This window comes from Balearica regulorum, chromosome 7, assembly GCF_011004875.1.
Source record: "Balearica regulorum gibbericeps isolate bBalReg1 chromosome 7, bBalReg1.pri, whole genome shotgun sequence".
In the NCBI taxonomy this organism is placed as follows: Eukaryota; Metazoa; Chordata; class Aves; order Gruiformes; family Gruidae; genus Balearica; species Balearica regulorum.
The window spans coordinates 34,082,345-34,340,455 of NC_046190.1; the positions used below are offsets into that span (position 1 = coordinate 34,082,345).

The 258,111-nt window shown below is 41.0% G+C and overlaps 2 protein-coding genes and 3 long non-coding RNA genes across 17 annotated transcripts in view; 2 read left to right on the forward strand and 3 right to left on the reverse strand.

Moving 5' to 3' along the window:
• The window catches only part of LOC142602644 (uncharacterized), a 19,844-nt gene extending 18,115 nt beyond the window's left edge, over positions 1–1,729 (reverse strand). For both annotated transcript variants that reach the window (XR_012836402.1, XR_012836401.1), the window contains exons 1-2: positions 1,398–1,729; positions 636–864 (exon numbers count right to left, since the gene is read on the reverse strand). This is a non-coding gene — a long non-coding RNA (uncharacterized LOC142602644). The remainder of the gene's footprint in view (positions 1–635; positions 865–1,397) is intronic.
• A 1,161-nt stretch (positions 1,730–2,890) lies between these two features.
• On the reverse strand, positions 2,891–47,706 carry LOC142602646 (uncharacterized). Its single transcript, XR_012836404.1, has 4 exons — positions 47,614–47,706; positions 45,576–46,941; positions 35,909–35,968; positions 2,891–2,988 (listed from the first exon to the last, which is right to left on the reverse strand). It is a non-coding gene; the product is annotated as an uncharacterized LOC142602646 (long non-coding RNA).
• NRBF2 (nuclear receptor binding factor 2) lies at positions 47,183–63,334 on the forward strand. Its single transcript, XM_075758841.1, has 4 exons — positions 47,183–47,394; positions 58,951–59,035; positions 60,624–60,664; positions 61,792–63,334. The coding sequence occupies exons 1-4, from the start codon at positions 47,341–47,343 to the stop codon at positions 62,506–62,508; spliced, it is 897 nt and encodes a 298-aa protein (XP_075614956.1). The 5' UTR covers positions 47,183–47,340; the 3' UTR covers positions 62,509–63,334.
• Positions 63,335–63,870: 536 nt separating this feature from the next.
• Positions 63,871–71,418, forward strand: LOC142602645 (uncharacterized). The gene is made up of 2 exons (XR_012836403.1): positions 63,871–64,029; positions 69,558–71,418. It is a non-coding gene; the product is annotated as an uncharacterized LOC142602645 (long non-coding RNA).
• Positions 71,131–239,749, reverse strand: JMJD1C (jumonji domain containing 1C). 12 transcript variants are annotated; one of them, XM_075758835.1, is made up of 27 exons: positions 239,271–239,647; positions 184,060–184,224; positions 128,996–129,109; positions 111,179–111,284; positions 106,212–106,336; positions 104,808–104,951; positions 104,497–104,689; positions 103,471–104,408; positions 102,754–102,852; positions 99,518–99,690; positions 96,978–99,187; positions 93,854–94,055; positions 91,901–92,115; positions 90,729–90,881; positions 87,790–87,879; positions 86,309–86,436; positions 85,914–86,127; positions 85,216–85,430; positions 84,492–84,770; positions 83,341–83,509; positions 82,854–82,944; positions 82,602–82,732; positions 81,305–81,427; positions 80,142–80,281; positions 77,722–77,898; positions 72,391–72,522; positions 71,131–72,040 (listed from the first exon to the last, which is right to left on the reverse strand). In XM_075758835.1, the coding sequence occupies exons 1-27, from the start codon at positions 239,415–239,417 to the stop codon at positions 71,951–71,953; spliced, it is 6,963 nt and encodes a 2,320-aa protein (XP_075614950.1). In that variant the 5' UTR covers positions 239,418–239,647; the 3' UTR covers positions 71,131–71,950. The 12 variants fall into 12 exon arrangements, with proteins under 12 accessions (XP_075614950.1, XP_075614948.1, XP_075614943.1 ...); XM_075758833.1 differs by lacking the exon at positions 239,271–239,647 and adding an exon at positions 239,671–239,749 and having other exon boundaries at positions 102,754–104,408; XM_075758828.1 differs by having other exon boundaries at positions 102,754–104,408; positions 239,271–239,648.
• Positions 239,750–258,111: the final 18,362 nt, after the last annotated feature.

Below are 258,111 nucleotides of genomic sequence, written 5' to 3' on the forward strand. Positions count from 1 at the left end.
ACCATAGATTTGGCTCCAGATCTGATTTTCATTCCCACCAGACTCTGGGAAAGGCCACATCCTATGTTTTGACCAGGTCATTTCAGGACAAAGTGAAAACTAGTTATAGAATCCACTTTCTAAAACCCTCAGTACCCAGAAGTCAGAGGAACTCTGAAGTTACAAGACTACCTCTATTCCACAGCTTGCCAGACAAGCTTGAATTCAACACTTGCTATCAGACCAGGACAAGTTGGTCCTTCTGTTTTTTTATGTAACAGTGCTTGATGTCACAGGTACACTTACACCTTAGACTGGCCACACTTCCCAAAAACATGTTTGCATTTCCCCTCCATCCCTAGACAGCATAAGCAAACGTACACAGAAGTACCAGGGCAAATTCAGCTTAGCAACATGAAAAGTAAAGTTATTTGCAAGCCACTAACAAGAAAAATATCACCCCCCTGGCCTTCCTAATGCCATGCTGCTGTATACCCACGCACATACATCCTAGAGAGTTTAAAATAAATTTAAGGCAAATTTTGCCTCTACTTTCTATTTGTTAGCATGTTTCTGACCTACACTACAGTGCCATTTATTCTAACAATCCAAGATGTTCTCTCTTTCGGGAGGAAACAGCAAGACATGCTAAATACAATGTACACTTACTAGCTGTGTAGTGGTTTCTCAAACAGCAATAACCATAATAGAGTTCTCAGATCTTCCTTCTCACTTCTCGTTTGACACTGTAACTGTCTCTACCATCTCAAGGCATTGTGGTGGATAAGAATCACAGCAAATAGCTCCTGTAATTATCAGCAGGTTTATGCATTCCCAGATACAGTTATCCCCCAGGTTTCCAAGAATATTCCTGAAAAGTTGAGTCTGAAAAACAAATAAAATATTTAATACCACAACACAGAATGCCAGTTGCCTCCTTGGAGCCTGGGCAGGCTCTAAACAGTAGAAGAATTTGTATTCCTGCTCAATAGTTCCCCTCAAGGGCAAAAGGCTCGAACATGCATCCGATGGTAGGAGCAGAAGATTTCTATATCCCCCCAGCTCTGAAGAGCCTCCTGCAAGAAGAGGGTCAATCTCATTTGGTAGCTTCCTTCCCCTGGTGCCATGCACTTTACCCGACACCGTGCAGACACCTTCCTGGAGACCTTTAGGAAGAACACTGATGCATCTATTATCCTGTTTGGGGAAGGGGAGGGGGGTTAAAGATGCATCATGGTCTACAGTTGCCATTCCCCTGGCGCACACGCTGCAATGTTTTGAGAGTCTGCCGAGTGAGCCAAGCCCACGAGGTTCCTAAGTTCCCACTAACATGGCCAGCCACACAAAGAAGCAGAAGAGATTTTTCTGGAGAGCTGCATGCAAGGCAGCATCTCAGCAGGCAGATTTATCACACTCACTCTCCCCTTGCAATGAGCATCCAGACAACAGTGGTGCGAGACAGGCAATCTGGCTGTGGGGATGAGGCTTGAGTAGTCTGCAGGACATAGATTAGTTGAGCCTGGGCCTGCTGATGAAAGGTATTTCCCAGTCTGGTTCGTGGCCCCTAGCAGCCTGAGGAACAACTTGACGACACCGTGTCTCTGTCCAAAATGACATCAGAGTTGGTGCAGATATGTGGTGTGGCAAAATAACATTGTATTCTTCCCTCCTTACAAACTGTGAGTAGCTGAACTGCTCAAGTTACCCCTTCCAGCCTTCAGAGCAATCCATCAAATGAGGAACTTGTAGATGGAAAGAGAACTGGAAAAGACCACTGAAGTCAGAAAGACATTTCTCCCCCAGGCCAAACTGCTTTTTCCCCCTTTTTATTGCTATCTGCTGCCACTGCAGTGACCTAGGACATTCCTGTGGCACTTTCTAATTTTGTAGCTTTTGATCTTTTACACTAATGGTCTCAATTTTACTAGACAGTGCTAGATAGTTTCATCACTTGGGAAAAGAGGAAGGAAACTGGACAGATGTTTTATGGACCAGTCAGAACTGCAAGTACTTGGTGAGTCTGTTGGCCTAAAATGACACAAAATTATGTATTTTTTTAATTGATTTTCAAATGTTACATTGAAGGAGAAAACATACTTTCAAAGAATGCTCTCAGATACTACAGGGAGAGAAAGGCAAGCCAAGTATACAAGCAAGGAGAAGGCACTGATCCTGAAAAGCCATTTGAGTAAATTTACTCACAGGATTAGTCACAAAAAAAAAAAAGATAAAAAACCCCCCAGTTCCCAAACTGCGTATTTTTGGATCATAAGCATACGACTTGGGAAAGATAGATAGCATTTAAAATATTCTTCCCCAAAAGGCTCCTACACCAAAGCAGTCAACAGTCTTCGTCTGCTGGATAAGGCTTAAGCCTGTGCTGAGCTCTTAAAAATGATAGTGATTATTTTCAACAAAAGAATTACATGAAGAACAGAAATTAAAGCCAGAAGCAGGCTCTTAGCTACCTATAATTCCAGGTGTAAAATCCTTTTCTCTTAGAAAGAATTCAGGTTACAAAATGAGTTTTATCTGGTATGCTATTACACAGCTTTATGCTTCTTAATTTCTCTGTTCACTCACCTTCTGGAGAAAGAAAAAGGAAATTAAAACCAAAAGCTGATAGTAAACATGCATTATGAAATATGAAGAATCATGGGACCAACTGACCACTCCAGTGATTATGAAAACTGTAAACTATTTAAAGAGAGCACTTTTCACTGTTCTTCATTAGGGTCTGATTACCTCAGCCATTAACATTTGGCTCTTATTATTATGATTGTGAAATACTGTTCACACTAATGGACAGAAGAAAGTTGACGTGGCTATCTTGATTAACTCATCAATAATCATTTGGAATAATTTTTCTTTGTTCACTGGATGAATCACTCACATGTCCTTTAATAACGCACATTGTTGTACAGTAAATTAACATTAAGATTATCCACCTCTGGGAGCTGCACTCTACTTCAAAGCGTTACTCAAAAGAGATTTCAAATGTGAATTTTACTAAAAAAAAAAGAAAGAAAGAAAGAAAGAATATTAGAATACAATGACTTCTTTGTAATTGTTTAGTACACCAAGACATGTAGCCCTTGGGTTATGCAACTGAGCTCAACCTTTAAGCCACCAGATACTCAATATGTAAAAAACATACTCCCCATCTATTTGCATTCTTCTCTGGAGAGTAAAGCAAAACTCTCATTCCTCCTAAGGCAAATATAAATTTGAATAATAAAACTTAATAAAATCAAGTCACCTTTACCTAAACAGATAAGAATACAACCAAAGCCCACCAGGCTGTTTGTGGATCTAACCTTGCAAACCTCCACTCGCGCAAGGATTCATAGCTAGTGTGACTGCACGCTCCAACTGTACATGTGGAAGTAGGTCCTGAGAGCTCTGCCCTATCTCCATGCCAAAAGCCCTGACAAGACCGCTTTTTGCTGAGGTTTGTCTGTGCAGGACAGGAGGAGGTGAGCCTCTCCTGGCTCTAAGCGTCACTGTGGTCACCATGGCAGGTGATGACCTACCTCAGCTCTTTGCAGCAGCAGTTTTCACATGCCTCAAACAGATAACTCCCTGTGAAAAAACGCAGTGACACTCACCTCCTCCTTGCAAAAGCCAACACAAATAGCCAAGATGATTCTCAAGAGGCTTGGCTTTTCCTATCTCGGTCTATTTTGCTCCATCTCTTCTCCCAAAAATCACTACCTACTTCTCTGAAAATGCATCAAGCAGCTGTCTTACCATTTAGCCCTTTACGACCCATTGTAATTAGACCTCCACAACTCTGAGGAAAGGCAAGCTACTGCTTCCACCTTCCTGACTGTATCCATCACCTGACAGTAACAACCACCGCAAGCCAGGTGGTTAACCATCCTGTGTCCCAACCACAGCCAGTGGCCGATTGTCAGACAGAAGATAAAACAGGGTAGATGTATAGCACTACGTCCTATGGCACACTTTCTCACTCTGCAGCAATTTGCAGCTTAGGAGCTTTCCGAGCCAGGCAAGGCATCTTTGCATATTGCAGATGGATTTTTCTTCCATTGATTTTTCTAATTGCTTTTTGAACCATGTAAACCTGTTACAATCTGCAGCATCCTGCGGTGGTCACTTCCAGAGTTTAACTGTGTGGAGAAGTAACTTCTTTTGCTTGTTTTCAGTTTGCAATCTGATAATTTTTTTTGATGGCTCCTGGTAGTTGTATAGGAGGACGCAGTCTTTTTTCAAGACTGTCAGCATTTTACAGGTTTGTATAATCTCTTCCCCCATTATCTCTCTTCCCCCATTATCTCTCTTCCAGGCAGAGAAGTGCTAGCCCTTCAACTGCACTCATGGTTTACTGCAATGACCAAACTGTTTTTCCTATCTTCTGTTTCCTTCTCTTTTCCCAATTTGGTTTGGTTTTTGCCCACTAGTGAGCACTAAGTGTTTTCAAGACCTGTGATAACACCATCATGACAGTAATCAGTTCAGAGCCCATTACTGTGCACGGAGTATCGGGTGTGTTTTCCCCGTGTACATTAATTTACTTTAATCTGTACTGAATTTCCATGGTCTGTTTTATTTCCTAGACACTCTAGAGGATGAAACTGTTTGGCACATCTTTTAAAGCCCTTATTTTTTCAAATTTTTTCTTTAACTGTCCTAAATATCTTCCCCTGGGTGAACACACTCACTACGCCATCACTCACTTTACAAGTGATTACCTATGAAGATGTAGGACAGCCCAGGTCCAGCACTAGTACCCAGAGGACTCTCCTGTGACATCTCTCCACTGGGCAACCCAATCATTTATTCTTGCTCCTTGTTTTCTACCTTTAAATAATTCATTTATCCATGTGAAGAACGTCTATCTTTCACAGTTCAGGTTTTTTAGGAAGCTTTGGGGAGGGGCCATGCTAAAAGACATCTAAAACTGGGGAAGAGGAGAAATAACGAATCACTTTCATTTCTTAATCTCCCACTTTCCCTCATTCAGACACAGACATCTCTTACAATCTGCCATGAAAATAATCTTTCTGAAGACTACTGCATTTTCTCCTTTTGTAAACACTCTTTCTTAAACAGCATGGTTCCCAGTTGCTGTTATACAATTATTCTTGTAAGAGCAACAAAATCAGTGAGCATCATTTCATTAATTCAGCCACTGAAAAACTGTTTCACAAGAAGGAAGTTACCATTGGGGATGGAGGAGAATAACATTTGTTTGATAGTAAGGATTAATTGCAAAATAAACTGTGTAATGGATGCTTGTGGAGGAATAAATAATATAATGGAATATTTGGGGTATTTTCCTATCTTTATGTATGTACAACAACTAATCTATATAAATCCCACACTCATAGATGCTACATAAATATTAAAATACTTTTTATAGCTACAATGGGAAACACATCTTCCTGTGCTTTACAGCTGAAATAGTGCTTATCTGCTCTTTTCTCTCCATGCTTTATGTAGCAGCTATTTCAGCACGCCGAATCTGCCTGCTGAGCGAGAAGGGCAGCTGTTCATCTGGTGCACATTTCCACTGCAACAGCTCCGGCAGGAACATTTGCACCTCCAGCCAACGCTATTGGCATCAATGTTGCCAGCGGGATCTGCAAGATTTCCGCTCTTTCATACACCTATCGTATGACAACACTTGAATTGTGTAGGTTTGTCATTTCAGGAGACACAATTCAAGATCTCTTGAGCGTACTCTCAAAGCTCAGAAAGAATATAAACAAAGGAAATGACATGTGGTTTTATGATCATTGCTATAAAACATTTTATCAGCTGAGGGACATTACCCCAAACTGCAATATATATTCATATGAATGATTCTTAGTTAACCAGGTAATTCTCTTAATTTTGTTAGATTTTCATTTATTCTAACTTCTTAGCCATTGCAGACCAATCTCTGTGTCTGGTTTGGGGAGGGATTTGGCCTAGCAGCTGGATATTTGAGCCTACGGAAGAAAAATACTTTTTTGCTACTATCAACTACTAAGATTTGCAGAATGAGAAATAATTTAATTTTCTCCCTTCTGCTGCCTTGTCATTTTTCTGAAGTCTGAGAAGATAGGTGCCTTGAAAAGTCACCACAAAGGGGAAGGGGGAGTGAAATTAAGACTTAGACATGTAATTAGTGGTTCCGAATAAAAGATCCAAGGTGCTGAAATTCTTACATTTAATGATAAGAAAATTTTCCATCAAAAACTGCACCCTTTTCCCAAGGAAAAAAATTTTTTGAACAAAATTCTATTTTCCAGTTGGATATGGTTTTGGCTGAGAAGCTTTCATCAGTTTTACTGGGCCAGAAAGGAGATGCCACTCACTGTTTCCCTTTTCATCACTACAGGAAGAAGTATTTATATAGAAATAGTACTCATGCAGTTCAAAGTCTTCCATGTTATCAGCTAAATACACTTTTTTTTTTCCCCACAATGAGCACGTTTGCAAATCTTTTCTGGTGCATATTTTTGTACACACATTTATGTTTCATTGTTCTCTCGTTCCCAGAAAAGTACTCCTTTTACTGCTCTTAATTAAGAAGCCTTTGTACTTTTGATCCATATCATCTTTTCCTTAATAATTAATGTATCATAAAGGTAACAGTGCTCAGTGAACCAATTGTTTTTCCTTTGTTATTTGAGAAACCAACAGTTGCCCTTTCACTCATCACCTGAGTCAAAACTGTATCAATAGGGAACAACATGTTAGTAGAAACTTTTAGAGCAGTAAGAAGTGAGTGTGAGAATGAATAAAGACAACTGACATTACTTGCCTGCCCCAGCACACAAACGTGGTCTGTCTACTACACACAGTGGAAGCTATTTATGTACTGATGAACCAGATATGCATTAATGAGTTCACTTGAGGGTTTATACAGAACCATTATATGATCATAAAATACATTGTTGGAAACAATGAAAATAACTGGGGGAAAAAGAAATAAAAACAACTCCTTGAAGCAAAATATTAATAGATGAAAATTTTCAGTGTATTGATTAAGATGTTCCCATTTGTGAAAAATTCAGTGCCGTTAACAATATTCAGTTTGGTTTAGAGTAGGTGGTGAGAGGACTGAATCGTTAGCTACAGAGAGGAAGACCGTCAACTCTTCAATAAGGTAGCTGCACTGCTGACCCACTGCCAGATAAAATCAACTTAACGCCTCATGAGGTCTAAGTGGACAAAACCACTTAAATCCTGTTTCCAAAAAGATCTTATTCCTAAAAAGCACACCAGTACAGGAAGGGTACGATATAATTTGGATGTTATTCTTTAGCTCTCAAGATCAAAAAAACCCAAACAAACCCAACACTGACAAGAAGAACACAAAAAGTTATCCTTCTATGTTATATGTATATATGTGTGTGTGCACACGTATATAGAAATATATAAGTATTTCTGGTTTAATCATGTTTAAAAATAAGGGAGGCTAGGATCAGCAGCTTTTGTGCCATTTTGAAGCATGACACTCCTTTACTATTCCAGCATCCTTCAGACACAGATCACATGTGACCAGATCAGTTCAGATTTCATCTGAGTGAAGTCTTGGGCTCTGCTCTATAGGAAATATGCAAATGCTAAAAATAGCTGCTTGAACTAGAATTAATCACAGCATCATGCCCCATTCCCAAAATGGCTCCAGTGACAGGAGATCTGAGGAAAAGCATCTAAGAGTTTTGAAGGACCCAGATCAGAGTGCACATTTAATTTATGTAAAAATAGGATGCCATGTCACCTGCAGCTATATGTTAGTTTAGTATAGTCTTTACATTGATGGGGCTGTGCTATTAACAACAGGGTAGAGCTGACTGTACAGTACCAGGCATATTATCAGCATTAATTAACAAAAACAATCACCTTCTGAAATCCCTCAGTATGTATAGATTCTGGCATAAGCCAGAGTATAAGTATTTTATTTTGTGTATTTAAAGTAATGATAACTTGCTATTTCTTAAATTAGTATCTACCCCCTGTAGTCAGCTTGCTTCATTGATTTTCCCTTCTCTGTTGCCTCGTTTCTTTGGTTTTAAGTATTTTTCTTTTAAATCAAACCTTTAGAAAATTTTCCACAATTATATCCTAAATTAAAAAAATAATGTTACTTTTCAAATAAATTCTTGGCAAATTAGGTGCCTTTTATGGACAACACACCAACTGAATTTCCATGCTTTCAAAATTAACCTACCTTTCACTGAAAAATGTAAAACTTATGCTTGCATACAAAGTCCACCTGATTTTGTAGCTAAGTTAAAACACAATAACCATAACAATTTGGTGAAGACATATTAACCTAGTTTTATGATGCACTAGGTAGAGCTTGAGTAAGCAAAAATAATCACAAAGGGAAAATTTTAATGTTAAAAAGTATCCACTGCAAAAGCATTAATGACCTATTGTGGTCTTCCCTGCTTCTGAGGCTGCAGGGACTGCCTGGCCCCAGGGTGGAAGGACCGCTCGTGGCCCTGGGGAGCCACCACCACACCACCAAACACATGACTGGGTGTAGTAAAAGTAAATGCACCCCATGCTGACCTCGACAGCTAAGATGGCTTTTGGCTACACCTCCTGGAGGATTTTGCTTTGGGGGGGGGAGAAAGAAAAGATGCCTGCTGCTCCAAAGGGGAAAGGTCCCTTGTACCCCCAGGAGTCCCTGGCCCCTGCCCTTTGCTGACTGCTGCTCCTCCATGCTGGCCGTGGGATGACAAGGGAGGGGAAGCACCAGGAGGGCAAGGGGTCTTGTGATAGCTACACCGCGCCACCATCTTTGCCATTTTCTTATGTTTTATGAAAAACAAACTGCAGCCAACCTTGTGAACTTTATCTGGAGAACCCACCCACATGAGCCATAAAAATGCAATTCAATTCTTTCCAATAGCACTTTGTTCTGAATAAGTCTTTATAAAGCTCCATTACTGTCTAGGCCTTTTCATAGATTTTTTTTCTTTTTTTTTAATTTTGTGTACACCAAGAAATGAGTAGTTTTAAAAGACTGAAAAAGCTGGGATACAACATGAGTCAGATATTAATTGGCAAAACATGAAAACTATGAGTGACAAGTATTTTACAGCCAGGTTTTCCTCATAATGCAGAGTAAGTGCAAAGAAAGGCCAAGACTGGCCAAGCCAGAGAAGGTTCCTTCTTTGCGAGTCCCAGGCAACTCCTGGAAGAAAAGTCTTGGTGATCAGCAAGGCTTCCTCCTGCCAGACTTAGTCCGAGCCTCCCATTTTGGACCATACAATTAATCAGGTCTGCAAAAGCCAAAGGACTCCTGCTTGCATATGCACACCCCCATCTGTGGGGGTACACTGGGAGACAAGAGTAAGAGGTGCTTCACAGACACAAACTGTAAGAGGGCTCCTCATATGCAACCAGGTGGGCCAGCCCTCTCATTGTGACAGCTAGTGGTATTACCAGGTCTTGTGATGTTATTAAAAGCCATATGGGTTTTAGTGCTTTTCCTCAAGGTGCTGCTCCCTCTTAGAGGTGTGCGGTTTTGGAAAAATCCCTGTGTTCATTTTTATAAATGCTGCTAGGTAACAAATTTGGCCTTGGTGAGATATGTTAGACAGAGACTTTCCAGAAGATCTGAGGAATATGAGCAAATAAACCCTCAAACAACTTGTTTTCAAAATCTTGATTATTTTTAAGCTTGCCTTTTTTTTTTTCTTCTTTTTTTTTTCCCCTTCATTTGACTCATGATTTCAGCAAAATAGAAGAGGTGCTAGGGCAGCTTAGAACAGCAGTTGTTGGCACATTACCTACCACCCATGCCTGCATACTTGGTGTGGACACGGGTCCGTGTACCAACTTATGCATGCAACTGCTGGCCTGTCTTATCTCTCCTCCCTCCCCCGAAATGTCCTAGCTTAGGCCTTGGGACAATAAAGGGCAAGCAGGCTGCTTTTTTACTCTTTGAAACACCCCCGGAGAATCATTCCCAGGCAGAGGAATGCTCACTATGGCTGTACCCAGTCGAGCTAGAATAGCAGGTCTGCATGACAAAACTCTTCTTAAAGCTATCCCATTCACCACCGCTATTTGCTTGCTTTGGATTTCTTGCCTCTCACTTCCTGCATGTGGAGAAGATGTGGAGCAGAGCCCTTGCGAATCAGGGTAACACACACCAAAACGAGGGCTTTTTGCACAAAAAAATTGAGAAGGCTTTCAGTTAAACATACAAGCACCTAAGCCCCAGACTGCATCTTCTTCAGGTTTCAGCAAATCTAGCTGCGCTGCTCTTCAAGCCATTTCCACCCAGTTACCCACCCATCCACCCTTTCTTACGCATATAATAAAACAAACAGTAAGCGTGCAAAAAAAGTATCCTTTCACCATGTCACTCAGAGTTACCCCATCACATTTGCGAGTCTGCCTGTCAGAATACAGCTGCTGCAAGTTTACCTGAATGCTCAGAGTTTGTCATTTCATGACTGGAGGCTGTGAATTGCAAATAATGCAAGTACTAAAATCATAGCCCAGTGCCAGCTGCCCTGTGGGAGGGACTATAAACTCTCCAGCCAGAGTAAACAGCAGGATACTTTGAGTGACCACTGCTTCATCCTCCCACACATATCTTATTCATCTTGTCTCCTTTTGATGACATTAAAAGCTGCTGCAGCATAAAAAGAAATATTAATCTGCAAGAGAAATATGAAGAGCAATTTAATACACAGGCAAGCTAACAGATCTGGAACTATGGCATAGCTGTTACTGTCATCACCTAGCTTTCTTACTGAACGTAAGTTTTGGTAAGTCATGATTGTCAAGGAATACAGAAGTAGAGAGAATACATCAAATATCTATGTAACTTTCATGTGACCTAAAGAGGTGCAAAACTAACCATGCTTTATTACATGGTGAAATAGTTGCATTTAAGCCACTGTTCAGAAGACACAAGCAAAGCTTAGAACAACTCCCTTGTTTTCCAGTTTTGAATATTATCATTCCTCCTTCTCGGAGGTTATTGAAAATTATTATTACTTAACTTCATCAAATAGCTGGTGTAAATACAAAGGAGAAATGAGATGCTGAACTGCCCTTATCATCTGGGCAACATTTTACCTTTTACACACAAAGCAGCCAGACAGGTGTTTCTGAACAAATAGCGTAAAGCTCTGCTGCTAAACCTGTGACAGGGTTAGCGTGGACACGTAACAAGGCGCTCCTTACAAAAACCCTCCACCAATCTTTGCAATTCCTCTGTTAGACCAGCACAAATCCGCTGAGCTTAACAGGTCTAATTTTCAGCATACACCAGTAGGATACCCAAGACAGGCCCACAGTTACCAGCCCAGTTAAATTCTGGTAAGGAAAAAGCCCGTGCAATCTTCAGAAGAAGCCGAAACAAAGGCTCAGCAGCCAGCCATTGTGGCTTTAACTAATCAGAGAGAAACCACCTGCAGGAATACCCCCTTTTCTGTTTACTCCCGGCAGAACCTTCCAAATGATGATTAATCACTGAATAAACTGAACAACTGACAATGACATAAAGACAAAGGGAAGGCAGAGAGGGGCACCAGCACTGGTGGATGTGGCTTGAGCATGGGTGGGTGGAATGGCCAAAGAAGATGGATGGCCTGAAAACGCTTGACACTTAAGTATCTCCTATGTAGCAGGAGGACGGCTATGCTAAAGCGAGCTGCCAACTTCAAGCAAATAATGCTCTACACAACAAGCTGACACACTTCCTTCAGCTGTCAGCAGCAATGCAGAGGGGCAGCTTCCTCAGGAACAAACTAATGAGGCTTTTAATTGGGATGTGAAGCCCCGATAATAACAGAAATAAGAGATACTGTAAATGACAGGATAATCCATTACAGTGGAAAGCATTGTGAATGTTTTACTGATTATATCTACAGATTATCCTATCTATGTCCCTACTAATTTGAAAAATGATGAATCATAGGGTTCAAACAGGACTCAGATGAGTCAATTAGACTAAGTAGTGATATCAAAAGCTCATATTTTCTGCACTTAGGAATCAAGCATGTTTTGCCTAACAACAAACAAAAATGAGCTGTGTTTCACACTCTCAGTTGACCAAGTCATTAGCAACATGGAAGAATACTTCTTTAAATTTTCCGTATTTTCAGATGTTCTTGCCTCCATGGAGTCCTTTCTGGCAGATGTTTATTAGCAGGAAAAACATTTGCAGGAAATAAAATACTGTCTTGCAGCATTCTGCTGATTCCACTTCTAATTTTCTCAGTTCAGGGTTAGTTTAGGTGTTCCAGTGAATATCAACATAACGAGAAAACTTTGACTGCTATTAGCCAAACTGCACATTCAGTACTCAGAACAAAGTTGAGCTCCAGCGTACAACTGGGGCATCACTTCTCTCCTTATGCACATAATGGTCTCCCTGAAGTTGAAATGCAAGTGATATAAGATTAAGCCTTAGGGACAAATTCACTGATCATCGTGGTTGGGGCAGTTATTTACACTAATGATGAATGATTAGGTAAATCTTCACACCCACCAGGAGATACAGGGGCATTAAGCACCTTACTGCCTTTGAAAACATGGCTGATAGATCACCTGATTTGAAAGGTGCTTTTTACTGAACAAAGAAAGACTGCCTGGCTCAGTCTTGTGCCAGTTTTGCACTGGATGAAACAAGTAGCAAAATTTAAATAATACTTTTAAAATTTTATTTACTATTTTAAAAAATACTTTTCCACTTATTTTGTGATTGGTTTTGTTCGATCTTAGGAATGTAGCACAGGTACAAGAGAGAATTTGAAAAAAATCACTCACAAAAAGTTTTGATGGTTTGGTTTTCTGCTTTTGGGATTTTTTTTCCCCTCTTCCCATAAGGAAAAAAGAGGAGAAAAGGAAGTACGGGGATAAATCAAATCCCAGATGCTTTTAGTTTAGCTTCAGGTTCAGTGAGAGCATTTTCCATTTTGAATTTCTGCACTGAAAGCAGGAATATGTCCATGTATCTGAAAACTGCTCTGAATATTTTCTACATCTCAAAAGGCTTTTTTTTTTTTTGTAGGGGAAAACACGCACAAACCATTTCAGCTATGTAGCATATAAATTAAGTCCGATCTCATTCCAATTATGGCAATTTGCATTTTCTCACTGATTTAACAGAAAACAGACAATTAAGATGAGAGTTACTGCAATGATGCATCTGTACTTCCAGACTTTAGCCTATGTCAGTATTTTTATAGTGTACTTCCTTGGCCCGTGGTTTAGTAAAATTTAGCTTTCCCTTCCATTTTCTACAAAAGGTCTCTGTCATCAAATGCAGCTTTAGAAATACCTTAGCTTTGAAAAAAAAAAAAAAATAGACATTAAATGACCAAGACATTTATACAAACCCAAAGTAATTTCTTGGTGGCAGAAAAAATCATCCAGAAGCTTTTATCATTACAAAGCCAGGATCTTGTCAAAGTGCCCAGAGAAGGACTTGCTCAGAGTGCCTCTCTGTAACAAGCAGTGCAGAGACTATTCCTTCTGTATGATACTCCTTCTCAGCACAGGAGGTGGATTAACTACATGTAATAATGTGCGCTTCTATGCAATAAGCTTGCAGTTGCCAAATGCATTAAACTGTTCAGCTCTGAGAAGCCTCCATCACCCCACCCCATCAGCAGTATGGGCACTTCACAGCTTTCCTGTTTAAGCTGCTTTACAAGATGGAGCCAGAGAAAAGTGAGAGTATGAACTGCAACGTAGCACTTAAAGTAAGGCTTGCAGCCCAGTCATTGCTCAAGGACTAGTTATCTGTGCTGCGCATGATATCCTGATTTCAGCTCAGACATTGCAGATCCTTCTGTGGCTTAAATCCTTTTTGAAGACAGGATTTGGTTCCCAGTCTCACTCATGAACTTTCAGAAATTTTATTTGCCTTTAATTACGATGTTACAGGACTGCCAGTATTTCCTAGGAACACCGCCACATACCCTGGAAGGGGTTCTGAATGTAAGTGTGTACATTTTCAATTTTTATACTTCCATCCTACCGTATTTGTTCCATTCCTCCATGATATCAAACAGTTCCTCATGACAGCTATGCTGCACATTATCACCAGCTATCTGGACAAGCACCTTCATGTTTCATGTTAACTATCATCTTAAAATTCGCATCACTCACAATAGATAGTTAAAACCCTCCACTCAAACCCATTCCTACTCTTTCTCCGATACAAACTGTCAGTGCTAATTCTTGTCAAAGTTCTCCAATGTCAGTTGGACACTCACTTCAAACCTTCCAAACTCTCCAGTTATTCTGAGGAGTCTTAACTCTTAAGAAGAATTTAGCTTCGTATCAAAATCATTTAGGAGTCTTGGGCCCAAATATTGTATATTCCAACTGCTTTGCACAGTCCTTTGTCGCTGGACAACACATAAATTTCAGGAGATCATTTAACATTAAAGATACAACCTTTCCTACAAGAAAGAAAAATTAATTTTCAGCTCTGCCCAGACACTAGCAACTATTGCCAAATTTGCTAAATATTTTTTCTTTACACTGACATCTTTCTATTACAGCACAGACTTTTTCACAGATTTTTGGAATACCAGTCTGTGATCTCTGCTGTCCTCTCTCAGATCGCTATTCACAACGGCGCTAGCTTCAGCTTCTTGGTGTTATTTTTTCCCCCCTCACATTGATGCTTCTACATCTGCATTTTTGGTCAAACTCTCCAGTCCTTTTTCGATGTCTATTTCCAACAAATATTTTGCTTATTTCCTTTAGATTTTTGCATTTTAGATTTTCTTTTGATCCAGACAGGATCAGGAGATGAAGATAAAGTGCTTTGAGGAAAAGCTTTTCCTCTATATTTATTTCTGCTTTTTATTTTGCATAGCTCTCTTCACTTGCTCTTCAGAAAGACATTTTGATGACCTTTGAAATGTACAGATAAGACAATTTCAAATGGCTCAGCCACAGACAGGGTTAAAAAAATTGTGAAGAGGCAGGGAAGAGTAGATAAGTTGCTTTGTTACTGTTCCTTCATTTTCTTTAGATACTTTTTTCCAAATTCTTATTAAAAAACATACATCCCAGTGACCGAGGAAATAGTAGAAGAGAAATAGGAAAGTACAGACAGTGCATTTTCCCTTCAAAATGTTTAAAACATCTTGTACTATTTCTTTGCAACAGTGAAGATTGATGTCTCTTTTAGGATAATGCTTCAAGGAACTACATTACAAAAAATACCAGCTTCCTTTCAGCTTGTTCTCTGCATGTGGCAGGATATTGGTGAAAATCAGCAAATTTGGGATGTTAATGTTCAACCAGGTACAGTGAAGGGTGCAAAGCACCTAAAGACAGATCAGCTTGACAGACTCTGCACTCCAGCCTATTTAGCCAGGCATGTACTTTAGTTGTAAGTTGCCTTGTTTAATTAGCTACTGCGGTGTTCCATCTTCATCCCTAGTGCCTCATTCCTCATAGGATGCAGAAGCAATCACTGCTTGGGACTATGACAGAGCAGGGCTTGATTGTTCTACAAGATGTCCCATGGATGGGGACCAGACACTGTTGATTAACCATTAACTTTGCAATTCTTAACATCAGGGTTTTTTTTCTTTCAGTGATGCTAAGATAGACACTTTGGAAAGATCTGAAATGCTGTGTAGAAGATGACAGATTGCTTTGTGTATTTTAAAAAGGGCTGATTACAGCAGGCTCTACCACCAGAGCAATTTAAGAATAAGAAAAACATAGGAAGAGATGGGGGATTTCTATGAGACTTTTTAAAAAAATACATATACACACACACAAGCACATTTGAAACGTGTATAGCGATGTCTCTGTTGAATGTATTTCTAGTAAAATACGTATACAGGATTAAAGCATACCTTGCTGAAAACTCCTGCAAAACCAGTTTCTAGCAATCGGTGAAATTTATCAGTCCATAGCTTTATGTTGCTTTTGCAGAGGGAAGAAGAGAGACTTGTGGAAGAAAAAGTAGAGATGGACTGGTCTGAATAGCACAGATCTGGCTGCAGAGACCACATTGAAGCAAGTGTGCTTCTTAAAATATGTATTTCCAGCGTGCTGTGCTCACTGCAAAACCACTTGAAATCTTTCATGCCATTGACTCTTTCCATCCTGAAATACCACCACAATTTAATTTTCAGATGCTTCAAAAGGATTTCTAGGACCTCTGCTGTATAGTATTTAAGTTTCTTTACGAGGTTAGGTTATGCATTTAGGTTATTAGCTAGTTAACAGTCTAGACTTCTATACCTACCCCCTGCTCCTCACTCCAGATAACTATGTAAGTAAGAAATTTTCATTAGTGCCCATGAAAACAACTTTAGTCCAGTGCTGACTATTACAATATTCACAACATGCATCAGTTTTAACTGTTCACATTAGGAAGCCCATTCTCCTGACCTCTGAGCCTTCTTTTTCCATCCCTGCAAGAAAGCATTGCAGAGAAAGGTGCAGCAATCGAGCCTTAATATTGCCTCAAAGCCTTCAAATTTCTTCAGCCATTTCAACTTGTGTTGGGCTCACTAAGACCACAGAAGAGCACAGACCTCTGGCACAGATCTGCACTGAGTGCTGGGTAGAGATCAAAGTTTCATGATCCCATTTACATGGGCTTGCAGCATGGTGGAGCTGACATCTTGATTTACAACAGCACAAGTGAGATTAAGTCATGTCAGAGCTGACCACGAAAATGGCCAACATGACGTTTTGACCAGGCCAGGCCATTGGTAGTGTCTCCATACATCGCACTCCTATTGACCAGAGAAATCAAATGACAGCACTGAAAAAGCACTCATCTACCTAGACAGATTCAGCTTAACTTTCTCAATTTAGTATCTCACTTCATTTGTTTAGGAAGACAGGGATATTGCTCTGCTTCATCGCAGACAGGTCAGTAATTCGCCAGACAACAGGGATGAAAAAGCTGCCATTTCCAGCTGCCCATCACACACTCAGGAGCAGCATCAGCCCTTCAGCTGCCACAACTCACGCCCAGCGTGCCCACTGAAAGCAAACCTACTGAAGAACACTTCGCCTGTTCAATTTGCCCCAAAGGCCATCAGTCTCACAAGCTTAGCAACAGCTGCAGGACACTCAAGAAACTACTGGCTTCCGGCTAAGGCATGTGGCACCTGCCACGCAAGCGCTTCCCACCCATTACACGGCACACACAGCCCTGAAACTACACAAGGATCTAAGGTCACAGATAGACTATCTGTACAAGCGCGGAGACCCCATTGCCCAAACTCTTGCCCCATGCCTCCCCAGTCAACAATAGCTTGAATGTATTCAGAATATGCTGAAGAATCCTGCCATTTACCAGGTCCTCACATAGGCAATTTTTAAGGAGGTTCTTGAAAGTTTTTGCAAGGCACAGTTATTTTTTGCCTTTTCCCCCCAGTTCTTTAATTGACACGGAGTAAAAGTTGTGTGATTTACATGTGCCTGGAAAGGATGGAAGCAGCTATTTTTAACTGTATCACTTGCTTTTAATTCCATCATTCAATTAGACATATATTTTAGCTTCAGGAAACTTTCTTTTCAAGAGGTGAAATGCCAGCACAGTACACTAGCAGAACCATTAGCTGTCAAAATAAAACAGGCTTCATATTCACAGAGCAACAAGATCAACTACACGCGACAGAAATAAGATAGCAGTGCACTTTTACTTTTCAGCAGCTAGCGCAGTGTTTTCTGTATTAAATTCAATAGGCATTTTACATGGGATGTCAGATATTTTTGTCTCTGCAAATAGGGTTCTTTCCTTAAAAAAAAAATAATCTAGGTTTCCTGCTGCTTATATAGGGAAATCATTGAGGAACAGCACAGAATTGCAGTCTTACACTACCAATGACTAGGTAGTCATCATTTTTAAAAACAATGTCACAAAAGCTATTTCGACGCTGTCACTCTTAAGAATAATTAGTTTCCATCAAAGCAACAGATTATCCGTTCATGTTGTCCACTGGGTCATTACAATGGGCAACCAATACAGATAAATGGTATCTAATCTTTTCTGCTCTTCTATTGGACTGATTGATGGTTATAACATCTCCGATATTATAAGGCAGAAAAATTATGCTGACATTTAGAAGCAAAAGCACAGAAAGATAAAACTAAGTACAAAGCACATCCAACACCATAAAAAAAAAAAAAGAAAAAAGAAAAAGAAATAGCTAAAGACAAATAGAACAGAAAAACACATGACAATTAAGCCAAAAGAGAATTATAGAGGGGAACAGCTATACGTTGTGGGTGGCAAGGAGCTCAATTAATTATAGAACATGAAGGGAAATCCAGCCATTTCCATGAGATGCTATTAAAAGACATATTGACTGAACTTTCTTTACATGTTATGCTTTAGAAGAAGACAAAAGGATTTCCCTAGTATTGATTTGTCCCTGGAATTGGTCGACTTTAAGACATGAAGAATAACATAATGAGAGGTGGCTGGGTAGCAAACAAGAAAGAACGAATTGCTGCCACTGACACTCACATTTGTGAGCTTCCATATATTATTGCCTTTTTCAATTTAGCATTTGTTCACATTGCTTGTCAGAAACCATTAAGCCACAAACTATGCTCTAAACACAAAAACGGCAAGGCTATCAGTTATTCATCCACTGTACAAATAATCACCATTTTCAGCTGACCCGCTCAAAAGTATCAGCAATGTTAACTAGCTGGCTGGATTTGCAATGTTCCTGTGAGGCACTAAATGCCCTGAACTGCTCCCAGGTAGGAGGGACATACTCAGCTTTTTGCAGAAGCAATCTTTTTCCCCCTAGCACTAAAGGTATCAGTCCCATGTTCATCACCTGCATCCTCTGCTGCACTACCTTTGCAACCGTAGCAGGATGACCACAAGACCAACCCTCTAGTTGGAGCAGCAAGATGAGGATGAGGTTGACTGTCTGACAGCCTGTGGGCCGAGGGGCCTTTAAACATCTTCTTGCTGGTGGAGATAAACAAAAGTGTCTGCTTTGCTGTGATGGCCTAATCCTGTCCATGACAGGCTGTTATATAAAATTATTGTGTGGGGACCATCCGTTTGAGCGTTGGAAGAAAGAGGGTTGGCCTTCCTACCCACTGTATAGGCAATCACCAAAATAAATTCAAAGACAGTGTATTTCTCACCAATATTATTTACACTGATATGAGAAAAATAAGCAGCTCCATACTAATAATTAGTACTACACTATGGCTAGCTTCTTTCCATGAGAGCAAAGGCTTGCTAACATAAATATCTTCCCTTATGCAGGTGCTTAACAATTGCCCTTACAGTTATGATTCTTCGAGCAGTTTTGTATAGCTTTAACAGTTTGACTACAAAATAATTTTCTGTTATGATGAATATATCCACAGCAGGCAAAAACTCATCTATAGAGCCACAGTCAGATAGCTACCTTCAGAATTATACTATGAGTTATATTTCATCTCATTCTGTGGCATTTACTTTTTTGATTTATCAGAAACTGTCCCTGGTTTTCACCTCTGAAATTTTGTGTATCAGCTGATTGTGCCATTTCTCTGATATGATAGCGAGTCTCAGGCAACAGAATACTTCAGTATATAAACATTATTTAGAAAAATAGCTTACAAAATATTAAGGGCAACAGTGGATGTGGTAAACCTTAAGCAGACATGAGCCAAATACTTTTTCCACTACACCAATGTTCAGAGCTGAATGTCTGGATAAAGAACTGTCTTTACATTTGCTGTCACTGATATCTTTTAAGTTTTCACTCAGACTCATCCACCAGGTCAATGGTTCTGGGAAGGATAAATCACAGACCTACCCTCACTACATTTATAATTTCTACCCAGAATGAAAGGTTTTCTCCATCTCGTGAGAATATAAGATCTCAAAACTGTTCCTATCTCAAATGCAAGCAAAATGCCAGAATTTTGACACATTTTCTGAAAGAAAAAAAAAACCATCCACAAAAATTCCATCATGCCATTTGTAATATTCCATTAATTTCTAAAAAGGACAGCATCTTATTGTTACATTTTTACTTCACATTTTGTTTGGAATTGAAATTTTTTGTTTTGAACAGCACAGATTATTTTTCAGTCTGAAAGACAGACTATTTTCATTTCAGAACACTAAAACATATTAATTAAGAATAAGAAATTTGTTCAAATCAACCTATCATACAGCTTCCATTTCACCTGGTTTGGTGTTGAAACGGAAATATTTTATTTAAAACTTCGTAACTGTTTCTTCCAATTATTTATTCAGATATTTTTAAATTATTGCAAGTGTTGCTCATATAGGCTATATGCTGAGGTACAATTACAGATATATCTAACACCTGAAGTCATATTTCAAATATTAACCTATGAATATCAGGTTAACACAGACACTTGCAACTAAATAGCATGATACAACATAAATCTTCTGAATAAACTGCAAAAGTATATGCATAAGTTCCAAAACCTATGTTTCAAAACTGTCTAATTATATCATGTGATAACTTGAAAACACAATACTCCATTGCAGAGTTCTGCTTAAGTCAATGTGGTGCTATAGACATTGAGTCTTTTTTTTTTTTTTTCTTCCATTTCTTCTGCTGTATCCCAAGGCATTAGTATACACTAGAATCTGGTTTGGTTTATTTAAATGGAAGTTTTCCTACCCAAGTCTCTGACACAGAAAAAAGTATGATGTTATTTCTCCAGTTGCGCATTAATTTGGTAATAATTTTTTAACTGTAAAAAAATTGCTACTAGTAACAATTTATAAAAGGCAAGAACTGAAATCTGAAGTTCTAGTGCTTTTGACAAAGTTTAATAAATGTTATGCTACAAAATTTTCATTCTCCTTTGTTACCTTTTTTTCCTAGACTATCAAATGACTTTGGCGTTGGACTAACTCTGATTGAGATGGATAAAATAGATCAGTCTTTTGCTTAACCAGTAGGAAACAATAAAGCTTAACCCACTTCTTCAAAGCAAAAGCAAATCCAAAGCTGCTCTGAAATTTGGAGCTAATCTGGGAAGCTAATGGAAGCACCATTCAAAAAAAAAGAAAAAATATTGAGGTGACACTGGCTGAAAGGGGTTTGTGCTTCTGAGCAAGGTCACTACCTTCTGATTCTTTGAGCTCTTCTTGTCTCAGTGAAACTCCCTATATACATAACCTGTGATTTTTTTACTCTTGTAACCAAGACTTCCTATGAACTAGAACTTGTGCAAAATCCTAATTTTTTTTGCTACCTGTTCAAGTAAATGGGGTAATATAATTTCAAGTCTGAGTATTAGCTCTTCCTCTCAATGGCTCAAATTATAATACTTAAGTTTCTTCAATATGCCCTCTATTTTTAGAAAATAATGGAATCAGAATAAAAAGATGAAACTTTCCACAAATGGAGACCCAGATACAACACAGATTAAGTCAATCAAAATCCTTCAAGATTTTTTAAACACTTCACTTTGATTTTTTAAAATCAATTTAAATTCCTAAGTGAAAAGTCATTTGGACTAAAAATGTAACTTTTAATTTAAAAAATAGCCAAAGAAACATTTCCATAGTTTCAAAGATTTTTGTCTGCATTTTTTAAACAAATACTGTAAAAAAAAAATAAATCATCCTTTCAAAAGAGAGAGAGAGAAAGAGATACTCACAACAAACAAACAAAAGAAACCAGCTTTGATTTCATACTCTTATTTTCTGGGGAAAGAATGTTGAAATAATATTGACAGCCTCTACTAACAAACAATGGGACTTTTAAACCTATAATAGTTACTGGGCAGGAAGATAATCTTCCCTCCTCAGGCTCTGTGACTGAGCAATTGTGCAAATTAAGGGGGATGTACTTATCACTCTCCTTGTGATAAGCAAGTTTCAAGAGATGATAATGCTCTGATGTTACATGTGATATGGCTGAGTGAATGAATGTAAAGTAGGAGGATAAGAAACTGTTTTATCTAGTTTTTTCTTCCCTTCTGTTGTGTGTTTATGCTGTGACATTTTCTTGGTTTAGCTCTCTTCTGCTTCCTTGGAAATTAAATGAGATCCAGTATCTCAGAGACTACTGGCACTTATGGATTAGTGAGAATAACGTACTCAGCTAGGGAAAAAAAAAATAAACTAATTGCCTGAATTTTATTTAAAAAAATATTCCTACAACAAAATTTGCAGCAAAGGTGAGGTTTGATGAAGAAAGCCAGGCCTGGGAAACTCAAGAAAAGAGAAGATGAACGCAAAGCATCTCTCTTGAATTACAAGGACGAGAAGAATGGATGAAGGAACGATGGAACTGCAACGACACTGAAAGAACGGCAGCCTCACATATTCAGCCTCACCAGCAATCTGCCAGCTGGCACCAATTTTTTCTAAACATATCCAGGATACTCAGAACAAGATGTTAAAAAAGATGTATTGTACTCGGTTTATACCAGGGAACCACAGACATATTCCACCTGGATGCCAGAACAGTTAAGTCTCGTGTGTGGTACATGGGAGGGCTATATTTGGAAATATATATATTCTGACAACTACATTTCTTTTGAATTGTTGACTGCCTGAACTCAACTTTTATCAGTTGTAACAAGAATGAATCTATCTAAACTTCATAAAAATGAAAAGGGTGCTGTGATGTCCCTTTGCCAACATCTATTCATGTTTATCACATAGGTACATAAACTGTGAAATTTGAGATCCTATGAGAGAAAATAACTACAAGTATAGGTATGTAATTTCCTATGCAAGTCATTAAACTAATCTAAAACTCTAGCTTGTGACCTACTTTCTAAAGAGCTCTATTTAAATCTGTGATATACTATTGATTTTGATTAAATAATTTGTGTTTTCATCTAACTTGTACTCAGAATGCACTACTCCACACTATACTCGCCTTTGTTCAAGTTTAAAACATCATTTTGCAGTTTTATCTACGGGGGTACAAATAAGCAACCTTTAAAAGTACACCAGGACAAAAGCACAAAAAGCTTCTCTTTTCTATAGATTTAGAGATCCAAAATCACCACTAAGTCATATAAAACTCTCTAAGCTGATCACAAACTCCCAGCTGCTAAGGAAAACATTGTGTAACAAATTATAGGCAAAACTTTGCTTCTCTGCATCCTGTAAGACGGTAAGCAAACCAGCACTATCTGAGCAGTACTTCTGATGACTGCATGCCTGGGAAAGAGAGAGATGCAGGGGCAGCAGACTTCACAAGTCTCAGTCCTGTTGTTTTCTGGCAGAGCTGATGAAAGACAATATAGTGCATTTGTGTGTGAGCATCCATGCAGTGAATCATCTAGCCAGTCTTGCCCACAGGCTCAGGAAGCATTAGATTCCTATCATCCAGGTTTTCAGGTTAGTATACAAAATACAGACAGAGAAAGGCTACCAAGATGCATACAGACTGTCTAATTTTAAGCATCTGACTTAAATGCCATAAATTGTACTCTAAGGGCATCTTTCTTCAACTGAATATGCAGAGAATTTGCCTGTCTGGGCTCAAACCTAGGATCTAAGTGGAGCATGCATGTTCCTCAGAGTACCCCTAAAGAAATAAAAGGTCCCACTTACAACTGTTAGCCACTTGCATAGGCAAAGGTACAACATCTCTTCTTCCTTGAGACTCAGCCAGAACGATGGGTTGCAGGCAGCACTGCCATGCCCAAGCAGGAAGGGTACAAGGGCCATAGAGCATGGGGAGAAAAGGATTTGCAGTCCTTCCTCCTCCTTAAAAGTACTAGCTCTAGGTCCTTCCTATAAAGACCTTCAATGGCCCAGGTTTCTCTCTAACTCAAATACTTCACAAGCACAATAACACCCAGACTGCTCAGGTGAAACTCAGGCTGGCCTAATGTGGCTCCAGCTGTAAGTGTTCTGAAATACATACAAAGTGAATGCCTGCAGCAGATGGCACAGATATCATAACCTGTAATGTTTTTTTCACCTGTCAGAATAGTGCAAAACCTGCAATGAGTATAACTTCACCAACTCCGGCACATCAGTTTACAGAGGAGGTGGTTCAGGCACAGAATCCCCAGTACCTCATTGTTTCAGCTTTCTGCTGGCCATGGCTGAGCAGAGGGCATAAAGAGCCGGTTCTGTGATTTCCTTCTAACTTCATGAACAAACAGCTCTCAGGATCACCATTCCTGCCCTCAGCTAGCACTGAATGTCCTGCCATTTGCAAAAGGTCAAACTAGATTCACCTGTGATTAATTCAATGAGTAGTTTGATTTTTACATTTACTGCTACACTTCAAAGCAAGAACTAAGAACACACTGTAAACATAACTCTTACATCAAACTAATTCCGTAACTTATGGTTACAGAAAAAAATTAAAGTTCCTTGTTTAAAACCAGATGCATTTTCAAGAGCTCTTCTACCTGATTTTGTGCCCACGCACTTCAGAGGTATCTGCGTGTTACATGCTGAGAATAGCTTACATGTTCCAGTCATAGGGGAAAGAGTTCCTCAGCTCTGAACTAACACACGCTGAGCAAAACTCAACTTTTCAGCTATGAAGGATATAAATATTTCTGAGATAGGAAACTAAGTGCTTGACTATGAGAACAACATGAGGCAAAAGACTGATTCGTTAGTAATCTAAATTTACATGACATGCCTAACCGTATCTACTCCTAGAAATCTTTGAGAAATACATACATTTTGATTTAAAGTGGCCTATTTGAAAGATTGTTTTGATCAATGTTTTTAAGCTTAAGATAAAAGCCTCCGAAAGGACTGCTAAACCAGAGAGAGTAGATGCTTGTATAGCTAAGGAACTTTCCCTGATCAACTAAAAGAAATTCAGGGAAGGAAGCACTCAAATCAGGATTGACATGAGGGAAAACAAACAAAACCCCAAAACATTTAGTACTTGTATCTTCTACTGCACTGTGACAACTTCCTTCACTGAGCAAAACTGCTGTCCTTGCAAGCAGAAGTATCAGCCATGCAGTCTTCTACAGTAGCAATATCTGTGTGGGTAAGAGATCTTTGTTCTTTACCTGGCAACCCTTCCTGGTTCTATAACACTTCTAATAGAAGCCCTTAGACTCTGGGATTTGCAATGGAAGAATGAGAAGAATGCCAATACAAGACTGCAATGAGTTTTTTAATTTTTTAATTTTTTTTTTTTTTTTTTTAGGAAAGTAAGATCCAGGTCTAATATTTTAATACTGAGATAGTAGTTCTTAGACCTCTTGAAGAAGTTTTGTTGTTCTACAGTTGACAAACACAGAGAGCAACTGGATTAACTTTGTGTGCAGATGCAAATGTTTCATAAATTGCCAGTTAGCCACAGACATGGCATTGAGCAGTATTCCAAAATGAGACCTGTATTCTTGTATTTCAATAACTAAAATCCCACCTACTTAGTAAATCTTAACATGGCAGACGTCATTAAGTTCCTCAGGAGTCATTAGTGTCCCTCAAGTAGATGCTGTAAGGGGTTTTTTTAGTAATTGTTTTTGCAGTGCTATCACTGGAACTTCACAGACAAAAGACACAGCCAACCTATGTAACATATTAGTTAAAACAAGCTGTAACATGTTCAAGTGCAATCTACACAGAAAAGACAAAAGGTTACGTGAAAACATTTCATCATTGTTCCCCCAAGTAACAATATAATTTGGTATGTCCCAGAGCATGTTTGCAACAATACATCTACACAGAGAGCTCAGCCCACGCTTGATCTCAAACGTTTCTTCACACACCCTGCATAAAAGCCCTAAGTCTTAATTCACAGACCTTGCTCTCTTGCCTGCTGGGAATACTGGAGCAAAATTCAGGACTGGGGCTCCTTGGTGTTCCACATCATGGAAGGTGAATGCAAAAAGTAGCTAGACTTGAATCCTGAGCAGGAATTTCTGCTCATATTTGCTCATTTGAAAATCACTCCTTAAAGAAAAACCTACGTAAATGAACAATTCTACCTCCCATCCTCTTCCCCTAACTGACCCAAACTCTAGCCTTTCATTTGGGAGGTTCTGCAGAGTCTAGTGGATTGTCTCCCTCTTTACATCTACTGACAGTTACTGTTTCTTCATCCACTTATTTCAAGTAGTGCAGAATGTCTAGTGAGACATTCATTTATTGCAAGACAGGTAAAAGATACCAGAATTACAGACTGACATATAGCAGGTTATAATTGAAAGAGTCAATAGAGAATCTCACAATTAAATAAGAGAAATACTCAGGAAGAAGCAGAGTTTGACAATAATCATTTTTGTCAAAGCATCATATTTGAAGCAGTGGAAAAGACAGTGTCCTTGGCACTGGGAAATTCTGCTCTTTCTGCCAAGAACGAATTGTAACTTTCCTATCCTACAACTGAAATTATGCAGTTACCTGCACAGACCCATGCTGCTCTCAAAGCCTGGACAATGTTCAGAATCATCCATTGGCACAGGATCCATTCCAGCACAATGCTTTCATTACCAGAATAGCAACACAGGCAGCTCCCTGCAAAAATTGGGGTAGGATCTATGGCCAAAAGCACATTGCTGGAATTTACCTCAAATCTACCTAGCAGTGCCTGGGCCAAGTAACTAACCTTCAGGATGGAGAATAGGAGGTACTCCATACTGGAAAGCCACAAGACATCTCTCCTGTGACTGCTCTAGCCACTGTGCTGCCTTGGTACATCCTGTTATCTGGAGATAGGGACTGCAGGAGAAGCCCTGAGGAAGAGGGGGCTGCTGTAGCTACATGCAGCCCATCCTTTTATAACAAGCTATCCTGAAGCCCCTGGAAAGACATTCCACAGTTCTGCAGTTCTGCACTGACTTTCTCCCGACCCATGGAGGAAGAAAAAGCAGTATGCCTCAGATCCTTTGAAGGGGCCTCCATCTTGCAGAGAGGAAAGAGAAAAGGCAGGTCTATGGTATCTGCTATAGTGGACTTCCTCCAGTTGTCTCATATATAAGAAACAAACATTCGGAATTGAAAATTTCCTACTGTATTTTGATTTTGATTACATAGCCAAGAGATAGTTGATGGGACTTTCTTAACACATAATATGAACAAGAAGCAGCTCCAGCTACACGCGCACACATAGACCATAATGATGTCTTTGCCCTCACCATTTCCTGTAAAGTGACAGAAGCATTTGATCACACAGGCCAAATGAAAGTGTGTGACTATAAGCAAAGCCAACACCCAGCTTGAGTTTGGAACAAGGTGTTGAGCCTCATTTAGAAGTCCCTGGTCTCTTGGGTCTTACATTAAATGCATATTTTAAAGCAATATTTGCTCTTAGCAGCCAGGCATGTACACATACCGCAACATCAGAACAGATCTGATGCTCACAAATTAATAACAGGTTTAAAACCCTGCAGTTTTTCCTGGTGGAAGCCTACCATTCTGTAATGGCCTGAACTGCTGTTAGGGGAAAATATCTACTGTTTTATAGTAATTGGAGTTTCAGTGAAGGGTATTTTTCACTCTGTTCTCTTTAACAGTCTCTATACAAAGTGCCACAGCTTGTCTTAAACCTGCTATTTACTGAAGTGAAAAGATTTCCAGGTATAAGGAAAATGCAATATTATCTGTTATAGATCAAAAAATAATAATGCTTGTGATAGGATATGATTTTTTATTTTTCACATATTTAAGTCTATATATTGTCTAGTATTGTTTCACCATTGTCTCATCATCAAGATTAACATTAAATCAAACAATGAATTATTCATGAGGTGTGAATAAATGGAATTAGCCTTTCTAGCGTTCACTCTGTAAATCGCATCTTCTGGATAAATGCTTTTTTTTCTTTTTCTTTTCTTTTTTTTTTTTTTTTTTATGTCTGAACACTAGAAATAATGACCTGGCTTGCAGCCTTGCTAGATTAGCTCTTGTTAGGGTGATATTTTTAGATGAACATAGGTCTCATCAACCAAGAGATGTCAGGTCTGCTATCATTCCTGTCAGCTTCCTAACTTCCAACAGTTTCCCCTCTCCATCCCTAAACTCTACCTTCATCCCTAGTAGCCATGGTACCTGGAGCTCAGAAGATTTGTTGAGCTTGACTCATTATCTACTGTGTTGTAACAGCAGTTAGAAACTGAATGACATTCAATTAAAATGATATTAGCAGCTCAGGAGTGATTTTGTTTAATTTACTCCTACTCAGATGTAAAAACATTAGTGACTTTTTTAATTGGACCTCATAATGTCTAACTCCTACTCAAATGCAATGAAATTAAAGACTTTGGTGGCTAAATACCGCTTAATTTACTCCTACCCATCTATAATGACATTAAAGATGCTTTAGGGTAGATATTGTTTCCAATCATTTACATTCAAAAGAAATCTGAGCTTATAGGTACTATTATTGAGCATATAATAAAATCATACAAGAAATGTATCTATACGGTAGGGGATAGTTGGTTACAAGTAATATTAAAAAGTAATCATTCATTTTTAATGCAAGGATATTAAAAAGTAATGTTAAATACAAGAATTTGTGAAGTTTTCTGTTCTTCACAGCATCTTCAAGGACGCAAGCTTTTCCTTTTTTAATTCAGTGTGTGGTTTTACATGAAATATTTTTATTAAATTGCATATGGTTTTAAAATCTTTCTTATGTGGTACTTATACAATAAATCCAAGGGTGACTTGTGTCATTACAAGGATAGACAGCAAAGCATACTTTTCAGTAATGGGGTTCTCTTTGCTCTGTAACTGTTTGTAATACAGCTTAATACATTCTTCTAAAGTTCAAACATTTAAGAGGAGTATGTGGTTCTCCATCACATTTACAATACATCATCTCCCTTTTAAATATGACTTGTCCTATACTGAGTTGATGCTGTTTGATCCTAATACAAGTACCTGCTCCATTTTGTGACATTGATAAGACTGGACCATCAAATCCTTCATGCCTCTTTTACTCACACAAAAACTCCATTGATTTGGCCTTTGGCATATTCCTCTCTTCCCCTTCTCAGCTTTAAAAAGCAGAATCATTATTAAAAATTCCTTCCTTCACTTAGATAAACTTCTAATTATTAAAATGAAAAGCATTTACAAAATTTCACTTATGCTTGTGTTCTGAAGACAAGATGTGCAGATGACAGATTTGCTTTTGAGATGGCAGAACAAGATTTCTCCTTTAATCTTGTGCTCTCATGTAGCGTGTGGCTATGGAGATGTGCAAATGGAAAGGCCTGTTCCAGGTAACTAGCACAAACCATTGCCAAGGGAGAGAGGAGGTATTTCTCTTCTTCCTTCTTGGCAACATACAACCAGCATCCTCGTCCGGCTTACTGGTAGGTGGTTCAATGATTGTCTCTCACCCACTTTTCAAGTGGGTTCTTCCCATTCCAAATGGAACGTGGCCCTTGAGCTCTTGAATAGCAAAGCCTGTCAGAAACCATGATCTTTGACTCATTTTCTGATTCTGAAGCACTAGCCAATACGTTACTTCTAGATTTCTCATGTTGCAAACTAGTTTAAAATAATTTGTTAGTTTATAATAGTTACTTTATAGTATTTGTAATGTTTCATTGTAAAAAAAACTGGTTTAATCCTGGAAAACATTTGCACGCAATTTTGCAGTTCATTCCACTTAAATCTGGAATTTGGGCATGGGAGGATTTAGAATAATTTTTCCCTGGGCATGGGCTTGTAAGGGGTGAAGCAGTGTGGGCTTGAAACACCGAAGAGCTTCAACGCTCTTTTGGAATATTTATAGCAACATCAGTAACTATATAAGCACTTAAAGTTAAGCACCAGCTAATGAAGACCCTTCATGTGCCTTCTGCTTTGGCCTGCAGCAGGTCATTTGTCAGGTCACACAATAAAAGGGACCACTCTGCTTGGCTGGAGCTGGGAAGTATATTTCCCCACATGGTTCCTTTGGATGCTGTGCCCAGCTGAACAGTACTCTGGCCTCACTCACAGCATCATACCATGCTGTCTCGCCTGCTCTATAGCCTGAGCTGCAAGATGGGACGGCTCTACGAATTTATGGACTGTGAACTACAGACCTTCAGGTGGCGAGTTTGAGATGCGAGTTCATTGTGAGGTCTTGGGCTCAGAGCATGAGACACAGTGAGATTGGCATAGGTATTTTGCCAGAGGCTTCAATACTTTGTACCCTACATGTTCATGGCACACACATGCAAGTGTGGTGTCACGACTAACATTTCAGCAAGAGCTAGGAGAAACTCTCCAGGAGCCCTCTGGTGCCCCTCCTCACCTCCCAGACCAGAATCTGTCAGGCCCCAACAATGAAACACTGAATTTGTCCCTTGATCTGGCACAGGTGTGAGTATCTGGGGCTGGATAGGGTCTGCAATGGCTAGTAGGTTGCCTGCGCTACCATGACCCATGTTACAGCTGTGTATTTGTATCCGTCTACACATTTCAGGGCCATAGCTACTCCTGTTTTACCTTTGCTGACAGGATTATCCAAAACCTGACTGGGTTGACATGTTGAATGCATATTGTTAGTGCTGTGGAGGAAAAAGGTGCACCCTAGATACGATAGAAGATCTCAGAGTAACAAGGTTATTACTATACATTTGGATGTGGCTCAGCTATCAACAGATAATCAATTCAATTTTATAAAATGAACCTACTTCTGATATTTAACATATTTATTGTAGATATGATTAATGTAATTGTTTCCACTTAAAGTGGTCAACAAGGACCACTGAGCATTTGAATTTCTGTTGTCACTACATCTTTCTCTCACTACTTTTTTCTGGCATCTCTTTCCCTAAAGCTGTCTCTGAATAACCTATTGCCAATGGGTACAACACAAGGGAGAGGAAGCAGTTACAATATGGTGAGTAGATTGAACATTGATAGATAATTTCTGCAACAGGGAACACCACTATAGAAAAGAAGATGGATATTAAAAACAGTGATTAACTGACCAAATTGTAACATTGCAGGAGCATCGAAGTCTGAAACATATGCAAAAAATATACAAGGACTTCTAATTGGCTTCCATGTCTCAGACATGAAAGCCATCATTAACAAAATACAGTTCTAAATACTTTTCACATATAGTGAAAATGACTCAAAATCATTGATTCAGGTCATCAAGCCAAGTGCATATGTGTCTGCACAGGAAGCCTCACAGGGTGCAGCACAGTAAAGCACAAAGACTCAGATTTAATTGTAGGCTTTTGTGTGCTCCCCCTGAAGCATTTTTGAAGTCAAGGATACTGTGGCCAGGATGAAACCCTTTAATGGATTGAGGCTTAAATGTCTACACTGTGCAAAGATGCTTTATGTTAACAGGACATTTTATATTAACAAAGAGCAAGAGAGAACATACACCTTCAGCAGGAAAAAAAAAGAAATCTGTATAATTGCCCATTTCTACGATGGGCATCTGATGGTAAAATTTAAAATGCCAATTAACCTTCACCTGGTTCCCCTGCTCCAGTAACATGGGCTACAAGCAGATCACTTCCCATGGACTGCAGCCCTCACCAACCACAGGAAAAGGCAGTCCAGAATGGGCTAAAGAACATCAACTCCTTGTCACCACACTGCTGATTGGGCAATCCGATTTAATCTTGGTCATGGGACTGCAATACATTTACAAGGCACCCTAATTCTCGTTATGGGTTCTTGACCCACTATATAGAGCACTCAAAGAGCCTGTATGCTCTCCTGTCTAACCTCATTTTCTACAGTCACTATTTAATACAAGCACTAACAAACCTCATGCTTATATATTTTCTAGTTTTCTGGAAAAAAAGAAAGTTTTCTTTGTTTTCTATTTCTAACATCTCAACCAAATGAAATATTTTTGTTGCAACTAGTTCAGAATTCTTTCGGGAAAGAGGAAGATACTCTGTAATTTCCATGGTGGAAATTTTAATAAACAGCACCCTCAAGAGGATTAGAACTCACTTCCTTCACTGTTTGGTTTTAAAAAAAAAAAAAAAAAAAAATCAGTTGCTAGGCTACCAGTTTTGAATACAGCCAGAATAATTTCCGAGGGTTATTTGAGGTGTTTAACTACAGAACAGATACTGTGCGGGAATCCATGTATGCTTTAATATCCCCAGTCACAAGTGCCACTGTGGTGGTCCTGAGGCATCTGCATGGTTTAGTGTGAAATTGAGGCTTGCCAAGATCAAACAGACAATCAGTCCCCATTATGAGATGATCCTTTAAGGAGGTGAGTTTGGAAAGGGATGAGGAGACAGGCTGCTTAGGGGCTACCTGTTGCTCTGTACATTTGGGAAAGTCCTTGTGGGAAAAGCTAATGCAGAGAGAGGCCTCATGTTTTGTTCTGAGCGTGATGAGTCCCACGGCCATCTTGGCCTGTGGGCTGAAGGCATGAGAACACACCTGGACTGTTTCCTTACACTGCACCAGGATGAGACCCAGGCACATACTGTGGACATTTGGGAAGGAAGCATAGAAGCTATATCCCACGCTGTGTAACAGGAGGACTGACTGGAACCAACGGCACACTGCCGGTGCCCTTCTTACCCAGGATGAACAGGAGGTCATTAGCTGGGGGCACCTGCCAGGAAGATTACAGCCTCTACTCCTGTAAATCTCAGCCTGAGCCAAGTCATCTTCAGAGTCTTGAAGGAGAGCGAATCGTGTGATATGTTTGGATTTAGTAGTGAAGAGATCTTAAAAATCACGTCTCAGAACAGAAATTGGCTGTGCTGAGGAACAACCACAATTTGTGCAGCAACCGAAAACTCACTCTGGTGCTTAATTCTACCATATGATGGATATTTTGTTTGCAGAAGTAACACCGTACAGATGTCTCTTCCCTCTTCCACTCATTCTTTCCAACTAAACACATACCATCTCAACACCACTAGAAGTGATTTTCTGGCTTCTTAGTGATAACTTCACTGAAAAGGAAGATTTCTAAGAATATCAGAACACTCAATGTTAAATACAGCAGTAATTTACACAGTGAATAAATTTGGTTACCGTTTGGATGTTTCTCTCTAATGTGTTGACAATGCTCAGATACAGGAAATCAGATCTTTGATATTAGGTTTAAAAAGAATCTTGCAAAAATAAAATAAAACCTTGAGAATGAAAAGTCAATTAAATAATTCAGAATAATTATTTTACGCTTAATTTAGTAAACTGATTTTCAAAGGATATATGTTGGGTTCTCACTGTGCTGTAAAATTGTGCTCAGAGTTTGTTTTATTGGCAAACATTATTATTTAGCCTTTTTCTTTGAATTATGAGGACTTTCCCTGTGCTTATCAATTTTTAGGATAATGTTTATGGATTAAAAAGATGTCCTTACCATTTAAAACCTCACTGTAAGCTAATGAGGCCTAAGCAAGGATAGCCTTCTGAAGAGTAGCCAGATTCATGCCTAATGCTGTTTCAGAAGAATGTGAATTCCTTGAGATGGAGTACCCAGCCAGATACAGATGTGACTGGGACTGTCAGAGAGCACATTTAATCCATCTGCCAAAAGGAAGCTGCTTTGTCAAATCAGACCTGAAAATTCAGAACTGTTTTCACAGTTGCACTTTGGTATGAAGAACTATTTTAAAATTACTTTTAAAAAGCATGTTTATTACTTTTTAAAAAAAACTAGATGCTTTTACTAAAGCTAGAAATGAGATGATATGTATATGCTGAAGAAAACTTAGGCAGAAATAATTCATATCTGATCATTATTCCCTGGAACAATAATAAACAGCTGCTTTTCTGTGATCGTGCTACTTGGCTGTAGCATTAACTTAGATATCAAAACTTTCAAGACTCACACTAACGTAAGCTCCACAAATTATGTACTATACACCCATGAATGGCTCTGGTCCCATTATTCTGAGATAATTAATTTCCTCCCCTTCTCTCAGGTTTTACCGCCCTTTCTTAGCATGTCTGGCCAATTTTCTGACATGAAAGCCTTACTGAAACATACTGATTGCTTACTTTACTTGCCATGTACAGCAATTTTGGTTAATTATTTTAAAATCCATATATATACATCTCTATATATAGACTCCATATGAATAAGAGAGGCTAATATGTAGCAATTACCTCTGTCTTCTAATTGCTTTACTAATTTTATTTGAGATAAAAATAGGCAGGAAATTTTTGCATAACTGTTAATTAAGATTATTTTTTTCACCCTTCCAGAGTAATATAATATACTGGCGTAGAAGTACGGTTTAACCTACATTTCACACTCAGCCATATTCCTTTTTATGCTGTAGTTAACAAAGGTGTTCATGAATCAGCTGAAAATCTCAATTCATAGTTGGATGACACTTTTCTTCAACTAACAACAATCCTCAGTTACAAATGCCAAACAGGAAGAGCACATCTGTGAAAAACAAGCCTCTTAAACTGAACGAATGAATAACAATGATGTGTGGGTTGTGGTTTCTATGCAGCAAACTCTGGGAAGACCTTTCTGTGAACAGCTATCTGATAACAATTGAAGATGCTTTGGTGTTCCTACCCGACTCCCACAGCCCTTTGTATCAGCAGCTCAGCAGAGAGAGTCTGACAGCAAGATTCCTTTGTCATTTGAGATTTCAGGTACTGTAACTCAGCTCAGTGCTGCACAAAGGGACCTCTACTGAGTGGCTGTGGGTTTGTACAGAAGAGACAGAAATTTCATGGCCAGTTCTCAGTGTGCGTCACGAATTGTTATCTGCAAGTTATCCCAACTAAATCGCCCTCTGCTAACTAACCTTTCACCACCTTGGTCTGCCTGATTTACTCACAGCAGCACCCTCATTTCCAAGTAAACAAACTAAAACCCTACAGCACCTAGCTAAAGCCCTACCTATGCTGTACACAAGAACCTCTGCTGCATGCAGTTCCTCTCTCAGTTAGTTGCAAGGCCAATGAGAACAAACCACCTGTGCTTAAAGCACCATTAGGTTCTCACATACCATGCTGAAAACCGTAAAGCACAAGTCTATAAAAATGGAAGGGAATAGAACAGAACAAAGTTCATCTTCACATCCAAAGCTTAGTGTAACTGGTATTTCCCATCATACCCCTAGGCCCACCAGAGAAACATTGGATCTGAATATAAAAATGCAGAAGTATGAACATGAGCAAATCATTCTCAACCTGCAAGCTGCAGTCTGCTGTAAACAATCCCACCTCCTCCCTTTTATGCATCCATAATATTAAGGAAGAACTAAAAGTATTTGCAACACTTTATTCATCATATCAGAGACTGCTGCAGAGAGAAAGGACAAGAACATTAGCACTGGCAAATTCACATTGCTCTTTTTCCTCAAGCCCCGCACCACTATTTACATAATCCAGCAACAACAAGGAACTGCCAGAGTTCATTCCAGAAAGCAATCCCCTTTGACTGCTACAAGGCAGACCTCCCTAGCCCAGAAAAGCAGATTGAAGCCGTGCAAAGCTTCTTACATCAAGAAAAGGGCCACACTTTTTAGATGGATATAGCAAACACTTTAATTTTGCAGAAAGTTCCCTTCCATCTCAGCAGAAGGCAAGTTCTCAAACACTTCAATGGCATGAGAAACAGGCTCTGATCTGCTCACTTTCCTTCTTACCAAAACAGGATACAGTTTTCCAAATACATTAGACCATTTTTTCCCAACCGCTTAAAATCCTGGTGACTGGAATCAGAGTCTGACAACAGTTAATTTATTTGGACTCCTTCTACCTCATCGACATACTGCAGCAATTGCTCTGCAGCAATTGCTACATTCCCAAAGACAACCTCTTCACATCCCTTTCATCCAAAAAAGTGACGAAAATAGAATCTTTCTATAGACTCTTAGGAGTTGCTATCCATGGCTTTTCCCATGTCTACACTCGACACCATTTGTCCAGCTATAATTAAAGATGAAAAGATAAAACACTGTTTAAGTCACCAAATCTCTGACAGGTTTTCTCCTATCCTAAATCTGTGAATGTGAAGGAAAAGAGCATGCTTTGCAGAAAAGATTGGAAATGCACGTTACACGTGATGCACTATTACAGTGATGAATTGCATTGTCTAAAAGTCAGAGCACAGGTCTCTGGGGTACAACCCACTGTTCTGTTCCTGTTAGCTGTACAAGGGACACTTGTAGCCAGTGCTTCCAATTTCCCCACCTGTAAAAATGTGAATAAATAACTGCTTAATATAGATGTTTCAACATCCATTGCCTTAGCATTTGCAAACCTTTACAGGTCCTAGGCTAGAGAGCACTCACAAAAGCTGAAAGTAATACTAGTTAGATCATATTTTCTGCATTTTTTGTCCTCTCGTTCTTAATTTTGAAGGACAACTGCAATTGCAGTTCATCCATTTAGGCTTATCCTAAAGTCATTATTTGTTATGATGCTGTTCCTGCCTTCAGCTACAGAGAAAATGACTATCCCTACCCCCTCACAGGCAGGATTAACAGCCACAGAAAATGAGTTATGGCTAGTCTAACTGACAGGAGCTCAGAAGCAAATTCATTTTCAGAAGTCCACCTAAGCTCAGGAAAGAATTCTGCACCCTGTGTCTTCTTAATTCTTCCTCATAGCTATATAAAGAAAGTTGTCTTCATCACTGGTCTGCACATTCAAGACACATGCTGAGACCTATTGGTGCTCAAGGTAGCATGTCAACTAAGTGGTGTGAAATAAGTGGTGCAACACTATACAGAGCTTGTGCACTCACACCGAATTTTTCTCTTAGGTAAAGAATGTATTAAAAATATTGTCAGCGTGGGTGGATCATTTTATTTATAGGTGGAATAATAATTATTTATGTCTCTGTCAATCTCCAAGTAGAATAGAGGGAAAAAGAGGCTAGTATTCAGTGAGATTGTTTACAAATACATTTGTACCGCATCAGTAGTAACCAGCCTCGTCATTTTTCCTTCATAGTTTCACCTTTCTTAACAGAATATGTGCCCGATGGAGTTGCATGGGCTTATTTTGGCTGAATTTAGTTTAGAGGATTCGTAGATCTTAGCCTGACTGTTTTTAATGCCCTTTATCAGTAGATTGATGGGTACGCTTATCCACCACGTTATCCAAGTAGCCCATGACTGCTATGAGCTTTTGCCCACTAGACACGGCTGAAGAAATCATCCTGAAGAAATCAGCTGAAGACAAGACATAGTGGGATAAAAATACAGAATAGATGCTGATATACTGCACAGTGATTATACAGATGAACACCGCACAACCATGATCTCCAAGCAGCCTTCCAAAGTGGTAATATTTCAGTTTAGAGATCAGTGTACAGCTTCCAACCAAATACACTTCAAAATTACAAGCCATGTTAAAAAACACATGGCACCTCTGTTCTGAAAATATTTTGAAGTGATCTGTTTTTTGAAGTTGTTGTAGTGTAAAAATGTATTTATCTACCTGCATCTGCAATGAAAAAATGCTAGTGTCCTCCATGGTTCACAGTAATCAATAAAAGAAAACTAAATTAATTAAATTCTCACAAAAAGTGAGAGAAGATATGAGGCAAATAACAGACATAGAACAGCTGCAGCTTTTCAGCATGGGACTCCAGATCACACTGTAAATACACTTCATGTTATATACAACGAGAGACACGTACCACCAGTCATTGGGAACATTCAGCGTGTTACAAGTGAGACACATGCGTTCTGATCTGGTTTGTGTCCAGCTCTGACTGAACACACATGGCTGAAGATCCATATGTGCACGCCTGCCAACACAAACAGCTTCACTGAGATGCACTGCACGATAAAGAATTTCCTACACAGATCCAGACTGTAGGATCAGTGCCTTAGCTGCTGCTTGCCACAAATATCAGGAAAAAAAATGACACATCTTTCAAAGTTTACCCAGACAACATGTCCTTATCTTGCTTCACGAGCTGAAGCCTAAGGATTTAAAGGTGTTTTTTTTAAATCTGGAAAATCTTTATATGTTTAACAAAATACTTACAAGTATGAACTCAAGTCTTACTGTCTTCAATACCTCCTTTACCAAACTGGAGCAGATGCTTTGCTAGATTAGGTCATATGTTACCTTTGCATATGAAAAAAGTAGATGGAAATACTGACTTACATTTATTATAATACAATTGTGTAATTTGAGGTTTATAGAGCCATGCATAAAGCATTTGTTATTCCACCTATAACAAAACTGATCCATTAACTCTGACAATATTTTTAGTACATATTTTGTTACAAAAGCATTAAGACATGTTATGAATCATTCTGGCATTATGAGAGTTAATAGAATACTATATATTTTTCAGGATTATTAATTTTTAGTGTCATTCAGTAAATTAAAAAATCAAGTTTAACTAAGGTTAAAAATATCTGATGATACAATACATAGATGATTGTAAATGTATATTAATGAAGCTTTACACAATTGACTGGATATCTTTTCGTTAATCACTCACAAAACCATGCCAAACATATATCAAAGACTTCAGCTCCTTTTTCATCCAATCTTCCGACATTTCATTATTATGGTTACCTGATTAATGGATGCAATAATATATGTGGCATGATATGATATGTTCACATTAAATTTTAATCAAATATTACTAAATTCAGAAAACATTAAGTAAATCATGACTGATGAGGCAATATTGCCGTACTGTCATATTGATGGTTAGAGAAACTCACTATGGAGAGTTACAGATTAAGGAAGAGAAGTAAATCTTATGAGGAAATAGAAGTATCTCAAGTTTAACTAGTTGGTTCTTTTAAAATTGCCTTCCAGCCAAAGGCTGAATATTAGATCCATCAAAAGTATTCCAGTGTCTGTAACTGATATGAATGTTTTGTTTTCTTCTACTGCAAGTTGTCTCATTCTTTCAAAAGCATGGATTAACATACACTCTGCACAAGGACCTTTACCAAAAGGTGATGGCCTGTGTAGTGAAAAAAACCCACATTATTCCTCACTGCAGCTGGGAAAAACTAGCCCAATTTATTTAAAATCTTGCCATGATCTGAGAAGCAGGGTGTCAAGCACATGGAATACACTCAGTCTGTTCATTTTTACCCATATTACGCTATTGTTGCTTTGCAGAAGGTAGACAGGGAGATAGATGGGGTTAGTGTTCATAGCCTAGATCTGCAAATCTAAGATGGTTTCATCCTTGAAAATCAGATAATGTGCCTCTACTGCTGCAGACAGCAGCTTTCTTTTCAGCTTTAAGTCTGTAATGAACCTGTTTATTTGAAAATTTGGAACCCATATTTGGTAATAATTATTGTATTTTTAACTGCCAGCAAGGAAATAAAACACTGAACCGGCTTTTTGCTGCTGTGTTTGAAACTGAGACTTAATTGTAATTATCCACTTACACTTGTTGTAGTGAAATCAGATGGGATTTGCTTATGTTGTCCTGTGCCTGCCTTGGACATCCATCTTTCCCCCACCCCAGAACAGAAAGATTCAACTTATAATTTTGAGGCATTATTCTTTTTTATAATGAGCAAGTTATTTACACAGAGAATAAACTCCATCTTCTGAATTAGATGACTGTTTAGAAGCTAAATGATGAACCCTAAATACCAGTACTGGAGGGAGTACTAGCTAAATGACTGCAACAAAACAAGTCAAGCAATAATCTATACTGAAAAAACTTATTCCAAAGAATCTAGAGATCCTAGAAATAGATATTCTCAGGGGTTAATTCTAAACTTTCAGTGTTATAATTACTATGCTTGCATAGAATTTCAATCCCATGGTACAGACTAAACAGCTCTCTTCTTTCATTTGTTTGTTCCTTAAAAACAGAAATGAAAACAGTCTTGTCATATGACCATCTTTTTGGTAGACTCTGATGCCAAGATATCAGACATCACTGAATCTTATTTTGAGTAGTGGAGTAGCGTGCAAGTCCTGCTTAACTGCCTAATTAATTGTATTCAAAAATGTAGTGCCTTGCATAGTACTTGCCATGAGACCTTTCCAAAGTCTGTTTGTCTCTTCGTGTCCTGGTCTCACTTTCAATCTCTTTTCTTGTCTTGAAAGATTATAAGTGGTGTGAGACTGTCTTGTATTATGTGGACATGCTTACCAGCAAGGGAAATCTCAGTACTAGTGCACTCCAAATAAATACTATTCAATTCTGCAGCTATACTCTGAATATTAAGAGCAATAAATACTTAATGTGTTTAGCTGGATTTTTTTTTTTTTTTGGACAGCTTGCTTTTTGCTAGAAGTCATTCTGTATAAAGTATTTTAAGGGAAAGCATACAGATAACAAAGAGAGAGAGAAAAGGAAATTAAAATGCTAAAATGGATAAAAAGAAATTAGTGGTCAACTGGGAAGGAGCTCTGAGTATTGATGCATCTTGGTAGCTCAATAGAGCTACTGGTTTCATATTGGTTAGAACTACGGCACAAGGATTTCAGTTAAAAAACTTCCTGCTGTAAAAGTGGGTTTGGAATTTTTTAAGTGTGACTAGCTCATATAACATAATGTGAACAGTTATGAGAATAATTAAAGCAAATCACTAAGTTATCTTCCTCCATACCCAGATAAGTTTTGTACAGTTACAAGATTAAAAAGCACAAAATTCCTGTGAGTGTAAGACCTAATAAAAATGGAAGAATACATCCAAACCCACAGCTCTTACCTCAGGCAAACTCCCACTGGTGTTGGCACCTCATAAGATGCAGAGAAGAGTGCAGACACTTCAAACAAAATTGCCTGGAAAGGTTTGATAAACTCTCACTTGATTAGTTGAATGAGTATATTATAAATCAGTCTTGCAGCTCTCGCTTTTCTCAGGAATAGAAACATACAAAAAAAAAAAAAAAAAAAAAAAAGAGGTAACTCGAGGTCCTCAATAAACTTTAGATCACAGAGCATGATGTTATGGCTCAGGTCTCCAAAAAACTCCTGGCTTCCACTAGCATCCTCTGTTAAACTCAAGGTTCAGCTTTTAAAGACCAAACACAGTCTAACAGTCTACAGGGCTGTGTCAAACACCACACCTCTTGTCACAAAGTCGACTTGAAATGGGCCTATTTGTTTGCCTTTCAGTTTGAGAGAAGAAAAACAAAACCAACCAGAAAATTTCTGACTGGGAACTCAGGATAGGTGATGTTCATTGGATTTTGAAAAAGAATCAATTTATATGGGTGAGGAAGGAAATAATTTTCTGTCCAGATAGACAAACACAGCTGTGGAATTAGGATAAGAAAGCCAGCTGAGAAAAAGAGAAAGGAATCAGTGCTAGTGATGCAAGAAAAGATCCTTCATATCCTTTAGCAAAGTAAAGCTGCTAAACAAACCTACTTTTGTCCAAGCTTTTTAAATCCCCAGAAACCACAGCTGAAGGGTTTTTTATTTTTGTGGATAGGGCCAGCTGAGAGAAGCATTATTCAGCTGCCTGTGGCAGCATTTAGGAAGGCAGTAACAGAAGTAATGATGCAGCACTGGCCATTTCAAAGGAGCATGAGTGGAACAGCAGGTCTGAGTTGGAGAAACAGGGGCAGGCCTGTGGGTTGTAGGTGAGAGGGATTTGTGGCAAGAGTGGGAAAATGATGAAAGGGAGAGTGGTGGCTTTACAATAGAGCTGTAGGAGAGAACTTGTATTCAGAAATGTGAGAAAGAAACTTGGGGCAACGGAGCATGAGCAAAAACCATGGATGTCCTCACATATGCAAGTTTGATTCCCCATTGCCACTTTCAAATGGCCAGCTCTTTCTGACCCTCATTTTTGGTGTCAGAAATAAGTCAGCCCTAGCCAATAGAAAGGAAAAAGTCAGTATATCAACTGTTCATCATTATGCTCTCATAATAGGAAAGTTTCTGCTCAGCTTAATACTGAGAGCTTATGAATACAAAGACAAACAGAGTTTTCCTGGTATCTCGCACCTGGACAAAGTAATGCAAAGGACTACTACTTAGCCTTTCACCATTCCCACCGAGTCCTTTACCTAAATTAGTTGTACTGAGCAAAGAAATCACACTATAAATATAATTAGTTACTTGGAACCTGATCTAAAGCCTAATGAAATCAGCAGAAAGCTTACAGACAGAATGAGCTATAAAGAAAATATTAGTTTGATTGCTGTGGGCAAAACTACTTTCAGATCTAAGCAGAGGATTTAGCTATTTTATTCTTCAAGCAATGAGAAAATATATTCTTGATTCTAAAACTAAAATAAGAGACCTAATTAATTCTAGAGCACCACAGTCATACACATTACTTCTTAGTATGCAGGAATCCAATAGCTTCTTTTTTAAACAGTAATATTTAAAAATGCCTTTAATTTAAATGGTTGTGGTTCCTCTTTTCAGTAAACACATGTGAAGGCATACATTGTGTTTAAATATAATAAATACAGCTAAAATCATGCATCTGGGTCAATCCTCTGCATGTAATCAGGATTATGAAAATTTAGTTTTTCTTTTCTTATCTTTCTCAATAAATGGTCTATGTACAGATGATTGGAAATTTATTCAGACATGGTCTTGGTTGTGCTCTTTCTTCCCTGCAAATTTGACTGGTTTCTAATTCTGTCAGTTGCTCTGCTAGGTAAGGAAAGTGCCAAACTGTGGTTGATGATTTCTAAGCTGCGCTGAACTTCTTTCAGAAAGAAAATTCGCATGCCAAGGCATTCCAATTGCAAGTTTTCTGCCCATTTTAATGACTCACTGGTTTTTGGTTCTGATTGCTGAACACATGTGTAATTATAAAGGAAAAGGTCACAGAGGACCTTGAGAAGCCAAAATCCAAATAGACACAAAAGAAGGGGGAAAGGTAACAGGAAAAGATTTTAATTTAGTTTCCACCTTCTCCAAGAATTCACTGTCCTGAACCTCCCAGCTCTCTGAAAGAGGTTCCTTCAGCCCTAGTTGTCAAAGCCCTCCTTCATCCACCACCTTGCCCCACACCTCTGCTCAGGCATTCCCCAGAGGCAACCCGAAGAGACACAGCACATCTAGGGGGAGATCCTGCAATCTGGTTATTCTGAAAAATCTGACAAATGGAAGGAGGCCCATCAGTCCGATGGCTCTGTACATGTGTGGTGGGAAATAAATTGTCAGAGACATAGGGGAATCCCTTTTGTTTCAAAAGTGCTTCTTCAAAGAAACAGACATCCCCATCTCTCTTTGAGGAAGGCACTGTGTGGGAGGCTCTGTGGGCCCTCCTACAATGCCATGACTGAGAAGCCTGTCTTAACTGGAGCTTAACTGAAAATGCACAGTCCAGATAAAATGCAAAGGCACAAAGAGTAAATAAAGAAGTAGTCAATGCTAAGCAAAGTGTGGGCTGAGGAATTCTGCCTCCTAAGGAGGTGACAGTCAAATGAAGCTGGCTCATCATGTGTGTCAAAAGCAGCATCAGACAGGTAAATAGCAATTCTACACTTCCCTCCTACTCTAAAATTCCACTCTTAAAACACGGGGTATTTTAGGAAGCTTCCTGCTGACAGGCACATCCTGCCCAGAGTTGCATTTTAATAGTTCTCCTTTTAGACAAACATTTAATTTATACTTACACAGTCAACATACTATTCCCATGTAGTCCCTAGGGAGGAGCAAAGCATGCAAAACACGTGAAAAGAAATAATCATCCTGTTTTCATTGATGAATTTACAGATAATGTAGTAGGCTGTTTACTACGGTTCTGTTTTCTCTGGAGGACAACTTTAAATCTCTTAGAACAACTCTGTAGGCACTGGTAGAAAATGGTAGCCATTTTCAGACCAGTGCAATGGAGGTTAGCACACCATCTGGAATGAGTATGTGACATCCAGCAATCCAGGATCTTGGCATTTTGGACAAAAATGTACAAAGTGTCCCAAGACTATTCTCTGAGTAAAGGAAAACCTCCATGCAAATTTAGATTTTGAACTAGCAATAACATCACTATTTCACATTGCAACTAATGTTACACAGATAATGTTACAGGTTTTACTTGCTTTCCACAGCCACTTCAGGAATAGGCAACATGATGCTTCTTGAAGGACCAGGGCACAATGATATTTTCATTTTGCCAAAGACAAAAAGTACTACCTATCCATCAGGGAGAAAAAAAATAAATAAATAGATCACACTGGAAACAAAATAAATGGAATACAGCATTGCAAATGGCAACATTGATGGTTCTGAAGCAAATCCTGCATATTACTAGCAGTTTTTAAAACGAGATTTTAAAAAGTAATCTTGTCAGGTTTCTTCTTATTTGCCTTCAGTTTTTGATCAGATTTAGATATAGGAAACAAAACATTGACAACACAAGCCAAGGAAAATGCCCCATTTAAGCATCTGCTAACAGTCCCTGGATGAGAAGAGGCATGGCCGGGTACCCAGAGGGGCTTACAGTCGCTGCCAGCCTTGCTGGAGGAACAGTGGTGTTTCATGGACAACGGGCATGCTGTAACACATTGGCTTGACTCAGCAACACGGCTCCTAAAATCTTTATTCTGTTGATACAATTTTCCCCAATCCTTTAGCTCCCATTCCGTAAGTGGTAAATTGACCCAGCATCTTACTCCTTTTTCTGCTAACGATAATGTGTCTTGAAATGAACACTGACTGTCTCTTAAAACTCAATAAATTAAATGTCTTTCCTGAGCCAGCAGCAGGAACAATGGAAAACATTTCTCAGATCTAGTTTGTTTTATTTCTAAGAAAGTGTTTGACCTAATGATCTATTTTAGCAAATTAGTATTATTTATGGAGAACTGATAAGCACATGTTAAAAACCACCTATGCAGCTACCCGCCACAAGTCAAACATTTTATACAAAACTAAAAATTATACACAAACAGATCAGCAATATAGTTTAAATAAATAATAATAAAAAAACTGCAGTTCAGTCACCAAAGATGAAAAAGAAGAGTTAGTAAAGTGGCTAGAAATAACAGCTTGACAGTATGCAATTTAACTGCCAGTATATTTAAAATCTCATCCTACATAATATTTAGCAAGATCATAAAAATTTGCCTCTGGATTAATGCAGTATGGCAAGGAATAATCAACAGCTAAATGTAAGATCTCATGCACAGATCCAAGAGAATCAGTAAATTGTGACACATTAACTCAGTCTAACTTCATTAACAATTCAACAACCAAGTTTTGTGCTCAGATGTAAAGACCTTTAGCAGACTTTTTCCTGTTGTAGCACTACTGACAAGAGAGAGAAGGCAGCCATGGGATGGTCAAGATGGGAGCTGTACTGCTACAGATGACCAAAAAACCTTACCTCTTCATGAGCATGTGTGCATGAGTTAAGAAGAAGAAGGGAAGCACAACAGTTTAGTAAACAAAACAATTAAATTGTATCATCTCATATGTCTGAGTATAAGTACTGCCAGTGATGTGCCAAGTAGCCTTTCTTCTTCACCCTGGCTGACCTATCCCTTCAATGACTGATATTGGACAACTTCACTTATCTACTATTCAATCAATGGGCTCTAGATCAAAACCACTCTGGACTACACAGGATCTGACTTGGTGATATCTAATTAAACCAAGTGATAGATACATTCTTGCAAATGAAAACAAGAACTAGCAAAGTATCTTTCGGAAGCTCCTTGCCTGAAGAGACTATCTTGTCTAACCACTTACTTTGACAGAAAACTCCCCCCCAGCACTCCTGTGTTGCAACACTAATCCCCACAGCAGAGGGATAGCTGAGAGCTATGGCATATCAGGCCATGTAGGCTCCCTCAGAGACCGCAGGTGCCACTCATGTCTGAAGGATCACATCTACAAAGGCTACAAAGGGAAACCTGGACTTACTTTACTTACAGCTAATTAGCTTTTTTTACTTCTTGTTTTCTAGGTGTCTCATCTTCTGCCTTGCTTCTGTGCCCTACCTTCTGTCCTCTTCTGTCTCTCCTTTTTTTTCTTGCCTTCATTCCCCTTTCAGTCTATTACTGCCACGCTCCTATGAACTCATGCCATTCTTAGTTCCACCTAAGTAAGTTATACACAATGACTTTATGGCAGTTTTCTTCTTTATAGTCTTCATAAAACACAACGTTGTATAGTGTATTGGGTCTGGCTGAGCTAGAGTTAATTTTCCCCATAGCAGCTCTCCTAGTGCTGTGCTGCGTATTGGTAGCGAGCAAGGTGTTGGTAACACACCGGTGTTTGGGCTACTGCTGAGCAGTGCTCACATCATCAGACTGTCTCTCCAACATTCCCCCTCACCAGTAGCCTGGTGGTGGGCGAGATCTTGGGAGGGGACACAGCCAGGACAGCTGACCCCAACTGACCAAAGGGATATTCCATACCATATGACATCTGCTCAGCAACAAAAGCTAAGAGAAAGGAGGAGGGAGAGAGGGAGGGCATCCACTTTTTACAATGTTTGTCTTCCAGAGCAACTTCTACATGTACTGAAGCCCTGCTTCCTGAGAAGTGGCTGCACATCACCTGCTGATGAGAAGTAGAGAATAAATATTTTGTTTTTCCTTTCCTTCCATGTGTGGCCTTTTGCTTTATTAAACTGCTGTTATCTTGACACACGAGGTTTTTTCCATCTTATTTTCTCCCCCCTCATCTTGCTGAGGAGGGGGCTGATAGAGCGGCTTTGGTGGGCACCTGGTGTCCAGCCAAGATCAGCCCATCCCATACAGATAAGGATGATCATGACACTCAGTAAGTTAGCTCGTTAGGTTATTTGCTGTTCAGTGTCCTGCTTAGCTGATCTTTCTCAAGAAAGTTTATTTTGAATAATTAATACTGCTACCTTGTTAGCACATACATGGTGATAGGGCAATTTTGGTATCACTGTCACCTGTTTTCATATACTGCAATGAAAAGCCACAAAGAGCAAGAGCTGTCTCTTCTCCCCCTCACGGAGAGAGCTGAGTCGGCCGCTGTCCTGACTAGATTTGTGCCCACGGGAGGCTGTCACCTTTGCTTGTGTTGCATAACGCACCTCAGGGCAGAACTCAACTGCAGGGCAGGAGCTGGCCCTGCACCTTGGCAATGGAAGAGACGCTTCCCGCTGTCACTCGTGGCTGTGGCTCGCCTGCGTCACCTCTCCGGTACCGGCACCGACCTTGCTGCCCAGCGGTGACGGGTGCTTTGACCACCACGCTTGGTGCCCTGTGCCTCGCGGCAGCCCCACGCACCCACAGACCGATGACCTGTGCCACACGCAGCGCTGAATAAAAGGCGGGAAAAGGAAAGAAACGATGGCTGCACGGCCCCTGCGACGGGTGTGCGGCCGTGCCCCGCCGCCTTCCGGAGGCCGCTCACCCGGACCGAGCCCCCTCTCCCCTCAGCGGGGCACCCGCGGGCGGGAAGACGCCCGGCTGGGCGGCGCGAGGACGGCCGTTGGAGGGGCGGGGCCACGAGCTGCGCCCGTTGCCCCGGCGATGCTGCCCGAGTCTCGCGCGAGCCGGCGGCTCTCGCGAGGCGCCGCCCGGGCCGGGCCGGGCGGAAGCAGCCGCCGTGTTTACAACCCGCCGGGGCGGGGACGCGGGAGGAGCGGAGCCGGTAGCCGGACCGGGCGGTGGGGGCCGGCGGCACCGGGAGCGGCGAGCAGGCCGCCTCCGCGCCCATGTGCCCGCAGCCCCCGCCGTCCATGGAAGTGATGGAGGGGCCCCTCAACCTGGTGAGCGCGCGGCCGGGGGGGGGGGAAATGGTGGTGACGGGGGACGCGTCCTGTCCGCCGATCCTGCCGCCGCTCTCGGCCCTCAGGCGGCGGGGAGAGGGTGGCACGCCTCCCCTCTTACCGGTGGGTAACCGGACGGAGAAGTGCGACTTGAACGGTACTTCGGGCCCTCACCGCTCCTCTCACACGCGCGCACTGCCCCCCCCCCCCCCCCAGCACCTGTTCGGGGCTTGTGCCAGGCCCTGCCGCGGCGGCACCGGGCCCTGGCCTGTCTGGGGGGGAGCGGGGCCGAGCGGCTGCCCCGGACTTGAGGCGGCTCCTGAGGAAGCGGGGTGGGGCGCTGCGTTTGCCACAGCCCGGTCCGGTGGCCGAGAGGCGGGGGGAAGCGATGGCCGGGGGAAGCGATGGCCCGCTGCTGTGCGGGAGGTGGTGCGGGCCCGCGGCTGGCGCGGCACACGGCGGGAGCTGGGCTGGTCCCTGCCCGGGGGCACCTGGCAGCACCGCCGGAGGAAGCAGCGCAGGGGTGCGTGTAACGGCGTGTTTAAATCTGGGGGAGCTGGGGGGTTAAGTCTGGCCCAATTTGTAAACGCAAGGGCTGAGGGAAGTTACAGGAAAAAAGCTTTAGATGACACAGGCCACGTCTACGTGACTTCAGAAAGTTTTGGAAACTTATCAGGGCCCACTACAGGCTAGATGCTTCTTTTAATTTCAGAAAGTTAAATGCTTTAGAAATTTTAAATCAGTAATTACTCTACTTAAATTAAACCTCTAAGGAACTTGAACCAAAACATAGATGTCTGAAAAATGCATCTTTGCAAAAGCTAATCGGATTTTAAACAGCCTAAATTGGTAGGTTTCTGTCACATCAATAAGATCTAGGGTCAAGAACAGTTAATTCTCTGCTGCCTTGTGGGTTTTGTTAGAGCTGTATCTTGACTATGCCTCAGAGGTGGTGATACAGAGAGCATTCTCTTAGAAAAATAGCTTTGGTCCAGCAGTCCAATTAGCCAGGAGCAGCACACCAGGAATACAGCTGTGGTGCTTCCAGAGTGAGTTTGATCCAGAAACTATTTAGACATTGCCATGCAAACCTTGGAGACTTGTGTCAGTTTTCAATAAAAGCTTATTTGCTCCAGCTTGGTGTCAGCCCTGACAAACCCTTGCCTGCTCCATACAGGGGTAGTCAGGTGTTTCTGGATTGTGCTCTCTAGTTTCAGAAAGGCTTGTAAAATTGGCATTGCAGACCACCCATGGAATTAGGGCTGACAGTGTAGCAGGAAGATAGTCTATTTAGATCTGACCCAATGGTGCTGAACCACTCTAGGTATGTCTGTGTCACGCTGCCTCAGACTGGAGGCTTGATTGAAAAAAGGAACAACAAGAAGTAGAAAGCTCTTGTTGATATGATGGGTTTAAAGTCAGACAAACTTGTAGCACAGTAACACAGGAGGGATAAGCTATAGCTATTTCACAAACACTATAAAAGCCTTTTTAAAAATAGATCTAGTGCGTAAGCTTCTAAGGAGAAAATTAGAATTGAGTATTTACTAGTAAATGGCTGAAAGTAGCAACTTTGTGGCAGTGCAGATATCGCCAGTCAGTAGTGTTTCTTACTGAGACCACCTATTAAGGATTGTAGAGGCGACAAGAATATGACTAAAGCCTGGTTGATTGTCCTCTGACCATGATAGGAGTGTGCAGTTACCACACCTGTCTAGGACCAAGCTAACAATAAGATCAAGACAATTCTGCGTAATGGATGATACAGGAAAAAAGTTGCTTTATGTAGTTTTGTACAGAAAATTATGAAGTCACCTGTGCATGTGCCTTTTAAACAGTATCCTGAAATAAAACAAACCCCCCAAGTTTTCTTGAAACTGCCTCACAATATAGTCATGGATCATCTTATATAGGGAAGTGACCTGTCTTTTCAGGTTGTGTCAAGCACCATGAAAACTTCCATGACAAGAGCTTGAATGGGTACAGAACCATAGTTAGAACATGCCTGCATTTTTTTACAAGGATGTGAACAGGAGTAACTAGTTTTGCAGAGCTCTCCTATTCACAGTCCCTCTCTGTACTGAGTTTCAGATTTGCAACAACATTCAGGGAAGGTGCCAACCTCCAATATAAGAATGCTGATTTAAGTTTTTGATACTATCCAGCGTCATGTATTTTACTTGCTTGTCTTATAAATATCTTCTCTTACCTAAGTCTAGCTCCTGTGGATTGGAAAAGCACAACCTTTTCCAAAGATGTCAAACCATCAGAGAGGAGGTGAAAACAAACCCCTAAACTACAAAGTGGTTTTGGATACACTAATCATTAGGCTTATTTATCTGCTATCAGTGACTTAAGCACAAGAAACTTTTCTTCTTGCATTATATCATGGCTTGCTAATTTTTGTGAAATTGATTTTTCTTTAGTTATGGCTTTTCATTAGAATTTGCTATAGTTCTTGGATGGTGCTTTGTCCCGTAAAACTTGTTCATTAGGTGTGTATTTGAGCATCTAGTCTTACTTACTGGAAACCATGGATGCTGTTCTTATTTTCCTGGGGAAGCTGATCTCACAAAAAAAAAAAAAAGTCCTTACTAGTTTTTGCATATCCTAATGTCCCCATTTCTCTGACAACATGTAGCACACCAGCTGCACTTAATCACTTGTATTGGTGGCTTTCAGTTTCAGTTATTGTTTATGTATTTGACTATTTGCTTAGCCTTCCTAATTACAGGTGGCATGTCATACCTTGTTGTATTCTGCTGACTTTGATTATATTCTTTTTCTGCCTTCTGAAAGGTACATTTCCCTCAAAATAATATTTTATCTTTATGCATCTGCATCTTAATGCCTTAAGTTATCAATGCTATTTCTTTTCTTAAGTTTAATTACATTTTGGTTTCTCTAATTCACTGATTTACTTCTCTAGATGGCACTAGAAATACTGATTTGCTTTCCAGATCTATTGGGGTTTTGTGTGGTGTGGTTTTTTAATAATCTATAATACAGTGGTTTTTGTTTAATGGAAGTTTTAATTGTTGACCTTCAAGTCTAATGACTTCAATGAGAAACATGCCATCTTTTTAGAATTTGGGCTTTAGTTTTTCAGACACCCCCCTTTTTTTTTCCTTTTAAAGTTTTTTTTATATATATAGATACACCTTCTGTATCATTGTTGCATGCTTAACAAATAATCATGCCGAGTCTAACCCCATCTTTCCTTCTTTTAACCTTTCTAGGACTTGTGCTACAATACTAACCGCTGATTTGATTTTTACCATTGAGCTGTCCTCAAGGTATTCATTGTATCCAGTGATAGATACCTCATTGAGGAATAAATTGAAACAACTTTTCTGAAATCTGTTGCCATCGGCTGGGTTGTTAGAGCCATGGGAAAGTGTTTTGGGGCAGCTCTGATACTTGAGTATTCATTTTGTCTCTTCCTCTTGCCCTTTTCCCTCCTTCCCTCTCCCCCCTTAGTGTACTGTATGCTTTGCAGATGAGAAACATCATCTAATATTGAAAGAATGGGTTAAAGCCCTGTTCCTTATCCTTTTACTTATAAAGAAGCCAGTTCTTCAACCCTACAAATAAAACATTTTGGTTGTGCTGTTGAACTTAAGACTGGTATGGACCAAGCACAATCCCTGCACCTGCAGGCAACCATATAGCAGATACCTAGTCCAGCTGAACGCTTGTTTTGCACATAATCCAGTGCCATAAACTAAGACATCTCTCAACACTCTTTAACAGATTAAAACTTTTACTGCAAAAGCATGAAAACAAGTCTCATAAGAAAAGATGCTCTGTGAAAAAAAAAAAATGCAGTAGGTGGCCCAGAGAAGCTCTTAACTATAGGGGCAATTCCTACCACCATCTGGTTTATGCAAAGAATCCTGATCTCACATCCAGCAATAATTTTAACCTTAGGTATAAGAGCAAAAGCTATCAGCTGGACACCTGTGAAGATTTTCCATACTCAAGAAGCACAACAGCACACTGCTGACCAACAGAAGCTTGGAAGTAATGCAGTAAAAATGAGGCAAACCGTATCAACCTCCAGAAGGGACTAAAAAGGAAACTTGGTCATTGAACAGAGTCCGACACCCAGACACATTGCAGCTTCTACTTTAATACCTCAGTATCTTCCTGTAAGATATGTGCTAAGGAGCCATACCACCTTTACCTTGTGTTCTTCCTACAAGGCAATAGCACTTTGTATGGTTTATAATAAGATACAATCAAAAAAATCTGGTGAATATCTATTGCCTGTAAGTTTCTTGAAGTGTAAAGGATCCAGCTTGAACAGTTGTTTTATGAAAAACAGAAAGCATGGAGCAGTGGCTGGAGTGAGAATAACACAACAAAGTGTATATTGCAAGAATCTCATATAATGGAAGCTTTTAACATTAATGTTGTAAGACATTGGTAGCAACCATTCCAGTGCAAGCCAATCAATGGTCTAGTTGAAGAAATGGTTTAGAAGTGAGGTGAATACTACATCCACACAAGGGCAAAACAAGAAGCAAAATAAATATGCAATATGGAAGAGTAGGAGGAGAAAATAGAAAGCATCTATGAAGGTTAACTAGAGTCCAGAGGATTTAAACCACACAGGCCAAGGTGTTTGAGACTTAATGCCAGCCTGCACCTCTTATTTTCATTGGAAAAACAGGAACATTATGTTAATTACAGAAACATTTACTGAATCCAGTTTGGTTTCTTTGATTTTTATTTTTTTTTAATCTTAACCTGAAAGCTGCTATACTTGCTCTTACAATCTAAAATAAAATTAAAAAGGCAGATGTACTCTCTTCTGAACTCAAAGAATACCAAAATTACCTAAAGCTTTTAGGTAATAAAAGTGGAAGTATCATTATATAGACATATCTGACACAAAGTCTGGTTTTACCACAGTGGTGGAAGCCTTGTCTTGGCTTTTCCAGTAACAATGTGATCTATATGGGGCCACTTACTTCAGCCAAGGGAAACATAAGGTGTAAACCCACAGAGGCAGCAGCATATCTGTACGAGTAAAGCAGTTGCAGGTATGGAGATGATGCATCACTCAGCTGAACACCCAGTAATAGCCTCCTTGTAAAAGCTCAACAATGCTGTATTCAGTCATGTAACTACCATTAAACCACAACACAAAACTGTTCCATGTTCCACATAGAACAACTTTCAGTAGCTTCTAGTCAAGAACATAATTAGCTAAGCTGTGGGTGATTGACAGAAGCACTATTTCCTCACTGCTGTTTGGGTACCTACCAGCAGTGCCTTTCTGCTGCATCACGTGCATATCATTGAGCTATGCAGTTCAGCTCTGAGTAAGCATGCCTAACAGTTTAAAGACTCAAATGAAGCCACCTCATAGAGCCCTGGGGAGGCAGCAGTTTGAAGTTGTGGCTGAAGCCTTTCTGCCCCACTTGTTTGAAATTGTTCCTCCTGGAATAGTCTGTTTACTGGACCATTTGTTGTGGTGATTGAGTTATCCCTATTGAGGAGTAGCTCAGTTGCTGTAACAGCTTGAGCCATGCGGTTTAGGGTTACGTATAGGAGCCCAGATTGGTTTTGTGTATTATCAAGGCAGTGGGACTGTTCTCATTTAGCTTATAACCTCCAGGTAGGAAGACTTGTGTAGTACCAGCTGCAGCACTATACACGGGGACAGGAAAAGCATTACCAAAGCTTTTAGAGAACTATAGGTATATGGAATGGCTCTGACAAGCAAGTTGAAGCATTTAGTGCTTTTATCATACTAAATAGATAAAACAGAAAAGAATGAGGTTGATTTGACTATGCATTAGGTAAAAGGGTACCACACCTTAATGAAGTTGCAGGTGATCCAGAAAAGAGCTGCAGCTATGCCTGTATGGGGTTTTGAAGACTCCACCTAACCTGAGCAGTGTGAATGTGAGTTGGTTTCATTCCAGATCTCTTAATTGCATTTGCATGGTAAGGAACTCAGACTAACCATTTTATCATAAATTTGGAATAGGTTGGGAACACACATGTAGTCAGTTAGAGCTATTCAGTGAATTAATGTTGGTTGGCTAAACAACTGGATGCTTGTCTGCCCATCTATTTAAATTCTCATACTATTGCTTACAAGCAAGTTGAACTTCAGCATCTTTAGAGTTCAATACAAAGTGAGGAGTCTGTTAATATTGAGACTACATTCTCATGAGTTTCACATACTTGTTTTGCTCTATAGTCATACTAACCTGTAATTTACAGTTGAGTCATTGTTCTGTCAACCTTGCTAAGTACAGGCTTTCAAAGACAGAAAATTGAGCTAACGTGGCTAGTGGTATTGGTTGAGCAGCCATAATGGGTTCTGTCATTTTTTTGCTTCTCCTTCAGTCAACTCTATCTTTCTCTACAGAATACAAGGAATACTTTTAAGAGGGCTTGCTTCTGTCAATAAAGCTACACATTACCATTTGTTTAGGCTTAATGGTAAATATATTCCTATTATTCAACATAAGTTACAGTACAACTCTCTATTATTTTCACTTTTAGTGTAACTGCCTGTAAATAGAAGCGTTTTCCGTAGTTATCCTGAGTTTTATTCATCATGATTGCACTTTTAAATTTTTTTTTAAAAATGGATGGCTGTAGTTTATTCTTGGACCTCTCAGGTCAAGTTTTCTACTCGTATTCTCTCTTCATTCCATTTTTCAATGCACATGCACATATACGCATTCAAACCTTTCTAACTTCACTATTTCCTGGTAAGCATAGGTTTGAAAGAGACCTCTATGTGTGAGTAGCACTGACAGCTTGTTGGTGGGGTCGGAGGAACAGCGGTGCACTGCCTCATCCCACCCTTTGTAGCCTGATGCTGTAAACATCCATGTGGAAGAGATACTTAGCACTCTTTTGTACAACATGGAGGCAACGCAATGTGCACTTTCTGACTCTTCCTTTCTCCCAAATATGTTCTTAGAAAAACAGCCCTGTAAAACCTTAAGGAAACAAATTCCCAAATAGATCCCTCATTTTTCAAAAAAATACCTTCATCTTTGCTTTCAGGAGTAAGAGAACATAGGTATTGATCCTTTCTGGCAAAGATAACTGGTATCCATAGTCCATAGCATAAAATAGATGATGTTACCAGCAAACAGTGGTTTCACTTAAGATATTCACAAACTGTTATATTAGACAGAACTTCTTTGCAGTTAGCTTTCCTCAGGCCCCATCATTTTAGTAGCTGGATTTTCCTGCCTTCATTTGTAACTTCATGAGTAAGACAGACACTGTAATAATTCTATTAAAATATATCACTTTCTAGGGAGTCCCTTACACCGGCCAGAGAAGGTTGTAAGCTTAACATGTTGTGCAAGGCTTTGTCCAGTGAAGAGCTGTCCCCATTAGGGGAACAAAGGAAAACAAAACATACACAAGGCTAGCTATCTCAGCTACAGGAGGACTGTTGCAAATTACTGCTCTTAGGAGAGGGTAGCAGATTTACCCTATTTGAAAATGGGTAGTACTACATCTACCTTTTAAAAATATTGTAGGATTGAGCATTTTTTTTCCTGTTATTCCTTGTTCTCTAACAGCTAGCCATCAACTGGAATCATAGGGGAAAAGCAGCAGCTTTTTTTTGTTTTTCACCCCCAGCCTAAGCTAGGATCATATGGTGGTAATCCTTTAAGTTGTAATGGTGCACAATCTCTAGAAAGAAAAGTAGCTTTTTATTTGAGGGAGCAGCAAAAACTCTGGCAAGTGGGCCTTATGGCTTCATTTCTTGTGGCCTGCAGTCACATTGTTGTCTAGTTTTTATTGGAAAAAAAAAAGTTGGGTGTTAATTTTTGGGCTGCTATAGAAAGCTCTAGGCAAAGAGGAGACCTGCATTGCTGCTTTACAGCATTGTTTGATTATTTTTTGATTCTGTTGCTCAGAGATTACATAGGCAATGATTTGGGTTAGTTGGGTGGAGAAGCAAATAGGAACATTTCTTTGGAATAGCAGTACAAACTTATAAATACAGGTATCATCATCCCTTAACATCTCACTACAGCTGGAAAGTTTGAGGAAAGCTGTCTTGCTTACCTGCTTCTGCAGTTGATCCAGAGTGGTTGAGATGACACAATAAAACACACACAAATTCCTTAAGAAACAAATATGTTGGAGCAACGTGAGGAAGCTTTTTAGCTTGGTCATCCATTGCTCACACCTGCTTCCTGTTGGGAGAGTCAAGTTGTTACACCTGTCCATTTGCCTACTGGGAATTCCTGCTCGTCTGGATTGGGAGGGACATCTGGAAGTAGTTGTCGAACTGCTTCCCTCCTTCAATTCCATAGCTTGTTAAAAAATTGTAATTATTATTACACCACATCCTGCATTTATTTCCAGCACTGCAACTGGAAGAGGAAGGAGAAGTCAAATATATAAACCCATTGCAGTTATGCAGCAGCTGTTTCTGTAATCATCACAGCAGCAGGACCAAAGTCAAAGCAATCCTCCTTGAATCTGTTGAGAACCAGTGTAGCAGCTCCAGAATTGTTGGTGTAAAAACCTTCCTCTAGCATGACATCAGACCAGGGATAAACTTGAGAGCCATTTTTTCACTTTATGGTATAGGACCAATTCTCCTATTCCCAGGTTTATAGTGGGATACAGGCTACTCTGAGTTCAAAATACATTTGCTAACAACAGTTGGGTGCTGTGTTGCTAAGCATAACTGAGCACTAAGAATAAATCAGCAGACTAGATAAGATGTAGAAGCTTATCCATGATATGTGGCTATTAAGCATGCAAGTACTTCTGTTGCAGCTTCATCACTTGCTGCTAGGAAACAGCTCCACTAATTTCTTCAAATTGCTGGTGATGAATAATCTACCAAGAAAATGGGAGAAATTCCTTGGTCCTTGCACAATCAACTAATTGGAACAAACACTCACAGGGTAGAATAAATGAGTAAATATTTCCTTGTCAAACTGGCAGGAAAAGGTACAAAATGAGGAATTCCTCCCCCATGACGGACTGTAAAACACCTAGCTTTTTCACGTGTGCTGAAACATTGATTTTTAAATTATTTTTTTTCTCCCCTGGGGTTCCTCTTGTTTCCATTGGGGAATTCTGCTGCTCTGCATCAGAGTAAAATGGCCTGGCATCTATATATTTTGATGTAACAGGAAGAAAGGCATTTTTACCTTGTAATCGGAAAAAACTAGCTTTTCTTTTTGCTAGCATCTCTGGACTGTTGTTTTCCTAATTTTATTCATGGTCTAGCCCAACTTCTTCAGACTCCCTTCAGCTTCACTGGGAGTTAATTGAGAATGGAAATAATTTAATTGCTTAATCAAATAACAACTGACTGTCCTCAAATGTTCTGCATGTGCTTAAGTGATTTGAGTAAGATCATGCTCCAGTAGTTTAAAACCTATGAAAATAAACTTTGAAAACAGACTCAAATTCTTACGTGTAAAAACTAATAAATGGAACCAGGCCCTTGGCTTCTTGAATTGCTTTCTTAGCTCTTCTGTCTCTAGCTACCCTGTTTCCTCTTTCCTTGTTTTTTTTTAGACCTGCCCATGCAGTTTGCAAAAGTAGTTGTATCAATACTAATTTATTGAAAAATTGTTTTGCAAGGAGCTAGCTCAGGTGGTTTTATGTCCATGACACAGCTAATCTGTTACTGGATGAGCTGCAATGAATAACCGAGGAGATGGCACTATATGAGCTGATACTGTTTGTTCATTCCTGCGGGAAATAAGTTTATCTTTCTAGCATATGTCATTTGTAGGAGTCTATAGAAAAAGGCCATAAAATAGATGATTTTCCAATAGAAACCCACTTCCTCTTCTGAGATTATTTAACCTCAGGGCAGGAGAAACAGGGAATGCTGACAATGCTATGAGGATTGAATGAAGACAAGGAAAAGGAATATAACTGAAATATTCATTGTGGAGAATCAAGGAGGGGGTTTTGTGTGGTTTGGTAGTGGTTTTTTTAGAACACTCCAATCGGTTTTAGAAAAGCCAAGTGTCTAAATGCAGTGATATAACTGCTAGGGATTGCCTAAGAACAGCTGTTGCCCAAAGGATTGTTTTCTGTAGAAGTCATTCTCTTCTGTGGCATCAGAGCTGCTAAAATTCTGGTAGAAAATTGAATTTACTGTAACACTGTAGGTGATATGTCAATTTGGAGGACAAAGATGACAAAGAGATTGATTTGCATTTTGGAACTTATTTTTTAAATGGATGTTAGTATAAGTATCATGTTAGTCCTGATAGAATCATGTTACCGTCCTGTTTGGATTATCTGACCTTCAGTGGTTATTCCAAGACTGCAGGAGACAGAGAAAAGTGTAATTCCATAAGGCCTCCAGGGAACCAGCTGTTCTAGCATCTTAGGATATGGACAAATGCTCTCATTTTTATGTTGATCCTGGAACATGCTTGAAGTGCATCAGTGACTTAAATTCATCAAACATCTGAAGGCTGTTATGTTTTATGCATTTATTTGGGTGAAGGGAGGGAATAAGTAATTTGTATGGGTCAGAGACAGAATTAGAGAGGCAGATTTCAGGCTTTCAGCTCTGTTTCCCCTACAGGTTCAGTCAGTATAGATTTGGTAAAGGCTCTCTTGAGAAACAGTAATCTCAAAAAACAAAGAAAGAGGCAAACACTTTTTTTCAGATTCCTAAGTGTCTTGTATTGTTTCACAGAGTCCAGGCCCGGTTCTTGATGTCTGTTTACTTCAAACTCAACATGTAGTAAAGCAGTCAGGAGTAGTCTGTGAAACTGGCAAGTTACCTTGCCATTTAGTGGTTGTAGCCTTTCATATTACATAGCTTGTCTTGGAGAAAGGACCATAAAATTCATGTCTTGTACTAATAACAAAAAGACTTGCTTTCATGAATATTGCAGTGCTGGTTATACAATACTGTTTCTCACTGAGCATATGCAAATACTTGCATCAGTTGCTTGGTTTGAGCAACATCCTTAGTCTACCCTAGTGGTTTACAAGTGCTAGTACAGACTTAACTGTTGTACAGCAAACAAGTGACTTTGGTATCTTTAACTATGGCTGTGCTGCTTCCATTAATTGGTGTAAGCTGCAAACAAACAAAAAAAAAGATCTTTTGCAGTTTCTTCACCTAAGAGGTAAAGTCTCTTGGGTATGGGGCAGCAGAAAATGTCAAACCAGCTGTAAGCTGTAACGTAATTCAAATATCTTGCACTCTGCCAGGTAAATTGATCCTGAATACTTATAACTTCTTATGACTTTACTGGTCTTTTTACACAATTGCAATGAGTGCCTGCCTATAAAGGACAACATGTGCTTTCTGAGGAACAGTTTGAAAAGGATTTTGTTGTGCACACACCATCTTCGCTGCATTAACAAACTTCAGTTCGTACCTGTACAGTGCAGATTATTGTAAGGTAGTATTAAAAATGAAATTAAATTATAAAGCTTGGAAGGGAATAGGAGCCTAAAAGCCTGAGAATTGGAATCAGTACAGTTTTAGATGTACTGGTTACTTTTAAAACAGGTATAACTATTTGTTGGTTAACCCTGTAATGCTCTTTTTATTTTAAGGCACACCAGCAGAGCAGAAAAGCAGACCGTTTGTTGGCAGCAGGAAAATATGAAGAAGCAATTTCTTGTCACAAAAAAGCTGCTGGTGAGTAGGTATTTCTCACGTTCCAGCTCTTAAAATCAGTTTTTAGATTTGCATGCTTCGTGTAAGTAGAATATCTAGTTACTTGCAAAATATTCCTTTTATTCTTAAAACGTGAATCTGTTTTTCAGTCCAGATCAAGCACCATTTTGGAAACTTTTTCTCTAATATGAGTAGCTAAAGACAGACGTTTCCAAAGTTGTTTTGATTGAGGGTAGTTATCACTGTGAAGGCAGTTCTTGACTCAAGATGAAGCCAACCCCTTGTGCCATGCACAAACTGCAGTTGGGGACACGCTGTAAGCCAATTTTGCTTTACACTTTGTATTTTCCTCACTGCTTTCATAGCTGAAGTCACCTGCTTTCTCTCTTGATAAGGGGAATACTTAGACAAATGTTTGCTTACAAAACTTTACTTACTTCCCTTTCCTAATGTCTGGATCAAGACAGCTAAGAACAGGTGATGAGCTCAGCTTTCCCAGAACTGAAGCAAAGCAGCAGATTGTATGGCAGGCTTTGACACTGTAATTGACAGCCTCTCCTAAGTGAGACTTTGGGCATTTACCTGTCCATTCAACTAGTCACGCTTAATTATTTGTGCTGGAGTCTGTCAGCTGGCTGACAGTGCGGCAACTGCTTGGCAGAAGAAGAAAGAGGAGGTCTTAATTGATGGAACAAGTAGGACATTTCCAGTGACAGAGCTTGTGTGGCGACAAAATAAGTGGCTACTCCGAACATCATAACCTAGATACCAAGCATTGTCACTTTCTATTCATAAATACTAGAAAACCCCATAAAATGAGAAACTGATAGTTTCTTGGTATTTATGAATACTCAGAGCAACGAGGGATAGCAGTTAAATTCTAATGTGCAGAGTTTTCTCTTTAGTTACCCTCATTTCATATACCAAGACAAAACCCAGAAATGCATTGAATGTTTATTGCTTTTCCTCATCTGATGAGTCTATGCCATTATCTCACATCCTTCCAAATTTGGTTAAGAATTTCTTGTATCTTGTCATTTTCAGCACTAGCAAGATATGCTCAAAGTCTAAAGTGCTGGTCTTACTGTAAGCCAGCACCTTTTCTGGTTTGGAGGGGAAGTTCATTAAAAAAAGTGGGGAACTACGGACTCTACCTCTTCATCAAGAATATAGTTAAAAAGCATGACTTCATAATGCTGGTGTGCCATGGGTGAGAGGATTTTACTTACCACATTTTGTCTGACAATGCTTGTATGTTAAGCCTGGTCCTTAGCTGTGTTTCTTCCCTTCACGGGAAAGCTGTTCTTCTGGAACTTTCTGGAAATGGCTGCTGTCCTCCTCTGAAAAAAAAATTGGAACAACCTGAGCCAACAGGATGCCAGGGCAAGGGTGTAGCATGTATTACATGATCTTACAGCATTTTTTTCAGACTTTTGAAAAACAGCAGGTGTTTCCAGCCACTGTAACTTGGTAAATACTTGGCCTCTGGACTACTGCTTTTAAGTGGGGATTCAGAACATGGAAGGTCTGAAGCCTTTTCTTAGCTTTCATGGAAACATTCAGGTTTTGTAACCCTGTCCTAAGTGTTTATCAATTTTCTCTCCTGCAGCTTACCTTACAGACGCTATGAAGCTGACCCAGTCAGAGCAGGTGAGTGCAGCAGATGCCAGAATCGGCCATAGCTCTGTTGTGTACCTGTGTGTCATATTGTGCCCTGACTGATCGTACCCCTCTTGGGCATTAGCCTCTGCATAGTTTTCTGAACCCATGGCAACTGCAGCAGGAGTTTTAGAAATGCAATGATGCTAGTCTTCCTTGAGAGTTTTTCCAAGTTTACCTGGAGTAGGGACAAGAACTACTAACCCAGCCAAGGGTTCTCCAACAATGGTTTCTAGTCTGCAAGGCATCTTCAAGTAGGTGATAAAACTAGTTTCATATTTAACTTCTGCTGTGAGGCACTTAGGCTGTTTTGCTGAGACACAAAGCTGAGTATCTCATCTACAGTCTGTAATTTTGGTTTTATTCATCCTGACTGGGGGATCTCCAGCACAACCTTTCCTTACTCATTGCAGAAATCTATCTGTGAATGTAGTTGTGTAGTCTGCTCAGCACTCTTCCAGCAGCAGGCTTTGAGTTTAGCCAATATTATCAAAGCAAATAACCCTTGGAGATCAGACATCTGTCTGTCCTCCAAAGGGTCATTCTTGTTGAAAAAATGGTAGCCTCTTACCCAGGTGGTTCCTGTGAGTTGTTAACTCCAACCCCAACATGCCAACCCCTTCATTGAATATGGGAACATATCTGGCCTTGGAGCACTTCTGTGCTTAGTGTTGAGTGTTATCAATATGTCTACATAGATACCATCACAGAAGCATACAAATAGTTTGTATTATGTAGCTGTGCATGCAAGTGAATCCCTTCCTTCTTGGTGTTCATCATAGGTCAGTTAAACTCCTGACGCCTCTGCTCAGAGGTACTGCAGCCTGGTCAGTGACTTAAAAAAACCAACCAAACACAAAGATGAAAAGTTAACTCACTCCTTCACGACACCAGTAGTTACACTAAATTTGGGTGACATATCTGAATCTGTTGCATTGTACAAGCAGAGAGCACTTCTTGTTGGATTAGTATCTGAATAACAAAAGCTCCTCCCCTTCCCTCGGGCATGCTGTGATGCTGTTTATGTAAATATTTACATACATGTAACTTTACTTGTGTGAATATTCAGGTGGGATTGGGGATCACCCATTAAATCATTTAATCTTGTTCTTACTCAGGCTCAGCTATCACTGGAACTACAAAGGGATAGTCACATGAAACAGTTACTGCTCATCCAGGAGAGATGGAAAAGGGCAAAGAGGGAGGAAAAGCTGAAAGCCCAGCAGAATGCTGACAAGGAAATAGCCGCACATCTTCAGACTTCTTATAAGCCATCTGCTGAAGACTCTGATGATCAAAACCTATTGGTTCCTGTCACTCAGAAATACAGCCCTTCCACGGAGAAGCATGCACAAGATATTCCGGGTGTCTTTGACAGGGACCCGGATACACTGTTATTTCTGCTTCAGAAAAAGAAGGAGCCGGTGGAAGCCTGTATTGGGAGTAAAGCTCCAAAAGATGACAAAACAATAATAGAAGAGCAGGCAACCAAAATTGCAGATTTGAAACGGCACATAGAATTTCTTGTGGCTGAAAATGAGAGATTAAGGAGAGAGAATAAGCAGTTAAAAGCCGAAAGAGCTAGACTCCAAAAATCTCCAGTAGACAAGGAGCTGGATGTAGATGCTGACTTTGTTGAGAAGTCAGAGTTGTGGGGTCTGCAGCAACACTCAGAAACTGCTTCTTCAGCTGCAACTTGGCAGAAGTTTGCAACAAGTGCTGGGAAGGCAAAGGACATTCCAATACCCAGCCTTCCCCCTCTGGACATCCCGTCCCCTGAACTCCCTCTGCTGGAACTCTCCGAAGATATACTGAAAGGACTGATGAATAGTTAAAAACCAGGAAAAGTGTTCAGTGTAGTTACCCCAAGTCAAGAAAAGGGAAAACCACCAAGACAATGGTGATCTGAGGGCAGAAACATCTAACACAATCCTACTGTTGGAGAAAAGGCATTAAAGCAACTTTGTTACTGTGAAATACACATCATATCTGATCTACTTCATAAAAGTTAAAGGTACCATAATTGGTGTAAGATGGCAAGCTCTTTAGTCTTTCTCCCAATGTTTCAAACCAAATGACTGCCTGGAGAATGTTTCAAGTAACACAATCCTTCAGGGTTTTAAAGTATGCTATATGTAATAGTTATCTATAATGCCATAAATGATGGTGCAGAACCTAACTGTTATGGTTGCCAATTGGCTACCACTTCATATTGAAAAATGCTTTCTAGCATGAATTTAAATTGTGCATTTCATTATGCATAACTTTGTTAATTCAGATACAGTGCAATTTATACACCTCCTAGATGGATTTATGTGCCACGTTCTATACTCCTGACCATGTTAACCTCAAGTCAGGAGAGATTTTAATTTCCATTCTATGAAGGAACCAACTTATTAGTTCTGTTGACAAGTTTTTTTGGGTTATCTGTTTACATAACTAATCAGGGTGCATCGAATCTAGCTATTGGTTTCTGTATAAAGTGACATTGTTTAAAAAAGAAAAATCTATACTTAAGAAAAAAAATACCCTTTTTGTTTTCAGTGATGCATGAATGGAAGTAATTCTAGCTGGCAGTATTTGATTGAAAAATAAATTGTTTACAGCTTAACCTGATTCAAAAAGGATATGAAAATAAAAACCAAGGTGTTTTGACACTAACTGTGTGTTAAATCTCTACAAATGTTGCAGAGTATAAAAAAACAAATTAAGATTTATACTAACTGCGTTAGTACACACATACAGCTGAACTTCTGTGTTCATCATTCAGCAAATATGGGAAAGTGGGGATGAATTCCAAGGGCCTGGCCTATACATGAAGTGACTTGGCTACTAGCTGCCTTCTAACGCCTACGGAGCGCTGCAGTGGCAGAGGAAGCAGCACTATGGTTTTGCTCGGGGACAGGCTGCCCAGAACTGAACGAACTGTGCCATGAGAGCTGTGCACACTCATTCAGGGTTTTGGTTTGTGAGGAGGGCAGTGCAGCCCTCCTCACACTCAGCCCTGCCCCAGAGAGTTAGCCAGCGCTACGCCTGCACTAGAGTGTTACCTGAACCCAGGCTTTCCCAGGGGGTGTTGCAGTGTGTAGTGGAGGCATTAGTTAACTGTAGCTGTTACTGATTAATGAAAAAGTATGAAGTGTTGCAAGCTACCTCATTTTAAGTTATTCTTGTTCTGTTACAAGGTGAGCTTGCTTTCTAAGGGTACCTTTTTCTTCCAGAATAGACTTGGAAGTGCAACAAGAACACCTTACTGCTGTGCAAATTCTCCCCTTTCCTCTGTATACCTGCTGTCTCCTGTGCTTCCTTGAAGGAGAGTAGGGACTGGAGGCTAGGAAAAGCCTATGGAAACAAAGGTAAGACGAGTTCATTAGAGGAGGTCCCCTGTGCTGAATTGTAGCAGGAAACTAATCTTGCTGGGGAAAAAAATAAGTTCTTTTTCAGTTGGAGCAGTTTAGCACATGGCTCCACAGAACAGCTGTGATGAGGTAACCTGTTCCAGGTCAGCCCCAGCTCACTGTTCCCACAAAAGGGCAAGTTACATTCTCCACCATCACCTGCCTGGCTGGTACAGGTAACAAGGTAGTGGAGCATAGTGTTTCTATTCATCTAAGGAAGGCAAAAAAAATGGTATGTGCTCACAAGAAGGAAATAAAATTATTTAAGCACCTATCTCATGTCACTGCCAGGGATGATAGCCCAGGGCTGTTATCTACAGACAGACATGTTACCTGTCCCTGCGAACAGCAGCTATAGGAGAAGGAAACAATTTTTAGCCTGGGTACCTCTACTGAAGAGTCTGGATTTTTCAAAGGGGGCGAGGGGTAGGGGAATTGCAAGCTCTACCTTCTGTTTTTAAAACTAAACTGTCCCTTCATGTATAGCTGTGTAAACAAATCATATCCAAAGGAAGCTGCTTCTCTGTAGGAAGATAGCCAAGTAGGGGCAAAACTCCACACTGCTACTTGTGAAAGTGTTGTTAAAACTTTTCTCTCCAAATGTTTGTTTGTTCTTGCAGTCTGCCTACTCAACACATGACTGCTGCTGAAATCAAACTCCAAGCAGCACGGCTTAGCACAAGAGTTTTCCACTCCCGTGAGTGATGCAGAAAGTAGAATGGGTGCCACGTTCCCTTTAATAGGCGAGGAGCAATGAGGTGCAGTATAAGCACTGCTAGTGTTACTGCTCATGTCACACAAGCCCTATGAAGGTGATGTGGAAAGCTGAGTATTTCTGTGTAATACAGAGCCCGTCCTAGAGCTGGAGCAGGCGATACCAGGTAAAGAGTCCGATCACCGCCTAGTGAACAACATGTGTGCTCCTGCTGAAAGGAGATCCTAGCACTGCCAGCCTCTTTCCCTCCCTCCCTCCCTCCCACACCGCAGCACAGCCAGCCAGGCACGAAGCCTGCACAAAGACAGGCATGTGGGAGCAGGGAGGGTCACACCTTTCACCAGCAGCACGGGGTGTTTCTAAAACATCCTACAGCTAAGAAGCCATTGAATAATGACTTTGCCTTATACAATCCTTTACATTTCAAGGAAAAGCTACGTTATTATGAAATCACATGAAATGTTTTAATTTTTCCAAGTAAGGAATTCTTCAGTCTGAATTCAGAGCTAAGCAATTAACACAGTCCATTTAAAGAAAGGCTGCATAGAGAATACTCACCACTAGAGGACAAGTTTTATAGATATATAGTGATAAATCTAAGGAAATTCTTCTCCAATGTCTGTCAACAATTAGTTTACACCCCACCAATTTAAAACTGGTTTCAATGATTATTGCTTTTCAGCTTGAGTTCTGCCATCATGACATGACAAACACCTGGGTTAGTTGCCATTATTTATGCACCTCTTCCACGCTGCCTTCCTCCCACCGACAGCGATGCTCTTCCTTCTCTCCCCTCCACCAGACGGAGGGACCAGCGCTGTGGGTAGCGGAGCAGCCGCCGCAGGAGGCCCGGGCCCGGGCCCCTGCCCTGCCGCCGCTCCGCCCCGCTCCGCTCCGCCCCGGCGGGCCCGCAGCCGGTTGCCGCTTGCTGGATGCTGGAGCCTTTGGTTGCCACCGACCGCCACCTGGTGGAACCCCCGCGCCCTGCTCGGCTCCTGCTGCAAAGCGGAGCCTCCCTTTCCGCTGTCTTGTTCTTGCCATCGTCATGTTAACCGGCTTGTTCCCCAGGCCTTTCAAGAATAAGGAAAAGGCGCAGTGTCTGAATACAGAAAGTAAGCAATTTTGCATGAACTAGAGCAGTAAGTTATCAGCAGTCACACAGCGTGTAACCAAAGCCTGGCACAGCATGTGCAAAGATTCCCATGGGCGGTGAGTCTGATCTATATTGTTTTATGCTAGGCAGAACTAAAAATGTCTGTGGTCTGTTATTTCAAAGTGTCTCACCAAGAACCAATTTTAAACATGTGTCCAGACACTGACTTCTATTCATAGACTTCGCTTTACCACAGCAACCGCTCTTGTCTTGGAACACAGAAATATTATCCCTGTTGAATACAGCCAACATATGCTTTGCAAAAAGAAATTGTAATTGCCAGACCTCTGGCTGCATCTCCACAGGAGGAGAAACCAAAGAAAGGTAGCTGGGAAGCAACATGGGGTCTCCTGAGAAGAAAATCTGCAGACTGCACCACCAGTTGCTGCTCACAATGACAGCTAAACCCAAAATATAGAAGTGTTGGGGTTTGCATTTTGGTTTCATATAAAGGGAAAAGACAATCTTGTGACCTCTTCCTCTAAGAGCATTTCTATTTTCAGGAGCTCTGGCCTCGAACTCCTTCCTACTCTCCTGTCAGCAGCAGCTCTTTAGCCACCTGCAATTCCTGTCGCCCTGCTTTCAGTGGTGGGGACTGCATCTCAGCTCCCTTCCCCGTGAAAGGCTGGACCCGATGGTCTTTTGAGTTCTCTTCCAACCTGGGCTGTTGTGTGGTTCTGTGAAAGCAGGCTAGCGAAACAGGTGGAGAAAAGCTAGTACAGTCACAACAGCTGATAAAATCCCTAAAAACACAGTAAAAACCAAAATCAATCAGTCAAACCGTTCAAAAGTCATCTGAGTGGTAGTGTGGCTACCACAAATCAGGTGTAGGCTGGACAGTATTTGCCAGACCTTTCTGCCTGAGTACGTGGCCTGTGGAGTTCAACTGTATAAAAAAGTAGTTCCTTGCTCCTTAAAGACTCAGAGCTATGGCAATCTTCCCTCCCCCACCACCTCCTTTCTCTCCCATGTTTGTTGTATCAGAAGTAGCCTAAACTTACCCAGGCTTTTTGTCTTGTAATCATTTGAAGGGTTCCCTCAGGCCCATTTGCTGCCGGAGTTAAGGTATTATTGAGATCAAACAATATGAAATCTTTAGAGCTGTGAAAATACAGGATTTCCTGCCTCAGAGCTACTAAACCCAACTCTTTAATTCCACTAAGGAAGCACAGAGGTACGATAAAACCACATGCCCAGGGCCTGGAAAAAGAAAGAGGCATCTGTGTCAAGAATATATTGTATTGGTATGGTTGGAAGGTACCAGAAATGTTCACTTTGAAACATAACAATAAAAATCCTACGGTCTACCACTTAGCTTTAGAAGGACCCATGTTTAAAACACAACTGTTTGCTCGCAACCCATCAGGTAAAACATCTTCAATTTGCTGTGAGGCAACATTTTCCTACTAGCTATATATAGAGCGTAACTTCCTTTTCAAAACCTACGAGGACAGATGAAAAAAGTACAGAGGTTAGTCTGTGTGTGCTGCTAATGCACAACGCTACAGATCATTTGCTCCTTGGTCAGAGTTTCCTAGGTCGCCCTGCTGAGATGGAAAGAAAGGGACTGCACCGGAGGAGCCCCCACACCACGGAGTGCTCCCCTGCCCTCCTAGGGCACACGTATCATGGGAACACAAAGGCAGAGAAGGAAAAGCGGGACTCCTGCGAACAAAGCCCAAGTCAAAAGGTGGAAAGCAGGAGCACAGCGGAGAGCTGACACCGAGGCAGACCTGGGGCTTAGGAGGGGAAAGCACAGCAAAGCCTTAGTCAGGGAGCCTCAACAGGGAGAGGCAGCTCGGCCAGTGCGGATGTGGGGGAGAGCACAAACATCCTGCACGGGAAAGCAGCAGAACAGGGCGATGGTGGCTGTGGAAGGAGGAAGGAAGGGAAATTCCCAGTTACGGGCGTGGGGTGGGGAAGGCTGTCAGCTGCAAGAGCAGGAGAGGGCTTGACAGGATGTCACGGGAGAGGGTACGAACAAAATTACCACCTACCGAAAAGGTCAGAGAGCATGAGAATGTAGTGCTGATCAGATGGGGGTTCAGTTTACACACACAGATCTGAGCAACTTCCATGAAGCTGGAAGAGTCAAATAAATAGATTTTAAAATCAGACTGTTACAACCCCCTACATCTGACCCGCATAACAGGGACCACGGTTTTACTGCTGGCAATTTCAGCAATCCAGTAACTTCTTTTTCTGCAAAACCATATACACAGCCATCCATCCATGCTGAAATGCTTCAGGTCATAGCAGCCCTGCTTTATTCTTTGCTAATTACTTACCCTTTGTTAGTTACCTCTGCAGTTACAATAGGAAGAAAATTGCCGTGGTCATTCACTGTATGGCAGCACAGTGGATGGGGATAAGGAGCTGGAAAGGGGAGAGGGAAGGAGGAAGGGTGTGGAGAGCGGAGCTTGCAGTTTTGATGACTTTGAGATGTGAGCTTTCAAAGGACAGAAAGAAAGAGAGGCAGAGTTTGATGGAGAGCATAGCAGGTCAAGGCAGAGCTTGGTCTCAACAGGAAGGTGGCAAAGGACGACACGGTACTTCATATTCTTGTTCTAGGAGTTGAGTGTTCCTGCACTCACACAGCTTCAGCTGATCTCATCGAATACTTTTGGCTATATTAAAATAATTGAGATTGTAGACCAGAAAAACTCCTAAAGATCTTCAGAGAAGGAAGATGAGAAAAACGTGCCCAGTAACACCTCGCAGAACATGGAAAGGGTCGAGAGGGAAAAACTAACCTGAACACGAAATACCTCCCCACACCCCCTTCCCTAGTCTCAGGCATGGGCAATGGAAAGCTCAGGTCGTACCAGCAGCGAGCACAATGCCAGCCTGGCTTCCTGCTCTGATTTCCTGTAGGGGAGCGGGGAGCTCCGCTTCAACGTGACGGAGCCAGAAATCATAAGATAGTGAATGAGCTGAATTTGGTACACTAAGTACTTAAAAACCCCAGAATTTTTGGCCTCTTTTAGTGGTATTTGAAGTAACTGTTACCTTTAACAACCTCTTGTGGTCTGCTAATGCGTGCAGCATGCGACTTGCAGTCTTTTTGAGTTGATGACAATAAAGGCTTTACAGCACTCCCTGTTGCACTAAGCTTGTGCCACGTTTTCCTTGTTCACTCACTTTTGGCTTCTTCACCTCCCATTAGTTACTGGGAAACACTGTCATTGTTGTGGGCAGGTTACGAGGCCGTCCCTTCCCATTCCCAAATTCCCATCAGATCAGGTTTTTACGCATTGCAAATCCATCAGATATACCCATTAACCACAAAATTTTAAAACTATGCATCTGGTGTAACTACCGTATCCATTTACTATAGATAAACTCTACTAAACAAATTGAGTGGATAGTTAAACTCTATGGTGACTAGAGTGAAATCCTATTTATCCAGTTCAAACTAAAATCGATACATTTATCTTTCGACAAAAGCAGCGAGGATGTACTTACCCCAGCACCTGTGCAGCATGCCATGCAACACTGCAGCTTGAGCCCGTCAGTGTTCCTTCTCCAAAATGAGACCTTTGGTCTTAAAATCCTGTCAATCTCTCAGGCGTTTCTTTGGGAGGATTCTGGCTGCTTCACCATCCATTTCACCCACAGGTTTTTGCAGATGAACAACTTTGTCAGACACTTAAAGATTCATCAGCAAAGGTGGCAGGAAAAAGGTCACAAAGGAAGAACGTTAATAGGAAGAACTTGGAAATACAGACCAGCGTCTGTTCAGGGACCCCTTTGGTTACCGCCCGAGGAGGAGGCAAGAACTTCAACCTGACAGGCACAGGTGGGGATCCCTCCCCAGGTCTGTGAATGCCACGGGGTGACGGGGCAGCCGGCAGTGCCCCGCAGGGACCCACCGGTCGCTACCAGAGCTCAGACGTAGAAGCACTGGGTGCTGCCAGCTGCGCAGCCACCCGCAGCGAAGCACCACAACGCCTTTGAGAAAAGGCAGAGCAGGAAGCCCCAGGCTTTGGCCTGGACAGACAGAGCAACGGGACACTTTCTGATGGTAACCCAGGGGAAACCAACCCATCCTCTTCCATTTGACTACCAACACGCACCAGCACAAGGAGCGAGCTGTGGCAACAGCCCACTGGCCAGGCCCGAACAACCGCTCTTTGCGCAGAAAAAGCCCGAGGGGGAATACTGCCATCTGCAGCAGGAATGCAGATTTCAGCAGCCCGACAAGTATCACAAATGTTAACAGTTCCTCATCAAAACTCAACTTGTGGGGAGTATTTAGACTTAAAATTCACTCACATACGCTGAACTTTAGGGGGAAAAAAAACGTACACAACTAAAGCCCACTTGCCATTAAGCAAATGTACATCAGCAGGTTTTGCACCTTGAGGCAACACTCTAGTTGTGCGCCACAGGCATCGTAAAGGAAGACGCAGCTTGTAACGGTACGAAGTTGAGAATCCACTGCCAAGCACAGGAACATTAACCCCTACAGATTTCTTTGTGACTTCAAACAAATTCCAAGTTTTCAAACCAAGTAAATAAAGAACTTGACTGCTGGAACTAGAAGCGCTTTCATGTCTTAAGATAATTTATACACTTTTTTGTGTGTGTGACCCAAACCCAGGTCAGACTTGGTCAGACTGGGAGCGGTTAGCAGGAGTTACTATTCCCTTTTGGAGGTGTCACAAGCTAGCCAACAGCTGCACCTAACATTCAATATAAAAAACTTCATGTTTTAATAGTTTTAGTAGTTTAAATCCATGTACACTTTTTCAAATTAACTCCTAGAGCTGGAATTCTGCTCCACTAATACTTATCATTATTAAATAAAAAGAGATACAAGTCTTTTTTATTTTTTAAACATCCATTATTCTGCTGTATTAATTGTAAAAAGCCACGATGCTACAACAAAATGTTCTACAGAAATTGCTTCCCCCCTTCACCCAGAGTAACTGTTGGGATTATCAAAGACAGAACACAAGTGACATTGAAACTGATTCTTCAGGAGAGGCTCTTTCTGGCTCAGCCATCCCAGCCGTGCTCCTGCGCTTCCCCTCGCAGTTTTGTCTCAAACCCGGAGAGGGCAGAGTGGTGCGCAGGAATCACAGCAGAACACGCCAGGCATTCCCGTCGGAGATGTGTTTCCCTTACTGCCAACGGCTTCGGCCGTCGCACACGGCCACAAACGTAAAGAAACCGAAGACGACAAGACGACGTTTGATAAAGTCATTTTAATGGAAAATGTAAAACCCCTTTCAACTTCAATGTACAAAGCATGTGTAACACTTGCACTTTTAACAAATTAAAGCAAGCCAATGTTTTAAAAAAATACATCATTGAATGTATATATGTATATATTTACATAGCATATTAAGTTTAATATTTAGCTTTAAAAGTTCACATAAATTTTACCAAAATGAGACAATTTTTAAATAAATTACACCTTTTGAAAACGTTTAATTGTACACTGAATAGCTTCAATAAAATACTGAAGTGTCTGTATTTAATATCTACTTTATATACTTTATATTTTACAAAGTTTACAATTATTTGGCAGTAATTTTCAGATTATGACATGACTGCTGTGCGGACTCAGCAAGATCCCAAATGCAGGCAATAGCTGGTGTTTTGTGTCCTACTCTCACAGTAACTGTCTCAATGTAGTGAAAAATATCTGAATTATTTTAGCAAACTGTACAAGTCACATTTACATTTGATCAACAATATAGCATAGAATTTTGTGGTTTTCTTCCAAAAATAAATACATCATCTTAAATCTTTGACATTTCACAAACTTCATGTACATTATAATACAGGACAGCAGAATGCTGCTTAATTGTTTGCAAGTCTAACGTGTAATCACAGTGGCTGTGATATGAAGCTCTACCGTTGCAGTGTCATTAACAAGTAAATGCGATGACTATGTTTTCTTGGCACTGATGGTTTGTGAAGCTTAAATTAGTGTGCATACTGTTCATAGATTAGAAAAAATAACCTCCATTTGATGTTAACACAAAAAAAGCAGAGCGCGCTTAGTTTTCATCCATATCTTCCATTTCACCTTCATGAATCTTCAAAGCTCTCACCATTTCTTTAACCGCATGATACAAGATATTTTTAACCTGCAAGAACATCGGACACATTTTAGTAAGGTCTACGACTTAGGAACTCTTGAAAGCAACTGTCTTTAGGACCGAGCCCTTAGACTAATGGATGGGGGAAAAAACGAAGGCTACCTCAAGCCAGTACAAAAGGCAACACCTTTTTTTACACATTTTAAAACATCATGCAAAATTAATAAAACCAGCAACTCAAGGGAGAGTCATTTGCAGCCCTGGCATTCATGCTGCTGCTCATTGTTATTCTGTGTGAACAGCAGCGAGGAAGTAGCTCCACACACTGCTCCGCATGTCAATGAGCCTGAGCATGCCCTGCCTTCCCAACAGCTTCCAGAGCTGCATTCATTTCCTACCTGCAGTTTATCATCATAATTGATTTCTTCCTTTGACAGCCTCAGCTCCTGCGTTAAGTGAAATGACTGTACAAGATGTTCTGGAGACACAAAGTCTTCAGTTACTTGAACGCAGCTGTGAAAATTTTGCACCTATCCAAAATAACAAGAAGAAGAGACTGATAATTAGTATTTTGGGGTTATTCTTTGGCAGAGATACCTGAGAAAAGAGTGGGCCTTGAGATGTCTTTACCACAGGCTTATCAGACTAAAGGGCGTCTTTATACGTTTTATGTAGGGAGCAATTAAGTGTATTCGCCTTATCTGAGTTAGCTTCTGGCCAGAGGCACACTTTCAACAACGCACATCTGCCTGTGCTCCGGCGCTTCTCCCTGTACTTGGCTCTGACATTAATCCAGCACACTCTGATGTGTTATTCCACCCTTTTACCAGCTGCACCGGCGCTGCTGCTGCGTACTGCTGCCGCTGCGCAGCCGTTTGCACAACACCGCGCAGGCGCCGACTCCGCAGCAGCCCTGCCCTGCAGGACCTGGCTCCTCAGGCCACACAGACAGGCCGGGAGCTTGCACCCACACTGCCAGGCACAACTTGCCACGCTCGCTGAAAAGTAATTGCCGGTGGAAATATTTAAAAGGAAAAAAATAAAAAGAACAAAGGGGCAGGTTCAGAAGGGGGGAGGGAAAAAGCACTTCTTTTTTCTCTAAATACTTCTTACTGATAAGAGGTAACTACTGAGAGAAATGGACACCATCTCCTGCCCCCCAGATCGTGTCCTGAGGACAGGGTAAAGGAAAAAACGCTTCTTGGTTGTGACCTGACTACCAAACCCTGCCTGTCCTCTTCAGAAACACCCAGCATCAGGTTTTCAGCCCTAAACCCTTAGAAATTACACTGTTTTCTTAGCATGTCAAAAACCTCATTTCCCCAAATTCCAACTGCTCATGAAGTTGTGCAATGTCAATTCTGCAAACTCACCCAAGCTGGGGGGGGGGGGTAGGGGGGTGGAGAGGGGAGGGAATGCCTTTGCCGTCCTAACAAGCAAACGAACAGTCCCACCCTGCTCAGCACTGATGAAGATCTGTGTATTTTAAGCTCGAGCCTAGCAAAATCTAGAGATTTTTAATGCATACTCTAAAATTTCCACTGAGATACTTGACATTCAAAAAACCTTTGGGGCCTACAGTGGAGGACAGCACTTCATTTAAAAATTATTCTCAAGACCGCTGCTCAAGTCTGGTTTTATAAGGTAGCCTGTCCCTTTGCAGGTGAAATCCCAGAGGGTAACCCCTAGCTCAACCCTAGTGCTGTACGTGGGGTTTCTGCAGCCTGGCAATGGTCAAGAAGGGCAAAGCAGTGCCGTTCCTCCTGCAGATTAATTGGAAGAGAAACCGTTCCAGAGATGCAGTGGGTTTGTTGATGCCACACAATTTGCAAACGTCAGAAAGCCAGCAGCAAGGAGACAGCTGCACATGTGCCACCACAAGGCTCCCACCAGCACTTGGGGAACTTCCTAGAGCTTCAGCTGAAACGCCTCTGCGCTGCCGGCTCCAGCCCCCTCTTCCCTCGCAGGCTTCTCACCTGTTTCAAGTCTCTACCTGCCCTTCTTTCCCTTCCCACCCCATGCAAATCCCACATCACTCTCTCACTTTCTCCTCACCGAGACAAGATTTTACTGATTCCCTCTCTCTGCACTGCAGAGCGGGCATTATTTTTTTGCTGCCCTCAGACCCTTCACTCTACTGTGCCTTTAACCTCCTTCCCTTCCAGGGCCTGTCTTATCAGTGTGCAAGTCTTGGGGGGCAGACAGATTTTACCCAGCCAGTCTGGTACTTCACATGGGAATGCCCTGCTGGCAGCTCTGTTCCCAAGATTTATAATACCAGCTGATACGACGACACACACAAATAAGTATGTTTAGTGATGATTCCCCTGCGGTTCGTGGGGCGAGGACTGCAGCACTCCCACGGCCGTGCCGGTTCCAGCTGAACTGAGAGAGCAGCTTCGCCCCCTGCCCATGCAGGGCAGAGTTTTTCCAGCAGGGTCCGGGAGACGGACGGGTGGAGTCTCGGGTGGAGTCTCGGGAAAGCCGGGTGCGAAAGGCGAGCGGGCAGGGAGGAAAGGGCCGTCCGCCCTCATGGCCGCAGCTCCTCCCCGCACAGCCGTCTCCCTCCTGTCCTCACACCAAGGATCAGCCACTTCCTGCAGGGCTCGGCTCCGGGGCCAGCGCTCGGCCCAGCAGCTCTACGTACGCAGCTCCCAGACCTTTACCCTACATCCTTATCGTAACATCGCCAGGATGTCGCATTACCTCCAGCATGTTATTTTACAACATACAATCCTGCTGTTAAATCAAGATAATACCAGTATAAAAGACAACATTATAATAACCTGTTCTACTATGAACAAGTTTTGCATGCAGCCTGAACAACACATTTCAATCACCAACTCAAGTATTTCTTTTTTTTTTATCACTAAAATAGTTTACAAATTTGGAGTCACCAAATTAAAACCAGGGAGGGCATACTTGGAGGAGGACTGTGATACAGGATGACCCAGAGTGAACTGGACAAAAGAGCGAATCAGTCAAAAGAACAGTAATAACCCCCTTTTTTTAGCTGGGGGAGTTTCCAAGGAGAGCCAAGGACTAGCTAGTACAAGAGAGCGCAATTCCTCCCCAAGAGGTGCTGACAAGGCTGCTCCGACCGTCACAGCTCACAGGACGGGCTCTCCCTCCCACCCCACCACGGAACAGCTTGACGTTGCCTACTAAGATGATCACAAGGGGAATGTGACTGCTGTCTACAAGCGCACAGGGAGGAGAGGGAAACCTGGGAAGCAAGAGGAATGCTCTATGCTCTTGTAAAATACTAAGAACAAGTTACTTTAAAAGCTAGGCATGAATCCATGGAAGCTGGGGGAAAAAAGAATAAATTGAAGAAATACAGACAACCTCCTCCTTGTTAGAACCATAAAATTCTAGACCAGCACAGCAGGAGCGGCAGTGACACAACAATCCTCACTGGCTCCAGGATGGATGTGTCTGAGCTACACTACACGCTGACCACAGGCAGCCGGGGTGCCTAATGCTGTACCTCAGCCCGATTTCCTCTACTCCACCTTACTGCTGAGCAAATAAAAATAAAAATGTTAATTTACCACCAAATTTAGTATCAACTGTCACCCAGTTTAAATTATTAAAGATTCATGATGTGCACGTAAATCTGAAGCACTTAACATGCAAACTTAACCTGGTATGTGTTCTTGTTCAGACTTATTTTTAAGTGTTTGAATGTGCTTTGTATATATGAAGTGTTGGTGCTGATCCCTAAGGTCAGTATTTATGCATCTCTATATAGAGAGTACTATACACGTACATGAAAGAACATGATGCTTTCATTTCCTCCTACGTGGCAGATTCACAGGAACTTCTTGCTGAAGATGAAAAGGTTCTCAGCTTCACCCACTAAGGTTTAAAAACATCATGTTATTAACTCCTTGGTGCCAGGAGCTAGAACATTACCACTTCAAAAGCAGTGTGGAGTTTAAAGCCAAGGAGATAAAGTTAAGAGTGGTCTTATTTTTGGTCCTTAAACCTATGAACTGCAGGGAAGCCTGGAACAGCCCCACTACTTCATGTTTATAGTCTGCAGGGCTTTATATAATGCCGCATGCTATATAAAACAAATTCGCCAGTGTGTTTGTAATTTTCCGTGGGTTCCCTTTTCACTTTTGTATCTGGGATGTCTCCCTTGTTTTGAGAGATCAGAGTAAGGTTGCTGGAGGATGCAATACAAATCTTATCAACTCCGGGAGTCCTAACTGCTTTAGCCTAACAGGAGCCAAGAATATCATCAATGCCAGACATCCCTTCACCTTTGTGAAGGAACATCAAGCCCTGGAGACATGGTACAGGGAAAGGCAACCTACAACAACCCAGTATTTGGTCACCCAGGTTTGAGGGGTTTTTTTTCTCTTTTGCCAGAAAACAAATCCACACAGATCATCCAGGGTTAGCACACCACCACATGAAATCCATCTAAAGAATGCGGCTGGAATGACAAAGGAGTCTAGTCTGGGTAAGGTACCTGTTGCTTTCAACACCCCAGCAACTGAAATAGCCAGCAGGCAGATGAGGGACATAACACTTGTCATCACTACAACCCAGTCATTTTTCTCACAGAGAAAACCCCGCTGCCCTGGTCATGGTGACAGGGTATGTCATCGTTTCCATCGCCCAGAAGAGGCGGTGGTTGGAAGCTGATCTACAGAACAGAAACCAAATAGCAACTTCTTCAGAAAGGCCTGGCCTCGCTTGAACCCGAGTGGAGATCAATGATAAGTCTTTAACAGCACGATGGTTTACAACCCCTACTGCAGGGTGGGGATGCTCCTCATTCCTTGGTAGTCAGCTACCTCATTAGTGGTGCTTGACAGCTGGCATGACAGCAAGACGGCAGGCTCCATTTCCTGTTTCAACAGGAAAATGTTCATGGGGTGAAGAAATAAATCTATCTACAGCTGCCCAAAAATCATATCTGAACAAGTGTGCTTTCCTTCTCTTCTCACCAAGGAGAAGCAGCGTGCAGACTGTGAGAAAACAAACAAGCAAAACGAAGTAACAAACCCCACATGCTAGGAGAGGACTGAAGCTTGCGACACAAATTCACGCCATTTCTCCAGAACTGCCCCACTGGCAGTACTTTTTCTTACATCATTAAGAATGAATCAGCCCAGCTGCTACAAAGGTGGTACGGAAAGTTGCTGAAGGGACAATGAGGACTCACAGTGATTGATGTACCTTCTTTGTAAAAAGGAACTTAATGTGGAGCAGCAAACAACCTCCAAAGCCCGTTACAGAAACATCTTGTTACACCCAAACTGTATCTACAATTCTCCTACGGCTGAAGGCAACAACAAGTGGCATCCAGGTACTTAGCTGCTTGGGTTCCTCCTCCTGCCTCTCCAGGGGCAAGTTAACTTTGGGTTTAAAAGAAAAAAATAATAACCTGACTTTGCCATAACTAACACCGGTTTATTTAGAAATTTGCTAATGAAATGCAAAGTGGAAATGGTGGTTAACAGTAGTCTGCTCATTTTTCATTTTCAAGGAAAAAAGGAACAGTATTATTTCAAGCGTTCAAACCACTGTATGTTAGTACTGGCTAGTCAGCTGTACGAGCAGATGTACCTTATTGTATATTCCTGTACACTAATGCATACCAGTAAGAAAACTAAATCTGGGTACAGATGTAGTTATGTTTTTGGAAAAAAAGTTATTTTATGGTATTTATGTTATTTAATCCTGTGTGTCTTTAAACAGATGTACATTACCTGATGAAGTGCTCCTGCTGGTAGGATAATAGCATCACCAAGAAACTGAATAACCGTACAGGTTTTTACTCCGTATTCTTCAAGAAGTCTTTGGCGAAGCTTTTTGTTCACATACCAACTCTGATCACGTATTGGATCATGCTCCGGTAAAACTTCTAAGCCTTGTTCTTTTGCTATCTGTAAGTACAGAAAAGACTCCGGGTCACTTTCAAAAGGAGCTGAACCTTTTGCTGAGGAGTTTTAAGTACACCTAACAAAGCAACAGTACTGTGTTCCCAATACCCAAATGAGAATTTTAGTTAGGGATTCAAAAGGACCTCAAAGGAACTGAAGACATCTGCAGAATTCCCACTCCAAAACACGGAGCTTTAAAGAACTCGGCACTATAATCTATTAATAAGCAACATGCTCTCTGCGTGACTTTGTTCATAAAGAAAATAAAATCTGACCTCAAGAGTTTCTATGCTGCCAATTCCTCAAACTTAGAACCGTCAGTTCTGACACAGGCACACAACACTGCGACCTCAGTTCAGGAAAAAAGCAGCAAAGCTAAGGGTCATATGGTCCTGGGCAACCTGCTCGAGCACAGGGCTGGACAGAAGGACCTCCCCTTCCAATCTCAACCACTCCATGACAAGAAGTTGTTTTCCTACCATCCCATCAAGGAATTTGGAAAAAATGACGGGATGTTTAAAAAAAAAACCTTCCTGATAGTGGTAGGCTTAAGTGCAACAACCATTTCTCATCAAGTTAACCACAAGGGAACAAACGTTACCCTTAATCAATTGCTAATTAAGGAATCATAGTGACTAAAGATAAAAAACACATATCCAATCCATCTGTCATGAATTAGGAGACAATTCTCCCATTAAAACCAGATTTTTATTCATATTGGTATTAAATATACTTAATTATGTGATGCAGAGCTTGAAACTGTTCTTGCGTATTATCACCTTTCTTCTGTACTACCAAGGTACTGAGATTCTATCTCTTATCAGCAAAGTGGTCCCGAGGTCTAGTCACCAATTCACCTCCAATTCAGTATTTAAAACATACCACCGCACTACAAATACAAGGCGGTACACCATTTTGGATACCATGGCAAGCTGTGGCAGCAAACAACAAACTTTATTACATAGTGCCTTAAGCGCTTCTGTTTTAAACCTGCTGCTCAGAGAGTTTCACAACTTGCTTTAATTGCTCTGCAAGCAGGAAGGCTGAATACTATTCAATGTCCACCCATTCCCTTGCATTCGTGATTTTGTTCACAACTCTCTCTTCCAAACTGAAGCCAGCATCTACTTTGTGAGCATCCACTTTTTGAATGAAGAGAAAAGCCTAGCTGTATAATTCACAGCCTCCTGGAATTAGCTGTATTTTGTCTACTAGTGCTCATTTTTCCCCACAGTTCAGCTTGCCAAAGAGCAAATGTTCAAACCACCAGAGGACAGCTGTCCTGGGACTGAAACACTGCTTTATTGTCCCAGAGAATCTTTAAAGCTCTATTTCTTAGGCTCTTCCTGCTTGCAGTAGACCTTGGCCTCCAGCCTGTTTATGGACCCCTTTGGCTTAGCCCGTTAAAACTCATCTGACTTTTTTCCCCACAGTAGAAGACAGTGAAGACTTCTTTTCCTCGAGCGACCACTTCAGTGATATTTTGGTAATTCTATGTCATCCTTCAAGACCGCCTTCTAGAACATGAAAGCACACTGCAGACAGGGCACCGAAAACCGCTTCCAAGATGGTATCTCTAAATTTAATGCCATTGATGACTATCACTGGCCCAGTGGTGGATATTCATCCTACATAGTATGTTAACGACCTGAAAGGTTCTGATGTGGCTCTAACTTGTTCATCACATGCTACTGAAGGAAGACCTGCACCGTAGCTAACGCTGAAGGAGTTTGCTGCCCTTGGGTACGTTGTCCCTCACTGCTTTCGTCTTCAGTAAGAGGCGGGGCGTGTCCTTTAGAACTACATGACGTGACGCAGAGTCCCTAAGAAGATTGGTGGCTGCTGGGTTGCAAGGTTGGGTGTTTTTGCATGGGACAATTCACAAAAATGTCAGCATCTGATAAGGCAAGAATGGATCAGCAACAGAAAAACATTATCCTACAAATGCCAATACCAAAAAATAATTACCCTTTGTATTAGAGAAGGACAACGATACACCTCCATGCCCTCCTGAGCCTTCAGTTTGCAGGCTACCTGTAACTCTTAAGAGGTGACTACGAATCATGTTACGTATTTGTTGACTGATGTAGCAGGTCAATTATAATCTGTTTTACGTGCTATAAATGAAAGAATTTTGCTCCCGCCCCTTCGCTAAGCATAGGAGTGGGGTTCGTGGTTTTTGCCAGCCCCCTTTGATTTACCAGTTGCTTCAATTATATTTATAAAATATCTATTATAAATCTAACCTTCTGCAGAAACTCCCTTATCTTGTCAGCATCTTTGCCAGCATAAATGTGCCATAAAGCACCAGGCAATTCACTTGAATCTTTCAACCGCTTCCTTAAAAGGTCATCCAAATCTTCCTCTTCAAACTTCTTCAAAACTCCTAAGATTCAATAAAAAATATTTTTTAAAAGCGAGACAGAGGAAAAACTGAAACTAAACACCTTCTTTTTGAATTTCTTGAGTGAGCCTGAGCAGACAAAAGTTTGCTGAATACAACAGAAGCCCCCAAGTGATCCTCTTTGTCGATATTTGTATTAAGTTACTAGAACATGAAACAACGGTTAATTTTTAAAACTTTTTTACACCTCTTGAATTTGATAGAACACATTCTCCTACCTGAAATAAACGAGCAGGGCTAGCACCAAAAAATTACAAGACGAAAAAGGTGTTTTCTCGCAGTCAGCAAAAGCAGTGTTTTGTGTGCCGTTCCGCAGCAGCTAGTCAGGGAGTTAGAGCTCTCCCAGTATGCTGAAGTTCTGCTGCTGCTAACTCGGTGCGTACGCAAGTGAAAAACAAAGCAAATAAAAGACAGCAAACCTTACTGCAGCTCTATCAGTCACACCCAAAATCTACATTTGCTGATTATGGAATGAGAAGACAAAAGAAGGGGAAAGAAACAAAGTGATTTAAAGACTGTTTCACATAAGCAATAAACCTCATAGAGAGGACTAACATACACCAATTTAAGCTCTCCAGTGCAGAAAAATTATGTTACAGTCCAAATTCAATAGAGCAAACACAGTGCATCCAGAGGGAGCAGAATAAACAGAGGGCTTGCCAAATACATCATCCTGACATAATTGTTAGAACTACCACAGCTTCCAGAGAAAATCCTTCATCCTGCCCTTTCATTAGCTCTGCCAGCCCCAGCACAGGAATGGTACATCAATTATCGGTAATGGCAAAAAAAGTGAAAAGAGTTTGAAATACCATTTCATAATTCATGAACTGCAGCGTGGTTTATGCAGAATTAATGTGCGTGCAAATCCTTAAGACAAAGAATCTCCCAGGTTTAAGCAAATTCTGATGGACATCTTTCACCCACTTCAGAAGTACAGTGTCAATTTTAGAAGTGGCAGATCCTTCAGCCCATCTACACCTCTTACCGTGAGCTTCCCTTTACCTGATTTGGAAAGCACTCCATTTCCTTTCGCTATGCCAACATAAACAAGGATGTTCACGACATCAGAAACTTCAATATGGAGATTTGTGGTTCCTATATCATGGTCTTTAGTAGCAGCCACACCTGTTACAAGATAAAATTAACATTTGTTGTATTGCATATTCACCGTCAAAGAGAAACGTGCAACAGCTGAGAAGAAATTTCTGAATGTACACCAAGCACCACAAAAAAACATTTTATGTACAGATAGGTTTTAATGTAAAAACACTGGGACACACAAACTACAAAGGTGCTTTTGTTACACTTGCAAAACAAGAAAATGTTACTTTTTAACAAAGATCTTGAGATAACTGTTAGCCCAGGTAACTGTCCCTAGGTAGCAGTTGTGTCAGAACAAAACACATTTCAGCAGAATAATCAAAGACATTTCCTGACCACTACATTCCTTCCCAACTTTTCAACCTTCTGGGTTGTTCAAGGCAGAATCTAAGTACAATGAATACACAAGGTTATCAAATCATATGTGTCACTTTTATGCCTGGCTGTAAGCCAAGTTCTTAACCAAAAGAAATCCCCAAGCACAGAGGAAAATTAATTTTAGTTTTAAGAGGTGAAAATGTACGTGCTTAAGTCAAAAGGACATTTCTGAACACTAAGCCTTGCAGCAGTATTACATAAAAGTGTCATTAGTGATTCAGTTCCTCAGACCCATGCCTGGATCACTAGCTTTAGTAGATTTACTTCAAAGGACATCTGGAGAACTTTTTTAATCAAAGCCATCATGACACAAATTACAAGTAATTTCTCATCCTATTACAACAATTTGTAAAACAGAATTGAATAAATTTGTTTGCAAGAGAAGGAAAAAGTTGGAAAAAGTCTGAGGGAAACAACCTTTTCTAAACAAGTTTTTGAGCATACAGTTTACAATAAAAATACAAATTAAGAGAAAAATGCTGAGATTTATTTATGACCAGAATTATGAACACAATACTACTTCCTGAAGTATTTTGTCATATGGCATTAAAGATGGGATCTCTCTTTGTGTAAAAGTAGCTAACCACGTATATGTTTCCAAAGACCGTAACAGCGAAAGAAATGATAGAAACGCAGAAGCAAATAAACTCTCATGCCTGAGGCGCACGCACTGTTAATATGCAAGTCAGTAAAATATTTCTCCTACATTCAGTGAACAATTAACCTCTAACAAGCTCAGCTTTCTATCAAGCATTATACCCTGTGATATTCCATACTTGTAAGGGAAGAGGGAATTGCTACATTTCTAGGGCACACTCACCATATGCACTGCACAGTCTGGGTCCCAAATCTGGACGGACAAAAAATCCTGGCAGATGAGAAGCCAAGTTTAGTTTTCCTTCTGGACTACAATATTCAGGCAAGGGTAAACTTTTTAATAAGTCCTCATATCTGGAGGAGAAAAGAAAGAAGAATGTAACTGAATTTGTGTCATTACCCAGAGGGGAAAAAAACCAACCTCAAACCCAACATAGAGATTGGCTTAAGAATATCTAATATTAAACTCAAATACCTTGCTGGCATCATAGCCTTGAAATCTTCACCAGAAGGCCAATCTTTCAGCTTTAGTAGAGCTGTTTCCCCATTTTTTATTTTCTGCCGTTCTGCAAGTAACACAGAAATTACTAAAAACTAACGCACTGTAGGTATTTTAGTTTATTCAACTAAAACATGTAACTGAACTCTTAACCTGTTCATCCATAGAACAGGAGATAATTAATTTCAAGACTCAAGAAGGAAACAAAACAAACTCAACCAGTTGAGGAACAATGGCATTTGTTTGGTTTCTTAGTCAGACCGAACTAGTATATTAGTGTATCTTTAATTCTGCAAAGGTACAAAATGCAAGTTTCCATCATATTCTCTGGAAACAGATTACTTAGAGCTTTCTTTTTAAAGTTTCTTCAAAGCCTCAAGATCCATAAAGAGTATTTTTAACTGCATTTGCCAACACTGACCACGTTCAGAATCAATGGAATAATATATATGAAGTTACGTACTTGAAACATCTTCAAAACCATCCCAGAATTCCTTGACATTGGTGTTTGAAATAATACTGTCTTTGCAATTCAAGATATCAGCTTGCTGGTTTCCAAAATCTAGACTAATTGACTCAGCTTTCCACAGACTGAAGTTCATTTTCTTATGCATACCGGACACTAAAACAGGCTGTAAAAAAATAAAATTAAAAAAATATTTATCCTTTTCATAGAATCATGCAATTGTTTAGGTTGGAAAAGACCTTTAAGATGACTGAGTCCAACCATTAATAGCACTGCCAAGTCCACCACTAAACCACGTCCCTAAGCGCTACATCTACATGTCTTTTAAACACCTCCAGGGATGGTGACTCCACCACGTCCCTGGGCAGCCTGTTCCAGTGCTTGACAACACTTTCAGTGAACAAATTTTTCCTAATATCCAATGTAAACCTCCCCTGGTACAACTCGAGGCCACCTCCTCTTGTCCTATTGCTTGTTACTTGGGAGAAGAGACCAACACCCACCTGGCTACAACCTCCTTGCAGGTAGTTGTAGGGAGTGATCAGGTCTCCCCTCGGCCTCCTTTCCTCCAGGGTAAACAACCCCAGCTCCCTCAGCCGTTCCTCATCAGACCTGCGCTCCAGACCCTTCACCAGCTTTGCTGCCCTTCTTTCCCACCCAACCTGGTGTCATCTGCAAATTTCCTGAGGGTGCACTCGATCCCATCATCCAGATCATTACTAAAGATATTAACAGAACTGGCTGCAGTACCGAGCCCTGGGAAGCGGATTTAACTCCACTCACCACAACTCTTTGGGCCTGGCTGAAGAATAAACACCTCCTTCAACTGAACCGGAGTACAAATGGATCCAAAACACACACTGAAGATGTTGGCCCTACTGAGCTGTTAACACTTCCTCCAACAGCGACCATACCCAAGATGTCATACACACATCTTTTTGAAATGTCAATCCCCGTAATTTTTTAGTAGCAGTTAACTGAAGTTTAAACTACACAAGGCTCGTACGTGGGCTATACCTGACAAGCTTTTGCCCACTGCTAACGATACATTTTCAAACATGCAGTTAGGCAAATTTGTCCTTTAACACAACTCCCCCAGTGTTCACACTGAGGTGGTCACTTCATGGACAGAACAGCTCACTACCTACCCTTCCTTGTTTCCAGCACTCTTTGAAGAGCTTCCAGTTGTTGTTGTTTTTATGGTCTCTGAGCCACAAAACATGCTTATCACAGATCCACGAATACTGAATATCACTGTACAGTTTACTGCAGTCATCCTGAATACATTTTCTATCATCCTTTGGCTCATCTTTTATTTCAGATTTTACATTTATCTTTGGTGCTCTATTTGGTGGAATCTTGTTTTCTACTACTGAAGCAATTATGTCATCAAGAATGTTTGGCATAGTCCTTCCACTCTTGCCGCTCTATTAGAAAACAAACAAATGTATGCTTAAACAATGTAAAAGCAAATAAAGTCCATCCAATTCCTTTTGCACTAGAATGACAACATTTCATTAACAATTCGAAGCGTGCAGTTATCTGGTTCCTTTGTAGGAAACTACATGCATTCTTACATGGAAGAAATTAGAAATATATAGTTATTACCAAACTCAACATATTGGAGTCTTCCTTTACTTTGTCAAGTTAAGGCTTTATCTAACTCCATGGACATTTTCCTCACAGTATGTATCAATTATCACTATAATAAAATGTTAATGCAAATGCGTATGTGTGTGTAATAAAATTTTAATTATAAATGAATATTTAAAACAATACAGCTATCAGACTGCTCTAACTACAATGTACCAAAACAAATGACAGAGATTTTCAAATCCTGATATAAAAACCATGCATCTTGTAAACACTTACTGCTGTTCCTGTGGAGTAAACTGGAGCAAAAGCAATACCAGCATCTGTAGAACCTAGACGCAGTTTGCCTGCTGTTGTAGTTAATAAATCTCGTAAGGTTGAGCCCTGCTCGTTGTTCTGGGATGCAGGGGGGGAGCTTTTACAGTTTGGCGATTCCAAACTATCCTGGTCTTTCTCTTCCTTTGCATGTTTTCCAGGAGGACATTCTTTGTTCTCTAAAACAAAAATAATCGTTGGAAGTTTACAGTGTTGTATCGCAATACAGACATAGGAACAGCACCAGTATCCTGCATTTTATAGTGGCAGTAGTAATACACTGTAGCACTAGCACTTTATTCACCTGAAAACACACCAGAGGATGAACTAGATCCTTCAAAATGCAGTCAAACAGTGTGACCATGAAAAGGCCTTCCTCAGCACCTCAGACATGCAGCTGAGTGAGTACCTGTCACAAATGAGAGATGCTATAGCTGGAAACACTGCCACATTATACATGCGTTCCACTAGTGGCTCTTCTGGTAACAGACTGATGCCACCAGGAGAAGGCATTGCTGTTTCAAGATTAAAATTAAGGGGGAAAAGAACATCTTTTCTTTTTGTCGCACAGAAAACTGTGCGAATTTTTCCTAATTAATTCAATTGTGTATCACTGGTGCTCTCAATGGCATGGACATGGTATGACAATTTCAAACACATACCTTTCTTTTCTTCTCTGGCCTTCTGCTCTGCAAGGTCAGCTAACCAATGCAGCGGTGACTGGGATTCAGGTGGCGTTAACTTGCTGTCTGTGCTTACATCACTCCTTGGACTTGTATTACCATTTGTCTCGGACTTTTGAGGAGTATTCTGCTGTTGAGACTCAGGCATGCACAGAGAAATCTTATTACTGTGGTTAAGGACATTCTGCAAAACCTGCAAAGAACAAATTTATTTTTAACTATATAACTTTGCTTTAATGTATTTCAAAGACAAGGCTAGCACTGAACCATCGTACATGCAAATTAAAATGCAACTACTACTATTCAAATAGAAAAATCCACAACAATCAGAACACCTGAACAAACTGCCAGGTACATACATGTTTTAGACTCACCTGGGACACACCATTCATTGCAGGGAGCTTGCCAGTTTGCGTGCTCTGCTTGCTGGAGCACTGACAATGGGATTTCATTTCAAATTTTTCTCTAATATTGTGCATAGCATCTAAAAGATCTGTCAAAACTAGAAGACAAGTAAGAAGAAAACCATCAGGAGCTCTCAAATCATTTTATGGCCCTCTTTACAATACACACACTATGATGCTAAAATGCTATCTCCAAACCTTTTTAAAATTGAAACTATTAAGAATGCTAAATATAACACTCAAAAATACTACAAAAACTATCCAGTTTACCTGAAAGCTCGTGCAGAAAGACACAATGTCTTTAATTAAATAATTGCACACTACTCTTCTGAATAACCTTCAATCTGCATTCCAATTGTATGGCACACACCAAGCAAGCCAGTCATTTGTTATTTGCTCCTCATTGTTCAACGGGTGCATCAGTGCTTCGTTTAATGAAACTGTCAAACTACAGGCTGAAGTGAGCCACGTCTTGACAAAAAAAATGAGTATGTGATCATGTAATTTAAGGCTGTTTGGTAATGGGTAAGCACAGAAGAACAAAACTAAGGTTACGCAGGCAGCCTTCACTGTGCTATTTCCAGATGAGTGGTTCACTTCACAATTTAAAATTAAAACCAGTTTCAGATTAGAACCTGTTCTGGGGAACGTCACAATTTGAATTTATTATGGAATCTAACCAACCTTCATTTCTACCTGAACTAACATGCAACAATCCATAAAATAATAACCGAGTCTGTATTTCCAGCTCAAAATAACTTAGGAATTTACTCAATGCATTTAAGGGCACATTTGAGTTTTCTATTCTCTGCTTTGCATCAATGCTGCCAGAGATCACAAGCAAAGCTGCGCTACCAACAACCACCACACCTAACCGCAGTTCTTCATAAAACTTACTTGACTGTAAGAATTACGAATTTAGCTGGGTTCAGGATTACTGCTTAGTTTTTCATTTATCACAAGCTCTTTCACTACGTTTTGCTTTAAGATGCTCCATCAGATGTCCAACCAAACCCACACATGAATCTTTTTTCAGTGGGTGGGGTTGGGACAGAAAATAGTGAAAAACAAACCCCCCAAAAATCTATTGTCACATAATGCTCCTCGGCAGTACTATTCTAAGATTTTACTGGCTAAGGTCAGATTTTTAAAGTACATTCTGGCTGGTTTATTCTGCTCTGGAAAGTTACAAAACAGTCACAACACCCTGAATTTCTTCACTACCTGTCCCCAAAACCCCTTCAAACATCTGTCAGCATACTCCTCTTTCTCTCTTCATCAGCTGTGCCCCTTGCTGTTAACTGCCCAGAAACCCTTGCCTTCCTGCGACGGTTTGACACAATTCGCAGGTTTTTAAATGAAAATGAGAAGTTGAAAGAACGAACTCTGTCCTCTCTTCACAGAAAGACTGGGATAAAAAACACATCCTGCTTGTTCGTAGGTGGTCTTACCAGAGCCTGGAATAATCTGTGTTGGCATCAGGTGTTTGTGATCATGAGGCTGTCCCTTCACACACTTCATCCAAGCATATAACTCCTTATCTGCAAAATGACATTCCCAAGTGGTTTACTTTTCTTACACTGGTACACAGACAGAGCTAACTAACATTTTTCAGATTTGTTTTAGTTAGAAATGGTTTTCTACACATACTGTAAGTCTTCTGTTCTTGGTATCCTGCATTACAAAGATTTGCATACAACAGCTGCTTTTCACAATAAGGAAAAAACCAAAGAGTTTTTACAATATTGAAATCTGAAATAGCTGCATCAGTAACGTAGACCCTTGTCAACAACCTCAAAGTTTCAAAGTATATTCCTTTTATTACACTTAGAGAGCTGCCAGTTTAGCACAAGTGGAAATCCTGTACAGTTGCTACTGAGGCAGTGAGACCCCCTCGATGAATTCTAACACAGAAGAGACATACGATTAGGCTGCGATTGTACCGCTAATTTAATTTGACACAATCCACGCCCCAAATGAAAGTGGCTGTCTTCAGAGAGGGCCAAACAAGCCCAAAAGATGAACTTTTAACCAAATCAGTTCTCTGGTTTGGCCTGCCATGCAGCTGCACCGATGTTACTGGCGGCACAAGAGGAGATGGAAGTTGCCTCATGGATTTATGTCAGATTAAAACAATCATGAAACCACAAGTCTGTATGTACTGGTTGAAAATTGTTTGTGGCAGCATAGAGGGCCTAACTGGTAGGAGAGAGAGGCTTTCCATAAAGTTTCAGGAGGATTGTCCCTGCCAGAAAAATATGCTGTGTAAAGACAAGACAGAGGAAGAATGAGAGCAAAAAATGTCTGGCCAAGCAACTGGTCACCAATCTGCTATGTGATTTTGGGACAGAAATAAGAATGCAGTTTCTCTCTCAACCCCCAGTCTTGGATCCTCATCCACTGAACTGCTAGTTTTAAGGGACTCTTCAAACCTTTTTACTAGTTCGCTCAGCTCTAGCAATATAAACTAAAGAATACACTGAAGGAAGCATTTAGCACATTTAAAGCATTATTTTCTTGCACTGTAATCGATACACAACATACCAAATGTTCCTTTCAGATAAGTACTAGATTTGTTAGTGCTTTTGTAGTTTTTCTAACTCCTAAGACACTGACATATCTAACTGGACACAAACGTAAATCAAAACAAAAAACAACATAGCATATATCTACTTCACGTATTTTATCACTGAAATGCCGTAACATGGCAATCCACTTGATGGTGCCATGAACTCTCTGAAGGTAACAATGGAGGCACGTTCATTCATTCATGTAGTAATGAGAGAAGTCATTGATATGGAATATTTAAACCTCTAACATTCCTGCTGAACCGGGGGAAAACAAGGGATTCTCCATTACATATAGCAACTGTAGAAACAACTACTGGTTCCAAGAAAAAAGGTGTAATATTAAGTGCTATTACACAGAGATGGGTGGGTGGTTCTGAACTTTGTAAGACAGTGCCAAAGGAGAGAGGTAATTCACACAAACCCTACAGCATCATTAGAAATAAAGCCGCAGAGAGGGAAGCTATCATACTTCTGCTGTTCCATGTGATGTTGTGATGAACAGTAAGGAGAAAGTCTTCCCTGTTAGAAGAGTGAAAAGAAGCCTGCTTCTGTATACTGTTTTTTTAAGCTTTGAAGACATTTTACTAAAATTTTCCTGGCTAGTTAACATGCACACTATAAAAAGCCTCTGACTGCATGTTCCCACTAGGGTAAATAAGGTTCGGCGTACATCCCAAGCCACGTCAGATGGATGCACACACATGCGCAGACACAGACTTAAGCCAGTTAAGAGCTGCTGAAGCAGCTTCCAGCATTAAAGCATTAATGACTGTTCTCAGTGTTGGAAAACACCGATGTTAAGATCCCTAGAAACTTCAGGCTTTGCTGGAAGTCTCTGGGAACATCCTATAACCACAATGTAGGAGGCCTCTCACTGCAAGCCAAGGACAAAGTGGATGAGTCTCTCCGTTTATCAAAGATTTGCCATCTAACAGTTAAACTTTATTTTACTAACATTTCACATCTGTGACATTATGCTACTATGACAAACATGGAAACGCTTTTCAAAACAGCATTATACTTGAATCAGTTCCTGGCACAGCGTTTGACCGCAGGACTGTGCCATGGCACAATGCCTGCCACCCAGGGGAAGGCAGTCCTTTCCAACCAGCAGCCTGAGCACCAATGTCGCAGCTGAGGGCTGAACGACCAGATCAATCTTCCAAGCCGTTCCTCCTTTCACTTGCAACCAGGCTGGGTCACTCAGAAATCAAAGGTTTGCAAGTCAGTCCTGTTATATAGAGAGACTAAACTAGACGTTTCCACCAAACACAGGAATTGGATTAAACTGAGTATGCGTGTAGGCTACTGGATTGTGAAACCTCCATTAACGCTCATTTCAAATACTACGTCAAGTATTTTTCTCCATCTCACTTTATAATAAAAAAGTAGGCTGTTAAGTCAGTATGACAAACCACGTACTTCCAAAGGAGGACTGCAGAAGGCACTCAAATCAAGGCAAGGCTTAATGGCACCGAGTTACACCAAAAAGCAGGGAAGTGTAATGCAGTGCCAGCCTCACAGCTGAAGAACGAGATAAAACCTTGAGGGGCAAGGCACAAGCAATCCAAGACAACCCACACAAAAAGTCTGAAAAGCAGACAAAGACCTAAAATAGCCCCCCTAGCAGTTGCTTTCTGAATGACTGATTCTACCCATCTACTGACAAAAAAGGAGGCAAAAAAGATCTAAGAGAAACCAAAACACACAAGCAGTAATTTAGCACTTTACAGGAAGGCAGTTACGCTAGTGGATCAGCAGCTCTACAACAAATGAGAATAAACAGCCTATACAGTAACTCTAGTTCATAAAGAACTAACCTCTAGAACTTTTTCTTTCCTTTGCCTTGTAACAATCTAGGCAGACCACAAATCCACATTTTTGGCAGACCCAATGAATGTTAAATAATGTGGCTTCGCATGCATCACACATCTCACGGACTCCTCTCACTGCTCTCTTCCATGCAATTTTGGCTGAAATACAAAATAAGCAGAATAAAAGGACTGAAATTTAAATGCAAAGCACAGAATGAACAGTCTTTATAGATGAAGCATTCGTCATTTTCCTCTCAGACGGAACTGGGTGTGGGGGGGAGGAAAGTGATCCTGTATAAACAGACCATCAACGTCTACCCCCTTAGCTGCATTACACAGCATCCCCATCGATGCTACTATCAATACACTATGAAGAAATTAAACCATCCAAAAACCACAGATTAAAGTAATACAGAAAGAATATTCCTGCTCAACATCAGTGGGTTGCGAGTACAAAGAAGAACTTCTTTAACATATGCTTTTAAGCCCGTGCAATGAAGAGAGCTGGGTTTTTCACCCGACTGCCTATGGGACATGTTTCATCTCAAGGGCAGCCAAACTGGTGAGTCGGATGGTTCAAGCTGGCAGGTGGGGAGGGAGGTGCCTGTCCTGGAGACCTGAGTGGTACTTCTGCTTTCTGCCCCACCTCCTCCTCATACTGCCTGGAGTTAGTGGAGCCACCAGCCTGTTTCCAGCCTGTGTCCATCTGCCATGAGACAGAAGGACAAACCGGCTTTGGTGGGGAGGAGGCAACTGTGTTAGCACATGCTTCGCGTGGCCCACGCTGTCACATTATTCTCCTTTGTTTTGGGAAGGAGACACGTCAGAAACACAACGTCTGTTGGCAGGAGTCGGTACCTGGCTCGCTGCGGGCCTTGGCTTGGAGCTGGCCGCTCTGGCTGGAGAGCTGGAGGCCAAGCTGGGAACTGAGGCTGCTCCAATCCCAACAGCAGCCTGGCCCTGGCCCAGCACAGCCACCAGCGCAGGGAAGGGGAATGGGCTGGCTTACCGAGGAAGGTCACTGCCCCTTCCCGACATGCCCTCTTACAAAATAGCCTAGTAAATCCAATGCCACAGTCCAGTGAAATGAGCTGCTTGCAAGGAAGCAAGGGATCATGATGAACGCAAGCATTTGACTAAAACTGCAGAACGTTTGAGAACATTTGAGATTCCCTTACCGTCTTTCTTCACCCAGGACATGGCTGTTTTCTCAGATGTCACTAGCTGACAAAATTTATCACCTATGATATCTAGAATGTATTTAGAAGTTTCTAGGTCCAGTTCGTCATCTTCATAGTTTTCATGCGTCCATAAACTCAGTGCTTCATCATCATATTGATCAGGAGAGGAGAAACCATCTATCCTAACCACTCCATTCTTACTAAAAGATAATCTAAAAATGAAAACAGATAGATTAACTCCATATATCATTTTATGCTGTGACTTACAGTTTACTTGCTAATTTACCTTACTGCTTATGTCTTACAAGAAGTTAGTTTTCTTTACCTTCTTTAGTATCCTGCCATATTTTTTTAATTTTAAAATAAATCCTGCTGCCAAAAATGGTTTTAAAACAGTGAGGAAGCATGAAAACTAAACTAACTTCTCAGGTACTTTTTGCATTCAGTTTACTCATCATTCTCTCTCTGTAACATTTAGTACTGCTTTAAAATTGCAGACAAGAAAATTCTCTTATTTTTCTTTTTTTTTTTTTTTTTTTACCCAAAGTTTGGTTCCACCTATACTTCAGCTTTAATTTTTGGAGTGACTGCAATCACTCTAATATTTTATAGATATTTCTATCCCATTGCTCTCATGCTCAAAAAACGGAGTTTGAACACTGTATTTAAATCTTTCTAGGCAGAACAAATCACTAAATACAAGATAACATTTTTGTATCCACTAATTTCTGACCTTCAAAATAACTAAAGGCTTTCCTGTTACCCTACCTGCCTATATTCCACTAACCCTGCCTATATTTAGCTTATTTTTAAGTAGTAACATTAATTATTCCATCTTGCATAATACAGGATAATTCATTATACAAATGCAATTATTACAATAGCTAAGGAATTTTACAGCAACACCACCAGTAAAACAGTCCTGAATTCAGAACTAGGTACCAAAAATGATGTTTAGATACGTATTTCATGAACAAGACGACACGATAAATTTTCAGTTACAGTCATGACTTCTAGCAATAGCGCAAACTTCATTTACTATCTAAAAACAATGAAAATAGTTAAAGTGCTGTAAAATTTACCCCAATATTTTCAAAGCATTCAAATTTTTAAGCCCCGTAACTGGGTTTTAAAATGTTGGCAGAAAATTATCACTGATGTTCTCTCCTTTATACAGTAGAAAAACCCCCAAAACTCTGACACTGCCACATTAGGAAGCTAATTTTCTTATGCAGAAGGTATTCCGAGTCCAACCTTGAAACTATTCCTGTAGGACTACCAAGTCTGGTAACTAAAGCTTCATTATAAAAAAATTAAACCCAAGCTAGGGAACAATTTCCTGTCCAAAACGAGTTGGATATATACTGACAACACAGCCCACACACAAATTAAAGCCGTTCTGTTCCGACCCGATAGCTGTGCTGCCTGCACCACGTATGCTATGCTGCATCCTGGGAAATTTTCTTCCCGACTTGTGAGTTTTCCTTGATTGACAATGAATTGTGAAAAAGGAGGTCACAACTCCTTTGTCCTTAGAAAACTCTGAGAAAACTTTGAGCAGCATTCCCACCGTATACTGGCATAAGAACAATTACGAGTAAGTGCAACTCCGTGGTTGTACAACTTGTCTAGAATAACTGAAGCTTGTCTTTTGAAAATCCCACTTCAAATGTCAGACACCTGTGTAATGGTGATGTGCTGTATTTTCTGCTTGCCTAATGTACACTGGGCAGCTGTTCTGATGTCTTTGCTATAAAGCTTTAAACAGCAATGAAGTCAATCCACAAAAGAAGAAATACAAATGTAAATACTGTTGAATTAGACGGTGTCTTTTATCAGGCAGACTGAGCCAGAAAAATCAGACAAGATTTCAAGCATCAAAGTCCTTTGTCAGTATTATTTTTAAAAGTTAAAACACCACATTTTTATCAGGAAGACAGCTGTACTTACCTCCGAAAGTAGTAAAATCTACAAAATACTGGTGAGTGAGTTGGTTCTTCTCCTTTCTTACTTCTTATTAATCTACATTCTCTGCATTTTTGCAAATTTGGTCCTATTTCAGAGCAAGAATCATCCTGCAAAAAGGACTCTCCTGTTTGCTTCAGCTTCTTTACTTTGCGCCAATCTTTTAACACTGAGCGAGGGATACCAGCTGCAAAAGTAAGGAGAGTTTCAGATGAGGTACTGGCAGCCCCTATTCACAGAACTCAGTCAGATCAGACAGCGCTCAATGTTTTTGAAAGTACATTTGTTACCTGCATAACATATTTCATTATTAATGCCGTTTGTCTGCCTGTCAGCACCAAAATTTAAAAAGCATAGCTACCAATTAGACTTATACAGGCAGGAGAGCTACCAGGAACACCCAGAACACTATATTTTCTCTTATATTAGGTGTATCATTCACCAAACATTCCACTAAATCTTCAGAATCTCATTCTTGCAAAACAAGCAAAGAAATACAATACCTCAATAAAGAAAGGTATGAATTCTGTTTCAAGTGAAGATGTACGCAAAAAAGGCAATTTAATGAATGAGAGCAGAGGTTAAAAACGAAAAATCCTACTTCTTCAAAATTTATTTTTGCTGAGGGTTACAGATATGATTACAGACAAGCAGCTCTATTCACATGTAACTCATTTGAACTTAATGTAAAATATCTGGCATAAGGAAGAACAGAATCCATTTATTCTGTCCCGTTTGTTGGCTTTGCAAGGCTAAGCAGTACAATTCTATTTTCAATATGAAAGTCAGCAGATCTGACACCGAGTAACACGAGGAGCAAATCTACTGAGTAATATGTGCAATTTTCACATACACATTTTGAAACTGAACCCTGTTGTTATTTAACCAGGCTTTCATTTTAATGACTTTTAAAAGTGGCACCAGTTTTATCTGCAGATAGATAGATCTATCTGTCATTTCATCTACCATTACTCCTGAAAGTTCATGTCCTGTAAACAGGGATCTGATAGAGGACGATAGAGGTCAGGGTGCAAACTTTGGACTTGGTACCTGGGTTCAGATCTGTATTTTGCCAGAGATGACTTTTGATGCCTGTGCCTCAGTTCATGGCCTACAAAACACACTCCCAACTCATCTAAGGAGCATGATGGTAATTGGATTAAAACCTGAGAGTAGAAAAGGCCAAAGTACAGGTTTGCTAGTCCAAAACAATGTTTTCTGCCTTAGAACCAGAGATCCTGGGAGTCATCTGGGAGCTGCTAGATTTCAAGCTCTGTGGGCAGGAACTTGGAAGACCCCCAACACTCGCAGGACTGTAAAATGCCTTGCTTTGCAGGAGGGAGCCTTGCAGCCTGGAGCTCTGAGTGCTCTGGCTAGCACGCAGGCTCCTGGGGCTTTCCGAAACGGCATCGGGACAACGCAGTTTTCAACCCTGGCAGTATCCAGATACCACCCACGTTGTGAAACTGCCACTGAGCCCCAGATCCTGAAGCACAGTTATCTTCAGCCACCTACAGGGAGCCCAGGCAGCTGTCCCATGGGGACCTCTTCTTTCCTGAAAGCTCCTCAAGGTTGCCTACGTTTTTGTACAAATCTTTGTGGAAAAGTCCTTTTTGTAAAGAAGACCTCTGACCAGTGCGCGCTCAGAAATTATAACAAAGCTCCCCCAAGATAAATTGACAGGAGTATCAGAAACACTCATCTGTTTAATGGTCAAGTAGAAGAAATGGACAGAAAGATCCCAGGTCTATTAAGATTTCGAGAGAGGATGGCAAGCACAAGAAGCTGCTACCACGGAACAGGCCCAACCTGTTCCCATGCGGGACACGGGCTGTGCGACTCACAACAGAACGTAACACCAACTCATACCCATTTCCCAACCCAAGTTCCACAAAACAGTTCCCAAATGTATTATCATGTATCACTTTTATACTTCGGTACCGCTAGCCAAAACAAGAAGTGACTGCATCCCCTTAACTTAGGTAAGCAATCCTACAACAAACGCACCAAAAAAAAATCTTTGGCATCAATACAAAGGTCATAAAGACCTAACAAGTTCCATGCATAGATTTACTGTTCACTTTAAGAAGTGAAACCGAAGACTTTATAGGCATGTTCTCCTTCATCTTCCCTTGGGGGGGTGGGAGTACTATAGAAAAAGTAATACCACTTTCACTGGACTCAAGCCAGAACACCTCAAACAGACTGCAGCACCTCCAGTACCCAGTACAACTTAGGGATCAAGTACTCTCAGATACCAGAAGAGTAACTTTATACACTAGGCAGTGAAAAGTCAGAGAAGGTAATTACAGGGAGCAGTACTCATTTTCTTAGTACCTGTACTTAAAAAAATCTTGCAAAAAGTAATTTAATGGTAGACTTTCTCATATTCAACCAGAACAAAGACAAAAGAATAGTCTTTGGAGAAGAATAAATTGGGATAAAAAAATAAGTTAAGTTCTTAAATAAAATGTTGGCAGACCAGTTTCTCTTCAGATAAACCTAGTTAGAATCTGCTACATGCTGCAGCATTACATTTAAATTGAAATTTGCATTTCCTTATATTTCTTTATTCCTTAAACAAGAGAGATGTTAACACCATGTAATACACATGCTAGTTAGGAGTGTGAAATGGCTCTCCCTCAAACCTTTCATTAAATTAACCAAATCTCAATAGAATGGCATCAGGCTCTCAAGGAACTGCCTCTGGCTTCCTGATCAAAGGATGAATTAAAGTTCAACAATAGAGAATCTCTCCCTCCAGTATTGCTCTAAAAATAAATGCATCAGATCTTTAAAAAAACCCCCAACATATCAATACAAGTGGCACAACTATATGCACCAGTCTGCTGAATTCTGATGGACAGCATAAACCAGTCTGTTTACTGCTTATTTTTAGGCCAAGAACCAGTTTGTTAACACACAGACAAGAAATGCTGAATTTCTTAAACCACAATATTTCAAATGGCCTCAGGACAGATAAACCTGGACCTACTCATGCATGCTTTTTAACTCTTTTCCCAGCTATCGCGCATGACGAACCCTCTGGGATTAACACTGTTAGACTTCATGTTAGTCTGTCTCTTCCAAATCAGATTAATATACTCACTGCTGTTACTGCCACTCTGTAACTTCAGCTTGCTTTTTTCTTTGGCACTCCTGCTAAGAACACCATTCGGTTTTACTTCTTCCTCTGGATCACCCTTTTTTTTCTGCAAATCATTTTGTTTCTTTTTGTAAGTTGGCTTGGGTTGCCGTTTAGTCCTTTGCTCTGACTTGCTCTCGCTTTCATCAGAGTCTCCACTTTCAGAGCCAGACTCGTAAGTTCGTTTTGCTTTTCTCCTAGGGTGCTTATCTTCCTTTGCTAACTTATCCACCAAGATTTTACTATCTATGTTATTTTGCAAATCATTTGATGTAGAAGCTATTAAATTGACAGTACATGGCTTAATAATTTCTGAAACACTGTTCCCTGAATTCTCTTTTTTATTAGTGTTTTTATCTTCCTCCGAATGCCTTGTTAGCCAAGCCTTTTTCAGTTTAGTGTGGTAGTTTGGCTGACTCGTCTGGGAAGTTTGCCCACTGCCTACAGAGTTCGCTTTGTTTATTGTATTACAGACGATAGCACTGTCTAGGGAGAGAGAGGTTGAAAATGTCTGATTTTTCACAGAGTTGGACTCTGTCTCACTGGTGTTACTACTTTTAAACTGAGCCGCAGCCAAGGCTGCCTTGTGCTTTTTCAAATGGACAAAGTCGGTGGAGGTGGAGAATCCCGAGCTGGGCTGAGCAGCGCTGCCTGTCTTGCCAGCGGCGGGTGTAACCAGAGCGGGAGTGCTGATCTTGCATTCCTGGGTCTGCGCCACCGCCTGACTTGCCGCTCTCGAGGTAGTACATTCCAGCGGCGCGCAGGCCAAGACTGTGTTCGATAAGGAGTAAGTCACTTCTGAACTACCCCAGCTTGACACGCTGGTGGTAGTTGCCGCTGATGCGGTGACATCCGTTTTGGTACTGCAGATCATAGTTGTGGTAGGGGTGACAGCACGAGGAATGCTGCCTTGCGAGACAGCTGGAAATTTCTTTTCATACTGTGTGCGAGCACTGTCTGAGTTCATATTTGGCAGAATGATTCTTCCAGTCTCCCTGGCTTCCGCTGTTTTCAGGCAATCTGCTTGATTTGTCACAGCTGAAGATCTCTCACTAACTCGATCTTTGGAAGCAGACTGCATTACTGGTACGCTATCGTATTTCGTGCTGGAAGGAGGACGCACAATAACAGATGCTGTAGCGGACTGTGACTTTCCACTCATTCTTTCAGCATGCCAATCCACTTTTTCATTATTTGGAGCATTATTGGACTTCCACATTTCTGACAAATTCTGTTCAGAAGCACCCTTGTAAACAGTCTGAGCTTCCTTAGGCTCAGGTACTAAAGTCGGTGGTTTCTGCAACTCCTGTATTTTGCCAGCACCGGCATTAACGGGTTGAACAGGGGTTAGAGTCGGAGGTGAAAGGCTGCTATAGCTGCTTTCCTTCTTCTCCAGGTTCTGGTGCACAGGGGGGTGAAAGACAGGGGCTCTATGCAACGCAGGCATACTCCGGAGTGTATTTGAAGATGAGACTGACAACTGAGTAGGGCTCCTGCTGTCACTTCTGAAAGAATTTACTGAGTGAGACTGCACCGACTGTGAAAGCTGCTCGGGTATCTTGCTCGCAGAGCCTTCGCTCTCTGGTTGGTGCTTAATTAAAGGTGGAGGTTTTGAAAGAGAAGAAATGTAAGAGGGGAGAGACTGGGGACTAGCTGCTGTTGAAGGACAATTAGTTTGCTTATCAACATATACACTTGAAGCTTCCTTTGACGGGTACGATCTTGGTGGTTCATTTACTACACTGTTAGACAAGGTGGTGAAATAGTTACTCTGCGGCAAGCTCTGTGGAACAGAGTGCTTCATTTTATACAGTTCTGACACAGAGCGTTCGGCATCTCTGTCATACTTTACTGAATGGCTTTTGGGACTTGAAGATAAGGACGTTACCCTGGAGTAGTTCTCTCTCTCTCCCTCCAGTGCTTTTATTTTAGCTGTAAAAGGAGCAACTTCAATACTTTCTTGGAGTATCCGTCTGTGTTCTTCTTTGTATTTGCTCAGTCGCTCCCCAGTCTCCTGTGGTGGCCTTGGCAGCTGGTTCAACATTGGATCTGCAAAATGTCTGTGCATATGGCTCTCCTTTGCTGTCTGCATTCTGCTTTGCTCTAGCTCCGTCTTTACTGGTGCAGTGGTAACGGAACGTAAAGGTTCAATAAACGCCTTCCTCTCCAGTTCTCTGTTTGAGAAAGGTTAAGCAGACACAGGTTAGTCTGAATATAGCACAACATACTAAACAGAAGACCTTTCTTCCCATGCTTTGAACAAAGTTATCTATTAACACAAAATAAACTTTTCTTTATATTCGGTACGATTTTCAGAAGTCTTCAGATGACTCAGGAACTCAAGCACCGTTCCAAGTCAACAGGGCAGAGTCTGTTTTGCAGCCCACTGACAAGCTTTTCTCTATCAAAGGCACCCGCATTTACAAATAAACTAAAAGGAAGCTAAAAGACAACATCAGCTGCTGAAATGTACCCTCTCACACAGAGGCAAACAGCAAACTTACTCTTTGTGATGCTCTACGATACTTTTGGACAACGGTGGGCTGGAATGTGTTGTCAGTTTGAGAGGCCGAAGGGGATCTGCACTGGAGGGTCGCACAGGAATGTGACTCAGTAAACCAAGGCTGTCAGCTGAGGTCACCGGGGTGGGCTGGTGTAACCACGGGCTGGGAGTATTCTGTTAACACCAACCAGAACAAAAAAGTAAAATTAGATTTCCAAATAATCATGGGACCACAAGACTTACTGTATCAAGTCCTACCAACTTGAATTTAACGTTTTAAGTCACTTTTTGACCAAGTTGTAACATCTGATTGTACTTCCCCTGGACTTGTGGCCTACCAAATAGTTTACACATTTCAGAAGCATTCTTAGAACCATTTAATTTTCAAGTATTCAGCATGAATAGTTAATTTCTGGCATGGCATCTCAAGCTCCTCATCAAAATTAGCAAACCAGTGATAGTCTGACAACACTTAAATTCAGTTACTAGTAAACAGACCACTAGCTCTTCAATGAATCGCAAGAAGTATTTATTTCAAAAGACAAATACGGTTTAGTATTTCTGGAAAACAATTTCATCTCTGGCTGTATAACAAATCTCAATGTAAGGGATAGAAGAATCTCCTTCCTGGATGGTTCCTCTCCTTGCCCCCAACCAAATGATTAAGTACGATAATCCTAATTAATCCGCTTTATTTTGCCAGACATTTTTATTTGGCATAATTTCATAATCAGCAGACTATTAAAACCATAAACATACACGTCTGCCATACTTTGCAGCATGGCAAACGCACAGCATGCACAATTTTGTGCTGTATATCTAAATACTCAAAAGGCGGGCAATACCAACCTCCTCATTTACACACACCATGATAGTCTTAATTTAAGAAACTGTTTTTAAGTGAAGTTGACTACTCAGGTAAGTTTCTTTTTTCCTATCTTGTCTGAAACTCGTGTAACAACTCGCAGAAGAGACCAAGAGCGGGTCTCCATCCCTCTCCAATTTCCCCCTCTCCTCTGAGACCTGCTTACAAGAAACACAGGCAGAGGAGTGGAAAGGCAGGGCACCCTGCTGACGTGGTGCTCCAGTGCTAGGGACAAGCCTGGAAGAAGGGACTGGGACAAGAGGAAGCAGAGCTCTCATGCGCACCCCAAAGCCTCTCGGTGCTGCTCTATCCTCCACTCCTGGCACTGCCCAGAACTACTCCTCCTCCTCTGCTCCTCACCAGCCCAGCCCTCTCCTACTCCCCTCTTGGCAACTCCCAGCTGAGAGGTGCCGCAGCAGAAGGGGAGCCGAGAGCTCTCATGACACACACAGGCAGTACAGAAGAGATTTGCAGGTGCTACAACTTTGAAGTTCTGATTTCTATACTTTTGAATATTTAAAGCAACCGCTTGGGTTTGCGCTAACAGTTTTAGTGCACACGTTTCCTAGGCCAGGAGTTCCCACGCTGTGGTTGAATTCCCATGAACAGCCTGTAAGCTGTATTAAAGTATTATGCAAAAAAGGCCTGTCACCTCCTCCCTAGAGGAGCTGGGGAACATCTGCCTGTGCACCAAGCATTGCCCAAACAGCTGCGTGACTCCACTTGCACCCATCTCCAGCCCAGCCCAAAGCCGGGAGCTGCCACAGCCACCTGCAGACGGTAGGAAAAGGTGGGCTTGGGGGCACGCTTCCTTCAGCACACAGAGCCGAGGGTGCCTGCTCCTGCTGTTACAGCTGAAACGCAGATCCCTTTCTGCGATCGTGGCATCCATGCAAACCGACTTTGGAAACGCCCATTCTGGGTTTCTAAGACATATTTAAAAGAGGCCTCCAGTAAGAGAGCCAGAAGACAAGTCACCACAAGACAATTGCCACATATCAACATAATTAAAAAGCTACGTGCCTCGGTATGCAGGGCTGCATACTTCAGGCAGCCAAAGTGAAAACAGAGACTATCATAAGTTCTTCAAAATGGACTTCAGCATGGGGTGGAGCAGGCAGCAACATGAAAAAGATAAATCCACCTATAGTTTTCTCTTAGGCTTTTCTTCTCTGCTGCGTTTGACTTTATCACCATTTTGATCAAACTGACTTCATATTACAAGGGCAAGTCAAAGTGACTGTTTGGGAAAGACTTAGCCACAGTGGTTTGGCTTTTCTCAAGAATGAGGCTGGGGAAGAATAGCTTTCGCCATGATGAAAAAGAAAAAAATCTCTATAACCATTCAGAAACTCCAAGCTTTGACGCAAAGGCTTGCAATTTGGCAGAAGGACCACTGTCAGCGACATGCCTTTTGTGGTCCCTGTGAAAATCTGCCCAAATTAGGCCAAGTTGTAAGCCTCTGAAAATCAGTATGCACATGCTCAGTGGAGGTTTGATTGAAGCTGGCAGTAAAGCTTTCCAAAGTTTCTGTCTGCACTACACATGCTTCATCTTACACTGCTCCTCTAAGGTGCCTGCAATGAGCAAGCCGTATCCCAAGCCTGCAGGAGCTGAGAAAACTCTTCCTGTAATTGCCACGTCTGCCTGCCAAAACCCCTGCTGCGCTGGGCGTTAGGCTGAAAAACACAAACCATTTCTTCTGAGACTTCAGTGCTTATACACAGCGTACAGAAGAGTCACCCTGACACGAATACAGAGGAGTAAAAGCAGATGGGAAGGCAGGGATGTGTGTCAACAGGAACAGAAGGGGAGAAAAAGATATACCAAGAGAGGGTACACAGATAGGTGTAAAGAAAAGAGAAACGGGTGTACGGTGCAAGAAAGATTTATAAATGCTAGAGTATTTCTCTTTAGAACTTCCCACTGGATCTAGGACTCCTCCTGCCTCAGCCTTTCTCCATTATTTAGCAAGCATACACAACATTTCACTATGCAGATGATTGTCCTACCTCTCCTAGTATTTCACTTACCTAATGGTTTTCATAGTTTGAGGTAGCAAATATTCAACCAGTAGGCTCGAGGTCCCATACCAGCTGGTTGACCTCACTTGGTCATAAACTAAACCCACACATTTCATCTTTAAAATACTTAGGAAATGAAGGTCTGGTAGAACTCCCTACTCACATTCACTGTGAGACAGTGTTTATTACTGGATTTCCGCTCCTAGTTAGTTCTGTGCCTACTCAAAAAAAACCCAACGTCAACGCACACTCGGTGCGCTACAAACTACTGAGTCTCAACCTAGAAAACCACTGTTGGGAGACACCAGCCCCGGCTTAATACGTCATTAAGAAACAAGCACAACTTACCCTTCTCAAGGAAGCCTCTGCGTTAACAGGTGTTTCTGGGTGGACCCATTTGGAGGAGGGCAGACCGAGTCCTGAGTAAGCATGTGTTCCGTTTGGATACTGCCAAATAATTGGATAAAGCCCTAGCTGATTATAGGAAGCAGAAGGATGAGCTTGTCCGAGAAGATGTGGAGACTGGTGTTGTAACATCTGTTGCTGCTGCTGGTGTGCTAATGCCAAATGGCTTAAGCTGCTAGCATGAGCAGTCTCTAGTCGCGGGTGGCCACCCAGCAAGGAGGCAGCAGGCACTCCGGGTAACACTGCAGGAAGTAGATGAGGGTGATGAACAGAATGGTGAGATGCGGTACTAAGGGGGTGAGTGTTAATAGCGGACAAGGGAGCCTGAGCTGAAGACCCAGCTAGCAGATGGGATGAACCAGTTAATGCAGGATGATGAGCGTTTGGATTTAAACAGGTTCGGTGGGATGAGGAATGCAGAGGATAATTATGCTGATGCAAATAAGGTGAAATGTGATTAGTTCCTGTTTCTTGTCCAATCAGAGTGGGGTCCCTGTACACCGTGAAATGTTCATTCTTGTCAATGATAAGAGGACTTTTAGTAGCTTCTAGAGCACTAACTCTAGCTGGAACCGGATGAAAACTAGACCTAGGCAAATCATGATCAGTTTTATTGGCTGACCTTGTTAATCCAGTAGCATGGCTGTTTTGGGAACTAACCTTGGACTTCACAGTATCGGAAGATTGGGTGAATTTAGGCTTAACATCAGGTGACTTTGTTTTAGGATGATCAACTGAAGCACTAGGTTTTGACTTCACAGAATCAGGGACTGGACTTTGTTTATGCAGTTTACTCTCTTCTGCTAGAGAAGCTACATTTAACGGAGACATAAACGAGCCATACTGCACTTTTTCTTTTTCAGGATTTAAGTGTTCATTTACTGATAACGTTTTTACAACCCCAGGTTGTATCAAATCCGTCTTAACACCACTGCTAACCCAACTTTGATCAGCTTCCTGTTTTCTTGCTTCAAGGAAATTTGCATTTGCAAATTGTTGCTTTAAATCGCTGCTGTGAGATTCTATTTTCTGAACTGTTTGCAATCCAAAGGTACTTGCAGCATTATCCCGGCTCTCCTTTTCAGAGTTGTTTTCATTAGTAATGTCAACAACACATTTTGGAGTAGGAGGTCTGGGTACAAATTGCTCATTTTTTAATTCCGCGTTGCACTCTTGAACATGTGGGTCCTTGGCATTCTGCTCATAAGGTGTTGGCTGCTCTGCTGCATGGAGTGAAGATTTTTCCTGCTGATCTAAGACGGATGACTTCAGTCTTTCTGTGTCTTCGTGTTTTTTATCCTCCTGTATTTCATCCCATGGAGACCGCCTATCTGTTAGTGTCTGTTCTACTCCCTCAATAGCTTGGGATTTTCCTTCTTCTCCATTTATCTTTGAAGTGTTCTTGCTTTTTAACTCATTTTCCGAATTTTGCTCTGAGGGCGAATCTGTTAATCTTTTATTTGAAATTTCGGAGTCACTGCTCTCAGAGTAATCTGAGATATTGTCTGTCCGCAATCTCTTCATATTTAGTTTTTTTTCATCCTCTTCAGGTTTTCTTCTTTTACTGAGGAAGTGTTTATTTTTGTTTTTGGGGTTTTCTGTAAAAGATAAAAACATGTCTATAACATTTTCAGTCTGATATGGTTTTAAAGAAGCTCTCCCTCCCTTTCCAATAACTGCTTTTACCTCCTCGACCTATATAATCATATCTTTCTTCTTTCACCTTCTCTTCATCAGGCATGCTGCTATCAGAGCCCTTCCTCTTATTTGGCCGAGTATTCCTCTGTTGCTGGTGCTGGTGAGAATTCTGTTTTGGTGCTGCAGTTTGGGAATTCATTGCTGGTCTGGGACTATTTGCTTGCGCACGTGTATAATGACCCTAAAAATAATTTTGTGATTAATGGACTTGAATGCAATTTTAATTAGCCACTTTAAACGTGTATTTTTAATATCTGCAATATACAAAAATACTTAGGTAAAAATATAAATGTATCTACGTGGACTGTGTTGCTGTTCTGGTTGGAACGAGACCGTCGACGTGAAGTGATGCCAATATTTTCACCTTTCAACAAAGAGTGAACAACATCATCTAGAAAGGTCATCTGAACCATAGAAGGATCAACATTCTGAGGTTCTAACACCTGGTTTATAAAAACAAAAAAAAAAGAAAAAATAATAATCAGCAGATGTACAGACACTGCTCTAATCTGCATTTTCTGTATCAGTGTTCACCAGTCTATTTTCTGTGCTAAAGACTAATCAGAGAAAAGCCTACTTAATCCTGAATAGCAGAACTGACGTATGACTCTCGACAAAGGCTGGGAACAGAGTAAAACCAAAGCAAATGTGTCTTTACATATCACTGTAAAAATAACATCTTTTTCTTTTAAAAAAAAAGTACCCCACCACCACTTCCTTCCCCTTCACTGACCTGCAAATTTGAAATTAAAAGACAATGAGCTCTTCATAGAGTAACCCTTAACTAGCAATTACAATATATAAATATTTTCTAAAAATTAGTTAATGTACTACAAAATATACTGCAGAAGCACATTACAATATTGCTTCCAACAGAAGCAAAACTGCTGAAAGGAAGGAATCAAAATGACTGAAGAAAGAATTCTAAGACTGGCAGAGTGTTACTAGTGAAGGATATTTCAGGAAGAAGGAAAAGCTAACCACATCTTTAATCAATGTCTCACAAAGTGAAAAAAAAAATATTTGGGGAAATTAATTAGAGTAAATTAAGGGGAAAATGTATTTGAGCATTAGACTAGTCTTAAATTTTTATCGTCACACATGATTTTGTCAGTCATTTCAAAGCAGATGGGTCATTCACTGTATTAATGTTGAGTCATTACTCTGGTCTCCTGAAACAGAATTCATTACTGCCACTAAAAATACCAGTATTAATTCTTTTTCTAACATCAACTTCAGAAATACAACTAAAACCCACCACAGTAAATGTAAATTAGGGCTGCAGTAAATGCTTAATTCAATAAACGGCGGAAAGTGAGTATTTCAGTTGCTTGGAAGAAGTAATCGCTACTGTAGTGCTAAAAGACTTCAGCGTTGAGAAAAGAAATTCTCAGCAGAGCTGACAGGGAAAACCAGTTCTTAAAACTAGATCACTCCACTTCAAAGACTTCACTAGTCAAATAGCGACAGCAGAAGAAAAGCAAAACCAGTATTAACCATATCACCGCACAAACGTTCAGCTTCAGGAGGGTATTAACTGCTAGTCCAATGCAAAGTCTTGCTGTAGTTTCAGCGCAGTAATAGACTTGCCCTACTGGAACTGAACAACTCAGTGTATTTCAGAATACCAGAAAAAAAAGTAAAAACTCCCAACACGTAGTTTACTTGACGCTTGTTTTCCGAGTATCGCATATCAAACTCACCTGGTCATTCATAACAACCATAGTGCGGGTGAAGAGATCATGATGAGTTATGATACCAGTAAACCACTGGGTGGCAGAATCCTGTCTGTACACTCTCACCCTATAACCATTTAAGGAGTACGGACCTTTAGAAGGGGAAGAAATAAAAAAGCCATTGAGGAATTCAGAGGGGAAAAAAAAGTATAAATGGGTTTTCCTGGTTTTTTAAGCTTCACAGCAAATATATAGTGTGCACGGCATGGACAGCAAACTACAGGCAATTCTGGCACAGCACTGCCTGTGGATTTTACTTTCATTCTGGAAGACATTTTGAAATGCAAATGATACATTTAAGTAGGCTTTAAGGTCAATTATCCTAACATTTTCAACATACAATTTTCTTATCTAACTAAATCTTTCTGCAGCCCTGATGACAAATGATGGGAAAATTCCTGCCTACAAACAGCAACCGTCGAAAAGGAATCTGAAAGGCTAGAAAGTGGCAGCAGCAGGTTATACAGAAGCTATTTAACAGGCTAGTCACATGCCCAGATGCTTTGCTGGGGAAAAGATTTACATCTTGGTGGTTAAGGCTCTGCATCTGCCAAGTCTTTCCCATAAGTGACCACAGAGTTTCTCTCCATTACAGCTGTCAGAAAGGCAGCTGAGTGATCCCGTCCCTGCTATGGCCACACAGAACATTCAAAAACACACATGCTATGAAGGCTTTAGCTCCTGTTTTCAGATACATCAACTGCAAAGAAACCCCGCACATCGTCCCTTTGCAAAGATCAGTTTAATTCACCTCCAAAAGCCCACTGGGGTGGGGAGATAGTATGATATAGTACTTATCTTACAGTTGGTTTCAAGACCTAGAAATCAAGATTCAACAATTTTATTCATGTTCGGTGTCTCACTTGATCATCATGACTCTTAAGCTTCATTGCACTTAGTGTTTATATAGCATTTTGGATGACCAAGCGATGCTGCCACCGAGTTCAGTTCCAACTGTGTGGGTTTCGCTACTTCCGCAACCAAACCCCAGGTCAGGCATACAGGAACGGAAGCAAAACCAGTCAGTGACAACATACAAAAATCCTAACTTAAATGATTTAAGAGTCCTTAGTTGCTCAACCGCACAGGCAAGGCCAGAATTCCCCTGTATTTCCTAAAGGTCATTTTTTCCAAGCCCTGCCCAGTACATTAAGCAAGCTCAACTATCTGCAGCAAAAAGGCCAAGGACCTCGCAGGTGACATCTTTCTCTAGTAAAAAAATCCATATTCACACGACTGGGTCCATTATACTCGCTGCACGAGAAAGTGTGTGATCACAAGGACTGTTTGAGAGATGAAGAGAAGTGCAAAAGCAGTAATAAGACATTTCCAAGTGGTCTTAGGGTTTAATTTTGGAACCTTAGCAAGGCCTTTTGAAATACCTTTTGCTTGGGATTATGTAGGTTTTAAAACAGCTGGGAAACAGAAACACCATGCAATGGCACCCTTCTTTCACCCACATCCACGTCATTCACTACACAACTGAAATCTCGAGACCCAGTGAACTCTCTGAGCTACCGCCATTAACTCATCCCCACAGCACATTTCCAGTGGCACAGACAAGGGCCAGAACTACACCAGCACTACCAATCACTGATATATATGGCCAGAAAAAGAGGAAGAATCTACAAGCTTATGTCTCACATTCCTGGTCTTGGACCAGACGGGTTCCCATGGGGACACATTTCCTGATGGCTTCTCTCCAACCTTACTCCATATGCCCCTGCAAAATGCCTCCAGCTCAGCTCCCACACTTCTGGCTGTCTGACCCAACCCAACACGTCTCTAACTTTTCATGGCTGTCCCAAAGCTCTGCCTTGTTCAGACAGTCTCGGTAAAATTTTGCTTGTGTCTCTTCGTGCCAGTTTCCCATTCCTATTTTCCTATCCCAGCTCTTCCTCTCTTGCATCCTACTGTTAACTGCACAATGACTTTCAGTCTCTTGTGTAACCAGAACCAGCCTCTCCCCAGCTTCTTGTCTCATTTTAGCATTTACAATTCCAGGGCACCGGCTTCCAAGTCCCTTCCCAGTCTTTGCAGTTTGCAAGCTCCATCCTCCCTTCTCCATCAGCTTCCAGCTTCTCTTACACTCTTCTGCACTGACCCAGTGCCAATTTCTTTCCTCTTACTCCTTGTTCTAATTTGTGTCTGCCCTTCATCCCAGCTGTTATCCTATCTATTTTTAAAAGAGACTTTATCTACCTTTAAAAACAGTGTGTGTGCGTGTGGGGGGGAGTGGTGGTGGTTTCTTACGTGCTGCTGGGTGTGAGGAAGAAGGAGAAAGATTAAACTGCGGTCATGCGACACAGGACAGCTCAGCTCCAGCCCAGCCCAGCCACAAGCAGCCATTACAGGAAAAGCCTGGCTTTGTCTCCAGTCCCTGGCTGAATCACACTCAGCTAGACATTGTTGAAGCAGCCTGTGCAGTACTATCAGGAAATATCTTCAGGGCTGAAGCACGCTCAGTGGTTCAAGAGGATTATTATACACACAGCCTCAGAGATTGTAGTGATAATAAATCTAATAGGAAGAAAAAATTCAAAGATTTTAATTGTTAAAAATCAAAGACACTTTACGATGTTCCTTGAACTTGTTTTGTTTGTCCCAAAAGCTTTCAACTTGGCCAAGCTGGGGAGGAGTTTAGTTCTTTTAAAACAAGGAATAAACTACTTTCCTGCCAAATCTACAATCTCTACTGCAAAGCATGCTGCTGTGACTGCTACCCAAAGAAAAGGTCGTGAGGGCAATTTTTTTTTTCTTTAGTCTCATTCTTGCAAATAATTGGACTAGTTTTGATTAAGATTCCCCCTCCACAAATTGGAATGTTTCTTTTCAAACATTTGGAACTCAATTTTAATGTTTTTCTCCAACCCTCCTCTTTCTTCAGATAAACTGCATTTTAACGGTGACAGTCAAAGTAGAAAATACTAAGATATGAGATGATGGCTTCAGCATCATCGACAAGGAAAAGGCAGGATCCTAAAAATGCTGTAGAGGATGAAGTAAGAGAATATGGTAACAACCTTAATAGATGCGTCTAGACAAGGCAGAACTGAGAATGTTGCTTAAACTGCAGGGAACAGGAAAATGGTAGTAACGGAGAAGGTGAAGAAAATCAGAGAAATAAGGGGAGGAGAAAGAAAGGATAGCATGACTAAGATTACAGCAGCTAGCACGGCTGGAGGGCTGTCCGTAAGCCACCGAAAGGTTTGTGCCAAACACGAAGTCTCTGTGACCGGGAGCAGATGACGCCCCAGAAGAAGGTGACAGTAGTCTGTGCCGGCTGACCACCATCCCGTGGGGCTGAGACGGTGGCACTGCAACAGCCCTCCCCATGAATGGCATGTCATCACCCGAGGCAACGCATCTCTCCTCGGGCCACGCTGCACCACATCAGGTAAGCAAGTGGATTTGAACTGCAGCTTCTCCTTAGACGAGGAGAGTTAGTCTGCAAGGACGTTTGGATTAGATTCATCTCATCATCTAAAATACTCCTAATTTGTGCACTTCTAAGCATCCAAACATCTGTTCGAGAAATTATATAAAATTATATATATAAAGATAAAAATACAGTTCCTGGCATGATGCGATGTAAATGAGTTGCATGGATGATAGGCTGGCAGTTTCATTTAGATGACTGTTTCAATATTGCTGGGGCTTTGCTGAAGTATTGATTCTGTACCAGAGACTTCTAATTGTCTTATTATTGTTACTCTAATGAAATACAATAAACAAGCTCAATTTTAGTTTCCTTTTCATACAGCCCTAATTTGATTTCACATCACCTCTCAATGCAGTTTTGGCTGCAAATTTCATCAACAAACTATTAACTCAAGTTTTATCTGAAGATATTAAGATAAAATCTACAATGACTAACACTGACATATCAACTTACTATCTACACAATGCCGTGCATGGCTTTTTTCAGCATCCTTTCTCTGTGGCCTGTAAGTATAATCACACCTAGTCAAATTAAAGACTCTACAGAAGGAAAGACACGAGTTTTTTACTGTAAATTCAATACTATACTTACCATATTCCTTTGGTCTTCTAATTTTAGTTTTATTAAGGAAACCAGACAGCAAGCAAACCTCAGCGCCATCCTTATAATATCACATTATTTACTGCTCCCCTCTCCATCTTAATTTACAGAATGACTGCTTAAGCATTTTTGTCCTCAAATTGCTTTACTGCGTTGCCTGGGGATTTTAACCCAGACCCACAGGTCAGTTTCTGCCCCCCATTGCTAGGAATGCCTCTGTAGAGCTACCTGTCAGTTCTGCAGAAAGTTAATGAATATACTGCAAATGCATGTATTTTTATTATCAGCAACACTGAGCCAAAATCATTTACTCTAATTCACGCTAGTTTTCACGTAACTTGTATTTACAGTGCAAAAATGACGTATCTGTTTGCTGCAACCTTCCAGCATTAGAATCGAGTTACAAAATCGTAAGTGATTTGAAAGGCACTTTTCAATCGGGGGTGAGGGTGTGGGGTGGGGATCTGAAAGTATTCTTCATCTGTGACAGAACTGTGAAGAACTACAAGCACAGACAGATATCGGAGAAGTTATCACACGTAACAGTAACACTAACAGAGCACAGAACAGTTTTAAACATGCTAAAAGGTGTGTAGTTGCCATTCACACACACTTTCACAACAAATTTTACAAAATATTTATGTTCAGACTAACGATATTCAGCCATTGCTGTAATCACTAAGACATCAAACAAGAACAGTCTGAAGTAGTCATGCACAGCTTCTTACATAGTCTTGTTTTCTGGAATTAACAAATACTTCCAAAAAAATTACTTCCAAGTTAGAAATATATTCTCCATATTTCACAAGTACTATGGGATGAGCTCCACACAACTAATGGCCTTAAACTAGCTAACACAGAATAAAAATAACACAATTTCCCACATAATTACCTTGCATAAAAATCTCCTGAACCTTTTGTTCCTTTACCCAGGCTTTTACCTCCTCATGTAACTGCGGGTTATCCCTGAGAACTGGGTTTAGACTGTCTACGTCGTCCTAAAGTAGAGATTAAAAAAAGAACCATATGTTATGTTTACTTGTAACATTTCTGTTTATTTTCCTAGATGTATTTTAAAATACAATATTAAGTAGTTTGATGCTAATTTTACTGATTGCCTGCAAATCCCTGTGTTATTTTTAGAAAAAACTTAAAAGCGCAACGTAGTGCTAGAAGTTATTTCATGGGAATGTGGTATGTCAGATCCCACATGTGGCCAGACTTGTAAGCTATTAATAGGATCACACTTTCATAAATACTGTCTTACTACAAGCTAAAAATGCCCTCTAAAGACATCAGTGTTTACAGGTATGCAGAAGTAATTGTTTAAATAATGATTAAATGAATTTAAAAATAACAAATATGTTTTCCATATCTGTAAATTTTAATATGGACATACTGAGCATAAACATAAGATTAAAAAACCCACCAAGATAATGCATAAGAGAGCTGTATTTTAAGAGAAACAAACATGCTGAGAGAAACACCATTACTGATTTTCAAATGTGTAAGGCCTTAGTTAACTAGATAATTTCAAATAAGACATGCTTTAATTTTTATTTTTATTGTATTCAGTTCCCCTGGAAAAGATTCTTTTTCACGATTTTGAGTAGGACATCATCTGGGAAATTAAGACGTATTTGGTGGCATTGTTCTCCTAACAAGGAAAAACTAGTCACAAAATCTGGTTCGTATCCTTGAAAGCATGGCTTAAATCACCATTCATCTCTAGACTTTTAGAATATCTATTTCTATTTCAGAGCAAACTTGCTATTTCTGCCTTTGAGGCTGTGGCAGAGAAAGCAAGCTGCGCCGCAGCCTGGCAACTCCTCATGCAGAAGACGGCCTTGGGAATCCATGAGCTGCAGGAACATTCATTTGTGCTGAGAGAACTTCACACAGCTAAAATAATCAGAGCAATTCTCCACATACAAAATGTAAAATGTTTTATCAGTACTGCAGCTGAGATCAAGTAATTTCTTTCCTTGATCTCCAACAATTCCTTGATGTTTCACAATTTATTATGAAGAGCTCCAGCCATAGAATATAAAGATACAAGCAACACTCAGGGAATCGTGCATTGCTGCCAGGCCCTCGAGTGACACGAGCAATTTCTCTCTATTCATCTGGATGAGATTATTCCTGCTAACCCACTGATCACAGGATGTCTACTTCAAATTCAAAATTCACTTCTTGACACTTGAGGATTTGCTGTGCTCCATTACGGAGAATGCATCAATGCTTCAGTTATTAGAGAAAATTACTCTCTCTCCTTACGCTTTTGAAAAGGATATGGCCTCGGATCCAAAAGGAATGGTCAAGATGATGGTTTTAATACACATGAAGTGGAACACAGTAGAAGTGAAAGGGAAGATCAACAGGACCTCTACCACCAGGTTAAGAACACCAACCAGGCAAGTATGTCACTAGCATTATCAGAGGCACAAGAGGGTCAGCACTAAAATTTATTCAAGAATGGCAGACCAGCAAAACACTTCCTCTCCTGAGGCAATCTAAAAATAGTATTAGCTGTTCTACTTTCCTGTGCAAATCCATTTTTGCATTGATCCTACATACAGAAGCAACACAACCACTGGAAGGAGGGAATGGTTTGCCAGGGGAACCCAAGAGACCCTGGAACTGGCATGTGATGACCATTCATCTGTCCCCCTTCCCATGCACTCTTTCACAGCAGCTGCAAGAGATTCCTGTACCAAAAATTTCCCCTCTCAGATCCACAAGCATTAGAGCTAAGCAACAGACTGAGGCACTGCAATACTGGAACTCTGACTGACTTAAAAATGCAGTTAATATGCAGATCTCGTACATTTTAGTAATTCCTTCGGTCTCATCTACAAAATTTTTTATCTTTGTTTCAAGATTATACACACTGATTAGGTAGCATGAAGTCAAAGTTGTTACTCTTAACATTACTCTACTTCAGTGAGTTCTTTATGCAAAGTTTTTGAGTCTGTATCGTCTTGAGCCACTTTTGATGTGTTTCTGAAGGCAACACACACTGTTGCTTTTCTTTTTTTAGATTTCACATCCTTCCTAAGCATCTTTGCCTTCTTTGAACTTCACACTGAAGACACTGGTGATCCTACAGACAGTACATTTGAACCTTTTTTGTTCTATCTCCTATTCTGATCCATGCCATATCAGTACCTTTGATTCAGAGTGCTTGGTGTGAACACTCAGAAAAGGAGACTGCAAAATTCATTTTGTACTTCTTTCCTCACTCTTGGAGGAAGATTAACAAAAGGAACAAGTGAGGTCAAAGATCCATTACACAAACTGTGTACAGGTCTGACTGCGATTATGTAGAAGATATCAAAGAGAACCCAGGGTTTCTAAATATACAAACAAAATACACATTTAACATCATCAATCACTGGGAGGCGGGGGGGGGGAGTGTTTTGCTTCTAGACATGCACATGCTATACAGTGGTCAACAGAAATCAGTACAGCAAAGCAAAATTGTAACTGACAACTGAAGCTCAGTATCAAGATACTTAAAAAAAGGTTCCTGAAATCTCAAAAATTCTGGTTTTTTGTGTTTATATATATATGAAAAAATGTGTGCACCATGACTGACCTTTTTCCACCATTAATCTTAAATCTGAACATCTAAAAAACAGGAAATTAATTGCACAATGTGTTAAACTATAAGGTGATGGCCTTAAGCACACTGTTTTAGCACACACCACAAACTTTAGCAAAACCAGGGAAACAGGGCAACGAGCAAGGCTGATGACTTGCAGCCTCTTCCCTGTCTTAGCACTCAAGACAAGCAGATGACTCTGCACTGGCCAGTCTTTTTCCTTATCCTGTATTTATATTGCTCAAGAAACAACAGCTCTGTCTACAGATTTGAACCCAGGCAGTTACTACCTTCAGTTTTCCCCTCCTTGGTCAAAGTAGCAAGACTGACTGACTAACCCACAGCAGAATTAAATGACCTGTAGGATTTTCCTCCAGACTTTTCCTCATTTGAAAGTAGTTTCACTCACAAAAGTAAGTATGGTACCCTCTCCTAGACTAGTTTTTCCACAAGTCCTGGAATACCTCCTACAGGATGATACTAATCCTGGTTTGAAATCCTTATGAAATGCAAATCAGAATGCAAATCAAATAAACGGGACTGCAATTTTCTACTGTAGGAAGCTCTTTATGTACTTCATGCGGCAGTGCCCCTTGCTCCACAAATGACTATATGCAATATTGGGAAGAAGACAAAGGGTGTATGGGTTAGAAAGATACGGTCAAGATAATCCTTCCTGCCCTTGTGGAAGACAGTCACATGAAGCAACGTGACTATCAGAAGCTTACCAATCTACGTCAGGTTTTTTAGATCTTTGCTGCTATTCTTCCTTCTTTCCAGACCAAAAGTGGAATTCACTTCTGGTGGAGTGGACTTTCTGCTTAATTATCCAAAGAATACTGGAGTCAGTTGCATATCTCTCTAGGTGAGAATTCTCACCCGCTGGGGACATGCTTGACTCCTAAGAAGACCTGGGAAGGATAAAGAATTATATTTTTCCAAATAACAAAGTGAGCCAGTGTTTTTCTGAGTATATCTTTTCTTTCTTCTGGTGCAAAATGATAGAGCAGGTTGGAAACAATAGACCATACCATCAGGGTAAGATACCACGCTGCTCTAACCAGAAAGTAGAAATCTTTGTTCAGAGAAGTATTTTCAGAGAGCTTGTTTGGATAAACATTTACCATTCAAAGTCACAGCTGGACAAGTGCAGATCACTTATAATGCTTCTAAATTCCTTTAAGTCATGAATCAAACAGGAATCTCAAAGACAGTACCCACAGAAAAACAAGCCAAAACCCAAAGACGTACAGAAGTCTCCTACTCAGGCCCCATGCACAAATAAAATACTGTCCAAGATACTCAGAGGCTTCCCTGGATGAGCCGAACCTGCACGCTGCCTAAAGACCACACAAAGTGCCTTCTGAAAGGCTCAAGTGACCACAGGCTCCTTTTCCATTTTGGGCTGCTGGGCATGTCCGTGGTGGGAGCGCCTGCACATTTCCACAGCTCTCTACCTTCCCAACAAGACTTGCTCTATTGAAGCAAGATGTTTCCTCAGCATTTTAAAATACTTCTCCAAGTCATTCTTCGCAAACTTGAGGGGCAGAAATGAGTTCATTAAATCGAGAGATAAAACCCTGGAGCACAAACCACCACCATGAAAGTGTATTCAAGTAGCTGCCCCCACCCCCAATCACACAACCTACATGAGAATAAGGTACAGAAACTTCAGTCAGCTATCAACTCTCCATTGCCAGTAAGAAGAGGAAACCCGACAATATGCATTGGAGGAAAACCAGTCCTGGAAAAAACAGTGGCTTTTGGCAGTAAAGAGGCTCAAATCGGAGCCCTGAAGACCAAGCCTCAACACACGCTGTGCATTAGAATCTGCAAACGTTTATTTGGGAAAGCGCCTTCCTTGGCCACGGTGTCTCTGCATTTGGCTTCAATGCATCAAGGACATCTTTTTAATATCAGTAGGAACTCATTTCAGCTAGTGTTTTACAGAGAAAGACTAAGTAGATTTTGCAGTCCTCGCAAAGGTCAACACCACATTAGTCCTCACCATCTGTGGCTTAATTAACTATAGCTTCCTCTGGCTGCTTAGAGGTTTTCTGATAATTTAGGACATGAATTAAATGAAAACTAGTACATAACCAACTTGAGAGTCCTGTTTACAATGTTTACGCAGTATGCACCGCACACAGAAATAAGCTTTTTGTTAGCACTTTAATGGTAGAGGGAACACATTTAAATTCAAACAGTGCAAATGAAAAATTCAAATATCAACGTGTCAAAGGCTTGAACCTTCAGTTTTCTTGTTTCATGAGTATCTTGAAATAATTTTTTATAAAATGAGACCCCATCCTTTTTTTCCTCCTTTTTGCACCAAATAATTTTTACAGCTGCATAGAACTTCATCTGCATAGAAATTAAATTTGGAAACTGCAGTCTGAAAAACAAGGAACAAGGTAAGTCAACACCTGCCTACCAATTACCACAAGTCTTCAGAGAGCAGTGGCAGTAAAAAGTATTGTTTTTAAAATCTAGACTGCTGATAATTTATACTAGTCCTCTAATATCATCTTTCAGAAGATGATTTTCTACCATTAAAAAAAAAAAATTAAATGCCTTACGTGCACCCAGCCTCAAACACACCCATGTGTTTTTTTACCCCTCATTTGAAAGGTCTGTACAATTCTCTCCTTATTTTCATTTCTTGATAACTAGCCATCCTTTTCTTTTTTTCTTCCTCTTTTATCTTTCACTGTGTCACCTGACATACCTGATTATATCACTGATCTGTAATCTCCTTCACTGATTATAACTTTTTAACAAACCTTCAATCTTAATATTGTCCTGCCTGACATCGGTGTGAGCAGGAAAACAAAACAAAAAAATCACAAAACAAAACAGCGACATAAAAATCTGGATAGGCAGAATACCAAAAATCTTACCACCACCACCAATTGGTAGTTTCCCTCTGTCATGCTGCAAGACTTTTCTTCCAGTGGCAAAAGATGTGAATCTAACTAAAACACAGAGAAACTGGCAGCAACTGCCACCCCCGAGGGTATCACCAGACAAGCACTGCCAAGGCCACAAGGACCACACCAAAACCCTACAGGGAAATCATCACATTTAGCCGAGACTAAAATACACAGATCTGCTGCTGCTTCGCCCATCTCTCTGGACACACAGGCATGCATCAACCACTGGTAAGCAGTATATACCTTACTCCCTTCTGACAAGGGAAAGGCTTCCCCAGGTGCCACGCCACTGCAGCTGGTAGGCAGGAGGTCGGAGAGGCTGTGCTGCTCCACACAAGGCAGCGGAGAGACGCCTTTCCAGGGGGGACACATCCACCCCACCCGCCACATCTCCTGCAGCTAGGGCAACTCCCCCTGCTCCAGGCTTCCCACAGAGAGTGACCAGAAACACCAGGGCTACAGCAGGCTAGAAAGTTTTTTAGGGAGATGGTAACTTCCCAGTTTACCTTAACCGGCTTTGTCTGAGCAGAGAGAAGAGGCTTAGGCTTACCAGGCGATGCTAGCGCTTTCCATGTAAACCCAACCCACACTTGACCTATTTTCTGCTGTTCGGAGTGCACGGTCACAATTTACCTCATTCAAACCTGGCAGCTGCCGGGCTACATCTGAACCAGTTAAGTCAAGCTTGAAGGCACAACCCTGACCCCTAAACCAGAAACAAAGTCGAGCTAAGGTCAGCCCTCTCACACGTGCACCGAGGCATGCCGCATGGGAAAAGGCAGGGACGGGCAGTGACGCTCTCGCTACGTGCAGAGGTCAGGCAAGAGAACAGGGATAACTAATCCCTTCCCAAAAAGGGGCTCTGAATGCACTGTTCAGAAAAGAACAAACGTTTATAGATAGTTCGGAGGACAAACATTTAAGATTTGGGGTTATTTTCAGTGTCTAACAGCAACAATTATGTTTCTATAAGTAGAAAGTTAAAACTACAGGGGGAAAAAAAGATGAGGACTAAAAATTTCGTAGTTTTCCAACTGTCAGTAAACTTAACATCTCTCAGGAAAAGCTATCAACAATTTTTCTGTTGTTTCCCACTCTTCCCTATGCCTAAAACTTCTCCCCACACATTCCTACTTCCTTCCTCATTTCACCTGTTCAATAATTAAAGAGTTGAGATTGATTTTAAAATTTTAATTATCAAGTTTGAGAATTAGGGGAGCAGGGCTGCGTATGCTTCTCCATGTCATGATTTCAGGCTTGAAGAAGCATCACTGCACCCATTAGTTCAGTTCTGGAAGAGTAACTCACACCCCTAAGAACACCAGAAAAATTCTATTAAAAATATAGAAAGATTATCCTATGGAAAATATATTAAAGTTAGAAACACAAATATGCAGCAAAAAATCTGACTTGTAGTCAAGTATTTTCCCTGATTTTAACTCACAAACACAGAAATAAAGAAGAGGTATTTGCCTTCCCATAAGACTTCCAATGTCTCAGGTGAAACAGGTATGCTGCAAAACTTCTTTTTCCAAGTCGGCTTGTTATTCCTGTATCTGTAGATGAGAATCTAGTAGGGAAAGGCAGAAGGGAAACGAGAGCAGCGTACGGAACAAGCATGCAGCAGGGAAACAAGCAGCCACCAACGGATAAGCAAAACCAAACCTAAGCCAGGCAGTTATTGTCACAAAACAACCTAAAAACTGCTCTAGTGACTTCTACAACAGTTTGGCATTTGAAAATAGAGATTTAAAAAAAAGATGACCCTTATGCTCACAGGTTATGTCACCCTTTCTTTAAGCAGCTGGGACAATCTGAGCCAGAAAAGCCAAATCTCCTGGAGTGACAGACGTATCTTTTAGCATTTGACCTGAAGACTTCCCCAAACAAGTGGCTCCTACCCACAAACCTGGTGGGCTATCAGCTTCCCCCTAGAGTGCTGTGGCGACCGTCTGTACCACTTGCGTTCTTCTCCATGTACAAACGAATGAAAGGTCAAGTGAATAGCACTGCTCCATGTCCATCTTTTCTCTCATTTTGATGATACAGCCACCCATTTGCTCCATACATTTATCACCACCACCTCAGCAACACGCAGCTTTGTCCTAATTTTGCATTTTGTTTTATCTACTCCTAAGAGAAACAGCGAGGGAGTACTGGTCCTGCCCCACTCAGCCAGTAACTCCCAAGTCATGTGGTGATACTGGAACAAGCCTTTAAGTCACTTACCAAGCAACTCAATGCCACTATGGGAAAATAAACCTCAAAGTGCAGACATTTCCCTAAAGCAAGCAATTAGCAGAGTGAAGTTGATGCTAACAAGGAGAGCAGCTAAGCGAGTAGATTGGAGAAAAATCTTTTGTACATTGATATTAAAATTTAAACTGAGAGCCAGACACTGTGAATTGTTAAGAAGCTTTCAGAAGGTATCTAACAACTCCCCAAACCTTATCAGCTGAAGGACAAGCTGTATGGATGGATGTGTCTATAAGCAAAAAAGAAAGCACGTTCTATTGATCATCAGTTATCTGGACTAGTGGGCTGCTAGAAAGGCAGTCCAATGCCCCCGGAAACCAAGCCAAGAGATCAGTTCTTGCTCAGAGACTGACTGTTTTACAGAGGACACATCTTCATTTCATCAGGGAGAGCGGAAGTTGCTTGCGGCAGCTTGAACTGGCAGAGTTGGAAAGCTGTATACCGCCACCACAAATAATGACAGACCGGATAGTTCATCTCTTATCTCACGGTAGTTACCTCCATCAAATCTTTTATCAGTTGCATTACTCAGCAACACAATATTATTTGACAAGACTACTGATAACTAAGAGCTTACTGTATTAAAGAGCAAAGGTCTCTCAATTCAAATCTGCAGAAGAAAACCATAGAACACTACCCAATATGTTGCAGACTGACGACAGGTCTAGAATCACCACCTCTTAGAAACATGCATTGGAGTATCTCACCCTTGTGAACGACCCTCTGCTCTGTAATTTGAACTACTACCAACTTAGATTGCCAGCAGTCACAGAGCTACCGTCTCTTCTGCAAATATCCTCAATCCTATTTACCAAATAGGAGCTCTGGGACCATGCAACTTTCCAGCTCCTTTCCCCCTTTAACTCATGGGGATTATGGGCAGAATACAAATTCTTCTCAACAATAAAAATATCTTAACCTTTTTTTTTTTTCTTCTGGTCAAGAGGAAAGAATACATCAAATATCTTAAAAAACGTTCTTGAAAGCCAGCTTCAGTGGAGTTCGGTCCACTTAATTACTGTTCCATTAATATTTTATTTTCAAGTAGTTTTCTGGGGTTTGTTTGAAAATGTGTTTCTTAGACTAGTACTACATAACAGTGTTGGCCAACATGCTACCAATAGGAAGGTAATTCAGAATAAAATACATTTCTCTCACATTTTAAACAAGTACCACTGTATTTGCACAGAATTTTTTAAAGTTAATTTCTAACAGATTTAAGGCAGCACTGCAAAGAAGCAATGCATCTGGGCTGGGAAAACAATTAGCACATTTTCTTGCAGAATTTCATTCAGAAAAAGAAACTGGTCTCTGAGATATGGTGCAGAGACGCTCCAGCTCCCTGGCTGGGCATACAACAGTGAGCCCTTCACTGTGCAAACATGGAAATGCTTCCTCTGCTCCAAGGCAGTATCAGAAGCAATGCAGCCATCATTGTGTGGGGTTTTTTTTCTGCTAACAGCTCCATTCTGACCTGCTGGAGCCATTTTAGGAATTTTCCCTATAAATAACAAAGGTCTGACCAGCTGGGATATATATCATATTTGGATTTACACTACAGCTCTTTGCAGCTCTGGAGAAAGCAGTGGCTGTGCCTTTTATAGAACAGACAAATAATGGACTTGCAAAGAGGAAAGATTAAATTGCTAATCAGAAAACACGGACCTTTCAGTTGTTGCTGCAATAAGCTCCTTGGGGTCAACTTAATAAAGTCATTCGGTATTTAAAATTGATAGAACGCTTGAATTTTTCCACAATATTTTTCCATCCATAACCTACTAGCACAAAGAACAAAAAACAATCCTATTAAAAACATAATTTAAAACTGAACTGCACCGCTTGGGGGGGACGAAAGAGCCTGTCAAGCACCATACTTTAGCCACCAAGTCTTATGCATCCTGAAATCTGCTTTAATTTTATCTGCTGTCAACCAAAGTGGCATGGAGTGGTGAAAAGAAGATAGAAAAAGGGAAGAAAACATTAAAACTGGGTAAAACCCCTGCCTCTTTGGTTAAAATGTAATTTCTAAACTGTATGCTTAAAATTCACTCTTAAAATAATAAAATACAGAATAATTTGTGAGATGCACAGAAATTACTGTGCTTCAAACCCACTAAACATACTAAAATACTACTCCCAGTAATGCTGGCAGACACACAGAAGAAGAGGGGGATGCAGGGAAAAACAGGAATAGTTAATTTTAATTCCATTCAAAAGACAGGAAATGTTTGCTAGAGTGAAGGGGGGAACAGTATTTACAAACAATGGTAGCAAAAAAACCCTTTGAAACTGTATTTGTGTTGTATACTGTTAAAAAGAAACTAAGTTTGAGCAGGAAATGCACTGTACACCAGGCCCTCTACATCAAAACAAATACTGCACTTTTTGGTGTATTAGTAAAGTCATTCCAATGTTTAAGAAAACAGTAAGATTCATACTTGGTTTCAATTTTTTAAAAAAAAAAAAAATCAAGTTGTGTAAAATTACTTTATTTTCTTCCCAGATGTCTGGCCTGGAAAAGGAATTCCATATACACACCTGGAACTGCTATAGCTCTCAACCCGTACTAACTGCAGCTCACTGAAGGCTATGGAGCAGTTCTCATGAAGCACTAACCCTACAGTACAAATTAGTACTTCTATCAGATGTAATTTCAAAAATACATTTTGTAAGAAAAAGTTAAGAGTAGCAGCCCTGAACAAAGCAATGCTGTATCAGAGGAAGGAATGAAAACAAACAAAACCATGACAACTTCATCAAATGACCTATTGCGTTTATTAAATCAAGCTAAAGCTTAATTCTGGTAAGAATTCATTTCCATGAAATTCAGGTCCCCCTCTACCTGAAATGCAGGAAGGCGTACTCTTTTCCCTCCCTGGGTAAGCACTCCTATATGATGACTGCAGGATTTTACCCTCATTTAACCTCTGAACTGCCTCAGAGTTCCCCAAAGCACTAAGGATTCCCAATCCCAACATACAGCAGCTATTTGAGAAAGCAAGAACATACTGGCAAAGCACCATCTGGTTATAAAAAGTGATTCTGTAGGAGCTGACTTTGTGTCTGGATTATGAAAATAGTGTTGGTCAACAACATCACCTAAGAAAAATACTTCAAGCTTCTTTTTTTTTTTTTTTTTTCAATAAATCAAATGTGAAGACTGAAAATTTTAAGGACACAGAACTGAGGATAAGGCACCCTTCTCTTACTACTGAGTGGTATTTTTCCATGGGCTTTTATTGGTGAAAAAAGTAATCATTTGTGATCAAACACAGGAAGTTCCTCACCCAGAAACACTGGATGGATTTGTAAATTCAGTAATCCCAAAACTGCTTTGGAGAAGCACTAAAATACTTGAGTGAAAGGATTTGATCTTCACCTTCAAAGGAGAAACAAGTTTTGTTCTATCTGTTCTGTTTTGAATTCCTAACTTTTAAATTATTTATTTCAATGCTATCTCCTGTAGTAGCATTAATGAAGTCAAACCATTTAACTAACTGTGATTTTTGAAAAATTGTAAAAAACATAAAATAAGTTTCTCAACAAAAGAGGAAGGAAACCTGTTTTCCTATGGATTTGAAACCTACCTCCGCTGTAGCAACCTCAGCTTATCCCAGGGACTTCACAACTCTTTCCCCTTCCTCCTTATGTACCTTACCATGGCCTTCAGCAGCTCCACCTGAACATCCTACTACTACCTGGAAGATCACACTATTTGTGGCAGCTACGCCACCCACCTGCTGACTGATGGTCTCCCCTCCATGCTGCTGATTTCCCTAAGGCTTGTCAGATCTGGAAGAACTCCACTCCTGTGTCAAACCTCGCTGAGAGACAAAAAAATTACTAAAGCCCTTATTTCTTAAGAAATCAAGGTAAACCAGAAAGGTACAAATTTATTCCACCTATTTTGAGAAGAATAAAGACAGATGAAGTCCTCAGGGAAGCAGCTCTTTTTCAAATGGAAGCACAAATACAAGCTTAGGAGAGATGACATACATCACCCTCTGACTCTACAAATGGAGGGTGCCAATCCCTCCTCCCTCATTCCTCTCTCCTCGCAAGCGCTCCAATGAAACTCTTCTGTCCCACATGTGTAACAGGGAGCAAGGACTGGTATGAGTCATCTGACCCACTTCTAGCTGGATGCAGCCTTTTGCTTCCCCTCACGTTGGAACCGTACACTTAAACATAGATGTGTCGGTAACACGCTGTTTAGACCATCGTTCTTTACAACGCTGCCAGAGAAGCCAGCTGGACTGCTTATGGGTGGTCCAGACACCAGAGACATGGGAAAGAATAGAGACGGCTCTTAAAGACAACGCCGGGAAGAGTTAAAGATGCAGAAAGTTGTGTGTGCTTCTGTCGCCCATGGAGGAAATGAAAGCAGGAGGCGAGCACACGACGGCCACGGCTGCCAGCACCACAAGTTCCTCAGCTGCTTCTGTCAACCTCAAAGGGTGGGACTGACCCAAAAGCTTGGGCCCGCCTGGTCAGTGGAGGTACAAGTTTATGGGAAAAGCAATTTTCAGCTGCAGGAGCTATTTTTAAACACGCAGTTTAAGAGAAGTCTGAAAGATGAGTGCACTGTATGATTATGGGGTGCTTAAAAAAACAGACAAAAATATTATTTATCCCTGTTTCAAGATGTTTAAAGAATTTTTATGTGTACACGTTATTACTATTCAAGCCTTACTACATGATTGGCTTGCTCTTATGAGCAAACAAGTCACAAAACCCAAAAGCATCCAGGCCTGAAATACCCAATGTCTGCCCACAATAAACAGAAAATGAGAGTACTAGAGTTGCACAAGGTCCTCTTCTCAAGCCTTACTTCATGGCATTTGGAACTTCAATTTGTAATAGATCAACTAAGATTAGCATAGTATTAGGTCCTGAATCTGAGGTACCTATTTCATGATTAGTGAGAAAGTTTATTATTATTACTTTAACAACCTTTAAGGTGTGTTAGACATTTGACCTGTTAGGTCCCAGATGTGCAATGCACAATTAGAAAAAGAGCAAAGTACACACACCTATCACTATGCATGTAACACCTCCCACAGGGGATTTCTCAGTGCCCTATCTTTGTATCTGCAACCTTCAGCACAGAGGTGGACAGGCAGACCTTACCATTTTGAAACACTAGGGCAACCAGGCTTGTCTTAAAAAAAAAAAAAAAAAATTGTACTGAAAGAAAATGTGAGTAAGTAGGGTGGATTCAAGAAGAGAAGAACTGAAGCGTGTTCTTGATTAATTTGTAGCAGGGTTGGTTTGGGGATTTTGTTTTGTTTTTTTAAAAACCCAGTATGCAGGAGGTATGCACAGCCTTCCACTTCCTTCCCTGAGCAGTGAAATACCCTCTTTGCAGGAAGTTTAATGATTGCGAAGGAACTTAATTTGAATTCTTTGCCCTGGCTCAACTGCGCATGTTTGTTCCAGTGCTGTGTGCTCACAAATCCTTTGGGCACATATCCCACAAAATGTGTGTGTATATATTTGGAAATACATCATTTATCATGCACCCTGGTCTGCCCAACTCATACACACAGCTGAAATGCACTGACTGCTTGGGCAAAGCAGTCTTTCCAGGTCTTTCCAGAAGTGTATTATTACGGAAAAACACGACATAAAACACTTTTCATTATTCTTTATTTGTTTGTCCAAAGTATAATGCAGTTGACTCCAGCTGCTTCAGCCAGTAACAGCAGAATCACACACTTCAGCCCAACAGTGCCCGTGACGGGTACTGCCAAACACTGCCCAGACAAAAACACCACACTGATGAGGTCACACATACCATATGCTGAGCTTTAATGCTTCACATCCCCATCTATAGTCCTTCAAGTAAACTACAATGCTTAAATAAATAAAAGGCATGATCAGCTTTGCTGCTGCTTAACTTACTATGTGTATTGTAACGAATAGATACAAAGCTGTCACAGACTAGTACAAGTCACACATTACAGAAAACCATCACAGTTTGAACTATTTAAGTAACACTTGTATTTGTGCAGGCTTACTATAGTTTTGCTTAAAATATTTTAATAACCAACATATTTGAAAGCATGGTTCATTTTCAGTCCACAGCAAGAGCCAGTATAAAACCAACATATTTATAATTTTTTACTTAATCACAAAGTATTGTGAATACAAAGTAGAAAAGTATTGCAGCCCTGATTTGCACATCACATTTCAAGACTACATTTCCTACAGATACTAGTGTGACATAGAAAATGCATGTTGTAAATCTTATGTCTATCACTTCCTGCAAAGGAACATAATTTTCATTTCACTGCTAAGCAAAGTACCACAGCAAATGTTCATATCTGCTTTCTCCTCAAGATCCCCTTGTCACCACCATAAAAAGAACTACATGACTAAATGGTCTGACCATCCCAGATTAATGAATGAGTCACTCTCAGTCACACACACAAGTTTCACGTAGACAATAATACTGTTTATATCCTCTATGAAACAACAGAGATAAAAGCTACAGGAAACAAGTTGTAGGTTGGTGTTTAAGGCACCACACATACAGAATCCAAGGAATTTTTACAGAGAAGGGCAGGATTCAAAACAGTATACATGGAAGGGAAAAGACAAATCACATAGCACATTCAGCTGTAAAGGACAAATTCACTGACAAGTGGCAATACTTGCTATAGAAAAACCTTATGAAGATATGAAAAAAATGGGAAAAGGCTAGTATACCACAGCTGCATACCCTACTTTTAATAACAATATTCATCTCGCTCTTACGAAGGTTGTTGAATCTCTTAACAATTGAAACGTTTATTTATGCGAAGAGCAGAGATGGCATGGGAATCCACGGTTCACGATTCCCCAGTGAATCCTGCCAAAGACTCTTTACTCTTGTTCTGGAAGAACCACTTCTCCTAACGACAGTAATTTAGTTCTTCGCCTATTCAAACTTTGTTTTTCCTGCCAAGGTTAAAAGGATGCCAAGTGTGCTGTTTTCTTCGCCTTGAGCAGTTGTCACCTCTAAACTGGACAGCAGCACCTTATTCATGAAGCCCCTTAGCCCAACAGTTAAGTTAAACAGCACTGCGTTTTTTGATCAGAACTGATCTCAGCAGAATTCGTACCAAATGGTTGTCTGCTGCCCATCACTAGTATTACAAGTATACACAATGATGGGAAAAATTACTCAGTAGTTAAGAATTGTATCTGAAGTGAAATGGACTCTTCCCACACAGATTCAAACTTTGTTTGTTTTGGCAGAAAGGTACTGGAATTTTAGGCACTACCAGCAAAATGCAATAAAAAAGCATTTAGATCACCATGGTCTCTAAGGACTTCATATTGAAAACGTACAGCCATGAGAGCTTAAACTAAACACATTTAGAAAGACTCCAAGTTAACTCATCTCGGCACAGACTGGTTCTCCTCAGTTCTGTCTTCTGCTTGAAAGCAGGTTAACAGTATTCCAGATCAAGCAAGGGAACAAAAAGGCCATTTTTTTCTTCTTTTTAGAAAAGCAGATTTTCACAGGAAGTTTACCGAAGATTTATCTAGGACCTGTTTTCATGGCAAAGAAAAGGAAGGCCTTCCAGAAAAAAGGTACAAAGTAAAAACTACCCTACATTAAGTGACTGAAGGCTGCGAATGTGATTTCCAGCAAAACCAAAAAATAACAAGTAAAACAAATTAATAGAGACAATCCTCCCACTTCAGGTGTCTTTCAAGAGAAAACAGTCTTCTAACGATCAAGTTAATATTTCTAACACACTGCTGGTACATAACCCAGTTAGCATATTTTAAAAAATAGCTGCTGTTCTCTTAAAGACATTATAATTCACTGAAGTTCTTATCTGTACAATTAACTCATACACTTGGCAATGAGACATTGCTAGCCCTGCAAAGAGATATGCCTATGAAAGTAATTTCTAAAATTTCTTATAAACATTCATATAAAGAAATCCTTATTTGATGAAAGCTCAATTTACGTAGCTACATTTGAAATCTGAGCAACAGCCAGTTAAGATGCAAATTCTGGATGCCTTACTACTTAAAAGGAATCTCCGTCGGCAGCCTTCTTGTAATGTTAAAACAGACAGTTTAGGTATCTCTTGTCACCAAACTAGTTATGATTGATACCAATCAGCAGCCTCCATTGCAGGTTTAATAGGTAGCTGCTTGAGGCATGAGAGGGAAATCTCACTTCTGACAGACAGTTGCCCTCTACGTGTCAAAAATGGAGGCCAAGAGTTAGGTAGACCAGGCCTCTATCTTTCATAAGCTACTGCTTTGTACCAGTTTTTGGTCAACACCTCTTTTACAACTGAAGGTGCTAATGCTGTTAATTACAGCATTATCTACCAAGATATTATAAAGCCAGCTGTTCATATGACACATGTTCAAAAATGACACCTTCAATTTGTATGCACCTTCCCAAATTAAGGGGCTTCTGTGTCTGCATCAGTAAATCCTCCTTGAAGTGAAGGACCTAAAATGCATATAAGCACTGCTCTTACTGCCAGCCAGGCCTGGCACTAGGATTGGTTTACAAAAGGCAGTCCTTCTCATATATTCAATTTGTTTTCCTCAGCTCATCTTGTAAGAAATGATCCATTGCCAAAAGGAGATTGATTACTCTTACTGGAATGAATGATATCAGAGATGTGATCTTGATAGACTTCAAGCAAAGGACAGACGCTAGCACAAGTATTTGCTTTGTAAAATGAATCTGGAAGATTGCGGCTGGACTCTTGAGGGTGAATTTACACTTCACGGCTCAGCTGATTTAAGAGGTCGCTGCTGCCAAAGGAGGATATCCCACTCTGCATTGCATCATCCTGACCCCCTCCCTAGAGGAAGCCACAGCACCCTGGGCTAATCCAGCTCAGCTCACTAACATCACAGGCTTCCCTCTCCTTCCCAGTTTTGAAAATCAAGGTTGTGGTGGCTTAGAAGGCTGAAGGTGCTAGCGTGGGGGGGAACAGTCTTTTGTGGCAGAGCTAAGCTGTTCCAGCAGCTCGAGTCATAACACGTAACCTCACCCCGACAAGAAGCGTTGAACTCGTTTGGCTTCCCCACCACAGACACACAAAAAGCACCAGCCCTTCCACAAACTGAACCTCCCTCTCCTTTCCCCAGGATTCTCTTGTCAGTCGCTTCTCTTTTTCTAGCTCTATATTTGGTATTGAGGGGAAGAAAAAAAAATCTTGGTGAAGCAGGAGGGAAGAAGGGGTGTCAGGACAAAATTACATAGCATTTATTCAGGGCCATCTGTTATTCCAAGTCTCAAAGTACTATTTCTGTATCGCTGCAGTGTATCATCTCAGCCATAAGAAAGAATTTATGGCTATTCTAACTGCAATCAGTTCAGCACAAGTTGAAGTATCAAATGTTATTCTATTTGTCATAAAAGAGATATTTAGACCTTCTTGGGGGGGGGGGGGATCAGGGTTTCTTTTGTTCTTTAAATACACCCACATTAATATATTAATGTTTCTAATCAATGAAGGCAGCATTAAAATCAAGGATATTGGAAATCTTAGCAGGCTTAGAAACCATAGCAAGAGAAAGTGTTTTCTTTTTTACAAAATTAACATTTTCTGCTACTCACTCTCAAAAAAACCCAGTCAGATATCACTGTAGTAGTGCAAAGACCTAGAAATGAAAACCCAGCTTCAGCAGAATCTTTTTTCTGCTCTACAATTAATGGTTCAATAATATTAGTTGTGTAGTACTCATTGACATGATCAGATTCACTAGAATCAGATACAGCATTCAATATAATCTTTCACAAGATGAGCGACAATCTCTGCCAATAATCAATAGGAAATTGTTCCTGTAACACAGAACTTGACTGTAAAAGGCATTTAAAATAATAAACACATGGTTTTTAACTAAGCAAAATGGATAGTATTTACACACTAAACAAATTTCTTACCTGATAGGGCTGAAAGGCACTATCTTCAGTTATAAAATCCAGCTGTTTGTCCACAAGGAATTCTACTGCAGTAATTGAATTGTATACACTTTTTCCAACCAAGGGCTTGAATGTCTGTTGGAAAAAGAGAAAAAGAAAATAAAATTAACCAATTAAAAAAAAAAAGCTCAGCACATCAAACCCCTAGGACAGTATAAACACTGATGTAATTCTTCCATCAAAACAAGTTAAAACAGAATAACAATTACTAATTATACAAGAAAGGAGAATTTTGTGTTTTGTCGTTTTTCCTTTGTGCCGTTGGTGGAAAACCAGCTAGAAAAGGGAACTACACCGTATATTCTTCCTTTCCCTCACTGTGCTTGAGCAAGAGTGTTTACCACAGAAGCTCAAAGTACAGGAGCACGATTATATCTTAAACATACAGCTTAGCATGCAGATCCTCTCTTTCTGCCTGCAGGACTAGCTAGCACAGTGGTAATTACACTAAGGACGCTGAAGTGGAAACCGACTGCAGACGTGAAAAGGCTCCCCCCCTTCCTGTTCTGAAATCGTTCACCTTGCCTCGAGTCAACCATCTCATTTCCCTGCCCGTCTCTGCATCTGTTCTGACTCTGCTGCCTGCCGCCCCCGCAGCTGCTCCTCCCTGCAGCAACCGGCTGCTCCGGCGCAACGGCTTCGGAGACGACAGCGCCCGGTCCCGGGGCTTTTGCAGCGGGGCCGGGAGGTTTCCTGCTTCCTCCCACGTGCTGGGGAAGCGACGAGGGGCCCCATATCGCTTCCCCAGCACGTGGGAGGAAGCAGGAAACCTCCCGGCCCCGCTGCAAAAGCCAGGCATGGAGAAAGGGGAGGAGGGAATAACGGGCTCCTAGACACCCCCCGTGCAGTCTTTGCCCAAAACGCCCTGCCTCGTCCAGGCGCTGCGGTGGGCGAGCGGGGAAGAGAGCCATGACTTCAGCGGGTCTCGCCCCAGAGAAGACGAGCAGGCTATCTCCCTCCCTGCTGGCTGGGTTTCCTGGAACAGAAGCGCAAGGAGAGCTGACTGAGCGGGGATGTACCGACAGGGGATGAGTCAGGTGAAAAGGAAATCCCAGCGGATGGAAGGGAGAGAAAATGCCGCTCTAAAGACAGACGGGAACAGCAAGAGGAAGGCAAGGGTGAACAAAAGAAACGAGCTGCAGAAAGAACATGCAGGATATAAGGGGAAAAAACATGGAGGGACAGAAAAAAAATAGAGGAAAGTTATTCTACAGGACACAAAAAAATAGTAATGAGGGAAAACAGGAAAAGAAAAAGGCCCCCTGAGACTGATTCTAAATTTAAAACGCAGGAGGAAAAGACAAAGAGGAGAAACAAGGGCAGGTCAAACCACATGAATCGTTGTGCAAAGGCTACACCAACATCTGTTAAGATGCCGCTATCACAACAGGACATCACCAGCTCACATGCAACAGCCCGCAGCAACAGACCCCAAGTACTTACAAGGGGAGGGCAGGATCACGGCCGCCTATTTACAGATGGGGAAACTGAGGCACGAAGCAATCCCGTAACCTGACAGAAGTCACCTAAGCAGGGCAGCGGCAGTCAGTGACCTGCCCTCAGCCAGTCTGCAGGCAGCTCCTAAGAGATGTGCTCAAGGTTTTATCAGACTTCATTACCTACTTTACAAAGGTGTTGCCTGGCGATTAGGCTAAATATAACCCAAGTCTCTCTGGAGCTTCAGCTTTGGCACTTATTAAACAAGTGAGAGAACACTTCATTGGAGATATGTAATACTTTCTAATAAACATATCCAACTCTACAAATGCTCGACTTAATGTACTGCATTCTTGTTTCCATTTTATTTAAGGTTTCACTTCAGCTGTCACCCTTTCTCACACAAGCAGGGAAACAAGGAAAAAAAACCCAAACTATCAGCCAGTCAGCCATCTGAGCAACAGGGTAACTAGATGAAAGGGCTGGAAGGGCAGGAGAATATGATAACATGCTAACTACAGAGTCTGAATAGTAAATAATTATTTAACCTCTAATAGTTAAGAAAGGGCCTTTGCTCTTGCATCACTTTTCTATAATGGATCTTGTATTGCTAATGGTTTGAGTTAAGACAGGGTGGAGTTCACATCATGAAACTGAAAAGCGTTGACTGTATAAACTCACAGGCAGACAAACTTTTATTTTAAAAAGTCAACGTTGTAGTCTTTCAGTTCTTAATTCGCCCCCGTGTCTTTGCATACACTGTTCTACTTTTTCCACGCTGGCTCCTTTCTAACTTTCTGTGCTATTATTCAGGTCAAGAAACACGTTTCCGACTACAAACAACAGGACATACCACATCATTAGCTGAAACGAAACCGTGTGGAATGCGGCTTGCAGTTATCATTCAGGATTCAGACAACGCTACAGATTAAGGTATGTGTGAGCCACCAGTTTACCTTACTGCTGATATTAAAAGAACTAGTTCCAAATATAGATCTGCGAGTGTGATTATTCCGAGAAGAGAAACGTAATGCCTTCTCATTTGCTTTCATACATCTAAGCCTCTAGACGGGCCAACGCCCCCAAAATACGCATGTAGAGGATGCAGGCTATCCCACAAGCACAGAGGAAAAAAATATGTAAATAAATAAAGCAAAACTACGCCATGTCACACACCTCCTCATAGGTGGATGGCTGCTCTGCTGCACAAAACTTGAGATTTTTCAGACAGTTAGAAAACATTCCCCATATCAAAGAACAACAAAACCCCACCCCTTAAAAAAGCAGGCCTTCTCAGGAAAGCAAAGTCCAGACTTCATCAGCTCCAGGAGATAGGCAGGCCACCAAAGAGATATCCAAACCAGGATAGGTTAGGGATTTGAAAAAATCTTAAGGCAGAAGACATGACCAAACTTCACACCAGGCATCGCACATGCAAAAAGAAAACCAGACTAAGAGCACAGCAGGCAAGAGTCATCTACTTAGAGGCAAGCATGTGAGACATGTAATGACATGAAAATAGATGCAAGAAGGTCCAACGAGCTCTCTGCAGGTTTTCAGAGGAAGACGCTCCCTCTTTCTAGTCCCAAAGTGGAGGACAAGTCTATGGAGAATCAGGCATACTAGCTGAAACCAGGGAAAACTGAACTTCTCCAAACAAAAATCTCCTTTTCAAACCTGCATAAAGCTTCCTTTTACCATCCACGTTAACCCAACTCCCTGAAGACCACAATTAGGCAAAGGACTCAAGCACTCAATTTTAAGTGACATCTGACTTCAGCACTCTCCTAAAGCGGCTGTTTGAAAAGAATCCCACTCTTCTCAACCAAATTTCCTTGCTTGGCCAAATGGAGCTCTATGAACACACATACACACGCTTTGGCTGCTCTGCTACCAAGACCCCTGATACTGAATAAAACATATTCCTTACTCTGCCCCCCTCATCTCCCCATGATTTTACCCCAGCTGATGCAAGAAGTAACCTGCCTACGGGAGGCATCTGGCACAGCTCTGAGACAGAGAAGTTGATTTTGTACCTTCTGAAAATCCCAACGCATTTTTAGAAAATATTAAGTACCATCACTTCACAGCAAACCTCAAAACTATTCCATGGCATTCACCGAATACTCCCGAATACAGCAGATTACTCACGGACTGCTTTTTCTAACGCCCAGTAACACAACTCATCTATTTATTTATCGTTTCAAAACCCCCACGGCAGCCACAGGCCCCACTTTCCCCGAGGAAGCAGTACTGAGCAAGCACATAGTGCATTTTTATCTCTGCCTAATGCAAATTAAGCAGCTGGAGACGTGGTAAGCCGCCCCCACCATGTCAGCAGGCAGTTCCCTGGCACAGGCCAAGGCTCCAGGAGCCGCCGCACCTCGGCTGCGAGCTGCTGACTCCCGGCTGTGACACCCACAAGGCTCACTGCAGCAAACGCTCGGGTTACAGCTGAGCTCGCAGCTGCTGCCCGCCTCATCCCGCACGTACAACCACCTCATCTGCCTCGCCGGAGCTTGCAGCCTGCTTAGCTGGGCACCCTGCGCCCCAAGCCTGCTCCTCGCACTGCAAAAGCACGTTTTCCTGTGCATATGCACTGCGTTTGCTTCTCTTTTTTTAAATCCCTCCAGAGGAATTTCTACTGTAAAGGAAACAGATTTTTAAAAAGCTAAACATCTACTCAAGAAAGCTATTCTTAAACTAGAGCTTGCAGCATTTTATAGATTTTCCTCTTTAAATCACAAAAATTAAAAAAGATAATGTACACTTAATTTACACGTGCTATTAGCAAACTTTTCCACATATTGTTCTTTAGCCTCGCTGTTTAGTATGCAATAGCGCAAACACTGGCACCTTTTCATTATGACACTTAATCATTAAACTTCAAAATAGCTGCAGCTCCCTTCCAACGCCTGTTTGTTGCCATGGTTTGTACTCAAAGACAGAATTACCGAGTGGAAAAGAGCGGAAGACAAATAAGGCGGCTTTGACACAAAAATCGAGCGTCGAGTTTTCTCATTTACAGACGACTTCGTCCGCATTCCCTACGGCGGACCCCATGCCCAGGGAAGGCGTTATTCCTGGCGGAACTCCCTCGGCCCTTCCCCGGAGACCGCAAGCAGGAGGAAGTGACCGGCGGGACACGGGTGCGAGGCGCCCCCGCAGAGAGAGGCCGCCGCCAGCCGGGCCCCCTCCCCGCCGGAGGTGCCGCATGGCACCGCGCTGCAACGGCTGTCGCAGCTGTTTTGTAACGGCGGGGCTGCTTACCGCTAACGTTTGGACAACGAGCCCTTGAAGTCCAGCAGCCGCCGTCAACGGCTGAAGTTTAACCTCGCCAACACCGCCACCGCCGCCGCCACCCTATTTCTAAACTACGTTTTGCCCGGTTTTCCGAAGGCCGCGGGCCCGCCCCTGCCGGCTCCCCCGGGGCAGGGAGGTGTCTCCGGTACTCACGGTGTCTCCGGCCCGCCTCGGCGGCGCACGGCCTGCGCCCACCCGCCCCCGGCCCGCGCACAAAGCCGCCGCCGGCCGCGTGCCGCACCCGCCTCCGCGCTCCCCCGCGCCCGCGGAAGCCCGCCCATCACGTGCGCCGCCCGGGTGCGTTCCGGCCACCGCGCCGCTCCGCACACTGCGGGGAGGGGTGGGGGACACGACACCCACGGCACCCCCGCGGGCCGGGGGCACGCCCCGCTCCGCCCTCCGCGGCCTTGGAGGGCAAACAAAGACCCGCGGGCGCCCCTCAGAAAGTTAAAATGTCCGCGGGGGGAGAGGGGAGTCCCGCGGAGACGACGACGGCGGCGGCGGCGCCCCCACTCCCCGAGTCATGGCGATGGACCCCCTCCCACCCCAGCCGATCCTTCCTTCCTTCCCCCCTCCCCCCCGTCCCTCTGTACGCACCTCGCTCGGCGCCCCGCGGCCCGACCCGCAGGACCCCCGCGCCCGCCTCCGCCTTTGAACTCACAAGGAAAATGGTTCTCGCCGCGCCGCTTCCGGGTCGGCGGCCGCGCCGGGGGCGGGGACGGCGGGGCCGAGGGGGGAGGCGGCGGTGAGGAGGAGGAGGAGGAGGAGGAGGAAGAGGAGGGCTCGCCGCCCGCCCTTTGTGGGACCGGCGCAGGCTAGCGCGCAGCTGGGCCTGCCGCGGAGGCCCCGGCGCGTCCCCGCTGCTGGGTCATGGCGCGCTGCCGCCGCCGCCGCTTACATAAGGGCGGGCGCGCGGTGCGCGAGGCCGGCCATGGCGGCGGTCTGCCGGGGCGGGAGGAGCCGGGACGCGCCGAGCCGAGCCGCCGGGAGCCGAACCGAACCGAGCCGAGCCGAACCGCCGGGAGCCGAGCGAGGGGAGCACGCCGGCGGGAAGGGGCGGCGCTCGGCAGGCACGGCACGCGGGGGCGGGGAGGCGGCCACGTCCCGCGGGGGCGGAGCCACGGGCCACGTGTGGCGGCGGCGGCGGCGGCGGCGGCGGCCCGGGAGCGGGGCCGGGGCACCCGGCGGTCGAGAGCCTCCCGCTTCCCCCGGGCAGCCGCCGCCGTCCCGCGCCAGACCTCGGCGCCCTGCAAAACCTAGAGCCTCGCTTATGGCCGAAGTCCTTCCTCCCCGCGAAAAGCCCCCCCGCGGTGCCGGTCCCTGTCCCTCTTCGGGGGGGGCTTTTTACAGTCGGCAAACGATGGTACCATGAGTCCACATTTACAAAAAAACCAAAAAAAAAAACCAAACCCCCCAAAAAACCCCAAGGAAACAACCCAAACCCAAGAAGGGGCGGCTCAGGCATGAGCTCAGTGCCTGATGTCGGTCCCGGAGCAGAGGGCGGTGAGGGGAGCGACCCACGCAGGGGACGAGCCGGGAGTCCTGGGCTGCCCCGCTCCCCAGATCCGGGGAAAAGCCTGGCAGGGGCTGCTCAGCCCAAAGCCTGTTACTCACAGCACGCCTCGCCATGATCAGCAACTACTTGCAGCCCGTAAACCCATGCAAAACGTTCTCAAGCACAATTTTCTAATTTTCAGCATAAAACCTATTTTCTCCTCGATGACAACAAAAAAACATAAACCGCGTTTTCCCACAGTTGAACAGAAGTTAATAGCGCTAACCAACTAGTTGTTTACATAAAACCATCAATTCGCCCAAATAGTGCACCATGCATCTTTTTCCCCCTGGACTATCTAATGAGAAAATGGTTTCCAAACAGAAATTTAGCATTAACGCCTGCAATGCGTTCCTTGAGTTTAGCTCACATACACAAGCATTGATAGAAGAAGAAAAAAAAAAAAATCACAAGGGAGGTTGGGATAGAGGCATTTATTTCCTCCAAACCCTTTAAACATAAACAGCTGTACATTTTTTACTTCATGGAAAAAAATCTAAAGTGTGTAGTTTGCCAAGAAAGTATGAAAATAATGGGAAATCAATGCATGACTACCTCTCTGTTCTCATCTTGAATTATTCCAAATGATGTAAGCTTAAAGGTGTACTGGAATGCTATAAAATACCATGCTCTGAAATAATAAAATACTTAAGCACGGTTAAAAATTAAAGTTGAACTGGAAGGCTCTCTACCCACCACGGACTTTTCTCCAGCAACTGGATTTCCTCCACAACAGTTCGTGGCATTGTGCGCGCAGAAGCAAGGCAGGAGCCAGGCTACCTGTACACCGGTTTTGTACGCTACCCGGCCTACGCTCAAACCACGTAACTGCAAAACTGGATTTTGCTTTGAAGGGACGGTAGCAGAGGCGGTTTATTGTATTGATTTTTCCCTTTTAAGTGGTCTCCCAGGCTGGCGAGCCCGAGGCGGCTGAGCAGCCTTATATGGCAGCAAGGCTGCGGGGAGGCGGCGGTGCCCTGAGCAGCCTCCATCTATTCCTGACCACCCAGGCCGGACAGTTGCTCCTCTCGTCTCCGGCACCCCTGCGCACAACCCCTCACCAGATCTGCTCGCCCTCAGGGCAAGCCAGAGAAAGGCCACCTTCTACAGCCAGCAGAGCATGGGGCTCGCTAACCCCCTCTGCTCCCCCAAAACGCGCCCAGCCAGGCCGCGGTGGGGCTGTGTTTCCTCATCTCCAGGGAAAAAACCTAAACGTCTTAGTGACACCATTCTGACCTGACTTCTTTCCAGTTCCTTCTTCTCCACCCCCCCTTCCCCCAGGGTAGTGGGGAATAATGCCTCAGCCACTGTCACTGGTACCGTGACAGATCACGCAGTAGCGGAGACTGAAATGCATCCCTACTCCATGTTTGGGGCCGCAGTTTGCACCGCCTTTACCCCTTTGGTGCAGAAGCGTGTCCGTTCCCTGCCACCAAACAGCAACAGGACAGCTTCTCAATGAGCAGGGGAGCCTTTCACAGACTTGGTTCTTCAGAAGCCTTGCCATCTCCACAAAATAAAATTTGACCTATCAGTAATAGCTGACACAAGGAAATATCCTGAACTCAGACTTTGCCAAGTAGTCAAGAAATAAAGTATTTTTTCCAAACTTAATTCTGTATTTGTATCATCTTCAATTTAATGTTTAAAGCACATTTTAGATTACCTCCGAGAAGTACTCAACATCCCAAAGACATACCACTACTCCTACCACCAAATTCGCACCTCTCTCCTACGGTTTCAGGGGTTTGTTTTACCATTTCTCTCAAGTAAAAGTCCAAACACCAGTAGTTATTTCAGGAAGGGCAAACAAATGAATTATGCCTATTAGAGCACGCAACATACTTCATGCTACTACTGAACTAATGGTGCTGTGATAGCTGTGCTGTATGTAGTGCAACTGTCAAAGCAGGCAATCCTTAATAATATCCAAGACAGACGCTGTTAAAATACAAGTCACAAGACTGTCTGGAGGACAGGCAAGTTTGCCCGTTTGGACAAAGCTTTATTAATAGACTGCGACTTAGTAACAAAGAATATTAATACCCAGTGCAGCACCACCTATTCATTACCACAGAGGGATTTTGCTAAAGATTCTCAAGTGGCACCAGCTACGCGTGGAATACTAACCCAGCAACTCTATTTCCCAGGGTTTCACTTAAAGACGATGCAGTAAAAAAATCTGCTAAGTGGGAAAACACCTTTTGAGAGTATAAAAAAATAATGAAGTTGCTACTGGTGCAATTGCTGATGTTAAGTATGCTAAGGCAACGTAAAACAACATTTACATCATTACAGCTTACTAAATTTACCGCAATATGTACGTATGTATTCTTAACAAAACACAGATTTGCCATTTAAAGGCACTAACACTGATTTTTAAACAAGAATTTTAAAAATTAGTGTCTCAAAGAGTCCCGAAGCCTATGGAAAATATCCCTGTCCAAGCCTGGTTACGGCAGTTGCAAAATACTACACTTTAGATCGGCTTATTTGAGAGTCACATTATTTTAGCGCTGTTTCCAACTACTGTTTGCTTCGTCTCACAATCGGGCCTCAACTCTGTCAAACAAGCCATACTATAAGCTCGCAGAACAGAGCTGCCTTTGTTCTTTGGCACTGCCAGTCCCCTATGGAATCAGGCAGCACACTGAACTACACTCGGCAAACAATCCCTGACCTTCAATTACCGTCTTGGCTCCCTGCCACAGGATACATGTATTACTGGTAACACAGTGTGCCCTATTTTGCAGATAATCGCTAGAGCTACAGATAATGATGAAAATTGATGGAAAAACGCAAGCATTCCCTTCCTAAAATCGCAGTCCTAACTTCGACTACAGCAGAGCGGTCCTCGGGAGCGCTGCAGCAGCACACCCCAGGCTCAGGCTAGGCACGCCAGGGTGGCAATACTGCAGGGTTTGTATTTTTAGAGACAGCGCGAAAAATTCCCGGTGGCGCACGGCTTCGCCTTCCTCTGCTGGAGGTTTTCGGTTTGGTTTGTGTTTGCTTTGATGCGGAAGGCACGCCGGGTTGCGCTGGCACCGTTTTGCAAGAGCTGTTGGGTTTTTTTGGTTGGGTGTTTTGTTTTTTTTTTTTTCCTTCCCTTTAAAACACCGGCAGGTTTTTCACTCGAGCGCCCCGATGCAGAGGCGTTCTCCGGGCGGCCGGTGCCGGGGCAGGGCTGGCGGTGCGGGCGGAGGCCGGCGGGCAGCGCCGCCCCCCGCAGCCCCTTTGTTGGCGGGGCCGGGCCGGGGCCGGGGCCAGCTGCAGCCCTTGTACTTGCGGTCTGGCCGCCAGCCAGCGCCCGGGCCCTGAGTCACTGCCCTTCTGGGAGGCTCCCGGCTGCCAGAAACACCGCAAGGACAGCGGGGGGGGGGACGGGACGGGACACTAAGGCACGCACGGAGCGGGGGCGTTCTGCGGTAACCCCCCTTTCCTTTGGTGAAGGCAGCGAACCCCTGTAACTGCGCCCCGCACTGCTCGCCCCAGAAACACGTGTGAGAGATGCTGGTGGCCAGGAAAGAGCACATGTAAATACTGCGTATCAGTAAATATTTAAACTTTAAAACAAATGAAAGTTATTTAAATCGGTCTTCGTCATTTAAATGAGCGTTGTTCTACTTATCTCCTTCCTGTGTGTGCTGCCCTACATTTGCTTAGCAAGCAGAACTGTTCCATAGCGATACCCCTGCACAAATAATACAGTGTAAGAGCAGAGCCACAGACTCATGTCAGCAGAGAAATTAACTTTCTGATTACGTATTTGTGCAAACCAACTGAGTTCAGACGGTGTACTTAAGTGCAGAAACCAAAGTCCAAAGGAGGAATTAATGTCTGTGAAACAATCATTACTAAGGCTGCAACAGGTAAAATAGAGTAACTGCCATTTAGGTGCCAGTTCATTTGGCAAATTCTTCATTTAAACTCTCCTTTTAGGTTATGGAGGTGGGAAATCTCACTTGGAGACATACAGGCATGCAAAAACTTCACCAGGCCATCTATAGTAATTTTTCAAAACCCGAGAAAATGAGGACAGCAGTGTATATGGAGGAACACGGGCAACAATACAATACATAGGCTTGCGTATCAGTGCTATTTACAGTATGTCAAATTAATCCAATTTAAAATATGGTTTCTATCTTTGCAATGTTTTCAGTCAGCTTTTAAAATCACTTTTGTCCTTCCCTGGGCAAGCACCATGGGGTTTAATGCTGCATGCATCAACATGACTGTGCAATTTTCCCCATTACTTCATCTCCATCTACTTCATCATACCAGTACTGTAATTGCAGCTCTGGGAATAAGCTCTGTTAGTAAACCTGCAGTATTTTTGTGGTGGAATTGGTGTCCCTGCTGCAACAGGAGACCAATAACCTTGGTAAAAGGAAAACCAGAAGTGTGGCATTAAAAAAAAAAAAAAATCATCATTGTAGGCAATAGTACTGCATGAGTTTTCTTATTTGCTGGAGTTTGCTGCCAGTGTTTAAATGGTCTGCAAACTTCAGAAACTACAAATTTTGAATGTTGACAAATAATTTCAGACTAAGTTGCTTTCGTTTCTCCCATTACAAACCTCCAATCCATTATACAAATTGAACTCATTCTTTCAGGTCTACGCTACCGAAATAGTGCCTTACAATTGCTGCCTCTAGTTTCTTTTCTTCCTGGCCTGTCTACGCCTTCCCCTAATTCAGTTTCTATTAGCAGCCTGTCGCTGACATTTTTCTCTCTACCTAGTCTCTGCAGTATGCCGTTTACAGATAGAAATCCTTATATTTGGAACCTACAGAACAGTGTTCTAACTCCAGATTTATGACATATCTCCAAAGACAAAATATTAGGCAGTCTCTCAGGCATCGCTTAGTGGATGTCTGTCACCTCAAGCCCAGCATCACTATTACAGGCTTGTGTTTACCTACGCCCTCTGCCTTCGTTAGCTGTGCAAAAATGCCATGACTCTGCCACTTACTCCAAGTCCAGTAACATCAGCGTCATCTTTAAGTGTGACCTGCTCTCTCTCACTTCTGGGTCCATGTTACATTAAACTCTTGCACATGGTTTTCTCCCCATCCCCATAGTTAAGAGCACCAGCCTACACTCGTCCTGCGCTTGGATTACTGAAGCCTCCTTTCCTCTGGCCTTAATAAATGCGTACGTGCTCAGATCCACTCAAAATGCTGTCACAAACACCTCCAGCCCACGAAGTCCACTCTGCACTCCTTCCCCCAGCAGCTCCATCACATCAAACTGCACTGTCAGAAACAGCGTCTCCCGATCCTGCTATCGCTCATTTATCAATTTCAATTTCGCTCATTTACCAGCCACACTCACAAAGCTGATTCACTGACATCTTTCCATTTTCTCCTTAAACCTGTGAAACATTCACAATGGCTTGGCCACTACTTTATGGAAGTCTCACCTTCCCTCATAAGCGATGCCTCCCATTTCCCATCTGCCTGTCTCTGTATGTCACCTGCCCTTGACTTACTCTAAAATTTTTAGTCCATGGAGAAAGGAACCCTTTTCATTTTGCATTTGTTCTACAACTCATTGCACAACAAAATCCTGGACTTTCATAGGGGTTTCCAAATGTCGTGGTGATGTGCCACAACAGTAATTAACCTTGGGACTGGATTCTGCCTTCCACAAAGCCAGCACAACAGCTTCAAGATCATAATGTTCTTACCCACACTCCTCCTGCAATATTCATCAAACCCTTTTTAACTTGGGTGCTGTCCATGTTTTTCAGTATTCACGCTTCTTCAGCCTTCTTGCTTCCCTCACAATAATGCCAAACTCCCTCCAACTCATTTCTTGGCTTTCCTCTCTTCTTCCAACCCTAGCACCAACATCCATGACGTTCTTGCATCCTTTTCCCCCTGAACCTACTGGATGTAACATTCATTTGCCCAGCCTCCTTCCAGCCTCACCTCCAGAAAAACAACGTGACCGAGAATGTCAGCTTCAGGCTTCTTACATCCACTGAATTGCTGCTCTTCTGATTCAGCGTCCGGCCCTGCCTCCCTCCCATACTTCCCACTAACTGAAGTCCATTACAGAACAGGACTCCACCTTTCACCCTCCTACTATTTCCTGCCCCTCTCGTACTACATTCCCAATTGCCTCTCTGAAGAACATCTCACTTCCTGAAAGTCACCCAGATCTCGGTTTCATAAGGTCGCTTTCTGTTTTTATTCCCCACAGCTTAAATACCTGCCTCACCTTCTTCCATCTCACCCTCTACATCCTTGTTAACTTTGATTTCCAGAGCACTTTTTTTTTTTCCCCAAATTCCGCTGGGTTTTTTTCAGTTGTTCTGCCCTGCCACTCACCCTCTCTTTCCTTTGTCTAAGGCAACTTATTCACCAGCTTAGTCAGCTTCCTGTCTCTAAAATGGACTGTATTTTATTTTGCATTTTTCTATTTGCTTTTCTCCACCTTGGGTGCATCCTCACCACGGAAAGCTCTGCTTCCCACTGCAGTTCGGGCTCCCTGATTGCTCGGGCTGCCGGCAGGCCCTTCGGTCCAGGGCCGCCTCCTGGAAACAAGCCACTGGCTCCATCGGAGGCGAAACAGGGTGCGGTTCTGAGGGAGCCTTGCTCCAGGCATCACTTCCTCCGTTACAGCACTGGTGAGAATGCACCCGTGCCGGTATTTTCCATTCCCACAGCCCTATGACAGTATCCAAGCGACTCTTGTAATATCAAATGCTTCCCATATGCCTGACACCACACCCAGGGCATGCAACATATTCTTGACATCATGCTATAAAATGGTCACTTGAGTAGGCTGTAACAACTCAGTTAAGTAGAAATTCTCTACAGGGAGTGGAATTGGCTCTTGAAAAAGAGCTCGGATCGGGAGAAAAAGATACGTTAAATAGGAGCTTCTGTTTGGAGCTATCTGGAATAACAAAAGCCTCAAAAACATACAAAAGGCGAAGTATGAAAATCTTGAAAAAAGTATCAAGAACAGAGAGCAGTATTTTAGAAGAACACATCCTGTAGAAGCTGAAAGAGGGAAAAACCTGCTTCAGATTATCATATGAATGAAGTTGTTATACATAAATTTGGATTCCGTTTCTGAGAAGCAAAAGAGTCCTCAAGGCCATTCCCCCAGTCTTTACATTTACTCCCTTTTACTGACAGCAGCGTAATTCACTGTGTGTCAGGCAGAGTAAGAGCTGTGGAATAGGCACGTTCAATTTGCACTATATTCAGAATGGGGGTTTTTTTGGTGAATAGATAAAAGGCTACAACTTCTATTCCTTCCTCCTTCTTTACTTCCACTCTCTCCAAAAAAATCAGGAACCCCATTTGCCAGTTCTGCAGGCCTTCTCTTCTATCTTGCCGTCGTGGATTCCCTTAATAGGGAAAGGCCATTCGGGGCGGGAGAGGCTTACTTGTTTTGGATTCAGTGCCTCTGTGCTCTCTTAATCCCAGCTTGCCGGGAGTAAGGTCGTACTTGGACATTTCTCTGTGGTTTGCAATACATCCTTTTTGTATCCTAAACACGTACGCTTTAAGCATAAGAGTATCTTATCTTAAAAGTAGTATTTTCATATTTCCAAATGCTGAGACTTAAATACTAAGCAACACCAATGCATTGTGTTTTAATTATCTTTGTAAAGAGCTCCAACTTACTTAGACAACATGCTAGTACATACTCCTCGAATTAAAATATCAGACTCACCTTTGTGTATCATATAAGCAGGGAGAGATACAATCTAGTTTCGGACTATATACAGAAATATATTTTAACCTTCTAAGCAGTATTTTTCCTGCTATGATTGTTTTATAATCATATTGTGACTTTGTCAGACTTCCTACAAGGAGATACTTGTGTTGCTAATATGCTGCTTTGATTCCTGACTCTATAGTATAAAAGGTTTGGGAGAACTTCTCAAAGACAAAAACCTTATAGGCATAAATCACTAAGAGGTCAAGGTTAAAAGTTTACACTTGATAATAAAAAGTCCGATGGAACAGACGGGGTTTTAGTCAATATATCCCAGCATCAGGATAATGCTGAAATAATGTTGAAACACCATCAGTCTTTCTAGTAAACAAATTAGAAAATAACCTAGATATCATAATGGATTCCCCCCCTCCCCCCTGTTATTTTTAGATTCTCACATCTGCCTTCCTACGTGCTTGTCCAGTAGCAACCTTGATGGACAAACACTTTTTTCCCTTTCAGAAAAATACAGGACAGATGGTATTGAAAGTATTTCTCTCCGAGATAACAAGTTTTACACTTTCTATAAATTCACTCATCTTCAAACTGTGACAGCTGTGAGTTTAAAGATAAAATAGAAATGATCCAGATCTTGTTCATCTCCTTTCTCTAGGGTCCCTGAAAGGTCAGACAAATATGTCTCACTTCGAAGCTTCCCACTAAATGTGAAATGCATTTCTTTTCCAAGTTCAAACTTACTGGTATGTTAGAAAGAAGCAATGTACCTCTCTGCTTTTTTTCAAATTTGTGTCTCAAGCCTGTATCGTGAATTCAGGATCTTCTGGATCCATTTGTATAGTATATCAGACAGTATTTACCTCCAAGATCTATTTATAGCACTAATTACATTCCCTCATTCCTCCCATACTAGTGAACATGGCAATGTTACTAGCCTACATTATCTACTCCCACTTAGTCTCTCCTGTTAGATTGTACTTCTACACTCTGGTTATCCTCATCATCCTCCCCTGTATCCTGGTCAGCTTGAATTTATCTTTCTCCAGCATTGCTGACCAGAATTATCTGTGTTAGTTTAACAGCACTTTTGGGGACAGCTGTACAGGGACACTAGCATGCTTCTATTCCAAGAAGATATGTCTCGTGTGTCCCAGAGTCACACCTGCAATCATTTTGACGTCACACAGGAGGTTCATAGTCCTCCTCTGACAGGCCAGAAGGCCCGAACCTTCTCCATGCCTGTGCTTCCGCTGGATAAACTCTCATGTACATTTGTCATCTGCTTCTAAATCCACAACTTTGTGTTTTATGCCATTATGTTTCGTTCCATTTCTATTACTTCATTTCTCAAGGACATTCAATTTTAGTTGCATAAAAAACTCCTCATCCTCTGTGTTAAGGGCTCCTCCTATTCTGTACCACCCACAGATTTAATAAAATTTAATCAATTAGTCCAAACATTTTAGTGAAAACACTAAGCAAAATGTGTGAACAACTACTGATAGCCAGACCTATTTCACCACTGCACTGCTCCACCTATTTCAACACCACATAGCTAACATCTTATAAGCCAATTCCTATCTAATTTACTGTTTGCACTACTAATCCCCATCTTCCTCTCATTGTTCATCACTTGACATACTGTGGAATGTATTACAAAAGTCTAGATGAATGATATTAACTGCATTTTCTTCCCTCAGAACAAAGCCGATCAACCTTTTTGTTCAAGTGGGTCCATGTGTAGCTTTTTGAGATGCTGATGACAAGAATGGACCGTGATTAAGGAAACACACAGCAGATATAACCAGTCTATTTGTAAACACTTAAAAGAAAACAAGGCAATGAGTAAAAGCTAGCATGAATTCAAAAATAATACATTATGTCAAAGCAAATTTCCTTTACAAATAGAAGAGCAGACTTCAGAAGCAGATCTATATCCTGGCTTAAATAAGGGGTTTGACACCGCCACCTATGATACTCACGTACACAGGCTAAATAGATTAGACCCCAATGAAACTAACATGGATGCATATAAAAAAAAAGAAAGAATAACCAAAACAAAACAACCCCAAAACATTCAGAAATCATCACTAGCTCACTGTCAAAATATGTATCTAGAATGCAGTTCCCAAAGTCACCTACGCTGGATCTGCTCTTACTCACTATATTCATTAGTGACCCAGATGATAGAACAGAGACTACATTTATTAAATTGACAAACAACCAGCTTGGTGGGACTGCAAATTATACTGGAGGACAAAAAGACAAAGTGGACAAGAAGTCGGTGGAAAAAAAAAAAAAGATGACATGCAAAACACTGCATGTAGGCAGGAAAAGTCAACAGCAGAAACATGAATGGCAAACAACTGGCTAAGGAGAAATTCCACAGAAAAAGAGAGAAGTTAGGTTCAGCTTATGAACTGCTACGAGTTAATGGTATCATGCTGTAAAAATGCAAACACAATACTGGGATATATAAATGTTAGTACAACCTGTGTGCAGCATTCATAAAGCCTCAGTTGGAGTACTATAAAGTGAGCAGAGTTTTGGATATTGTTCTTCAAGACAGGTATGTGCTCAAGAGAGAGCAGTAAAATAAGCACAGTTTTGGAAAATACCATGGATGAATACAGACTGAAGAGACTGGGAGGGGAAAACAGAGCTGGGTGTGTCTCCAGCTATGAAAACAGGATGCTGCAAGGAATAATTTCTTAATCTCTACAGCAGACACAACAAGTTTTAACAGCCTTAATTTAGATTAGATGATCTCAAGGTCTTTTTCTGTCTCCTGATTCTAGAGTATCTGCAGGGTCACTTACCTCTCAGATAAAACAACATTGAGAAAGACATGCCCAAATTAATGCTATATTTAAGTCTGCTTTTATTATGCCATCTGCCTCTCTGCCCAACATCACCTACTTCGTGGCTTCTCTCAACAGCTACAAACCCTAGTCCTTTGGGGGCCGCGATGCAAAAGGAAGAGTCTGAAGACCTCACTCTCTGGCAGCAATATTCTGGCACTCCCGAGAGCTGTGAGGTACCAGCTTCCCCCAGCCGCACTAATCCCAGCCTGCGGATTCCCACCGATGGAGCTGAACGGGAAGATTTACCTGCAGACCTTGGGAAAAGTTCTGGCAGATCATGCCTGACCTGAAGACCACCACAGGCTGGCCTTCCTTGTTTAGAAAATCAATTCTTTTGAAAGACAGGTATTGTGTCACTGAAATTCCCTCTTTGAGTAGGTAGATTGTATTTTACTTCATTTTCTTTAATCTCCTAAATCCTTCATTATTCTTTTTTTTTTTTTTTCTTTCCCCAAAATGCCTTCCAAAGCTTTATGTATTGTCAGGGCAGACCAACAGTCTTTTAATTGCTTGCATAATTCTTCCTTTCCCCGTCTTTATGTTGGCACTGCTTTCTCCAATCTTGAAGATTGGAGAAAAGATTGTACCACCCTGAAGGAAAGATTAGCTGAAATAGTTACAATCAGCACTAATTCTTTCCAAATTCTGAGATGGAAATTTCTCTTAGTCTGAGTATTTTACGATCCTTAAGTTCCTTCTGGTTGTAGTAATTTCCATTCTCTTACTCTCATTATACATCTTGCCTTTTCCTCTGTAGTTATCATTATCCTTACTGAAAATTAAGCCAGAAATATTTAATGTTTTAATTGTGTATTATTGTTATTCTCTACCCTTCTCACCATACAAAAGCTTCTTCTTTTTATTTGTTTTCACATCATTTGCAAGATCAAATGCAACTTTTAGAAAGAAATCGGAATTAAGTCCTTTTTTTCCCCATTGCTCGCAGGATTCCTGCCCTAATCTTACTGTCTATCTTCAGGCTGGCTATTCATCCATTTTGGTCTGCAGACCAGGAGAACTCATCCTCACTTGGGATTTAGTTTCCAGACAAATTTTACATATCTGTGACTTCAAGAAATTGAGTCCTCAGGCTCCTAACACCTGTGATCAGCTTTGCTTATTTAAATTTGCCACTAAGATTCAAAACCTAAATTCCAAACCAACTTTGCTATCTTTTTTCAGGTATTTCAAATTGAATCAACTCATGATTACTAAGGGTGCAATTTTAAATTCCATTTAATCTGATTAACTGTAAACTGCCACTGAATGGGAAGGTCCTGAACACCTCACCAGCCCCAAGCACTCTCTCTACCTCCTCTGGCAGCCTGATCCATCAGAGCTCACCCCCCTACCCCAACTGACTCATTTTCTCTAGAGTCACCTTGCTGATGTAACTCACGCCTTGGCTGTGTGACTGCTAGGATCAGCTAGACGGGGGCAGAAAGAGTGAAGCCAGCTCTTTCGGCAGCTGATTAAGCATAAAATGAAACTGAATCCTCGATCCAAAATTATTTTTTAGAATATCCTCATTGCTTTTCAAAATGAAGTCTGAAGCAACACTGATTGCCTGTTGGTTTAGTGACTAGTTTAAGGAAGAAACTTGCCAGCAATCACATCCAGGAATACCTTGGCCCTATCATTTCTTCTCTAATCTCTACCTGGGAAAGTAAACCACCTTATAACAAGCAGTATTTATCTAACAACACTACAGAGATCCCTATCCCTATTTGAGTCAAACCCTGGGGCTACCAACAAATACTTTACTCCTTCTGTCATCTGTCTCCAAAGTGATTTTGAGCCAAACTGATTTCAGTCTGTCCTTTTTACACCAAAGTATTTTTTTCTAGTCTACCATATAATTACTACTGCACAACTTTTGCTTTTGTTCAGTTATTTCTGAACAGCACAAAGCGCTTTAAATACATCTAGTCCAGTTATTAAGAGCATTCTACCATGCTTCTGATACTCAGATGTTTTATATCCCAACCTCTATCAGAAGCTCGTATTTCTCCATTTTGTTGTCCAGGCTCTCGATATGTATACACAACATTTCGGTTGTTTCTTAGTAACCACATCCCATTATCCAGCGAAAACCTTTTCCTAGCTGAAATGCCTGACTATTATTTTCCTTTATCTTGGAGCTCTTTTCCTTCTCAATTAGTACTAGTCTTCTACTCACTGGCACTTCTCCATAGGCTGAGACAGAGACAAAGGTTTACCTGCAGTTCTGTACTTGAGAGCTAAAACCTGAGTGGAAGTTGCAAAGGTTGGTCAAAGCTTTCTTCCTTACATTGAAGTTCCCAGCCATTGCATTAGCCGCCTTCTCTAAAGGCAGTTTTTCTAGGTACTTGGGGGCAGAGCCTAGCTGTAAGAGTGATCTCCTCAGGGCTCTCCTCCAGGGACCATAATTCCACTTAAGACCATCAGACCATCTACTTTATGTCTTCTGCAGTATGGTACGCACATCTGTAATCCAACACGGTAGAAAATTTGCTGTTGTTTATCCTATCATGAAGGCTAATGATGGAGTCTTTCCTTCCCACTCAAATCCCTTCAGGATCTTTCTCAGCTTTCTCATTCTTATCTCCCCATTCAGCAACATCAAAAGTCCCACCAAAAAGTCTGCAACTCCTCAGCCACATGAGCCTTCCCTTAATTCTTGGATCTGGTTTAAGTTCCACCCTCATCACCACTTGCATCTTGAGCCTTCCCTCCCTTTTCTTTTTTATTTTTCTTTTTTTTCCTCTTCACTTTTGAACTGTATTAGTGATTTCATGCATACTATATTTAGTCATCTTTATTAAATATGCCATTTTTCAAGTTTCCTCCACTGCTCCCTTGATTATTAACTCTCATCTCTTTCAAGTCCTTGCCTTCAAAAAGGACACACACTAAACTCCCTTGATACACTCACCAGTTACACAGCAACTACTTATCAGCTGCTTGACTTTTGAAACCTTTTGTCTAAAGGAACTTCAACCCTTCATTTAGTTCAGCTGTGGTTAGCAGCAGGAATCAGTCTCACACTCAAGTTCAAATACTGTCCGTAAATTACATTCAAATCAAACACTAGTCATTGGTCCTCAAGAAACAAGATTTGCTTCCTAACCCCCTGGGAAAAGGTCCTATGCTGGCTTTGTTGACCTCCACTAGAAGCTCAATGCTTTATAAAAAACTAGATGTGTCAAAGATGTCTGCTTTGGCTATTCCCATGGAAGTCTATCCAAATTTGGCAGAGTTAGAGGCCTTAAAAAAAAAAAAATTCACAGATGTTTCACTGAGAAATGCATGCATGCAAGCAAGGGGCTGTTTCCTTTCCTGACAATCACTGTTCTTGCCTAGCAAGAGCTGTGGTCTCTGCCATGAGAACAGAAAGTGTCCCCCATTGCTGGCACCCAGCACTAAAGGAAAAGGAAGACGTAAACTGAGGAGAAGGGGGCAGGAAGAAAACCACCAGAAGGGCGAGAAAGAGTAAACGGGTACAACAGCCAGCAATGGATTAACAAGAACAGAAAGAAAGCTCTGTGCACTCGCACCACACATCACCCTTGGAAGCTGGAAATGCACCTAGAAACGCCATGCAACATTCCTCTGTTTTCTACCAAGATGACTTACTGCTTTTTTTGTGCCTGGCCCACAAAACCAACCAGCCAACTGGTGTGAAAAAAACAGCTTCGCTCTGTAAAATCCTTGAGTACTAAATGATAAACTGAGGAGTTAAGCTTCTCTCTACCTCACTACCTTGTCTCCATCATTGAAAACAGGCCTCCTTCGGGGACCCCCCCTTCCCCACATCGACTGGAAGGAGCGGTACTTACTTTCTAGAAGTACTACCTGTTCTCAGCAGTGTCAAAGCAGAAATCAGCTGTGCGCTCTCCCCGTACGCTGTTTCTGTTGACACCTTCCTCTGTTTCCTGCCCTGTATCACTTCTGAGTACTTTTGCCATTTGCAAGATACAGCATGCTTAGGTAAGGATGAGGAATATTGTCTTTTTTTTTTTTTTAACCTTTCAACTTAATATAGCTCCTGTAATTTATTTTTTTTAATTCTCTTAATCATGTTCAATTTTTTTAACAGTATTTCAACTGACTTTTTAAATTAGATTACTCTTTTTTGGCCCAAGAAGCCAGGCATAACTGATACAAAATTATCAATAACTCGGACAACAGCATCAAGTTTAGACCTATTCAAAAGTCTGGGTTTTTTTTTTTTTTACTTACCCCTATTTAAGATATCCTCAAGCTGTGCTTATTTAAGCTATAAAGCAAGCAACAGACAGGGGTTTAAAAACGAAGCCTCCCTTTGATCATTATATTCTCATATCTGTAAAATTATTTTAAGAACTTTACTCCTTTCCCCACCCCCAAACTAACAAGAAAAAGCTTTACATTAGCTAGGTATTGAAGGAACAAAAGAGTAACTCTCACTGACAGGTTTTTATTTTTCTCTGAGAGAGAGCTCTTTCAGACCAAGACCCACAAATGGAGCTAGACAACAGGGAAAGCACTAAATCTCTAGGACACTTCCCCGCCCCCCCATTTCATAGTGCTATAACATCGTACATTGAATTACTTCAGGAGAATCTATAAAATGAATGACCCATTTCTGGTCAAAAATCCCAGCTGTGAATCACATAGCCATTCAGCCTATAAAAAGCAAAAAATATAACCTTTTTTTTCCCCCCCCTCCAAAACCTGCTCTGGTATAAAAAAGAAGTTGGGATGTTTTCCAATTAATATAAAAGATAAGAACTTTCTGAGAAAGAAGCATAGCTACTTTTAGAACTACCTTTCCTTATGAAAAAAAAATCACTTTGGCATACCTGCATAGAAATGTTTCATTTCTCTCTCCCAAGCATTATCCAGTCTCTGAAACAGTTTCTCTATAAATGAGTTATACCTGAGTTTCTGTGTAAGTCTGCTAACCCTGAAAAGAAAGGGGATAAAGAAAAATATATCCACAGTTTTGAGTTTATTTCAGCAGAAGTAAAGACGCTTTGTAGTAAGTGGCTATAGTAGTGGTTTTAATGATAGAAGAGAATACATACCCAGTTTTGGGAGATAGAACAGAGATATTCTAGCTATGGAAGATCTCAAACTCAAGTACGTTTACAAGAATCATGCCTTACCCCTTACTGGCAACTACTTCTCTGCCTTTAAGCTAAAATATGACTTCAGTAACATATCAATGGACTTCAGAAATAAATACCTCATCATTGTAATGAAAAAGAAATGGACCACTAGTCACAGCAGAATCTAAATTAGGTTTCTATATTTAGAAGTACCACCTTTCTTTTGAGGATAGTAACGTGCTTCAGTTGAAGGGCAAAAGAACTCATACGAAGTTGGCACAGAAGCTCCTGAATGCGAGTATGGGTGGCAAAAGAGAGTGAAATGAAAGAAATTTATATGTAATGACGATGAGTATCAAATGTAATTATAACATCAAAATTAAAACTAATCCTGTAGAAGATGGGAGGCATATGAAATTGGAAAGTGAAGTTTAACTAGTTATGTTGTAGATCTTTAAAGAAATTAAAAGGACAAAGCTATTCGTTCCATTATCAGCTTTTTATTTATGACCTTTCAAACAGAAATGAATTAAACCATTATAATGACACCAGATATCTGTTATAGTAGTAGTGTTGTAGTTATTAAGGTCTAAGGATGAAGATTGACACTTCTATTTCAGAACTCAAGAATTTGCATTATTAAAGCTTAGCAGTTTAATTCTTTCTGTACCTGTCAATCCAACAAAATGTATTAGCTCCTCCTTCCACAAGCCTTACTCCACCTATTATTTCACAAAAATATTGAGGGTTTTTCTGCCATTGCATTTCCCCCGAACTCTTATACTTTGTTACTCCTTTACTTTTGGTCACTGACACAGACTTTAGGAAGTTGATCCTCTAAAAGTGAAACACAGCATTTTAAAGTACACTTTATGAGTGAAGATTGCTCCTACTTCACTTTTGCCTTTCATTCTGTCTAATTTTCTTTGTAACTGAAATGTTCCCAGTCTGCATTTATTAAAAAGTCAAGGTGATCCTAACTCATTTCTTTAGTATCTAAAATATCCAGCAACTCCAGATGTTCAAGGCCAGGTTGGATGGGGCTTTGAGCAACTTGGTCTAGTGGAGAGTGTTCCTGCCCATGTGGCAGGGGGGTTGGAACTAGATGATCTTTAAGGTCCTTTCCAACCCAAACCAGACTGTGATTCTGTGACCCATTCCAAATACATCCAGTTTATTTTTCATTTCGGGGGATGTCTCAGAAGACTGGAAGGCAGCTAATGTCACCCCATCTACAAGAAGGGCTTAAAGGAGAATCCAGGAAATTATAGGCCCATCAGTCTTACTTCAATCCCTGGGAAAGTTACGAACAAATCCTCCTGAGGGCTATCACAAGTCAAATGAAGCATGTGACTGGGAAAAGCCAGCACATATTCACCAAGGGGAAATTGTGTTTGACAAACCTGATCACCTTCTACAACAAAGTAGCCTGCTCAGTTGATGTGGGATGAGCAGCGGACATTGTCTACCTGGATTTCTCCAAGGCTTTTGATATGGTTCCCCACAGCCTCCTCCTAGAGGAACTGATGCGTTATGGTCTAGACAAGTGGTCCATGCGGTGGGTGGGGAACTGGCTGACAGGCTGCACCCAGAGGGTGGTGAGAAATAGCTCCTTTTCAAACCGGCAACCTGTCAGAAGTGGGGTCCCCAAGGGATTGGGACCAACACTGTTTAATGCCTTCCTAAGTGATCTGGATGATGGGATCAAGTGCACCCTAATGAAGTTTGCAGCTGATCCCGAACTGAGTAGGGAAGTGGATACTTCAGAAGGGAGAGCCACCCTGCAGGAAGACCTGGATAGGCTGGAAAAGTGGGCTAACAACCTTATGAAGTTCAACAAGGATGAGCGTAAGGTCTTGCACTTGGGAAAGCATAATGCAGGAGTGCAGCATAGGCTGAGATCTGTCCGGCTGGGAAGCAGCTCTGTGGAGAAGGACCTGGGGGTCCTGGTGGACAAGCAGCTCAATACGAGTGAACAGCATGCTGCTGCAGCAAAGAAGGCCAACAGGATGCTGGGCTGCATCAACAAGGGCATCACCAGCAGAGATAAAGTAGTCATTATCCCACTCTACTCAGTACTTTTCAGACCACGCCTGCAATACCGTGTTCTGTTTTGGTCCCTGCTGTACAAAAAAGCTGTGAACAGGCTGGAGACGGTCCAGAGAAGGGCCACCAGGATGACCAAATGACTGGGAAGCCTGCCATGTGAGGAAAGGCTGAAGGAACCAGGTTTGTTCAGCCTTGAGAAAAGAAGGCTTAGGAGAGACCTCATCACCATGTTCCAGTACCTAAAGTGTGGCTACAAAGAAGATGGAGACTCCCTTTTTGCAAGGAGTCACATGAAAAAGACATGAAAAAGGTAATGGGTGTAAGTTGCTCGTGGGGAGAGTCCAATTACACTCTAGAGGAAAATTTTTCACAATGAGAACAACCAGCCATTGGAATAATCACCATAGGGAAGCGGTGAATTCCCCAACAGTGGACACTTTTAAGATTCAGCTGGATGGGGTGCTGGGCCAGCTTGTCTAGACCGTGCTTTTGCCAAGAAAGGTTGGACCAGATGATCCTTGAGGTCCCTTCCAACCTGGTAATGTATGATTCATTTCAATTTTAGCCAGACACCAGATCCTCTAGGACAGGTAAGTGGAAAAAAATGCCACCTGCTGAGCAAAGCTGCGGTACTCAAAAAAAGCTGCGCTATGCAAAATGTGATGGACTTCATATTAGAAACTACTTTGATTCATACATATGCAGTAGGAGGGGAAAAAAAGGATTAATATAAAGTATACTGAATTAGCCACAAGACTGGAACATAACAATTAATTAGGCCAGAAAAACGTAATTTCCAATAGTATGCAACACGCATGTAATCTTAACATTCGGCGACGTAGCCATGAACTGACCTGTTACCTAGGTGTTTAAACATTTAGCAGAACATTGGCAAGTTACTGAAGTAACTTGTCTGTCGTCTTGCTAAACCATCCTGCCAACTCCAATTTCAGTATACATTCTTTCAGATGTGATCATTTTAGAAAAAAAGTTAAACCCGTCCTTTTTGTTCTCTGGTCTGGTAATACCTTGCAGCTTTACTTCTCACATGTAAAAACTTAGACCTTTTGAAAAAGTGCTTGCTCTATAATGCACAGAGACATCCCCCTGAACTCTAGATTATAATAGCTTTAATAATATAAAATGCAGACATTATTGGATTTGGAATTCTGCTGCATGATCTAGCTTTTCCAAACAAAGAACTCTAACATTGGGCTAAAATTTATGTTTAGAGGACCAAAGTAGGTTGATGAGGATGAGAAAGAGAGAAGGAAAAAAAATAAAAATCTATTTTCATGCAAATTTTGCTGGGGAGGTATCGTGCGCAGAAGGTAGGCCACAACCTGACTTTTAGCAGGAGTACAGCAGGAAGCAGAGGACAGAGGCACAGCCTCTGCAGCAACGTGGCTGGAAAGCAGAAGCCAGACAGAGCGCAGTAACCATGGTGTGCTGGCACCCCGTTCACCACTGCTCATTACCAGAGCATGCACTGGATACTCACAGGCCACAGTCAATGCAGCAGCTGCGAAAGTGCAATGAATTAACCTTTTTCTTCTCCGCACCACCCCCTCCCCAACGTTTTTGAAACCAAACTCTCATTCAAGAGGAGGACACTCCATAGAAAAGGTTGATGTCTATGAATGCTTCCTAAGGGATGCAGCCCAGATAAATATACTTTAATATATTTTGCCTATCATTTTAGGAACTGAAAAGCATGGGCAAGAACTGAATTTCAGCTTGCTGATAGGTGAGTTCAGTATAGAGATTATTAGGAGCACTCAAACCAGATTCTGCATTATGTCCAAAACAGCCATTTAAGCATTTACTCCAGATTCTCCTTCGTGGCCCCTGGGATTGGGATGGTGGTGGGGTATTCTTGAACATTTACACAGTCTAGATTCCTCCAGGTTTTATATATTAGCAAAAGACATCTGCTAACATATTAAACAAATGCTGTCTGAAAATCAGCACTGTTTAATGACAACTTTTGCGTCTCAGCATTTACTGAATGGCTTGTTAGTTTTTCAGCCTGTTGCACAAGCAGGCAGTGGAGCAGAGGAATGCCAACGTTTGTAAAGGGCAGCCCAGTTTCAAGATCCTCTTCCATCTGCTTCAGAGCAGTTTTCATTACTCCCCGCTCTGAACCAGGAACCTGAACCTCTCTCTCCTACCTCCCGCGTCAGCAGCAAAACCACACTCCAGCAGGGAAAGGGACTGCTTGACCAAACAACCTCCCCGTGAAGGTTTCCATTAGACTTCTCTGTGTTTTGGAAACAGTTTACTTTGCCAAGAAGTGCATTTCTGTGGCTACCTCAACCATCTAACAATGGCTGATGGTCTAATCCAGTTTGGTTTACTAATTTAAATGGACGTCTCAATTGGAAACAAAAGCTATTTCTACCTCTTTATTACAGCTGACGGGGGGGAAAAAAGCCCTTGCATTAGAACAATGAATGTTATTCTCCCCAGCACAAAGTACTGAATTTTAGAGGGTATCAGCTGTGAACTCTGAAGTCTGTACAGTCTTCAGTGAAGGGCAGCATTTAATCCAGAGAAAACAGGTTTTTATACCAAGTTTTGCAAAACGATTTCCCATGGGTAGTCTGTTTTGACAACAGTTACCACATTGGGACATCTGAAATTACTATAGTTTTTCCCACACTAAAAGTGGAGCCTAGATGACCATTAATTTCAGTAGCATTCATGCTTGTTAATTAAATGCTCAAATTCTTCTATTTACAAAGAAAAGGGGTGAAATGGGACCAATCAAAACTTACTAAACTAAGCATTAGGTTTATTTTTAAAGATAAAATTATCCCATAATATGCTTTCTTCTAGGTACCACCAAGTTATAGTAAATGTTAATTTTTAATGGTTAAAGAAAAAATTATGCAGAAGATCCTTGTACTTATTAAAATAAAAGGCCTATTGTGCTATAGTGTCAATTTAGCTAGCTAAAACTCATGTATGTGAATGAGTAACTTTTTTTCCCCCCCTCCCCCCATAATACATTAAGAAAAAGAGCATCAAGTATTAGATGCTTCTCAGTAAAGCATGCCTGGAAAAAGATCTGTTCCTATACTTAGAACTGAACTAACATAGGTCTGGGAAGAAGTAATCAGATTAAATTTTTTTTCACATACTGTACAAATAAGCTTACCATGTAAACGCATTTGTGTGATAAGCAATTAGAAAGAAACTAACTTCTGCCTCCAATTATTTTCCTTAACTGTAGGTTATCTACCTTCTTACTCTTAACAGAAGTGATTTAAAACAATTGTGGTACATCAACAAGAGTCTGTCCATGAAATTCATCTATTTCCATTACAGTTGCTCATAACAAAGGTAGCAGAAGCAGCTGACTGATGCGGCCAATGCATTTACACTTCCTTAGAGCCAGACTGAAGGAACTGCAGTCGTGCCTGCGTGAGTCTGCTAGTTTGGTGTCGGAGCGTAGTCAGGAAGCAAACCCCACGCTTGGCCCCATGCAGCACTGGGAACACAAACCACAGGCCTACGAGAGGTCCACGCCAGGCCTGCTCTCGAGGAGCTCCCACCGCCTGGCAGTCCAGAGAAAACGCCCAGAGCGTGGACGGTGAGGGCGTCGCACCCTGCCCACGTGCCAGGCTGCTCCACGTCGTTTGCTCCAGTAGGCACGGCCTGCCTGACAGCCGGGCTCTGACGCTGTTGCTTATCACCGTAGGGTCACAAGCCGCTCTAGGTTCCTGAGACTGCCTTAGTAAGTGCTTCTCTCCTACAGCAGCAGAGACAACATCACGGGGCCCTTATGTTAAACATAGCAGCAGCCCTCCTCTCTTTGTAAGTAACAAAAAATCACATCCTTTTTACCAGCACACTTTTGATGTGAGGAAATCTTAATCTTATCGCAAAGGCCAGGAAGTCCTGGGCTAGGCTGGTAAGCAACTGCACACTTTTTTTCCTACAAGAAGTCTTCTGTCAGACTGGTGCTGGCAAGGCTCCTTGAGAAGTCATGTGTGTTGGCATTTACTCTTTTATTGCAGTATATGGTTCCTCTTACAACTTCCCGATCTACTGCTTCTGCTTCTCTGAAGAAGCAAGCAGATGTCCCTGTATTTGCTACATTCACATCACGTTTCAGGACTTCATTTCCAAACATGAGAGGGTTTTTTTTCAGAATTATTAAAGGAAAAAAATAAAGATTTGGTCTTCCTCAAAACTGCAGGTGTGAGGTAGCAGACCAAAGTGCTACCTGCATCACCCTCTCACATTTCTCTAAGTTCAGAGAAACCTCTTCCAGCCCCACAAAGATAATCACCCCTGCTGAGAAACCTCAAACATGAGAAATGCTCTGACTGACAAAGGCAATGCAGGGTAGAGCTGAAAAAAAAGCCACTTTTAATCACAAGTCTCAACATGCAGAGTTGCTATCAAAACATCCGCACTATCAGAAAACACAAAGCATGCCAGGTAGATGTTTACTTATTGTACACATGAAATTTTAAGTGCCTGGTATAGTTTATCCAGTGCTGATGATCTCCACATGCTGCAGTGGCCTGCAGATACTCAACATGAATTACACAGCCCAGCTTCTGGCATGGGAGACCCCTTTGGGCTCACCTGAAGAGCTCTACCTAAACATCTCTGCATTGGCACCTCGTACCCACCTGAGATGATGAAAATTTGTTTCCTTCCACCATAACATACGTAAAATCCTAACCAGCAAACACATAGTATGTTTGAGCATTTAAATGAGGAGTGTTTAAATGTAAAGGCAGGATTTGGGTGCTGCGTAGTCCTCCTAGTATATTCCTTCAATGCGAGTGCTCAAATTTGTGTGGGAATTTTTGAAGTATGGAAGTATAACTGAGGACTGCCTATGTCATGTCTTGGTTTATGCCTTATAGCTAAGACTTCAAAATACTGACCTACAACAGAAAAGCTTAATCCATATTCCTGTTATTTGAGAACATTCAGGTGGGTAGATGAAGGCTGAAGACGACTGCCAACAAGTGCATACGGGGAGATCATAGACTACCATTCCTTGAAAACAGCTCACAAAGGACTTTACTCAGGAAACTTTGTGGCATAGCATGTTATTGTACTACCCTGAACTTGCGATTTTTTTTTCAAAAGTAAAAATTGCTTCCTCATATCAATTCTCTCACTATCTGAGATTTCAAGCCCTCTTTTTGGCAAGGCTTTGTTGCAGCTAACATGGTGATCAGGTTAGCTTGGTATCTTCATCTGGCATTCCCATCAATTCTTTTGGTTTTTCTGATGGTTGCAAATCAGCTGATTGCACACGTCTATTAATAGGGACTGATGGCAGGAAGTTATCTTCAATTAGCTCCATTTTTCTCTTCAAGGCGCACAGAGTAGCACTGGATAATTGTACATTCAAACCAAAGACTCTTTCATATAAAGTGCCCAAAGTTGATGAGGCTCTGTGTACATGAGGCTGTCAGGGAGCTGATGAAACACTGGTTTTATCTCTGTGCCTCACAGGCATGTAAGTGGTAGCCCTCAACACATGCTGAGATATGACGACTTTAAAGCTAAACCTCAGTAACGGCTTTATTGTTTGTGTTTTTTGGGGTTTTTTCTTGCATAGACTAATTCAGGCTAGAAAAGAAAAGTTACCTTGCATTTCCAAAGCCCAAAATAAACCATATCCAAATGTAAGGATTACATGGATTTCCTGCCAAAACCATGAAAATCACAAACTGAAAACTACGGATTATTTTGTCTTGCTGTATGGGTTTGGGTTGGGGTTTTTTTTCTGCTAAAGTATACTCTTAACCAGTCACAGAAGATTTGGATGAAACTTTTATTTCTCAGAAACTCTCAGATACATGCGATGCTTTGAAGTCTTAGGTAAGAAATACTTTAGGCTGACAAATACCCACGACCATGCATGGCAGCTAATGCTATGGAATTAAAGCTGGGCTGGTCACCAGGGGCTGGGGAGAGCGATGGGAGTTTACAACTCAGGCAGCTGCTGCAGCAATGCTCACTGACTTCTGATGCTAGTAAGGGGAAGGAAAGAAAACTGGGAAGGTCCAAAAATTTGACTTTACAGCTTCATTTCTTTGTGCTGTTAACATCATCTATCCTGTCTTCATCGAGGAGGATGAAATCACTATAGACAGAGTTGTTCCCTTTAATGCAGGGGCACAAAAGGGCATAAAGAGAAACTTCCAAGAGGGCAGAAAGAGACTTGAAAAAGGCATGTCAGAACAAAACAGCATAATTCCTTCTCCGACCACACATATAGCTCCCTAAACCACATCAAAGGATGTTACAAGGAAAAAAAAAAAAACCAGAAACCTAAAAAGGGGAAAAAAGAAATATTTCCTAAAGAACCTAGCCAACAAAATCTTGTTTAAGTGGTGTATAATAGCAGAATGAACTGCTAACTACCGTTATTCCCAGCTCTTCCCCCACAAGAATACGAGCATCGATACTAGGCCAGACTAGGTCACCACCTGGTTTCAGCAATTACACACACACACACTTTCCCCTCCTCGCAAACGGAAAGGGGCCCACAGAATGATCCAGCAGCTACTGGCAAACAGCGGTTTACGGACCGACTTCCTGAGCCAGAGTTCGCATCCTATTTCATTGTCCTCTCCCTGAGTCAGCATAACCACTTGCTGTATCCATGTACATTTTTTACCACCATAGCACAGCATTCGGCGGCAAGGACAATGTGGCAATATTATTCCCTTTGTGGATAAAATACTTCCTTTTGCTTGTTGTGAACCTGCTGTTCCAAGGTTTCGCTGGGCATCCACTGTACTTCAAGGCAAGCATTTCCCATGTGCTGTCTCGATAGCATTCATTGCCATATAGAAGTCTGTCCCCCACCATCAGCCCTCTTCCAAGCTAGAGAACACAGGCCTGTTTAAGACTCCTGAGGAGAAGTTACTAACTAATCAACAGATCCTTTTGACCCTCTTTACTTTTACAGTTCTATTACACAATCCTTGATGTAACCAGACTGCATTCACTATGCCAGGCAGGCATGCACTGTGGGTTTCTACAGTGACATAATTTTTGATTTGGCTTTGTCCTTATTCTTACTCTTTTTCTATTGCTTGCTGCTATTCAGCTGATCACTAGAGCTAAAACTAAGATGGAAACAGCAAGCCATAGTTAAGGTCAATTAAGGGCATATGACCACTACCTGCTCTTTATAGAACAATGCTAAAATGCTTGGTAAATAATCGAGTGTGCATTTAGACTTAATTATTTTAGAGGGCTAGTGGTATTTCAGTACCAAAATATTTTTTTTTTTTTAAATGCCATCAATGTATTTCTAAGAGAGGTTCACAGAGAAGCTTGCATCAAAGTTTGACAAAGGAATTTCTTCATTTTATGGAATTCCAAGTTCATAAAAATTTGAAATTAGAAATATTGTTATTTTAGATTAACAGCTGATCTACCAGAACATTGTGTTTCCATTAGTATTTGACACTGTCAACACTTGTATGAAATCAATGTGTGCCTCATTTGGGAGGTGGGTACAAGCCAAAATAACAAAACATTTTAAGTTGACAGTATTACTCTAGGGTCCTAAAACAAGCCTGCATTTGTAAAGATCTGTATTATTTGAGAAAGAAGGCTGTAGTAACAGCTTTAATTCCCTTGTTACTGTCAGTAGTTAAAAAGATGGCTTAGATGAACACATTTAACGCATTTTAAAAAACCTGAAATAATTTTTGCCATACAAAAGATTTAAATTTACTGTAAAATCTTTGTAGTGTTATAGACAAAATATTAGGAAAAAAAAAAAACATTAGCAAGACAAGACTTATAGGGAGAGAAAGCATCAAAAGATACAACTATAAAAAGACAGTAGACCAACTCTTGACTTATAACAAGGAAATCTGCAAGCATACAGTATCTTTAGACCATCAGAAATCCATACCTCTTACCAGAGAAAAAGCCATGCTTTTTCCACTTCCATTGTTTTATTTCACAAAGTCTTATGTGTTGATAAATCTCACCTTGGTGTCCTGCACAAACACCAAAACAGCATTTTGAATCATTGCCTTGGGTGAACTTGACATGGAAATACTTCCTGAGGCTGTTCAAAAGGATGTTTGCCAACAAAGCAGCTTGTAAAAATGCAGACTGAGCAGGAGAAAGATATACTGATATTATTTTCAAGATCATACAAAAGACCCCTATATGCTTCAGTCAAGAAAAAGAAAAAAAATTCCTTTATGCTTCCTGAACATTTAAAGACAGCATTTATAAGGTTCTAGATTGTAGGAGTACATTCTTAATGGCAACACCATCCCATCAAGCATCTGTCAACAAATCCCTTTTGGACAGAAAGGGGGACATAGGTATTGTAGTTTATTCTCCAACAGTGGCTTTTACTATAAATGTTTTTTCTTTTCAGAGTTTAAAAGCATGCTTGAATTCTGTGCTATACTGGTATAAAACAATCAATTGACCTGACTTCAATTTCATCTGAACACACAGCATTATCGATACGAATTTTTATGAAGGAGGAAAAGAAGGTATAGCTGTCTTCATAATTAATGCTTTTTAACCAGAAAACTATTTTGGGCATTAGAAAGTAGAGCAGAAATTCTGTTTGAGGAGTACTAGGAATAAGGCTTATATAACTCTTGACCTAAAGTAAACATTAAAAAAAGTGATGCTTATATTAAAAAGATACATAATCATTTCTATTTCTATAGCATCAGTGATGGAACGGAAGAACTCAATTCCTGATTAACATTTAATATACCAGGTATCAAGATACTATCTGCTCAGCTTTTTAAGTGCAACAAAAATATAGTAAAAATCTGAACTCTGAATTTTTTTTAAAGTATTTAAAAGTACTTTTATGCAGAATAACTAAAAGACATTCCAAAGTATTTCACATAACATAGAATTTAATCAACTATGTCTCAGCTACAGTTACTAAATTAGATCTCATATAATGCTCTCTGCCATATTCCACCATGGTTATTTTGCAGAACTCCACAGATATTTTCTTTCTCATCTGTCTTTTACCCATCACAGCTATTAAATGAACTTTTTGGATTTTAGGAATAAGCATGTTCTGGACAATTCCCAACACTAGGCGCAGGGTAACAGGCAGAAGGGAGAATAAAGATACATCATCTGCATTATTTAAAATATAAAAATACTCAAGAGTCTGAGAATGATGGAAAATGCACAGTGAATCACCAGGCTCCAGATAAGGACCATCTTACACTGTTGACAGAAAAACTGGTGGATCATCTATCAGTTGGATTTTAAGAGATGACCGAGAAAGAATATTAGGCATAGATACTGTCATCCTTTCATTACATATGCAACTTTAATTACACTTTTATTCAGTTAAGACCAAAAAAATATAATCTAAAGTCAGGAACAGAGGGCTGAAAATTTGCACAGACAACTTAATCTTCCAGTCTCATGTTTTCCCATTTTTCAATGGCTGACTTTGCAATCTGAATAATGGCTTTAAAAGTATGAGTTGTTTGGTCTGTGATCTCTTAAACTCAAAATGGAACTGGTATTACAGAAACTCCATCACGTGGAAGTGTACTGACCCCACAGAGATCACATGTCAAATTTAAACTTTTATATTTCACTTACTAACCAAATGACGTGAATGAAAGAGCAGGAGGTGTGGGGGCCCCAGTCTGGAACTACATGTATTCTCTTACTCTAAAATATCCTCTCTTCTAAAACAAAGGGATAGCCTGAGATGAGGATCTTCTTGAGCCTCCAAAACTGAATAGCAAGCGTCTCACTGCTCAGAAGCCAAGGAGCTATGTTCCAGTAACTGATGAACCAGAAACTCTGGCAGGTTGCCACAGAACACAAACCCAGAAGACCTTGCTCAAAACCAACCTACCTCATCAGATGCCTTTTGAGCTAAGGAGCCTAAAAACCTGTGCTGCAAGGCAACCACAGAAGCTGGAACAGTTTTTAAGAGAAGACTGTTCAGACCAGTCCCTAGAAGGAGATGAAAGACTATGTAAATGATTGTCAATTATTTGGTAGACAAGTTTTGGTACCTAGGATTCACGGGTTTTATTTTTAGTTCTGAAAGGAAGTGTGTTTTTTTATGGTCAGTCCCCAGTTGGCCTCTTTCTGCTTTCACCACTCTTAACACTTTAGCAAGAGAAATTACAGCACTTCTCACTTCAGCTGCTCATAGGTTTTCCCGTAATGGTTATATGAAACTGGGATGAATTGATGCTTACATTGTTATTCACAGAACTGTACAGGAGAGGTGGCCGCAACCAGAGTTAATGCACAATTAATTTCATACTTGCACTTCCTACAAAATTCTGGCCTTACATTTAAAGAAATATCTAATCAGCTCAAGCAGTAAGTTCATATACAGTATGACTGATATATCAGCCAGGTTTGTTTTTATAGAAAGAAAGTGCAAGTGCTATAGAAAGGGAAAGGTGAGACCTTGGGCACATTAAGGAAATCTTTCCACCTGCAAATGAGTCCCTCACTACCTAGAAATATGACATACTTATACTATAGAGGTTGTTTTCACCCCTTACAACCAGAAATCTTTTTCTTTTCAAGTAATCACACTTTCCTTTTTTTATTTTAAATCATTTTCTTACAACCAAACGAATAGAGGTTTGTGCTAGAGACGCATGTCAGCCTGTAGACTAATGATCAGTGAAGAAGGCACCGCCGTGACTCACAGTACCCTCAAATAACCTCCAGACTGTTCCGACAAGAGCTGCAGCAGAACGCGCTGGCTGCTGACTCAAACAGATGCAATACGCACGGCCTCATTCTCTCGCAGAGCGCAGTGCCTTCTCTGTGCCATTAAATATGATTCATACACTGCACACTGCCAAAATCAAAAGAACAGATCAACATTAGCAGACAGTAAATTCTAAGTCTGCTCTTCTTTGAATATTACATGCAAATAACTTCTAGTATAATTTTGCGAATAGCAACTTGCCTTTCAACCTCAGTAAGGATGTTACAATTTACCACCTTGAGTAAAAACACACATCTGTTTTGACCATGTAAGGACCCAAAAGAAACATCAGAGATGCCTGACACCAAAGTAAAGTAAATAGATGCCAGTGTTTTGCATCAACTGTTTGTTACTAGCAGGCTGTGGTGAAAGCACTGACATCAAAAGTAGTTAAAGCCGTGACCAGAAAACACCTTCAGACTTCATGGAATCTAACATTCATCTCGACCCCTCAGAAAAGGAGCCAGTGCCTTTGGTAGAAAGGAGGACACGAGACCAAAGAGCTTTTGAGCAATGCTCGCTTACAGCATGGCATGAAGCTGTTCCTGTCTTGACAAGAAAGTCAGAGACAGACAGACTTGGCTAATAACTCCATCCTTTTCAACCAGACAGGATGTGGTTCTACAATAAAGAAATGCTATCGACTCCATTAACCTACAGTCCTGGAATCAAGTCATGAAAAATGTATTAATTTCCACTGCTCATTACCACCCTCAAAATAGCTGCTGCATGCTTACCTATCAGCAGTAATTTTCAAGAGAATACTGCTGTCCAGAAATAGCAGTTATTTCCTAACTCTAGTATTTTCTTAAAGAAGAAATCCATGAGTTAAACTAAGTCTTTTTATCTGCTGATATTTTTATCTGTGACGAATTAGTCCCTTCCTGTGGTATAATGCAGACACTCAAACCAGAAGAATTGACCTTGCTGCCTAGAATTTAAAGGTATCACTAGCAAGGAGTTTAACTTTCAGTTTTCAGTGATGTAAGTTGTGGGTTTGAGGGGGGGGGGGGGTCTTGGTAAAGCAATAAATAACTGGGACAGAAAATATATTTTGAGATTGGTATTAATAGGTAGATCAGCAAATAATTGGTTGCACATTTTACATTGCTACAACAATTTACTCTGATAATACTTGAGGTCTGCACCATAATCTGTGAATATAAATTCATTTTTCCCAAAAAAAGTTATAATTGAAGGATGATGTCAGCTGCATTGCCCATGCATATAGGTCTTTAGCACTCCATGACTTGATAAAGAGAAATACCCATTTATTTACATATCTAGCTGTATACCTTTTTTTTTTTTTTTAAATCCCTTTCCCCAACTTGTCCTCCATAAATTCAAGATACTGTACTAAGTCATTATGCTGTTTTGGTATTTAGCTTACTGAGCCTTTTCCTGCCTCTCTCTCTTTTTACAATGAATAAGAACTTTGTCAAATTAAGACAGCCTGCTTACGGTACTAAGTATCAATTTACAATGTTTTTGCCATTAAAAACACATAGAGAAACTCTCAACATGTAGGAAAAATAGCTTCCAAAAACCTTAACCTTTGTAATCTATTTCTGAGAGTGGCTTATATTCATTGAGTAACTTATTCCCCTCCCATCCAAATAATGGTCCTCCCTCTGTCAAACTGAAGATGAACAAGAGGCTTAAACATCGCATTCAACATCACAGGAGCATGATGGGCTTTGTGGTAATATTCAAGCTCTCAGAAGTTCCAGTGAATGCTCCTCCCAGAGATGTAATTCATTCCTGTGACGTGCCAGAGCATAACACGTTGGGGATTGCACCACCCGCCCCAAATGAGATTTTGCGAGGAGTCAGCTCCCATCCTGGGATACCTGAGAGCATCACAGAATACTCACCCATGACTCACAGCAAGCGAGAGTCTCTGCCAGCCTCTCCAGCTGCGTAAGAACAGGGCTATAGTTAGGAGAGTTGCTCAAGCAGCCACAACCCACTTCCTTTCACTAAAGGCCCTCCAGCAGCTTTGTTACCAGCCAGATAGCAAAGCTGCCACAAAGGCACATCAGCAGATACAGGAAAGGCCTGCATTTTAGCCATGGAGATTGCACCCTTGTCAGGTGACAGAACACAAGCTGTCTCATGTAAACACGTGCTTCATCACTTTAGTGAAACATTTTCTGCAGGCAGCCGCATACTGTGTGTCCTGTGAACTGCCATGACTGACCACGCACAGACAATATCAGAACACGGCATGCAACTTCGGAAAGGGAGCTGTGCAGAGCAACTGAACAAGTGAAACATCCTGTCCTCTGAGTATAACGAAGACTACTGAAAGGAGATACGTGTTGTTAACAATCCTATACTCCACAGAAAATGCAAAGCTCTCCTTCCGCTGCCCCTGGACTGACTCAGGTGGAAAGCCCAGCTGTAAGAGGGGCACGCACCCTATGCGCCAGGCAGGTGCCAGCACCACGAAAACACAGCTGAATAGCACAAGAGAGGACTGAAGATCCAGGACACTGAATAAATACCAAATGGTGCTCAGGAATTGTAAAGGGAATAAGAGAGAAGAAACAAATGGCACATTGACATGTTGTGTCTACATTTGTAATGTCTGCTTTTTCTTTTTTTTTTTTTTTGTCTAGACTAGTATGGTTTCAAGTTTCTTTACAAAATTAAGGTTAGTGAAGCTGAATTCTCAGCAGAAGTAGAACTCTGTAGAACCAGAGTTCCCACAAGTGGAGCGCTTTGAAAAGGGAGATTTGAGAGCTAGTGAGAAACCTTTAAGGAGAAGAAGATTTAAGCAGCACTGTTTTTAAGACAATGGTCTAGCCATCAGGAGGTGGCAGAGGATAAGGTGTCTGTACTCTAAGCCCTGTACCTGACCTCAAACAGTATGTTGTACGCACTGCCCCGGCAAACTGCACTAAGGGCACAGGATGCAAAAGTGTGGTCCAGAGGACCTCTTATCTGTTACGGGCACAGGAAGAAACTCATCACAAGATTGTTATATACATCTGTGAATTTCCTCAGAAATCTGGTTAGCTGCTTCTAAAACCACTTAAGAAGAGGTTGTGCAGCTCACTGCTCAGTTCCTAAAGTTAGGAAATACTGGGAATGAAAGCTTTCTCTGTATTACATGGAGAACATCTCCAATCTGGCCGAGATGACCTCCCTACCGTCGTAAGTCTTGTGAAACGGATTTTTGCACAATACCTGGCAAAATGAGGAAGAGAACTGGGGGTGCAGAGGAAAACGGAGCTAAACAGTGTATCCCTTCAGCATCATATGTATCCAAAGTGAGGAATCTGTAGGCATTGCAGAAAAGGGAGCAGTGATTCCTCAAACTTAGATTATATTGTGAAGAATTTGTGAAATAACATTGCTCTGTGACCATCACCCCAGTTCCTTAAGGTTTGTCACTCAGAAGTAGTGTGGGGGGTTTCCTGCTTTCCGTTTTTCTTCTGAGAGCTCTGATGAAAGCTGTACATCACTGGTAATTTGGGCCTCTACACAAACAAACATACTCCTTTCAGTAGCCACTCCTCTATTCAACACCCCACCTAGAATCAAGACAAGGGATTCTCTCCCATCCTTTCCTCCAAGAACAACAAAAATGACAGCATGACATCACCACCACAAAGGAGCAAAATGAAAACCCCACTGGTCTCCATCCTATTCTGATCTGCAATCTTCTGTGGCAGCAGTAATCCTCCTTTCAATGGTAAAGTGGAGACAACAGCTACCACCAGATACTCCGTCATTTTGTTTATCTCAGCAAGCAGGATCCATGTGCTCTGGTGAAAGAGCAGAACCATTTGAACTACCTTCAGTCTCTTCTTGCAGAGAAGAGAACAGGGAGAACAAAGACTCCCCCTTTTGACACCAGTGAGCTCCTGCAACAGTTCTCTGAATTTGGAAGATGACTACCTTAGATTCTGGCAGTCACTTGCCCGAAAAAGCTATGGTTTAGTGTATACTTCATTCTGGCTACAGGTGGGAAAAGAGTGAACCAGCAGCTGCTGGAGACTGAGTCTTACGTGCTAACAAATTCAATCTCAACAAACAAAATCTGATGCTGAAACACGAGAGAAACAATCAAAACAACCAGAAGAAATGGTAAACAGCACAACTACACTGTGATCTTTGCATTCTTTCCCCAGTTCCCCTCACACCCAAGTTTGTTTTGGATTTTGGTGATGAATTCCCAATTCCCTTTTTTCCCTGAGAGCAGCCCCAGTCCCAACACAAGCCCCTCAGACAGCTCTAGAAGCACCAACATCACTTGCACTGTTTTCAAACAGCAGCAGAAAATTAAACCAGGCACCAGTCATAGCTTGGAACCAAATACAAGCAGTTCAAGTAGACAACTCTACTGCTTTCACACCTATCCTGTTACTGATGGTATCTCCTTTCAAACAGTGAGATACAACCTCCTATCTGAAAACAAGCAGCACATCCTGGAGGCAAAGGAAGAGGTGACTGAATCCTCCTTTCTCAGCTGAGCAGCAATCCCAGTAGACAAAAGAGGAAATATGGAATAACATACAGCCAAATTTTTGCATGACTAAGATATTATCGAAATTGGAAATCAGACAAAATGAGGGGGGGAAAAGTCTTCGTTGCTCTTTCTATGCCTAGGGATCATAAGAAATCACAACTGAACTCACCTCCTGCCACAAAAACTACTCAAGAGAATGACTTCTCAGTAATAAAATTATGTTTCCAGCCTTCATGGCTGCAAGCTGAGCCTAGAACTATTAACAGGCTGCAAATCACTGCTTGCATGAGTCTGGAGAAATGACTCAGATCGGTAAACTGCCCTGTTAATCTCAAAGCTGAGCACTACTGACTCAACATCCATGTGGTAGAAACTCTGGCCTTTCTCCCCATACACCATAACGATGAAGTCTTTGCTAACAAATTTCATCACTTGGTCTCAGTCAGGAACTACACTGTTTCCCCCACTCTACAACGGCTCCCACTTGCAAGCTTGTCCCTCAGAGTGTGACTAACCTGCAAGACAGTTCAATGAGCACTAAAATGCAAAGAACAAAGAGAACACAGGCTTTGTCTGCACAGCAGAAGAGACAGAAATGCAGTCTGGTGAACTGATCAAAGCCACCGAGCAAGGGGGAGGGCGGGGGAAAGATTCAGTGAAGGTGGATCCAAGCTACAGTTTCTGACACAGGACACCCAAAACATCATATAGAAAAGGAAAAAAAAAAAAATCTGTGCAGAGTGAATTACTTGAAGAGTGTGATAAAACTACTGGCCAAGAACTACAACAGTAGAAAATATACAGGATTGAAAAATCATTTTACATACAGACTTTTTTAACTTCTTATGTCCACTACTCTGATGGAGAGGCTGTTTGAAGACAACATTGCTTTAAAAAAAAAAAAAGAAAAGAAAAACTGATTAGCCATACTTATTAATTTGTGGGCAGTTCATACCCACATTCTCATGTCTACCTTAGAAATGAAAAATAAGCCTCAGTTTCTGCTAAATTAACATTACTGTTTTTACCTGCATGCATGGTTACCAATATTCTTTGGCTCCTCGCAGTTTTGGATCATGGTTGAGAACAATTTCAAGAGGGAAACAAGTATCTACTTTGGCCTAATGGCTTATTTTCCATAAGAAATTTGATCTAAACAGTTACTGGGTTTTCTCCATTTACTTTTCACAGTCAAAATGTTATTGCTGGCCAACATAACAACAGTATTGAGAATTTATTGTGTTTTGTAAATCTTGCAATGACTTTTCTGTTATCTCCCATCTTCATCTCTCATTTATGAAAATAAACAGATCTTTTAGTTCATTTCAAAGACAAACTCTAAAGGCAACTAGCAAAAATCTGGAGTATATTAGTTGAAAGAACTATACTGACACTACTGAGAAAGCAAACTGCAGCTAGTGCTTTAAACTCAATATATATATGCTAAGACCCTGGTTAAAACCAGTGAAAGGTCCATATATGTTAAAGAAAAATATTTCCCCAACAGAAAGTAACTAGCTATTGACTACCTTTCATAGTCTTCCTGTGCCAAAAACATCCATAGCTAAGTAACAGACCCGTACTTTCTTTATACAATTAAATTACTTGGATTTTTTTTAAAAAAAAAAAAAGCCAACAAAACCCCCAAACATCAGTACCACAGTGTAAATATATATAATAATGCATAAGTTAAAACACCATTAATATAGAAAAGGAAGTGTTTAGAATCCTGTAAAACCAGGGGAAAAGTCAGTCTGTCTCCCCTACTATCCAAAACTTGCTTAAAATAACACAAAGACCTAGGGCAGACGGGCAGACACAGAACAACTTAATTTATTCTCTTGGTAGGTAAGATGTCATACACTATATTACCAAAAGGCAGGCAGATACAGGACCAGTCAAATGACATCCGATAGCATTAACCTCCCCTGCCTGGACACGTGGAACAGTCGCCCTTCCTGCTTTCATTTGTACTTTGTACATGCATTTGTAACGTTTAAGTAGACGACATCGGTCATTTTGCCACTTTGAAAAGAAGCTTAGGTTAGATATTCAGAGGAGTGTTTAAAAGGCCCAATAAAAGGTACAGTAGTAATGCTAATAAATAATCTAGCATACAATCTTATGTGTGCCAATAATGTCATTTGTATTGAAGGAACTCCAAGTACGTCTATCGTTAAAAGATTGTGCAATTGCAGCAGCCAAAGATGTCGAAATCGACATTCTATGGCAGCGGCAGTAATTTCAGAGCCGTGTGCCAAAACTATGATTAATCACAGTTCACTGGGTATTTTGATTGTAACACAGGAAAATAGCTTGTTGTAGAAAAACCATATGATCAATTAAGAATGCCCCCATCAGCATAACCTTCTAGTAGTATGAATACCACAGCGCTTATATGTGCAGATTAACTGCATATATAGAGATACAGGTTTTTTATATATATATATAAAAAGACAGATCAAAACTGTTAATAAGCAAGCATATGGAAAATTGTGCAAATTCTTCCCAAAGAAAAGCTCATCTGAGAGTATGCTCAGGCTTGTAACAATCATCTGCAATCCCTTCACCTGCAAATCAAGTCAAGCGTATTATTCTGTGAGGACTGCACCAGCCTTGACTAATCAGATACTGCTGCTGTCTGCAGCTACCTTCACCAGCAAACTTGATGGTGCCTAGTGAAGGTTCATACAATTCTGTCTAGGTGATGCTTCACGGAAGTCAGTTTGCTACAAACAAGTTCTCATGCAATCTCAAACCTGTAACTGCTTTTTTCCACTAGACAGAAGCTGGTATCTTATTAGGAAGCAGGAAAACACCCATAAAGTCCTAAGTACTTAATAAATGCACCTAGTGATTCTATTTTAGTTTTACGTTATTTCCAGCGTGACAAAGTTCCAAAAGACTTCTCTGACTTTTTTAATTCCCCCACAATCATCAATAAATTGCCCCAAATATATCTGATTCCCCACATGAATTAATTGCACCATGAGTCTTAGAAGACAACTGCACACAAATACCTATCAGTCTACTTCCCAATAAAGGATCACTAGCAAATTCTTTACCAGCTCTCAAACTACCTTGTACGTGCTTCTTACTCAAAAAGTAAACCAGTATCAATTAGGTCTGTCCTAAGTAATCTACAGGTATACTCTTAAATGCAAAATTAATGTAAAAACATTCTATAAAGCATATACATGGATTTTTGTTGTATTCATATTAATATATAGCTTTATTATTATATTGTCAGAAGAGCTAAATTTGTCAACCAATGAATTATAGCTCATATTAGGACTCAGCTAAATGTTTCAGTGATTCCAAAGGCATCCATTCAGTCAGCCCTACAAATCAGTATTTTATTCCTATTGTGATGGTACTAGTATGGTTTGTAGCAATTCAGCATAAGCATTTAAAATCCCAGCAAAACCCTTCAATGAAATATGTAAGAATTTTTCAAAGCCATCTGAAACCAAAGCCATGAACAGAAATATAATTCTGCGTCATTTATTAAAAGAAATTAGGTACTTACCCAATGTCTTAGACTCAAAATTGATGAGAAATTTCAAATTAAAATACTTTGTCAAGAGTTTTTCAGACTGATGCATTATGCATAAGAGTAGTTAATTTTTTCTTAAATGGTTCTGTTCAAAAATTGAATATTGAGAGGTTTCATGTAAATTTCTAACAACTGCTTAACTAATGGACCAAGTCTTTTCCATAAAGTAATCAAAGTGGAACACAAAAGCAGCCAATAAAAGACCAAAAGCTTCATTAAATACTTTTTTCTACCTATGACTGGTATAGACCCTTTGACAGCCGGTAGACAAAAAATAAACACTCAATCATTAATTCTGTTAATAATTCACCTATCTGTAAATAAGAAGTCAGACTTACTCAGGGTTAGGTGAGGTCAGCCATGTTTTGCTAGTAAAATATTAATTACTGCTAAAGAATACTATTTTCAAAGACCCATTCTCTAATCAATAGTAGACTATTTTGATTGCTTACAAAGTCAATCTAATGAATACTCTTCTCAAATTTTTTGGTTCCCAAAGACTTTATATAGCCCTAAATTTACAATTCTTAACATTGATTCACTTTCCAGTATTAAAGATATTCTATGTAATAATACTTTAACATGCAATGCACACTACATAAGATACAGTAAGATAAATGACTATTGTTGAAGTAACCTCAAGCTTTACTGTGAGGAAGAGCAGGTAAGATGGGGGGGGCGACCCAACATAAAACTAAATTTCACTGTATGTCCTTCCGCCATTTACATGAGTATTCCCAGCAGCAGAGGGTAGAAAAGCAGAAGCATCATAAAACCACAGATAGGACAAAGTAGTTGTTTCTCAATACCTCGCGAATTTCAAAAAACTTAAACAGTTTCCCCGTTGTTCATCATTTGTTTAAGACTGACATCATCCTAACAGGACACACATTGCAAAAAGAAACACAAACGTCTTCAGTTTAAGTTTTTGCTTTTTCTTTTAAGAAGTCATTGAAAGTCTATTTGCCATTTCTAGCCCTTGACTCAACTTCCTGATTTGGCCAGCAGCTGGAAGGATGTTAATCTGAGGGTACGGGAAAGGAAGTGGTAAAACAATATGCTCCCAGCCCTGGCCTCTGCGTGCGCACAGAGAGAACGGATTTTGAACCCACTGCAGACAATTGGATGTGGCACATAAAATAAAAACTGTAATTTTTTTTTTAATTTATTAAAATAAAAAAAAATGAGAAAACTGCTCAGCAGAAGAATAAAACCTGTGCCTTCAGCAGCTTCCTCCTCTATCCTTCTCTCCCCAGCAATACTCCCTCACAATTCCAATTGGCCTGTGGTTACTGCCTAATCACATCTTAATTATTCTCGCCATGAGCGGCATGACCTGTACCCAACCAACATTTCCGTTCCTCCTGCCCAGCTGGGGCATGTGCAGAGCCACCAAATCTGAGAAGGGCTTCAGAAACGCCAATGAAATCCATGTCAACATAAACACTGCAGCATGAAGTTCAGAAAGTAACACGTGTTCCCATACAAACACACACCTGAAAGGAACTGGCGAGTACTTCAGGAGACTGCTGTTACGACAGTGGAGCCAGGAACAGAGGACATACTGGTTTTACTACTGAAGAGTTTGTTTTTTCAGAAAATAAGAATGATAGTCACTTTGTCAAAAAAATGAAGTTACCAGAAATTTTAGGACACTAAACATACAAAATACAGGTTCTACCCCAGCTGGCCTCTTCATGCAGGTTAAATACCTGAAGCTGACAGCCTGTTCCTGAACTTCTTTCCTATGTTCAGTCTTCTCCTTAGAAGTTAAGATAAATTTTAAAAGTAAACATACTAGATGTACACTAATCAAAATCATTGCTAGAACAATACAATATATGAGGTTGCTGTGGAAATTTGACTTTTCGTGGTCCTCAAGAAACTGCCATATATGAAAACAGATTGCTCGTGATAAATGTATCGTGCAGAGCCCATTTATAATGACAAAGAAGAAAACAAGACAACCTTTTGCTCCAAGTACTTGATTTAGTCTGTTTTAGCGTAACTGAAGGCCTGCAACACCTGCCAGCAAAAGAAGTTTTTGTTAATGGTAGCTAACCACCAAGACCTCATTTCAAAATCTTTTTCAAGTGCAGAGCCCTGAGAGCACAGAATGACAGAATGAAATCAAAATATGTAATAAACCAGACATGACCAACGCTATTCAAGCACAGACAATGCATAATAGTAATAAACAATAGCACTTCAGTCTCACATATATCCCTGCTTAGTTCACAAGAGCTTACTGTAAACTATAACATCGAATATTTTTGTGTATTGGTGGGGGGGAGCATGAGTGTACGTACACAGCCTAGGGAATAGAACTTGTAGGTCTAACTGAAATTGAGGGGGGTTTAAGCCAAAGTACCAAAAAGGGGAGGTAGTTACTGTCCCTTTCAGCATCAGTGAGAGATTGGTTAAATTCAGTGTGAAACCACATCCGTAACAGATTGAGCTGAAAGGAAGTTAGGTTTTTGTTTTGGTTTTAACCTGTTTACAAAACAGAAGCACTTCAAAAATTACTATCATATCACTACTGAGCTCCAATTCTGGGCTGCAGAGGTGAATTTTTCTCCTCCCCCCCAGCTCTGTCAAAATCACATAAAGGGACAACCTCTTCCTCCCTACAGCCTAACCAGCAACATGAGTAACACATTCACCCCATGAGGTGAAGAAACAATCCTTTATTCGATTCAATTTCCTTCTTATCCCAAATATTAACATCCTTTTCCACACCACAAGGGCTCAAAGAACTAAAGTCTTGCCCTGTGTCTTCTCCCGAATCCATGTTGTCAATTCTCTCGTTGAATCTAGCAACACAAGATCCTCCCCCATCGCTTATTCTGCTTATTGAAAAGTGTGAAAAATCATACTCGGTGACAAGACCTGCTTGCTGCTACTGCTGTAAAAAGTAGTAAAGCACTACAAGAAATTCCCAGCAATCAAGAGAATATTGTTTCAAGTGCGCCAGTTCTGTGGTAGTCTTAGAAGCTAAAATACTGCAATGCAATCATGACATGACAAAAACGCCCTGTGGAGTCACTCCACAGAAAAGGAGACCTTAGAAGCAACAGTTGCCTTGTTTATATGCCAATAACCAAAATTCAGGTGGAGTTGAAGTATATTCTTTCTTAGTACCATCAAAAAAGCTTCCTTCAGATTCTCAGTATTTTGCAAAACGCTAGAACGTTTACCTTAACCTAGCAAAATGCAGCGTTTGGTCCTGACTGCAACATTTTGACTTCATTCAGACAATTTCATCTGAAACTCCTATGTCTCAGCTATAGGAGAACAGACTCGATTCACACAAGGCCGTATGTATCCAAACAGTAATGTGTAAACTACTGAAGTACTTTTTCAGAAAAGGTGCTTCACATTTTGGGTGGGTTTTCCATGCTGCTGTACGTTTAAGGTGGATATTGAGAATGAAGTGTCAATACAGCACATCATGGGATTCACGATGAAACTCAGAAGCAGCTGCTGGAATTCTGGGAAAAGAGAACAAGAAACTCATAAAACTCTAATTACACCTTCCATAACTCATCTTACTCAAGTCAGCATGAAGAGAGCAGTGCTTCAGTATTGCACAGCTGACAAGTCATTAATGCACAGAAGCAGCAGTGGAGATTTTAACAGTGGGTGGCTTTCAAAATTAGCTGCCAAGTGGATTTGACAGGTGTAAAGCCCAGCTGCTTCTGCCCGCCACCACAAGAGAAACACCAAGCAGTAGCTTGTGGATGGAAGTCTTCTGGCACGGCTTTCCTCATTTTGGACAGCCACCATTCGAAAGGAGGACAAGTACCATGCTGACATCCTGTCCTCACTGTACAGCCTCTCAACAGGTATAGGTCAGGAGATTCAGGTTTTAATGTTTTTAATATATAGAGAAAAATATTATATTTGTGTGCATATCTCTATACACATACATCTATAAATACACACACATATATAAAAATGTATATATTTATCAGTAATAATTTAGATAAACAGCAACAAATAGACTTTGAGTGACTAGACTGATGGAGATACACAAAAAGCACTGCAAGCACTCCGTCATTCTTCTAAAGTCCAAGCTCTGGAAGTTGAATTTCAAAAATACCACGCTGAAATAATCAACTGCATCGACATGCCTGTATTTTGCTCACTACTGTATCTCCAAAGTTGAGCTAATCCTTGTAGTTCATTGAAGAAGTTCAGATGATCTAGAGAGCTACAAAGCAATTTGTTTTCTTCAGCACAAATGGAAAACTTGTTCTCACAAATGCTATGAAAAAAATCAAAGACTTAGGGCTTCCTAGACAATTCCAGAGGATGCAGTATAGCTCTTTGCTTTTATACCTGTGAAGCAGGTCAACACTGAAGCTGGAAGTGTGAATGCAGTTCAGATACACCTAGACTAACTTTCATCTAGTTGACTAGGGTATCAACAGGAGTATAACCATATACTGAATCAATATAGGTTTCAGCACCAGTTATAAAATCAATACGCAAGCAGTTATCCTGCACTGAGCTCTCTGCAACTATGGCTGCTCTGCTTCAACTGCCAAGCTTGAATATGGAACCTCAAGAAGCTTTATGTCTATCTTTTACAGAAACAAACAAATTATCACCAGCATTTCACTGCTATCTGTCTTTTGAACAGGTACAAGAGACAGAAGCACCCTCAATTGGGAGTACTGCTTAGTGTTGCATCTGAAGGATGCTAAACAATACCTAGTTATTTAATTTGTGTAATCCTTGGAGAACAAGGAGAAGTGCTTTGCCAGCAGGAAAGAACCTGAAATACAGAGACCTTCAGGATGCTGTGACACACTAAAGCAGCTTTCTCTAGAAGAGCTGCCAAAATGGCAACTCCCAGGCCCGTATGATCAAAATGACTTGTGCCTACTGCTATTTTAAGGCTAAAGTCTAGAAAATACTGTACTTATTTGGAATTCTAGCACTCCTGTAAATGAATTTCACATTAAAAATAATTCTTAGCATAGCACGTAACTACAAAAAATATTTTATGTACTTTATATATGGAAGCATGCTTTTACAAACTAAATCCTTTCAAATAAAAAGGGTCTCCATTGCTTAGAAGTTCAAGTCTAACAAGAAGAAAGTAAAAAAAAAAAAACAAACAAAAAACCAAAAACGTAGAAGTTTGCCATTAGCCAACACCTTGAGACAAAACATTTTGGAACAAACAACACAGTAGCGTAAAGTGCACAGAAAGTACCAGGGCCACATACAAGTCAGCACTGCAGTGAGGCTTTCCACTCCGTCACTCTTTTCCAGAGCGGGAAGCCACAGGACAACACTCACATTTCACCACGGAGCATCTGGGGAGGCAGATTTCAGTTTACTGCTGTTCATTTGGGGCATGTCCTGGGAAGGTAATGGCCTCTGCTTAGAAGGCTGTGTGGAGAGCAGTGGCTCCCAGTAAGCAGTAGTTTAAAAAAAGCAAGTGCCAAAGTACACAGGCGGGATGTGGTACTGCTTGAGACATTTATGTTCTGTGGGAATATTACAGTAACGTACTCTCCAGCAAAGTAATCTTTGAACCATCTCCAAGTGCTGCTTCTGCATGTTACTGTCTTTCACAATGCAGCAAAAATCAGGTCATTTATGCTCTGCTGAGTCAGTTACTTAAATTTTCTCTTCCCCAAACTCTGAAGTGTCTTAAATCTTTTCCAAGAAGCTGACAGTTTCCAAGCATTTTCTCCTCTGTTGTATATATCTTATTTTTACCCCAGATTAGCAAGGTATACAAGCACTGGAATTCTGATGCGGGGAATGGAGAAGCTGAAAAAAAAATCCACTGTTAGTTTTTGATTGTTTTACCTGGAAGCTACAGCACTTCCACCCCTCAAATTTGAAATATCCTCAAAGTTTTCACTTATTTTTAGGACTCAGGAGACTGAGTCTTCTCTCTGCCTTGCTTTCCATATACACAGTAATCCTTTGTGAACTTCTTTTTACTGCTCGAGTATTTTGAGTGTCCGCTGAGGATTTAATCACAGCATCTGGCAGTGTATACCTCTGTTTTTCATTGTGCAGAGGGAGGAGAACAGGCTGCAGTGAAGTAACTGCATGTGCAGGGGGAACGTCAGCAGTATCTACAGAAACTCCTGACTTTGAAGGGGATCAATCTGATCCATGGGACCAACGTATAAAAGAGAAACTTACTCAGAAGCGCTAAAATTAGACCATCAAGACCCGAAAGAAAAAAATCCTTGAGAGAGTGAAAAAGTGGTAGTGTGTCATGGTATAAACAGGAATGAACAAGGGACCTGTTCTACTTTCCATCATCATGCCAAAAATAAAGAATCTGATTTGTCTCAAGAATCTCTGGAAGCTTCTCTATAGAAGCTTGTTGTTCAATCTGTACACTTCCTTCTTTAATCGTGACACAAATGCCAACAAACTAGCACTTTCGAAGTATTTGCTTTATAATCCAACAGAATCAAGCCAGCTAAAGCGGAATGCAGTCAAGCGAAAGGATTCTGCAATTGACAGCTGGGACAGAGGGGCAGGAAGGGAGGGAGGAAAAGGCTACATAAGGACAGAGGCCAAGTCTATCATTCACATGTCCGTGAACACTTCCACTCTTACACTTTACCGCCACGTACCTAAGATGCAGACAGCACATCAACATATGGCCACATTCACATCTAACCAGAGCATCCACTACCACCAAGAACAAACCTCATCTCATTCTTCTGCAAGACAACCTTCTGATTAGCATGACGGTCAGACTGAAGGCCTACAGTCCCACAGGTGCCACTGTCCACTGTAAATCAGCTCCAGATTCTCACAGTGGAAAAGAGTTAGTCATTGCCAATGAAGACCCACTCTTTGTTCCTGGTTTTGTTATAAGCCTGGCTAAAGCTGTGTATTCTTGCAGAGCCCTGGACAGAGTCCCAGGAAAGATTGTTCTCAAGCCACTTGTTTAGCAATGACTTCACTTGTTCCAAGAAAGAGAGACAGGCAGACACACTTTTTTTTTTTTTTAAATTGGGGGAGTGGTGGGGTGTCGAGATTGAGTTGCTCCTGCAGCTACCCTACCTCAAGAGACAAGCATAATCAGGATCTCCTCATGAAACATATTTCAGTTTTTATATGTATACTGTTCAGAAATATACAGTTGCAGGAGAACCAGTTCTTGCTGTATGCCAAAACTGGGAGCGATAGGGTTATTGCAGACCTTTGTATTAGTTGAGGCCATAGTGCAAATCTATTGGTTTGACAAGGTGAGTACTGTAAAGCTAGCAAAGCACTGTCTCCATATTCAAACCAACAGAGAATTAGTATGGATTCTTGTGATTTATTATCTATGAATTCATACCAAATTCACAATCAGTACTGTTTTATTTACAGGTATAACAACAGGCAACACAGACTTTACAAAACAAACCAGACCCAGCAGAACACACAAAACCCCTGACCATCACCCATGCCTGTAGGTAAGCAGTAGTAGCTCTGCCCTGCCAGCTAAATGTACCATTCCCCAGTCCTGTCTTTCATCATATTAGACTGAAACAATTTCTTTCCTCATTTCACATCTACCCTACACAAGACTGCCAGTTTCTTCCAAAAGGAAAAGGCCAAAATAAGATAATACTTTTCCTTCCCCTGTTCTACAAGTCTCTTCCTTTCTTGTTGCAAGTGCAGAAGTTTCTCATGCACACTCTCATTCAATGCCTTCTCTCTCCCTTATCTCCAATTCCAATCCTTTTCTTTCCAACTTCTTGTATTCTCCTAGGTCCTTTTCCTGAAAGTACAAACATAATCCATCCATCTTAAACTCCTTCAATCTTAATTGCATTTTCTATTACCCTTCTTCCCTTATTTTCTTTTCAAGATGATTGAACATGCCCCTTAAAATGCCTGACTTAAATTTCTTTCTTTCATTTCTACCCGTAGACCTTCAATGATAAGTTTTCATTTCAGCACATAATTGAAGTTTCCAAAACCCTCTTCCCAACCAAAATTATTACAAAAGGGCACTCAGTCCACACCTTCCTATCCCTTAAACATACAAAGTTAATGCTGTTAAAAAAAAAAAAGTTAACTGCTACTTAAGTTTCTACCATGGTGTCCTCTCATAGTTAATCTATCACCTTAAACTTTTCTTCCACATTATTCTACTATTCTCCAAAACGTGTCTAGTGGCTGCTGTCTTTAGTTCTCTCTTTTACTGCCTCTACACTTTATTTCTAGATAATTTAATATGCAATTAGAGAGACAGTTATTAAATTCAAACTGACAGCTCACAGAAGCATTCTGTTCTGTCCACATTAAAACCATGGCTCCAATTTGTCACCCCGCCCACATACTTCCATTTCCCTTCTTGGCTGCTGAGGGGATACCATCATACTCCTAAGACTTCAGATTGACCTGCACCATAGGCATGATTTTATCACTGATGTCTAACATCCTAGTACCCAGACTATTTCTATATCAGGGACATTAATTTACTCCCCCTAAAATGCAACTATTCTTATGCACCCACAGATCAAAAATTTCTCCATCATCTCAATTGCTTCAAAGTTGTTTCCTGAGGAATTAAAAAATCAATTTTGCCTCATTTTTGAAGTACTGGTAATTCTCCTATCCCATCACTCCTCTCTTTTTGTCTTTCTGTGACACACACTCCCCCACACACACCCTTATTTACCAAACTAAGCTGATGCCTTCAATTTCAACACCTTGTCTAGACTACTTCTCTTAATCCCTTAACATGGAAAGACACACCACTCACTTCCACTACCTACACTTTTTTCCACTACCTAAACTTTTGGAAGTTTTCAAAATCTATACTTTCATTTTTTCCTATGCTACCTCTTTGGCCTTGAAATTTTCTTCTTCCAGTTTGACATCTGTAAAGCATCTCCATTACTTGAGGTAAACAACAAGTGTTGTTTACCAAACACTCTCTTCCCTAATATCAAAGCTACATTTATGCTGACATCACTTACCACCATTGCCATTTCTTCATGGGTCTTGATAGTCTTTTCTTCTGTGCTTGTAAGTACCCTACATGCATTGGATTTCCAATTATACCAGTCAACTGGGCAGCCAAGAAGTTCTCCACTCTCCAGAAAATCATCTCACAAGAAGGAAAAGCATTTGATTACAGCATGAACAACCTGAGGGACTACACTTCTCTCTTTCATAGACTTGCACAGTGGCCCACAAACAGGTATCTAGTCAACATCATCTGAGTGACCCTGATACGATAAAACATGTTGCTGCCACTAGGACTCCAGGCTCACTTACGGTCCACTTTTCACCTTCAGCACGAATGAGGCAGGGCCTCTACTAAAAGAAAAGATAATCTCATCATGAGAGAAACTGAATTCAAGGGATAATCTATCCCTCCTCTGTTACTGAGTTTCTAAACAAGGGGAGGCAGTACTTCTCATTTCCTCACTTTCTCAGCACCTGACATAAGAGCCTAAAACCTTAAAGCACAGCTACACAAAGTCAACGGAGGCTGTGCTTTCAATAACAGCTACACCTCAGGTGTTCAGGCATTTAAAAACAGAAAACATTTGTGACGAACTTGCATTCTAGCAATTTCATCTCTGAAGTGGAAATTACGCTGTAACACACAATTGAGTAATAAATCAGTAATGGTGAAGTACACAGACAGTAGACTGATGACCATCCATAGAAAGGCCCACAGGAAATTACAGACCTTGTCTTCTGACTAGGTTTGACTACCGTACAGTAAATACAGACTATGTTGAAAGAGAACAGAAAGGTGATAACCATCTAAATAAACAAGCACTTTCCATTCACTCCACTAAAAACAAAGATCCTCTAAAACTACTACATAAAATATACTTAAATACTAATTTGTGGCATATACATTAACATCCAAATCAAAGTTGTACCAGAAACTTTTATTTTAGTATTTAATATGAAGATAGTCAAGTACACGAATGATTTTTTCCCAATATAGCTCGCATGCATGGGAAAGATTGAGACTTTTCCTTTCATAACTACAGCAAGACTCAACTTTTCCGAAAAGCGTGCATTATCACATCCACGCTCAGAATTTTACATAAAAGTGCAGATATTCCTATTGCTGTTTGGCAAATCAAAAGGTTTTACCACCTTTTCCATTGCTTTCCCATTTTTAATAAGTCTTGTTTAGACAAACCCCAAACCTTCAGAGAGATCATCCACTCCACAAGAGTGTTCAGACAGTCTGGAAACAAAGGCCAAAAGTATCATGGCAATTTAAGCACCCTCCCTGTTCCCCAAGGCCCAGCATGCTCAGTGCAGCTGTTGATACCGAGCAGAACTTTGGGAGGTCTCCATGGAAGGAATTTAATATCCTGTATCCGCACTTTCTCTCAAATATGGGTTTTCTGGAATGGACGACTAGAGGGTTTGACTCACAAAACAACTGCTAGAACATTTGTAGGCAGCCCAAATACAAATGCTGAGAACGTGTCATCTTTAACATCTGGAAACTGTGACCCAACAAGCTATTTGAGCCCCACTTTGGACTATATGATTTCAATGTTTTAATTGTAAAAGCAGGAGGCGGATCTTTTGCAAGCCTTCCTTCTCACACCTATCAGCTACCTCAAAAACATAAATATTAAAACAAGACTAAAAAAATTGATAAGATAGAGATGGAAGGGAAAAAAAAATATTTCTGCCTTCTGCTGGACCAGCACAAGTTTGAAAAAGTATCTGCTGAGAGAAAGGCGCGACTAAAACTTTTTCACACATTAGCAAAGACATAGTTTTAACTTGGGGACAGGATCAGCAGCCAGACTAGAACACTTTCCAGAAATACACCCCTTCTAAACCCAAGAAGGAAGTCTATCCTAGAGGGCGAGATTAAAAGCATGTAAAGTAGCAGAGTACTTAGATACTAAAGTTCTAAGTTGCTAACAGATTTTAAAATACCCATCCCAATCAAGGAGATATGAGTGTCTTCAAAGAGCAAGTAACACGCTCCCTAAAACTAAAAATTCTTGCACAAGGATATACAAACATGAAACAGAGAATTTGACTGTACAAGCAAATACACAAAAGAGCCTGTACATCCAGAAAGTTGGCTTGTTTTACTCAAGCACATGAGCACAAACATACAAGGTGAGTCGACTAGCAATATTAACTGAAGAGGAGGTAAGTCCATCCTAAACCATCTATCCATCTCTTCCACCACTAAACTTTCTCGAACAGCCTGCTTCATGACCTTCAGCATGACTGTTCCAACCACAGCTCCAGAAAAATAATCATGCGACAGCATTTCAGAAAGTCCATCAGGTGCTCAGAGATGAGAACATGAAGGGAATATTTACATGAAACAGATACAGCTAAATTCCAGAAGAAAAAAAGAAAAAACACCATCATCTAAATTCATTACAAGTACAAATTTCTAAAAATCCAAGACTGAAGTTACAGACATTAAGCTTAATATCAGATATATCTATGATTTCTCTTCACCATTTTGACAAATTTGTTGGAGTTCCCTTTCAATTGCCAGTCTGTGAGAAATCCTCCCCAACTCTCTACAAAGCAAAAACATCCAATATAGCAGATTTCTGAAATGTCATACCTATTTGGCTCTTCTGAAGATTTTGACAGCACTACTACTTTCTTTGGAGGAAAAAAAAGAATACATGTTTATTGTTTATTATATTATCTCATCACCTCCTTGAATATTCATCAGGTCTATCTAAAAGCATGTCAAAAATGGACAAAACCTCCTAGCAGTTCTCCGCAGCTTTAATGTTTGGGCATCAATCCAGAAAGAATGAGAGCCACAAGTATCATCTCATAAAATCAGGCAAGCAATTGCCACTTACTTTATTGATCTTTGCTCTCTTTTCTCATCTTTCTGAATTCTAGATACTTTCTTTGCGGGAGTAGAGTGTATCACAAGCTTAAGGGTTTATTTTTCACCTTAGTTTCAATTCTTCATAGAGCAGTAAGATGTGAGCTGGTAAGTTTATACCTGTAAGATGCTTTGACTATGTAAAGTGCCATTAGTTCTATTATGTCACTCAGACTAGTTTTGCAGTGCCCTAAGATGATTCAAAAAGGAAGATGACTGACTATTATCACATCACTCCCACCCTTTCAACACAAACATGCTTTATTAGTATTTTCTTATCCTTTTCTTACCCTCCTCCCCCTCCATGCTCTCCACTTTCCACCACCCCTTAAGTAACCTAGACAGTTTCCTAAGAAGGACAGAATTAAAGAGATTAGAATAGTTTAGTAAATGCAATTGCTCAAGTATCTTACCAATGCAGGCCATTGAATTTGTTTGATCTTTGATCCCTGAGTCTGGCTTGGGTCCTTTCTTTTCGCCCAGACCAGCTGGTACTCTACCAAGAAGGTTGCAAAATCTTCATAAACTTTAACCCATTCTCGTTTTTCCCATTCAAGGTCATCAAATTCCACATATACCTGGGGAAATTTAAGAACAGGAAAGGACATACATTATTACATATACACAGCACGTGTGCATCTACATGCGTAGCATGTGTTTTAAAATTTAATGCAAGAGCTTAATATAACCCATTTTACTGTTATGGTATTGAAATTATATAATCAGTTCCTGCACCACAGAAGTTTTTCTTGGCAGTGTATTTGTGCTGAAGAGAAGAGGGTTACATTTGCTAAAACAGTACCGTTAACATTGGTTATCTTATCTCACAAATGAAAAGTATAACACTAAGTATTTACTAGTATCATTCAAGTAATACATATAGCTATTTACATATCAGTAAATAAGTTTTAAGAATACTTCTCATTCTCAGCTCAAATACTTGTCATTTAATACAAACCAACCAAAGAAACACTGTTTGAAGAAGAAAAAAGCCACTTGGAACAGAACCAGAAAGGACGTCCTGAGCCTGCAGACCCGGCTACTACAAGCAAGCCCAACGCACAGCACCTAACAGAAGCAGCTCAGTTTCTTGCCATTGCTGTCCTTCTGGAATCCTGCTCCTTTGGAGGGAAAAAACACCCCCACACTTCTTGTTTCCAGCTAAATTCATTTGGAGCCAGTTTGCAACTATTTGATCTTGTGCCATCCCTGTCCCACAGGTTACACAGTTCTCCCTGGCACATTCTTAGAGAACAACCATACCCTCCCTCAGCTGCGTTCAGAAAGCTGAATATGCCAAACCTTTTGTCTCCTCTTGTAAAGGGAAGAGGGAACTCAGAGCCAAAAAGCTATCTGCATTAGCAAACACAAACTCTTCCAAAATCATTACATTTCAAAATTGCAGAATGGATTTGAAATAATTTTTAAAAATCAACATAATCAATTGTTTTCTCTTTCAAATTATGAGAAAAATAACAGGAAATAACAGCTGGCATTGTAAAAAACAGTCACTGCTTGTCACACAAACTGGACAAGAAGAGAAGATGCTTTGCTACCCTCCTGAATTTCAGCTCTCAACCACATCCAAGGCCACTTCTGAAACTGGAGTTTCTTCCTCTATCTGCTTCTGAGAACTTAAATCACTGTCACAGGAACATTGCTGTCTCTTTAACTTCAGTTAATTTTAGGCCTTCCACATACTTCCTCATCTAGACTTTCTGTCTCACACTTTCAAAACGTGTACTATATAGTGCTCCTTCTCATCTTGTCCCTCTCCCTTCTGTGTACACAACTTCAAATTTACACCAAGCCTCTTCTCACTCCTATATCAAAATTCATAATCCCAGTCTTCCCCTTCATTTTTTTTTAACCCATATTACTCTTATTCTGTTCCTACACACTCCTTTCCTTCTCCCTTCCCTCTTTAAAGCATCAGATTAAGATAAGTTACTGCAGTTACTTTCTTTTATGACAGCCCATTATCGCATCTCCACTTAAAATTTGTCCAAATAAAAAGGAATAAGTCATTTCTCCTCTGTCAAGCTATGCTCAGTTTATCCATTTATTTCACTGATCCCCCTCCCCACAGCCTCCACGAACTGCTCACCACTCTAACCACAGCTATCACTCACTGCGCACCCGACTCCTTTTCATCCACCCCCCTACCAAATACTGACACCTGACCGTCCCCGTCATCGTGCACGCTCGTTGTCACCAATATCATATTCACAGCCAACTGGTCTTGCCATCTCTTATCTCACATCTCATCTTACTACTCGTTTTCTTTCTTGCCTGGTCTTAATCGCTGGGTCAAGGTAGCGTGTGCGCAGGGCAGTTGCCTGCATTAAACACTGTTCCTTCTTCGTTTCCCAAGGGCAGAGCTTTCCCTCTGGATTCGCCACCTCAACATCTGGAATTTCTTGCTGCCATTCCTCCAACACTTCAATTCCCCTGGCTGATCAACATCATGCTCCACCTCTGCATCACCTTGTTCATCACTGCAAACACTCTTTCACCTTTTCCCATTTCACTCACTGAAGTATCAGGAAAGTACTGCTAGTCTTTTCAGTGGCATTAGAATCTGCCTTACAGGAACAGGTTGTGTATCAAATTCTCCTCTCACCTCAGTTGTTCATTAATACAGCTATCACCTGTTATTCTAACAAAGCCAGTAGAAAACAGAGCAAAAACTCAAAACTAAAAATTGTAAATTGATGCCTTTCACTAAAAAACACTTTTAAATAACAATTTCTATACATATTAAAATACATAATAAAGTTGCAGAATAATAATTTTTCAATCAAAACAGAGTTAACAGCAAAAATAGAAATGCTTTAAAGCACTGACAGGAAAGCACGTCATATCTCAAATCATCTTAGCAGCAGCATCTTGTATTTACAGCTACTTTGAACGCTTCTAAAGAGACATTTATTTCTGCAATTATCAAATGACTAAATTCAAAGACAACCTTCAGTGACAGTACAGTCAAAAAATCCTTCTCTAAAGTCACCTTCCTCCTGGCCTCTCCTCCTGCAAATTCCACTCAATTATTCTGGACTGATCAAATAATTTTAATATGTGGAAAGACATTTTACTTGGGTAGTCTAAAACAGAGTGTAAGAGGTTAAGCACCAGACCTCACACAGCAGCAAATTTTTAAAAAATAGGAGGCAAGGGGAATCAAGTGAATAAATGTTGTTGAAAAACACAGATAAGTCTAAACCAGAGTTAGCAGTTTAGAAACGACCACACTAAAACATACTGTATCTTCTGGACACTAGCCAAAACTTGTGGATAACTGTGATACAATCTAGTGTTTGTGTGCAAGTTTTGCACCCCAAATAAACCAAAATCCGGTGCAACAACAGTGGGAGTTATTGCTGAGCTATCTGCAGAGTCTCCTGGCACCGTATAATTAGATCTTCAAAGGAGCAGTTCCAAGAAAAGTGGAGAATGGAGCATGGCGCAGAGCCAGTCTGCCATTGCCCAGGGCACCATATTCCTCCTCTAGTATGATACACACACAACCTTACTTGGGAATTACTTCTGCCAACTTCCACCACATTCAGGTTTCAATGCCAAGACTATTAACTATCTGCTGGCTTTTCAAAGTTTATTTCTGAAAGGCAGAAACAACACAGACGAAACACAGAGCCCAATCCTTCGCCCATTCTCTTTTTTGCTAGGAAATACTTAAGTCAGGAAAATCCATTACGAATTTTTCTAAGGCAATAGTAAAGCCTCTGAAGAACACAGGCTTCCTCTTTCTCTGCACAATGACCTACCGCACAGAGAAGAGCGGTATCCCAAGCAGCACAATTTCTGAAAGGGAGTAAAAAGGGGAGAGAAGGAGGAAAGGAAGCAATCCAGCAACCTACGCCAACAAAATAAAATGCAGAGCCAAAGTTAGACCCCCTAAGGATTGCAAAGGCTGAAAATATCTAATCTCTCTTGCTTCACTGATGAAACTCTGTACAGCAAGAAACTCTAAGACATTTGCCTCCCTAAGAATGAATGTTGATTTTGAGATTTTTTTCAGCCAAATTTTGCTTCTTTGCCTTGTCAGCTATACAGACGTTTGTGTTCCCAGAGTGGCTGAAGTCTTCTCACCACGTATGCATTCACTTGCATAAAAAGGAGAAATTCCCACTGGGATGATATTATATTTATAATTGGCATTAATGTGCTAATTTTGTAACTCACTACTATTTTCCAACAGGAAGCAGCTAAGCTTTTAGCATGCTTATCCAAGTAAAGCAAGACAGCAAATTAATTTCCAATGGAGTCAGCCAAACAATTGCAACAAATATTGCTGTTTCAAAGCCAAAACACAACAATCATGGTGAAATTCTCTACATGCAGTGCTGTGATCCAGTTTTCCAGTCCTTCTGCTCCAAATAAATATGCCTGACCAAACAAATTCTGAAACCCTTTAAACTGTCACAAAAACAATGTTGGCTTCCAGCAAATTTGACTTGTGCTAAAAAGCATAGTCCACGCACCATCCACTTTCTTGAAACCACCGGAGCCGGTGGATGCTGTTTGTAACTCCCCCACGCTATAGTAGCCTACGTGTTGCCCACGGGTTGGTTAGCGCTGAAGATAACTGCAGCATTAACAATCCAAAGGCTGACTTCAGGTTAGGTTCACCCTGGCAAGAGCTCCAGGATCGCTAAAAACTTGCATCATTAAGGCAAAGTAGTCTCTAGTAAGAAGAAAATAGAGTTCTGTATAGCTTTTATTTACTAAGCTTCTAACCCAGTGTGCTAAAACAATCCATATGGCTGATTTGTATTTAACAGAATACAAGTTCTGTTTTCTCTCCTAAGGGAGGAGTGTACAGTTTCCCCTTTATCACCTAAAGATTGTTAGCAAAGTATTTATTTCTAGGGAAGAAAAATAAAATCAAGCAATCTTTCTTAAGAGGTTTTTAACAAGGCAAAGAAAATACTTCTACTTTTGTACCACATCAAATACTCCTTCATCAACACAAATTTGGCTACTGACTTCAGGGGAGTTCCAGAGCACATCCCACTGGGTTTCATTCATACCATTTTTAAATTAAGAGACAGACTATTACACCATGTGCAATTATAATGCATCTATACTCTATACATCATTTATAAAAGTTGAGAATTCGAAACTCAAGTGCTAAAAATTATCTATGGAATTCCAAAGTCTTAGTTACACAACTTAAAAGATAGACCTAAAACTCTTGGCATGTGATCAAGCATCAAAAACTAGTTGTCCAAGTCAGTTTTCCAACCTCATGCTGTACGGTGAGGTAAATACAAGAATGTAAATGCTGTATGTAATTTAGCAGAAATTTACTTGAAAATACACAAGTATAAAGCCAAGATGTTTCAAGTATAAAACCAAGATGTTTCAAAGGCAATAAATATAAACTTTTACAAGTTGGAAGGAGACAGGCGTGTTGTGTTTTGTTTATAAAACCCATGGTACCATCATCAAAGGGGGAAAAAATTTCCTGTTTGATGCCTCCAACTTATACATAGTAACTAAGAGAATCAGCAACTACATTACAAGATATCAGGACAAAATTCCCAAATTAGCAATTTAAAATGCAAGTCCAAGTTAGTTCTTCCCTCTCCATATTCTCCAGTGTTAACTGCAACCTGTAAACTTCAGTTCTGGGGGACAAACATTTTACGGGATGTTTAATAACGGCTTATTCTTGGCCCAGTAAAGAGGGTGCTGGGAGTTTCCTGGGTTTGAGTGAAAAAAAAAAATCTACTTTCAAAAAAGAAAATCCAAGGAGCCAAGCGAGCAGCCACTCCCACTGCTGCCCGCAGAGGCGGCAAGTCTGGGGATCCCAAACCGCACACCGGCAGCAACGCGGGTTTGACATTGTCAGGGAGGTTTCCGGAAGTCGGAACCCCACACGACTCTGACAGCTCGCTTAGCTCCGGTGGGCTTTTTTAGCATTCTATGTAGCTGAAAATTAAAACAAAGTACACTAGGCTCCAAAAAACTTCTTCAGCTGCTAACTGAGATGGATGTGATTGCCAAATATCTAACTGGTATAAACTAAAGCTAGTTGTAAGTACACAGGGAATGGAGCCAATAAGAGTGTTTTTATAAAACTTAATCTTCCCATCCTGTTCCCAATATTCTTGCCTTCTCAGGTTTTTACAGATTGTTTCTTTGATGGAAACGGCATTACCCAGCAGTCAAGTCTTTCTAAATATATCTTTAACTAATCAAATGCGATCAAAGCACAATTTACTATAAAGCAAAACAGCTTAACACAGTAAAATTATTACTGTGTTATACAAGTGTTACCCATTTCCGTATGGAAAAGTGGTGAAATAGCAACCAAAGACAGCAGTAGCGTTTTTTGTTTAATAAAGGGCTTGCAATGTTGTTCTGTGCTACCAAAATGTCCCCAGTCCTTCATGTTAGCATTTCATAGTCACTCTACATTAAAAAGAACTCATAAAAGAATGATCATACCCTTTCCTTTATATATTCAAATGCTATACATTTGCATTTTACAAACTCTTAAAGCAAAACAGTACAGAAGAAAAAAGAAAAAGAGTATTTCAAAATACATTGCCATCAGTCCTTAGAGCCTAGAAACACCCAAAACAGCTGGAATAATGGCAATAGATTGGTCTTAAACTATCAAATTGTTTAGGATTAAAAGATGGGGTTTATTGCCTCCATGTATTCTTAAAAATAGCCTGCATTTTTACTGCAAATCAGACAGATTAATTCCTAAGTACAAAAATTTCACTTACATTTGTAGACAAGAAAGTATTTACTTTCGACAAAGAAATACTAAATGTATTGTGGATTTCATAGCAGGGGTGAGTAGACACCCACAATGCCACAGTAAGTCTTTAGAAGACCTGAAAATGTTCCTGACAAAACTGGTATGTTTATTAATCAGACTTTTACAATTCTTCCACCATTTAAGGAACATAATAGCTCATTTCAAAAATGCAAGTGCTCTGCATCTAACTCTCAAGCACTAGAAAAAAAAAATAGCTGTGGAATTAGATACATATTTTACAAGAAAGAACACTGAAAGCTCCTTAGAAGTTGGGACAAATTAATAGTGTTGGTTATTTTATGCTATTTCAGCACTTAGAGAAAAAAACACTACATTGTTTGGACAAATGTTCAAATCTGCACATCTGTTCTGATTATTTGTGGAGCTTGCAAGTAGTAACAAAAATTTAATGGCAGAAAATTTAATTTTCTCTTAAACAGAAAGTCCTGCTACTCTCAGATGAGCCGTGGAAGTCAAAAGGACAACTCCTCGAAAATTAAATCCCATTTGACACACCCTACTACCATGAAACATCACGCTCATTGTTCTGAAGACTTAAATTCTCTGTTCATTCAAAGGAAATGGGAATAGGCATATTATCCCAGAAGCAGTCCTCAGTTATAACCTGGGAAGTTGAAGTGTACAAAAAAAAAAGAGGCTAGTTCATTATCTGCAGGGTATTAATCATCTGCTGTTTCAGAACCGCCTGGAAATGTCCTGTTTTTGTGGCGCAATGGTTCTGGGTCTGTCCAGCAGGAATGGACCAACACTTACTTCTTGTAAACCACTGAAAGACCCTGTGTACCAGCATCCAGCTACAACTCCTCTGAAATACAAAGAGACAAACCCTCCAAAACCACTATTTCATTACTGAGGAAAAAATAAAATCTGCAGCCTCAGGATCATCTGCTCAAAATTTATAAAACTATAGAGAGGAGCCTGTATGCTTACTCGAGACACACAATGACAGACGCACTCAAGCTGAGGCCATACTTTAACTGCCAACATTGCTCAATACATTTCATACATGGAAGAATGAGGAAGACAACCCTGCTCTCTCAACAGGCTTCTGAATAAACTGGAGATACACACTTGCTGGAAGACATGTCAAATATATGCCATGTGCAGGAGGGAACAGGACCAGATGTAGCAAATTCACGCTTCAATAAACATGAATTTTCAAGGTAGCTTCCTTATATCAAGCTCTAAAACAAAAATCCTACAAACACAGAGAGGCATTCAAATGAAAACAATCATTTATTTCAAGCAAACAGTCTCAAGATACATTATGGGGGAATAAACACAGGAATTATCAACATGTAAAGTTTATGGTTAATTTCCCAACCCTAATTCTGCATTCCCTGAAATGCATGCTTGAACACTAACAACAAAGTAGCTTTTGCAGAAAAAAATGGTTGCAAAACTGAAAAAAAATACCAGTATTATTGCAACAGCCTGCTGCAGTCTGTAGCTTGGATTGCTAAGCAACCAGCACATCACAGAGTACAAAGTAGGATTGCAGGGAAGACAACAGAATAAAAAAGCACATCCTACTCGGATGCTCCAATACCATCTTTGAAAAATAAAGAAAAACATTTAAAACAGGCATATGTCTCCCATCCCTCAATTGAAAATGCATATTCTAAAGAGAAAGCTGAAGGGAGAAAACATGAACTACCCTGAATTGCAAGGGAGGAAAAAAACCACATACTACTTCTATGCTATTTAGAGTTTTAAATTATTTGCTCCAAAAAAAATTGTCCTTGATAAAAAAGATAATCCACAGGAGTGCCAAATTTTAGTTTTAAAAGCTATTTGAGTCACTTAGGTATTTAAAATATTTGACATACCTATTTTGAAAATCTTTTTCCAAATTCAGATCTTAACAGCAAAGTGAAGTAGCATGCAAACCAGAAATTAAATCATGACTGTACTGGACTTACAAAGAAACCAAAGTCAAGCAGCCCCATTTTAAAAATATTTTAGATGCCAAAAATACACAGAATTACTCATCCAAAATGAGAAATAGAAGTGACTTACAAGCGTAAGAAAGCATACATAAACTATTAAATCATAGCAACAACTAGTTAAAATATACACATTACACAAAAACTTCCTTGTCCTTCAGGCTTGAAAAAAAATCTTTCAAATTCTCTTTGCCATCACACAACATAGGAGACTTTTCTTACTATATCTAAATTTCTAAATGTTAATTTCTAAAAATAATTGTTAAGAAGCAAACATACTATAGAAAGCCTACATATTACATTTAAAAGTAGAGGGAATTTTGTGTTCGAATCAGACATTTGTGATTTTAGATAAGGTGAACAACAAACAATTTAAAATTTAACTATTTAGCTATTTAGATGGCTAGTTAAAAGCAATTCATATGTGTATATACGCACATTTTTAATGTCACACTAAGATGACCAAGACCTGTCATTTAATAAGAAATCCTTATTGCTAAGTCTCAATTCAAAAAACCACTATGTAATTTTTAAACTGTATATATCTCATATTTTAAGATCTAAACAAACTAAACACCTGAATGGAAACAAGACCATTTAAAATACCAACTATTAATTGTTAAATGTTAATGGCTTTCAGTCAATTGTTACAGTGCAATGGCTTGTTAAACAGACATAGCTGGAACTTAAGGAGATGACCAGGATGTAAGCAGAGAGCTGCAACGATTACATGAGTTTTTCTGATGTTTCACTTCAGCTGAATAGCCCAAATCTGAACCATTGCTAGAGGGAATCAATAGAAGTGCTCAAAGCACAAGGCTTTCCCCATTTCTACCAAGACAATCCAATTAGCTATCTTCAATAGGTGAGGAGCCAAAACAGCCAACTTTCCAACGTTCTAAGGACTAACTCCTAGATTAGACATGGACCAAAGAAGTATTTATCAATATCTATCCAGACCAAGGTTCAATCTGTTTCGGTTTTTGGTACAAAAAGTGAGATCCTCCCAAAACCACAGTGCAGAGCCTGAATAAACACTGTACTTTCCAGTAGCAAATCTTAGAGGTCAAACAAAAGAGAGACCATGAAAGAAAAGCAAGGTTTTGAGTTGAACTTTTGACACCTGTATCTTGAAAACCAGACTAAGGAAAAAAAGACTAAGTGCCTCTCAGCTGCTCTGTGTGTCTACATCATTCTCCAGACAGCAAGCCAAAGAAACCAGGAGCGGGCTCACAAACCATTTCCTTTTTGTCAGATAAAGCCAGGGATACCAAAAAGACATCAGCAAAGCTTGAACATAGTGACAGACACCACCAGAGGAAGCTGGTCAGCAGATTCTATTTGTACCAGAGACTTTTTATCAAGGCCTAGTTCACACCAACAGTAGAAATACAATCAGACAGCCTTGCACAATTCATTGCTGTTCTTTGGTCAGCTTACAGGAATTGAGAACTATGGAGAAATATTAAAAGACTAATCGGCAAATCAAGAGAAAAAGTTCATCTACAAAAAGAGACAGTATATTGTATTTTTTATAAATTATTATCAACTACAAAATAGTAATTTTCTGTGTTCTGATGACAACACAATACTTGCTCTTATATCCAAGATTATCAACCTTAAGCAACAAGCCAACCAAACCTCATCAAGTAGATGAGAAAATAGTAATTAAAAAAAAATCATCTTCAAAAGCATCAAGACAAGAATCCTGAAAGGTAAAAGAAATTTAGCTAAATATTTATCTACTCCACTGATTATCCACTAAAATGCTAGAAGCATGGCATGTGAGCAAACAAGACATCAGGAAAAATCCTGCCAAAACTAAGTAGCATTTTGGGAGCAGGAGGAGGAACATAACCACAGCTTCCTGGGTTTTCTGCCTTAATCCATGTCCTCAACCTCTTCTTTGACATACTGGCCATTCCTCAGTCTGAATATCTGAAATTTCTGACCAAAACCAATAAAACGCTATAAATAATATGTGAACTATAAAGAAATACAGCAGCACCCTAAGTAATTTAGGCAATCATCTTTTCCATTTCACAGTCTTAAGGAGATGATTTACATCAGAATGAAGACTCATTAGTAATGTGCAGACAATTTGGTCCCAACTTCACCAAATACTTATTGGATTGACAGCAGCCCTGGGGAGAAGGATTTGAGGGTGTTGGTTGATGAAAAGCTCAACTTGAGCTGACAATGTGCACTCACAGCCCAGAAAGCCAACCGTGTCCTGGGCTGCATCAAAAGAGGTGTGACCAGCAGGTCAAGGGAAGTGATCCTGCCCCTCTGCTCCCCTCTCGTGAGACCCCACCTGGAGTACTGCGTCCAGCTCTGGGGCCCTCAACATAAGAAGGACATGGCCCTGTTGGAGCGAGTCCAGAGGAGGGCCACAAAGATGATCACAGGGCTGGAGCACCTCTCCTGTGAAGACAGGCTGAGAGACTTGGGGTTGTTCAGCCCAGACAAGAAAAGGCTCCAGGGAGACAATATAGCAGCCTTCCAGTACCTGAAGGGGCCTACAAGAAAGCTGGAGAGGCACTGTTTACAAGGGCACGTAGTGATAGGACAAGGGACCTTCCTTTAAGCTGAAGGAAGGTACATTTAGGTTACATGTTAGGAAGAAATTCTTCACTATGAGGGTAGTGAGACTGGAACAGGTTGCCCAGAGAGGTTGTGGATGCCCCATCCCTGGAAGTGTTCAAGGCCAGGCTGGATGGGGCTTTGGGCAACCTGGTCTAGTGGAGGGTGTCCCTGCCCATGGCAGGGGGGTTGGAACTAGATGGGCTTTGAGGTCCCTTCCAACCCAAACCAGTCTGTGATTCTATGATTATCTTTTGTCAATGTATTTCAGAAGTCTTCTAGTAGTTACTTGGTTTTGTTTGGTGTTTTGTTTTGAGAGGTTTTTTTTAAGAAAAACAACAAACTTTAGACATTGATATTGAATTGGGAGTTTCTGCACTCGGTTCATGACAGCAGGCAAGTCGCAGTCTCTGTGCTGTAGTCCCTAGTACTCTAGCACAGGAATAGAAACACTTCAACCCAGTGTTGCCTGTTTTGACCACAAATTCTTTGGGAACTGAGATTATACATTTACATGATACTAAATGTAATGTAGATCTAATGTCAGTGGGTTTTCAGGTGCAGCTAAGGTGTTACAATACAAACCACGCTGGATCACAGAAATACAAAGATGACTGGCTCCTCTGAACAACTGCCCACTTTGTTGTTGTTGCTGTTGCTGCTAAGGCTAAAGCACAGGAAGTTCTGCTTCAAAAAAATAGAATTATTGATGCGTAAAAGCTTCAGGAATATAGAGGTGGAAAGCACTTAAGGTTACAGAAATCATTCATGATACGTACATGAAAACTCTCTCTCAACATGTTTGTCTACTAGTGTTTTTCAGAAGATATACTTTTCCTATCTCTTTTTTTGTTCTGCATCAAAATTCCTCAGGTATGTGACATAGGTCATTCAACCTTTTATATCTGAAGTATTAACTAATTTGAGTACCACAAACCTCCAGGCTACTGTGAAATGTTTATTTAAAAAAAAAATTCATGCAATTAAGGTTAAAAGTTTACAGCATACTTTTTTTTTTTTTAAAATATAAATTGTCCTAGAAATCTCTGATGTACTACAACTCAAACAAATAAAGTGAAGGCAGTGTAATGTTATGCATTTTCTGCTCTCCTAGTAATGTCTTGCAAAGATCTTTTTAAGGAAGAACAATAGGTCCATTGATAACACCAACAGAACAACAGATACCACAGATAACACAATCAAACCCTTAATGCTTAAGCCCAGAAGTAAAGACATAAGACTAAAACACTGGCAATGAGTATCCATCAAAAGCTGCCTAATGAACCAAATGAATAACCTTAATTACAGCATTAGCTATCTCTGGGTAACCTACTAGTAAAAAACTCAAACAGACATTCCCTGAAACAATAGCAAGGATACTATTTTTGAATAAATGGCATTTTAAAGATGATGATGATGACAAATTAAAAGAAAGTTTGTTTATGCACAATGATTTTATAGGCTGTAACTATAAGGGCTGTGTCTGGAATTAAAAAAAAAAATCCTCCCTGCAATTCAAAATGCATGCTGCAGAGAAGAGAATAAAAAAGCATTAATTCAGAAGTGTACATAATTTGCTCACCATCTGTGCAAGTTTCTGGAGAGAAAAAAACAACAACAACAAAAACAAACAAACAAAAAAAAAAACACCCACCAAAAACAAAACCACATAACCAAGCTTTGTACGTCCAAGGCAGCTTTTACGCTAGAAATGATACATATGATAAATATACCTAGTGCATTGACTCTGATATTTATAAAAGCTACTTAAATCCTTCATAGAATTGAACAATTAAAAAGTAAAGCCTGAAGTACAAATATGAGGGCTGGTAATCTTCATCTCCTTTCTCCCCTTTACTTCCATACTATCATCTTGCTGATTTAAAATTAAGATATAGTTTTATGTATCTCATGATTCAACCATTACTATACACAAAACACGCAGAACAACTTCCCCAAATTTTTGGCACTCATTCTGCATTTACAAATTTATTTTCTGAGGAGCTCCTTGTAATTCTGATAATCACTTAAATTCAGATTTTAATAAAAAAATCTTTAAAGACATGTATTAACATAAGCAAGTTGTTCTTCTGTAACAAATATTAACACATCTCATCTACTTCAACTTTTCTGAATGAGGAAACTTCTTGAAAGCAAACAAAAAAGCCTGCGAACCACAATAGATTGTGCACCTACTGTTACAGTTATACAGAATACAGACAAGACTTCCGGAAAAAATTCAAGTAACTAAGTGGGTTCTTTATGACCTCCAGAGGTAACTCAGACAACCACTCAAGTTCCCTGAGTGAACTTGTATTTGACAATTCTGTTGTATTATGAAAAATCGGTGCGAGAGAAAATACAGCATACTCACATCATGCTTGTTCCCATTCCCCTAAGGAATGAGCAATAAAATTACTGTTCAAGTTAAGGGACACAAGTGTTCCCTTCAGGAAAATGAACATGCTGTAAGAAGATATTTTTGACTGAAGGAGTCACCAGCTGCAGAACTCTTAGTGATGTAATACAACTGAAGTATTCATTGATAATGATAAAGAAGTGAATCTGTTTTCAAAACAAGTCAGGGAATGACAACTAAAGTTTCTACCTTCTTTAACCAAATGCCTTCTGCTTCACTGTATGGACTACTTAAAATCTGGATGTTATTTCTAACAATCAGTCTCATTTCCTTGTAAATTGTACGTATAATACACCTTGCGCTGCAGTAAACTGACTGTGAATGAGAACGGAACAATTCTTACTCATGTGAAATTTCACTTAGTATCCAAGACATAAATGCATGACAGAGATGTCTGCCTTCTGCTCTCAAACATTAATACTGCAATAAATTAAAAGTATATGCAATAAATACTTTTGAAAGTATGTTCATTATTGGCTCTCTCACAGCTTGTGATACATTTATTTCACTGTGATACAAATACCTCGCACATCATAATCTATTAAGAGCATTAAGCATAGCCAAGGCCCGCAATCATGCAACTGCAATATACTTTAAATAGATAATAGTTCTAAACACTGCAGACAAATACATATAACAGTATTTTTATCCTGGCTATGTATGAAAACTAGCTACACCAAGGAAAAAAAAAAAAAGAAAAAAAAGAAAAAACAACCCTCCATGTTTTCCTCCCATGCATTTCACTTCCCACAAAACCAGTAAGGCCAAGATGTTTTATTCCCCAGTTGCTGCATGGAAAAAAAGAGGGAGGATGGAATGCCAGAGCTAAACCCCATTCCTAACTGTCTCTCTCAGGATGGGAAGGAGGAGATCACTGATGAACCAGACAGAAACAAACATCTAACCCACTCAGAATCAGTAAGAGTTGCTACCATCTCCCACTACCCAATGTTTAGATCGGGAGTTGAAGGCTGAATAAACAAGATTCAGAAGTAACATTAAATGCACTACACACAGGCAAGGAGGGCTTTTCTAGTTTTGTTCATAAGAAGAGATCAGAATATTGCACATATCCAAAAAAACTTAATATGATTTCGTACATAGATTATGAGATACCAAAACAAGCTGCCAAGGAATTTTGGCACAAATTCGTGGGAATCATAAAAATAAAGAAACATACCTGACAAGTTCCATAGCACTGGAAAAATTAAGTGTTCTTGAGCACTGAGAGCAAAGGGCAAAGATTTCCAAGCTTTCTAATGTTTGTGGCTTCTCTTACCATCACATCCCTTCCTTTCTAACCTTGATTAAAATCCCCTGTATATTCACAGGAGACATTTTGCCCCGGAGTCCACAATGGCAGGACTGGTTGTTCAGTTAAGACTACCCCTTGCTTTCAGTACAGCCTGGCTCCTTGACACGCTTTCTACACCCAAGAGGTTAACAACAACAACATCCCACCCACCCCCAAAAAAAGCACACAAGTATGCAAGATATCTAATGCCAAGACAAGATGAATCCTTTTGCAATTATTTAATTTTTAAGTTTAAAACCAGAAAAAGGCAACTTAATAATTATATTTTTTCATATTAAACCTCTAATCCTTTAAATAATTTTTCTTCCCACATGCAACATACTGAAAAACAATTGTAGAGCTCTGAGGAAAGCCAGCACCTGCAGGAAAGGGTTTAATCTGGCAACTGCTGGTGTTGTTGAGTTATTCATCACATAAATCTCTTATTAAGTCCCACCTCTTTCCTGTAGTTCTAACCGTTGGAGTTTGAGAAAACAGACCTCGTTTCATGCTAAACTCCCACCACTAAGCAGCTGAATCTCCTACATTACTTAGGATACTGTTCGTGAGAGCAGACTTCACATAGAGTCATGCAACATCCTGTTCCAAGCCAAATGCTCCAGATGGGATATGTTTCACTGCTGCCTCCCCCTCCCCAGCCCATTTAAGCTTATTCTTTTTTCTTTGAAAGCATTTATCCCAAATTGCGCTATAACAGCATGCTAAAACTGACCTTTTAAGAAAAATACAGACAAATCAAAACTTACTTAAAATCTAAATGTCTTTACTACAAAAAAATCAGCATTTTAATTATCAAAATATTTGTATTCGCTAACTAATTAGCAAAACTACGCATCCAAGAAAATAAATTACTTGATGCAGCTCTACACTGCAGGAAAACCTGCCTTGTTTCGGAAAGTTTACTAATCATTTAAAAGCTTAACATTGTCACGCACATTACTAATCTAATGGAAGTTCTCATCGACATAACAAGGAAAAAACTGTCTAGTCTGCTGATCACTCTGAATGCTGGCAATTTCTCAAACATCTGCTAAAGGTCAGATTTCCACTGCATGGAACCAATCAATGAAGCTACACAACACTCCCAGCGCCATTGGAAGTGCCAAACAAAGACCACTGTTTTACATAAGCAAAGAAACTCAGATTGAAATCTTCCAAAACACTACCAGCAAAGTCTTCGCTCCCATCACCACATAGTACTCCTCTACCTGGCGGTGGTTGTTAAGATTTATTCTACTTTTGCTTTTTATAGCAGAAATAGAGTTACTTAATGCCGAGCCATTTTTCTGCATTGTTAAATAGTGTGCGGCCGATACCACATACAGAGAAACACTGCAGAGGAAAAAATGAATGTGTATTTATTTAAACAAAAGGAGGTTTTATTTAAGTGTTAATCATCACAAAAAGTTTCAGAAAACTGAATATTCACACATTTGATGCCTTTGTTTCAGCTCAGTGACTTCAAAAAAATCCCACCCCTACTGAGTGCTAAAAAACAGATTTTAGAGTTAAAAACAGCCTGAAATCATAAAATTCTGTCCTAAAATCCTTACTAAGCAACCTCAGAAATATAATCCAAATATCATAACAGATTAGGGAATTGTTGGCTCCTCCTAAAAACAACATGCTCTGTATTTCAACAACTTATCACATGCCATAAAACCAGCACTTTAGCAAGAGCCTACACAGAAGAAATAAATGATCGATTCTGATGCTGCTGAAAAGTTGAGATTGTTCTATTTTTACAGATAAAACATTATTTTATATATGGATAATCTGGTATTCATTTACAAGAAAAGCCTTCTGCACACAGGAAAGAAAGGCCAATAACAAAGCAATCTGACAGAATTCAGATTTTTTTTTTTTTTTTTAAATTGTGTGTCACTAAGTGATCTTCAAACTACAATTTTAGGCTTGTTTTATGTTGTTGTTGTTCCTCTCACAGAGGGACCACTTCCTTGGCAAATCAGAGCAGAATGACCAGGCCAGGAATCAGTACTGTCCATGGGTCAGAGAAGGTATTATCCTGTGCGAAAGGAGAGGACTGTACAACAGTCTCATACAACAGGGCATGGGAGAAGGGACCAGCACTCCCCAGCAAGACCAGGCTCACTGGAAGGTGATGTTTCGTGGCAGCAATGGCAAAACAACAAAAGCACAGGCTGCTTCTACAAATACCTACCAACAGGTTTTAATGGCATGATAAAACTTGGTATTATCTGAGACACAAAAATTAAGTTACTAAAATTAAATTTAAATGTGTCTCAAAGAAAAAACTCTTCAATTTTTTTTTATTTTATTAAAGCTGAATAGCAATAAGACTGTGGGATATTTCAAGGAGACAGTTATTTCTCCGTACTAGTTCCACTTAATCTTTGAAAAATGCCTTCAGCTCCTTTGAGCAACTTTTTTTTCCACTATTGCTTCTTGCCTCATCTAGCTGTCAGTGTTTGGGCTGATCCCAGTTTTGTGGGATGCTGAGGGGTACAGAGTTGTCACACTTAGGGGGAAAAAAAAAAAGAATAGAAGGCAGTCCCAGAAAGGCCCATCAGTATCCAGCTGTCTCCTAATTTTCAGTCATTCAACCATCTCTCCATTCAAGAGAAGCCAAGAAAATGAACAAACATCTGTATGAGATGCTTCAGGGAAGAGTGCAATGACCAATAAAAGTTTCTATCACGCTCTATGTTTTTCTTCCAGCAGCTCTGTACAACTTGCCATTACAAAGGGGTTTCTTCAAATGCTTAGAAGCAGCATATCACCCTTAAGGGATGAAACATAACAACATACGCTTCAACAGCAATTCAATATAAATATCACAGATCAATAAAATCCTATAACCGTGACGGCTTGCAGAATTGGGGTGCTTTTATATGCAAACATTACCAATTGCATTAACATATTTGAGTACAGTCTTTATTTAAACAAATATCATACTCAAGAATCAACCTGGCCAGATGAGAATATAGACTATATCACAGCCCAAATTACTTACACTAGTTCACATCTCCACACACGTGTGGGAGAGTATTGGCCTGGCATTCCTATTACACTTTTACAGAAGGGAGGACAAAGGCATGTTTAACTTGCTGAGACAGAACTGATTATAAACAGTCAGCAGATCGACTTTCACAAAAGATACCAAACAGGGTTAATTTCTCCAGCTTTCCAGTACATGTGGATCCACCTCTACCTTTGAGAGGTTTTAAGTCATTAATGCCAGTGTCCAGAGGGGTTCTGATGACACATTAACCCCAAAAAGCAGTAAGTTAAGACAGCAAGTGCCTATAATGCCTGTAAACGTAAACTGCACACACAGAGTACACCTACACTACCTTTACTGATGTAGCATACAGCTTGGATGTTAGCCAACGAATGAGGAAGAGAGATGTTAGAAGTGAGCTCGAGGATCTGTAGAGACCAGTTTTATGAGCGCAGGCCAACTGCCAAAGCATTTACTTTGAACTCTATGTTACCGTGGCTACGACAGCTTAAACCCAGCTCAAGTACATCTGCTCTGCACTGCAATGCACATCCAGAGACTTGTCGGCTTGCTCTGCTTTACTCTCTAACTTGGGTCGCTTACTCTGCTTTTAAGGAATCCACTGAGAAGCAACTTACTGAAGTCATCACTAAGAACCCTCAGTAACATACCTGAGTTGCAATGTCACCTTGTACCAGTGAGTGAACTGCACTAGAGAAGTTACAAATTTACTCACTAAGCAGGGGGAAGAAAAAAAAAAAAAAGCTGCCTAAATGCCGCTTCTAAGAGAGCTGTACAGTGGATAACTAACCCAAGAAAAGCATAAATGGGTCACCATTAGATAGACACTACTCTAGGTTCAAATAGTTGGGAAGAAGTTCAGTGCTTAAACCTAAGATTTAAGGCTTCTAGTCATGCATAACTATAGTTAGCCCCTACGGAATTACAGCACTTACTTATTCTGTACTGAATGGATGATTTTTTAAAAGAATTCTCAAAGTTCACCAGTTCAAAGGATGTAAAATGTTCTTTAAATATATGCTACCAGAATTGCTCCCCAAATCATCTCCATGCATGTATATTTAAGATTAATATCTTAGAGTGTATTTAATGCAATGGAGAGGCTATGAGAAGAAATTTACATTTAGCAGCAATTTTCTCCCATGGCTCTGCAGAGAATGAAGAATAATGTTCTCCAGAGAACCTCTCAAAACAATTGCCCTTTTTCCACAACAGCTGCCATTTACTTACACTCTCAGAAGGACGGATGCCATAGGCTGCCTCTCAGCAAAGAATAACTGTTACCTCGCTTTCATCCTTTCTCAGAGTCATCATCTATATCCCTGCAGATAGGAAGCCACTTTCTCCCCTGGGGGCAATTGGCTTCATTCCCAGTAGCGAAAACAGAAGGCAAGTAGTGGCCATCTTTGTTCAAGCAGTTGTGGCTTCAATCAGACTGAAAAATGACAAGTTGCAAGCACAATGGAGGGAAACACGCTTTTAGGATCCTTTCCCTAAAAATTAATCGCAGTGCTAAACATCCTCAAAAGCTGCTGCATCTGAATTAGCCAACACGATGGATACACAAGAGGAGGAAATAGATACGTATTTGAAGCGTGAAAAAAAGGAAATGAGAAAATTCAGGAGTTCACAAAACACCAAGAATGAAAATAAACTGCAGGTCCTGTTGCCCCGAGTGAGTGAGGTGAAGCAGCTGTAAATCTGCCTAAACCGGCTCCGCATTCTCCAGTTGCTTTGTAGCTCCAGAACGCATAAAATGGCTATCACAGGCCAGACAGTCTGACCATCCGAATTGTTAAAAAGTCTACTTTATTTAACATAGATTCAGTCTTTAGGGATTTTCTTTTGTATGAGCTGGGTAAGAACGCTGTCTACATGTGAGTGTGAAAGATGGGTCTAGCCAAAAAAAAATGCCAGAAGAGAACTACATAAAGGTTGGGTCAAGTCACTAATTTAGAATCAAAGAAGCATTTTACTGGGGGGAAGACAGGGGGGATGGAGGGGAGGGGCAGCAGACACACAAAACAACCTTTATAAGTTTAAAATATGTTACTAAATACGCCTACCATAATTAACTGCAAAGGCAGGTAAATGCAGACTTTTAACAACAGACATGGCCAATTCCATTTTCCTTGCAATTTTATGTTAAAAATTGCTATGCCATAGTTTGTTTAAAATACTATTCTGAAGTTTATGGTTTTACTACTCCAGTTGTTTGGGTGACAACTACATTCTTCCGCCATCCTAAAATACTCATCAAATTCTTCACCTTAACTTAGTAGTCCTTAAGATTTTGCTGCAATGCATTAAAACTACAAAGTGTGGCAGGTAGGATTATTCAGGTTGGTTGATATGTTACTATTTCATGACATTTTAGCACTTCATTTTGCAGCCTTTATCTTTAATTACATTTTGCACTGGAATAACAAAGAATACAAGACAATATGAAATTACATAAACGATACTCTTAAATAGAGCTGCCAAGATGTTTTTATCTCAGAGATGCCTTCAGGTTTTTTGCACTTCAGTTTCATACCTTCTTCAACATTTTGAGAAGCATACGAAACAGCCAGCTTATTTTATGGGGTTTGTTTCATTAAGTATTCTTTCACATAGCATTTGCAATACTCCCTCCTCTCCCCATTTGCAAGGATGTGAATATTCAGTTATAAGAAAGTTTAACTGAAGTATCAAAAATAAATCAATTTAGAAAACATAATTACACTCTAATATATGAGCATACAAATAGTTAGATTTCTAGTTAAACTGTTGGCAAAGGCGGCAGTCTGTAAAGTTAATCAAGCATGTCATATAACATAACAATTAGACCAATGTACTCCTTCAGAAGATAAAAAAGCAGAATGGAAAACGAGGGGGAAAAAAACCAAAAACACAAGTGTCCCCAAACTACCAAGGGAACCAAGAGAAAGTCTGCATTGCATGCAGTGCTCCAGAAAGCAGAGCATGCGTTTGCACTGTTAATGCCAACAGGTACAGCCAAAACTGCCATCATACACGCAGTGCCTCGTATTTCACCTGAGATTGAATGGGATTGATGTAATGTCTTCTGCTTATGCAGACCAGGAAAGTAAATTATCACTTTGTACTGTTCACACGGTACAAAGAATATATTCTTACAACAGTTGCACAAATGCAGTAATCCCATGAAACATGAGGAAAGGTTTTACCATGCCCAAGCTGGCAATGCCAAAGCTTATCACTGCTCTGGCATCATTACCTGACCAATAATTCACAGACACTGCAAGGCCAATTAATAACACCTCATGCAGGTGACAAGTTACCAACATCTGAGAGGTTAAACACTGCTGACATACACTCCAGCAATGGCTACAGTATAACTAAGAACATTCTTATCTTCAAGACGTTTCTTGAATGAATATAATTGTTATAGTCATTATACTCACAACCTATTAGTGATCAACTCTAAGAATTAGAGATCTACCACTTGCAACCCAATGGTTGAAGCGACTTACCAGTATCAAACCCAGACTGTCACAGACTGTTGAAGCAAACTTCAGATGGCAACAGCTACTTCCTTTTTACAGCTATATAGCCTCTTCCACTCAAGTACTTCATCACCAGAAAATAGAGGGGAAAGACTCCCAACAGTTCCAAGATGTCTGCTTTTTTTTTTTTTAATATGTAAAAGCTCTTGATTCACTGCTGTTCATCCCATATCTGTGAAGTATCTCACCGCTTTTAGTGTTGTGACAATTCCTTTAGTCTAGAAATGCAAGCATATTCAGGATAGCTTGATAGACAGGCAAGAGTATTGCAATTACCAAATCTGACAAGAACACTCACTTTATTCTTACCTCCCAGAATTAGCACCTTTCCATATTTCATTAAATACCCAGACAGCATTCAATTATTTCTCAGAGTAGCATCACATAAACCTACAAACTGTAATCATCAACTTCCTTTTTAATTCATCTATCAGCTGGCCTGCCACTACAGTTTCAGAAGAAATGAGCTGAAATAAAACAGCATCATATGGTCAACTAAATCTGAAGGGAGGGAGGAGGAAGGGAAAGAAGAAACAAGTCCCAAGAATTAGTATTTCAATGCTTGTTCTAGGGAGCTTTACACTGATGTTTCAAAGTCTACCTTCCCAAATTTTTAGCATTCAACACTTAACAGAAATAAATGGATGCAAATACTAAGGTATACTGTAGACAACAACGAATGCTACCTTGGCAGGTTTGCCTGGCTTGCATTTGTGCATAGCTCAAGCCCAAGAAGCAGTATGGACATATTCCAAGTCATTAATTCTTACAGAAATCCAATGACATATTTAAATTTTCCTTTTACCTGCAAGAGGAAGTGTCAAACAATACTCTATATAGAGGGGACTGTGCTCATTTAATAATTGTTTAGTCTCTTATTTCGGTTTATGCTGCTATAATTTGAAAGGTGATTTTAGTCATCACCTCAGCTGAGACTCCCTAAAGGATGAACAGATACCACAAAGTCTGCAATTCTGATTTGTTATCACATATCCTGAAGTCTCTCATGATATTTCAACAGTAAAACCCGACATTTTCACAGCAGTATAGAAAAAAATTGGTAGTGCAATTTTGATCCATGTTACATGGGTGCAGGCATTAAAAAAAAAAAATCTCAATTACATTCTCCACATCACATACATAAACTGCTTTAGAGATTAGATCTTGCTTCATTGTTTATACTGATTAACAGTGGCTTATATAGAACACACCTTCCACATAACTCACTGCTTTCTTAAGAATTATTTTTTAAGAATTTTTTTTTCCCAGAAGCAGAAGACAAGTGTGTGGTTTCTTATGTTCCAAATATACTCTCATCATATTACTCTGAATTCCCTACGGAGCTGCAAAATTGAGTTGCTCCCATAACACAGGCCAATCTCTACTACATCCCAAAGCTTCTTCCCCTCTCACCCTGTGAGCTTACCTCCGCAACACGCTATCCTGTAGTTTTCCTCAGCCTGGACTGCTGGGGATGTGTAGGCACATGCTGTGGCTTAAGCACATGCATGACTCTGCACAACTGGTTTCTGATCAAATTAAATCAACACCTGCTAAGTCCTCTGTGCCTTTGTATGCAAAGTGTTGATTTGGACTCCCATCCACTTACCCAAACATTAGCTTTCATTGAATTCTCTATGAAAAAGGTTGCCTTTAGTTATCATAGTTTCATGTACCATATATTTCACTGAAAATGATTAAGAGATTCAAATATCAGTGAGAGGGGACAGACAGACAAGACAGAAGCATGGAAATGGTTAAGCTTCCCCACCACTGTCCCAATCTTCTTTGCATCTGTCCTAACACCAGGCTAGAAGACTAAAAGAACACAAACCTAAAATAAACATAATGAGACAAACTGCTGGAGAACTTTGCCCTTGAAGGACATGGGGAGACATGCCCACCAGTACAGTCCTCCAAAACTGCCAGTAAGAAAGGCTGGTGGAGTTGGAGAAGGGGCAGAGAAAGTGAGCCTAAATGTTACAGAAAAGAGGAAATTATTATCTAAGATGACAGATGTGCACAGCAAGTGAGGTTCTTCAAGTACATAATTTTTTCTTTCTAATGAAGTCTAGAAACTTCCTTGATTTTCTACTGTAATCATGGAGAGATGGAATGCCTGTAATTAAAGTTAATAGATTTAGAGCAGCAATGCCAGACTAAGCGCTTTTAGACATCCAGTATCTACTACACTATGCAGTCATTACTTCAAACCATGCTACTACAAATTGAAATGCTTGTAAAAATGGATAAAGAGAAAAGCGAACAAACTCAGCATAATAGGTCCAAATCCTTTCTTTTACTACATAACCATTTTTCAGGACAGTTTATCTACTACCTAGTAACTGCCTCCCACCTACGTTGACATTTATAGAGCAGGAAAGAACAGAGTTTCTCTGCATTCTTGACAAACTTTTGGCCAGACACCCAAATACTTTTAGAGAGCAGACCTTTAAAATCCTGTTTCTGCCAACTGAAGGGGAAAAAAAAGCCTCCACCTTTTCATCTCCTGAAGAGTGTGGATATGGTTCATCTAATTAATCACTTTAAGGGGAATGTCTAAGTAGCAATAACACAAGACAAGACATTGGAAAAACAGAATCAGAACTTCTGGGTGGGTGATTGTACTTGGCAGGAAAGGCACAAACTCACTTCAAATACTCTTCTTTGAGACATAATCGAACCACTATAAAACATCAAAACCTATACAAAGGCATACATATAAGTAGTATTTAGAGCATCTTCCCCAATCTCTCAGAGGCTCCTCTAACCAATAAAATTCAAGTATGACCTTTCAAGCAGGCAAAAGGGCTTGTCAACCAACAGCAATAGCAATCCCACAAAGAACGTGAGCTATACATCAGTGTTAGGACAGCATGTTGAGTTGACAGCAGCTGGGGGTCAGCTGGAATCAACAGCCTCTGTGTGCTGCACTGATGTGGTGATAGAGGGATCCAGGCATTTTTTTAAGTGATCACAGTCAGTTGTTCTGACATACTGCCAAGAAAAAATATGGGGCACAATGAAAGTAATGATTTAAACACTTTCTCAGGGAAAAAAAAAAAAAGTAAAACAAAAGTTGAACTTCTGCAGCTAGAGTGTCTTTTACAGTCTTTTAGAAATAAAGGACATCTTGTAGCATCTAAAACACATTACCTCTTGTCAAAAACATCAAATAGCTAGCTGCTACCAGGTCACCTCATACACACACACATATATATATATCTATATAGATAGATAGATATATCTAATCTACGTATTCACACACAAAACAAGTCACTTGCCCCTTCAGACAGAGCGGCCTAAAACATTTTGAAATGTGCTACGATGTTGTCTGAGAAAGCCAGAAACTCAAGAGGTAAGAAAAACCAGCAAGTATGGTAACAGCCTGGGAAGCTTCCTTCTGAAAACATGGCGTTCTTTTCCTAGGAATATTGTACCTGCCCAGCAGTACTAGATCCAAAAATACTGCAGTAGCTAGTTGATTTATCTGTGCAGAGAGATATTTTCATACATCTGGCAAGTCAGGACTCGCAGAATAATTTAGCCCTTTTGTGAGACTGCCAAAATGGCAAGAGCCAGGCATCAGATTTCTTCCAACAATTAAATGGGTCAGACAGAAACTACCGATCAACTTTCTCCCAGAGAACAAAAATATCCATAATAGCAATAGGTTTATGATGAAGAAATGGAATTTATTATTAGGTGAAGCTAACATTTTAAAATTAGATCATCACTGCATTAGTGTGCAAAGTACCTTACTTGAGAGCTGAAAACAAAGTCTACAAAGAGTTTCCTGATAGTTTGATTTTCCCGCAGCTAGGAATCAACACAGGCATGCAATAGCAGTCAACAGGAACAAAATATATGCCTACGTGACTAGGAAAGTATCTATGAATTCTTAAGTGGAAAGAATTAAACATGTTTTGGAAAGCCCATGCTAGAAGACAGAGTAAGCAACCAGTAAACATGCATAGGTTTTGCATGTGAAAGGCAAGAATCATTTTAAATCAGCGAAACAAGTAAATCCACTAAATGATGTATTTCTTTCCAGTTGCACTTGGATATACGGTGCTACAGAACTGGATAATGCAGACTTCATCAAAAAGACTCGATATAGCAACACTATTTTCTTTTGAAAATGCTTGCTAACATTGAGAAGGTGGGAAAATGGGGATCTAGAAGTGGATAGCAGTAAAAACAACTATAGTTTAAGGTTCATTTGTTTTTCTAGTTCCCTACCAATAGAAATTTGTGAATGTTTGCTATACAAACTTGTAAACAGAATGGTCTATCACATCTTCTAAATAACCTCCAGGGATCAGACCATATTTCCTTGTCAAAGTGAGCCTAAAACTTCTTAAATAACATATCTTAAAGCAAGCAACATAATTATTTTACTGTAGTAAAGAATATTAATTATAAGAGGCTTCTTCAGGTATATTTGTATTGAATTCACATTCTACGATTGTATTTAAAAAAAATTACATGAAAGCATAACAATGATTCTGCAGTTTCAGTAAATCTACTGAAATACTTAAATAAACATTTGTATCTGCTTCATCTCTGCATTTATACCACAGTATAATCACTTCAAAGTTATGCTGAAGTAACTACAATTCAGGTTATTTTATAGACATGGATCCTAGTCATAATGAATGTACATATTCAAGTTAAGTTCAGGAAATTCTCTTCCACAGGCTCCGTTAGGGTTCACACAAGCACTGTCCCTGCCCTCACACTCTCAGGCTCAAGCACATAGGGGTCAAGGCAGCCCACGCGGCCACATGGGCCCCAGTGCAAATAAAACCGAGCTGCATGAGCAGAGGGCAAGTTGCCGAATAGACAAGTACAGAACATTTCTAAGTACAATAGTTATATTAAGTAACAGCTTTTTGCTCAAGTATCCATGCATGTGACTCTCACTTAGCAGCTTGGTCGTGTAGGAGATGGAAGCTAGAAATTCAGCTGAAAGATCAGAGCTAACTCTCACTGCATCTGTTCTCAGTGCTTCCATCAGCACATTGTTCAGTTAGGGCATACACGAAGACCACGTAGCCTCCCTCCAACCCCTCACCACAGGGACCTCACTGAAATACAAGCTATGAAGACAGTCTGAGACTTAGTTGAATGACTTCCAATATACAGTGGAGCATTTGTTGATATCATTCGTTGTTATGCCTCAATCTGTAATCCACTTCAGTAGCGCATGCCAAAAACTCTTCCTACAATCAAAAGAAACAAAACAATCCCGGCATTAAGCAAATAGATCTTGCTCTACACAAATACAGCATTACAAATAATCAGACTATATCATTTTGCTTTGAAGAGCAAGAGACAGGCACACTAGACTGAGGAAAACAGAGGTTCTCAGCAATTTGTGAAATCTTAAGCATCAAAAAAATAACGCTATAACCATAGATACCTTGCTGTACAAGGCCTGATAAACAGAACCAGTGAAGCTGTTCCAGAACTAGTAAGATTACCTGGGCCTTCAACAGTCCTGTAAGAAAACACACCAGCTGAGCCAGGATCCACAACCAACACTGGGTCTTTTCTCCTGCCAGGGTACAGATCTCTGTAGAAGTACCAGATCTTCTTGAGGGATTACTCATTTGAGGAGCACCGAGCTCAGAACAGACTTAGAGACTATTTTACAAACCAGAGGTTCTACCACAAATTCACCTAATTTGTCAATCTCTCCACAGTCATGAAATGTTTCAGACTTACAACTGTTCGTTCCCACATCTGGACTGCATTGGACAAGTTATTTACCTCCCTGTTTGTGTAACACTGACCTACACAGCCATTCCTCAGAACATCTATTTTCCACACAAAATCAGACAGAAGGATCTTCATGTTTGCGACTGGTTGGTTGTTGTCACAAAAGCTCATGTGAAATTTAATAATCATTGATCAAATGACTGGCAGACAATGAAAGAGTGAATACACTTCGAAGACACATTTTTTCTCACTTTGTTCACAGTTAAAAACAAACTGTCTTACAGTTACTTTTTTAAAAAATGGCTGATGCATCAATGCAACCTTTGTAAGTAGTGTCACATACATACACATTTGAATGCATACAATAACATCTATTTATTGCTGGTTGTGGGTGGCTCATAAGCTTAATAACAAATAGCTTTGCATTTGAAATGCATTTTGATGGAAGTCTTTCACACTCTGGAACCCCAAGACCACTGTAGAAAATTACACAGACTGGGACAGCCAGATTTGACCTTTCAACACTGCCCTGCAGGTCTCTTCAGAAAACAAATCACAAATGACTTCTGAGGAAGGATGATTCAGGCATCTTCATGTCAATGGATAACCACACCTACAGACTTTGCTACCAACAGATAGCTCATAAAATTTTGTCAGCTGCTTAACCACAAAGATCTGCAATGAGTAAAGTATTTGAGCCTTTAAACTATACCAAAGTTTTATGTGTTTTTTCACTACATAAAAATTTGTTCAAAGTAGAGTTATTGCATTATCACCTAGTATCTCCTGGGGAATACCAAAATATAGCTGATTGGGAATCCATCTTTGTAATAATACCGGTACCTGCTACACCAAGAGACTCAAGCATTGCTCTGACAATTAACCGTTACCCAGAACAATCTGGCAAAGTTTGCCATCAAGCTCCCTGTTGGTTTGACAGAGGAATCGGTGATTTGTTTCCCCAGCAAATTTTGATAGTACAGCTTAATAATAAACTGTTCTGCCTTGAAAATAAGGGGGAAAAAGACAAGAGGAAAAAAAAAACCTTATTGACATCCATCTGCCTATAAGATCAAACTTCTTTTATGCATTGTTGTTTTAATTTCTAATTGCCATGACTGCCAAAAAGAATTGCAGAGTACTGTAAAGATACTCAAACCCCTTGGAAGGTATCCAATTTATGTGGTTAGCATGGTGTGATGACGTGGAAACAGAAGATAATGTGGCCCACAGATCTTTGGCAGGCTTTAAAATATCATCTTTCATGGTAAAACTACTCTATTTTAAGCAACCAATTGAAAGATACTAATAAGGTATTGGGGTTGATGTCTACTAGTGGGGAGGATTGCACCATTTCTAAATTAATGTAAAGACTCTTGGCTCTTTTTAATTGCTCTTCAAAGCCCTCTATTTAAAGTTATCTACCTAGCACAAGGGTCATCCGCATACTGAGATCTCTCTCAGGCTATGAAACAACTTTGATGAACCACCTGTTTTGTTTCACTGGTATCACTCCTCTTATTGGGGCCACAGCTGAGAACAAATGAATAAAGTCTTGGTTTACCAGTCAACTTTGAGGGAACCATAAAAAACCTGCTTTGGTAGCCACAGCCAGAAGTCTGATTTAAGACCCATAAAAGAGAGAGGCATTTAAAGAACCTCCTTTCCTAAAAAGAGCATCAAGGAAAAGAAAGATTCAATGAAAGGTATACTCTAAGTTGAGTCACTTACCTGCACAGTTCTTACTCGAGTACTGCATTGAAGCACAGCACTGCACCCTTTAAAAGTTTGCATTTTTTTCATCCCTTTTCTTTTTATTAATTTGTCTTCAATGCAGAGATACAAAGCTTCTTTCCCATCTCATCCCTCTTACAACCTAACTGCATGAATATTAATTTTGCAGATTTTCTCCTGCTGCATGTTCCCTCGAGTCACAAACCCTCAGTCAGCAAATACCACTAGCCTCAGACTCTGCTGTGCCTGAAAGCTGACACGAGCACTTCTATAGGCAGAGCCAAAGCCAGAAAAGCAGACTACTTTTTTGCCACACGTCAAAATATAAGGTATTGAGACCTGTAGTACTGATTAAAGCAGCTCAAAGTAAAAAGCAGCAGTATGTCCTGTTGCTGAATGAAGTTGGTTTAGATTAGGGCACGTCACAAGTTAACATACTGCAAATAGGACTCTCTTGCTGGCAATTCCAAATACAGTGACTGATACTGATGTTTACAACATCACAGCACATGCAAACACTCATGAGAGGATCAGGTTTTCTTTATCTTAGCCAATGCAAGACACAACTTGCAATTAATAGGTCTTTTCTTCCTTTGTCCTTGGGAAAAAATTTGTAACCTTGAAGATTGTTTGTCTCTCCTTAAAGCAAATGGAATCATTGATTACAATAAACTGATTATGAATGGCATCCATTAAAGCCATCAAATCACCAGTCACAGCACCCTTTCTACAGAACATCCTGAAGCTTCTGAAAGCCCCTCTTATCCACCGAGCCGGAATGGACATGCTGGTTATAGACATTTGGGTTCAAGTTAAATAGGCTTTCTATGACTCTCTAAATCTGAATTCTTTCATTTCTATTCCCCTTTGAGGTACCTTTCTACACAAGGCTCCCTTGCCTTCTGCATGTGTTCCCTTAGAAATCTGCCTCTAAACTCCAAGTGTCCTGAAACACTTGGAGGAACAAGTAAGAGGAACAGCCTATAAAAATCTCACTGAGGGAACAGGCTATGTCTAATTATTTGTAATCTATTTTAAGGGCTCCCAAATGTTCTGCACTGACAGCATTCAGTATGTCTTCCACAGAGCACCTTAATCAAATTTAGATTATTTTTCAAATAGAGACAAAATTAAGTTCTGCAGACATCGTGCTGCTTTCTTGGGGCCGACCAGTGACACAGAGATCTCTCTTCTAAGCAGAGTACACTAAAACAGCGCGCTGCCACACAGACTAGAAGGGTATTTCTTTCTAGTTCTTCACACAAAACTACATACAGAAACAACACTGCCTGCAGCCACACTGTTTACAGGAACAAACCTTCCCAATACAGGATGCAATGAGTTTGCTCCAATCCTCTGCCCAAGCACTGTAGAACGTACTGATAGTTCAAAATGCCCTTTATGGCCCTGTGAACAGCATGATGACGTGAAGACTCCACATACAATTCTTTAAGGCTATTGTTGGTGAAAACTTGATAAACCTCCCATGCAAAGGGTATCTGCCAACAGTGACTAACTGCATGGTTAATTCAGTAATAGCAAAGCCAATAACTTTATCTTGACAATAACTGTGCTTGCAGCCCAGAAAGCCAACTGTGTCCTGGGCTGCATCAAAAGAGGCGTGACCAGCAGGTCGAGGGAGGTCATCCTGCCCCTCTACTCCGCTCTTGTGAGACCCCACCTGTAGTACTGCGTCCGGCTCTGGGGGCCCCAGTACAGGAGAGACATGGAGGGAGTTGGAGAGAGTCCAGAGGAGGGCCACGAAGCTGACTGGAGGGCTGGAGCACCTCTCCTATGAGGACAGGCTGAGAGAGTTGGGGTTGTTCAGCCTGGAGAAAAGGCGGCTCTGGGGAGACCTAATTGCAGCTTACCAGTACCTGAAGGGGCCTACAGGAAAGATGGGGAGGGACTGCTTATCAGGGAGTGTAGTGACAGGACAAGGGGTAATGGGTTCAAGCTGAAGGAGGGTCGATTTAGATTAGATGTTAGAAAGAAATTCTTTACTGTTAGAGTGGTGAGGCACTGGAACAGGTTGCCCAGAGAAGCTGTGGATGTCCCATCCCTGGAAGTGTTCAAGGCCAGGTTGGATGGGGCTTTGGGCAACCTGGTCTAGTGGAGGGTGTCCCTGTCAGGGGAGATGGAACTAGATAGTCTTTAAATGTCCCTTCCAACCCAAACCATTCTATGATTCTCTAACTTTTGAAGATTCTTAGTTTTTCATTGCTTCTACATATAACAATGAAAATATCTGGAAAAAATATTAAAGCAAACATCTTTCCACTTGAATTAGTTTTCAAAACGCAAATAGGGAACTAGACCCGTTGCCTAAACAGTAACATGAAAGTTATGACCAACTGGCTCCAAACAGTTTTGGAAAGTCTGTCTGTTCACATGTTGTTTTTAAAATTTTTAGTAGGAACATCTTCTATCTGAAAATACAAATTAAACTTGTACAACTGTTGCTGTAACTGAAAACATGTCTTTTTTTTTTTTCCTTTAATATCTGTTTGCAGGACAAGCTATGAATAGTCATTTCCAAAGTCTTATTGATGGCTCAATTATGGTTTATGTTGTCACGCATTTGGCATGACAGTATCACCCATTCACTGCTACGTGAAGAGTTCACGCCTTCTCTGCCCCCAGACCTTGAAAGAGATTACTTACCAGTAAAAGCAGTAGCAAAGCTGAAGTAAATAGAAACTGAAGAGATAACAGGCAAGCACAGAGGTAAAGAATGTATATTGGCCAAGCAGTTTTGGTGACATTATTCAATCAGCAAAAAAAAAGAAAAACCTGTGGCAAAATAAAGCATCTTCCACTGCTCCTGTTCAGGGTTCTGTTGTCTTGTTTGTTTGTTTCTAAAGCACAAGACATTAAAATTCTCTTTTTTCAGGGATACAGTCTCTCCTTAAATTATCTTTAAAACAAAAACAGATCAAGTTGACAGTGTTCCTTTTGTGAAGAAAAAAAATAATTCAAAAAACAAGAGATAGTTTCAAATTTTGTATTTATTTGTATTTATGGCTTACAATTCTGAGATAAGGATTACACTAGAAATTCAGATTTCTTGCCTGAAACAGTCTTTCCAAAGACTTTTTTTAAAGTTACACAAATGATTTCTCTTCTTCCCTGCCCTCTCCTTCCCCCACCATCTCTTGAGAACCGCCTGAAGGCAAATATAATTGGAACCTTGCACTCACTGCAGACATGTCATGAACAAGAACATAATCCAGGGTCATCAGCAGGCTAAAGCCAGCGCACTGGGCTGCCATGCAAGATGATCAGTGTTTGGATGATAAGCATGCCTACAGGCCAGCATCGCAGCTAAGGCAAGCCTAAGAGACTTGAGAGAGGGCAGCTCACATTGTTCTCAAGCAAAATCTGTTCAGACCATCTATAAAACAGCTCTGATAGCTCTGAAAGCAATTGTACCTATTTTCCCCCGCCCCCAGTTAAAAGGGCAAAACATAAGGTCCTAAGGAGTGGGGGGAAGGAAGGTTGAAAGCAAGGATCTGCTTACAGCCAGAGAAGAGTATCATTAACTATTAATAACAAAAAGGCTGCAATGCAGACAGCTTGAAATCTGGTACAGCTTACTAAATCACAACTGCATGAGACCATTATACTACAGTACACCAGTAATAGCTCCACAGTTCAGAATCCTTACCTTGAAATCTCACTTTCAGTGAGAAACTCATACATTTCTTTGAAGACCACATAGCACATCTTTCCAGCAATACAGCACTTACTGTGATGAGAGCTGTTTGAAAATTCAAAAAGATTTCTTCCAGTTAAACATTAGTTTTAAAAGTAGGTCCTCCTGAAACAGGATGTTTTATGCCAAACAATTTACAGACAATATTCAATAAAGCTTAAGTGCAGATCTTACTGAGTCTGCAGCAACATTGGGGAAGGAGAGGAAATGCAAGTCATGCGTAACTAACAAAGTTCCTTCACTAGGAAGAAATGATGAATAAGTTTCCTCTGGAAAGAGTCCGGTGAAAGCCAGCCTCTTCTGCCAAGACAGCAGTTCCAACTTCTTTCTACCTCTCATCAGAAAACCAGCAAGTAAGCAGTTAATACTCTATTAATAAACAAGGCATGGCAGAGAATTTTGCTGAGTACCAAATGGGGGGGTGGGGGGTGGTTTGGGTTTTGGGGAGTGGGGGGGTGTGTGTATGTTCAGTACACTAGTGGCCTAGGTGGAGCCCTCTATTCAATCTAAGCAAATCAATTTAGCTGATCCCACTTTCTTCCATTCCCTGGACAGACATTTCAAAGAGTATTGATCTGCCCTTTCAGGTGCATTCTTCCTTGGTGAAATACAGAGTAACTGCTATCTGTTTTCCAGAATGACAGGAGGACAAAGGGCTAAAGGAAAACAGGGGAGACTGTCTGCAGGGAGAAGGGCTGGATCACACTGGTGCTACTGTCAGAATACGCGATGGGCAACGCCAGGCATCTCGGAGCTGTGATATGAGTAAAGAGCAAATGGGTATCAGAATGCCAGTGCTGAAGCAAAGTAGGGATGCTACAGGAAGGAGAGCTGCAGCTGTTTCAGTGCCGCAGTTACCCCCACTCTCCTCACTACATCCTTGCTGCAGTTGGTTCACAGAGCCGGAGTTGTGTGGTCCTGTTCCCCTGCTGTCACCCCAGTCACAAGCTCCACAGAGCAAAAAGGAACTAAAGAGTCCAGCCCTAGTGCTGAGTCTTACCACTTACATGCTCTCCTTTCTCAAGTAAGGTGGGTTTTGTAGTTTGGAATATATTTTATAAGAAGGGTATATTTGATCACAGCTGGTCCTGGTCTGTCAAGCCTCTCAGAGTAAAGAAGGCTGTCAAAACAAATATGAGTTGCATAAAGACAGAAAATAACAAAGTAAAGAACCATTAACACAAGATTTTTAGTGACATTCTTAAGTTCACAGATAATTTAGGAATTAATAACGTGGTTTCAAAGTAACCCACACAAGAAATGAAATAAGACACACATAGATAACTATTTATAAGAGTGTCCAGAGCCACATCAAGAAATGTCAGGGTGGAAAGCCTATAAGGACAGTTCTACAACAAAAACTGCAGATAGTAGTAGGGTAGTCCACTTACTAGAACAGAAGTGGAACAAGAAAGATGATAAATCTGGAGTCACAACCACATAAAAAAAAAATACCACATGTGCTTAAGTGTTAACTTGCTTCTTTCTGATGTTTCATTTTATTTGGGGATTTGAATGTAGCAATTCACTATGTCTGGGAGTAAAAGTAAAAACCCTGGAAAAAATGTAAATGTTAACAAATCTAAAAAAAAAACAAAACCCCACAAACAACAAAAACCACCAAACCCAGAACAAAACAAAAACCCATTCTTTCTCAGGCCTCAGAAACCAGCACAGCTTGCTGTTTCATTTCTTTTTCTAGAACAGAAGCTTGCAACTTCTCAAAGTGCTTGGGATAGTATTATTTTTTCCCTTACACCTAAAGTTAAGCATGTTGGTAACATTTTTCCTCCCGCCTTCCCATTCCCACCGAGTTTGGAACTCATCAGGAGTCCAAACCCCAACTTTCACAGACACAGGACACCAAGAGACAATCAATGATTTACAGCATCTCGTTGTAGCGAGAGACAGCAGATACCTACTCCTTGCTCTGAGCTCTGCAGGTCTGGGGTTCTGCAGAAGCCAGGCAGCAGCTTTCTGTCCTTGTGGCTGACTAACAGTGGGTGCACAGACATTTTGAGAGGCTCAGTTCAAATCAGGATCCAAGAGCTGTTTCCAACAAAAAATATGATCCGCTGCTCACAAGCTAATGTTTGCTGAAACACTGAATTTGCCATGTCAGAGCTTGCAGGCTCCCTCCAGGAGGATCATATTTGATGTTTGGCCCTCACATTCAGGGACTGTTTGTCAGAATTGTAACATACCCACAGTGGAGAAGTGCAGTCATGCGTCCAAACAAAAGAAAGGTTCTATTTAGAGTACAGTAGAAAATTATGGAAAAAGATAAAACAGGAAAAAAAAAATAATGTTGGGAGTGGATAAATGGTTTGTGATCATGAACAGCATTGATCATGAGCCATACAGTTGACTGTAGCAGGGCAGCTACAAACAAAACAAAAAAACAACAAAATTATTTTATGCAACATATGTTTTGAGACTGAAGCTAAAGTACTGCATCCATCTCAGATATCCACATTTTTTAAAACATGCTAAAAAATGGAGGAGGGTGCAGGAAAGTGTTGAAAAGTTAGTAAAAATAGGCTGGAAAATTCATTTAGTGCCATATATTCAGATTACTAACAAACGTGACTCTTGTAAATTACCAGGAAATACTTCACAGGAAAACACCAGATAGTAATAGACTACTATGACAAAGTCATGACTGGGGCTCTTTCCAATTTTTTTTTTTTAACTTATATTTATTCTCCGCCTAAAACCATTAAGTAAGCTTTATTTCTTATCAGTATTAAAATGTCTGCACAATCAGTAGTCCCCGAGTTATGTATATTAGATACCTAAGTTTGGTAGAACACTGGTATGCAATTCTTTTCTTTGCTGTTTGTGAAGGCAAGGTATATTTGCATGATCCAAACAAATCATCTGCTAAGAAGACAAGTGATAACGTTGTCTGAGCCACCAGGCTTTGAGATTTTCTCAAAAAAGCATCTTTCCATGACAAAAACCTAATGCAACATCAGACAGCTTTTCATTAGCAGAATGCTAATAAATTGATATTCTCAAGTAACTAATTATGAAGACTCTGGGCAACAGAAAGTCTCACGGCAAACACGTACGTTCTATTTTCATACAGATGTTTTGCCCCAGTATGAGCTCCAGTTTGGGGAAGACAGTGCCAGATGAACTGAGGAACTGAGTTTCTTTCTAATAGGCTGCAGATCTGTTCCATTAATTCTCAGCTGCACTAAGCACAGTTGACATTGAAAGCCAAGCCAAGCACCAGCAATGATCATTGATGCTTTGTTTCTTTCAAAAAGCTCTGTACTTTAACAAAAGGTTATTCACTTTAAACTTCAGCTTCATCAATTTGTATTGAAAGCCTGCCTCTGGACAGCGCTGGAGGATTCCAAGATCTCATGGACTTTTCAATCTGTAAATCACAAGGCTTTTGCTCAAGTACTAAAAGCGAGAGTCACAATAACATTAGACAGAAACTTGGTAGCAGGCAGCAGAGCAGTGAGAGGGGAATCACAGACCTTGAAATTCACCCTGTTGTGCTTCTCAATAGGAAATACAATGCTATTTTAACAACAATGATTAATCACTAACAAAGGAAGATGGACTCACTATTCAGAACCTTCAAATCAAACCTAAATGCCTGTTCTGGAAAATATGCTTGCATTAAATGTATTTTGAAAACCCAGCAAGACAACCTACAATAAAGCTTCACAGTCTCAATTATTCAAGAGATCATTATTACTAGATCATCTAAATGGATTACTTTTATTGTCAAGAGTGCTGAACACTAATTATGGCTCAGATTTCACTGTGCTATATACTGCACTGACAAGTAAATAGACATTTCTAACATAAGAAACCTAGATTTTCCTTTTTATGATTAGTTTCATCAACAAACCAGAACAGAATATATCGGCAAGCGCCAATTACACGTGATCTGCAGCTGCTTTGCATCTGCAGTGCACCAGTCCATTTGCCTAAGTAAACTTTTGTTTTGGTACTTAACTGGCAACAGATTTATTAGCCTAGAGTGCCACATTAGCGAAACCAACCCTGGAAGAAAGGTAGGCAGAGACAAGCTAAGAAGACATTAGGAAGGAATTGGACAGAGCGATCTGTGAACACGAATATGAGCAGCACCTGAGCATTCAAACCTGCAAGTTACTGCAACCTACAGACAGTTTGCCAAAATTCTCAGTCAATGCATGACAACTGGTGAAACTGTAAGGAGGACTGATGGTGAATAAACAGATTACTGCTTAGCACAAAAGATCATAAATCAGTTTACGTTTTTGTTTCTGAGGGTTCTCTTCGGCACAAAATACTAACCTGGCTCCAGTCCCAATGCTTAGCAGCTACATTAGTGCCAGACAGTGACTTGCCAGCACATCTAATGCCACCACAGTAAACACATTCTACAACACAGACATCAAAATCCTGGGATCTTGCACCTGCATTTTTCAGAATGTAACATTCCTCATCCAATGCACTACATGCCTAATGGAAGCTAAGCAGCCACTATAATAGTGGAGCTCATTAAAGAGGCATTTACAAAGGACAGAAATATCCAGCTGCCAGAGCGGGACATCAGTCAGAAAATAATAATCTCTGTGCTCTGCCCTGATCCACAAGAGAAACCTACAAAGCGTATTCCAAAAAATAAGCCTGAGAACAAACTTCACTGAATACCAAAACCATGAACTCAGTAGATATAAAGTGCCATAAACCCAGTAATTTTACTCCCCTCCATTCACCTTCATGTTCCAAACATTAAACTATATTATTTTGCTTTCTCTGGAAGATAAACTTATTTCAGCACTTCTTTCACTCCCTCTTCCCATCCCCTTATCACCATTGTTTCCATTTCAAAGACAAGGGCTTAGATGTGGAAAAGCTTTTCTAGTTCACCCCCTACCACCACCAAAACATCTAATAATAGTTTCTCTACCTTTGAAACTTGGTTTGCCTACACTCTAATACAGTCACGCAATAATGTCCATCTTTCAAGGGCTTCTATTTTTTCTTCACACATTTGCCAAATCTAGATCCCTTCTCAGCTGCCCTTTTAATTGACAGCCTAGTATATATATACACACACCATAAACAGAGGATTCAAAAGATGCCATCAATCCAGTTCATAAAGGTTTTTCCTTACAAAGACTGATTCCTTCCCATCATAGCAGGATAAGGCCGGAAAACTTCACTAATTCTCTGAGCAGCGAATTGAAGAAAAGTAGAATTTGGGTTTAGTTACAGAACTAGCTTTTGCTCCCACTCATAGTTCAGCAAATCCATCTCCAGGGACGCAGATACAGCAACAGAACCTATCCATACACCCCACTCCTCCAATCGTGCTCTTTGACAAAACCCTGTGATAACTGTCATCAGTACCCTTCATCACCTAGTGGGTCTACCATGTTTACCAACTTCAGTATTTCAGATGATCTTTTTAGGAACTTGTGACCAAACTGATTTCCTATTTTTATTTAAGTACAGAGAAGAGAGAAAGATTGAGAAATAAGTCTAGAGAATGTTTATTTTAACATCTTGTTATGATACTTAAGGCTATCTTGAGTTTTCAGGCACACCCATTTTCAGGACTCCTACATCTCAGTCTGAATCCTTGAATTATTACCAACCCACTCTTCTGAGTGGGAGTTGAAGATGTGAAAAAAAAAATTTTACATATCCAGCTTTGGTTCTTCTGAACACCACCAGTCCTGTAGGCTTAATTAAAAACAAAGAAGTAAAAAAAAAAAAAAAAAAGCAAAGGAAAAAAACAACAAGGGATGACAGAGTCACTGGCTTAGAAGCACTCAAATTCTCTGCCAAGACACAAAATTCTTTCTGTTCCTGCCTATTTTCCCCAGACACCTCCACCTCCTCTTCCCCATTAAACTAAACCAATATGTTCACACAGTTAAGTGTTCCAATAACTTGGTCAATATAAAATATTCATAGTAGCTCCAAATCTATCAAATTAGGATAATTATTCCCTCTCAATTCAAGAAGCATAAAACCTCAGAGGACTGCAAGCACATTGACGCTTTTGCTTCCCCTGGCAACTCCGTAAGGTTGTCCTCCTGTGGAAGAATGAAAAACTAAATCATGAGGGCATTTAATGATAGCGCAGTCCAGTTTTCATCATAGGTTGGAGATGTTAAAACAAGAATGTGTCACAAACCCTACTTAACACCTAAAATTTTGTTAGGCAAAACTGAATGAATACAAATCAGAACATATGGAGCATTTCTTCTGTCTTTCTTGATGCAACCCACAGAAGTGATTAGCTTGGCTTGTGACCAATTTGACATCTTGACAAACTACTCAGTTCCTCACAGAAGAAGGATCTCAACTATTACACGTTTAGGCAATCCAGGTTAACTTGATTATTACTCTACTCCTCAGCCACTCTCAATTATTCAAATCTCTACAATAAAGTGAAAACCAAGAGGTCTTTGCCACATCTATAATATAAAACACAACTCACATCACAAGTAATATATGAAAAAGCCTGCTGGCAACTCAAGTTGCCACCAACCCTTGTCATCAAGATGTCAATGACTGTGGGCCCACTAAATCATCAGAAAAACATTCAAATAAAGTGACTCCAAAGCTTTTAAGACTAAAAAGCTATTGTTAGCATTCAAACTCTGAGATCAATATTCACTTAAACTTTTACTAGAATTACTAAAGGCACCCTGGTTCTGCTTACCACTTAAGATTCCTAGACCACAAATGGCCTGCACACAGTCACTAGTGTAATCCATTTCAAAAATTATTTCCCGAGTTCATACCACAGAAACAGAACATATGTGATGGAAATGAAAAATACATTCTCTGTGCTGGGGGGAAAAAAAAATCCAGCATGTACTTAAAATAGGAGCTGAATCAGACTACTTAGCACAACCCTATGGTTAGGGTCACAAATACCATTTAAACTCACTCACTTCCATAGTTTGCACCCACAAGCACAACATGGCTAAGATGGAGCTTTCAGTGTTCGTCCCAATACTGTTTCTATCAACTCCTCCAAGGTCCTTACCCTCAGATCTATATTTAAGTTTTACCTAGGTTCTTACCTCCTTTATTACATCAATTTTACCCTTGGGCTTCACAGAACTCTGCTCCACACATGTTCTCTCACAATGCTGCTACAAAAATCATCGTTTTACTACATCACAATGACAGCATCTCTCTTTTCTACATCATTCTGCCTCCTTTCTCCATCAACACAACTTACTGGGGTTTGATTTCAAAGTCTTCAGGCTCAGCTACAAAATGCCAAGTCCTGCTTCTGATCCGTACTTAATCAAAACCTCTGCCATTGGCTGCTAAAAAAAAAAAAAAGAAAGAAAAAATACATTTCAACCTGCCACCTTTAAGTTTTATCCCTGGCTGTCTTTCATGTTTGACAGACATAACCAAGAAACACTGGTAGAGCTACTTTGCTATACTCCTCAAAAAACCTCTCCTATCTCTCCTCTGTCACAAGATTTCCCAAAGGTTAGGCTGCTGTACACAAACACCACATCATTATAACCTCATTTCAGCTCCTTGTCCTTCCGGATTTCATAAACTCTGCGGCACAGACAATTTTAGCTCTGTGTTTGCACAGCACCTACCACAGTGAGGTCTTGGTCAAAGAGTATCCTATAAAGCAAACAGAGCTGCATGGACACAGAAACACACAGAAAGGGTAATCTCAGCAATTCCAGCACTGAGACTTGGCAGAAGTTTATCATGTGATTCACAGTCTATTTACCCTAGAACATCTCAGTCTTACCCTCAGACAAACAAAATCACATACACACACAAATCCATTTTTGAAGTTAACCGCCCCAACATTTCAGATCACCTTCAGCAAGAACACACCACTACTAAATCTTTGCTCCAGTTATTACCTACAGAACCAAACAGACCTGTGCAACCATCTACTGCTAACAAAAGCAGCATTGATGTCTTTTTTTAAGATGAGAGGCCAACAGTTTCAGTAAGTTTGAGCTTCGCATCAAAAATGGAAGTTATTAGTTAGCTAACAATATCTTATTGCCTGAGAGAAAGTCTTCCAACTGTTAGGACAGGACAGGACGTTTATGAGAAGTCTGAAGTACTCTGGCCACAGAAAGATGCAAGAGAGATGTGATCTAAGGAGAAATTAAAATATAGCTCATTAGTGGGGTAGGTAGGGAACAGGAGATGCTAAACAGGACTAGGACAACATCAGATGGGAGTGTTTTGCATGGGATTAGAGAAGATTAAAAGCAGTGTCAATAATTTTGACTCATACATCCAGAAAGAACACAGTCTAATCTTCCATTTATACTTAGATGATAGTAAGACATCTTCTCCTTGCATAACACTTACCACTGCCAATTTTCTCATGCTGGCTACCTTGGTGGTTTGATATTTCTAACATTAGAAAGTAAGAAAAAAACGCAGCAAGGTGCACGGGGATGTTATTTCACAGCACTCATTTCAAAGTACCTCCACAATGCCTTTCAGTTGGAATGGCAATGATATTAACTAGTCTGTGAAAATGTTTAAAGATTTCTGTGTAATTTATTTCTATATGTTACAACCTGTTGAAAAATTTTTGTTGTAGCTTTTTCCGCAAGCATGCATTTCCCATAATGCACACATACTTTAAGTTATAAGCCACTGCAAGTTTGCCCCAATGTCACAGGCTAACCACCCTGCAAACTGTTAACCTATGTGGCATGACTGCTAAAACAGGACTTTACTTTCTTCCAGATTGTTAGTAGAATCTTTCATCAGAATATTTGAGCAAGTATTTTCTATTTTAAATAACAAAGTGTTGGGAAACACTTAAAAGGACTATATGGAAGCTACCAATAGAGAAACAGAAAAATACTTCAAAGCACAACTTAACAGCATATACTGCCCCTAGTCCATAATTACCACTCACCATAACAGCCTTGACCATTACTACAAGTGCTGTACGCCACAGAACCCACAACCCTACCCCTCTTCTCCCAACCAACAATACCAACACAGCAGAGGTAAAGTCCTGCATACTCCACAGCGCAAGCACTACAGCAGCAATTTCCAAGTTCTGTAGCAAAGTGGATACATTCATTTTCTTATGAAATATCACAAGTTTTTATTGCCACAAAGGCCAATACTGGTAGACAATATCTCATTACCACACAAATTTTTGAAATTACTTTCTAGTACTGTTTCTAGGTATATATTTTCAAGCATGTTTTCCAGTCAAGACTTCCCTATTAACTCTAAGCTACTGCCAAATTTCAGAAGATCTGGAAGTTTCTGTCCACACATGAATTTCTTATGAGAGGCTTGCAAGAAAAGTGACTTGCAAATCTGTACATTTTACTGTGCCTAATCAGCACGCCTGCAGTTCCAAACCTTGTGCTGCCACTGCCCAGCTGACAGGCCCAATAAAGAAAGGTATGAGATGTAAGCGAAGCCAACAGTGATGCAGTGAAGAAATCACTTGGTTTTAATTAAAAGTAGCTTTCAGTGACAGAGTCACATATTTAAATTAGACACCATTGTCTTCTAAGTTCTGAAGGAAAAAACCCAACCCCTCCACACTGAAGGAAAAGGTTAATTCCATAGCTCCACTGGTTCAGACAATAAGCTCACACTGCAGAGAGAGTTTGAATAGCCTGAGGGTAGATAAAGCTGCAGTCAGAGTTTGCACTTTACTGGACATCTGATAAACTAATCCCCATCAAGGCTACCTGCCTGTTTGAGCTCTCATAACTAACAGAATTCAACAGCAGCCTTAGTTAAAAATCGGCTGAAAGGGCAGCCAACCAAGCAGCACAAATTCAGAGACAACTTGACTGCATTAGCACAGACACACTCAGAACCACTTTCCTGTGATCCACAGGTAGTCCAAACCTACCACAGTTTCAGGCAACATCTCCCTCCACCACAATATGTACTAGGGAAGCAGTTCGTAAGACCTAACTCTCCAACTCCCAGAATTATGCTGCTGTGTTATTCTCCATGGTATTTAGATTACCAGCCTACAGTTATCTATCCCAGCTACCTTGCTATAAAGTAAGGTTTATGTTCAGGCTCTCTGTCCTGTACATGCAGTCCCATGGAAGAGCTGTGTATGCCTGCTACATCACAAATGAGTCTCCCTTACAGTGAAAATCTGACAAGTGACAAGCAGATGCTGCTAAGTCCTGGGAAGAGAAGGAAACAAAGCAATTAAGAAGAGCCACAAAAAAAAGCTCAGTTCTACAACTGAGAAATGCCAAACTGACAGCCTCAGGAACAAGAACCGCACGTGGCCCAAGCTACGATTAATGAAACAGCAATACCAGCTTCATTTGTGCTCTCTGACTTTAAATAATCAATGCTTTTGAGATTTTGTTTTTCTGAGCTTAAGGAACCATTAGCTTTGAGTAAAACTGTGAATGCAGGTGCTAGACTTAAACATTCAGACTTTTTTTCTTTACAAATTTCTTAGTACTACCTTGTGTTAGAGAATGGACCCACGGCTTCAGGAGCTATAACCCTCACAGGAAGGGATGCTGACTTTTGTGCAGACAGAAGGAGCCTTCCTTTTGTCAATTTACATCAAACTATGTATGGGTTTCTACATCTAAATCATCATGGTCCTCTCTTCTTTCCTTGCCTCCTCTGCTGATTGACCAATACACTCTAGTTCCTGTACACGCTCGCACAGTCTTTCCATAAGAAGCACTGATCAAAGAAAGCTCAAAAACTGATCAAAGAATTTTCAGCAAATAAAAAAAAATTAATATGTTCTTTTCCACTCTTTCCCCCCTCCAAATACTGGCCAACTCAGTCCTAAGATCCCTAAGGGCCGTTCTGCATGTCTTTACACTGTCCTCTTCTCCACTGAAGACATACTTAAAGCGCAGGTATGCTAAACTCCAGACCAAAACCAGGCTTCTGTAAGAAAGGAAGGAAAAACACAGACATAGAATTAATTGCTCAATTCCAGTGAAGCACTAAACTCTTTCAAATATACCAGTAAACATTCCTGAACTCACCAGTTCTGAGTACCTGGAAATAGGTAGACTACCATAACATAAAACACATCCTAGAAAAAACCATAAAAGCGTAGCGAATGGCATCCTTTTTCCTCAGCCAACAAACCTTAGAACCCTGTGGAGATACAGACTTCATCCATTTCAAAGGTACCAAATGAAGAGCCCTATTAAGTTCTGCCACTACTTAGCTCTTTATTGCTCATTATTTTAGCAGGAAAGTAACATATGAGCAAACTTAAGACCTAACTTGTATTCTGTTTATCACATTTGAAACCAGCCAGTGAGCAGCGATCAACTTTGCCATGTTACTGAAATGTGAGCCATGCTCAAATGTATCTGAAAGCTAAAATACTTTAAAAAAATAATCAAAACTAGATCCTAGAAAATCCATTCAATGTCAAAAAATTTTGACAGAGGAAAAAATATGCCAGAGTGTATACACACATCTCACTTTACCTGGACAAGGCACTATTATGGGGGGTGGAGGGGGTGGAAGTAGTGTCAGCAAGTCATTTTTCCAAGTGTCAACAGAAAGCCAGGTCTTTCCATTTTAAAATATTAAAAAAACTTTACAATGCTTTATGAAAGTACTACATTCATTTTCAAAAGAAACCATCTGTTGGAATTAGAAAGTTAGTCAACGAATAATGTATCAAATGAGATTTTTCATTTTTTGTTTTATGTAGTCTTAGGCCTGACTCTCACTAAATTGAAATTTTGTAAAAAATTATAGGTAACAACAGGAACAGATTAATCCAAACTACAAATTTCTAAAGGAAAAATATGGTACAAAGTAACAAAACACTTGAAACATTTTCTGTTTATACAAAAATATTGAAATTTCTCTCAATGAGTCAAAATTCATTAACTCTTAAAAGATCATGCAGAAGGAGATACATATCCCATTATACAGAAAAGCTACCCATTAAATTAAGACGTGGTCATGACATTGCCTAAAAATATTCACATCACGTTCTGACCTATATACAAACGTTAAAATATGACGGTATAGAGAAGGATTAGGTATATTTAGGACAGTCCACCTGTATTAATAGTTAGCAAGCCAGAAACATTTCAATAGCACCCCTTGCTTTTTTTTTTTTTAAAGCTTTATTCACTGCTTAACTGTTATTAAATAGTAATAATAATAATAAATCTCACCACTGAGATTTGACCAACAACTGGTATACTACATATAAATGGACCTGCAATAGACAGTTTGGTTACCATAACTGAAAAAGAAAAAAAATCATCAGTATACTCCAGTGGAGAAATAGTTTTTTACAATTTTAAATGTTACATTGTTTAAAAAAAAAAAAAAAAGAAAAGAAAACCCACAACACCTCACCTTGACAGTATTAAATTAAATCTATTCAGAACAACCTGCAGAAAGGAAATAATGTGAAGATACGTGTCTCGGTGTAGATAGCCATTTAAGATATGCAAACAGACTGCACGATCTTTGGAATATTCTGGTTCAAACAGACATTTATTTGGACAGGGCTGGTAGGGATTGACAGACAGAACAGATACCTCCAAGTCTCTCGGGTTTAGAAACAGCAAAGGAAAATTGCCACATTTATATGCTCCAAGAGAGGAGTATGAAGCAGTACAGCAGAGCTAATAAAATCATGAGCGGCATGCAAATGGCAAACAAGGGGCAACTGTTGACTTGTACCTCACAACGCAGGAACCAAAGCACGTCTGAAACAACAGCAAGCAATCCTGAGTACAACACACAGTTGAAGCCTGACCCGTCTTTGACACAGGATGTTGAAAAGTTCACAGAGATTCAAAAAGGTTTCTGACAAATTCATTTAGGAAAAATTTATCAAGGGCTACAAAACCCAAAAACATCTGCTGAATGAAGCCCCTGAGCTCCAAATCACCATAAGGAAACACTGAGGAAGTGTAGCTATGTGCTAGAATTGTAGCGGTATGACAGCTACGTATCACAACAACGGCTCCTAATATCGCGGTGTCTCGTTCACATTCGGTCTTCAACTACGTGAGCTTCTGTATTTTTGACTGAAATGTTGGCACTAGATCAGTGTTAACTTGCAATTCTTTGAATATCACCATGGGTCTATAGCCCAAAAGTCATTAACCTCTCCTCTAAAACTGCTCGCACCATGCCTGGCTTGCATGTGTTGGCTCCTGCCTTTGATGATGACTAAGGCTACAAAACTAGTGTCTTTCAAGTGTTGCTTTACAAAAAATTAGGATGTAAGAAAAACTGCAGATTAGTGACAAACTCCAGTCTAAGGCTTCAGTACTAATTTCCCATCACTCTTTCTCCAAGATTTTCTATACTAACTGAACAGTTTAAATCACATATTTCCTATGATTATCCCAACAAGTTTCTTTGTCTGTTTGACATGGGCTTTTTGGTTGTTTTGTATGTTTTTGAAAGATACTAAATTTACATTCTGTGTTTCAGGAAAGAAGAGAAGCCAAGAGCAGCAAAAAATAAGGAAATATACTTGAGGACTGTTTCAAAATGAACAGTCTTTGCCAACACTCATCCAAAATACAGCTTTCCAGTCCCTCCTCGCCAGACATGCAGGACTAAAGAGATTTGACTTGGGCCACCTGGCAGTGACTCAGCAAGTGCTCTCCCTTTCACAAAGCAATCACACTCCAGATTTTAAACCATCATTTTATTAAAGAGCTCTGTTCCCGTAGCAAAAAATAAAACCCTGGTGAGTCAACTTTACTAAGGAAGCAGCGTCTACTTGAGTTGTCATACATAGCAGTAAGTTACTTGCAGCGAAGCCTAACTGCAATCATTTCAACATCTACACTAATGAGAGTGCTGATCAGAACACCCAAATGATCATATTTATGCAGAAATATTATATGCAATATTTTACTGAGGCATCAGAGATGCATGCATTTTAACATATAGATGCTTAAGTTTCCCTCAAAGCATTTGATTTCACATGTATTCTTCCAAAACCTGCCTTTGCAAATAAGCGTAGCATCAAATGACCATGTTACAGGTGTATTTCCTTATTCAAGTGAAAGAATAGATTATTCATACTGAATGAATAAATATAATTTACTCAACTGCAGTACAAAATCCCTGATGACAGTTGAGCAGGTTAGGACACATTTACTAGTTACAGTGACTGCAACTCTCACTAAGATATTTAAGCTAGTTTTCAACTACTTCGCTCAGGCCATGGTCCAGAGACATTTCTCCTGGAAATGGTGCCAGCTAAAGCTGCTCCTACCCTCAGTCATTTGCCTCTGATCGATCCCATTCCACCTCCTCGGCCTCAGTACAACTGCTTAAAGTGCCATATGGTGAATGGATCAGGGAACTGCTCAGGGTTAAAAAAAATTAAGCCAGCAGTGCCACCAAGAGAAATGTCTGTGGAACCACAGTCTCCACAACTTGTAAAAACGTTGCCATGGGAGGGCCAAGCTAGAAGTCTTAACTCTTCGCCTGCATCTTTTACGCCCATGAAGCTCTGAACAGAGTACATGAATTAGCTCAAACCCAGATTCTGTACGTACGTGGACGCAACTTCCTCATGAGCTGATTAAGTTGCTCCATTCCACTTAATTCTGAAAAGCAGTGACAGCTGTTAAAAGTAAAATTATTTAAGAAATCAATGAAAATATTTTTAAGGAAACGAGTAGAAAGCAAAACACAGCAAAATCCCCTAAGTTGTTCTGGTTCCCCTGCTCTCACTTGATCTTATAACATGAAAGTTAGTTGATGATATTCCTGTGTGCCACTAACAACAGTAACTTTCTGGATGAGTCAATAAGATGAAGCAACATAGCACTAGTTTAGAATTCTCCATCAGCTTCAAACAAGCTGGTTACAAGCAGAGCAGACCTCAGTCCCTACCTACGAGGGAAACCATCCCTGCAGCAGCAGTGGATGTCAGTGCCCAAAGCACGGAAGTGGGCAGTAACATCATAGCAGCATCTCTTCCCAGACAACCACCTTGTTGCCAACTTCAGGTAAACTTCTCAGATGATCAATATCTGCTTTCTTCCAGCAAAAGCACCAGCAGCTTACCGAGTCCTACTGAAAGGGAAGGTCAAGCCTGATCCCAGCAGAGATTCAAGATCACCAATGGAACTAAGTGTCTCCTCACTGATAGTAGGACCAGAAGAAGGTTGAGCCTATTTTTGGCCAAACTTTAAAAGTATCACTTTTAAAATTTGCTCAATTTGACATTAAAGAACAGTTCTGCTATTCCCAAGCAGGTTTTGAGATCTTGGCATGTGCACAGAAAGAATGGCTGCTTATAAAATGACTATTCATTCTTTAAAACTCTTTAAGATGGCTATGTCCTGGTTTTGAGACACCTCCAAAGATTCACAGAAAGTTCTAGAATGAGAAAACTGATATAATACAAATGTGGAACAATACATTTGTAGGCATGGCATATAAAAGGCAAAAAAGTGAACGCTTTTTTGATTAAGAAAATACTTGACATATCTTTCTTCAAGCCTCCTGAAAGATTTAAGTATAAGATCAAACCTTCCTTTTCCCATATTTCGTTCACTGCTGCATATTTTGCAGCTACGCAGCAAATTAATAAACTGATTAATCCCTAGCTTGGGACACCTAAATTCTGTTTGCAATCTTGACATTCAAACAAACCTTTCTCAAAATCCATCAGCGTAAGTATATTTACTTGTTAATCTACATCTGTGGTGGGTTGACCCTGGCTGAGGGCCAGGTGCCCACCAGAGCCGCTCTATCACTCCCCTCCTTCTCTAGACAGGGGAGAAAAGGTGCAACAAAAAGCTTGTGGGTCGAGATAAGGACAGGGAGAGGTCATTATCTAATTACCGTCACGAGCAAAACAGACCGAACTTAGAGAGGGAATTCATCTAATTTATTACCAGGCAAAACAGAGTACAGGAATGAGAAAAAAATCAACTCTTAAAACACCTCCCCCCCACCCCTCCCATCTTCCCAGGCTCAACTTCACTCCCGGCTTCAACCTCTGACCCCCTCAGCGGCACAGGGGGACGGGGAATGGGGGTTACGGTCAGTTGATCACACAGTGTTTCTGCCGCTTCTTCCTCCTCATGGGGAGGACTCCTCTCATTGTTCCCCTGCTCCAGCATGGAGTCCCTCTCACGGGAGACAGTCCTTCACGAACTTCTCCAACGTGAGTCTCTCCCACGGGCTACAGTCCTTCATGAACTGCTCCAGCGTGGTCTCTTCCATGGGGTGCAGACCTTCAGGAGCAAACTGCTCCAGCGTGGGTCCCCCACGGGGTCACAAGTCCTGCCAGCAAACCTGCTCTGGCGTGGGCTCCTCTCTCCACAGGGCCACAGGTCCTGCCAGGAGCTTGCTCCAGCGCGGGCTTCCCACGGGGTCACAGCCTCCTTCAGGTGCCTCCACCTGCTCCGGCGTGGGGTCCTCCACGGGCTGCAGGTGGAATCTCTACACCCCCTCATCCTTCCTCCATGGGCTGCAGGGGGACAGCCTGCTTCACCATGGTCTTCACCACGGGCTGCAGGGGGATCCCTGCTCAGGCGCCTGGAGCACCTCCTGCCCCTCCTTCTGCACTGACCTTGGTGTCTGCAGAGTTTCTTACATCTTCTCACTCCTCTCTCTGGCTGCAAAAGCTCTCTCTAACTGTTTTTTCTCTTTCTTAAATATGTTATCACAGACGCGCCGATTGGCTTGGCCTTGGCCAGCAGCGGGTCCGTCTTGGAGCCGGCTGGCATTGGCTCTGTCAGACACAGGGGAAGCTTCTAGCAGCTTCTCACAGAAGCCACCCCTGTAACACACACCCCGCCCCCCGCTACCAAAACCTTGCCACACAAATCCAACACAACATCGTATTCAGGTTTCTGTTAGTACCAAAGCAAAGAGGAGGGAAGGGCAGAGTATAAAGCATTGAATCCATGCAGTCAATTTCATAGGAAGGCTCCTGTGTTTGATCTTTTTGTCTATGAAAGAGATACTCCTTCCTGAACACTAACTGAACTAACTCTGGAAGACAGATGAGGTGACATTCACAGGCACGGGATGACAATCTTATTAGAAATACAGAAAGGAAATAGGAAGTTTTTTTTACTGCTGAGCCAAGAAAAGATTGCCCAGCTGATATTCACCAAAACTTACAAGACTTTTGCTGGCTTCAATACTGATACAGAACAGTAGAAACAACTGGAAATTCTCTCAATCCCTGTTGCACTTTAAGCTTCTCCCACTCCCTTCAAACCAACTTCAAAACACACACAAAACGCATCCTACACCACCACTCCTCGTCTGAATCCAGAGGTAGCAGTGACATGATAAACTCTGGCATGTTTTTAGCATCATCTCCAACAGCTGGAGTAAATAACATGACAGGCTCCTCACCAACAACTTGCTCTTCATTTTTAACCCAGACGCTGGTACAGAAATATGTAGTATTTTTAAATTCCATTAACCACCACCAAGCTATGCACAACTAGTTTAAAGCATTTTCTATGTCTTCCACTTTATTTCAGGGTTAACAAGTAAAAGCTGCAGAGCATGTATTTCTAAACTAAGGAATGAAAAAAATCTATTTCCTTTTTAAACAGATTAGCTCAAATGCGTTCAAAAATTAATACATTGTTTCTCCTTAAATACTAGCTTAATGAAAGGAAAACAGAGGGCAATGCAAAACAACACTGCACTAAAAATCAATGTATGGCAGAAACAAATGTAACCTACAGAAGTGCAATTCTGTGCCTGTATGACAAAGCCATACCGCATTCAGAAAGTTTGGGAATGAAGAAGGAGGAAGATTAAAACAATTACAGGTTGTAAAAAGATGGGGTAAGAGTAACTCCACACACAGCGAAGGCAAGCGTAACTTCATCTTTTAGTGAGAACCTCTGGGCATATGGAGTATGTCTCTAAAATGCCTTCATTTATTTTCAAATTATCAGCAATTATTTCAACTTATTTTCATGCTATCTGTAATACAGTACTGATAAGTTTCCATGACATTCTGTGAACTTCCATTTTACTGTTAAGCAAGGGCAAATTCAGTTAAAACAGACACACACAGTCTGCCGCTGTTCTCTTCAAATGGTTTTACCAGTTATTTTTTTAACAATTCCTTGTTTGCAAGTTACCAAAGATGAGATACTATAAAAAAAAAGTTTACCAAAACTATTAATGCATCTCCCACTATATCTTACTAATTTTACTGTAAATAAAAACCTAATAACTGCTTCAAACTATCCCTAATATTTAGGTTTTTATGAAGGATATCTGACATGGTGATTTATTGCCACAATGTATTTCCCTATGCACAATTACTGTTCCATCTGCCTATCGTAAGACATTAAAGACTACCAAAATACTCAATTCTTGATTTTGTATTCCAGTCCACAGACATCATGGCAGCAAAATTCACGCATCAATAAATACGCAATTACAAATTACTGCAACCTATAACCATACTTTTTATTAAGGATTGCACATTATGTGTTTAAAAGCTTATTTCCATTTTGTCTTTCATGTGGAGAAAATATACAGCTGAATATATGACTATATTCAAATATACAACTGCAGAACCATAAAAAGTCACAGAACTGTAAAGCACTTCCGGTAAGCAAAATAATTTTAATAATTTGATTTACAATTTTAAAAAATATTCCTCTAAATCACTTTTTAAGCACAATACAGGAAAACACCTCTGCCATCACCAGGTCAAATCTTGTCAGTAGTGACTAAATAGGCATTTTGCAACCTGTGGCCCAGAACGCAATTCTTAAGGGACAACAAAGACCAGGGACATTGTATGGCATTGACTCCACCTCTTTCCTCCTGGTAGTTTCTTTATTTGCCCACAGTTATCACTGCAATCAGAGCAGCACACAGGCTTTTCCAGGCAGTCTGCAGTAAGGAAAAATAGAGTTCCCAGCTTCCTCTAATAACACCCACTGTTACTTAAGCAAAAAAATAGTTATGAAGTCCTTCAATGACTAGGTAAACACACACGCATATATAAATATATATACACCTCTATGAAACTTTTTTTTTTTTGCTTTTATTTTTTAAATAAATGCTTCTCATGCAACAGGAACATTTAAGAATGAAAGATCAAGAAGTCTAACCATCAAGTTGTGACTCAGACCATGAAAATCATCAAGAAAACTCCTAGATTAAATTAGATGCATTGTACACATTGTACCTGTAAAGTTATGTTTACAGATGTTTAAAAACACCTGCAAGATGACTAAGAGGCATGGGTTCCAAATCCTGGCAAGAAGGATCTGCACGTAATGGCAAGAGCAATCACCTTCCAGAAGACCAACAGTACTCGCAACCAGTGCCAATCATTCTCACCATTCTGCCCACTAGCGGTAAATTAATAGGAAAGCTGAGGAAAACAAAATTACCATAAAATAATGCAATAAAAGGACACTTGGATACTGTTATCTTCCTTTGTAAAAAACAAATCAAAACAAAAAAACCACCACAAAACACCAAACCCAACCAACCCATTTTAGGAAAAAAACAGAGACTACATATCAGCTACGTTGCAATCATAAAAAGTGTAAGGAAAGAGTCATTAGACATACTTTCATGGAGTAGGAAAGACCTATCAGGAAGAAGATACTGCATAACTGAGTTCTTTTTTTCATTTTCTTACCAGGACAGTAATTTCAACTATGAAAATATTCATTATTTTAGTTATGAAAATACAATCATGAAACAAACTTAGCAGCACATGAAAACTTGAGTCTTCATTTGCCTGCTTACCAGCAGAGAGCAGCTAGTCCAGCCTTCATCTCTGGAGTTCCTGATTTAACGAGTAGTTCTGTTTACAGCAGAACTAATGAAGCTCAGTTTCCTGCAGATTTGCTCCTACAAGCCCTGTGGTCACTTAACATTAATTACGTCAGTTGCCTCTAAGCTTGCCCATGTCTCCCCAAGATCCTTCACATCATAAAACTCTCCATTTGTCCCACATCCAAATACTCAAGCTTGCTCTCGTGATTTCATTAATGCTCAGCTCTCATGCCCTTAAACCCACCTTCACATACCATCAGCTCCATCCCCCATCACCTACCTATTGCTGTACGGTGCTAAGCAAGAGGCACCATATGCTGTAGCTGGTGTGAAGCTCAGTGCATGCTGGCTGGCCAGCTGGAGACCGCCTCTTCGCTTCCAGGAGGAGCGCACAAAATGCCATGGCCTCCTTGCCTTAATGCTTTTTGGGAGGAAGGCTCTCTTGTCCCCTCAGATGGCAGCTTTCACAGACTGGGGGGAAGGTAATCTTTCTCAGACCTCTGCCCACTCTTAAATTGGTTGGGGAGTTCACACTTATCAAGGAAGACACAAAGGCAATGTAAACGATACTTCCTTCCAAAGCCAGGATTAAAAGGTAACTTGGTTCTGGTTGGTTGCAAAGCATCTTGAAAATGCCCGCTCCCTTCCTGTGGCCGAAGGCATCTTCTGTATTTCCATAAGTCCATCCCACTCAGAGGGACCAGGAATACACAAAATTGACAAAAAGTCAGTTTCAACGTTTTTATGCTGCACCCTGTGGGTAGCAATGAAAGTGTCAACAGGAATTACCATTTCACTCCACTGACAAGTAGCAGAAGGGTCTGGAGCTATTCATAGCGATGGCCACCTCAAAACAAAAGCCATGGAAGGATAAGAGCAGCACTTACTCCATCTAGTATAATATATGTGGAAGCAGGGCTAACAGAAAAACACTGTTGTCCTTCACTGGACACGGGGGAAGAGGATACTCATCTTAGGAAACATCAACTAATGAGAGGTTAATGTTAATTACAAATGCAAAAGGAGAGCCTAACTCAGAGAAACTACCTGTTGCTATGCTAACAGAAACCTGATCGTTTCTTCCTCTACCCACTCCCCGTGTGATTTATACTTGTTTGTGCCTTGGGGACAGAGAACAGGTAACACAAAAACTAAATATTGCACTTAGAGGGGGCAATGATGCTCCAGTAGTTAAATACTAGTCTGGGACTTGTTAGACCTAGATAGTATTTCCAAAACCTTCCCAGGCTTCCAGCACTCCTAGGTGACTAGGAGTATATCTACATAGCATAATGCAGTGCTGCGTAGCTAGCTTGCATACCAGAATATGGCCACGTTAGCACTGCGCCCAGGCTGAAGCATCCATCCTGCTTCTCAGGTAGTTTGGATCTATCCAAATGGCGCTCCACTATGACATGCAGGCATATCCTTAGTCATCCTGCCTCACAAACCCAGCCATAACACGACAGTTCTTCCTTAAATAACCAAGAACTGTAATGAAAGAGTATCTGAAGAGAAAAACACTCACATACCAAAGTTAGGAAGAGGAGCGAGTACTTACAATAGGCAGCATACGTTATCTATTTAATAGAAAAGATACAACCCCTGAAATGCCTCGTTTTAGCACCCTTTCTCTCTTTATGTCAGCTCGCCCCTAGAGTTTACAAATTATGGCTCTGACTTGTAAATGTTAGTAAACACATCTCCCTAAACGTTACTCAGTGTTTCCATAATCATATATAGATTCTAGAGAATACCACCCTGCAAGAATAACATCCAAAAGAGGTTCTAAAAATAAAGCATTCTAGACAATTCTCACATATAACCAAAGGTTGAAAAGACAGACCATTTCATAAAGAAGGGCATGAACAGCACGCTACTTGAATTATAGGTTGGGGGGGGGGGGGGGAACAACAAACCAAGCCACAATATAGTAAAAAAGTAGCATTTCAAGTGTCACATACATTCTGTTACTAAAACAAAGCTTAAAGCCTGGGACGTAGGAAAGTAAGGATTCTTAATTTTGTGAATCGCACTTCTCGCACAAAGCAATCAATAATCTCTCAAACCAGGCAATTGTTTGCTTGACGAGTTAGTAAAAAAGGCAACATGCCACCCCGACCCGTGTTTGGCTGTGAACGCCTCCCCCTTACCAGCAGGAATATGGATTGCCCAGCGCAGTTCGGTGATTCCTTTTTTCAGCCTACGTAATGCCCATTTACATAGTCGTGATATTTTTAAATGTGCCTTCAGAAGCACCAAATAACATAAAAACATGGAAAGAGACAACCCAGCAGTAACATAACACTCGCTCGACCACAGAATTCACAAATAAAATAACGACCAAGTCTACGGAGCGCAATAAAACTCCATTTTACAGATTATGCATTCAGAACACTCCTAACCCAAGGAAATCCTGGTCGCGTTTCCCCCCGCCCCCCCCCAGTGCGAGTGTGTCTGAGCACAACAGAACGTATCCTGGCTCCTTCACCAACCTCCGCGCACATTCCTACACCCCTTAGGAAAACAGTGACAGCGGACATGAAAGGAAGGGAAACAATGACATTCTTTTAATAACAGCGTTCACCACCGCGTCCAGTACGTTAGACCCCGTCGTCAGTGCTACATGACGACGGTTTCTGCATTCCCCTGCAACAGACGCATTCGCCCCCAGCCCGAGCTCCGCTGCTCCCGGAGCAGACCGACCTGCCCTCGCTGGCCAGGCCAGGTATTCGCCCTCTCCCGCCGCCACTGCAGCCGGAGGCGGCTGCACGGCCAAGAGCCGCATCCGCGCCTCCCGCGCGCGGGGCACGGACGGGGCCACCGCCTCCGGTCCCCCCTTCGCCGCGGCCGCACACGCCGAGGGGAAACGCACCTCGACCCCGGCCTCGACCCCCCGACGGCGGTGCGGGCTCCACGTCAGCCGTCCCCGCCGCCAGGGCGCCGACACGCACTTTCCGCCCCCCCCCCCCCCCGCACCCGCCGCCCCCCGGGCGAAGGGCTGTGTCACGCCGGGCCCGCCCGGGGCGCCCCGCTGCCCCCGCCGCAGCCCCCCCGGCCCGGCCCGGGACGCGGCTCTTACCGCCAGGTCGGGGCTGTGGGAGTCCCGCTGGGAGACGGCGCGGATGATCCCGGCCCGCCAGCGCCCGCTCTCCGGCGGCTCCTCGCCGCCGCCGCCGACGCACAGGAACCGCTTCCCCACCAGCTCCGGCCGCGTCTCCACCGCCATGGCCGCCGCCGCGCAGGCACCGCACCAGCCGCCGAACCCGCTCCTCTACGGGCCGCCCATAGCGGGAGCGGCGCGGAGCGGGGGGCAGGCGCGGGGCTCTTCGCCTCAGCGGCGGGCTGGGTCGGCGCCCCTCGGCCGGGCCGGGGCCGCTCCGCCGCCGCCGCTGCCGCCAGCAGCCTGACACAAACACCGAGGGGCGGGGGAGGGCTGGGGGCGCGCGCTCGCTCCCTCCCTCGCGCGCTCGCTCGCTCACCGCCGTGCTGCGGCCCCGACCACTCCGCCCACGCAGCCCACTGCCATGGAGACCGGCACCACGCGCCGTCTCCCTCCGCCAGGCAGCGCGCGGGGAGGGGGCGAGCGGACGCCGCCGCTGCCGCGCGGCAAAGAGTCCGGCCGCGGCGGCACCGACACCCGGGCTGGGGCGGCACCGGGACCCCGCGGGGCGGGGGAAGACGACTCCTCCCGCCGCCACCGCCGCCCGGGGTCCCCCGGGGCGTGCCGGCTTCGCAGGAAAACGGAGGTCGCCTCCCACCGGGAGAACCCCGGGCGGCCGCCCCCTGCCCGGCCCCTCACCTGCCGCCCGGGCGGCTCTGCCCGCCCCGTCGGCCGGGCTGGTCCCTCGCTCGCCGTCCGCGGGAGGCGCAGGGAGAGCCCCGAGTACCCGCCGGGGAAGCAGCACCGCGGTGATCCGGAACCCCCCTGCTCAGTCCGGCCCCAGGCGGGGGTTCAGCCACGGGCTCCTTGCGGCATTCCCCTCGGCTGGGGAAGCGGCTGCTCCCCGGCCCTGCCCGGCCCGGCCGCCTCTCCCGCATCCTGCTGAAGGTGCGTCTGCCCGAGAGCTCGGGCCGGTGGGGCCACTCCAGGGGCCAGGCACCGGGAGCCCAGGGTGCCGGTGATCGCACCCCCCCCGCAGATTGGGGGACTTGGGACCAGAGCTGCCATCTGCAGCGCCTTCTCCTCCCAACTGAGCTTCCCATTGGCTGAACAAAGACACCCGTCCATCTTTCCGTACTGCAAACAAGACCACGGAGCTCTATGGGAACGCGGTGTTTGCTTAGTCTGTCGTAAGCTTCTACAGACCTAGAAGACGTTACCTGGTACCATTGAGTGCAAGTGAACAGAGGGTATCAGAGCAGTCAGCTCAGACTCACGCGCGCTTCAACCGAGAGCTTGGGTTGCCGCACGTAACAAAGCCGTGTTCTGTAGCACTTGCTGTCGGTTTATTGCTTTTTCCATGAAGTCTGTAGTCATGCTGTAGTAACGCCATGTTTGTGTTTTGAGAGGTTTTCCTTCATGTTATCTAGAAGCGTAGCTTTTGTGAACTTCTGCCTTTCTTTACTGGTACGTTTGCTCTCAAGAGAGCGCGTTAATGATCTCTCATCTAGCTCTAGAAAGCAAATTTGAATAGTGCATTTTTGAAAAATAGGTTATGAGGCAAAGAGCAATAAATCAAGAGTGCCAGCTTAGCACATTCCCGTATGTTTCACTGGAACAAATAACTTTTGGAACAAGAGATGTTAATTAACAGAAAGCAAAAAAATAAAAATCAATTCATCATTCACCATGACAAGTTTGTTCATGGTATTAGACTAACTTAGGAGACATAACATTTATGTAAGAACCTATAGCTGCCTGGCATCCCATTGGCAGAAGATTAGGGATGCATGGGGATGTGCTCCTTAGAAGCTGTAGAAGAAATCACAGCGTATTTGAACAAAATGAGATCTTCATCCACCTTGCAAGATAATGCTACAACCAACCAACCAACCAACAAAACAAAAGTAGCCTGCAGTCTCACAGAACAAGCAAAAAATTATGTAATTACAGAGCAGTTAATTCATAAGGGGTATAAAAAAAGTTATAAGGACAACTAAATAAATATTAATCATATCAAAACTCTTTATAGTTTTATTAGATTACCCCTCGATTAACCAAAGAGTAATTTGAGATTATTACTGAATTATATACTTAGGTAGATTACATTAGTGTGCAACAAACCACAACATTTGCCCAAAAAAAACCCCCCAAGTTTCATGATTCCAATAAACTGAACTCATGACTTTATCATAGAATACCAAAACACTTAAGAATCGAGTGATTTTAATTTGTTCCAAAAATTCGAATCACAAAGTGCTGACACCAGAATTATGTTCTGGTGTAGGTTGGAATTCACTGAAAACTGTTGTTCAATGCTGTATCATTTTATAGTTATCACCTGAAAATATCAGTATGATCAAGTAACATCAATGTTTAGGTGTTAATTCCCAGGGTCAGATGCCAAGTGAGAAGGGCAGGACCTTTGCCCAGCTCCCCACCCCACCACCGTGCCGCTCTCGAACAGCTTCTGGCTGTTACGGGAGAGCCTTGGCATACTGTCGGGGCAGCTTCGCTCCCCAGACACCCCGCATCTCAGTTCTTCTCTCTTCCGCAAGCAGTTGCTCAGCTTTGAACAGCTTTTGTAACCCATGTGTGATTTAGGAAGGTCAAAATGACTAGGTTCAGGTGGATCACTGTACAAAAGACCCAGGGGTTGCTGAACGCATTTTCTGCCTTCAGCAGCTTTATCTTCTTTGCCTCTGTTCACTTACCCATTTCTCCTTCGTTTTCTCCTTCTCACCTTGTTTCTCTGCAAAGTGCTGGAAACTGGGAGAGCGCTAAATACTCAAGATGTGGATAAGTCAGCTCAGAGCCTCTGGCTGCAACAGAACATAAAGTAATAGTGCGGTGGCCCAAGGCCTGAAGACACCCGAGAGACTAACTTTTAGACAGTCTGTGCTCTATCACACTTCAGCAGGATTTGTTCCTTTCTCAGAAGCCTTTGCAGGTGTCAAACCAATACATTAATTCCCCTTTCAAAGCAAGACCTCCTCCATTTCCGTGATAATTATTATGCAATACTTGAATTGAAAATTCAAAGCACCAAAATTTGCAGGATTGAAAAGATTAGGGGTGGTATGAATTGATGCATCTTCTGAAGAAAGTGGCATAAGAAAGCCCTCTTCTAGTCGATTACTCTGAGAAGGCCAGAGGAATCACCCTCTTGAAGCTTAGGAGCAATGCTCAGAGCCAGGTGCCCATGGCAAAAACAAAACAGAGCTGACATTTCCAGGCTGGAGAAGTCCAGAAAAAAAACAAAGCAAAACAATTCTAGGCTGAGCCCCAGGGGAGGAGGGCTCTTCTTGGGAAACAGCCTGCAGGCAAACTCCTCTGTGACACTCCTATGTGGCCCCTGTGCAGCTTTGGCAGTAAATAGGGTGACTGATCAATTCAGGCAATTCAGGTTCAGCCATCCCAACAAAGGAAAACCACCACTGACACTAGCTATGACCTGCTGGGTCCATCCTCTCTCACCCAAATTGCATTTTGGGCCGACGTTAACCACCTGAGCCCACCTGAAAGAGGCAAACAGGTCCTGCCACAAAGGCATGGGAATAGGAAGATGGGGGAAACAAGACTCCGTTTTCTGTCCCTTCCAGTATCAAAAAACGTGATTTCCATGATTTCAGAAATCACTGCCTCTTCCATCTTTTGCTATAATTGAAAAAATATTGAGGGTGCTGTTTATATCTTCAACAAATGGCTTCTGTGGCTATATACCCCACTTCAGCCAGGCATTTAATCACCCGAAAAGGCTGCCATGCATATAGTACATTAACAGTATCCTTTAAATTGCACAGATTACTAAATAAAGGTTTTTTTCCGCAAAATATTTTCAGTCCCACTTCCCTGAAAGTATACGCATTGGTCAGTTGCAAAATTAAGATCTTTACTGAGAGCCATTTCTAACATTCAGGTTGAAACACAGCACAGACTGTATTGGCAGTAATTGCACCTTCTCCATACAGATAAATAGTACATTTAGAAATGGTTATTTCCACTTTGCAGGAAGGAAAATTGAGAGAGGAAGGGAAAATGACCTGTCACTGCCACAATTCTTAAGCAGAACGAATATTGAACCAGGTCTTCCTAAAATTCCACACTGGGTACTTTTAGATCTATTTTACCTTTCCTTGGGAGATAGCAAACATCAGTTTCTTCTGAATTCATAATTCCTCAGACATTTGGAAAGTCATATTTAGTAATTTTCTGATGCTGAGCCCTGAAAAACAAGAACCTATATTTGATAGAAACTTAACATCATTTGGTTTAAAAGTTTCCTAACTTGAAAATTCATGGCCAACAGAAAACCATTTTTTCCTCAAACATCAGTTATTTCTACTACAAAGCTAACTTTTAACTTACAACTGTCTTACCTTATCTTCTATATAGAGTCCAAGGGCTTTTCTGAATACATCCTACCAAAACCACCTTCCTGGGAAGCATAATTATGAGTGGTGAGGCAGCCCTCAAGTACTGCGTGGGACACAGGGTCAGTGGGAAAATATGATTATTTAAAGACAGCTATTTAATGCGGGTGCAAAGGCTGCATTAAACACCTGGGGGTGCAAAGGCACACGACAGTAGGAGTCGTGGTTCGTGGGATTACCTCCCCAGCTCTACCACTAACATCCCGTATGGTGATTTACTATTACTTGCATCGCTGTCTACGGCCACAACTCTACTGGAGCTGTCGACTGACCGCTCCTGATCTTTTCCTCTGGCTTGGCTTGCTCACTTGTAAAAAGGCTGCAAATTTACTGCTACATTTACACCGCAGGTGAATGCAGCACCCCACCGTGCCCAGGTATTGCCTTCAGGACTTCCTCCGTACCCTCCTGGCAGTTGCTACAGCACGCAAAGGAGGAAGATTTAAGTTTATTGCATTTGCAAATTACTCTAGCCCTATCTGCACTAGAAAACACTGCAGTTCACAGGGTGCCGCTCCATCAATGCTGACAACAGCAAGGAGCACTAGTGAACCTCTACGTGACGTCTCACTGTCAATTTGTAGCCTAGAACAGATGACTACTCACAGCACACTCCAATTCCAACATTTCTTTCTGTTCCAGTTAATGAGGTATCACCAAAAGCCGGCTGAACAAATTAAACAAATACGCCCTTCAATACATCCCCTTCCTCAGGAGCTTGCTGACATCCACCCACACTCCCCCCCCCCCCCCCCCCCTTCCTCCTTGTCCCCCTCAACCACTCGCCATTGCCTTGGGCCAGCAAAACAGACCTCGCCAGCACCCCGCCTGGGGTTAAAATCCACAGCCGGCTCAGCCCAGCGGAGCTGCAGGGGCAGGCTCTGCCGAGCCCTGGGGACTGCTGCCCCGGAGCTGCCCCCACCCCTCGTCCCCTGCGCTCCCTCCGCCGGGGGACGGCACCGCCTCCAACGGCCGCCGCCGCCGCGTGCCGTGACCGTTTAACGGCAGCCTGGGGGCAGAGCGCCGGCGGAGCGGCACTGCGCCTCGGTAAGCACCAGCCCCTCGCTCCTGATGAGCTGACACACTGCAGAAGGTAGAAAGCGGGGCTAGAGATAACAAGGCTGTCAGTCTCCACCTTTTCCTGATTACCTACAGGCTTAATTCTGCGGAGGAAACTTCAGGGCCCTGCTTTGGCCTTACCAGATAACGTCTCCTTTTACAACAACCTCTTCGAATTTGCTTGGGGGAAAACAGTCTCAGTCTCTTTAGGCTGGAGATGGAAGATGCCATTTCCTTGCTAAAGGTCACTCAGCGCAGCGCGACCACCCAGAGTGAGGGCGATGCCTGGGCTGCAGCAGCGCAACGTTTTTGTGGCGCTCCTGGTAGCCTTCAGCAAGCCCCGGGTGCCAGCTTGGAGCTTCGGTAGTCATAGAATCATACAATGGTTTGGGTTGGAAGGGACCTCAAAGACCATCTAGTTCTAACCCCCCTGCCATGGGCAGGGACACCCTCCACTAGACCACGTTGCCCAAAGCCTCGTCTGCTTCTCAGGAACGGGACTGAGCTTTAGGCTCAGAAGGGGCTTACATCTGCCAGCCCCTACCAGAGCTCTCCGGGGACAACGCACACTGCAACGCCCAGAAAAAAGTGCCAGAGCTGGCAACAAATTATTACTTAGCTGAGGGGATCTGCCTACAGAACAAAGCTCCAGAAGAGACGGGGCACGTTCAGAGCCTGAGCAGCGCTGCCGTTCCCCCTGAAACGGCCTGCCTTCCACAGGGCTGCTCTAGCAGCAGTGCTCCCTTCCCCTGCCAGTCGCTCACACGTAAAACCTGAGACCAATCATCCCTAAAAATGAATTCATCACCTGCCCAGGAACCTTCACCTCCAGCTTCCTCCCACTCACACCTAAGCTGTATAAAGGCCAGTAAGTGCTCTGCTGCTAGAGTGTTAGGTAGTAGTATAGCTAGATGTATAGAACTGCTTGTTTCTCTCCCATAAGTTCCTGGAGTGCCAGCTTTGTGGGTTATCCAGTGAGTATTTATTTTTACCTACTGCTAAATGTTTGCCTATTGCTATCTCTGTGTTTTTGCAATTAGTAGCTTTCTAAGGTAAGCAGATGGATAACAGTAAAGAAAAAAAATGAAAACATCCCTGAAAACATAAACAGCCTTGTGAAGGCAGTTCTTACTTCTATGATAGACTTTTATTTTGGCTTGAAGATGTACTAAACTCTCCCAGAATCTTGTAGAAGAATTTTTTTCTGTGTTGGATGAAAGGTGTTTAAGTAGATCATTTTATGAGTAGATACTGTTACTGATGAAAAGAATAGGGTATATGTGTATGAGGTAAACATATATATCATCTTTAAATTAACTGGGAGCTGGATCAGGGCTCTTATTCTCACTGGAGATCACTGGTATATTGTGTAGCAAAGACAAAAAAGGAAAAATGGGTAACTAGCTGGCTGGAACCGTCTATTTCAGGTACCTCAATCCACCACATTGTGGGGTACTGTGAGCACCTTTAACAACTCCAACTTAAGAGGCAGAAGTCTTGTAATCTCAATAGTCCCCTGTATATAACTTTCTCAGTGTTTATCTCAAAGCTGCTTATACATCTTATAAAAAAGAAATCACTATTAAGAGCTGTATCAGTGCTGTCATCCAGGTAAGTTCCTGCTACTGAACTTGCAGTTTGTGTATGGATTGTGCTGGGGCTGTGGCCCCTTCAGAAGCAGGAGCTCTTGCCGACAGCAGCTTTAGGCTGAAATCACTTGGATGGTGGTATTGCTTACCCTGACATAACTAAACCAGGTGATGGTTACAGTATGGAAATGGCTTAACATGTTGCTACACGATACACCCAATAAAAAGCTAATGGGATGATTTGGGGTCTAGAAAAGCTCTAAAACTGAGGTGAGAAATAGATAAGTTTAGTTATCATTAAACTATGTATGAGGTAAGCAAAGCAATTTGACAATGTTACTTATAGCTATTTCCTCCTCTGGGAAAAAACAGAAAGGCAGCTGGGTCTTTCTGAAACTGAGGTGGAAAGAAAAGCTCACAGACAATCATGTAAAAAAAAAAAGTCCTTTAGCTAACTCTTCTTTTTGTACTGTTCTGTAACACCCTTTCTCCTCAATTTCTTTTGCCTTACCTTCACGCTCTTACTACTCTGCTATTCAAATTCCTTTGCATTTTCTTAATGTAACTGTAGTATTTTCCCTATATCTATATATCACTGAGCACAATTGTTTGATATCAGCTTTGTCTAAACCAGTAATTATCGCATGTGGTGACTGCCCTTTAACAAACTTTCCTGATTGCTATTTTAGTGTGATGCTAGTTCTTTCTTCCTGCCAGCAAACTGCATTAAAACCAGCATGCAGGTTTCTTCTTTGTATTCCAGCTGCCTGCCTTGTCGAGTTTCTATGTCAGCAGAGGCAAACAAATTAGTGTTAATTGTGTCCTGCAATTCAGTAATAGCTATTATTTAACAATATTTATCTCTCTGGTAAAGATCGTCTTAATATTTTGTAGTCTTTTATGGCACAGGATGTAAACAAATGACGTTACTGGTTCCATGCTGATCAAGTAACAGGACTTTCTTATTTTTCCTGGCACTGTTATCCCAATTAAAACTATCACAAATTTTCTACTGAGCCAGTAACTTCTTCGATTAATTTACTGTACTCATTAGGAGTGTTCCAGGGTCGGTCTGTCTGTCACATTTGTTCGGGCTATACTCAAAATTGGCCCTGGAAATGGAATTGATTTAAGTCTGCCCTTACTGCAAGAACTGTAATGAACCGTTATGTCTTGTAATGACAATCTGAAAAGGCACAGACCTACATAAGCAGAGAGATGAGAGGGGACTTGCTCATCTTCTTAGCATTAAAAGCAGAAGACTGTGTTTCGTTGTTGCTGTGTCATTTAATTAATGATGAGATTGTCTTGAGGCTGGAGCGGACCTCTGGCAAATGTGTGGTCTGACCCCCTGCTCAGAGCAGGGCCACCTACGGCACGCTGCTCAGGGAGACATTTGGTCAAGTTTTGAATATCTCCAAGGCCAGAGACTTCAGTGTCTCTCTGGGCAACCTGTTCCAGTGTTCAACGTCACAGTGGAAAAAGTCTTTTCTTAGGTTTAAATGGGACCTCCTGTATTTCAGTTTGGGCTCGCTGCCTCTTGCCCTTTCACTGGGCACCACTGAGAAGAGTCTGGCTCCTCCTTTACTCCATCTTCAAAAAAGATTCCAGCAGCCACTCTATTTATATTAACACCACCCTTATTATTACCGAGTTTATTATACATTCGTTATTGATTTTTGTGGTGCTAAAGTCATCACTTCTCTGTCCAGATGCACCTCCCCGAGTTATCTCCCTTGGGTTCCCATCGCAGCAGTGCTGCCAGCTCACTGCATCCTCACTGCCGCTCAGGTTGCCTCTTGCGCTCCCATAGCGCTTGTGACCCTAGACTGGAAAAGGTAGAAGCAGAAATTGGCTCTCATAGTCTAGTTTGAGCAGATAGCTCTCTTGCCTTCAGCAAATTGGCTCTGTGGTTGCAAATACAGACCAGCTGCTCTAGTGTATGAAACAGAGAGTTACTTCTCTCCCTGAGGTGAGTCTTAACTACAGGTAAAGGTCTAAGACTTAGAAAAGCACGTACTCTGTAGCTGAAGCATTGACTGATTGTAAGCATGACGAATTGGGAAAAATCTTCTTGGAAGGAAGGGTTAGTGGAAAAAGATGTGTGCGCTCAGTAGTTGGAGGTATCTTCATTGCTGCTGTTATTCCCAGTGTAACTGGCACTCAACTACCCTTCTTTGTGTGATTATTTTCCTGTTGTGTATGACTTCTGGACCTGAAGTTTCTATTAATTCTAAGAAATTAGTCTCTTCAAACTTTTATCTATACAGGGACTTATCTGGTCCTGTTCCATCCTATTTGGTAGGATGATACACAGGAATCCTAGGGAACAATCTGCTTTAGATTGTGAAGGTTTGCAACATTCAAAAAATGCTCTTAATACACCACCTGCTGAAGAAAACTTAGTAAGCTGGGTGCAGGTAGTTACATGCAGGACACAGACCTGAACAGGGAGTGCACAGGTCTGCAGGAGACGTACCTCCTCTCAGGCTGAAGGTGGGCTTGCTCTCGCTAGCAAGTCTTAAATCCAAGAATCTAAGGGGTGCCAGAGGGAGTACTGTGCTATATTTAGATACTGATCACGCTTTAAGAGTAATAGGCCAAAATACTTGTTAGCTCTAATATTAGAAGTAGCTGAAGGGAGGCAAAAGGAAGAATAGTAAGTGAGGATAAATCTTCATGTCTCAGCCCTCTAGTTTTCCCCTCCCTGTCATCTTTTTTCCTCTTAATCAAAATGCTGTTTCCAGAAAACTTTGCTCTGGTATTACTGAGTTGCAGCAGTAACTATATGGCAATAGTCATTATTTGACCACACCTAAAGAAAGATTACCCCAAATTATAAAGTGTTGAGTTGCATTTGTAACTGCAGTGAGGGAACACAGCATGCAGGAACTTCCCCAGCACAAGCCGGTCTGTATCTAAAAGCATGATGCGTAACCTACGCTTCAGAAAAGGCCAGCACGTCATTTCTGCCGGCTTCATAATCCCAGTGATGTTATTTACATGAAGCAGACTTTAGATGACTGCAGAGAGCTCTACTTGAGATGATTCAGAAAGGTCAAGGTCCAAGGCGGGCAGCGTACCAGTCTGTATGGCTGCACTCCTGTCCTGGACTGGATGGTGACGTTCCCTTTGCAGGAAGAGGCCTCAAACAGCTCTTATTAAACCCTTAATTTGGGACTCTCATATGCCTGAATGTAATGCAAATCCACTTACTTTCTTGAAGTTACCAACAACAGAAGGCAAAATGGAAGTTCAAGGCAATGGTTATAATAAACACCACCTTAGAGCCTAATGCTGACTCCACTTTTCTTATGGCTTAGCCTGCTTTGAACCCTCTAAGTTATGCCCCATCAATTTAACACCTGTGTTTCATGTTGTTTAAATGAACTTTTTTAATACAAAAATGAGGCTAAAGCACACACTTTGTGCTAACTGCTAATCCAATTGAAGACTGAAGTCTTTGCTACAAGAGATCTAGTGGTGGTTACAGTTGTGATGCAACTCATCTGCAGGGAAATAAAGAAAGGGAATATATTAACATATCTCCCTTCCAGCATTTGCATTAGATATAAGACTTGTTCTAGGCCAAGGCTGATAGAACTTGGGTACTTGTATCTGAGAACCAAGTGGGTCAACCATGTAAACTTTACAACTACTCAAAACCATAAAGGTGACTTCATGTTTCTTGATTCAGCTGATGAACACACTTAATTGTTGAACATCCATCACTTGTGGAGTCAGTGGTCCTAAGTACTTCAGAGATCAGCTGCTGGGGTTCCTGAGTTTTGGGTTGTGTTTTGTTTTTTTCCCCCATGTTTTACTTTTGGTTTCATGTCTCTTGGTAAATTGTTTTTCAAACTCAGGAGAGAGGATGAAGAAAGAGTGTGTGGAGGAACTGTGCCCATACAAGAATATAGTGGGGAAGGGGGCTATAACAAACCAGCTCCTGATTCCCATCTTTGACTTTCAGTGTGGATTTTTGATGGCTAAGAGTTCTTTCCAGCAACTTCTGGGAGACAAGGCGTATGCAAAAAAAAAAAAAAAGGGGTAAACCTCTGTGGGAAGAAGTTTTGATTTGTCTAGACAGAGCTTCCTTGCCATAATGTCGATAATTGTTCCCTAGCCTCCTGCAGGCTACCAGCTCAGAGCAGCTAAAGCAGCAGTGTATTTATGCCTGTTAAACCAGAAGTTCTGCCTATTGTTTTTCCTGCCTTCATCACTTTCCACTGCTATAGTCCAGCTATGTTATACCAGGACATTAAACATCCAGAATGTCTAGACAGGCTGAAAGACTGTCTGTGCTCCCTTTTTTTTTTTTCTTCAGAGTCAACTTTCCTAAGAACTAAAAGGCTATTTGGAAAGAGAAGGTGGCAGAGTTCCTAGTACGAGACGCATCTTCAGGCTGCCTCCTGAAGCGAGCAAAGGGTAACACCGTCTGGCAGGGATTTCTAGCAGCGCACTAAATTCCTGTGCAAGCCTCCCCCTGCTCCCCAGAGAGGCTTCAAGCCTTTAACACTTATTGCTAATGTCTTCAACAGCTTGCGCTTGTGTTCTGAGGATACAAGACTACACGGAAATGTACCCTGTTAGCTGGTAATGTCCTGGTAAAATAACAGAGGAAAGGACTAACGGGTGACTTCTTTCCCATCTTCTGTGGCAAGGACCTTTCTGAGGCAGAAACAAATGGTTTCTGTTTAATGTATGGGAACTATGGATATCTGCTGGTTTTAGCAATGCTAAACAAGCAAGCAAACAAAAAAAGCCAAACTTTTTTTTTATATAACCTTTGCAAATTTTTTTCAGTGCTGACCTTAGTCACTCTCCCTGTAGGAAGAAGCCAGTACTTGATTTCTGCAGGCTGGAAATGAACGTTGTCTCTAGACACTTTGTAAACTGTGAAAGCTGGATATAATACAAGGGCTGATAATCCTGTTGCTGTTAATCTACCTGCACACCGTGTAGGATTGTGCTATATATCATAGAAACCTTAAGCTTTGATTTCAGACCCCAGGATAAGCCTGAGAGGCTTTATCAGGCAGGGAGGGAGAGCAGGCAGCCCTTGCCTTGCAGGGGTGAGGATACAAGAGTATTGAGAAGCTGCACACGAGAGATGCCTGGATCAAAGGGGGTGAACAACCAAATGTGAGCACCCGATATGACAGAGTGGCTAAAAGGGTAACTTCTGTTACCTCTATTGATGAGAATAAAAGGTAGGTGGCAAATATATTATCTTACGCCATTCAAAATCCAGTTGAAATGTCAGTATATGAAAGTGCTGGAAAAATTTGGGGATAGAGCTAGAAATCTACCATAAAGCATTTAGGGATTAGAAAAAAAAAAATTTAAAGAAGCTTGCTGTTTAATTTGTCAAGAGATTGAAAGGTGACTTAAGCATGCATAAATCCTTGTGGAGAGATAATGAGTGCGAAAGAGCTCTTTAATCTATCACTTAGAGCGTAGCAAGAACCAATGACTGGAAGCTAAAGGCAAACACAAAGTTTAAAAGCATGTGGCCAGTTAATATAGGGAAAAACAATTTACTGATGAAAGTGTTTTGGTTTTTTTTTTTAAAAATCAATGTTCTGATGCCTTCAAATCAATATCCTTTGTCGGCAGCACCGCTTCTAGAAAAAAAAGGTTATCTGACACAACACATGAATGAATGATTTCTGTCTTGGGTTTAAGTCAGATGAAATTATGTGATACTCACTTCCCGTTTTAAGATCTATAAAAAGAGAACTCTTCCCCAATTTAGGGGAGAATGCAGAAATAGGACAATTCTTGGGAGAAAAGGACAGAAAGCATTGCTCCAAGAAAAAAAACCAAATCAGGATATTCCATAATAAACCAGCTTCCTTAAATGAATTTGGTGGTCAGTACTTTTGACTGGATGGCTCTTAGGATGAAGAGGGAAGGCATAATGAAGTCAGCTGGCTGAAGATTAACTTTTGGCTCTAGGTAGGAATTGCTATCCTGGCTCACGGCAGGGGTCCAAGCTGAGTTGCTCTCCGAGCTACTCATGCTGTGCTGCCCTGGAAGGGTGGGAGAGACGGAAAGGGAAACCTGATAGCTCCGTAGCCTTTGCTGGCAGCCCTCGAACTTGCTGGATAACGTATCGTGTAGCCCTTCAGTTCTCAGTACTGATTAGGCTCCTCTGGAGCTGGGGGGGGGGAGGTTTGGGATCTGCATTTCAGTAAAGAGTTGGATGTAATAAAGGGAATCTGAAGGTCTAGAAAATGTACCATAAAATGGTTGAGTAATTGGGGTTGCTTCTTCAAGGGAAGATGTAATAGCGTAAGCACTGCTTTGGGTTTGTAAAGTTGCTGCAAAAGGAAATTAACAATTTTCCTTCCATGCTTGGGGGAGATGGGATTTAAAAAGTCCTGAACGCTCCTTGGCTCAGCTTAATTTAGGTACTGGGAAAAGCTGGCTAGGAGAATAATGAAGGACTAGTAAATAAATAGCTCAGAAAAGGTATGCAGTCTCTGTTCCTGAAAGGCTTCAGGAACAGGTAGGACAGAACATCTGCCCAAATGGCGTGGGCTGATCCTAGTTTTGTTATGCAGCAGATAAATTTGCAGTCCTTTCTGGTTCTAAGGTATTTTTTTTTTCCTTCCCTTTCATGGGCTGATGGCCATGGGCTGGTGCACTGTTTAGCTGGAGGCTATGACTTTCTGCAAATGGATATTGTGCTGAACAAGGCTCTAAGTGTTGCCAAAGAATGTATATCTCTTCATTTTAAGTAAAATCTATCAGGCAGTTCAAAAGGCAAACATTGTTCCCTGATAAAATGCAGCTGGTGTGCATATGAGCTTAGTCAGCAGACTATAAAATAGCATAAGCTTTCTATAGTGATCAGAAACATCAAAAGCAGAAAGTGTATTTAAAAAAAAATCTCCAACAGATTGCTATAATTATTCAATGTGATGCATCACAAACAGTGATGGAATATAGCTGAGATGATACTACCCAGACAGGAAGGAATAATATGGCTTTGGTCTGCGTATAGAGATTTCAAAACGCAGAGAGAGGGTGGATCATCAGATACCAGAGTATGTGTAGCCCATCATTTAAAGTGGGTTTGCTCTCATGAGAGCCATATATTTACTGTAACATTCAGCTGCAGCTTTTGAACAAGTTAACAGCTTTAATGCTACTCTACTTGGGAACAGGGAAAAAATAAACTATACGAATCTGTCCAGTGGACTGCCCTACTGAGATGCACCGGTGTGTAGCCCTGGTGTGCGGTTACACTTATCTACGGAGTAATATTTGCAGGTCCATGTGCAATACATGTTAAAAACCTTTCTGTCTGTAGCTTATCAATACAAGAGTAGGGAAGTGATAGCTACGGCACTGCTGCTTTGTGAAAGTTTCTCACGATTTGGAAATCAGAGAGTCTCGATGGTTTGGAAATTGGCTCCTCTGTTGCCGCTGCTTGCCCATGCAGGGCTGCATCTCGTACGCCTTCAACTCCAAATGGAAGCAATAAGGTAGGATGGACATAGGACTGCTGCCAGGAGAACGCGTCTCAGATGGAGCTGTTCTGAACTTTCCCTTTCCTCTTTAGATCACGTTTCCCTTAAGAAAAAAAATCCTAAGGGGTGCTCTTGTTTCTGCTAAGAAACAAGGAACCAGAGCCATTTAACCCATTGCAACCAGTTTTTAAAAATTCATAGAACCAACAGTTGCGTGATAAGCCTTTTCACAGCACGGTGAACTTTCTTTAAAAAATACAAACCAACAAGCAGAGTGCCTTTTTTAATATTCATACTTTCAATCAGATTCTGCCCAAATTGCCTGGCTACGTTCTAATACGTTGCATTCAAAACAGGCTAGTGCTGGAGTGATGAAAATGCTTCAGCTTTACATTGACAGGAGGGCTGTTCTGGATTTCTTTCAGTGCTCTGTCTAGGCCTTATCTGCTTTCCCGAGCCTATAGCTCACTGAATTAAGAGTGCTAGGAATCATTCTTTTGTGCTCTTTGGGGGGTGGGGGACGGGGAGAACCCCTCTGGGCCTGTTCTTGCCTTTGCAAACTTCTCTGCTTGCAAAGATTTCCTTCTGCTCTGCAGTTCAGTCATCCTACAACCCCAGTCAGGTGGCTTTTTTTTAACTCCAAATTTTGTATTGCTTAAAATTTGTACTAATTGAAATTGTTAGGGCCCCAAAAGTCAGGAAACTAACTTTAAGAAACCTCCCAAACCATGATTTTAACACTGTGTTGGTTTTTTGAGTTTTTTTACCTACAGGCTTTGCCTTTGTAGGTAGATGTGCTAACAAGAGGGGAAGAAATTAGTCAAAACCTAAGAATTTTATTCATTAATATAGAAGCAAGAGCTTTAAAAAGAATGTCAGACTGTGTGTAATAAGACTGAGAACAACAGTGGTTAACCCTACCAGACTAAAAAAAAAACCAAGCAGAGATACATATTTTAAGCATTTTCTTTTTTTATTAATTCAAATGCTTCACATTCCTAATTTGGAATGTTAATAAATTTCACAAATGTTTCTAAAAAAAAAATAAACTGATGGCCTCTTTGTATACTGTCTCTGTATTGTAAAAACCACTTAAGACACAGCTGTGTTAGACACCAACTGGTTTTGCCGTGTTCCCCAGTGAGATGCTGCACTCGGAGGTTGGAACACACATGTGAGCAAGAAGCGGCACCTCCAGGATTTAGCACAAAAGCTTCAACTGATTTTTAATTCATAAAAATGTCCATAGTACTGCCCAAGGGTCTCTCTCAGATGAAGTCCCATTAAGGCACTGGGACTACCAGGCTGTTTGGTGGGCAGAGCCTACTTCTGCTGTCACTTCATACACAGGAAAGATACATGAAGAGTTAAATATTCAAAGGTAACATAAACCATAAATTTCAACCATATTCACTAATAAGCAGTTATGGGAATCACACCAGCTTAGAGTATTGTAAGAAATAATCATCTTCACCCATTCTGTATTCTGTTGTTTCAACAAATAAACTGGTATCATCTGTTCCATAGTCTGGCTCCAAAATTACAAACATCTCTGGTGTGATTCAGTAACAAAGAATTCTGTAATTTTTTCCAAATTGTTCTACGTTTGAGACTCATTTAGAATATTTTCTTAAAAACCAGCAAAGTTAAGAAAAACCCAGCATCATGATTAACACATGCACATCTTTGGGAACTGCATGAAAGTGGTGCTGTCTTTGGGGAGCTCCAATCCAATGGTCAGCATCGAAAGCTCTGTCAGAAACCAGCATCTTCCTAAATGTTGCTCAATTGCTGTTTTCACAGCTGCAAAGTAGGAAAAATGTTTGTTTACCTGTAAAGGAGGTGAAAGCTAAACATTAGTGTTTGTATATGTACGTTACATTATACCAAACAAGCTCAAAGAAAATTGAGGGCAGGTGACCTTTACAAGTGATTTTCCAAACACCGTTGAAACTTTTTAAAGCAATTTTTAACTATATTAAGTGGCTTGGGGGGTCGGCTTAAAAATATCTCATAATGAGATAGCTGTAAGTCTCTTCCTTACATAAAAATAGACAGACATATGAGTAAGACACCCCAGGTTTGAATAAGTACATGGCATGGATTTAATTGCCATACCGCTCCCTGTGTTTCTGACGTGCGGAAGTGTGGATTATCATTCCATGTGAACCGGAAAACAGGGAATTCCATGTGGCATCCTTGTGCCTGTCTGCTGGGGGGCCTGGCAAACACCACCCAGCTTCTTGCACTGAATTAAGTCTCAAAACATTCTATGAAATAAAGCGTAATCTTCTTAGCAAGATAAATTACTCTGAGGAACCATCTGCCTTTACCTTTTAAAAAATGCCTCTTTAAATGTAAATTTAGCTTTCCACCAGAGACACTATTGCCATGGCAACAAACACAAGAAAAATAAATGTCTTTATACAAAATAGTGTTTTTTTCTCTTAAACACACTCCATATGAAATAAAATATGCAGCTACGGAATTAATGTATACACTGTCTCGGACAGTAAAAAAAAGAAGTATCAGTCTTTTCCTGGAATGGTTCTCTGAGATAGTATCAAATACAATTGCTTGGAGTAAAGAAATCTATTGTATAATTATTTAATATGCTAGAAGCTAGAGCTCTCATCTTGCAGTTTGCTCTAGATGGACTGGAATGCTACAAACTTCAGCAGAGCGTTATGTACACAGCAGGATCCACCTCTATGCGGGAGTTTACAGAACTGGCGTCTAAAATGTAATCTCTCCCAAGTCATTTATATTTCAAATGCTTTGCTGTGCAAGTTTGCTTTGTGCAGTTTACCACTGGAGAGGTTTGTTATTCCAGGGGCATATAAGTAGTGGTTCAGATTTCTCCTTTCATTGAATGCAATGAAAAATGCATTCATGTTAGGCTTGTCTCAAAAATAAGATTGATGAATGGTGTACTTTAATTGCCCACAAACAAATTCCCCTCTACCTCTTTCTGCATCGGTTACCCCCTACAGAGGTCAAGGTAAGGAGAGACCCAAGATGGCCAATAGCATTAATTTCAACCCCCAAATCCCTGCATTATAAAAATAAAGTTTATTTTTAAGCAATGTTATTGTATACTTTCCCATTTCAAGTTTCAAATTTCACAGTATACAATTATAGCAACAGTTTGCAAATGCTGTCATTGTTGAAATGTTCCATGTTTGTTTACTTACCCTCTCTTTCCCAAGTCACTTTTAGCTGTTTGGCTGCACGTGCTGCGTTTGAAGGCTGCAGAGGAGTGAAGACCCCTGTGGCTGGGTTTTACTGGATTCGAGGAAGGGAGGAATTCTGGTACTTGCCTGTGGAACAGAAACCATCCTGCACTCACCTCGCACCTCTCATCTCAGTAAGACAATAGCTTGCAGAGATGAAGCCGTTTCATCTCGCTGTACAGCAGGCAGGAAAACTACCTATGATCCTCATTAAGGACACGTTGAAGAACTAGTTACTGCTACAGATTGCGATGCTGACCTTGGCACGTCATCCACTGCGAGAGTCAGCAGGAATGGTGCTGAAAATAGCAACCTCCTCTTTCTCTACCTTAACTGCCGAGTGCCATGTTCAGTAGCATCAGCACCTATTGCTTCGGGTATCGCTTTGTTACGTTTGTTGGTATCTGGTATCAGAGTAAAGCTGAATGTTTCCAGCACTGGCATTGGCAGAACTTTCTACATCCTCCTCTTCTGAGAAAAGATGAAGCAGTCTGTTTCAGCAAAATATTGTCCTCTTATGTGTACAAACAGTTCTGCATGAAGTGTAAAGCAGGTACGCAGAGGTGGATTGCAGTGGATTAGCTAAAGTATCAGGGAGTAGTCAGCTTCTCCTGCATGTCTGACCTGCCAGACCATGAGCTTGTCAAGAGCATCCGGACCGGGTCACGCTGTGGGCTGTCTTGCCCAGTGTCCTGCCTCGGGCAGCGGCCGATAACAAGGTGTCTAGGGAAGGAACAAAGGTAACAGGGCACACGGGCACTAATCCTTCCCACACGTATCCTCCCACCCTCCCGGTCACCTCAAGTTTTGGATCCAGCTGCACGTAGCAGTCTGGACGTGTCCTTAGCCTTTGGGTCCGAGCGCTTGTAAACAAGTCTGGAGGAGAAGCACCTTCCCGCGGCGGTTCAGCGGGGTGCTGGAGCCCTGGGGAGCCAGCTGGCTCCACAGCTCTGCTTGGAGGGCAGGGCTGCAGCCCGGGTGAGCCCGGTGAAGCACCGTGCCCTTACCGGACCCCCTCAGCACAC

What these genes read in the sequence shown, in the direction of transcription:
- JMJD1C (XM_075758828.1), bottom strand. Translation starts at nt 239,417, where the DNA reads ATGGCGGTGGAGACGCGGCCGGAGCTGGTGGGGAAGCGGTTCCTGTGC. An exon ending in GTCCTGGGTGAAGAAAGACG is followed by an intron (nt 90,882 to 91,900) that starts GTAAGGGAATCT and finishes TTTGTATTTCAG; the next exon opens with CCAAAATTGCATGGAAGAGA. An exon ending in AGTGCTGGAAACAAGGAAGG is followed by an intron (nt 83,510 to 84,491) that starts GTAGGTAGTGAG and finishes ATTTTTTTACAG; the next exon opens with CCTGTTTTAGTGTCCGGTAT.
- NRBF2 (XM_075758841.1), top strand. Translation starts at nt 47,341, where the DNA reads ATGTGCCCGCAGCCCCCGCCGTCCATGGAAGTGATGGAGGGGCCCCTC. An exon ending in TGGAGGGGCCCCTCAACCTG is followed by an intron (nt 47,395 to 58,950) that starts GTGAGCGCGCGG and finishes TTTTATTTTAAG; the next exon opens with GCACACCAGCAGAGCAGAAA. An exon ending in AGCTGACCCAGTCAGAGCAG is followed by an intron (nt 60,665 to 61,791) that starts GTGAGTGCAGCA and finishes GTTCTTACTCAG; the next exon opens with GCTCAGCTATCACTGGAACT.